This window comes from Megascapheus bottae, chromosome 3, assembly GCF_031878675.1.
Source record: "Megascapheus bottae isolate mThoBot1 chromosome 3, mThoBot2.hap1, whole genome shotgun sequence".
NCBI lineage: Eukaryota > Metazoa > Chordata > Mammalia > Rodentia > Geomyidae > Megascapheus > Megascapheus bottae.
Window position 1 is genome coordinate 54,015,620 of NC_143511.1, and position 269,238 is coordinate 54,284,857.

At 38.1% G+C, this 269,238-nt stretch overlaps 4 protein-coding genes and 1 long non-coding RNA gene across 8 annotated transcripts; 1 reads left to right on the plus strand and 4 right to left on the minus strand.

The window, feature by feature from the left end:
- Nucleotides 1-34,060: 34,060 nt before the first annotated feature.
- Nucleotides 34,061-36,453, minus strand: LOC150065500 (uncharacterized). The gene is made up of 2 exons (XR_016534961.1): nucleotides 35,463-36,453; nucleotides 34,061-35,095 (listed from the first exon to the last, which is right to left on the minus strand). It is a non-coding gene; the product is annotated as an uncharacterized LOC150065500 (long non-coding RNA).
- Nucleotides 36,454-73,010: 36,557 nt separating this feature from the next.
- Nucleotides 73,011-114,374, minus strand: Caap1 (caspase activity and apoptosis inhibitor 1). The gene is made up of 6 exons (XM_090330070.1): nucleotides 113,944-114,374; nucleotides 108,073-108,273; nucleotides 106,236-106,320; nucleotides 105,156-105,231; nucleotides 87,163-87,236; nucleotides 73,011-74,368 (listed from the first exon to the last, which is right to left on the minus strand). Exons 1-6 carry the CDS (start codon nucleotides 114,271-114,273, stop codon nucleotides 74,022-74,024), a joined length of 1,113 nt encoding a protein of 370 aa, XP_090186196.1. The 5' UTR covers nucleotides 114,274-114,374; the 3' UTR covers nucleotides 73,011-74,021.
- Nucleotides 114,375-123,811: 9,437 nt separating this feature from the next.
- Nucleotides 123,812-174,584, minus strand: Plaa (phospholipase A2 activating protein). 2 transcript variants are annotated; one of them, XM_090330072.1, is made up of 14 exons: nucleotides 174,510-174,584; nucleotides 157,831-158,024; nucleotides 154,734-154,834; nucleotides 154,529-154,649; nucleotides 152,573-152,740; nucleotides 151,634-151,769; nucleotides 148,375-148,544; nucleotides 144,229-144,386; nucleotides 142,740-142,959; nucleotides 140,339-140,407; nucleotides 135,305-135,373; nucleotides 130,168-130,269; nucleotides 126,459-126,623; nucleotides 123,812-124,550 (listed from the first exon to the last, which is right to left on the minus strand). In XM_090330072.1, exons 2-14 carry the CDS (start codon nucleotides 158,000-158,002, stop codon nucleotides 123,985-123,987), a joined length of 2,217 nt encoding a protein of 738 aa, XP_090186198.1. In that variant the 5' UTR covers nucleotides 158,003-158,024; nucleotides 174,510-174,584; the 3' UTR covers nucleotides 123,812-123,984. The 2 variants fall into 2 exon arrangements, with proteins under 2 accessions (XP_090186198.1, XP_090186197.1); XM_090330071.1 differs by lacking the exon at nucleotides 174,510-174,584 and adding an exon at nucleotides 164,994-165,440.
- Nucleotides 174,354-242,329, plus strand: Ift74 (intraflagellar transport 74). Of its 3 annotated transcripts, none has more exons than XM_090330074.1 (20): nucleotides 174,354-174,419; nucleotides 178,295-178,433; nucleotides 179,771-179,906; nucleotides 183,241-183,289; nucleotides 187,014-187,112; nucleotides 187,285-187,345; nucleotides 189,970-190,029; nucleotides 190,720-190,781; nucleotides 214,883-215,021; nucleotides 216,554-216,616; nucleotides 219,255-219,398; nucleotides 221,500-221,540; nucleotides 223,585-223,664; nucleotides 230,438-230,491; nucleotides 232,943-233,040; nucleotides 234,062-234,188; nucleotides 236,504-236,667; nucleotides 237,247-237,372; nucleotides 240,384-240,444; nucleotides 242,021-242,329. In XM_090330074.1, the coding sequence occupies exons 2-20, from the start codon at nucleotides 178,314-178,316 to the stop codon at nucleotides 242,137-242,139; spliced, it is 1,803 nt and encodes a 600-aa protein (XP_090186200.1). In that variant the 5' UTR covers nucleotides 174,354-174,419; nucleotides 178,295-178,313; the 3' UTR covers nucleotides 242,140-242,329. The 3 variants fall into 3 exon arrangements, with proteins under 3 accessions (XP_090186200.1, XP_090186199.1, XP_090186201.1); XM_090330073.1 differs by lacking the exon at nucleotides 174,354-174,419 and adding an exon at nucleotides 174,731-174,904; XM_090330075.1 differs by lacking the exon at nucleotides 174,354-174,419 and adding an exon at nucleotides 174,741-174,837.
- On the minus strand, nucleotides 196,591-211,890 carry Lrrc19 (leucine rich repeat containing 19). The gene is made up of 5 exons (XM_090329117.1): nucleotides 211,842-211,890; nucleotides 205,443-205,532; nucleotides 202,008-202,521; nucleotides 198,484-198,672; nucleotides 196,591-197,736 (listed from the first exon to the last, which is right to left on the minus strand). Exons 2-5 carry the CDS (start codon nucleotides 205,521-205,523, stop codon nucleotides 197,408-197,410), a joined length of 1,113 nt encoding a protein of 370 aa, XP_090185243.1. The 5' UTR covers nucleotides 205,524-205,532; nucleotides 211,842-211,890; the 3' UTR covers nucleotides 196,591-197,407.
- Nucleotides 242,330-269,238: the final 26,909 nt, after the last annotated feature.

Here is a 269,238-nt window from a genome sequence, read left to right on the forward strand (position 1 = left end):
GTGCAGTGGAGTAAACCTCCCATATATTGTACAAAACTAATTTGGTTTAAAAAACTTTGGCAAATTATAGTCAATAATCTTCACTGTCACCCTGCTGTTTATAAAACTTTGGAGAGGAAACTTAATGCTGAAATGCAAATATTTAATTAGATTTTAATGGTGAGGTTTATTTTTCCTAAATCTGGTCATCTGTCTCAATTACATTCCCCATTTTTTACAGTTAACCAGGGATTCTCATTCCCATGGGTTTGGGGGATGTTTTCTCTTTCCTAATTTCTATTGAGCATTTACACCGTGTTGTTCTTACAAAAAAAGGGGGAAGTGGCAAGGGGATTAGTTTGTTCTCTTTTGGAAAAGAGAGACATTTGGCCAAGAGAAGGAAAAGTAGATATTCTGAGTTTTAAATGCTTTTAAAACTAATTGTCCTTATGTTCTAATAAAAGAGCATCTTCAGCAGCTAAACAATTCTTTTTCTACTTCATGGCATAGGGCAAAAAATATGTTTTTATTCAATGCCCAACTAAAGCTGTTCTGTATATACTTGAAAATTCCATATGTCCTTCAAATGTAGTGTGCAGTTTCCAGTTTCCATTAGTGCATCTTGGCCACTCCTGTCCCATTCTTCACAACCATTATTAAAAGCTGCTGTGCCTTCTGTTAAACATAAACCCTTCAAAACTGTTGGGGGTGGGGAATAATGAACTTGTGTATCTCAACTTCTTTTCTTCATTGCATTCATCAGACTTCATCTGAGGGTTGAATTGCTTTTGCTCATTTGCTAGTAGCTTTCTGCTAGATCTGGCAACAGGGGGTCACTAAAAGAATGGAAGCCAGAAGGAGAAAAGGATAGGCTAGTCCTTTTGGCTTTGTGTCCTTTTGAACATCACCACTACAAGGATTGTTCTAGTGTCCGCACTGACTCCCGTTTGTAGTTTCCCAACACGACTGGAAGCAGTCTCAATGCACATTCTCTTAGATATATATTACAGAGCCAGTAGTGGGCACCTTCTGCAGAGGGCCACTTTCCAACCCCAGTAACTCTTCCTCCAGGCTTCTAGGCTTAATAATTACAACCTCTTCCTTTTGATCTCCTAATGTGATGACTAGTCATCACTTGCTGCAGTTTTTATCTCTATGGATCCCACAAAGTTCATTTTTTGAAATATACTTCTAATTCTTTAACATTTTCTGGAGAGAGAGACTACTCCCTGCTGTCAAACCCAGGGTCTCACAAGTACTAGTCACAAACTCTACCATTACGGTATACCTCATCCCTTTAATATATTTAATATAGCTTTTACCATTCAATCCTGTTAGGCTAATTAGTATTGGTTTCACTCTTCTTGGTGACTGATAACACACAGACTGGGGCTACAATCTCCTTACCACCACTTACCATTTGTGTAACCTCAACCCATTAGTACTTAAAAATTCCTTGACCTATCATTTCTCTTCTTGTAAAACACTCTTAGTGTGATAGGATTCATACAGTCATCTATGTCAAAATCAATCGAATCTCATCAAAACCCAATAAGAGCTTCCCCTCCCCCCAAAAAATTTGGTTCCTTTTTCCCTTTTTACCTTCTGTAAGTTCAATTTCTCTCATTTATACCACATAAGAGTTATATTCTCTTCTTACTGAGAATAAATGCATTCCTTCTTCTTGACAACTTACATTGTACCATTGTAGCTCTAAATCATTTATGTTAACTCTTCCATGATGCCTTAATTCCAGGAGCAATCACCACAATAATGCCTTCAACCCTGTCAGTCAGTTCCATGTTAACCATATTCATTCCCCTTGCTTTCAGACAGCCTCTTTTCACTGCTAGTTATTTTCCCACATGACATTTTTCTTTAAAACATTCCTGTATCTCTTATTCTTCTTCTCTGTAGCATCTGAAGCTGTCATCCTCCCTACATACCCTGATCCTGACACCTACATAGCTTCACCTGCATCCCCATTTTCTTGCTTCCTGAAAATCTACATATTGCTAAAATAATTCTACATGAAGTCACACCTGTCTCTGATAGACACATAGTCCCTCTTTACCCATTGCTTTCCCTTTGTGAAGTTTTTAGGGCTTGGTTCATAGTAGGACCTTGATAAATATTCACTGGGTGAGGGGAAAAAAAGTAAATGAATAAGACCTACATTTATCCAAACTGTCAATCTTTTTTGTTCTACACATTCCAAATTCCTCTTTTCTTAACCTTTCAAATCTGCTATTGTCTCATTCTGAACATGAAAGTGAACTCTTCCCTCTCCATTCATATTAGAAGAGAAAAACAAAACTTCAAAGACAAAGAAATATACAGCATCCGAAAGTATCAGGCAGTGCACTCTTACCAAAGATACTTCTGAGTTAAATGACACCATAGTCCAACTGGGCTTAACAGACATTCACAGAGTCTTCCACCCAATGGCAAAACACTATACATTATTCTCAGCAGCACATGGAACATACTCCAAAATAGGACATATAATAGTTCACACAGAAAACATAAGCAGATGCAAGAGGACTGGTATAATCCCCTGCATTCTATCTGATCACAGTGGAATCAGACTAGTTCTAAACAACATAGTAAAAGGTAAAAAATATTCAAACACTTGGAAGCTGAACAACACACTTCTGAATAACTCCTAGGTTATAGAACAAATCAAAGAGGAAATTCAAAACTTTCTTGATTGTAATGACAATCAAGATGTATCACAAAGGAACTTATGGGACACAGCAAAAGCAGTTTTAAGGGGCAAATTTATCACACTAAGAGCCCATATTAAAAAGACAGAAGAAGCTTATGTAAACATCCTAGAAGAAATTGAAGCACCTAGAGGAGCAAGAAAAAGTTAACTCTAAGACAAGTAGAAGGACAGAAATAACAAAAATAAAATTGGAAATACCAGAGATTGAAATAAGATTTACTATACATAAAATTAATAAATCAAAAAGTTGATTTTTTAAAAGAGTCAACAAAATTGACAGACCTCTGGCAAGGTTAAGAAAAAAGGAGAGGGGAGACTCAAATAAACAAGATTAGAGATCCTACCAGAACAATCACACAGACATTCAAGAAATTCAGTCCATTATGAATAAGTACTTCCAGGGCCTATATTCAAAGAAACAGGAAAATTTAGTAGAAATAGATTTCTTAAATAAATATAGGCTACCCACACTGAACCAAGAAAAGATGAGCCAACTGCACAAATCAATTTCATACAATGAGATAGTGGAAGCAATCAAAAGACATGCCAACCAAAAAGAGCCCAGGTCCAGATGGTTTCACTGCGGAATTCTACAAGACTTTTAAAGATGAATTAATACCTATACTCTTGAAACTCTTCCGAGAAATAGAAGCAGAAAGAGCCATTCCAAACTCATTTTATGAAGCTAATATCACACTCATCTCCAAACCAGGAAAAGACCTAACAAAAAAAGAGAACTACAGACGTATCTCTTTAATGAACACAGATGAAAAGCTCCTCAATAAAATATTAGCCAACAGAATCCAAAAGCAAATGTAAAAAACTATACACTATAATCAAGTAGGCTTAATCCCACAGATGCAAAGCTGGTTTAAAATTTGCAAATCAATTAATGTAATACATCATATCAATAAAGCTAAGGTTAAGTATCATATGATAATTTCTCTGGATCCTAATAATGTATTTGACAAAATACAACATCCATTCACATTGAAAGCACTAGGAAAAAATAGGACTACAGGGTACATTCCTTAAAATAATTAAAGCCATATATGACAAACCTACAGCCAATATCATACTAAATGGAGAAAGACTAGAACCATTTACCTTAAAATCAGGAACTAGACAGGGATGCCCACTCTCTCCACTTCTCTTCAATATAGTTCTGGTACCTTCAGCCAGAGCAATAAGGCAAGAGAAGGACATCAAAGGAATCTACATAGAGAAAGAAGAAATCAAACTACCCTATTCGCAGATGACACGATCCTGTACTCGAACCACCCAATAAACTCCACTCCCAAACTCCTAGAACTAATAAACCACTTTAGCAAAGTAGCAGGATACAAAATCAACCTGCAAAAGTCAGTAGCCTTTCTGTATCCCAACAATACAGAAACAGGAGAAATCAAGAAAATGATACCATTTGCAATAGCCCTCCAAAGAATAAAATATTTAGAAATTAACTTAGCCAAAGATGTAAAGGAATTATTTTATGAAAACTATAAAAGCCTAATGAAAGAAATTAAAGAGGATACCAGGAAATGGAAAAACATCCCATGCTCTTGGGTAGGAAGAACCAATATATTGAAAAATGGCCATACTGCTAAAATTGATATACAAATTCAATGAAAGTCCCAAAGATATTCTTTACTGAAATAGAAGATATAATCCAAAGGTTCATATGGAACAAGAAAAGACCTAGAATAGTCAAAACAATTCTAGGCAAAAAGAGCAATGCAGGTGGCATTATAATACCAGACTTCAAACTCTATCATAGAGCCATAATAACAAAAACATCATGGGATTGGCACAAAAATAGACCAGAAGATCAATGGAACAGAATAGAAGATTCAGAATTAAAACCACATACCTATAGTCAACTTGTATTGGACAAAGGAGCTAAAGATACACAGTGGAACAAACACAGCCTATTCAATTATTAGTGCTGGCAAAACTAGGCAGCCTCATGCCAAAAACTAAAAATTGACCCTAGCCTTTTTCCATGCACAAGCATTAACTCAAAATGGATCAAAGACCTCAATATCAGACCTGAAACCTTGAAACTGTTACAGGACAGAGTAGGAGAGACACTGAAACTCATAGATACAGGCAAAAACTTCCTGAATAGAGTCTAAGGGTCACAACAGATTGGAGAGAGACTCAACAAATGAGACTACCTAAAAATAAAAAGTTTCTGCACAGATAAAAGCATAACTATTAAAGTAGAGAGGCAGCCAACCAACTGGGAAAAGATATTTACCAATAATAGATCAGACAAATGCTTAATATCCAGTATCTACAGGGAACTCAAGAAACTAACCCCCCCCCAAACCCAACAAACCAATCACTAAATGGGCAAGGGAATTAAAGAGAGATTTACCCAAAGAAGAGGCTAAAATGGCAAAAAAAATATGAGAAAATGCTCATCATCCATGGTCATAAAGGAAATGCAAATAAAAACAACCCTAAGATACCACCTTACCCCAATTAGAATGGCAAATATTCTGAACTCAGACAATGACAGATGCTGGTGGGGCTGTGGAGAAAGAAGAACCCTACTACACTGCTGGTGGGATTGTAAGCAAGTTCAGCCACTCTGGAAAGCACTTTGGAGGTTTCTTAAAAAACTGAAAATAGACCTTCTCTACGATCCCACCATACCACACTTAGGCATCTGTCCTGAATATCATAACCCAGGATATGATAAGGACACCTGCTCAGCCATGCTCATCTCTGAACTATTCACAATAGCCAAGCAAGGAAGCAACCCAGAGGCTCCACTGCAGATGAATGGATACAAAAAATGTGATACACACACACACACACTGGAATTCTATATAGCCAACAGACAAGATAAGGTGTGGCATTCACTGGGAAGTGGATGAAACTAGAAAGAATCATGTTGAGTGAGATAAGTCAAGACCAAAGGAACAAAAGAGCATGGTCTCCTTGATATGTGGATATTAGATCCAAACAGTACAAGAGTGATGACTCAATATTTGGGTACCCAAGGTTATGGACATGGTCTTGGAGATATAAACATAACTATGTAGACATAAAAATGTATGATGGGCTATATACTCTATAGACATAATGTTTTATTACATAGATTAATATGTATCTATGACATACAAACCCTCAGCTTAATTTTAATTATGTTCTAAAGTCTATTTGCCAGTGATTGTATATAGAGATTCCCTTCTTGAATACTTGTTTGTTAAACATGACATTTGAAATATGATGTAAAAATCAATGCAAATAAAATCTAAATAAAAAAATAAATAATCTGGCTGGGAGTTTGGCCTAGTGGTTAAAGTGCTTGCCTAGCATGCACGAAGACCCAGGTTCGATTCCTTGGTACCACATATATAGAGAAAAGCTGGAAGTGGTGCTGAGGCTCAAGTGGTAGAGCTCTAGCCTTGAGAAAACCCAAGGACAGTGCTCAGGCCCTGAGCTCAAGCCCAGGACTGGCAAAAAAATAAATAAATAAATAAATAAATAAATAATCTGTAAAAAAAAAATGTATCCGATGCGGGGAGAAATCCCCTGTCTTTCACATATGACAGTTTGAAATATGTTGCCCTACTTGCACATGAAGTCTGTTTAAAAAGCTATAAAGGAAACCGGGCCCAGTGGCTCATGCCCATAATCCTAGCTACTCAGGAGCCTGAGATCTGAGGATCCTGATTCAAAGCCAGCTTGGGCACTAAAAGCCATGAGACTCTTACCTCCAATTAATCACTAGAAAACTGGAAGTGGCACTGTTGCTCAAGGTGTAGGGTGGTAGCCTTGAGCTGGAGAGCTCAGGGACAATGTCCAGGCCCACAGCCCAAGACCCACGACCGACCCCGCCCCCCCAAAAAAAGGTATAAAGGAGAGATGGACCCAAAACCAGCTTTTGTTAACCCTCTCTTGCTCTTTCCTTGTGGTGAGACTACACAGGCTGGGATGGAGTTCCCCAGTATTCTAGTTACAGCAATGATTAGATGCACACAAGCAAAATCCCCATTGCTTGGATAGTTATTTCAAATGCAAACTGCTGTTTTCAAATATTTATTTCTACCTCTTTTGTTTTCAAGGGCTTGTGTAATTGATCTTACTCTTGAATGTGATAGCTTTCAAATATCTTACAACAAAAATTAAGTTTTTACTATGTTCTAATGCTAATAATTGTACTTAAATTGTTGTTATAGTATGTATCTGCACTATCCTGAGATAGAAACTAATTCTTTTGTATCAGATTCCTAGCTCTTATCACAAGACCTAACTCACAGCATGTACTCAATAAATACTTGTTGAATGAAAAAAAAATGTATCAGGTAATGTCCTCGTGTCTAACCTTTCATTCAAAAAGCACTCTCCTCCAATTATTCCTGTGATCTCCTGCTTCATAAAGCACTTAGGCTCATCTTTACATAGACGAGTCATATGTGTTTATGGGTATCAAATTCTCGCTTTTGTAGTTATCTCTATGGGTATACATGTATAATATTTGGTGAGTTAGTCTTATTTTTTAATCTACTTTTTATTTGTGTTTACTATATTCTACAGGGATTGTGAGGAAGACAAATACTCTTACAAATGGAAGGATAGTCTTTCCACCTGATTCTTTGGGTGACTTTGTATGGTTTTATCTGGTTTCTTTTAGGTACATCATAGCAAACTTCAAGTTCACTATATGAATATTCAACATCAACACTCCTAATAGAACATTATGGTTATCTATGTTTCCTAGCATCTCACCCTGAGTACCTCACCAACAAATCCATGTCTTATAACATGAATGAATCTCCGCCCACCCCAACTTTATTGTTAAACCCCTAGTAGTGAATTTCCCAAACATTTGGTGAGTTCGGTATGGAATGTAATCTGTTCAAGGTATTAACCAAATAAAAAAATCTGGGTAACATCTTTCCTTCATTCATATTTTCTAAAATGTAAAACCCAAACCCAGATGCAAGTGGATGATTTTTTTTGCCAGTCCTAGGTCTTGAACACAGGGCCTGAGCACTGTCCTTGGGCTTTCTCAAGGCTAGAGCTCTACCACTTGAGCCACAGCACTACTTTCAGCTTTTTCTATGTATGTGGTACCAAGGAATGGAACGCAGGCCTTTGTGCATGCTAGGCAAGCACTCTACTACTAGGCCAAACCCTCAGCCCCATATTTTTTTTTTTATGTGAAGAGGACAGAATCCAGAAGACATTTCCATCCCCTCCATCTCAAGCCAATCTTCTTTCTTTTGGTTTTTATCTCACTATGTCTTTGGAAACCACTAAGGCATCTTCAAGTCTTGAATGCCTAGAGGAAACTATTTCATTCTGCCTAATCTCACTTGAATAATTGATTTTTTTTTTTTTTGGTGGTGGTCAAGGGTGAGAATTGCTGTGGTGGAGCTGCATAGAAACCAATGGATTTCTTCTCATTAGTACATTATTTATCTGCTGAGTGGTTTCAGACATACACTCCATTTTATTTTGCCACGAGGGAATTACAAGAAATCCTAGAGGAAAAGCAGACTGACAAGCATCAACAGCAGTGATCCTTCTCACCCATGGAAGTCTCAGCACCCTGCACAGAGGCTGTCCACACTAGTATCACAAGCTGGCTTAGCACTCAGGGGTCTCACAAGAGGGTCTTTGAGATCTCCTGGAAGACTTCCTGCTGAAAACATGACTTTGTACTGCTGCAGGATGATAAATAGCTCACTCACCAGGGAGAGAGCTGGCCATCACCACACAGAAAAGAAGGCAGGAAAGACTCGGCATTCACTAAGCTTCGCTAAGCTTCTGCTGCTGGATCCAGGGCTAATGATCTTTAACTATGTTCTCATTGAACAGCACTAAAAAACAGTGAGACAATTTGTGTTCCATTTTGACATATTATTGGAAATGTGTGAGACTAAGAAAATCACTCAGATTTACAGTTAGTAAGGTTATGCACCTAAGATGCAAACATAGGTCTCCCGGGGTGTGGTGGCTCACGACTATAATCCTAGCTACTCAGGAGGCTAAGATCTGTGGATCAAGGTTCAAAGCCAGGCTGGGCACAAAAGGACCTGAGACTCTTATCTCCAATTAACCTCTAGAAAAATGGGAAGTGTGGCTTGGCTCAAGGGTAGGGCGGTAACCTTGAGCTGAAGAGGTCAGGGACAGGGCCCAGGCCTAGTTCAAGCCCTATGACCCACCAAAAAATAAAAAATAAAAAAATAGGTCTATCTGAGAATGAAATCAGTGATCTTCTCACTAAGTTACTTTCTATAAGACAAATTAGGGAAGTTTTCCATACAGTAAATTTTCTGTACAACTCCTTGCCTCTGTGTACTTGATTATAGAATAAAATGCGATTAGATCATTAGATCATTTGTTCATCTGCTGCTTCCAACTAAAAATAACTTGATATGAAATAATTTTTGCCTATTTGGGGGACAAGCTCTAAATTCAGAATATACCAAATTATTATTTAGTATATTGTATTCATCCACACCATAGTTTATCATCAGCAGATACCGTCAGTAAGGGGTGTTTGAGTCATTATGCTTACAGGATTTAATTTTTAATGATATAAAAATTATGCACACTACCCTACCATTTCTCTCCTAAACCCAGAATCTGATAGCTAATAATTGCTCCCTCCTTAGTTTGCTAACATTCCATGTTATTAATTAGAATGCAACTAGCAAAAAAGTGACTCTCTGAAATAGCCTTTATGCATTGATGCTCATGTTTTTTTTTCCCCAGTAAGTTCAAGATTAAAATTTTCCAACCATATGCATCAACAACTTTTTCCCTGCCAGACTCTCCTACAAACAAGATACAGATCTAGAAAAAAGAAAAAGAGTTGGTGCTCTTTACATTTTCTGCAAGTGTGAAGAATTCTTAGGATATATTAGTTAGTGTAATGTTTGTTAATGTAAAAAACAACCCACTAAATTTGTGATTTACCACAATAGACAGAAATAAATATCTATTTACATATCACACTGGTGCTTCCAGTTAGAGAATAGCTTTCATGCACGTGATGAATGAGAGACCCAGCTAGGTTTCTTCTAATTTATGATGCTACTCTTCCCTAGGGCCTGAGAATTTTCTATAATCCCAGAGTATAGGTAACATGTTCAAGAGAAATATGCATATGTAATTAGTGTATTATAGAGAGAGATGAATAAGAATAATATCCACCATATAGGGATCTTGTGAAGATTAAATTCACACACATATGTAGGATAGATACATAAATGTAATTTTGCTTAATGCCACAAGCAATAATTTAAAATAGCACTACTAGCTGGAGACTAAACTCCAACACATTATTAGCCTTTGGGGGCACTGCCTATTGAAGCAATAGAGTCATTTTTAGACAACAGAAATGTATACTCCTACAGTTGTAGAGGCAGAAAGTTCAGAATTAGCACCACGGAGCATATTCATGTCAGCGGGACCACACTCTTTCCAAAGCTCTCAGAGAGAATCCATCCTCCCACAGAATCTGCTGGCAGCTGACATTCTATGACCCGATAACTCTAAACTTGCCCTGTCTTCACATTGCTTCCTCCTCTGCATTAACCAAATTTCCTTTAGCTCCTATTAATAAAAGAATATATGTGATTACCATAAGGAGCCACTTTGAAAACTTTAGGGTGATGGCATCTCAGAATCATAACCTAAATCTTTTTGCAAAGACGCTTTTCCTACTGAAGGTAGCATGTATATGTTGCAAGGTAAGGGCCCAGATATTCTTTGGAAATCCAATTTCCTACTTACTACAGTCATATAATGGCCAGGTAAAAGATGTAGGAATTAAGGCCACGAAGGCTAGATCCATCGTTTGGACTCTGACCTAAACTTCCTTTAGCTCCCAGAGAGCAGTCATAGGACTAAGAATGTAGCTTAGTGGAAGAATACACTCGGGCAAGGTACTAAGTTCTATCTCCAGATCTGACAGATAAAGATTGGGTATAAATATAGTTAATACATAGATGCAAACAAATGGACACCCTGTGATTTATTTACACAAAAATAAGTTAAAAATAAATGCTGGCCTCTTTACTCCATGTACCCTGTCATCCCTCTACCTGTTTGGATCATATGACTTAACCTATAACATTAGAGTGTTATTTGATCAATGATAAGAGTATCAGTATTGTAGTGTTGGGCTCCATAACACAAGCCTTCATGGTACAAGTGAAAAGTTTAAAAAAAAAAATCAAACCTTTTCTTTCGCATTTGTTCCTAAATAGACTAATGTATTAAATAATGGATGAGTAAAAAGAATATGTTGAAAAGACAAACATGAACAAATCAGAAACTATGTAATCTCTACTTGATAATACTATTTTATGTAAATTATGCCATCCACAAATGAAATCAGAACTCTAGGAAATAAAGTTTCCCCCTAAGAGAAGCTACCGGTGTGTTATGGCATGGACATAGACATGTATGTGGAGGTGTGTCTGCCAAGGTCTCTGGTAGAGTAGACATTGCATTTGTACTAAGATAACATGGTTTGGCACTGGTATCTCCTGACTATAATCCTAGCTTCTCAGGAGGCTGAGATCTGAGGATCCCAGTTCAAAGCCAGACTAGGCAGCAAAGTCCTTGAGACTCTCCAATAAGCCATCAGTAAACCAGAAGTGGAGCTGTGGCTCACAGTGGTAGAGTGCTAGGCTTGAGCAAAAGAGCTCAGGGACAGTGCTCAGGCCCTGAGTTAAAGCCTCATGACTGACAAAAAAAAAAAAAAAAAGGAGTGGGGAAGGCGGCATGGCCTGTTTTAATTAGGAAACACGGCCAGTAGCTCATTCAGTATGAACGATGACATCACCAATGAGTTAACCCATGGCTTTAATGCCCCTTATCGAAGGTGGTCCAACACCTTCGATAATGCCACCAACATATGAACTTTTGGGAGATTTCATATTTACATCATAACACAAGGTGAATAATAAAAGGAAACGAAAATGTCTCTCAAATTTATCTTTTTTTCCAAAATCACTATATACTATTTACCTTGGAAATAAAAGCATTCTATAAAACCCTAGTAGTAAAAAAAAAGATTAACAATTAATAAATGAATTTTGATGGACATAGATAAACTGTGATAGCTATGCAATGGAATATTATTTAGTAATAAAGAGTTATAAACTATGGATGAACTTGACAACTTAGCTGACTCTCAAAGGCCTTACCCTGAGTAAAAGAAGCCAGTCACAAGCCTACAGAGAGTATGCATGTAACATATGCATGTTTATATGATCTGGAAAAGTCAAAACTTCAGCAAGAGAACAGATAGTGGCTGTCTGCATTTAGATGTTAAAGAACGAGATTAACAGAACAATAGGAGTTTTCAGGGTCATGAAAATACTCTAGATCTTGTGGTGATGGTTTACAGTGTACCACATATAAAGAAGACTCAAAGTTAAATAGTTATAACTACTATACACTGTGGCCCCTTAGAGATCATTTCTCTTAACACAAACATTGAATGAATATGGGACTCATTTTGTTTTTCATATTACAAGAGAAAAAAGACAGTGTCTATCTCGGAATAAATTGAAAACAGAAAGCTCTTTCATACTGACATACACTTAGCAAAAGCTCTTCTACAGACTCATCACCATAGCTTTAGTCATATTTACATAAGACTTCCTTTTTTCTTCCAAACACCCAAGTAAAACACAGATATTTTAAGACCATACTCCACTAGTAAATTCACAGGAAGGTAAGCACATTAACACGGTAAAAGGGAAATACTTATTAACTGATAAGTTTGTCAGATGTTTAAGTGCCTGCCAATCAACCTATGACCATATAACTGATTCTCAAGACAAGTATGCAAAGTAGGTATTATTATTCCTATAAAGAGAAGAAGAAAACCTGAGATTGATAGCATTAGCTTGCCAAAGTCAAGCTAAATAGCCAGAAAAGCATAATGAATTACACAGTTATTAAGTTATAGTAGCAGAACTTGATCAGGGTTGGCTGACTCTAAAAATGCTTGCTCTTTCCACTACTGTATAGTATACTCTAAAAAATTTTAGATAAGAAACAGTATAAGGGAAAACTTATGTATGACTCTCCACCTGCTTAATACAGATAAAGATGTGAATTCTTGAAATATTTGTACCATAACACATTTTAATTTTCAAAAGTCTGCATATAAGAATTCTACTTAAGCAACTGAAATACATTGATTTTTAAAAGCTGGACAGGCATTTACCCAATCGTCCAGAAACAAGGACATACCAAATCCACTAGCACAACAATGTTCATTGCAGCACTATTTACCATAGCAAAGATATGGAACCAACCCAGATGCCCCTCAGTTGATGAGTGGATCAACAAGATGTGGTATTTATTCACAATGGAATTCTATGCTGCTGTCAGAAAGAATGACATTGCTCCATTTGTTAGGAAATGGAAGGACCTAGAAAAAATCATATTAAGTGAAGTAAGCCAAAGGAACATAGGCTCGATGGTTTCCCTCATTTGTCATAATCAATAGAAACCTTGGGCTCTCCTAGCAGAGATTTACAACAGAACAAAACCTATATACATAAGACCATATAGTATGATGCTAAATGAAAGGACCTCCAGAATATAAAAACAAAAGCCATAGAATGAGTGATTGTTGTCCTTCATGTACTATGTTATCTCTCATCTCTTTTGCTGTCCCTGGGCTATCTCATATTGTTACAGTATTTCACCTTGTTATCTGATATATTGTATATATGCATATTTGGTTATTTGAAATAGGATAGGGAAGGGGGAAAACAAGATGAGGGGTGGGGGTGGGGGGAGAGAAATGGGGACCAAGACATGAGAAAGGGTATTAATGTTTGTAAAGTAATGCACCTTCTATGTGATGAATATAATGTAACCCTTCTATTAATTACAATAAAAAATAAATGGAAAAAAAAAGGAGTGGGGAAGGCGGCATGGCCTGTTTTAATTAGGAAACCCGGCCAGTAGCTCATTCAGTATGAACTATGACGTCACCAATGAGTTAACCCATGGCTTTAATGCCCCTTATCGAAGGTGGTCCAACCACCTTCGATAATGCCACCAGCTAGAATCAAGCCTTCAACATATGAACTTTTGGGAGATTTCATATTTACATCATAACACAAGGTGAATAATAAAAGGAAACCAAACTCCGAAGTTTTCTTTCCTGTAAGCTCACTTCCAAGGGTGCATTTTTTAGCTTTTTTTTGGCTTCAACTTAGTCCTGGGCTCTGTCCCTGAGACTCTTTGTACTCAAAGCTAGCACTCTACAATGTGAGTCACAGTGCCACTTCCTGCTTTTTCTGAGTAGTTTATTGGAGGTAGTCTCATGGATTTTTCTGTCTGCGCTCACTTTGAACTGTGATCCTCAGATGTCAGTCTTCTGAGTAGACAGGATTACAGGTGTGTACCACCACAGCCCCATCTTTTTTTTTTTTTTGCCAGTCCTGGGCTTGAGCTTAGGGCCTGAGCACTTCCTTGGGTTTTCCTCAAGGAATCGAACCCTGGTCTTCATGCATGCTAGGCAAGCACTCTACCACTAGGCCAAACTCCCAGCCCCACTTTTTTTTAAAACAATTTTAAGAAGAAACCTAGAGGTAGTTAACATCACAAATGTTCAACTCATACAGATTTAGAGTTGAAACTTAGCCCAGAGACATTAAAACCTGGCTTATGTACAACCAATCTTCACCTCATATTACCTCAAACTACTGCAACCCACTTCATTTTGTGTGTGTGTGTGTGTGTGTGTGTGTGTGTGTGAATAAAGACAATTTTTCATTTGTCTAGTACACAATATATGTTTGTTTGTTTTTTCTACTGAGTCTCTGTGACCTGCATTCTTATCTCTTCTTCAGCAAACAAATTTACAAAATTTTCAATCCTACTATCTAGCTCCCGACTGTTTCTATCCTCTGACCTCTTTTAAGTTTGGTTTTTTGGGTTTGTTTTTTTTTTTGGGGGGGGGGTTGCCAGTCCTGCGTCTGAGCACTGTTCTTGGACTTTCTCAAGGTTAGAGCTCTACCACTTGAGCCTCAGCCCCACTTCTGGCTTTTTTTTCTATATATATGGTACCTAGGAATCAAACCCGAGTCTTCATGCATGCTAGGCAAGCACTCTACCACTAGGCCAAACTCCCGGCCCCTCTTTTGAGTTTTTGTTGAGATGGGCTGCCCTGTACCATCTACACTTTATCTCAAACTCCTGGACTCCAGCAGACAGTCCTCCTCCCCCAGCCTCCACACTAGAACTATAGCCCTGCAGTACCACTCCCTCAGTTTTACTGCCTCCCTTTCCATGTGTTTTGTACCCCACTCTGCCACAGTCAGCAAAGTTCAGGGAACAGAGTGTCCCTGCTTCTTTATCACTGCCAATGACCAAATTGCCAGGATGAGTTCAGGATGACCTGACGGCTTAGGTCAAAGCCTATGCTCACTTCCCCTAATTTGGTTCACACTTGCAAATTCACCTGTGCTGGGAGTTCTGTAATTGTATTCTCATAGTAACCAGGGCAATTTGCATAACAATTACAGCTAGCAAGGGACATTTGACTCTGCTGCATGCACCATTTGCAAATTCTTTGCAATGGAGAATCACTTTTGCAGTTGGTGGAAAGGAGAAGGTGGGGGAGTTGGTCATTTGCCATAATGACTTTTTCATGATAAGCAGCGGGCATCTATGATTATTTCCAAAGGCAGTGAATGGGTTCAAAGTCTTACATTATTGGACTGTAATTAGAAGTCTAGTTTGCATACATTTTAAATGTTAATCACTGTTCAGTGAGCCAGTGAATTCAAGATAGGTCACCCCCAACGTACTCCCTCTAGAAAGGAGTATCCTTTCCTTTCATGAGCTGTAACATGCCATGAAGCCCAGGCAGAAGATCCCACTTCTCTAAAGAAAATGGCAAAGAGCAGCAGAGTTCTGGATGACAATTTAGCCCCTTCAGAAGAGCAAGCCTCACAACCTGTATTCTTTATTATTATTATTATTATTATTATTGTAATTAATAAAAGGGTTACATGATATTTGCCATATAGAAGGTGCATTAATTCACATACATTGATACCCTTTCACATGTCTTGGTACCCTTTACCCTCCCCCTCACCCCCCCCAACCTGTATTCTTATATCACTCCTCTCTAAAATGTATTGCCTAAAGTGCTACAATTTACATTACTTATAGATTTCATTTACTTTGAAGACTAGTTTGGATTTTCAGTACATCATTTCAGGTTCAATGGAAAATACAGAAGAATGGAACTGAGGGGCCTCAAATTAGTTCCAGATGGATTTGAGCAGGTCAGGAAACTCTCAACCTGGCCCATGGTTCAATGTTACAACCAGAGTAAATTATTAGAACAAAGGCTAACAGTGTGGTTTAGCGGCAGACTATCTGCCCTGATTGCAAGAATTTGAGTTTAAATCTCATTGCTGCCCAAAGGAAATAAGTTCTTGCATGGCAAAATTTAACTTTTTTTCCCAACTTTAAGGAGGAAGACAAATCTTGGTAAACAAAATTCTCACTGGTGTCCCAGTCCTGGGTGTTTGTTGAGGAAGAAACTTCTACCTAAGCCTGCTAAAGACCAGTGCCCCAACTCTGACCTTGCTGTCTATGATCTTTCATTTCTGCCAAGATAATGTTTAAAAGTCAAGGCTGCTCTGTTTCCTGGCTCTTCTTTTGATGACAAAGGACAAACACTTGGCAGAAAATTTTAATAGTGCACACAAGGTGCTTGAAGACAGAAATGATTTCCTTAAAGTGTTTTAATCATGCTGTTGAAAAACCACTTCCTCCAGTGGCCTAATCACATAAATCACAGTAAAAGGTTAAAGATGAAGTTCAATTGTACCAAATGCCAGCAATGGGTTCTTAGAAATAGATGCCTTGTATTAAAAGGTGAAGTCATTCTGCCACCCATTGGTATGCCTAAATGGTCTCTAGATTTCACCTTTACATCCTCTGCCAGGTAATGTTCAACAGTGTTTGATTTGGAGAGGTGCACTTTTAATTTCAACCAACATTTGACTCAACTCTAGATACAGGACAGAATTTCTATGAAATATATACCTTGATACCATCAGCACTAAAGGGCAGCAGCCAGATTATGTAAGTGGAAAATAATAATGTTAGTGGGTTTCCATGACATCCTTTTGGTTAAACTATTAAATACCATCAAAATGAGTATAACTAAGCTTGGTGCCAGTGGCTCATACATGTAATCTTAGCTACTCAGGAGACTGAGGTAGGAGGATCATTATTGGAAGCTATCCCAAGCAGACAAATTCAAGAGACTTATCTGAAGTGGTAGAGTATCAGTCATGAAGGAAAAGGCTAGTAAGCAGAGTGTGAGGCCCTGAGTTCAAGTCCAATATTGGCATCAAAATTGGTAGATTCATACCCTGATAATTTTATTACCACCCACCAACTTTACTGTGTGTTGTGGTAAAGGTAGCTTTGTTGTGAAAGAGGTGAGGCCCAATTTAGAAGCAGCCTCTGTTCATGAGCAGGATGGCCGGAAAATTTTGCCTTTATTTCTTTTTTAAAATTTTTGTTGTAGGTCTGAAAGTTTGGCCTAATGGTAGAGTGCTTGCCTAGCATGCACGAAGACCCAGGTTCGATTCCTCGGTACCACATACATAGAAAAAGCCAGAAATGGTGTTGTAGAGCTATCCTTGACAAAACCCAAGGACAAGGCTTAAGCCCCAGAACTGGACCAAAAAAAATGTAAAGGTGATATACAAAGGGATTGCAATTACATAAGTTAGATAATGAATGAGTACATTTCCTTTTGAACAGTATCACCCCTTTACCTCATTCTCTCCCAGTTTTTTCCCTTCCAAATTCCTTCCCCTAAATTCCTTATCACAATTTGAGTTCATGATTATTTCTTACATCCTGAAAGTAAATATTGAAGTACACAAAATATACATGAAAAAAGAATCGGAGGAAGAATAGTAAGTATTATGTCAATAAAAGCTGATGCTCTTTTTCCCATACCTTCCAACCCTAGTGTAAGTAAATTTTATCTTCCCTTGGAAAATGATGTTCCCCATTATTTCCATGGTTTCTTTGCTCAAGCTCACATTGATTTAAAATATATATATATATATATATAGATATAGATATATATATATTTTGCCAGTCCTGGGCTTGAGCTCAGGACCTGAGCACTGTCCTTGGGCTTTCCTCAAGATAAGTGTTCTACCCTGAGCCACTACACCACTTCTGGCTTTTTCTATGTATGTGGTACCAAGGACTTAAACCCAGGTCTTCATGCATGCTAGACAGGCACTCTACCACTAGGCCAAACTCTCAGCCCTGATTAAAATTTTATTGATTTTTACCTCTCTCTCTCTCTCTCTCTCTCTCTCTCTCTCTCTCTCTTCTCTCTCTCTCTCTCTCTCTCTCTCTCTCTCTCTCCCTTCCCTCCTCTCCCTCCCTCTCCCTCTCTCTCTCTCTCTCTCTCTCTCTCTCTCTCTCTCTCTCTCTCTCTCTCTCTCTCTCTCTCTCTTTCTGTGTGTGTGTGTGTGTGTGTGTGTGTGTGTGTGTGTGTGTGTGTGTGTGTAAACATTCTGAGATTTGAACTCAGGGCCTGGATGCTGTTCCTGGGCTTTTGGTCCAATGTTAGTGCTCTAACACTTGAGACACAGCTCCACTTCTGGCTTTTGGGGGGTTACTTGGAAATAAACTGTCTCAGAAACTATTCTGCCTAGGCTGGCTTAAACCATGATCCTCAGATCTCAATTTCCTGAGATTTACAGGTGTGAGCTAGCTTGAAAGTTTTTTTTCCTTTTTCTGTCCTATAAAAATTTTCAATTTAGTACTAAAGTAATAAATAATATTGAAAACAGCAAATTCCAAGAGCACAGGTAAAGGGAATACAAATACTTGGGTATAGGGAATAGAAGAAAATAAACTTTTGTTTGTAAAAAAACATTTCAATTTAGGAAGAAAGGAGTAGTAGCTACCTTTGAGAGGAAGCAAGATGTAAAGTACAGTAGTTTCTTATTGATGCTATAAGGAATCAGCACAAATAGCTCACTGGCTTAAAATAGGACAGATTTATTAGATATTTCAAATAAAGCTTATGGTGCTGAAGGGGGTGGGGAGAGGGAAATGGGGACAAAAACATGAGAAGGGGTATCAATGTGTGTGAAGTAATGCACCTTCTATCTGGCAAATATAACTGTAATCCTTCTCTTAATTACAATAAAAAGGTAAGTTAAAAATTTAAAAAGCTTATAGTGCTAAAATCAAAGTTTGAGTATGTCTGATTATTTGTAGAGGCTTTGAAGGAAGAATCTTTTCTGCCATTTTTTGGCTTTTTCCTCCATCTTTGAGGTACACCACTCCTGTCACTCTTTTGTTCTCATATCATTGTTTCTCCCATAAGGTCCCTTGTGGTTATAACAGACACTCCCAGTTATCCATCATACACTCCCTATCTCAGGATCCTTAAGGACATCTGAGCTAGAACTGGGTTTCTGGAGTCCAGTACTTGGTCTCAGAGACTGAAGGACCACAGGGGCAAAACAGAGAGACTGTGCCAATAAATCTCACCAAGTCCATTTACTGCAGTAAGGCAATTCATAGAGGAGGGGTAGCATTCATCTTTCAGCACTGCACTTAAAGGAGAAATGATGGAAGAAATAAGAACTATGTGAGGGAAATCCACAACAGAGTTCCGAAGCTACCTGTTGCTGTTCCTACAGATTGAAACTGTACTCCACAAATGACGCTATCAGGAGATACAAAGCATTTGGGTCTGGTATAAACTCAGAATTTGACATGTCCTACCAAAAAAAAAAAAAAGCCAAAATGACTATAGCAATGCAAAAATCATCCAGTCCCCTTCTCTCGAAATCTCTAAAAAGCCAGAGATCTAGTCTAAAATTATTCTGATTTCTTTGAAATGTCAGTTGTTACTGTTTAAAGGCATCAGAAAGAACTCCAGTTAGGAACTGCTCCTTTATACATAAAGAAGACACTCCCCACTTTTTTTTCAGCTTGCTACTAAGATGTGCCAAGAAGGTATTTTTTAAGCAAAAGGGTTTAGATTATTTTTGTTGCAAAAATGCCACAGGTTATTGAAATAAGAACAGGAATGGCTACAATCAGATCTCATCTATTATTAATGAAGTTCTGCCTTAATGTGATTATTATAGGTATATGCCATATACCTAGAAGCTATCAGCTAACATAAGATCAACCCAGAATAATGAGTTGCTGGTATGATATTTTTCTTTTATGAAAGGTTTTACCTACAGGGTTCCTTTCTTACTATTCTTATAACAACAACAATAATAAACTGTAGCACTTCAGACAGTGGCAAGTTTTATTTGTAATGGTTACTGCTTAACAGCTTAGCAGTTACAATTTGCTACAGAGTCAATGCAGAAATATATTAAAAACTGTTATTACTACTCAGTGATCCCAGAGGTAGAAAAACTCATGACTTTCTATAATATCTGTAGGTGGGTACATGTGTACATGCATGTGTATGTGAGTGAGACAGAGAAGGGAAAGCAAGGGAAGAGGAAAGACAGGCAAGCAGAATCAAAACATGATTATGCTTGTAGGATGATGTATAAAGACTCAGGGCCTGGGCACTGTCCTTGGCCTTTCTCAAGGCTAGTGCTCTACCACTTGAGCCACAGCACCACTTCCAGCTTTTTCTGTGTCTGTGGCACTGAGGAATGCAACCCAGTGCTGTGTGCATGCCCGGCAAGCACTTTACCACTAGGCCCCAGACATTTTAGAATATTATTGTAATACAGATTTTTTTTCTGGTCCCGGGACTTGAACTCAGGGCCTGAGAGATGTCTCTGAGCTTTCTTTTTGTTCAAGGCTAGGATTCTACCACGCAGGCTTTTTGGTAATTTATAGGAAATGAAGAGTCTCATGCCCAGGCTGGATTTGAATTGCAGTCTTCAGATCTTAGCCTCCTGAATATCTAGGATTACAGACATGAGCCACCGGCGCCTAGCTTACAACCCCTATAACTTTAGTCCTTTTTCTTCTCTAAGGCATTAGTTCAATAAATGAAGTCAGAAAAAAAATTCTGCCTTTGTAAATAGAAGCAGTGAAAGAGAGGGATAGAAGGAGGGAGGGAGAGAGGGAAAGAGAGAGAGAGGGGGGGGAGGGAAGGAGGGGAAGAGAGAGAGAGAGAGAGAGAGAGAGAGAGAGAGAGAGAGAGAGAGAGAGAGAGAGAGAGAGAGAAAAGAAGGGAGAGGGGAGTACATTCTGCATAGTGCGGCTTCCAGTACCATCCTTCATAGCAAGTTCCTACAAATAATTGTGCTGAGGCTTGCTCACATAGTCTATTTAATCCTTAATGCAGTTGAATTCTACAGGATGCAGTAATCTGGGGACCAGATTAGGCTAACCCCAGTGTCAGGAATGAGAATGACTATAGAAATATGGGAATACCTGGGATATCCAAGTGCCTAGCCTTAGCAAGAATTCATCCAGAAAGGATCACTGTTGGACAGTTACATTCTTCACCCCTCAGGTGGCTAGTCCACAGTTTCACGGTCCTCTCATTTCACTGTGGGACTCCAATGCTCATAATCTGCTCACTTCCAACTCTGCAGTATGGCTTTTGCTGTGTCGGCTTGCTTTTAGGGCAGTCCTCAGTGATCTCTCTAAATTATTCATCACACTCAGTCTCCTGGTGGCACTTAGTGATGTTGGCGGATGATTGTCTCCAAAATGTTCCTCTCCTTTGCCTTCCTCAGTGCAAGGCTTTTCTGGTCCTTTTTCTGCCTTTCCTTCTTGACTCTAATCACTCTGGTTCTGTCTGAAGCTAGTAATAGGTACAGACTTGAGTTACACTCCACTTTCTGGATACGCCACTTAAACAGAGTACAACAGCATGTCAGCCCGTGCTACAGTTTTATACAATGAGTTTTCTAGTCTTTCTGTTTTCCCCTCTCCTCCCCCCACCCCTGTGGTACTGAGGTTTGAACTCAGAGCCTCACACTGGCTAGATAGACATTCTACCACTTGAGTCACATCCCCACATCCCCAGCCCTTTTATTTCGGGGGGTGGTAGGGTTATGGGGTTTGAACTCTGGGCCTGGGCACTGTCCCTGAGCTCTTCAGCTCGAGGCTACAGCCCTACCCCTGGAGCCACAGAACCACTTCTGGTTTTCTAGTGGTTAATTAGAGATAAGAGTTTCACAGATATAACTGTAACCCCTCTATTAATTATAATTTTTAAAAAAAAGAGTCACATGATTTGGCTGGCTTTGAACCAAGATCCTCAGATCTCAGCCTCCTGAGTAGTTAGGATTACAGGTGTGAGTCACCACACTTGTTTTTGCTTCTGCCAACCCTTGATTTTGCTTCATTTTTTTTTAAAGTTAGAGTTTCTTGTTTTTACCCCATTTCAACCTCTGATTGTGATCCCTGAATCTATAACCACATGTGTAGCTGCAATCAGAGGCATATGTCACTGTGCTCATTCATTTAAGTGGAACCACACTAGGTTTCTGCTGTCTTGTCCTCAAACCCCAGTCCTTTAGAGCTCTGCATGGGCTACTGGTATTCTCTTAGTTTCTATCCTGACCTTCCTTTGATTTAAGTCCTCCTCTTCCTCTGATTTCTTCAGAATGGAAATACCTTTGTCTTCCCTTGCACCTGGTAGCTTCTGTTAATTCTTGTTTGATCAGCTGTTGTGTCTTTAGATCTCTCCCCTCATTTCTGTCCTCTCATTGTGCAGGTAAGACAACTCCTTCACTGGTCTCTCTGCTTCTAATCCAGCTGTGGCTTCTGCAAGAACTAAACTTCTCACAACACTCCTGGAATCATCACCCTGCTTCACAATGCTTCCTTGTAAATGTTACTCAATTATTTCCTTAGCTTCAGTAACTTTATCCGGTAAATTGCAAGATTTAGAATGGATAGCTCTGACATCCAGATTTGATCAGGTATTTTATATGTAACTAAGGTATAAAGGATGGAGTTTTCATTTGATTTCTTAAATTTTATCAATGATCATTTGGGCTCAGGTCTAAAGAGCAATTTTACTGTTTGGGGCTCTGTACCTGGGGACTTTGCCATTTTCAGTTTCATTTCAAGTTCTAAAATCAATGACATTTGGAAGATAAAATTTATTAAGAAATAGGACTTTGGGCCATTTTCTGTGGGGTAGCCATCTCCTTATCTGTGAAATAATGAAAGTCTTCAATAGTGAGCTCTAGGGTACATTTTGCTGTGAAAAAGCTAGTATATCCTCAGATATTTATATGCTAAGTTGGTTTAAATTGATTTATCATATGTGTGTTCCTTATAATTATAGTTTTTCTTTGAAGTGGCCATGAATATGTATCTCTCAGATCTCTGAGTGCTGTTAACAGAACTACTAAAGGTCCAGCAACTGGCTTTGGAAACCACCCCTGCTCTCTCCTGGCCAGCCACCCCAAAGCTGCTGCTCCTTAGTGAGTGTAGTAAAGAAATAAAGCAGATTTTTTCCTGGGAGACACAGGACTTCTCTGATTGGTGACTGAGGCTCCAGTCTTCCCCATCCACCCTGCCCTAAGTTCCCTCAGAACCAAGTTACATGCTGAAAAAAACTTTCAATTTCTCCTTCTTTACATCTGACTCTTATCAGCCTTCTCTGGCTCTGTCTTCATTTTCTTGCACACTCTTTCCTATTAATAAAGTTTTCTTATGATTTCAGGTGACCCGGGCTAATACATAACCTGTAAGAACTTTACCTTTAGCCAGGAAAGGAAGGGGAAATGAGGCCTGGTTTTAGCCTTGATATGGTCTGAATGTGTTCTTGATAAAACCCAGATCCTGAAAGAAACTTACTGGGTAATGGGGATATGAAGAGGTGAGATTTCTTGGAAAACAAGAGCTCCTCCTTTAAGAAGGGGTTGGAGCCCTTGTTAAAGAGGCTTGGAGGAGCATTTGATGCCCTTGCCTTCCACTCTCTGCTTTATTAGGACACAGAGTTCCTTCCCTGCAGAGGACATAGCAACAAGGCGTCATTTTGAAAACAGATCAGACCCTTACCAGACCACAAGGACTCCAGCCTCTAACTCTTGGACCTTAAAGCCTCCAGAACAGTGAGAAACACATTTTTGTTCCTTATTCCTTGCTTAATTTCAGGTGCATTGTTACAGCAGTACTTACAGACTTACCCAAGCATAATTTGTACATGTGCTGTCAGTTCTACCAACTCTTCTTTTCTGTAACAAAGGCATTAATCCATTAACTTTTTCTTTTTTCTTTTCTTTTTCTTTATTGTATTTTATTGTCGGTCATGGGGCTTGAACTTGGCCTGAGCACTGTCCCTGAGTTCTTCAGCTCAAGACTTACCCCTTGAGCCACAGCCCCACTTCCCTTTTTCTAGTGATTAATTGGAGATAAGAGTCTCAAGGTCTTTAGTGCCTGGGCTAGCTTTGAACCTTGATACTCAGATTTCAGCCTCCTGAGTAGTTAAGATTTTAAGCATGAGCCATTGCGCCCATCCCACTTTTTCTTTAAAGAAAAGTTCCCCTTACATTATAAACAAATGCTTCATGTATGTAGAAAAATATATATATATATGTAAAGAGATGAGAATTACCTTAATGTCTCACTTCCTATATGAACTTACTTTGGGGTCTTTTCTACAAGAAGCAATTCTTTTCAACACGAAAAAGTTAGGCATGAGACAGTAGAGTTGACCAGCATTTGCAAAGGACCAGGTTTGTAAATATTTTAGCTTGGCCATGCAGACTGTATTATAGGCTTTCCAGTCAATTAGGGGAGAATAAAAGCAGACTTGGCAAACACAAAAAGGTGAGGCTGTGTTCCAACTGGAAAATTAGGTGTTTGCTAAATTTGTCCTTGGTGACATAACTAACTGACCCATCACTGATAAAAAGATCTTCTTAGAAAGCTGTCAGGGACATAAGGCCATTTAGAATGATGCTAAATGAAAGGACCTCCAGGATATGGAAACAAAAGCCATATAACGAGTGATTGTTGTCCTTAATGTACTGTGTTATCTCTCATCTCTTTTGCTGTCCCTTGGTTATCTCGTATTATTACAGTATTTCACTTGGTTATCTGATCTATTGTATATATGCATATTTGGTTATTTGAAGTAGGATAGAGAAGGGAGGAAAACAAGATGAGAGGCTGGGGTGGGGAGGGGGAAATGGGGACCAAGACATGAGAAAGTGTATCAATGTATGTGAAGTAATGCACCTTCTATCTGGTGAATATAATGTAACCCTTCTATTTATTACAATTAAAAAAGGAAAGCTGTCAGGGAAATGTATTTTGAAAATGTTAGTATATTATACACTAAGCATTTCTGTGGTATGGATAATGTGAATTTACTTATATGTTGGTTACATAATTTCATGATAAATGATTCATTTCTAGAGAGGAAAAATAAAATCTGAAAAGACCTAATCTGTGGCCAAAGGAGAATTTTTTAAAGAGTTTATTTAAAAATGACCCAGTGTGATCTGTAGCAGAGGGACTTTTACAAAGTAGTGGCCAATTCAGAGGCTTCTACCAGTGTCCATGCAACAATGCCTTGCTTACCTCATGGGCTGGGCTATGTAATAACCTGGTGGGCTTAGCTGCCAAATTGTTTTTGTAAAAATACTTAACCTGCTTGACCACCTGTGAGTGGTTACAACCACCTGCATGAGGGTTCATCCTCGTGGTTGACTGTGATCATCATAAGATCACTGCCACCTGCATGTGGTGTTTACCTTTAAAAGCTCAGCCCCAGCCCCACTGAAGGTCAGGGCTGTTCTCTCTCAGCCTGAAGGTGGAGAGTAGCTGCTGTGCTGCTATTAAACTGACTCCTAGCTCAGTTCATTGAGTGCTGGGGGAGTCTGGGGTATTACAGGCTAGCGGGACAAACTATTGAACGTGTAAGAAGCTCATGTTTGGAACTTTCAGACGAAGAGTTACCTATGGCTTAGAGCTGAGAAGTTGAGATAACAAAGCTGACAACTCCATTCTGGTCCTGGGTTATTGTCAGGCATGAGCTGAGTAGGTTACAAACCCTTCCTAATGTGCATTTTCCATTTTTTAAATTTGTGGCTGTATAAACTTTCATAACAAATAATGAGTTGGGACTGTCACCCAAATGTTATGGACTTTGTATCTAGAGGGGCTACATAGTGAGCCTTTGCATTCTAACGGCCTGCTTAATCAGGCACTGGCTGGCACTGCCAGCAAGCTTGTTTTAGCTCCAGGAGGGATTCTGCAGAAATCTGAGGGAAACCCACCTGAGAGCTCCTTGGCCTCACCACCACCCATCCTGCTCCAGAGAAGTGATTTTTCTTCAAGATTTGACAGCTCCTCCTGGGTCAGAGTGAATTTGTCCCTCAGCTAGAATTCCGACAGTGTCTGTCTTAATTTGAGTGTTGAAGGGTAAATTCTTCCCTCGGAGTCCTATTGTCAACACCCATGCTCACATTCCTGTTTGTCCACAGAAATGAACATTGACTGCCTCTTCTCTTGCCCATCTGTGGCCATGGCATTGTGCCCAACTCCTGGCAAGGCACTCATACAATTTCTGTGTGCCCTGTTTGAAGGGGTAGCTGCTGTCCATTGTGGGGCTTGGATTCTGGACCTAGGTGCTGTCCCTGAGCTCTTCAAGTCAAGGCTACCGCCCTACTCCTTTGAGCCTCAGCTCCTCTTCCCATTTTCTAGTAGTTAGTTGGAGTCTCACGGTCTTAAGAGGCCAAGGTGGCTTTGAACCTCAGTCCTCAGATCTCAGCCTCCTGAGCAGCTAGGATTACAGACACCCAGCTTTATCATTTTTTTGTGTGTGTGCCAATTCTAGGGCTTGAACTCAGGGCCTTGGCAATGTCCCTGAGCTTCTGTGCTCAAGGCTAGTGCTCTACCACTTGAGCAAAAACTTCATTTATGGCTTTTTGGTGGCTAAGAGTCTCATAGATTTTCCTGCCCATGCTAGCCTCCTGAGTAGCTAGGATTACAGGCATGAGCTACCAGAACCCAGGTGGACAGAAAGTTTCTAGGCTCTCAGTTATGTCAGTCAATTGGTGCTGCTAAATTCAGGCTAAGACTTCAGGACACCAAAGACCAAAGGAAGGATCAGGGCAGTGAGGGTGGGGAAGTGGCAGTCTTGAAAGAAATGAGAACTTTTAGGGGAGACATAGCAGAGTCTAAGCAGCCTTTAGCCTCCCATTCTCCCCTCCTTCTAGACTGAATTCACTGCTCTCATTTTGATTTCCACGGAAGTCTTCTGTGGGCAGTGAGCAGTTATTTTCCCCAGTAGAAAGTTTGCATGAAGCCCCCTCTTTGCAAAAGGGGGGCTGAAGAATTTTCTCAGCACTTAGAAGAGAACCAGGTTGAGCGGGAGGTTTAAAAGATTTTCTCCATCCCTCCTTGCTTTTTTTTTCTTTGTCTTAATTTATTATTTTTATTCATTTGTACTAAAAGATAGATAACCTAAAGATGGTCATTTTACCCATTTTAACTGAACTAGTATTAAGCCCTTTCTCATTGTTGTAAACATCTCCACCCAGCCAAGTACCATCTTCTAATAGTGATGTTAAGTGCCCACTGACAAGCATTGCCCATTCCCCCCTCTCCCCCTCATTCTATGTTGCTTGTCAGTATGCTTATCCTATGTACCTCAAGTAAGTGGGATAATTGCCTTTGGTTCTTTGTGTCTAGAGTTTTGTAGTTAGAAGTTCATCTATTTTGCAAATGTTTCTTCTTTTCATCCTTTCCATCCATTCCCATCATCTTCTTGTCTTCTAATCTTGTCCCTTAAGACATGTGTCAGAAGTCCTTTGTAGAATTAGGTTAAGTTTCCCTGTCTATCTAATCCCCTGGTGTTCTTCCATTCATCTGTTGAAGGACACTTGGTTGCTTCCATTCTTTTGGCTAGTGTGAATCATGCTGTGATGCCCATGGGTGTGCTAACATTTGTTCCATTCCTGCTTTCAGTTCTTTTGGGTAGATACTGACAAGTGCAGTTGGTCAGAAAATGACTTTTTGCCTTGTGGATGTAGTCTTCAGTGAGGAGGAAACAACAGGCAAAGGGAGTCATAACTGGAGTTACAAGTCTAAGTGTAGTTAAAGAACTATGCACTTCTGGTTTACTGAATTGGGATCTTTTGGGAGGCTATGTGAGAATCTGTACTCATAATTCCTCTCAGGTGATTCTGATGACCAGCTAGGCTGGGGTACCACAAAGCTGCATTATCAAGGTCTCACTCTATGTTAAGACAAAACTCTGGTATTCCCTCCTACCTGTAGAAGGGAATCCAACAGGTAGGAGGGAATCCTTGGTTGTGTTATAGTCAGATAGGAAATAATCTCAGTAGCTTGGTGTCTAATTCTTCAGAAGTCAAAGTGCTAAACTAAATTATACCCATTTGCCAGGTGCCAGTGGCTCACACATACCTATGATCAGAGTTACTAAGAGGGCTGAGAGCTGAGGATTTCATTTCAAACCCAGCACAGGCAAAAAAGTCTCTGAGATTCTTTCTTATCTCTGATTAATCACCAAAAAGCCAAAGTGGAGCTCTGGCTCAAATAACAGAGTACTAGGCTTGATATAGAAAGGCTAAGAGACAGCACCTAGGCCTTGAATTAAAGCCTCACTACTGGAACAATCACCACCACAACAAAACCAAAAAGGAACAAACAGTTATGTAGATTGATTGCATATGAATGTGAATGTACTTTCATCTATAAAGTCGTATTCTTCAAAATGCACAGATGTTGATTTTTACATGCTATGTATATGATATATACATTTTACCATACTTAAAAAATAAGAGTCTAGGATTAAGGAGTTTGATTTTATTCATGCTGCATATCTAGCCACATTTATTTATGAGTCAACCTGAGAACCTGAGGCAGTTTCTTTGGAGGTAGAACGTCATCTACATTGCAACAGGTGGGAAATAGCTTCATAATTTTTAGATTAGCAGACTTTCTGCTAATGTCTTCCTAATTATCATCTAGACTTATCATTGAACCATAATTATTATCAGTTAATTAGACCTTAAAATGTATCTTGGATAACACCTCTGGCATTTAATTATGTACTGGTAACTTATGATGTTATTAAGGAGATATATGGCTAGAGTAAAGTGTAATTAGATCTCATTTTTGTTTCTTGATATCATTGATTAGGGTAATAGTTTTGGAATTTTTATAGCTGATTTGAAAATGGTCACATTAAATTGATAGTCTATAAAACAAGCATACATTTTAACAAACACTTTTTAAAGCCTGTTAAAAAGAGAGGCTATGAGAAGAGAAAAAAATGGATAATCATTTTTATGCCATTTAACAAGAATTCACAATAGATAGTCTGTTCTCAAAACCGGTTTTTGAAATCTGTGGCTTAGTAGTAGAGTTCTTGCCTGGCATGCATGAAGCCCTGGGTTTGTTTCCGCATAAATAGAAAAATCCAGAAGCAGCAACGTGGCCCAAGTGATAGAGTGCTAGCCTTGAGCAAAAGACGCTTATGGACAGTGCCCAGGCTCTGAGTTCAAGCCCCATGACTGATAAAAAAATAAATAAATAAAATCTAAAAACAACTTAAAAATGTGTCATAAAAATTAATTCCTATTGTTGGAAAGTAGACAAAAGGAGCTAGAAACCTATTTTGATTACAAATATATTTTCCTAAAAGTTGTATACATTATGGGCCAGGAGCATAGCCTAGTGGCAGAGTGCTCACCTAGCATGCATGAAGCCTTGGGTTCAATTCCTTGGTATCACATACACAGAAAAATCCAGCAGTGGTGCTGTGGCTCAGCTGGAAGTGTGTTAACCTTGAGCAAAAAAGTGTCCAAAGTCAGTGCTCAGGCCCCGAGTTCAAACCCCCAGGACTGGCAAAATAAAATAAAATTAATAAAAATAGTTGTATACATTAGCCAAGTGACAGTGGCTCATACCTGTAATCCTAACTACTCTCGGGGCTGAGATCTGTGCATCACAATTCAAAGCCAGCCCAGACAGCGACATCTGTGAGAATCTTATCTCCAGGTAATCACCAAAAAAGCTAGAAGTGGAGCTGTGGCTCTGGTGGTAGAGTGCCAGCTCTTAGCCACAAGGCTCAGAGACAGCACTCGAGTCATAAGTTCAAGCCTTAGGACTGGCACTAAAATAACAACAATAGCAAAAACAAATCCAAGAGATAGGCAGCCAGTCTTTTTGTTAAATAAAGAATCCCTTTTAGAGCAATGTGGTTAATTTCATACAGGTTAGCTAGAAATCACTTCCTTCTAGTAGGACTGGCTGGTCGATTCTAAGTCCCTTAAGGGTCAAGTCCTGTCCCTGTTGCATCTTAATATCATTTACAATTCCTAATGATGTGGTCCTCACAAACTGAGTGTTTTGTAATATTGTCTGTTAAGTAGAGAGCTTCGGGAAATGAAGGAGACTGTTTTTTGAATTTGCCTTCTGAAATTGGGACAGTGAAATTCTGATGTGGGAATCTGGGGATTCCAAAGGAGACTAAATGAGTAGGCATAGCAATACACAATGGTTACTGGAACAGACAGGAGGGTTAGGTATACAAAAAAGCTATAGGAAATGTAATTCAGTGTGTGTATATGTGTGTGTATATGTATGTGTATATGTAATGGGACTTGAGCTCTCATTTGTTTTTTTTTTCAACTAAGGCAAATACTCTACCATTTGAATCACATCTCTATTTCCATATTTTGGATGGTTAATTGACATAAGAGTCTCTTAGGGGGCTGAGAGTTTGGCCTAGTGGTAGAGTGCTTGCCTGGCATTGAGGAAGACCCATTTGATAGTCTACAGATAACACAAGGAAATAGTTGCACTGGAGAAGAGTGCTAATGAAAAGAAGCCACCTTTGTTTCCTGAATTGACTAAAGTACTAGCAGGCCAAGAAACAGGATACTAGATCAATGTAGTTGAAATGCATAAATTAAAATCCTTTTTTCATATCTACAACCAATTATTTCAACACTAGAACCAAAAGGAGTTGGATTGGTTGTTGTCATTACTATTTTGGTTACTTGCATGGAATGCTCCATAAAGATTTTTCACAACCATGCTTTTTACTATTTGGGTTAACAATACTGAACTATTCTATTTTGTACCACTTAAATCTAGCTGTTCTGTCTTTTCAAAGAAAATTTAGAAGGAAGAAATAAAGAAGGGAAGGAGGGAGGGAAGGAGAGAGGATGTTTGCTACATCTATGCAATGGGAAATTGCATTTTCACAATTTTGCATATTGGTTTCATCCATAGGCTTCCTTTTATTATTATTCATTAAACACTTCTATTTGTGTCAAGCAATGGGGAATTGCTTGCATTTAACAGTTTAATGTCTGTGCAGCCCAGTGATGTAGAGAAATTAATGTAAATGAAAATAAATTGAGTATTATACCCAGTAGGAAGCACCCAGCCTGAATCCCTCATCTCATTCACTGCTTAAGCCAGACTGCAGAACTTCTAATGCAGTGTAATTTTCTCTTTGTAAGGTGCAAAATACAGCCTCCATTAATGGTCAATGTGAGGGATGTTCCATAAAAAGAGCATCTGCATCTTGTGAGGTGCTTGGGAAGCTGGTGTCTTCTCTATGGTTTCTGGCTGGAACATTCATCCTGAAGGCAATTTGGGGAGAGAGCAATAGCAATAAAGCTAAATCATTCAGGAGACATCAGAGGGCTCTCTCTCTCTGTGCTCCTGTTGTGGACCTGGGCTGTCGCCAAGGCTGTTCTGTCTGCTCAGAGTACAGTTCTCTCTCTTCCAAGGTCACTCTTCTCAGTAAAGCAAGAAAGGGAAATGAGGCTGAAATTGAGATGATTTCTCTGCACAAAAACAGAAAATCTGTGTTTCTCACATGTCTCGTTATCCACATACCCAGGACCAGGACTGTTCCAGGATAACCTGATTGCATGATCACATGAGAGGAGTTGCTCATGCTTGTGTTAGAAGAAACATACAGTCAGATTACAGGCTCATGCCTGTAATCCTAGCTACTCAAGCTGAGATCTGAGGGTTATAGTTCAAGGTCTGCCAGGGCATGGAAGTCTGCGAATCTCCAATTGATCAGACCAGCAAAATGTTGTACTAGAGGTATAGGTCAAGCAGTAAAGCATTAACCATAAGCAAAACAGCTGAGTAGGATGCCTCAGGACCAGGACACACACACACACACACACACACACACACACACACTTTAATGAAATTCTTAAGGAGATTCAGACCAACTGGCCAATCACTCACACATTTTACCAAGATTTATCAAGCACTAATTAAGCTCACAAATCTCTATTCATGCTAAGACTTAAAGAGAAACAGGACTCTTCCCCTAAAAGAACAAAGGGCTAAAACATAAACACATAATGCTAATTTATTCTATTAAGTTATTTTGTATTTTATTCTCTCCTAGACAATAGCCATTTTCACACTTTATCATTTTCTCTCATCTCTAAATTGGCAATGAGATTGAGATGGTTTGGGAGATTCACCCTTGAATCATTTAGCACAGTTTCTAACCTAGAATCAGTCAATAGACTAACAAAGGCAAGACCTAAAGTGAGTAAGAACTAACCACTAATGACACAAAAGAACACTCTACATTACAAAGAGATGCCAGGGTCACTTGAGCTTTGCTTGAAAGTGTTATACCCTTACTGTGAGGTTGAATTATGACAGGGCAAAAATTATTTCTGTGCTGCAAAAGTGATAGGGTCAAACAACAATGACATCCAAAGAAGACATGTTTCAACACTTGGACACAAGAAATTAGACATAGACAGTCCTTTGATTGCTCTACCACATCCTCTGGTTCCAGCAGGGGTGGACTGGGGTTGGGGGCTGACAGATTAAGCCAGCAAAACTGGAAGCCATGTAAATTGTGCTGCAGGAGATAGGTCTTCCACTGAGCTAACACTCAAATAGTCATATCTAGAATGAAAGCTTGTCTGATTCTGTTGCTCTGAAAATCACTATAAAAGAACTTCTGTGCTCAGTGCCAATCTCTTAGAATTTTGTGCAGTGGCATCTGTGTCAACCAGTAGAACTTTAGGATTCCTCTGCAGAGAAAGCTCATTACTGAGCAAAGTTGCTGGAGGCATCCGTAGAGCTGTTGCCGTGTCTCTCCTACAGCCAAGTGCTTCAACAGAGTCTCTTAGTACTGACTGGTAACACTGACCATATTTCCAAAACATCCAATAGAATGAAGGAAATGAGGGGCAAGGGGTGTGTAGTAGAGTGCTTGCCTAGCATGCGCGAAGACCGGGGTTCGATTCCTTGGTACCAAATACATAGAAATGCTGGAAGTAGTGCTATGGCTCAAGTTGTAGAGCTCTAGCTTTGAGAAAGCCCAAGGACAGTGCTCAGGCTCTGAGTTCAGACCCTAGGACTGGCAAAAAAAGAAAAATGACATCACTGGTGACAAAAAATAGCACTTCCAGAGGCTTGGAGAAAGCTAGTGTCCTAGCAGGAAGTAGAGGATGGCAGTAAGCATGCCAAGTGTGAGTGCCTGATAAGCTTTGTGAGGCCTGCAAACACACAGCTGGCTTTGCCATCTTAGCATGAGGAACAGCGCTCCATGGAGCTCTTTATTCCATTTATTTTGATTCTTTTACACTCCATGATCCCTGCAAATCTCATCATTGAACTCTAAAACTCCATATGGATACTCGCTGATGGGGCTCAACCATAGCCCTACATCTTCGCTCCACAGAATGTTTCTAATATTTATAAGGACAAATATTTCATTTACTTCATTATAATTCTTACAGAATTAAATGCCATCATTTGCCTTTGGATTCCTATTTCTTAATGGAGGGAATAAAGTCCCCCAGAAGGATAAAAGATATCAACAGGTGACAAATTAGTATTTCAAGCTTTGTAGTAAGCACAAAGCTTTATAACACACCTGTTCTTACTTGGTTACGTTTCATTGTTGGTGGTTTATGGATTATTATATGGCAACCTCAGTGGTATGAGACTTTAGCAAGTAAAGACATGGTGGGAATACACACGCACACATACACACCTCTAACCCTTAAGACAGTGAACCAGTTTGTAAACTGGAAAGAGCTGAAAGCATTTAAGAAACCAAGCCTCAGACCAGGAGCATGGCCTAGTGGTAGAGTGCTTGGCGAGCATGCATAAAGCCCTGGATTCGATTCCTTGGTACCACATACCCAGAAAAAGCCAGAGGTGTGCTGTGGCTCAAGTGGTAGAGTGCTAGCCTTGAGCACAGTGCCCAGACCCTGAGTTCAAGCCCCAGGACTAACCAAAAAAAAGAAAAGAAACCAAATCTCAGAGCATTTAAAAACTAGCATAAGATCATATAGTTACACATAGTTAAGAAACAGGAGAGAGTGATTCAAACGGAGATCTGTCAAGTTAAGAAAATAATTATTCTTATTTATCATGGGGAAACAGAATTATATATTTCTTGAATACTCCCGTCAAGAGGCATCCAGACAAAGCTGGATGTTACAAAAGTTTCTAACTTAGGGCAAAACAGATGTCAAATGTGTATCAAACTTCCACAGTAGCCATCATGCCTCAAAGAAACCTACCACAGTGGGAACTTTATCAAAAACTGGGAATTATAATAAGGAATTTCTGTTTGTCCCACCTGAGCTTTTATAGATATCTTCAAATGACTATACTTATACATAATACAACATGTACTTATATCTCAAATAATTATGCTGGGTAGAAAAAATCATACTAAAGAGTATATATTATACATCCCATTTACATATACTTTCCCAATCTTCAGTGACATAAACAGTTCAGTTGATACACAGAAAGGCATAAGAAAATAAAAGGCATGAGGAAATATCTGAGAGTAATAACTTAATTGGCTTCACCATAGTTAGCATCACAGGTGTGTATAGACACATATGATAAATTTACTAAACCCTTCAAAAATAGTAGTTTATTTTGCCAATTATTCCTCAATAAAACTTTAAACATTTCTGCTAAAGTTCTAAAGCTTTCATCATGTCATTATTTTCCATGTCTCTCCTTTATTTAACCTGGGGATATCTGGACTAATGTTTGTTAGCCATTGTTTCTTAAAATTTATCTTCATTGTCCTGGGATAAACATTTCCAAAGAAAATACATACATATACACAAAAACTTATAAAACTTTCTAACTCCCAGCATTCCCTTGCTTTGCCTTTTGAAGTGTCCAATCAATACAAATAAGGGTTTCCCAGCAGCCATGCTTCGCCACGTGACCCTTCCTTCTTCTGCAAAGCGGATGCATCTGACTGCAAGTCCAGAGAAAGGGTCCGTAACACTCCTTCCATGCTCCCTGCAGCTCCATTCCTCCTTGGCCCATCAAACAACTGGCTGTTTTGACTTTCTGGTTTCAAGATATGTGTTTGACCAAGAAATTTTATCCAGAGCTGGTTTCTGCTGTCTGCAACGTTGGGGGAGAAAAAAATTGAGTAGATAGCTAATTCTTTCTATTGATATTTATTATGCTTTTACTAGCACAAGCGACCACATTTAAAACAAAAGATGTTCAACCAGCAAGGAGGATCACTGAAGACATTTCCCTAATGGTGCTTTATGTGCAGGTACTGTATTAGACATGTTCACATGTCATCCAAATACTACAAAAGCCTGTACAAAACTCTCATGTTTACAGTTGGGAAGGACAGCTCAGCTTCAGAACTCAATTACTGGTGTAATGTCAGGTCCTGGATCCAGAATTCGAGCCTAGGTGTACCTCCAGAGGCCATGATTTTTCCACTGTTGACTCTTGTTTACTCGTAGGTTCTTACCTCAATAGAGAACTCACAATGTCCAGCCACAATGGCATGTAGCTTGGGAGCCAAGGAATTGAGGAAATTCTGATTCTGCTTCCTGGCTGATGAGTGTTTGCTGGCTGCAGCTTGAGAGGCGTTTGGCCCTTGAGGACTCACGTCTCAGGACAGATGAATGATCTGTTCTGGAGGACAGGAGACAATTGGGAATCATTTTTCCCTACCATTGATGTTTGTTACTCAGTAATAAAACTTACTCTTCAGTGACAAAGGAGTAGTAAATAAAATCCCGAAAATAAAAACGGTCCATCACAACTACAGAAAATGTTCTAGTCATGCCACCTTGGTAACAAATCAAAAGCTAATGGGGCTGTAATATTCTGCCTGAGAACTGAGTGGAACTTGGAACACCTGTGAAAGGCTGAGGTTTAAAGCTACATTTTTACATGAGCTAATTGTTTCTGCTACATGAGCTTAGTGCCAGCAACTGATCACACTGTATTTTCTTTCCCTCAAGGCAGTCAGTCTACCAGAGCAAGAGAAGATTTTCATTTTCAGTTTTAGAGATTGCAGTATCATCTAAATGTGTTCCTCTTGAATTAAAAGTAAAACAAAATGGAAATTGTTAGATCTCCGCATTGTGCCTTCTTCCTATGATCTACGTGCCTTCTTCCCTATGATTTACCTGAAAAATATAAAAATTGCATAAAATTCATATGCAGAGTATCATTTGTAAGAGGAAAACATGAAACAATAATCTGTTAATGTTAACTAGAATTACACTCACATGATTAAAAAATATACACGTTAAACACCAAAAAAAACATAGGGCAATACTTGATATGTGTGAAACAAAGAAAGAATGGGTTCAAAACTAAGCATGTACTCTCATCCTAAAATGTATGTGATATATGTTAATGTTTGTGGGCTAAAAAGTTTATTCTTTAAAGAAATAGAAGAGGCAATCCAAAATTTCATATGGAATAATAAAAGACCCCGTATAGCAAAAACACTTCTTAGCAGAAAGAACAGCACAGGAGGAATTTCAATACCAAACTTTAGACTCTATTACAGAGCTATAATAATCAAAACAGCCTGGTACTGGCACAAGAACAGGCCTGAAGACCAATGGAATAGAACTGAGGACCCAGATATTAAACCACAGACCTATTGCCACCTAATCTTTGATAAGGGAACAAAAAAAAAAAATAGAATGGAAGAGACAGCCTCTTCAACAGGTGCTGGCAGAACTGGTTAAGCACCTGCAGAAAACTAAAGTTGGATCCTTCTTTGTCACCCTGCACTAGGATTAACTCCAAATGGATCAAAGACCTCGAGGTAAAAGCTGACACACTGAAAACTTTACAACAGGAATAGGAGATACACTAGGTCTCTTTGGCACAGGTCAAAACTTTCTTAATAAGGACCAAGAAACACAACAAATCAGAGAAAGGCTGGAAAAGTAAGACTGCATTAAACTGCAGAGCTTCTGTATGGCAAAGGACATAGCTAGCAAATTAACTAGATCCCACTAGAGTGGGAGAAGATTTCACTAACCATACAACAGACAAAGGCCTCATATCTAAAATATATCAACAGCTCCAAAACTTGAATCACTCCAAAACTAATCTTCAAAGAAACAACCATCCCATTAAAAGATGGGCCAAAGACTTAAAGAGAGTCTTCTCTAAAGAAGAAATAAGAATGGCCAATAGACACATGAAGAAATGCTCGACATCTCTGGCCATAAAAGAAATGCAAATCAAAACAACTCTAAGATTCCACTTCACTCCAGTTAGAATGGCCAGAATCAAGAAAACTAACAACAACAGATGCTGGAGGGGATGTGGCCAGGAACGATCACTCCTACTGTTGGTTAGACTGCAAACTCGTCCAACCACTATGGAAAGCAGTATGGCAGTTCATCAAAAGACTAAACAGAGTTCCCCTATGACCCAGCAATTCCACTACTTGGCACTGTCCAGGAACAAGGTCAGACTAAATCCACTAGCACAACGATGTTCATTGCAGCACTATTTACCATAGCAAAGATATGGAAGCAACCCAGATGTCCCTCAGTTGATGAGTGGATCAGCAAGATGTGGTATTTATTCATAATAGAATTCTATGCTGCTATCAGAAAGAAAGACATCACCCCATTTGTAAGGAAATGAAAAGACTTAGAAAAAATCATATTATGTGAAGTAAGCCAGACTCAAAGGAACATAGGCTCAATGGTTTCCCTCATTTGTCATAATCAATAGAAACCTTGGGCTCTCCTAGCAGAGATTTACAACAGAGCAAAACCTAGATACATAAGGCCATATAGTATGACGCTAAATGTAAGGACCTCCAGGATATAGAAACAAAAGCCATATAATGAGTGACTTGTCCTTAATATACTATGTTATCTCTCATCTCTTTTGCTGTCCCTTGGTTATCTCATATTGTTACAATATTTCACCTTGTTATCTGATATATTTTATATATGCTTAATTGGGTATTTGAAATTGGATAGGGAAGGGGGAAAATCAAGATGAGCAGGGGGAAGTGGGGAGGGAAATGGGGACCATGACATGAGAAAGGGTATCAATGTTTGTGAAGTAATGCACCTTCTTTCTGGTGAATCTAATGTAACCCTTCTATTAATTACAATAAAAAATATATGGTAAAAAAGACAGTAGTCACTTCTGAGTTTGCATAAAGTACTTGTTACTGACTTCACTGCTTAGTAAATACTAATGTACCAATGCTAATAGCCTAGTTTTAGTAAATATCTTATAGTTATATAAACTGGTAACATTAGTAGAAGCTGAGAGAGATACACAGTAAGTCTCTATACCATCCTTGTAACTGTGGGTATATTATTTATATATTTGTTTGTTTGTTTGGGGGGGGGGGTCATGGGACTTCAACTCTAGGCCTGGGTGCTGTCCCTGACCTCTTCAGCTCAAGGCTACCACCTTACCCCTTGACCCACAGTCCCACTTTTCGATTTTCAGTGATTAATTGGAAATAAGATCTCACGTTCTTCAGTGCCCGAGCTAGCTTTGAAACTCAATCCTTAGATCTCAGCCTCCTGAGTAGCTAGGATTACAGGCGTGAGCTACTGTGCCAAGCTTCAAATGAATTTCTTATGGGTGGTTAGATAAACAGATTCTTGTTCTGTGCATATGGAAGTCACAGCAATGAAGTCTCCTTCTTCTGGTGAAACAGGGCCAGGGTCTGCTGCAGCATCCCGCTCAAACACAGCCAGGGTAGAGGCCTTGGAGCCCCCACTGTGCCTGAACTTTTCCCCTCTGGAGGAGTCCTATTGGGATGAAGTGAGCAAGAGTGAGTGTAAAGCCTTACAGCATCTACCTTTAATCTATGCTATATCATATGAAAAAGCAAAAAAGTAGACCAATTATAAATTTTGAGTTAAAAAAATAGCAGTGAATTACATGCTATACATTTCACAGTTGACTACTATCAGTATGCCATGACTCTGTGTGTGTGTGTGTGTGTGTGTGTGTGTGTGTGTGTGTGTGTGTGTGTGTGTGTGTGTGTGTGCGTGTCTGTACTTGGCCTTGGGTGCTTGCTTGTTCTTTTGTGCCCAAGACCCCAAGACTAGTGTTGTAGTACTTGAGTCACACTTCCCATTTCTGGCTTTTTAACATTTTAACTGAAGATGAGGTTTCTGCTCTGTCTGGATTTGAACCATAATCCTGAGCTCTCAGCTTCCTCAGTAGGTGTAAGCCCCCAGTGCCTGGCATGATATGGTTTTTGATTGTGTGTTTTAGCAATTAGTTTCAAATCTCTGGGGAGTATTTTATTATTTATATAGCTCTTAGGGGAGAAGAAAATGCATGTCGTTGAGGGAGTGAAAAGGCCCTCCTGGAAATAATAATGCAATAAAGCCTATATTGCTACTTGCTCGGTACTGCCTCAATAGCCTTGTCTTTCAAATTAACATAAAATGTATTATTTACAGTAGCCCTGTCTTTCAAATTAACATAAATGTATTATTTAAGCAGAGCTATATAAATGCAGATATCAGATAGCTTTGGCTATTTTACATGTTTCAAATAAATTAATCTTTACAATATTTTCTATTGTTCATCTAAAATGCAGTTTGGAAATGATTTATAAGCTTTTGCAAAAAGGAGAAAAGAAATAGCAGTTCATCTTTTAGTGTCTCTTGTGTCTTCTTTTGTAAGACAAATCAACCAGCCTTAGTCAAGTGTTGGTCTATGTGCCATCTGGGCAGTAGCCTTGAGCCAAAGAGCCCAGGGACAGTGCCCAGGCCCACAGTTCAAGCCTCATGACCCACAAAAAAAAAAGAAAAAAGAAATTCATTTGAAAGGGAAGGCAACCTAACTTCTGAAAGAACAGCTCTTGGACATATGGCCATGTGTGTTTAAAACAATGCTGCTTACACTTTTTGAAATTAAGCAATGCTTTTTTTTGCCACTCCTGGGGCTTGAACTCAGGGCCTGAGCTCTGTCCTTGGGCTTTCTCAAGGCTAGAGCTCTACCACTTGAGCCACAGCATCACTTCCATCTTTTTCTATGAATGCGGTACTAAGGAATTGAACTTGTTCTTCATGCATGCTAGGCAAGCATTCTACTACTAGGCCAAACTCCCAGCCTAATGCTTTTCTTTTCTAATGAAATCTTACAATTTATTCAATTACCTAACAATTTTTCCTGAGTGCTTACCGTATGCCAGACAGTGTACTGCTATTGCAATTAACAAAATAGATTCTGTCTGTATGCATAGTAAGTTAGCTGTAATGACAAATATAAGTCAAGCCAGTACTATGAAAGAATTATAGCCAGGCACTGGTGGCTTGCACTTGTAATACTGGCTACATATTACGCTGAGATCTGAGGTGTGGTTTGAAACGCACCAGAGCAGGAAAGTCCATGGTACTTGCATCTCCAAATAGCCATTTAAAAGTCAGATGTGGAACTGAGGCTCAAGTGGTAGAGTGATAGATTTGAGGAAAAAATTATAGGGACAGTGAGTGGTGTCTAAACCCTGAGTTCCAGCCCCCAAACCAGCACAGACATAAACACACACACACACACAGGCACACGCACACACATACACAATTATAAAGATCAGAAAGTATCTGAAATGAACAGCGTGCTGAATAAAGGAGAGAACCTACTGAGATAAGGAGATTGGGAAAAGTCCTGTGAGGCAGTTGTATTCACCTGTAGGTAAGATCTATAGGATCAGAAAGGAGAACCAGGAGAAACAGCAGGATGGCCACTTCATACAAGCCAACAAAATTTGGTAAAACAAACACAGAATTCCAATTTGCATAACCATGTGATTTCTCTCTTGTACTTCTCAGCAGCCCAGGTAAAGAGCACTGAAAGCTTAGTTGAGATAGAACAGAACTGGGAACTGGCAGTTCTGCAGACATTGTACAGGGTCTGGAAAGTGGAGAAGCTGAAGGTATTTTGAGAAATAAAGAAGTGTAAATATTACAGTAAAAGATCAGAGATTTACCTGAACAGATTTTTTTAAACAAAAAACCTCTTATGTTATCCGTGCAGAAATCCATTTAGAACTGCCCAGCATATTCCACTAAGATCTAGAGATGTCTGAAAGAGAAGTGAAAGTTCACATCATCACAATTTTATCATTTTTTAGAAGATGCCTCTATATATAGCAAATGGAGCTGCAGGCAGTACTTCCTGCTTCAAGGAACACTGTAAAACTCTGTGATCATTCACCATGCCCTACACGTTATCCACCATTAACATAAATCAAGGGTTTGCGTTTGTAATTTATGTTTTAGCACTTAGAGAATACCTTGCTAGTTATTTTAAATAGATAAATCAAATCAAAATTTTGTTAATAAAATATCAGAGATGTCATAAGACCTCTGATTTATTTAACAATGTCTAACATTTCTTGGTCTCCATTTATTTCAAGTTTTTAGGAAGAAAAATGGTTAGCTGGCTCATCTTACTCTTATTTTTATTCCTTCATTTAGGAGATTACATCTCTGCTCTCAAACCATTTCTAATAATAAGATATGCAATTTAAAAGAATAGACATTATTAAGAGTAATTCATATAGTTTCAGTTATGTCTGAATAATAGATTAGTCTGCATAGCACATCTGATTCATGTCTTATAGTTAAGCTTTCATATTTCAACTGCATCCAAATATAAAGAAACTTACTCCCTTATTGTCTTAAAAACCAGAACAGCCTATGAAGTAGAAAGAAGTAAATATAGACTAAACATTGGGCATACCAATCACCCAGCTTACAAATTATATGCATTCACAAAAAAGGATGCGGCAATTCAATGTAAGACAAAGGAAATTTTCCCCAAGGACACTTTAAGGGTCTTTCTAAAGGTACTGGTTAAGGAGAGGATAACAATTGAACACAAGGAAGACACTGAAAATGAGACAGTAACTCTGGTTATGCACACAGTGTGAAAAGATACTTGCCTCTTCTAGCAAAGACATATAAACATACAAATCAGACAGATTCTTAATTTTAGGAGCCAGTTACTCATATTTCCTATATAGAGAGTCTGAGAGGCAAGGGACTCATGACTGATGTTCAATATAATCAACAAAGTTGTGTGTATGAATATTTTTGTTCCATTTGTATATATCTGTATTAGATGCTTATAAAAACAACATAATGAATCTACTTGCTTTCTGCCATGTATTTTAGAATAGCCAAAGGAGTCATAGTCCAACATATTTTAACATCTAAATATATCAAATTTTCTCCATATTTACTCAATAATAGTATATGGACAACAATGAAGACAAAACCAAGATTATAAGATTACAGTATGAGAAATAATCCATGTAAAAAAGGTTATGATGAAAACTGATTTAATATTTCTGAATATCGATGTATGTCATTTCTGGTCAAAACAAAGTAAATTTAATAAAACACAGAGATTAGGGAAATTTTTGCCTAGGTTTAGCAACTAGTATCCATCCAAGTTTCTTCATGTGGAAGGCCAAAGTATTCAAGAGTCTGACCAGTTTTGACACCCCTACAAATTATAGCCTTAGTTCCTCTACACATAAGGAATCCTGAACAAGAACATTAAGCGCATCCTTAAAACCACTGTCATTCTTTGTAGAAACTCAAGCCTAAAACAACATCCTCCTTTTAATTTCACTTCTTTTCCTTATTGTTCAACACTCCCACTGAGAGGATAGCTCACCAGTTCTCCACTGCATACTCATTACTTGTATCCACACTACTCCTCACTCACACCATCTACACTCACCATGTGCACATTAAGAACCTTATGACCCAAAGAAGAGATGGAGGACAGTTTATAGAACTGGAGAACCAATTCTAACACTTACAAATATTTTAAAGGATAAAGAGTTGTTTAAGTCCTTAAAGTTGTCCAAAGAGATCTACCTGAGACAGGAACACAAGCAAAAAAGTAACAGGATTCCTAGTAAGAGCTAATATATAACAGAGCAATTTCTTAAGAGAGATAAAGAAAAATGATTAGCAGAGAAATAGCAGTCAAAAAATTTTAACCATGGGCCAGGAGTTTGGCCTAGTGGAAGAGTGCTTGCCTAGCATGCACGAAGACCCGGGTTCAATTCCTTGGTACCACAATACTTAGAAAAAGCCAGAAGTAGTGCTGAGACTCAAGTGGTAGAGCTCTAGCCTTGAGAAAAAGCCAAGGACAGTGCTCAGGCCCTGAGCTTAAGCCCAGGACTGGCAAAGAAAAAGAAAAAAAAATTTTTTTAACCAAGGAACTATGTTGACACAACCTTACATGGTCTATTTTTAGATTCTGTTTCTGTGAAGCATCCCATGATACTGTCCATACTATACAATGGTAATGCAAAACTAAATGAGAAAGAATGAGAAAAATCTCTGTATTGTCATTGCTCAAAGTCAAAATTCAAAGTTTCCACTACATAGCCTGTTCACAAAGATAAGTGGAAAATATTCAGGTACCTGAACTTAGTCCCCAAAGTAAAGGCATCCTGTCACAGTGCCTCACAGCTCATCCCTTCCGGAACCTCTTGTCATGAACCACATCACTCATGTTCCCGATAAGCCAATCTTAGCCCCTTCCAAGTTAAAGCCCGTTGGCAGTCTTCCTTTTCAGAAGACTATAATCTGAGTAAAATGTTCTAAGAACACTGAAGTTGACCCCAGAGTGAAAAATAGTCGCCAAATGTTCCTTAATAATTGAGCTGCAATCTCATCTAATTACCAACCAAACAAGCAGAGTAAATAAAGATGCTAAAGGATACTTTGAAAACTTAGGGTAGTCTCAGAATCAACCTCCAAATGCTGGAGTACTTGCACAGAACATTTTTTTCCTCCAACAATTTCTAAGACTTAAGTATGCTACACTGTAAACTGCATTCACTTTGGAGTAGACATTCTGGTCAAGCTACCTAAACATTCTGAGAATACTTCTTCCTTTTTTAAATGACTGCAACTACAGGTTAGGAGCAGTGCAAATGATGAGAGATGTGATTAGAGACATAAGTGAATGCTTATCATAATAATGGCCCATAATAAGAAACATTCAGTAAATAGTACAATTACCGTAATAAAAGTGAGAGAATTCTAAGTAAATATTGAGAAAAAAGGAAGATGAGTTGATGGTACAGTGGCCTTCTATAGCTTTCACACCAAAAAATGAAGATGAGGCAAAAACCCTTAAAGACAGTGTGAACCAGTTGGTGATGCAGGTTGGCTAGAGACGGGAGGTTGAATGAGCAAAGGGAAGCAAAGTCACATTGTAAGAAGAGCCAGAAAGCCATGGAACACCACACTGTGTTCAAAATATACTGAAGCTTCAAGACAAACCCCACAGGACAGGACTAGAGGGAAGTGGGGATGATTATGAAAGGGAGAAACAAGGAAAAGTTCTAGAGAATCCCAAATCTGATGGATGCAATAACTGTATGAGTATCTTTATCTGTGCTATAGAGACTAGGGCTTTGGCCGTGGTAAATCATCTCATACCAGTACATTTCAGAGCTTGAATATCCTGGAATTCATTTATGATTACTTCAACTTATCTATTTAATAAAATGAAAATGATTAAGACCAGAAAGGGCAAATTTCCTAGGTACTATAGCAAGGTTCTCTGCAGAGCTCTGCCTGGAATTCCAGCTTGTGAACCTTGAGACCAGTTCCTCACCACCGTGCCACTGCCAAGTCGTCCCATTATCAACACCAAGTCAATTACTTTACACACATTTACTAAAGCATACTTAAACTGCAAACATTTGTGTGTGTGTGTGTGTGTGTGTGTGTGTGTGTGTGTGTGTGTGTGCATGCCAGTTTGGGGGCTTGAATTCAGGGTCTGAGCACTGTCCCTGAGTTTTTGTGCTCAAGGTTAGCACTATACCATTTGAGCCCCAGCTCCACCTCCAGCTTTTTGGTAGTTAAGGAGAGATAAGAGTTTCACAGACTTTCTGTCAACACTGGCTTTGAGCCATGATCCTTGGATCTCAGCTCCTTGAGTAGCTAGAATTATAGGCATGAACCACCAGCAGCACCCAGCACAACTATTTATTTTTTTAACATAAATATCTTTCATATCAGAAGCTCCTACTGACTTTGAGGTACTTCTTTGCTGAAAGAACGTATTGACATCAGCACATATTATTTGTGAGGCATAGAAAAACAAAGGCCCAGACCCTGTCATCAGTGCAGAACACTATAGTGTATCCTGAAAAATACAAATCAGTATAATCCTATAAATACACTTTGTTCAGTGTGTCATGGAATTAAAGAGAATAGAACTGAATGGATGTGTGAAAGAAGAAAAAGCTCCACTGGAGCTTAATGGAGTTTAATACTGGAGGAGAACCTGAGGAAAAGTTGGAGCAACAGCGAGGGGCAAGAAGGTGACCAATTCCAATCATATGTGCTTGGTACAATGGTTTCATGAGAGTCGGTGAGGCCTGAAATGCTCAGAATGACCAGGAATTATTAAGAATTTTAATATGGGAGCTGGACAGGACCTGAGAAAAGAAGGATCCTAATCCTAGTCAGTGAAACTAAGTAGCAGAGGATTTTGTGTGTGTGTGTGTTCTGCCAGTCCTGAACTTGAGCTCGGGGCCTGAGTACTGTCCTTGGACTTTCTCAAGGCTAGAACTCTACCACTTGAGCCACAGCACCATTTCCGTCTTTTTTCTATGTATGTGATGCCGAAGAATCGAACCTGGGTCTTTGTGCATGCTAGGCAAGCACTCTACCACTAGGCCAAACTCCCAGCCCCGTATGTGTGTTTTTTAAAACCTCTTAAGTTTAATCAAATGATTAATATAAGTCATCATTGGAAAAAAAAAAAGAATGCTCTATGAACAAAACAAAGTCTGATCTTATACTGATTCCATGAGTCATTGCCAAACCTACATTGGGGAATATTAGTCTTGGGTGAGCATAATGATTCTTGCTTCTTGGTAAACAAAAATCCATTTCTTCTTTTGTTCTGGAATCATGTCTCTTTTGCTATTGGCTTCTCCTTCCACCTCCACCATCTGCAACCTTACTTAGTTGTGACACTTAGATTTGGAATTTCAACTAAGGAATACTTCATATTGGTTCCATTATCTCTCTCCATCCCATGTGGTCTCTGACAAATGATTCTACAAAAATATCTAATAATAGCTTTCAGGAGCCACCCTGCATCTCTCAAGAACAATCTCTACTGGTATTAAATTATATGGGAAAATTCTTATAGGCAAGAACTATTAATCATCCTCAACTTCAAACTCTACCTGAGACAAGTCATATGCAAGCTGCAAAATATTTATTATGACACACTCAGGAAGGCCAAGCAAGTGTCCTGTGGAAATAGACCTCTCAGAATCAAAACACAAGAAAAGAAAAACAAAAGAAACAAAAAAGCCTCATAAAATAGGACCTAGTTTGGGCTGGACACCACTCTAAGTACTTTACATGTAGTAATTATGATTTTCCTATCATTCAAGCTTTTTCAAATTTTATTCTTTATTGAAGAATAAAAGGTGACGTACAGAGGGATTACAGCTATATTAATGTACTCTCAGGTAATAAGTATATTTCTTTTTGGACAATGTCACCCTTTCTTCTCATTCAGTTTTAGTGTTTCCTGTAAGCAAGAAGTCCAGTAATCTAAACACATTACATCATTTCTATGAGAAACAAATGGAAATGATACTAGAGCAAGGACAGAGCCCAGACTAGAATAAAAACAAACCTGTTTTCTTCAAACTCCTAGCTACAGTCTTTGTAAAAGTTCCATGGATAGATAGATGGACACATGGACACACACACACACACACACACACACACACACACACACACACACACACACTTTTTTTTTTTCCTTTCCTATTCCCGGGCTGGAACTCAGGGCCTAGATGCTGTCCCTGTATTTTTTGTTCAAGTTCAGCATTCGACCATGTAAGCCACAATTCCATTTGTGGCCTTTTGGAGGTTATTTGGAAATAAGAGTCTCACAGACTTTCCTGTCCTGGTTGGCTTTGAATTGTGATCCTTAGATCTCAGCCTCCTGAGTAGTTAGGATTACAAGCATGAGCCACCCAGCTATAAAAGTTCTTAATATTTTTCAGATAACAAAGCATTGGAGGATTCATAATAAGATGAACATAAGTATTTCTTCAAATACATAGTGAGCCTAACATGTCCTAAATACTCTATGAGCTTTACTTTGTATAGCCACATCCTTCTGCTTCAAAAGTAGGCCTGCTGCTGGAATTGGGTGGTGGGATGAGACAAAACAGAGGCTGAGGTTAAGAAAGCAAAGCTCTTCCGTATGCAAACTGTTCTGAGATGGCCAGACATCCCTCACAACTGATTTACATTCTTCCCCACTGCATGCTTGTCAGTGCCTATTAGACTATTAAAATATTAATAGGGTCTTGGTATCTGTCATTATTAATTTCAGAGGAGAACAAGGAAATGCTAAGCCACAGTATTGATAGATTTGTAGAATATGTTAATTGGAATACTCATTATTCAGCTAAGTTACTATTTTTTTTCAGATGGGTTTTCTCCACTAATCTTTTAACAATTTCTTATCTCCAATGAAATATGGTTCCTTAGACATCTATTTAGATTTATTTACTTATAGTTTATAACAATAATTTATTGGGTGATATTCATACCCATCATATCACAAAATTTTCTAATAGCTAAAATATTTCTTTATGTACTGTTTATTATTTATATATTTTATTATTAAATCTGGTACAAAATAGTATTTCTTTGCTTTCGTCTGCTTGTTATTTACTTAGTTTTAGTTATCCTATGGTAAGGCCAGTAGGTCCAGGGCCAATTTCTCTGGGCCAGTGTCCCAGGGTGGAGACACTTCTGCCAAGTATTAAGACCCCTCTCACCTTTGGAGGTCATAGGATTTTCCATAACCTTTTAACACCAGCATTGTCACTCCACGGCTTGGAAATTTAAACTTTGTAGTATTAATGTCTACTATACATTATGATATGGGATTAGATACTATTGGAGAGACCATAGAGAACTAAACTATCTTTCAAAGTAAAAATTAAGACTAGTCTGCCAGGGGATATAGCATGCTTTTAAAAGAAGTCTGAAGCAGAAAATTAAATAGCTTCCCGTGAACAGGCAGCCCAAATTTAAAGATCTGAGGATCTAATCATTTCTAATTTCAGAAACTTGCAATGTATCAAGTTTAGATTTGCAGTATGCACTAACAAAGGAAAGCTCAAAATATTTCCCTTGGTCTCAAATCTAACTGATAGAGCACTGGCCTTAAGTACAAAAGCTCAAGGACAGCACATAGGCTCAAAGTTTAAGTCCCAGGCCCAACCACAACACACACACACACACACACACACACACACACACATTTCAATGCAAATTATACATAGAGGAAAAACCTATATATTCAGTCCTTAAGAAGTAATCACAAATTTGGGCTGGTAATATTTACCTTCTTTAAGAAGGAATGTCTTGCTGGGTACAGTGGCTCACGCCTGTAATTCTAGCTACTCAGGAGGCTGAGATCTGAGGATCAAGGTTCAAAGCCAGCCCAGGCACAAAAGGACCTGAAACTCTTACCTCCAATTAACTTCTAGAAAACGGGCAGTGGTGCTTGGCTCAAGGGTAGGGTGGTAGCCTTCAGCTGAAGAACTCAGGGACAAGGCAAAGGCCCAGGGGTAGGGGAGTAGCCTTGAGCTGAAGAGCTCAAGAACAGTACTCAGGCCAAGTAAGTTCCATGACTCACCAAAAAAAAAAAAAAAAAGAATGTCTTTAAAGCCATACATCTCCCAGTCTTTACTTCAGTCTATTTCCCACTATCATTTCACAAACTCAAAATGAGATGATGGAGTCTTAAAGTAGAAAGGCCTATGCTTCACATTCAACTACAGCATAATTGTGCTATATTTTAATACAAAATATATCTTAGTACTCAGACCATATGTTAAACTGCTCTGTTACTACTTCCTGTATCAGCATCCCTTCTAAGAAGAGAACGCTGAAGACTGAGGAATGGAGGTGGAAACAACAAGCAACTGAGCTGGTGGCATTGTCTCCATTGCTATTTATGAGATGCTTTTTCATGTGGGTTCATGCAAAAGCAGAAATGTTTTTAATTCAAAAGGTGAAAGAATGTTAATCATGCTTTATCTAAACTGCACGCTGCAAATCCACACAAATCAGATAGAAATACTTTTCTTTTTTTAGTGTGGGTGGCTAGCATTGCTCTTTATGGCCTAGATTCATATAATGACAACTTAAAAATAATAACAATAGGCCTCTTTAATTGTTCATTTCAGGCTATGTATTTTTCTTAAGCTATTGGGGATGGCATATTCAACTTTCAGTATTGTACAATTCATGCTTAAATTGATAATCTAGATCTCATCTCATGACCTTGAAGAAGCTCACTGTTTCAATTGTAAAATGTAAATCTCAATCCATCTCCCCAAAGCATTCAATGATGGATTATGTGAAAGAAAAAAAAAAAGAATATACTAAATGTAATGCTTGGAATACAGGGTGTTGCAATTAACCCATGATTTTCCACAAGCTCTTTCATGCATTCTAATCTTGTTATAACAAATCTTCTGAAAATCAGTTGCCTTGGCAACCATGGCATTCAAAACACGACTGAAAAGTTCCTGTGCGTATGAATTTGCCCTTATGAGTTAATTTATCATTTTTAAAGAAGTGACCAATCCAGGTGGTTCTAAGAGTAGAAAGTGTAATAGAAAGTACGAGGAGGCAGGCACTGGAGCCTCAAATCTATAATCCTAGATACTCAAGAAGCTGAGATCTGGGGAACTGGGTGGTTAAGAGGCCAGTCCAGGAAGAAATGCTGGCTAGATTCCATCTCCAAAAATAATCAGTACAGAATGATGCTGGAGGTGTGGCTAGAGTGCTAGAGTGCCACCCTAGCAAGTACTGGGCCCTGAGTTCAAACCCTGATACCACCACCAAAGGAAAGAATGTAAAAGAGACTGTTCTTGGTGGCTCACACCTATAATCCTAGCTACTCAGGAGGCTGAGATCTGAGGATCAAGGTTCAAAGCCAGCTCAGGTACTAAAGTCTGTGAAACTCTTATCTCTAATTAACTACCAGAAAACAGAAGTGGTACTGTGGTTCAAGTGGTAGGGTGGCAGTCTTGAGCTGAAGAGCTTAGGGACAGAGTCCAGATGCAGAGTCAAGTCCCATGACTGACAAAAATAGAGAGAAAGATTGACACCATAAGCATCTGGAAAGTTGCAGGGTTTTTTTTTTCTCCTTTATTCCTGATACAAATGCTTTTCCCCCTGATTAACTTCTATAAGCCCAATATGAAGAGATGACAAACAAGACTCCAAGACCTAGGGTCAACTGACATTTGCTCCATGTTGACCTTTCTGAAGATAGTACTCTGCCTCATCCTTACTAACTTTGCCACAAAAATACAATAATATGATCTATGGACTGAATGGTGTCTCCTCCAAAATTCACTTATAGAATGTACATACCCCTACTTATGATTGAAGGCATTTGGAGATGGGGTCTTTGGCAAGGAATCATTTAGATGAGGTTATGGTGGTCAGGCCTGGATATGAGATTAGAATAATTATAAGAAAAGACACTATGGGGTGGCTTGCTCTTTTCATTTCTGCACTTGGGAGACAAAAGAAAAAAGAACATACAGAAGCACACAAGATGACCTCTGCCTCTACTTGCAGTCCAGGAGGAGAAGTCTCACCAAAACCCAAACATACTGTCATCCTGATCTCACCTTCAGCTTCCAGAACTGGGAGAGAATAAATTGCTACTGTGTGCATCACAGTCTTTGGTACTTTGTCATGAGAGTCCAACCAAGACAGGTGGAAAAGGAGAGATGTTTGAAGAACAATTATTTCCACAGAGACACAAAGACAAAGACACACACACACACGCGCGTGCGCATGATCTAAAAGCAAACAGTTATTTTGTCACCTTCATCCTCATATTTATGAGGGCTGCCACCCTCAGAACAGCAAACAGCAGCACACATTTAAGTAACAGGAACGAGAACAGAGCCCTTCTTGGAGGATACCATTGCCAATTCCATTTTTTTGATGTCCTAACTCGCCTGCAGCAGATAAAGGCAAATCCCAATCTCTCCGGAAGGTGTGTGGGCCTGCTGCCATCTTCACTGCATCAAATCGGGTCACAGGGTTGATTGGACATAGGTCTACCCAGTCCTTCTGTACCAGAGTCCTCACTCTCATGTGACTTCAGACACTTTTTCTGTCTCCGGTGCACCTGGGAAGCTGAAATAAGTTCAATGAAGAGATCACTGGCCTCCAATAAAGAGTAACTTAAATGAAAAAGAAAACTGCAAAGTTCCACTCTACAAACCAGATTTGTTTCATTCTGACTTGGGCCAATTTGAAGGCTTTTGCCAACCTATGTGGTTCTGATACTTTAGGGATCCAGCAAGGCTGAGATGCACAGCTAAGTTTACCAACTTCCAAGGCCTGGGACATTCTCAGAGAAAAATCTTTTGTCAATGGCATAGTTTTCTTCTGCTGTTCAAGAAAATAAGAACAAAATGTCAACACTATGCAGACAAAAATAGAGATGGAAATGAAAGCTCTGCCTAATACTGCAAAACGTATTTATTTATTCCGATCCTGGGACTTGAACTCAGGGCCTGGCTGCTCTCCCTTACCTTTTTTGCTCAAGGCCAGCTCTCTACCACTTGAACCATAGCTCCACTTCCAGTTTTTGGGTGGTAAACTGGAGATGAGTCTCATGGGCCTTTCTGCTTAGCAATGGCTTCAAACCACGATGCTCAGATCTCAGCTTCTTCAGTAGCTAGGATTACAGGCATGCGCTACCCAGCTTTGTTTCTTTAGTAAAAATTGATTTGGATCAATTTGTGATAACTGCAGGGATATAAGGTTTGAGATACATCATTTGCTTTTCTTTCCAATCTGGGCTTAAAAGGAATATTGCTAGTGTTTTTCCAATGACACAGTGTAGTTTTAGAAGAGTTAAAGTAAAAAACTCTACCTACTTAATGTGCCAGAAGGCACATGAGAGGGGCAATCAGCTCTGGGAAGAGTTGCTCTGAATGAGGTGCCTGGTTGCTTTAGGCTATGCTGTTTGTCAGTCTTTCAAAATTCAAGTCATTACCAGATGCTGATCTACTATAATATTGTGATATTTTATCTGATTACACTTACCTGATTGTGCCTTATCTGCTATTTGCTTCCCCATTCTTCCTTGTATATTAAATGCAGGTGCTTTTATTATTCTGAGAGCTAGAAAGTGTTGACTGCTCTGAATATAAATGGGGATATTATATCATTAACTTGCTCTGAAAGCAGGGCCATTCACTGTGTAAATCACATGCAAGGTACCTCATGGAGACACAATAAACCATAATGTCTTGAGAAAGCAAGCAAGGAGGAATGGATATGAAGATAAAAATTTAAGGCATTGTTAAAGAAGGGTAATCTCCAAAATCCTATTTGGTTCTTTCAAACTACTATTTGTTGATAATATAGCCTTTATATTAAAAAACTTTTTAAGTTCATAAAAAAAAAACTTTGGCAGGAGTAATCACAACATAGAATGCCAACACACACACACACACACACACACACACATATATATACAAAGATCTAGCATTCTACGGTTTATGTAAGTTGGGAGCACATTTTGAACATGCCAGTCTGGCCTTTTACAGCAGTACTCTTCACTTTGGTAAAAAATATTCCTATCCTGCCTAGGGATATGACTTAAATGCTCTCAGTATTGGGACATTCAATAGTGAATACTTTACTACAATCTGGTTGCAAATTTCAAAATAAGCACTCAGCTGTGTATTAAGGCTGAACTGTAGCAATGCGTGATTGCCCAACAACCACACATTGAGGTTGAATGCTCTCACACATTGAGATTGTGCTGGCCATACTAAAAGTTAATCCACAGTTATTTAAGTGGAAACTTTGCAGAAATCCATTTTCAGAGCAAATGTTATGTGAGAGTTTAAATGGACCACATCTCTCACTTGGATAGACTATCAGATGGCCCGCTCAATCATCAGTGTGTTCCACTCTATTGATGTGGCAGCTGGGAACCAGCCTCCTACAGGAATACAAGTTACAATCTGTGCTGGAAGGAGTGGGGACAGAGTTGTCTTCTGTCTGCTCTGAAGGTGACTGAAGGAAAAGGTGTGAGGACAGGTGGGACCGACCATGAGGAGGATATGCAGGAGGATGTGGTTTCTTCTCTAATTTTCCTCCCAACTTCCCTGAGCAAGACAGAGCATGGGTATAACTGCATTCTCAACATTCTCTGTTGTAACATATAACAGTCTATTTTCTTCCCTGGCCTTCTAAAGTCACAGTTGAGCTTTAATCAGAAGAGACTTTAGGATTCTTAAAGTACATGCTTGAAAACCAACCTACAACTATGGATGATAGTCTGATTTCTCCAATGATTTCCTATTTCCTCAGGAATGATACTTTAATAGGATTCTTATAACCCGATTAGGTTTCATTTAGTTGCTCAGATATATAAGTAATTTAAACTGTTTAGTTAAACTGTCTAGAAGATTTAGTCTCAGAAAATTCTGGGAAATAGTGAAAATGGAAATAAAACAGGAACTAAATATTCCTAAACATAAACACTAAAACAATAAATACTTTTAGTAAAGGAGGAATAGGTTCCTAGGTCACAGAAAGCAATAATCATAGAGGGGAAACAGAAATATCAATTAGATTCCATTAAAACTAAAAACCTTTGCTCACTGAAGATATCATAATGAAAAGGCAACCACAGCTTTAAACGAAACACTGGCAAAACATGTATCTGACAAAGGACTAGAATCCCAGAAAGAGCTATGACACTACAATGGGAAAACAAACAACCCAATTAAAAGAAGCCATGTATTTCAAACTATCATAAAACTGCAATAAGCTGGGCGTGGTAGCTCATGCCTGTAATCCTACCTACTCAGGAGACTGAGATCTGAAGATTGCAGTTCAAAGTCAGTCCAGGCACGAAAGTCAGGGAGACTCTAATCTTCAATTAACCACCAGAAAACCAGGACTAGAACGATGGCTCAAAGTGGTAGAGTGCTAGCGTAGAGCTAAAGAGCTCAGGCCCAGAGTTCAAGCCCCATAACCAACAAAAAATAAAACAAAAAAGTAATGCTAGAAGAGCTGGGTTAGAGGGATGGGAAAGAATGATGAAAATGGTAATGTCAATCAATATGCATCATTAACAAAATAAAACAAACCTTAAAAATTGTCATGAGCTTATTACTGTAATAAAGAATTCTTGGTCAATGGACCAGGAGTTTGGCCTAGCAGTAGAGTACTTGCCTAGCATACACAAAGACTGGAAGTCAAGCTGTGGCTCAAGTGATAGAGTTCTAGCCTTAAGAAAGCCCAAGCGACCTCCAGGATATTGAAACAAAAGCCATATAATGAATGATTGTTGTCCTTAATGTACTATGTTGTCTTTCATCTCCTTTGCTGTCCCTTGGTTATCTCATATTGGTATAGTATCTCACTTTGTTATCTGATATACTGAATTTATTTGTATTTGGATATTTGAAATTTGATAGGGAAGGGGGGAAAACCAAGACGGGTGGGGGGTGTGGGGGGGAGGGAAATGGGTACCAAGACATGTGAAAGGGTATCAATGTATGTGAATTAATGCACCTTCTATCTGGCAAATATCATGTAACCCTTTTACTAATTACAATAAAAAAAAAAAAAGGAAGCCCAAGTGCTTAGGCCCTGAGTTCAAGCCCCAGGACTGGGGGAAAAAAAATAGATCAATAGAAAATTGCTACTTCCTTCTAGACTGCTAACGGGACTGAGTTTTAGAGCTTTCCTATTGTTTTTAGGTATAGATGTTATATTCATTACACACAAACTTTTATTAAGATTTGTTTCACATATGTGATACGCATGAATCATACTCACACCCTCCCATATACGCACAACTCCTAGACTGCTCTTCTTCCCAGACAGTCCTCACTCTTTCATGTCTTTTTCTTAGGTTCTGCATGTAGGAGAGAAAACAAGCAGTTTGTATGAGTTTGGTTTTCTTTTATCATGAAGCCTGAAACATTTTGTATTCATATGCTCTGGCTTCCATAACAAAATACTACAGACTGGGCAACCTGAGTCACAGAAGCTTATTTTCTCCAAGATGAAGGCTGAAGTCCAATATGAGGCAATCTGAAGTGTCCAGGCTCTTCCCGTGGCTTGAGGATGCCATCTTCTGTGTTTACATGGTCTGTTCTCCATACTAATTTGTTCATCTCATGTCTCTTATGCTTACAAAGACACTGAATAAAAGATCTACAATTATGGCCTCATTTTGTATGAAATACCCACTTAAAGGCCTTATCTGAAAATAGTGTGTTGGAGGATTAAGACTTTAGCATATAAATTTTGGAGTGCCGCAACTCATTCCACAACATCAATGAACACAGTCCTGTTTGTGAACCATCATTCTGCCTTCTGGCTCTTTGAGTTTGACTACCGTAGGTGGCTCATAAAAATGGAATTATATGAATGAGTTAGTCTATGAATAAATAGCCATTCAACATCTTTTGACTTTTAAGAATGCTCCATATTTCTCCTAAACAAGACTCTTGACTTTTCACATGTCAAGAGACATAATTTGTTTTATTTTGTTGTTTGCCAGTCCAGGGCCTGGGAACTGCCCTTGAGCCTCTCTATGCTCAAGGCTAACACTCTCCCACTTGAGCCACCGTGTCACTTCTGGATTTTTCTGTGTATGTGGTACTGAAGTATTGAACCCAGGGCTTCATGCATGCTAGGCAAGCACCCAACCACTAAGCCGCATTCCCAGCCCAAGACATAAAATTTTTAGACTAACGAAGGCCAGTCTCCTGACATTGGTGTTCAAACACATTATGTCTTAAGTGGGAAACAGGGAGATATATTTGCTATTTGTAACTGGCTTAATATACTTGGCACAATCCTCCAAGTATTTTCCTCCTGTGATCTATGACAACTCCCTTTCTTAAAATCTAAATAATATTCTATTTATGTTCATAACCTCATTTTCTTTACTCTTTGTTCATCAATGGACAATTAGATGGCTTCTACTTCTTGGCTACTGTAAATAATGCTACAGTAAAAATACTCACCATCATGAGCTTTTTCTATGCTGTTTTCTTTACATTTTGTCCAAATGTAAAAGGGCTATAAAAGGCTTTATAATCAGTGTACAAAGATGAAGGGTACTAAAAATATGAGTTTCTTAATTTTAATTTTCCTGTCTACACCTGCCAAGAAGTTGATGGCACCTCACAGCCCAGGGCAGGAAACCCTGCCCTGCACAGGCCAGGGAGTATGCACCTCTGAATCTCATCATCTTGTCTGCAAAGATAGAAAAGGGATTGTTTGAACTTATACTCACTTGAAAGTTCAAAACACATTCACAAGATTTACTTAGAGCTGGGAATACTGGCACGGAAAGTATTAGGCAACACATCTATTGAACAGCTGTGAGTTTTCGGTCCCTGAGACACATTAGAAAAATGTGGCGAAGACTGAGAACGTGTTTAGCCCGCAATGTTATAGTTTTATGCAAATTATCTATGATAAAGGCTATATAAACTACCAAAAAGCTGGAGGTGGGGCTGGGAGTTTGGCCTACTGGTAGAGTGCTTGCCTCCCATGCATGAAGACGCAGGTTCGATTCCTCAGTGCCACATACATAGAAAAAGCCAGAAATAATGCTGTGGCTCAAGTGGCAGAGCTCTAGCCTTGAGAAAGCCCAAGAAGAGTACTCAGGCCCTGAGTTCAAGCTCCGGGACTGTCAAACAAAACAAAACAAAAAGCTAGAGGTGGAGTTGCCGCCCAATTGATAGAACAATTCTGAGCACAAATGCTCAAGGACAGTACCCAGTCCCTGAGATTGCGACCTAGGATGGGAATAAACAGACACACACACACACACACACACACACACACACACACACACACACACACACACACACAAACACACAGCCACATATTTTACTGGCAAGTTTTCTCCAATCTACGTTCCTTTCTCATTCCTCTCTGACATCAAGGTAAAATGCAACTCCCTAAACAGTTCCAGTAAATTTCCATGACAGTGAGTTAAGGGGATTTGCTAGAAATAGTGTAGGGATGACTTCCCCTGTTTCCAACTAAAACACAATGTACTGTATACACCAGTGTTCAGTGGCTGTTCTGTTAGTCTTTCTTAGTCTGTAAAAATTTTATGATCTCTAGGGATTCACTAAAAGTCAAGAGTCTTGGCTAGAAAACATACGGAACATTCTTAAAAGTCAAAAGAAGTTGAGGAGCTATTTGCTTACAGACTCACTCATCCATCTAGAGATTGATCTCTGCCAAATTCTCTGTGATTCTGTTACTCAGTTATTTATGAGGAGCAGTGGCATCATGTTTCAGAAATTACAAGCCAGTCAGCACTGAGGGGTATGTATTTTTCTTGTTCACTCAGTGGCAAGAAACATATATTATACATTCTTAGGAACTTTATCTCTTTCAGTTGGAGTCAAAATAAATGCTGACGCAGTGAAGGACCACAGAATCTCTTTCTGGTTTAAAGGGAGGACCACCCACTACAGAAAAGGAGGATTCTAATACTTCAGCATTTCCAGGAAGAACCAACAAGTAATGCCAATAAGAACTTTGTTCCATCACCAAGAATTCATTTCTAAATATTTTCATATTATTCTAAATCTGTTTCCCAAAGATGGCAATAGAATCATTGCCCACCTGTTCACTTGATTTAAAAAAGAAAGAAAACACCTTTTATATTTATTACTTTTATGGTTGCAGATGGGTTATTAGCCATCTGCCTTTGTATTAAACAATACACAAATAAACATTATTCTATAACCAAAACCAGTCACAAAATTATATATACATTCCCCAATAACTTTTCTTTGATGATTAATACACACCAAAAGCTCTCATCATTTCAAGTCTTTTTAAATTCATTACCTAGAACACTAAGCAAAACAGACAATAATACAGAATTTTATTGCAAATGAGGACCTTCAGGAGATTCTTAAAAATTTACTAGAAGTATCAATTATCTGCTTCTGAGAAAGTAAGAGGAAAATGTTCTAAATCCAAACTCAGTTAAAAGCAATGAGAGCAGCAGAAACACTACCAGCTAACAGCTCTGAAACTATTTTGCTCCTGCACAAGCAAAGGTCTCCTTGCATAAGAACAGAACATAGAGAATGCATCTACATTTTACGTTTCTACTTCTTTGAAAACTGTATTCACTGATTCCTTGAGGATGTTACAGGGTAATCAAAAAGTATATATAGTTGGTGCAAACACAATCCTTATTTGTGTGGAAGGTGGTGCTATGATTGGTGTAAAAACCCTATTAAGACATGCACTTTTGGCTACACTAAGCAGGCTATCCTGCTTAGTTTGAGTTGACTGGAAGACAGCCCTCCAGGGATGTGCCCTGTGTTGCAATGTTAGGGCCATTAAAACGATTTTTCTCAAGTGATCTTTTCTTGCCTACTTTTGAACTTTATCATTAGCAGAGTGGGTTGAACTAGTAACAGGAAGAGATGATAGGAGGAAGAGCAAACCAAAAGCATTGGCAAGGGGGCAGCAGCAGCAGCAGCAGGAATAGCCGAAGAGAAGATGCAGAGTTCTGAGAGAACAACTAGAGACAGAAATGATAGAAAGTAGAATAGCTGGGCACAGATAAGAGACGGTGAGCCCATTAGTTGAGGCAAGAGTTTCAATGTAATCTGCCAAGTCTTAAAGGCCAAGTTTCTGGACATCCTAGAAATGAGAGTATTATCACTAACATCTGTTGGAGCTGAGGGTTTCAACATCCAAGGCTACCCAGGAGCTATAACATCAGAAATTCAGTCTCTTGCTGCTGCTCACTGATGCTGGAACCAAGGATTAAGCATAACTGCTGAATGCTAGTGCCAGTGGTGGTTAAAGCCAGAACAGTAAGCCTCTACCCTGAGAACCTAGTACTTAAAGCTTCCAGCTTCTAAAGCCTAGAGAAATAGGCTTTCAGCTCTCAAGGCCGTATGGAGTTGTAAGTTGCTGTCTGCCAGTCCAATTACTCAAATGAAATTCTTAACACTAAACAGTACCTCCTTGTCTACTCATGATTTTCTATCTGGGTAGAACTAAGGGCCCCCACAAGCTGATTATTAACTCCATCCCCCTATTATTGTCCATAGGCTCCTCCTTTGAAAATGGGCTGGACCTAATCGACCCATTTTTTGTTGTTGTTTTTGTTGTTGTATTGTTTTTGTTATGGCCAAGGTGCTATCTGGAGCTTCTTTTGCTCAAGGCTACATTCTACCATTTGAGCTTTTGGCTTTTTTCCTGTGTGTATGGTGCTGAGGAATCAAACCCAGGACTTCATGCATGCTAGGCAAGCATTCGCCCACTCAGCCACCTTCCCAACTCTGGATCATTTTTAATATATAGACTACAACAGAAATGGTAGACATGACAAAACCACTTCTTTAACCTTTCTCATCTTTAACCTGTCTGCTTTCTAGATTGCTAACTAATGGAAGGCAGAAGCCATGATCCCATATGGCAAGGTACTGAGGAAAAGGCCTTTACCTAAAGGCCAGTGAAAGACTAAGGCTGTAAATCACAACCACCAGGAACTAAAACCTGCCCAAATCACCTGGGCTTGGAAGTGGATCCTCCCTCAAGTGTAGCCACCACAAAGGATAACACTATACAGAAACTTAACTGAGGGTCAGTAAAAGGGCTCAAGCCTATGTATAATAAATAAAAATATCCAGCACCCAATGAAGTAAAATCCAATATATGTGGCATTCAACCAAATGTTTCCAGACCTGTGAAAAATAGAAAATCACGAGGAAACACTGGTTGTCATAAGAAAAACCAGTCAAGGGCCAGGAGTTTGGCCTTATGGTAAGAGTGCTTGCTTAGCATGCAAGAAGACCCAGCAGTGGTACTGTGACTCAAGTGGTAGAGCTTTAACCTTGAGAAAGCCCAAGGACAGTGCTCAAGCCTTGAGTTCAAGCCCTGGGACGGGCAAAGAAAAAAAAAATCGACCTGGAACTGACACAGCTGCTTGGATAAAGACTTTTAAAACACAGTCATTAAAAATACTTTCTATATCTCAAAAAGACAGAGAAGGTATAAACAATACATACTCAACTTCTTAAAATGATACTATAATGTGTGACATGAGAAATACATTGGATGAAATGAATGGTAGGTTCAATGATACAGAATAATAGGCAATTCTTTAAATACAGTGTCAGTGACATATGGTTATATTTTGTTATTGTTTAATTGGAGTTGATAAAGAAGAGTAAAAAATATTTGAAGAAAATGCGGTCAAAAGTTTTTCAACTTTTATAAAAATGATCAACTCAGGACTCCAAGGATCTCAGTGGCCCCAAATGAAAGCACAAGGAAAACAATGAAAATAAGCCACATTTACTAAAATTGCGCAAAACTTGTAGTCAAGTGGAATATTATTCAGCAATAAAAAGGCACGAAGAACAGACATATGTGACAAGATACATGGACCTTGAAAATAAAGAATCTAAACACAAAAGACTGCCTAGTGTATGATCCATTTACATAAAATGTCCAGAGTGGGCAAATTCATACATACAAAAAGTGTATTGCTGGCCAGAGGGTAAGGGAAAAGCAAGCATGGGAAGTGACTGCCCTGAGTAGAAAGTATCATTTTAGAATGATGAAAATGTTCTGGATTTAAGTCAATGTTGACAGATACATAAAATGTAAAAAGCCACTTGAACAGCACACTTTTACGGGGTGGACTTTATGGGATATGAATGATGTATCGACAAAGCTTTAAACACAAATGAATAGGTATATAGTAAAGGGCACTGCCATCATAACATACTCAGTATGTTATGATAACTCATAAACAAAGAAAAGAGTTGAAAAACCATTCTACCAGAATACTCCAAATGCCTAGGTTAAGCAATTACAAAATACACAATGTTTTACATAAATGAAAATGATTAAATTATTCCACTAAAACATTAATAGAAGTTAATAGTGCTATGAAGGAATAGAAAGGAATGCTATACCATCAAATAGTTTTCCTATAAGCTGACAAAAAAAAAAAAAAACTGTCTCTTAGTTTGATGGCCATGAAAGACAGAAGATGAATCATTGCTTGTGGAAACCAATTTATTTAGTGGCTGTGAATCACTGTTATTTATTACTTGTCAGCACATGCTGTTAGTTCAATTAAATATAAAAATCTTCAGGTTTCTGTTCTCCCCAGCCCACACTTTAAAAAAGCATGACACCAAATTTAGAAAGGACATTTTAAGTTTATCGTTTTTGTTTTTCTGAGGTGTTGTTTTTATACATTTGCAACAAGAGATTCATTGCTTTGACTAGTTAGATTTAAATGTTTATAGGGACCATTATGAAAATATAATTTGAGACCTTTCCTTTGGGGAGAATAATACAAATGCAATTATTTTTTAAAGGCACATTGACAACGCGTTCACTGTAGTACTACACTGACTTGTGAGGAAGTCTGAGACTGTGGATCCAGGGAACTTCTTAACTATGGAATGAAGGAACTTTTAGATAAGTTACCTATACTTGGTACATGCTAGGTACCAAGCTAGGTATGATATTTTATTTCAACCACAGCTACAAGGTTTTCATCATTTTACCACAGAGAGAAAAAAATATCCTGTTAATATTAGACACCTGAATCATAATGGCAGTTACTTCTACTGAAAAAAAGTTTCAGAATCTGTAAAGAGAATATTTAAGCAATATAGGTTAACTAAATGTGCTACCTACCCCTACCAAGCATAAAAATCTGTCAGCCCTTACTACATTCCCCACTAAGTTTCTACCTTTAAAGTATTGAACACAGCATACTAGGTCCAAGACTGATTTCAGCATTCAGTGATAAACATATCTTATGCATTAAGGAGCCATGTATCACAGAGTACAAGTCTTACCCTACTGTTTCAGTGAACAAAACACATAATTTCTACCAAGTTTAAAGAATGTGACTGGAACCAGGAGTCAAAGCAAATGTAAGTGGATATAAAAGTGTGTCTCCAAAAGTTGTATGAATATAGTACCTCATTTTTCAAATAATCAAAAGCAAAAACAAACCAAAGACATTGTAAATTTAAATGGATATAACAGTATGTCTCCAAAAATTGCATGAAGATAGTGCTTCACTTTTCAAATAATGCAAAAAACAAAACAAACAACAGCTCCCCATGGTTATCTCATACCAAACAGTATCTTTTTCACACTTTTATAACAAAACTTATATGCATACAATTGTGCATTAACCCCATTTCTTACAGATATGTCATTAGAAACATCAGTTATCACAGGGTGTGTGAATACACACCTGCAATCTTGGAGGCCAGCCTAGGATACATAATGAGTTCAAGGCCCCCTTAATTAACCTAGTGAGATCCTGACTCAAAAACAAGGGATAGAAAGAACATTCTTAGGAGAGTGCCACAAAGGCTCAACAGCTATTTGTATATGGTCATATAAAATTATGCTTATTAAAATGAATTCCAGGAAATGGAAACAAGAGTTCTTTTTCTTTTTAAATTCTTTTTGTTTGGGTTTCTTGGCTCCTTTGTCACTGTTTCTGTTTTCTGTACCTCTCTGTTGTATCTGTTTTGGAAGCATAATGAGGATCACAGAAATAGCAGGACAGAGTAAACAAATGAAGCAGTCATAGTCACTAAACAGTACATTGAAAATGAAATATACCACTTGTGGGGGGTGGTCACGAGGGAAAAACTGGGAGACAAGGGAAGAAGTGACACTGTTCAAAAGAAATGTATTCATTACCTGACTTGTGTAACTGTAACCCCTTTGTATATCATCACCCTTTCCAACAACAATAAAAGAAAAAAAATAAGACTGTAGCTCAGGGGCAGAGCATTGCCTGGCATGAAGCAAGAACTTTTTTTTTTAAGTCTTTGAATTCAAAAGACCCTGAGTTTGATCCTCAACACCGCTAAGAAAAAGAAGTATCAATTATAACGTAGTGTGATACTTACACAAAACTACCAAGTGCAATGTACGTCTCCAGAGCCTCATAACTATTGTTGTCACTTTCCCATTCTCAGTAGTCATTTCTTGGCTGTTTCATTCTGAGCAGTTGGCTTATAATTGTAGAAGTTAAGACTTTAGTTTCTTCACCATCTATAGGAGGTCTTGAAATCTTAAGATTTAATGGCTTTCCTATTTGTAAAATGTTCTCTCTGGACTATAGTTTGCCTTTTATTTCTTATACTCTTTCCAACACTGAGCACCATAAATAGGCATGTACATATACACATATATGTAATCATATAATTTTATTAGCAAAAATGTCTGCATTGCAGCAATGTTTAGCAGATGATTTTAAATATTGGAGAAGACATCAACACAGAAGGATTTATCTCTATAGTTTTCTTTTTTGTCCAAGTTATTTGTAATAAACTACAAGAACAGTGAAATAAATTAGGAATTAAACAATAGCTTTCAAATCAAACTGTTGAGTTATTTTGATGATCTCTCTCAGATTGATGGAGGATAAGAGGAAAATAATCCATTATTTCAGTGAACACATACTGAAATGATTGTGGGGGATGAGGAGAATGGTATGAGTTTTTAAAAAACTATAACTTTTCTAAAAAAGAAAATACTAATTCAAAAGCAGTATTTTTGAAAACTAAACACAATAATCATTAAATCTGTGGACTTTTTTGTTGTTGTTGCCAGTCCTGGGGCTTGAACTCAGAGCCTGGGCACTGTTCTTGGGCCTTCTCAAGGCTAGCGCTCTACCACTTGAGCCACAGCGGCACTTCTGTTTTTTTCTGTGTATGTGGTACCAAAGAATCGAACCCAGGGCTTCATGCATGCTAGGCAAGCACTCTACCACTAGGCGACACTCTCAGCCCCAAATTTGAGGATACTGAAGCTAAACTTGATAGAAAAAAAAAAATCTATTTCTCAGTTCTACTATTGTGAAATACTCAGGTATCTACTTAGGATCCAAAAATAAGTAAACTTTAAGACATGTATTTCATTTTTCTTCAATTTCTGTTATGAGTAAAAGAATTTTTAAAAATGCCTTTTATATCAATGATCAGTTAAAGAAGAAACTAAAGGGTCAGAAAATGGGACAGGGAAGGAATTAGGAATGAGACTGGGTGAATGCTGGTGGCTCACACCTGCAATCTGAGTTACTCAGGAAGCTGAGATCTGAAGATAGAAGTTTAACACCAGCTAAGGGCAGAAAGTCCATGAAACTCCATTTCAAAACAATCAGGAGAATGCTAAACAGGAAGTATGGCTCAAGTAGTAGACAACAGTGAACTTAAAAAAAAAAAAGTCAAATGAGAACATAAGATACTCAGTTCAATTCGGAGGAGGAGGAGGAGGAAGAGGAGGAGGAGGAGGAGGAGGAGGCCACAGCAAAGTAAGAGAAAAGGTAAACATGGCTCACGTTCATCCCTCACTTTCCATTCACCTGAGGATCCGTAAGCTTAAATAATGCACACCAACCAGACAAATTTTAATTTCATGTTATTGCACAAGTAATTCAGGCAAATCATTGCAAACAAACTCCAAAAATGTGTTTAACACTGATGACTCAAACTCAATCTGAGTTTGAGATGCAAAAAATAACTGTTTAGTAAATGCCAGCAAACTTTAACAATATCAATTAGCATTCAGAGTGAAGCTGTGAAAACTTCATTCTCAGAGTTGTCATAGGTTCATGTAAACATACTCTGTATGTTCAACATGGAAAGCAGTAAGTGACAGATAGATTAAAATTCATATCCTGATAACAGTGATCTTCACTGTTTTTTTTTTTTTTTTTTTGTGCCAGTCCTGGGGCTTGAATACAGGGCCTGAGCAGTCCTTTGGCTTTCTCAAGGCTAGTATTCTACCATTTGAGCCACAGCACCACTTCCATCTTTTCTATGTTTGTGGTACCAAGGAATCAAACCCAGGTCTTTGTGCATACTAGGCAAGCACTCTACCACTAGGTCAAACTCCAGGCCCCTTCTTTTTCTTGTTGTCAGTTGTGGGGCTTGAACTCAAGAGCCTGGGCACTGTACCTGAAACCTTTTGTGCTCAGGGCTAGCTAGCACTCCACCATTTGAACCATCATACCATTTCCAGTCTTTGGTTTGTTAAGTGGAGATATGAGTCTCACAGGGACTTTTCTGCCTGGGCTGGTTTCGAACCATGACTCTCAGATCTCAGCCTCCTAAGTAGCTAGGATTACAGGCGTGAAACATCAGCAGCTGACTAGTGATCTTCAGTTCTGACAAGGGCAATTTTGCACCTACAGAGTAAGTGGGAAAAGATGACATCATAAATATATTGAAAGAACAGTTGACTATATGAACATGTGTTTAAAAGACAAAGCCTTATTAGGGATCCCCCACATTTTTATAACCATTCAGTCTTTGGTTCTTCCAGTGGTGGCAGTAGTATGATTAATGACCAAAAGAAACCTTCCCACAGGCTTCAGAATACACAAGGTTCTGTTTACATAATGTTAATAGCAAGAAAGAACTATAAAACACAAAACTCAGTAAGAAAATGCAGTAATTTAACATTTAAATTTTGCTATAAATTAGGGAACATTAATGTTTTTCCTCTTTCTACTTATTGCAGATTTGTTGTAGTAGAAAATAAACACGAAAGTTTATATAATACTAAGTCAAAAGACTTTACTATCAAATTGGAATCTGATATCTTAGTGCTGTTGATATTATATTTTCTTCCATATTTTCGAACAACAAAAATCCTACAAAAAACTATTATATAGGTGCTTAAAAATAAAAGGATTGAGTTACAGGTATCTATTACACCAAGTTGTTGGTTTTCACTAAGACAAAAACATTTACTGAAGCTTCCAGAATTTCTTTTCAGGCAAGAGGCTTTTTTGAGTTGGCTAGGTTTTAGTTTTTCAAACCATACTACTGGAGACTGATCAAGCCAAATTTCCAATACTACTGATGATCACTACACTAGAAACAGAACCTCACTTGATAATTCCAGGTTGAATATATATGGGAATAAGTTGGAAAGACTGCTCATTCTTTTTAGAACTTTATAAAAATATATAGAAGAGATGCCAAAATGGAAAAGCAATTAACAAATACAATTTGTCAAAGGAAAAATTTTCTTTTGTTAAGAAATACACCTTCTATCTGGCAAATACAATGTAGCCCTTCTATTAATTACAATAAAATTTTTTTAAGTGACATAGTAAATTCTATTAAAGCGAGGAGGAGGAGAAGGAAGAGAAGGAGAAGGAAGAAGAAGAAAAGGAGAAGGAGCAGGAACAGGAGCAGCAGGAGCAGCAGCAGTTGAGAGCCAGTGGCAAATGCCTATAATCCTAGCTACTCAGAAGACAGAGCTCTGAGAATCACTATTAGAAGCCAGGAAGGACAGAAAAGTCCATAAAACTTTTATTTCCAATGAGCTAGCAAAAAACCAAGAAGTAGCACTGTGGTTTAAGTGGTAGAGTGCTAGCCTGGTGCAAAAAGAAAAAAAAAATCTTAGGGACAACACCCACATCCTGAGTTCAAGTCTCAGGACTGGCAAAAATAAATACATAAGTAAAAATAAAATTCTGGTCCTTCTGAATTTATAAAATGGTTGTTTTACTATAATAACCTACTTTGTAATAAAAATGTTCCAACTGACAACAAAATTATAATATGCCTATAAAAATGGATTATTTTGCTACTAAATTATTTTGCTTTTACCTAGAGAATAACAGCTCCACGAGGAATGACTTAAAAGAAAAATATGACAGATTAGACAATGTGTCTGAACCCACTAAAAAGAGACTTACACTTTCAGAGGTCAGCCTTGGTATAAATTAATTTGGGCTACACAGAACACTGGCAATAAAGCCAACGCTAATTCCAAATATTTTTTTTTCTTTGACAGTACTAAGAATTGAACTCAGGGCATTGTACTCACTAAGATGGCTCTCTACCACTTGTATCCACATGAGTCATGCCTTCAACATTTTTGACTTGGCTTATTTATTTATTTTGGGCCAGGCATTTATTTAAGGACTGGGCATTCTGTCTCTGAGATTCTTTTGCTCAAGATGAGAACCTGCTACAGCTCCACTTCCAGCTTTTCCTGTGTAGTTTTGCTGGAGATAAGTCTCATGGGCTTCACTGCCCAGGCTGGCTTTCAACTGCAATTCTCAGATCTGAGCCTCCTGAGTAGCCAGGATTACAGAAGGGTGTCACCAGCACCCAGCTTGTCTTGGTTATTTTTTAAGTAAGATCTCACTTTATGTCCAGCGACCCTAGCTACAAGTCCTCCTACTTGTGTCTCCCTGCATTGACAGCCATAAGCCACCCCACCAACCACTGATTGAGATGTATCTGAAAAACACTTATCCCCAGGCTGTCCTTGAACCAAGATTCCCCCAATCTATGCTTCTCAGTAGCTAGGATGACAAGCTTGAGCCAATGCACCAGGTCCCAAGAATCTTAGAACAAAAATTGGACCAAAGAACAAAATACAAAGATACTGTAAGCCAGGAGTGGATGGCTCACACCTGTAATCCTACCATCTCAGGAGCCTGAAATCTGAGGATTGCAGTACAAGGCCAGCCTAGGCACTAAAGTCTGTGAGACTCTTATCTCCAAATAATTACCAGAAAACTGGAAGTGGTGTTGTAGCTCCCCATGGTGGAACATTATCCTTGAGCTGAAGAGCTTAGGGACAGCACTTAGGCCCAGAGTTCAAGCCCCACGACTCACCTCCCCCCCCCAAAAAAGAGAGATTGTATACCACAGGTGTGAATAATTATACAATCAGTATATTGGTTGTAGACAAGGCTCAAATGCTGCAGCATCTGCCTAGCAAGCATGAGACCTAAATTCAAGACACTATTGGAAATAACTTTATGATATGAGGAGAATGAATAAAGAAGTAGACAAACTAGAGGTCAGCCTTCATATTTCAAAATAGAACAATGAATAAAACCTACAGCTCAAATATCATCAAACAGTATAATAAAGATTTGAAAATGGTAATCTAAAAAGACAGAAAAGAAAAGTGCTATTTTTCACAATAAACTTTGTGTATGGGATGGAAGGGGGAGGGGAAATTTGTTTAACTTAAAATTATTTACATAACATTGTGAAATAGATAGAACAGTAAACTAACAATGACCTAAGTTTATGGTTCAAAAATGAGTAATTCTATTATACTTACCAAAGGATAACTGGCAACGAAGACTATATCAGGTAGGGGAAAAAACAAAAAATTTGATCACTGCTCTAATGAAGCAATATCAAGGGACAAAGAGAGACTGAACAGATTGCTTCATTTTGAATTTCAAGAGTGAGAAGAATGGACTGAACATAATATAGCTCAACAAATATCTATTCCGGAGGCTGATTCAAAGCTACAATCTTTTGTGGGCAGACAAATTTGAACAGACTCTTATCTCTTCAAGCAAAAAGCTTGAAGTGCAAGTATGCTCAAGTGATAGAGTGCTAGTTGTTAGCAAAAAATGTTCCATAAATCTCATAGTGCTCTACAGTGGAACTGTAGATTTTACCTAAAAGGTATTATATATTTAACTAACAATTTTATTTCTCTTATTTTTACCTAGATCAGATTACAGCTGGTTTGGGCAGCATCAGAACCCTATGCTCTTAACTGCCACATTCTCTTTTTATGATAAAATTATTAAAGATTAAAAAGAATTCTCCAACAAGAAAAACATTGGTATTTGACTTTTATTGGGACAATTATTAGTAGTTTTTTTTGTTTTAAAAAGGGGGGGTCCTAAGGGGCCAGGTGTGCTTGCCTAATATGCACACCTGGGTTTGATTCCTTGGTACCACACACACACACAAAGCCAGAAGTGGTGCTGTGGCTCATGTGCTAGAGCACTAGCCTTGAGAAAGCTCAAGAACAATGACCAATCCCTGAGTTCAAGCCCAGGACTGGTAAAATTTAAAAGAAAAAAAATGTGTGTGTGTGTGTGTGTACGGGTTTAAAGCTAGGGTTAGTGCTAGTGGCTCATGCCTATAATCCTAGGTACTCAGGAGGTTAAGATCCAAGGATCTGAGATCTGCCAGCTCAGACAAATAAACCCAAAAGACTCTTACTTTCCATTAACCACCAAATGCTGGACATAGAGCTATGGCTCAAATGGAAGAATGTGCCAGCCTTGGGAGAAAAAGCTATGGAACAGTTCCAGACTCTAAATTCAAGCCCACATACTGGCACAAAAAATAAAACAATAAATAAAAGGGGTTATAGCCAAACTTGGTGGTACATGCTTATAATTCAACACTTGAAGGACCAAGCAGGATCACAACTTTAAAGTTTACTGGGATATGCAGAAAAAGCCCTGTCCATAAATCAATCAATCAATCAATCAATCAATCAATCTACTTGAGTGTAAAGAGAAAATGGAAAAATAAGACAAAGTTTGAAGTTAAAACAACAATCTTTGCTAGCTGCCAGTAGTTCACTCCTGCAATCCTAGCACTCACAAGACTGTGATTTGAGGATCACAGTTCAAAGCCAGCCCAGACAGGAAAGTCTGTGAGATTCTTTTTTTTTTTTTTTTTTTGCCAGTCCTGGGCTTGGGCTCAAGGGCTGAGCACTGTCCTTGGACTTTCTCAAGGCTAGAGCTCTACCACTTGAGCCTCAGCACCACTTCCGGCTTTTTTCTAAGTATGTGGTACCAAGGAATCGAACCCAGGTCTTCGTGCATGCTAGGCAAGCACTTTACCACTAGGCCAAACTCCTGGCCCTGTGAGATTCTTATCTCCAATTAACCTCCAGAAAATTGGAAGTGGCGCTGTGGCTTAAAGTAGCAGAATGCTAGCCTTGAGCTGAAGAGCTCAGGGACAGTGCCTAGGCCAAGTTCAAGCCCCACAATTAACAAAAATAAGTAAAATAAAAATGAAATAAATCCATGACCTTTTACTTTTAAAAAATTAAGCAGGCCATGAGATACTGAGTTCAAGTCCTGGTCTCCAATCTAATAAAGCTTTAAAAATTAAAATAAAGGGGACAAGTGGGGTTGGGAGGAATGAAGGAGGATGATGAAAAGGGAGCAACAATGATCAAGATGCATTGTACTCATAAACTGCCAGGGTGAGTGGCAACCCTTTGGTATAATTACTTAGAGGTCATAAAAAATAAAAAGTAATTAAAAAAGGAAAGCTGGAGTCAGCTGCTGGTGGCATCTTACTAGGGAGGCTGAGATCTGATTATTGCAGTTCCGAGCCAGGGTAGGCAGGAAAATCTGGGAGACTCTTATCTCCAATTAACCACCACCTCCACAAAAGGGAAAAAAAAAAAAAAAAAAAAAAAAAGCTGAACCCTGAGCTGTGTCTCAAGAGGTAGAACACTAGCTTTAGAGCTGAAAAAGCTTCATGATGGACATTGCCCAGTACCAACAAAAAAAGAAAAACTGAAAATATGAAATCCAAATATTTAAGACAGTGTAAGATCTGAGGTAGAAAACAAAATTGAAACTCAATTCAAACTATCTGTCTCTGGGTTTTCTCAAACCTTTGTCATCTTTGTTTCTTAATCCCAAGGTAGTGAAATCTCAAGGCACCACCCCGAACTATACATTAGCTACCTTCTTTTCACACCTGTAATTCTAGTTACTCAGGAGGCTGAGATCTGAGGATCCTGATTCAAAGCCAGTCTGGGTACTAAAGAATGTGAGACTCTTATCTACTAGAAAACCAGAAGTGGCACTGTTGGTGCAAGGGGTAGGGTGGTAGCCTTGAGCTGAAGAGCTCAGGGACAGCACCCAAGCCCAGAGTTCAAGCCCCATGACCGATAGAAAAAAAAAATATTTGGCCCACATTGCAAGTTTATCCCTTCTTTATCTACCTTGAAAATGGCACTGAAAAATATCTACTTTATTGCAGTCTGTATTCTTGTTCAAATGATTTGGAAAACCTTAACTCAGTCATCATGCTTTAGGATCTAGAGTTCTGCTGAAAATACGTTTGGGGAAAAAACTTTTAAAAGATGTGCTAACATGAGAAAGGGTATCAATATTCAAGAAGTAATGTACGCACTACCTAACAAATAACTGCATGCCCTCTATACGTTGCCCCAACCATAAAATACAATAATAATGTTTTTTAAAAAGATGCTGACTCATAAATTGGTGATGATCAACAAAGAGATGTAAAGGTTTGGGTCATTCTTACTAGGAATCCAGATTTCAAGATACATCTAAATATGTAGGAACATCAATAAGTAAGCCATGGCCTACTCCTTGGCACTACTGCTCATTCATAAATGCAGAGGGTCCATTACCAGAGGCCACTGAAAAATGTGAGTCAAAGCCAACACACACCAAAATCTTAACACATGACAGTTTGAAAAAGGAAGTAGAGATTGAGACCAGCCCCAGCTAAATGTCAAGTTCAAGGCCAGCCTGGATGACACGGTTGCCAGAACTCATTTCTATATCCTAATTATTCAAAAGGCTGAGATCCAGAAACTCAAGGTTCAAAGCTAGCCAAAGGCAGAGAAGTCCACAAGACTTAATCTCAAAAAATAAGTAAAAAAATAAATAACAGCAAAGATGTGGGAAAAATCACAGAGCACCAGCCAAGCAAGGAAAGCAGCCCTGAGTCCACACCCTGGCAATAGAGGGGAGAAAAAAAAAGAGCATGGCTCAAGTGGTAAAGTACCTGCTAGGAAGCATGAAGCCAAGTAACAAAACAAAAAAGATGATTTGGGTGAAGTTTCTAGTTAGATATTACAACTAAATTGGCGCCACTTTTGTGTTTTCATAATTACTACCCAAACGTTGCCTCAACACTTTCCTTACCTTAAACAACATAAAGGAATGATGCATGAAAAGCAGCAGCAGTCTGTTCCAAAACCAAAATCTATACTACAACATTACTGGGTTTAAGATCTGAATGAGATTAAAGACCTTAGAGACTTTCACTAATACCTGTGAGCTGATTATTTAAAGAGCAGTGTCTAATCAATATTCAATATTTTTCCCATTAGGCATTTCTAAAACAAAATTATTCCTATTCTTGGGCCAAGAGTTTGGCCTAGTGGTAGAGTGCCTGCCTAGAATGCACGAAGACCCAGGTTCGATTCCTCGGTACCACATACATAGAAAAAGCCAGAAGTGGTGTGGTGGTTCAGGGTAGAACACTAGTCTTGAGGAAAGCCCAAGGACAGTGCTCAGGCCCTGAGCTCAAGCCCCAGACTGGCAAAAAAAAAAAAAAAAAAAAAAAAATTATTCCTATTCTTTAAAGCCAGTCATCTTCAGAAAGCTCTTAAGTCTTTCAGTATGAACAATAAATAAGATTTTAAAAAGTTGATTTTTCTTAATTTTCCTATCTCACACATATCCACACCAATCAAGTGTCCTTTAACTCTTTCTGTACACTAAATGGAAAAGATATGCAATACTTTATGAAAATGGTAATTAAACTAACAATACTCATTCTACTCTTGGATATTAAATCATACAAATGCTATCCAGTGTGTTTTATAATTAGGAGACACTACTAATTATTTTACTATAACCACTTTTTCATCTGGAAGCAATAACATTGAGAACTACTGATATTAGACCCATGTTTACCAGTGGAAAAGAAGTGTTTCAAATGACACAAGCTTCTGTGCTTCATTAGAAAGATTCAGAGGAAAGAAGAGACAGGGTTAAAGATATATTCAGAAACAAAAAAATAAATTTTCAGGTATAATACCAATAATTCACTAATGCCCATTAAATATATTTCTATGAATGTCCTTTAAAAATTCTATAAAATTAACATATAATTAAGTCAGCTAATAAAACAAAATCATTGTAAGTTGTGTATAAGGAGAATCCTTTTATAAATAATAGGCATATAATATAGCATGTCTTATAAATAAAATATGTTATCAAATACAAAACAGGTCCAGATTTATATTTTAGAAAAAAAATTAATTTATTTAAGCTAAGAGACCCTACCTACCTAATTCTATTTTGGTATCAAACATTGTAATTGGTAATAGGGGAAAAGTCATCTATCTTTATGGCAAGATGCTGTTTACAGAAACTATACAATTAATTTTAACATCAACTTACGAAAGGTTCCTGGATTAATTTTGCTTTGGGAAAAGTATCAAGTCTTCAGATCCAGAATTATAGTCTTTTATTATTTTAATTCATGGAATTATAGCACATCAGATCTTTAAGCAATATTATCAGATGAAACCCTTTTTAATAAAATATTCAGCATTTCCTGGTAGCTTGTTGGAATGTGAATGAAAATTTGTTCCTTTTTTAATTAAAAATAAATAATACTAACAATGAAACCAAGGGCCCAGTGGGATCAAACACCTGTCAGAATGATTTCTTTGCTGGAATTAAACATGGGCAGATCGGCGTCATTGGAAATTGCCATATATTGAGGTGTTTTTCTTTACCAAAAAAAAAAAAAGGATAAAGCAAAACAACTCATTTCAGAACTCTAAAACTTATAATGCAAACTGGTATTCAATGTGAACCAGGAAGTCTGAATCCATAGAAGGAGTCTTCAAAACTACATGTATTTTAAAAGTACATTTACACAAAACTAAATTTCTTTTATTGTTAGGAAATCTAGAAGCAATAATTTTAACCTTCAGTTGCAAAATATAAGTAAGTAGCCTTAAGATAAACATGCTTGGTCAGTCTTTCTTAAAGCATTTGGGGGTGTTGGCTGAGATAGTTAAAAAAGAAAAGAAAAAAATACTAGGACTCTTTCGTAATGGCTTTTAAGAGATTCATTTACAGACATAGCTAAATAATCATCTAAAAAAGTATCAGGCTATCCAATTATACTTGCCATGAATTTAGACATACACATAAAATATAAAAGATTAAAAAAAAAGGTATTTCAGGCCTAAGATGAATTTATCTAATAAGGGTTACATGAGAAACACCACAAAAGACCTAAAAGAAATTTCAGATACAAAATTATATGACATGGCTTCATTCAAGCACACCTACAATTCCAAGTGAAGTGAAATATCTAGACTGGCTTTTTTACATCACCAGCTTTCATCAAGGCCTTAATTGCTCTTGCCCTCATCTCAAGTTCCAGCAGCTCCAATTGCTGAGCAGAAGGCTGAACATCTTCTGGTGGAGGAACAGTCAGGGTGGCTGCCTTTGGTTCCTTTGTGCTAGACTCTGCCAGTCCCAGAATCTCATTCACACTTTTTTCAATATCTTTCTCCAGGTCATCTATCTGACCTGCTTCACTTTGCACTGTGTTTTCTGAGGCCTCAGGAGCAGCAGTTTCTTCATTGCATGGGCCTTCTATGTCGCTGTCATAAGCATCTGCATTTATACTGAGTACATCACTATCTTCCCCTTTACCTGTAACAAACAAACAAACAAACAAACAAAGGGGGGAGGAAAGAACCATGTAACCTGAAAGCCCTGAGTCAAAATATCCTTGCCATTTGTGGCTTACATGGCTGCTTTGACCCAACTCCTATCATGAAGTCCAGAGTATCCATTTCACCTCCTGCTTCCCCGAAACTCTGATTTCGAGACTGAATTTCATAGAAATCTGAATGTATGTGTCATTCCAATTTATAACACAGAAGCAAAAATTCAGCCCATCATCTTGAGTTCCCATTCTGCTTCCTGATTAAAAATGTTTTTATCACAGTAAGGCTTCTGGTGGTGTCTTTAAAAACCCTTTGGACAGAGTGTTAAGTAAATTTTCTTTCTTTTTTCTATTTTTTGTCAGTTGTAGGGCTTGAACTCAGGGTCTGGGTGCTGCCTGTAAGCTCTACCACTTTGGGCCACAGCACCACTTCCAAGAAGTAAATTTTCTTTCTAGAAAGTATTTAACATAGATAATGAGCTAAACAAAAAGAAAAAATAGCATCAAGCTGAACACTGCACTATAATCCCAATTTTTTCATGTTATTTCAAACACTTGGTTCTGTATCCATGAATTAGAGAATGCCTATGGCCATTTTCAAAAATAAAGTATTAGAAAAGGGATTTTAATTAATACATTTATAATACACCATCGTTAAAATTTTTTTTTTTTTTTACCAGTCTGAACTCAGGGCCTGAGTATTCTCCTTGGGCTTTCCTCAAGGCTAGAGCTCTACCACTTGAGCCACAGCACCATTTCCGGCTTTTCCAGGTAGTTGGTATTGAGGAATCGAGCCCGGGTCTTTGTGCATGCGATGCAAGCATTCTACCACTAGGCCAAACTCCTAGCCCTACACCATCATTTTTAAAAACGCATTTGTAATGAAAGTTCTGTAACTGATGCTAAGAAACTGAACACAAATGCAGATAATGACTTTAAACCACTTTAGCTTTGGCGAGGATACTACCCAACTTTAGACAAAATTTTCAACTTTGAGTATTCATTATTTGCTATTATTTATATTTGCAGTCTCTAATATTTTTTGTTTAAAGAATAATGTGTGTGTGTGTGTGTGTGTGTGTGTGTGTGTGTGTGTGTGTGTGTGTGTGTCTGTGTGTGTGTCTCAGGGACTAGACAAGGTCCTTTAGCTTTTTAATCAAGGCAGGCACTCTACCACTTGAGCCACAGCTCTACTTCTGTGCTCTTTTCTGGTGTGGTTAATTGGAATTAAGAGTTAGCCCAGACTGACTTTGAACCTCGATCCTCAGACATAAGCTTCTTGAGTAGCTGGGATTATAGATGTGAGTTACAGGCACTTGGCTAGGAAGGATTCTTAATGTTGGCTTTACAGCATTATTAAGAATAGAGAAAACCCATTTACAATACAAGATTGGCAGATGGAAAACTGTGATACAGTACGTATTTTTTTTCCCCTGGGTAGGGAAAAGTCAGTTTCAAAAACTATTTTTGGTGCTAAGAAACACCAAGCAGTATACTCTCATTTAATTTGTATCATTTTTTTAAACCTCTTTATATAGTTTGTGATGAGCTATAGCTAAAAAGACTGTCTGCTTCAAGCTTACAAAATATTACTTTATAGAACTATCAGCATGAGAGACAGGATCAAAAGATTTACATACAGTCTCAAAATTTCAAAGAAGAAATACCTGGACAAGACATTTCCATTTGTATTTTATGAATGTTTCAAACTTTTTAGTGGCAAAGTTTAGGTCTTGCTTTATTCATTTTTATATCAAAAATAGCACATCTAAGAGGGAGTGTTGGGAGGGACATGGAGGCAAAAAAACATGAGAAGGGTATCAATGTGTGAGAAGTAATGTACCTACTATCTGGCAAAAGTAACTGTAACCCTTCTATACATTACCCTGGCAATAAAAATAAAATAAAATAAATTTAATTTAAAAAATAGTACATCACTATAGAAACAGTGCTCTGTAAATTTGGTACTGTCGGTTTACATGCAAAATTATCCAAAAATCCAAATGGTCTGAAGTCTCAAGTCTCTGTAACACAATACTGCAGAAAGCCATAGACTACATCTGTCCATTATTACATTATATATGCCAAGACATTGTAAATTGTACACCTGAAATGATTTATTATAATCAATGTATATCATAAGCTTGAGGACAAGAAACTAATACAGGAAGACATAACAAATTATTTGAAAGTCTTATAGGATTATGATTCAGATCTTTTCACAGCTTAATTTTCATTATTTTGACTCACTTCTTAAAGCATCATTTGCAAAACTATGAATGTATTTCTAAAGATAATTACTTTCATCATTAGTAGTAGGGGGTTTAGGGAGTTCCTATCAATTATGACCCTCAAAGTAGAGAAAGTAAAACTTAGAAACATTTTATTAAGTTATTTTACCTCAAATATCGCATCCAAATTCCTTAAACTTTCCGTGTGGTCATGTTCTGTCCTTCTGACCCTATTTTCGGTACATGTATGTATGGCAGATGCTTTTAGAAGGAAATGCTTGACCTTTTAAGTTATATATGAATTCCACAAAAACAAATCTTCAAGCTTCCACTCAGACCTGACTCTGAGTAACAGTAACAATCATCAAAAGGTAAATGATTGCCCGGAGCTGGTAGCTCACACCTGTTATTCTAGCTACTCAGGAGGCTTGTGGTTCAAAGCCAGCTCAAAAAGGAACATCCAAGAGACTCTTATCTCCAATTAACAGCAAAAAGGCACAAATGGAGCTGTGGCTCAAGTCATACAGCACTAGCCTTGATCACAAAAATTCAGGGACAGTTCCTGGGCCCTCAGTTCCAGCCCCAGAAGATGCGCACGCACACACGCACATGCACACGCACACGCACACACACACACACACACACACACACACACACACACAAATTATCCCTATTCCTTTCAATAAAATCTAATCAGTACTAAGAGATAAAATAAGCAATGTGATTATTTTAATAAAGCCTTAGAATTCATTTTTGGAAAGTCTAAAAACTTAATAATTAGAAGGAATCACACAATATAATTTATGTTAAACATCTCAGTTTGTAAACTAAATGTTTTCACTTTACAAAAATATTACTACTGAAGACCACTTTTTTAAAGCACTAAAAGAAAAACAAAAAACTTTAAAAAATCTTGACTGTATACATGACCTCAACTAAGGTTACTGATATCTCACAAGAAAAAATGAAATATAAATATGAGTTAAAATATTTAAAATAAAATTTAAAATAACTTAAAGTTCAAACAATTAAATATAAAAGGCATAATAATAAGCAGTGTAGTAAAAAGCAGCAAAGGGTATTGTCCTTTCTGTATTAAGTTACTTGTATCAAACCACAAAGAAACAAGATTAAGATTCATTCTTTCTATTAATTTTGTTCTTTTATAAGGTAAATGACATCTAAAATACTACATAACATTTACAGCACTTCAGAAAAAAAGCAATACCAATGAAGGAAATGAACTGGATAGCACATGGGGAAAGATTAAAAGGCTTTAAGCTTTAAAGGAAAAGATGGTAAAGAGTGCCAAGTTTTCCTGAGCATTCCCCTCTTCCGGCTGATGTCCTGGCCCAGCTGCTTACCAACACTTGCCAATGCTGGTCACTATGCTCTCACCATTTCTCTTCTATCTGCTGTCCTACCAACTTGTTTCACAGCCAAAAACTCTACAACCAAGAACTAAAGACTTAAAATAATCCATCCAGAATCAGTATTTAGAGAGTGGTATGAATCAATTACCACTCTAATGTACCCCTGACACAGATGAATACATGGAAATCACTGATCTGAGAAGTATTTTTATATTAGTCGATGAGCCATAGTTATGAACATGAGTTAAAATCATGAAGGCAAAAATATTTGGCATCTACACAGAATACTACATTCTTAACATTGAAAGGCAGAAAAACTGTATTAAACCAAATCACTTTAAAAGTAATATACTTTTTGTTGCTGTTGTTATTATCAGTGTTGTTTTTAGGTTTTTTTTGTTTTGTACTGTTTTTGTCTTTTGGGGGAGGCAAAAAGGAAGCACAGGAATGGAGGAAGGGAGGGTAAACAAATGAAATCATGGTATTCATGGTATTCATTATACATTATGCAAAAACTTAACTATGCATTTTATGGGTAGGGATGGAGAGGGAAAGAGGAGAAAGTGAAGGAAGTATACTCATCTGATTGTTGTAACCCTATGTACAACTCCTTAATAACAACAATAAAATTCTATTCTTAAAAGTAATATACTTTCGGTGCAAATAAAAAATATACTATGAAATGGAGTATTTTTTAATGTAATAGCTATATTTTTACTACCATTGATACCAAATCTTAATACTTGAAAGTAGCATGAATGGTCAGTTACATAATGGAAATACGGTAACGCATATATTTGACTTTTGTTAAATGTTTTAAAGAGGATATCCAATGAAAGCAAACACATGAATTATTAACCACATCTCAAATATTTTGAGTTTAAAAAGTTCAAAGCACTTTCAAGTTATACCAGCAATTTAAAGCTTAAAAGTGCATTTGCAAGGCCGGGTGCAGTGGCTCACACCTATAATCCTAGCTACTCAGGAAGCTGTGACAGGATCTCGGCTCAAAGTCAGCCTAAGCACTAAAGTCTATGAGACTCTTATCTCCAATTAACCACTAGAAAACTGAAAGTGGTGTTGTGGCTCAAGGGATAGTGTGGCAGCCTTGAACTGAAGAGTTCAGGGGCAATGCCTAGGCCCAGGGGTAGGGCGATAACCTTGAGCTGAAGAGATCAGGAACAGTACTGAGGCCCAGAGTTCAAGTCCCATGACCAACACACACACACACACACACACGCTTCAGTTGCAGCCTGGTGCCAGTGGCTCATACCTGTAATCCCAGCTACTTAGAAGGCTGAGATCTGAGGATTGTGGTTCAAAGCCAGCCCAGGCACTAATGTCCATGAGACTCTTATTTCCAATTAACCACCAGAAAACCAGAAGTGGTGCTGTGGCTCAAGGAGCAGGGTGGTAGCCTTGAGCTGAAGAGCTCAGGGACAGTGCCCAGGCCCAGAGTTCAGATTCCACAACCTCAAAAAAAAAAAAAAAAAAACCCTCAAGAGATAAACAGCAAAGAAAAGAAGACAGAAGACAGAGAATAATAGGTGGCTTGCTCTTATCCTCAAGAGTTGCATACTACAGGAAGTAGTGCTGTAGCTCAAGTGGTACAGCACTAGCTTTGAGGTTAAGAGCTCAGGGAGAGTGTCCAGACCCAGAGTTCAAGTCTCAGACCAAAAAAAAAAAAAAAAAGTTATACACTACAGATGCTCCTCAACATACAGTGCAGCTATATACAGATAAATGTATTATAAATTGAAAAAGCTTTTAGTACGTCCAACATACGAACCCTAAAAAGCTGAACCTCACCTGATTTAAATGTGCTCAAAATATTTACACTGACTGGGCAGTGCAAAACACCACCATATTGAGCATCACTATATCACTAGCTCTGGAAAAGGCCAAAATTCTAGATTCAAGTATGGTCCCAATCAGGCACCTGTAGTTCACACCTAGAATCCGTAGCTACTCAGGAGGTTGAGATCTGAGGATTGCGTCTGAAAGTCAGACCAAAAGGAAAGTCTGAGAGACTTTCATGTCTAATTCACCACCAAAAAGCCAGAAGTAGAGCTGTGGTTCAAGTGGTGGAGTGCTAGCTAGCCTTGAGCAAAAAAGCTCAAGGACAGTGCCCAGGCCCTAGGTTCAAGCCCTAGGACAAACGTGTGTGTGCTTGGACCATACCCAGGATGGCCTTATATCCTACATATTGCTTTTAACACTATCACAGAGTCAAACCACTGCAATTCGGGGAACATCTGTACTGAAATAATTATCAATGAACTGAGTATGTTTGGCATTTACTTTAAAGTAATACAGGAGTACCTGATGGCTCATATCTATAAGCCCAGCTACTCAGAGGCAGAGGCAGGAAGATCTAAGTTAACTTCAGCCCTGGGAAAGGAAACAAGATCTTATCTCAGAAACAAAATGGCTAGGGCATAGTTCAAATGGTAAAATAACTGCCTCGCTAGCACAAGGCCCTAGTTTTAACCCATTCTAGGATTGCATGCAGAGGAATTTTTACTTCAAAGGCAGACTGGACTACACAATGAGTTTTAGTCTAATCTAGAACATGGTTAAGAAACTGTCTTAAAAACAAAGGGCGGGCGGGCAACATGTAGCCTAAGTTTGCTACTGATAAAAACGAATTGATATCTCAGATGTGGCTATATTGGATTGTGATATTCAAACTTGAAGTCACAGTTGACCAGATTCCTATTTCTATTCTGAGATACACTTAAACTAAATGTGACAGGACAACGCAGCTCTGGTTGTGAAACAAAGGTGACTTCCACAAGACAACAGTACAGGAAATTTGACCTCAATTCCCAATAAAACTCTAGGCTTATTAATTTTCTAAGACCTGAATAGAAAAAAAAAAGAAAGGAAGAAAGATAGAAAGAAACTAATGCTAACTAGTTGAGACACTGCAGGTGCCATTTAATCTAGGGTATAAGTGACATGTGGAAGACCCATATGGTGATCTGGGCAGGAATAAGCAGGCAAAGGGAGCAGCAGAAACAAAGCCTCTGACACAGGAGGGAGCCTGGAGTGCTAGAAGAAAGTTAAGGAGGCAGGAGACAGCAAGCACATCATGATAACATTTCTTAGCCCAGGGAAGGAGAAGGACATCAGATTTTGAGATGAGATGCTATTAGAAGGCTGCGATCAGAACACGGACGTGGTCATTCTTACATTTTAAAATAACCATTCACACTGTTGTATGGAAACATAAGACTTCAAGAGAGCTAGGACAGAAATGGGGGCATCACATTTTTTTTTCGTCAGTTGTAGGACTTGAACTCTGGGCCTGGGTACTGCCCCTGAGCTCTTCAGCTCAAGGCTCCCACTCTACTACTTGAGCCACAGAGACACTTACAGTTTCTGGTAGTTAACTAGAGATAAGAGTCACATGGACTTTTATGCCTAGGCTGGCTTTGAACTGCGATCCTCAGATCTTAGCCTCCTGAGTAGCTAGGATTGCAGGCATGAGACACCAGCACGCCCAGCTGCACCAGATTTTTTTAGGAAAAGAAAGAAATCAAAAGTGATTCCAAGGTTATTGGCCTGAATATTCAGTAGACTGTAACAGCTGTTTCTTGAGATAGAGAAGATTGTTGAAGAAGCAAAGGTGTGTTTTCTGTTTGTGACCTTGGGGTAGGGGTGACAGAGAAGGAGAATTTAGTCTAGCACATGTTAATTTTAAGAAGCTTTCTGAATATATATTAGGTAAATTGGATGCATACGCAGTGGTACAAAAAAATCTAAACTGCAGACATTAATTCACAGCTGCTAGTCTTGGGACTATGAAAGATAACGTAATGGGGAATGGGGAAAAAAAAGAATACCAAGAAAACATGGAGCATTAACCCTTTAGAAGTCAGGAAAAAAAAATGGGAGTATGATACTAAGAAGAACAAGAAAGCCAAGGAAGACAGGAGCGACAAAGGAGAAATAATACCCCAAAGAGATCCAAATACTGACTAAAGATTTGAACTGTACAACCACTGAAGTGCCCTATGACTATATCACAGGAGAGAATGGATACATTGGGTACAAAAGAATGAACCATGGAATTATAGATGTGTGCCATCAAACTGGCTTTTCAACTTCTTTTCAATTGCTAATTACTTGTTTATATTTTAGTCTCGATCCTACCTACTTTAGCTTTTCCCACTGCAGTATTATTATAATAAGAACAAGAAAAATGAGTTGGATTTTTTTCACCTATTTCTCATCCTAAAGACTCAAGAAGCAAGTGTATGCATCACTAACATGTTGAACTGAAACCCCTTGTGCACTCACATGTTGTAGTGAAACCCCTTGTGCAACTAAAGGTAATAAAATTTGGGGCTAGAGGTGTGGCTCAATTGGCAGAGTACTAGCCAATGAGCAAAAAAAATCACATACTGAGTTTAACTCTCCTAAGATCAAAAGGAAAATAATAAAAATTTTGTTAATTCCAGTGGTCTCTTATAGTTCAATTTAATACCTTTGCTAAATGATAGAAAAACCTATGTAATTTTAAATTATTTTAGAAAAAATTAATGAGTCTTTTTTCTAGATGTATAACTGAAGTGAAAACTGTATTCATTATATACAATGAGGTATTTTAATTATTTATATACTTTCTAAAATGAATAACTTAAGCTAATTAACATACTGTCTTAATTATTTCTTGTGGAAAGAACATATACTCTCTCTGCAATTTCAATTATAATTGTTACATCACTCTCATAAAATCATGATACTATATAACTGATCCCCAGAACTTACTTTCTCCCTGCACTCCTAAGAATGTGATAATCATACTCTGATCTGAATGGCTGAAAAGAAAAAAATTTTTTTTCAGTTCTGGAAGTAACATAGGCCAGGGTCATGTACATGTAAGCTTGAATGGTACTCTATCACCAAACCAAAGCTACCTAGCAACAAACCAATTAATAAACCCAAAACCCAAAGTAAAAATACAGAAAACAATTAGATCCCTTTATTTATGTACTACTGAGCCTTGAACTCAGAGCCTGGGTGCTATCCCTGAGCCTCGCTGCTTAACACTAGCACTCTTATCAGTTGAGCCACAGTAACACTCCTGCCATTTTTTTTTTTAAGTAGTTTATTGGAGATAACAGTCTCACAGTTTCCTGCCTGGACTGGCTTTGAACCTGATGTTCAGATCTCAGCCTTCTGAGTAGATATGATTACAGGTGTGAGCCACCAGCACCCAGCTAACTAGATAATTTTCAATGGAGAAACGTATGCCTAACCAAAACTAAACTTTATGTGCATATTTTATGCTTTGTATACCTCTAATAAGGTAAAATAACTTTCAAATGAAAAACTAATATACAAGATTCACAGTAAAATGTAGTAAATGTCTTGATAACTTTGATCATTTTATATACCAAATGGTTACGTTATAACTGGTGATATATAATGACTATATTCAAATGAAAATGTTTCAAAGAACCATCAAGCAGCCTATAAATTAAATCAAGTATCCTTTCTTTTCTCTAAGAGAATTTTAAAGTGCAGAAGTAACAGAAAAAAGTTTGAATATTTCACAATTTAAGAAAGTATCTATTAGCCAAATGCTGGTACATGCTATAATCTTAGCTATTCAGGAGGCTGAAATCTGAGTATCAAGGTTCCAAGAAAGATTGGACAGAAGAGTCTTTTAGAGTCTTTATGTCCAATTAATTACCAACAGGCCAGAAGTGGAGCTGTGGCTCAAGTGGTAGTGTGCTAGCCTTGAGCACAAAAGCTCGGGGACAGTACCCAGACCACTTCAAGCCTCAGGACCAACACAAAATAAATAAATATATATGTATATACATATATATATATGTGTATGTGTATGTGTGTGTGTGTGTGTGCGCGCACTCTTCCAAGTTCAAATAATGTCTTTACAAAACCTCCCAGTTTGAAAGCACCTTCATGATTAACCTTCGCGTACTGTTTAAATTTGCTATACAAGAGCGCCACCAGGTGATAGTATATGCAACCTTTGCTGAACACCATCACCAATAGGAATTTCACTTCTAAGTGATAGCTCTGATAATATGACGTAAATGGAACCAAAATTTTTGGTTCAATAATATTTTTATCTTATGATTCCATTTTTATTCTTGGGGACCATGCAGAACAAATCATTCTTGTATTTGGCAACTCTTCAAATATGGTATAATAATGACTAGAAACCTTAATTCAATTTCTGTCTCCAATCTAACTATCTAAACTTAGCCATTTCTTACAGTCTTAAGGGTTTTTCTTTTTCATGACAACTTCCAAGAAGGAATATGAAAGAGTACATCATAAATATTATAAATATTGGTAATTCTCACTTGTCAGTCACACCATCATGAGAGAGAAAGGCACTGATGCCTTACTAATTTCTGAAATGTTTTAATTACATATAAAGTATTTAGCAAATATATTAAATATAAAACTGTATATATTAAATATAAAACCACCAGCTGGGTGCTTGTGGTTCATGCTTATAATACTAGCTATTCAGGAAGCTAAGATCTGAAGATCACACTTCAAAGCCAGCCCAGCAGAAAAGTCAGTAGGACTCTTATCTCCAATTCACTCACAAAAGGCCAGATATAGCACCATGGTTCAAGCAATAGAGCACTAGCCTTGGGCAAAAGAAGCTCAAGGACAGTGACCAGGTCCCAAGTTTGAGCCCAGTAACCAGCACAAAATAAAAAAAAAAAATAAAATTATGGCTACTTATATTCCGGTCTACATAGCACTAAATAAGCTTCAATCAATTGTCTTAACTGTTCAAGCTATTTGAATGACAGACAATGCATTTACAGGACTATTTTACTCTGTTTTTATGAAGCGTACTATGAGCAGAATAGCAAATTATTCAAGAAAAGTTAGAGATATAGCATTACATTTTGAGAGTTCTAAATGTTACAATTAGACAATGATTTGTTCATTTAGTAAAAAGGGATCACACCTATAATCCTAGCTACTCGGGAAGCTGAGATCTGAGGATCACGGTTGAAAGCCACCCCAGGCAGGAAAGTCAATGAGAATGAACTTAACCACCAGAAAATCAGAAGTGACATTGTGGTTCTAAGTGGTGAAACACTGAGCAGAAGAGCTCAGGGATAGAGCTCAGGCTCTGAGTTTACAACTGGCTCCAGGAACGACAAGAAAAGAAAAAAAGGAATGAGCTTTATTTAACTTGCTAAGATTTGTATTTCCTGACAATTCAGCATCTTGGTAACTCCATGCAATTTAGTTACTATCTGGTACGCTAGTATCAGAACGTCTGAAAGATATTCTGCATAAATAAACCTTCTAGACGAATCATGTTTACCCATTGTGCAAATTTTATATTAGTCATTTTATTACTGACTTACTTCCTTGATTTAAAAAAAAATTTACCCCTTTAATACAGGCTAAGCATAAATGAGCATAAACTGCCATCAACAGTGGTAGTGAAGCTTTGATCTCAGTTGACCCTCTCTGCTTGATGCCATAGGTGTTCCTGAGGCTTGAAACATTTGGTGTGAGATCCTCAGTAGAGTTTACAGGCTTGAAAGCATAAAGACCTGGACTTGTGGCACTGGGCTACTATGAAGTCTTTTTCTTTGTACCTCCATGACTGGTTTCCAAATTAATTAAAGGTACCACGAGAAAATCGCAACAACTAAGTTGTATATAAAACTCTTGAGTTCCTTAACTCAAGAAAAATATCTTGCCTCAGAAGGCAGGTTTAGCTAGCTAACTTGTGTAATGCAGTTTCTATTCCTTTTTCCACTGGAATGGGAACAAATGTCTAGACTCATTCTAGTCTTTTATATCCTTATATGACTTAGCTTCTCCACAGATGAACTAACAGCACACTATCCATACTGTTTGATACAAAGACTGTAAGAAAAGTGTTAGTATTTAACATGTATTTGAATATGATAAAGACCAACTCTGAGTTGTAAAGTTGCTCAGAAGTAATCATAGTACAAAGATAATTTTGTCTAGCTATTTATAAGTCTAACACAAAAGAACTTCTGGAAAGCATAAAGAATTCCCAAAGCCATCAGAAATATTAATCTAGGGTTTTCCCTTGAATAAATTATAGTTTTTTTCACATTAAGCATTAGTAACAGACTACATTTTAGAAAGTTTTTGGATCTGTTTTTCTTTACCAAAGAAGTGACTATGGTTAGTTTTATAAAAACTATCCTAAGACATCAAAGATTAGATGTGTGGCATAGCAGAAAACTCAATCCTCTTATTTGTAACAGATACTTGATGCTTCAAATTAATTTTACAGAAGATGAGGAAAATGTGAAGTGATATTTGAGCAGCTGTAAAAAAAAAAAACTTATTTTACTCTGAGCTTTTCCTAGTAGAGAACCAAAAGGCATGTAAAGGATTATTCCTATTAATCTAGAAGGCTAAGACAACTTTAAGCTTACTATTTTACTTCTTCAAAAAAGAAATTAAGGCCAGGCGCTGGTGGATCACACCTGGACTCCTAGCTACTCGGGAGGCTGAGATCTGAGGATAGCGATTCAAAGCCAACCTGGGCACTAAAGTCTGTGAGACTCTGATTTCCAATTAACCACCAGAAAACCAGAAGTGGCACTGTAGCTCAACATGGTAGAGTGGTACCCTTGAGCTAAAGAACTCAGGACAGCACCCAGGCCCAGAGTTCAAATCCCATGGACCAACAAAAAAGAAAAAGAAATTGAGAACAAAATAAATATCCTGGGGAAAAAGGTTATCCTGTAAAAGTTATGAGCCTGTAATCCCTGGACTTTGAAAGAATATGTAACAGAACTGAAGCTTCAAGACCAACCTGAGCTACATAAGACCCTGTCTCAAAAAGCAAACAACAACAACAACAAGAGTTACTGGGACTTTTCCATATACAACTCCAAGCTATCCAGTTCACATATCTTCAGTGCCTTATAGGTGAGACTATAAAACAGAAATTACTCTATTAAAACTATTCAAGATTATAAAAACTTTCTGGTGATATCTACAGTCAACTACACATTAATAAGGTTATTCCAATGGCTAAGAGTATCATAAAAATAGAAGCTAGAGTTTTTTTCCCTCTTGTCTTTTATCTGTAACATAGAGTGATGAGGGACAGTGGAAACTTACCATTGGCAAATGTTAAAATTAAACTATGTATGTGAGCCATACCTTGTTTTAACTCTAAACATTCCAGTTGTTTGTTTTCTCTCAGGGATGAAGTAGAATCTATACAGGTGTCTTGTCTAAAGAATGAAAAAAAATTAAAAAAATTTTAATCAAATACTTATTACCTAAGTTTCTACAATTAAGGGATATATTTGGGAAGATACAATTGATTCTTGTAAGCCCCAGGGAACAAGTTAGTACATTCGAGGACTCAAAACATGTACATAAGTATCAGCAGCCACAAACTACCACCAATTTAAGGAATATATTTTTTTGTAAAATCAAGTAGTAAACCCATAAGGAAAGGGAGGCAATTTTTTTCTCCCTTCCAATACTCTGCAGGGTAGCTAATGGGAGAAATCACCACTCACAGCAGTATGCAATAATCTTTCAAGTTCCACTGTTAAAATTTAATGGGAACTGTGGAATTCAAATTACATTATATTCATCTAATTTCATACTTCAAATGCTTTGATGTCTACAGTATATGAAAATACATATTTTATATGTAATATACTATGTAATCAAAATAAATGTGATAAATGAATAATCACAAAAAAAGTTTCAATTCATCAAGTTCATAAAAGTAAACTGATTTCTTACACAAGATAGCATCATGGGGCCAGCAGTTTGGTCTAGTGCTACAGTGCTTGCCTAGCATGCACAAAGACCGGGACAGTGCTCAGGCCCTGAGGTCAAAACAGTACTGTTCACTTAAGACAGCACTGGACCACTTTAATATTGATTCTACAAATAGCTTCTCAGCAAAAGAAAAAAAAAAGAAGTCAATAAACAAAGTGCAAATATTCAGGTGAAACAAGTGAGTACTTTTAAGTTTAATACGTTAAAAATATGTAGGAGACAAGATGAGGGGTGGGGGAGGGGGGAAGGGAAATGGGGACCATGACATGTATCAATGTGTGGGAATTAAGGCACCATTTATCTGGCAAATATCATGTAACCCTTCTATTAATTACAATAAAAAATATATTAAAAAAATATGTAGGAGGGAAAGACTTAGAAAAAATCATAGTAAATGAAGTAAGCCAGACTCAAAGGAACATAGGCTCAATGGTTTCCCTCATTTGTCATAATCAATAGAAACCTTGGGCTCTTCTAGCAGAGGTTTACAATAGAACAAAATCTAGATACATAAGGCCATACAGTATGATGCTAAATGAAAGGACCTCCAGGATATAGAAACAAAAGCCATATAATGAGTGATTGTTGTCCTTAATGTACTATGTTATCTCTCATCTCTTTTGCTGTCCCTTGGTTATCTCACATTGTTAGAGTATTTCACCTTGTTATCTGATATATTGTATATATGCTTGATTGGTTATTTGAAATTGGATAGGAAAGGGGGGAAAACAACATGAGCTGTGGGGGGGGAAGGGGACCATGACATGAGAAAATGTATCAATGTATGTTAAGTAATGCACCTTCTATCTGGTGAATATAATATAACCCTTCTATTAATTACAATAAAATATATGAAAAATAAATAAAAATATGTAGGAAGTTTTTCTGCTCAGTAAATGATTTCTATCTAATTAACAGTAACAAATCCTTCAAATAGACTAAGGGGGGGGTGACTGTGATTGTGTTTCAAAAGCTTGTAATATTCTTTCCAGTCAATATATTGTGTTAATTTTGTATTTTTAAAAAGCTTGTATGGATACCTCACAAGCTCAGGGACTAAAAGCCAATTCACCTTGGAGCCAGGTGATGTATGTCTGCAATCCCAGCACTTTGGTGGCTAAGGCAGAAGAACCTAAAGTTCCAGTTCAACCTGGATTATGCAGTAAAATCCTTCCCAAAAAAGAATTACACAGCTTTGATACTAATTATTAACACCAGAGAGATTTATAATTGCCCTGTTTCTATTTTTCACACTTCTTCATTGTTTAAGTCACCTACTTCAGATTTTATTCTTTCACCCAAACAACTGGCCGATCACAAGAGTATATCGACAACCATTTTCCTAGGCAACCCAAGAGCAGAATGATGAGCAATGCAAGGAATCATATTAAAATGTCACTTCTAGCTGGGCACAGTGGCTCACACCTATAATCCTAGCTACTCAGGAGGCTGAGGTTCAAAGTCAGCCTGGGCACAAAAGGACCTGAGACTCCTATCTCTATTTAACCTCTAGAAAACAGGAAGTGAGGCTTGGCTCAAGGGTAGGGCAGTGGCCTTTAGCTAAAGAGTTCAGATAGGGCCCAGGCCCAGGGGTAGGGTAGTAGCCTTGAGCTGTAGAGCTCAGGGACAGTGCCCAGGACGAGTTCAAGCCCCATGACACCACCACCACCCCCATTTCTAGGGCGGGGAGTTTGGCCTAGTGGTAAAGTGCTTGCTTAGCATGCAAGAAGACCCAGGTTCGATTCCTCAGTACCACATACATAGAAAAAGCTGGAAATGGGGCTGTGCCTCAAGTGGTAGAGCTCTAGAACTGAGAAAGCCCTGAGTTCACACCCCAGGACTGGCCAAAAAAAAAAGCAAAAGAAGAAAAGAAAATATGTCACTTCTAACATTACACAGAAGTGAGATTTTTACCTATTTAGAGCATTCATCTAAACATCAACCTGTACAGGAAATGGTTTTTTATACCTCCCTAAATGGCAATTCATCCTTCACCTACATACATTCAGCTACATTTACAAAAAGTCTAAACATACACCAATATATGGTATGGCACCCCCCAAAAACCCTTCATTTTTATTAAGTAGTTTAATGCAAATTTAATTGAAACAAATTTATAAAACAAAAATTTCAACAAGTGCTACATCGTGAGTTCAAACTCCACCATAAATAGGGGAAATAAATAAATAAGTTGGTGAACATACATAATACTGTAATGAAAATGAAATATCATCCATATACTGTGGCTCAGAAGGTATAGTATGTATTATGAAGAATCAAAACACAAACCCTAATAGAAATGAATAATATACTAGTAAGAGGAATTCAATTTCAATGTTATACAATAAAACAGTCAATGGAAATATGTCCACATAACAATGACATTATACTGACCTAACACTGTTGAACATGAGGGGGAATAAAAGACATACTAAGCTGAACAAGCTGAAATAATTAATATTGAATTTCCTGAAGTTGATACCTATGGTGATATAACAGAGTATCACTGTCCTTTGGATAAACATTTAGGCGCCAATTGTCATGATGTATGTAACATACATTTCAAATGTTTCACAAAAAATTTTAGGCATATATAAAGACAAAAGGTACAATGTAATATGATGTTAATAGATAAATCTATATAAGAGCTATATGAATTTCTCATGAAAATATATTCTTGCAACATCTCATTGTCTGAAATTATTTCCAAATAAAAATCTAAGTAATCAGGGGCGGGAGTTTAGCCTAGTGGTAGAGTGATTGCCTAGCATACATGAAGACCCGGGTTCGATTCCTCAGTACCACATACATAGAAAAGGCCAGCAGTGGTGCTGAGGCTCAAGTGGTAGAGTTCTAGCCTTGAGAAAAATCCAAGGACAGTCCTCAGGCCCTGAGCTTAAGCCCAGGACTGGCAAAAAAAAAAAACCAACTAAGTAATCAAATATAATTAAAAACTAATCAATTCTCATTACACATCCTTTAAATTACTCTTCTATAAAGATTATATGCTATCATAAACAATTTTTGTTTTTACTCAATGTAAACATCTATAAAATTCTATTTTATGTTAAATTAGGTTTGATCTAACTGTTGAAGTCAGCAAGCACAATTTCAGACAGTAGGTACAGTGTACCACCCTGTGGCAGAAGAGCAAAACAATGGATGCTTTTTACATCCTATATCCCCTAAAAGGCAAAACAAAGCAAAGCAAAATCCAGATATAGTTTCCAACACTTTAAAATTTTAAAATCCATGCTAGCTATTTTTTCTAAGATGTAGACATTACAACTCAAATTACTTTTCAGGTTCAGGGTTATCTCTCCATCTTAAAGCCATTAAATAGCATGAAACAGTGACACAAAAAAAGGACATACCTTAATGTATAATAAATCTTTTGTCTTTTTGTTTCTAGTTATGAAAATTAAAATTTACTCTCATATAAGACAGATCAGGAAAGAACTAGGAAAATAGGTTTAACTTATACTTAAATACTTCTATTAAACACTTTGAAACTAAGTGAAAATGTTATAACAAAGAGCTAGAGAGAAAAGAGAGGACAAAGGAAAGAACTCACTGCCGAAGGCAGTTTGGCTTGAGAGTTCCATCATGATCTCTGTACTTCCTCCCATTTAAAACCAAAGAAAAAGCCTGGCTGATTTTTTCCAACTCCTTTTCCCACCTGCAATTCTTTATTTCTAAGAAACTTAATTTAAAAGCAGTTTTAACTTATAGTATGCTAAATTTATCAAACTCACACCAGTTAAATTCATTTTCTTTTACCCAAATACAGTTATCTATTCAATACATTTTCACATCCCCAAGATTTATTTTTATCAGAGTAATATACTGGGGAGATCTGGGGAACTTAATTAAGAACAGCCACACATGTAAATTAATAAGGGTTAAAATGTACTTCTAAAAGATCAGTGGACCCGTTTCTTGTCTAAATGAGAAGTATTAGGAAATCTTAATATAAAAATTTGATTCTCTATGGGCTCTGAACTGAGGATCATTCCCAGCTTCAAGTCATCCTTCTCACTTGCCTTCAAAATCTAAGAAAAAAAAGGCAAATTATTATATGGAAAAAATTAAATAGGAAAAGATTAAGGAATAGTATTCAGTGGGCTACCAATTGTGTCTGCAATGTGTATATATGTGTGTATATTAATGCATGTATAGGTATATAATATATGCATTTATATGTAACATATAATGTATATGAATTTCTCTTTGTATTACATGTAGGTATATGTACACATACATACATATTATACACATATACCTACATATACATATATACAATAATCTGTAAGTGTATGAAATACCTCCAGGTAGATATTCTGTTCTATAGAAAGACAAAATGGGAAAATGACAAAAAGAAAAAAATTTTACAGCATCTTGCTGTGTATGTATATATAATTCAAATAAGTAAGATAGCAAACAGTACACTAGATACATGAAGACCAACAGTCACTATAGGACAGCATAACATTTCCCATCAAAAGAACACAAGAAAACTGTTATTAATGGTTTACCTTTGAAGCAGGGAATCTTTTAACTTGAGTCCATAAACAATCTCTCCCCCTGTTCCCCAGCCACACACCAGATTTGTGGATTGAATTCACATGGCCTGTGATATACCTGCTTCCTATGGCTGCTTCCAATTTTAGAGGGAAGAAGTCCAAAATATTAATCACTGAGCCAAAGTCAATGTCTTATCAGGGCCCCATTTTCTCCCAACACTCTAAAGAAAACTATCTTTTTGATTTTTCCAGCATTTGTAGCTTCATTATTCTTATTCCCATACTTATGACCCTTTCATCCAAAGCTAAATGCTTCCCTCAGCTTTTAACATATATTTTTTCTGTGTCAAATGTCCTTCACTCTTCACATATGACTGCATTTAGGGCTCAACCTGATAATCCTGGAAAAATCTCATCTTAATATAACATTTAAATCACATTTGCAAAGTCCCTTTTTAATAGATATATTAACATTTAATGACTGAGCAAACAGAATTTGAATATATTTGAGGGACTTTTGCAAACCTTAGAAAATTACATCTATATTTTCATTCTGTTCTTTTGTTCTATCTTCTCTCAAATACCTACTTTTACTATAAACAGTATATAGAAAAACATCCTTATTTTGAAAGATGTAGTAATTTATACTGTTTAAGAAACATGAACATTACATTAAACTAACTCAGTTTAATGAATAAAGTAGTAAGTAGATGGAACCCACTTGCTTTTTTTTAATCATGCCAACATTTTCGTACCCATATTTTCTATTTTAAACAAAGCATTCTCATTTTAGATTTACAAAACACTAACTTAAATGGACATTTTATGCAGTTCTTGCAATTCTCTATAAATTTTAAGAGACATTTAAATCATATGGTAAAAATAAAGTGGTCTAATTTGCACAATATTTCCTAAATTTAGGCCTATTTAGAAAAGACTTTTTGTTTGTTTGTGCTAGAATTGGGTCTCAAACTCCAGGCCTGAGCGCTCTCCTTTAGCCTTTACACTCATAGCTAGTGCTCCCTTGAGCCAAACTTTCACTTCTGGCTCCCCCCGCCTTTCGGGGGGGGGGGTGTACAGCAGAGTTAATAGTCTCACAAACTTTCCTGCTCTGACTAGCTTCGGACCGAAATCCTCACATCTCAGCCTCCTGAGAAGCTATGATTGCAGGCATGAGCTACTGGAGTCCAAGAAGTTAATTTATTTCTCAAAAAATGAATTCAAGGGCCAGGAGTTTGGCCTAGTGATAGAGTGCTTGCCTAGCATGCATGAAGACCCAGGTTCGATTCCTCAGTACCACATACGTAGAAAAAAAGCCGGAAATGGTGCTGAGGCTCAAGTGGTAGAGCTCTAGCCTTGAGAAAGTCCAAGGACAGTGCTCGGGCTCTGAGCTTAAGCCCAGGACTGGCAAAAAAAAAAAAAAAAAAGAATTCAAAACTACAATTAGATAGAACATTCCTATACTCTGCTAAGAAAGTAGAAGTAGCTAGGAAAACATTCATAAATAACCTACTTAGAATTGCAAATCTGTCCTCTCAAACTAGGAAATTCTCTTAACACTACTTACTATCTAAAGGGAAATACAGCTTCATTTCTACTGATATCTCCCTCAATATCACTCAATAAAAGCATATTCATTTAAAGATATTTAGCAAAAGCAATTCTCAAACATTGCTAACATTTCCCAAAAGTGTGCTTTTTATTCTTTCAGTCTTCATTATCTCACTGCACTATATTCAAGACTTAGATTTCATTACAAACACATTGCTTAGTGCTTAATCATCCAACATTATAGGCCAAATACCTGTTCTTGTTGTTAGTGCTAATTAACTATTATATAGTTTTTGCCAGGCTGTCTCCAGATGAAGACAGCCCTCTTAATGCCAAGTCTGAATATTATCTTATTTATTAACTTACTAACTTATTATTTATTAACTGGTCAGGTAGTCTATCCGAAGTCTTAACTTTCACAAGTACTGCAACATTCCTAATAGTTTTTCAACAATATGAAATGCTAAAGCTTTTCAACTGTTTTCAATATATTTTCTTTGTTTCTCTAGGGTGATAATACCATCCCTTATCTTTTGCTAAATATGTATATTTAAAAACTATGTATATGCAACAGTTCTTAAATTTGATTCCTACTCAATTGTTAGGGAGTGATACCTCATTTTGAATTCAGGGTCATACACTTGTTGGCAGGTGTTATACCATTGAGCATATCTCCAGTCCATTCTGAAGGTTTTTTGTGCCTGTCCTGGGGCTTGAACTCACCTGGGTGTTATCTCTGATTTTTTTTTTTTTTTTTTTGCTCAAGGCTGGCATTCTACCACCTGAGTTACAGCTCCACTTTCAGCTTCTGTGGTGATCAATTAGAGTCTCATAGACTTTCCTGCCCAGGCTTATATCACAAACCTCCTGAGCAGCTAGAACTATAAGAATGAATCACTGGTGCCAGCAAACTGCTGGAATTTTGTTTTGCTTTGTTTTTTAACATTGGAAACCATTTCAAAAAAAATTTAAAGTAGAGGAAATATGGCGCCGAGACAATAGGGACTAACCTAGCTCTCTCCCACAAAAAGAGAGAACCAGGGAATCCCACGAGCCAACTACCTTAAGAAATCCACAACAACAACTCAAGAAGCAACGGAGAAGGACTCAAACTGGAAAAGAAATCCAGATAAAGCTCACATCCAACTTTCTCAAAGAATTCCAAACGCGAGGACCCCTCCCCCACCCCTTGCCGCCAGCTCCAAGCCAGGAAAAGCAGCGGCGGAGGGCACCGGGCCAGGCAGCCCCAACCGCCGCAGAAACCAGCATAGACCAGGCCAGCAAGCGGCAGAAGCAGACACAGGAACAAGCACAGACCAGAACAGCAAGCAGCGGAACCCAGACTTGGAGCACAGGCGGAGGCTGAGATGCGAGGGGAGTGATTGATTCTCCAACACCTTGGAGCAGCCCACAGCCAAAGGCAGAGGAGTGAGTAGCCCAGTGGGTATCCCAGTGGGTAGCCCAGTGGGTCCCCAAACCCATCGGGAAAGCAGAGCTGGTGGCGAGCTATAGAACTTAACTCAGACCCCTCCACCCTGCCCGAGAAAGACTGGCAAATGCAGGGGGGACAGGAATTTAGAATCCTGTCCCTTCCCTCAACAGCCCCCTCCCCCAGGCCATTGACTGGAGACTGACAGGCAGGCGGGCGCTAAAACCCAGCACCCCACCAAAGGGGGCGGAGGTATCCCTGCTACCACCTGCCCAATAGGTTCCTCTCCCAGGCCACTGGATCTGGAGAGTGGGGATGGCTGAGACCCTGCCTTCCAAAAGCGGGTGGGGTGTGCGGGAGTTGAAAAGCCAGCATCTGTCCCACTCAAATTTTGAGCCAGGCACCCTCTAGCTGGGAATCCCCAGCAAGACAGCATCAAGGGGCCCCCCACAGTCACAGACTCTGGCCAAAGCGGCGGAAACAAAGCAGGGAACTGAAGGGCAGACCAGTAGCCAAGCTCACCTTCTGAGAATCAGAAAGGCGCGGCTCCGCCCTTGGAGCCCATATCCTTGGCTGGGAACTGCCCCTGGGAACAGAGCAGAAACCAGCTGGTCCAGTTGAGAGCTCCTGGAAACCCCCAAACTTCAGACCCTTGGCCGGGGACCTGGAAACAGCGCAGGAAAACCAACCATCCACCCATCCCGCTGAAACTGAAGTGAGCAGACCTATCCCACAGCCCACTGTGAGGCCACTAGTTGGGCTGAGAGCTAGTTATGCAGCAGCACACAGCCTCTGGGAACAGGCCGAACACCTGCAAAAGCTGCAAACTCTGACCTAGTCAGCAGCGGAATCAATTTGGCTGAGAACCACAGGTATACACAGATTCTCAGAACCACCGGTCCCAATCCAAGTAAAGACCTCCACCTACCGACCACAGAGTGAACTACAACAACAGTTCTCATGCCTAGAAGAGTGCAAAGACGAATTACGACATACATAAATAATCAAAGTCCCACACAAAGCCCAAAAGGAAACAAGAGCGAAGGGCCGAGAGAGATGTCACCATCCCAAGAAATGACACCTGAAGAGACACGAAATATGACTCAAATCAAGGAAATGATGTTGGAAATGAAGGCTGAATTCCAAAAACAAAAGCAAGAAATTTCCAAGGAACTTTTCCAATTCAAAAGAGAAGTGGAAGAAAAGTTCAATACCCTCTCAGCAGACTTGATCAGCTCAGTGTCCACACTTCAAGCAAAAATAGAGGCATTAAGCAGTAGATTGACTGAGATGAAGAATAGAACATCAGGAACAGAAGATAAAACACAAGAGCTGGAACAGAGAATCACCACCTTGGAAAAATCAGTCAGAATCCAACAGAGAGAACTCCAGGACCTGGCAGATGCAGCAAAGAAGTCTAATTTTCGTATAATAGGGATTGATGAGGGCGCCGAATTTCAGGACAAAGGAATGCAACCCTTATTCACCAAAATCATAGCAGAGAACTTCCCCAACCTCAAAAGGGAAAATACTCACATTATTGAAGGTTTTAGGGCTCCAAACAGGCAAGATCCTAGAAGGAACTCATCTAGACATATCATAGTAAAGACACTAGACCTGAATACCAAGGAATTGATCTTAAATGCTGCAAAAACAAAGAAAGAGCTATACTACAATGGGAAAAAAATTCGAATTACAGCAGATCTCCCCATGAAACCCTAAATGCAAGAAAAGCTTGGAAAAATAGCATTGATGTCCTGAAGACCAACAACTGCCAACCCAGACTGATATATCCAGCAAAACTAGCATTTACATTTGAGGGAGAAACAAGAATATTTCACTCCAAAGAGAAGCTTTATGAATACATGCACACTAAACCAGCGTTATCAAAATATTAATTAATCGAGAACAAATTGTAGAACATCAAGAACCCCCATCAAGAAACAAATATCTATAATTCACTAAACATAAAAGGGGGGAAAAAGAGAGAGAAAGAAAGTTAGAAGTAAAAATAAATAATGACAATGGACACTGACCACTTCTCCATAATTTCACTAAATGTGAACGGGCTGAACAATCCAATCAAAAGACACAGAGCAGCAGACTGGATTAAGAAACACCACCCATCCATATATGTTGCCTCCAAGAGACTCACCTCACTGCCAAAGACAGAAACAAACTCTAAGTGAAAGGATGGAAACGAATTTTCCACTCCAATGCACCATGCAAAAAGCAGGAGTAGCAATCTTAATCTCCGACAAAATTAACTTCTCAGTAAAATCAGTACATAAAGATAGCGATGGCCATTACATATTAGTAAAGGGTACAATCCATGCCCAGAATGTTACAGTTACTCCCCCAACACGGGAGCACCCAAATTCATCAAACAAACTCTCTTAGAATTGCAGAACAAGATAGACTCAAACACAATCACAGTGGGAGACCTCAATACACCACTCTCAACAAATGACAGGTCAACTCAACAAAAGTTAAGCAAAGACATCATCGACTTAAAGGACACCATAGCCCAGCTGGGCTTAACAGATATACAGACACCATAGCCCAGCTGGGCTTAACAGATATACACAGAGTCTTCCACCCAACAGCGAAACTTTTTACATTTTTCTCAACAGCACATGGAACACACTCCAAAATTGATTATATAATAGTTCATACAGAAAACTTAAGCAGATACAAGAGGACTGATATAATCCTATGCATTCTATCAGACCACAGTGGAGTCAGACTAATTCTGAACAATGCAGTCAAAGTCAAAAACATTCAATCACTTGGAAACTGAACAACACATTTCTGAATAACTCAGAAAAATCAGAAAAGATTTAAAAACTTCCTTGAATGTAATGACAATCAAGAAACATCACAAAGGTCAGCCAGGGTAGTTCTAAAAGGCAAATTTATCGCACTAGGAGCACATGTTAAAAAGACAGAAGAAGAGCATGTAAATAACCTACAAAAAAAAAAAACTGAAACACCTAGAGGAGTAAGAAAAAGTTAATTCTAAAACAACCAGAAGGACAGAAATAACAAAAATAAAATCAGAAATATCAGAGATTGAAATAAGATCTACTATACACAAAATTTTAAATCAAAAAGTTGGTTCTTTGAAAGAGTCAACAAAATAGCCAGACCCCTGGCAAGATTAATCAAAAAAAAAGAGAGGGGAGACTCTAAACAAGATTAGAGACCCCAAGGGAACAATCACAACTGATCTGCAAGAAATTCAGTCCATAATGAATAAGTACTACCAGGGCCTATATTTAAAGAAACAAGAAAATCTAGTAGAAATGGATGATTTCTTAAATAAATATAGGCTACTCACACTGAACAACGATGAGGTAAACAAACTGAACGAACCAATATCTTACAATGAAAATGTGGAAGCAATCAGGGAAATGCCAACCAAAAGAGCCCAGGTCCAGATGGTTTCACTGCGGAATTCTACAAGATGTTTAAAGATGAAATAAAACCTATACTCTTGAAACTATTCTAAGAAATAGAAACAAAAGGAGCAATAACAAACTCATTTTATGAAGCTAATATTACTCTCATCCCCAAACCAGGGAAAGACCCAACAAAAAAAGAAAACTACAGACCTATCTCTCTAATGAACACAGACTAAATAAAATATTAGCCAACAGGGGCCGGGAGTTTGGCCTAGTGGTAGAGTGCTTGCCTAGCATGCACAAAGACCCAGTTTCGATTCCTCGGTACCACATACATAGAAAAAAGCCAGAAGTGGTGCTGAGGCTCAAGTGGTAGAGGGCTAGCCTTGAGAAACTCCAAGGACAGTGCTCGGGCCCTGAGCCCAAGCCCAGGAATGGCAAAAAAAAAAAAAAAAAAAATATATATATATATATATATATATATATACATATATATATATTAGCCAACAGAATCCAGAAACAAATTAAAAAAATCATACACTATGATCAAGTAGGCTTCATCCCACAGATGCAAGGTGGTTTAACATTTGCAAATCAATCAATGTAATTAACAGAGCTAAGGATAAGAATCATATGATAATTTCTCTGGATGCGGAGAAGGCATTTGACAAAATACAACATCCATTCATGTTGAAAGCACTAGAAAAAACAGGAATCAGAGGTACATTCCTCAAAATAATTAAAGCCATATATGACAAACCTACAACCACTATTATACTAAATGGTGAAAGACTGGAATCATTCACCTTAAAATCAAGAACTAGGCAGGGATGCCCACTCTCTCCACTTCTCTTCAGTATAGTGCTGGAACCCTTAGCCAGAGCAATAAGGCAAGAAAAGGACATCAAAGGGATCCACATAAGAAAAGAAGAAATTAAACTAGCCCTATTCGCAAATGACATGATCCTCTACTTGAGTGACCCAACAAACTCCACTCCCAAACTTCTAGAATTAATAAACTACTTTAGCAAAGTGGCAGGATACAAAATTAATCTTCAGAAGTCAGTAGCCTTCTTGTACACCAACAATACACAAACAGAAGGCCAAATCAAGAAAATGATCCTATTCGCAATAGCCCCCAAGAGAATAAAATACTTAGGAATATACTTAACCAAAGATGCAAAGGAATTATTCAATGAAAACTACAAAAGCCTAACAAAAGAAATTAAAGAGGACACTAGGAAATGGAAAGACATCCCATGCTCATGGCTAGGGAGAACCAACGTAGTGAAAATGGCTATACTGCCAAAATTGATATACAAATTCAATGCAATCCCCATCAAAATCCCAAAGACATTCTTTATAGAAATAGAAGATATAATTCAAAGATTCACATGGAACAAGAAAAGACCTAGAATAGCCAAAACAATTCTAGGCAAAAAGAGCAATGCTGGAGGTATTACAATACTAGACTTCAAACTCTAGTATAGAGCCATAATAACAAAAACCGCTTGGTATTGGCACAAAAACAGACCAGAAGATCAATGGAATAGAAGACCCAGAAATAGAACCACATACCTATAGGCAACTTGTATTTGACAAAGGAGCCAAAGATATACAGTGGAACAAACACAGTCTATTCAATTATTGGTGCTGGCAAAACTGGGCAGCCACATGCAGAAAACTAAGAGTTGACCCTAGTCTTTCACCATGCAGAAGCATTAACTCAAAGTGGATCAAAGACCTCAACGTCAGACCGGAAACCGTGAAACTGCTACATGATAAAGTAGGAGAGACACTGGAACTGATAGGCACAGGCAAAAGATTCCTGATCAGAATCCCAGGGTCACAACAGATTGGAGAGAGACTCAATAAATGGGACTACCTAAAAATAAAAAGTTTCTGTATAGATAAAAACATAGTTGCAAAAGTAGAGAGACAGCCAACCAACTGGGAAAAGATAGTTACCAATAATATATCTGACAAATGCTTAATATCCAGTATCTACAGGGAACTCAAGAAATTAATCCCCCCCCAAACCCAGTAAACCATTCACTAAATGGGCAAGGGAACTAAAGAGAGACTTATCAGAAGAAGAGATTAAAATGGCAGAAAAGCATATGAGAAAATGTTCATCATCTATGATCATAAAGGAAATGCAAATAAAAATAACCCTAAGATACCACCTTACCCCAATAAGAATGGCCAAGATTTTGAACTCAGACAATGACAGTTGCTGGCAGGGTTGTGGAGAAAAAGGAACCCTATTACACTGCTGGTGGGAATGCAGACTAGTTCAGCCACTCTGGAAAGCAGTGTGGAGGTTTCTTAACTGAAAATAGACCTTCCCTATGATCCCGCCATACCACTTCTGGGCACCTACCCTGAACATCATAACCCAAGATATGATAAGGACACCTGCTCAGCTATGTTCATCTCTGCACTATTCACAATAGCCAGGTGATGGAAACAATCCAGATGCCCTACTGCAGATGAATGGATACAGAAAATGTGGTATATATACACAATGGAATTCTACATAGCCAACAGACAAGATAAAATAATGGCATTTGTAGGGAAGTGGGTGAGTCTAGAGCGAATCATGTTGAGTGAGACAAGTCAAGACCTAAGGAACAAAAGGAGCATTGGAATCCTTAATATGTGGCTATTAAATCCAAAGAGTACAAGAGCGAGGACTCAATATCTGCATACCCAATGCTATAGACATGGTAATGGAAATATAAACATAACTATATAGATATAAAAACCTATGACTCTATAGATATGTTTTATTTTCAAAAATTAATGTTTCTATGACATACAAACCCTTAGCCTAATTTTGATTAAGTTCTAAATACTAAGTCCCAGTGATTGTAAATAGAGATTCCCCTCTTGAACACTTGTTTGTTAAACCTGTCATTTAAAATGATGTAAAAATCAACGTTAATAAAGAAAAAAAAAGGAAAAAACAAAAAAATTTAAATATTTAATAATGCAAAAAAAATTAAAAAGACAAAGAAAATAAAGCACAAAGGTTCTAACCTTCACTAAAGGTAATTAATGAAGGGAAAGTGAGATCTGAGGTATACCTGCTCTAGTCAGTCCATTAAACATTGTACCACCTTCTTTTTTTTTTTTTTTTTTTTTTTGTGGGTCATGGGGCTTGAATTCTGCCTGGACACTGTCCCTCAGTTCTTCCGGCTCAAGGCTATCACACTACCCTTGAGCCAAGCCCAACTTCCCGTTTTCTAGAGGTTAATTAGAGATAAAGTCTCAGGTCCTTTTGTGCCCATGCTGGTTTTGAACCTTGATCCTCAGATCTCAGCCTCCTGAGTAGATAGCTAGAATTGCAGGCATGAGCCACTGCACCCAGCTTTGTATCACCTTCTTAAATCAAAACTAGGAGATTTTGTACTCCTCCCCATCACAGTTGAATAATGGGGACTTTGGATAATACCTGATTACTTAAAACTGGAGTATAAGTAATTCAATAATGCATCTCAAAAGAAGAAATGTATGGGCCAGGAGTTTGGCCTAATGGTAGAGTGCTTGCCTAGCATGCACAAAGACCCGGGTTCAATTCCTTAGTACCACATACATAGAAAAAAAGCCAGAAGTGGTGCTGAGGCTCAAATGGTAGAGCTCTAGCCTTGAGAAAGTCCAAGAACAGTGCTCAGGCCCTGAGCTCAAGTCCAGGACTGGCAAAAAAAAAAAAAAAAGAAGGAGAAGGAGGAGGAAGAAAAAGGGGAGGAATGTTAGAATCAAAAGACATGAAATACACCTATCAAGCAAGTTCTTCTAAATCTTACTATGAGGAGAGTCAAAGTCAGTGATGCTTAATTTTCACCAACATATCAATAATAACTGCCAGACTAAATGTTAAGGTAAGTTTCTCAGTCTCTTCCCTTGGCTATTCCCTGGCCATTCTTTCCCCTTAACCACTTTCCTTCTTCTCATTTCTTTTTCCTTTCACTCTTTCCTGTTTTCCTTTTATTTCACTTTTTTCCCTATGAGAGGGATTAAGAAGTTGTTTTATATCATACTGCATCTAAAGTACATTAAACAGCATGAGAAAAAAAAATCTTTACAGTTAAATCAAACAAAACCCCTTTATAGTTTTAGACAACTGATCTGTAACTTTGGCTAACTGACTAGGTTATAAACCAAGCAGGTAGTCCAAGTAGTCAGATGCTAGTGGCTCATATCTGTCATCCTAGCTAATACTGAGGTGGCGATCTGAGGATCTCAGTTCAAAGCCAGCTCAGGTAGTCCACAACATTCATCTCTAACTACCAAAAAGCTGGAAGTAAAGCTGTGGCTCAAGTGGTCAAGTACTAACCTTGAATAAAAAGGCTCAGGCACAGCACCCAACCCTGAGTTCAAGCCCTAAGACCAGCATACACACATACACAAAGATAAACCAAGACCTTATACTTTCCTGTTGTCCCTACAAATGAGTGATGAGATTACAGGTGAGGATACAGCACACGAGGTATGTACCACTACAACAGTTGTTGTGTACAACAACGCATACAAATTATATAGTAACTAAAATAAAAGAAATTTATTCTTGAATAGTTCTGAGGTTATAAACTTAAAGTGAATTTTAGAGAACTAGAATCAACATAGAATATTGTATTTCTTTTAGTAGCTCCCTGGAAAATTCATTTATTTTCCAGTTCCCAAAAGGACATCTACACTCCTTAGCTTGTAGCATCTTCCTCTATCTCCAAAGCATATCTAGCATTGTTAGGCCCTACTTGCCAAGTACAGGCGTTCCTTCAACCTAGATGGAGTTAGTTCCAAATCAAACACACTCTTATGCTGAAAATATTAAGTAAAAAAGGAAACTAATACACTTAACCAACATGATAATTGAGCCTACCATAAACATTGTCAGATCACATACAATAAGTAAAGGTGAGGAAAATACAATGTTTATTTTTCCAGTTATTTCACATTTATATTTATCCCTATTTATAATTCCTTTTCATTTATTTCTTTACTGGGTTTCTTTTTTCCCCTTTTAGTATTGGGATTTGAACTCAGGGCTTTGTGTTTGCTAAGGAAGACACTCCACCTACCACTTTACTCTCTAGCATTTTTTGCTGCCTTGCTTGCTTGCTTTTTCTCTCTTTTTCTTCCTTTTGTTCTTTTTCTTTCTTATTTTTTATGTCAGTCCTGGGGTTTGATCTCTTCACCTGAATACTGTCCCTAGTCTTTTTCACTCAAGGCTAGAACTCTACCACTTGAGCTACAACTCTACTTCTGACCTTTTTCGGGAGGTTAATTGAAGATACAATTCTCATCGACTTTCCTGCCCCAGCTGGCTTCGAACTATGGTACTTAGATCCCAACTATTATAGGTATTATATCTTAACTACTGTTATAGGTATGAGTTACCAGCACCTGGCTTGCTACAGATATTTTTAAGATGAGGTCTTGTTTTTTGCCTGGAGCCAGCCCAGACCATAACCTTCCTATTTTTGCTACACCATTGCTCAGATAACAGGCACATATAACCATGTCTAACTTTTTCTGTTGGACTAGGGTTTTGTGAACATTTCTGTCTGGGTTAATCTGGAACCTCTATCTTCCTCATTTCAGCACCCAATGTAACTGGAATGACAGTTTTATACCACAGCATTCAGCTATTGGTTGAGATAGTCAACTTTATGCTTAAGCTAAATAGCCTCAAATCTCCATCCTCCTAAACTCTTGTCTCCTGAGTAGCGAGCTAGTATTATACTGCGAACTACTGGCACCTGGCCTCATTTATCAGTTTTTTTTTTTATAGTAAAACCATTCAGCAAACTTAAGATTCTTGAAATATATAATATATACCTGTTATCTATTATTCTACTGTGCCACAGCATATCAGAACTTATTTTAGATAATTAAAACACTGAAATCTTTGACATAAAGAAAACTTCCAGGGGCTGGGAGTTTGGCCTAGTGGTAGAGTGCTTGCCTAGCATGCACGAAGACCTGGATTTGATTCCTCAGTATCATATATACAGAAAAGGCTGGAAGTGGTGTTGTGGTTCAAGTGGTAGAGCTCTAGTCTTGAGAAAGCCCAAGGACAGTGCTCAGGCTCTGAGTTCAAGCCCCAGGACTGGCAAAAAAAGTATAAAAGAAAGAAAACTTCCAGGACAGGGAATGTGGCTTAGTGCTTGCCTTGAATACATGAAGCCCTGGGTTCATTCCTCAGTACCACATAAACAGAAAAGGCCAGAGTGGTAATGTGGCTTAAGTAGTAGAGTACTAGCCTTAAGTGAAAGTCGCTCAGGGACAGTACCCAAACCCTGAGTTTAAGCCCCAGAACTGCACCCCCATCCCACATCGAAAAAAGAGAAAAAAAGAAAAGAAAAAAACAGAAGAAGAAAAAGAAAACCTCCATGGGAATAACAAAGAAACTGAAGTGACAATGAAAGTGTTTGTACTTACTGATTGACTAACTCAGATCCCATCCTGGAGCCATCATCTGCCTCCTCCTCCATTTCAGAGTCCATACCATTGTCACCTTATAGATGAAACAAACCATTGAAAACGTGCTTGCAAAAAGCAGAAATTAGTCAAGAGCAGAGCTCCACTTTTAAAAGCAAAACACATCTGAACACTTCATAATTATACTTTCAACTGCTTATATTTAAAACAATGAGCTTTTCCATTTTTTTCCTCATTGTCTTATCTTGCCATATACAAGAGTATGTGCATATACTGAAACCACGTTCCTACAAATCTATTTCCAGAGTTATAAAATTCATTTAATTAATTTATATTTTTAAGAATTATTTTTATCTGGAAACTGCAAGTCTCTGTTGTTTTATTATGTAAATACTAATATCCTTGCAAAGTTTCAAAAAAAGAAAAGAAAGGGAGAGGGGAGGGAAGGAAGAGAGAAAATGAAGGAAAGGAAAAGGCTGAAAATCAAACATTCTAGAAGATATAAGAACTGAAGTTATTTCAGATGGACATTTGTAAAATTTCAAGGGATTGTTCCAGTTACAAATAAGCCATAGCTGAGCTAAAATAATATGCAATAGTTAACTGAGCTATTAAAATTATAAAGCAGAGAAATGCTATTTTCAAAAGAATCTTTACCTTCCCTGTAGTTTTCACAGTATTTTTCATATACTTTCCTTAACTTTATAACAAGATAAAAGCTTACATTGCCATATATTAAATATTCATTTTCTATATATCATACTATAACTATACATGAAATCTATTCAGGAGGGGCTAGGAGTTTGGCCTAGTGGTAGAGCTCAGTACCATGTACATAGAAAAAAGCTGGAAGTGGTGCTGAGGCTCAAGTGGTAGAGCTCTAGTCTTGAGAAAGTCCAAGAACAGGGCTTAGGTCCTGAGCTCAAGCCCATGAGATTCTATTCTAATATGTAAATTATATTTCTCAGCACCCAAAAAAAAAAATGTTCAATGATTACCCAATAATGAAATCAAGGTAACATTCAAGAAAGAGAAAAAAGTACACAGTTTTATGTTAGCAGCATGCAGAAATATTCTTACCCTCAAGAATCTTCAGGATTTTTTTTTCAGACAGTAGCTCTAATTGTTCTTGGCATAGTTTTTTAATTTCCTCTACTGAACAGTTCTAAAGGAAATGATATTTTTAATTGGATTTATGTACTATAGTTTCAACAGAAACTGGAAAAATAGTTCTTAAGCTAAAACAAAAGATCACCTGTTCTCATCCCTCTTACCTTGGACTTCCCACCCCTCTCACCCCAAATAAAAATTTTAATTAAAAAAAATATATAAAGGAATAAAAAAAAAGGGTGCAGGGCGTTTAGCCTAGTGGTAGAGTGCTTGCCTATCATGCACAAAGACCCTGGTTCATTTCATCCGTACCACATACATAGGCAAAAGCCAGAAATGGTACTGTGGCTCAAGTGGTAGAGTTCTAGCCCTTGAGAATGCCCAAGGACAGTGCTCAGCCCCTGAGTTCAAGGCCCAGGTCTGGCAAAAAAAAAAAAAAAGAATAAAAAAAAAGAAAAGAAACTGTAAAACTACAACTGTAAAACAAAATTCCAAGCTGGACATTGGTGGATCACACCTATAATCCTAGTTACTCAGGAGGCTGAGATCTGGATTAAAAGTTCAGGCACAGCCCTCAGAACCTTAGTTCAAACCCCAGAACCAGCACCAAATAAGTAAGTAAATAACTAATAAAAAAATAATAATGTGAAATTATCCAGTTAGAAAAGTTTTATGATAAAACAAATATATGAGGCCAAGAGTTTGGCCTAGTTAGTGGTAGAGTGCTTGCCTAGCATGCACAAAGACCAGGTTCCATTCCTCGGTACCACATGCACAGAAAGTGTATGCTGAAAGTGGTGCTGTGGCTCCAGTGGTAGAGCTCTAGACTTGAGAAAGCCCAAGGACAGTGGTCAGGCCCAGAGTTCAGGCCGGGACTCACAAAAAAAAAAAAAAAAAAAAAAAAAAAAAATTAATAATAAAACAAGTATATGGCCAGGTGTCATGGCTCACACGACACCTAGTTATTTAGTAATCCTAGTTATTCAGGAGACTGGAGACTGAGATCTGAAGATCACAGTTCAAAACCAACCCAGGCACTCAAGTCCACGAGAACTCTTATTTCTAATTAACCACTAGAAAACTGGAAGTGGCACTGCGGCTCAAGGGGTAAGGTGGTAGTCTTGAGCTCAAGAGCTCAGCAACCCAGGGTTGCCCAGACCCAGGGTTGAAGCCCCACGACGAACCAAAAAAAAGGAACAAACACATGTCTCAAATAGATTTACATCTATCTGTTCCTAGGATGAAAACTAAAAAAATGATAGCATAAATATTTTGGAAATTTGATGGGAATACATAAAGTTATATTTTTAATATGGAAGAACAAATAAAAGTAGTTCAATAAGTTAACAGTAGCCAATCTGTTAAGTAATTCTTACAAAGGCTTAACTAGTCAGGACCTTCTCCCATATGTCTTAAGTATTTGATCTTGGGCTTAACTTGTCCCAGAGCTATTTCTACAACCGTAAAATTAAATAATTTCATAAATAACCACATAAAAACACCTTTAAATGTGATAAAACATGTGCTAGTATAAACTGTCACTGGTATACATCAGATTTTATTTATACTTTAAAGCACCAAGGGAGACTGAAGATATTCCAATTTAAATACTACCACTGGCTGAATTTAACAGTATTCCCATATTTCCACATTTTTTTCCAACATATTTCCACATTTTTTAATATACAAGGCTATTTATATATCTCAAAATTCTCTTATTTCACATCCAATTACAAACTATACTCAGTAAAATGATTGCTTCAAAAAAGGTTTGATTTCTATGTATGTATACTAAGTAATGCAGTACCTTTAACACATCAGGAAGCATCTTCTGTAACTTCTTCTCTCCTATAATACAGAAGCACTGCTGAAGCATTTCTTTTTTATCTGATATATAGAAACTAACTGGTTTTAATGACACAGTCAAATCCAGTCCACCTTCTTCAAGGTCACTGTGCTCTGCCAAAAATAATTCTTTTTCTGAAGTTGGAAAAAGAGTTTTGGTTTCCTAAAATTAAAAGAATAAAGAACTATTAATACTCTGATATATAAAACTATACTAGATACAGTATGCAAATATTGTATGTATATGACATTATACATTTTCATTTGATTAACTATCCTTCCTTATTTCCCAAGTTCTTGTTTGCACAATTACTTACCTAAAATTACTATAAAGAATGTTTCATGGGGCCAGGAACATAGCTTAGTGGTTGAGTGCTTGCCTAACATGCACAAAGCCCTAAATTCGATTCCTTGGTATTACATACACAGAAAAAGCCTGAAGTGGCACTGTAGCTCAAGTAGCAGAGTGCTAGACTTTAGCAAAAAGTGTCTAAGGATAGTGCCCAGTCCGGAATTTGAGCCACAGGACTGGCAAAAAAAAAAAAAAAAAGAATGTTTCATGTTTACCATTCTTTGATTTTACTCCTAGCACTACAATTAACTTAAGGATAGCTTAAAAAAAAAAAGGAGGCAATATCATAAAACACACCAATGAAAATACTCTCGACATTGAAAATTTTCCTACAATTTTAGACTTTTGAAGGGCTAGAATATTTCTTCAGAGGCCATTTCTTATATGTATGCATTGCCATTCAGTTAAATAGAGAAATGAAATACTTCTAAAAAGTTACAAATGCCAAATATTACAAAGTGATACTGTGAGCTATGTCTATTTTAGACCAATATATAAATGAATACACAAAAAGAAGCAAATAATTTCAGTAATTAAACATCTATGACAATCTTATTTCCCAACTGTATCCAGTCTCTCCAAATCTACTACCATAATACTGGTCCAAACTACCATGATCTTTCCTAGACTACAGAGCTGTTTGACTGGACACCCCACATCTGGCATCAAGTATTATTTTGTATGTTGCTAGCAGAATGGATTTTTGTAGAAGGCATGGGTAATGATTTTTGTCTAAAATGCTTCAGTGATTTCATATGGCTCTTGGAGTATGGTCCAGCTGGCCCTTCATCTTCATTTTTTTGGTTCTGGACACAATGACCTTCTTGGAATTACTCAAACGGAATGCACTTGTACATGCTCAGCCTCTACCTTCCCTTTCTTTCTCCTACCCATTATACTCATAAAATTAACATGGTCTGATGTTTATCAGCTACAAATTCAAAAGTTATTTCCTTGGGAGCATAACCTAGTGGTAGAGTGCTTGCCTAGCATGCACAAAGCCCTAGGTTCAATTCTTCAGGACCACATACACAGAAAAAGCCCCAAGTGGCACAAGTGGCAAAACGCTAGCCTTGAGCAAAAAGTGTCCAAGGACAGTGACCAGGTTCTGAGTTCAAGGCCCAAGACTGACAAAAATAATTTTTTTAATCTTCCTGGATTTATTCTATTTAAGTCAGGTAGTTTTCTTTGCTATATGTTCCAAAACAGGGAAGTGTTAAAAAAATACTATGATAATTAGAATGGGAAAATAATCAGATCAGCTCTTATTCTAATGGTTCAGAATATAATGATATAGAAAAACTGGAACAAAGCAGAAATATAAAATGGTACTGCAGCTCTAGAAGGAAAACAACTCACATTTCCCCAAAATGTCACCATAAGCCAGGCACTGGTGGCTCATGCCTGTAATCCCAGCTATTCAGAAGGATAAAATCTGAGGATCATGGTTCAAAGCTATGATGAAATCCAGTCCAAGCAGGAAAGTTCATTAGACTCCATCTCCAAAATAACCAACAAAAAGCCAAGCTGGAGGTGTGGCTCAAACAGTACAGGACTAATACAGGGTCAAGCAAGCATGAGGTCCCAATCTCAAAATTGAGCTAAAAAAAAAAAACTTCACGCTCTGAAAGTTCTGACAAATATTTGAGAGACCAGTACGAAGTATTTTTTAACATACCAACCAACAATAAAAAGTACAGGCTGATCTAACTCAAGAACATTTACATAAAAGCAAGCATAATAAATTCCAACTTTGTGCAAGAAACAAAACCAGCAAATCAAGTGTAACTTATTCCAAGATTGCAAGGACAGTTAACAATTTTTAGAAAAATCACATAATCTGATTAAAGGAGAAAAATTATGATCACAATAGAGCATCAGGAAGCCATCTGATAAAACTATAACCCTTAGTACTGTAGGAAGAAAACTGACAAGTTTCTAATCTAGCCAAAACCTGACCACTCCCTAATTTTTCAAATCAATGACAAGAGCTGGGTTGCTGGTAGCTTATGCCTAGGTAATCCTAAGTACTGAGGACGCTGAGGTAGAGAAACTTGAGATTCAAAGTCACCCAAGGCAGAAAAGTCCACAAGACTCCATCTCCAACTAAACAGAATAAAGTGCTGGAGGCATAATTCATGTGGTAGTGTACAGGAGAGCAAGGAAGTCAAGAAGGCAAAGCCTGAATTAAAATGTTTGCATCTATAAAACAGTAAGTAATTAAGTTGTAAAAAACATACATGAGAAATGTACTGATAGGGGTTGGTGTAGCTCAATGCTACAGCACTTGCTTAGTATATATAAGACCCTGGGAGGGGGGAGAACTCAAAAAAGGAGAGGGAAGGAGGGGAAAGGAGAAGAGGGAGACCGAGGGGAAAGGAGAAGAGGGAGATGGAGAAACAGGGGCAGGGGAAGGGGGGAGGGGCAAAAACAGTACCACTTGAAGTAAAAATGTGAAAAGAATGCCTATTATCACTGTTAATATACCATACCATATTAGAAGCCCTCAATAATACAAAAGACACACAATAAAAACAAGTGATAGAAAGGACAAAAATCACAGAAAACGTTTTGATGAGAGAAGTCAGTTTTAAAATGAATATCAAAGTATGCTAGGTAAAAGAAAAACTGTCCTTTTATGCTTCCACAGCCATAAAAGCAATTAAAGTTGTAATTTTCAAAAGTACTAAAAGAAAATACAGACTAGTTTAAAAATTCTGGAAAAAAGGCCCTTCTAAACAATATACAAAACCTAGAAGTATTATCTTTGACTTCAAAAAATTGAATACAATGGACATTCCATCAACATCTGCAGTATATTCTACAATACCAAAAAGCTTAAAATCAAAACTTTACCTAAATATGAATGATTTCTCAGAGAAAGACTGAAAATAGTTATTTAAAAAATAGACATGTGTGTGTGTGTGTTATACAATTACACAAGAATCAAATAACAACTAAAAATATGGACATATTTTAGGCTGGTAGAGAGCTTGCCTAGCATGCATGAAGCCCTGGGTTCAATTCCTTGGTACCACATACACATAAAAAGCCAGAAGTGGTGCTACGGTTCAAATGGTAGAGTGTTAGCCTTGAAAAAGCCTAATGACAGTACCCAGGTCTTGAGTTCAAGTCCCAGGACTGGAAAAAAAATTGAAGTACGCAATCTTACTATTTATACATCAAGAAAATAGAAATTAAAATAAGTGCAATGTTAATTCAATCCTTTAGTTTAAAAGATAATTTAAAAATGGATATCCCAGGGCCGGGAGTTTGGCTTAGTGGTAGAGTGCCTGCCTAGCATGGACGAAGACCTCGGTTTGATTCCTTGGTACCACATACATAGAAAAAAATCCAGAAGTGGTGTTGAGGACCAAGTGGCAGAGCTCTAGCCTTGAGAAAAAAACTCCAAGGACAGTGCTCAGACCCTAAGTTCAAGCCTCGGGACTGGCAAAAAAAAAAGGGGGGGCGGGAGTTTGGCCTAGTGGTAGAGTGCTTGCCCAGCATGCACAAAGACCCGGGTTCGATTCCTCGGTACCACATGCATAGAAAAAACCTGGAAGTGGTGCTGAGGCTCAAGTGGTAGCACTCCAGCCTTGAGAAAGCCCAAGGACAGTGCTCAGGCCCTGAGCTCAAGCCCAGCAGTGGCAAAAAAAAAAAAAAAAAAAAAAAAAAAAGGATATCCATCTATTAGCGAAGATATGCTGAAACTGATATTGAAATGCAATGTTTGGACAATCAGTTGCTTTATTTGAAAGCATTTGATGCTATTTCAAGGCTGTTTTGTTTTGTGGTTGGTAGTGGGACTTGAATTCAAGGCCTTAGGCTCTTGTTTGACTTGCTCTATCTACCACTGAACCACACCTCCACTTTTTGCTTTTTTTCCTAGTTAATTGGAAATAAAAATCTCTTAGAATCCTGGGCCTGTGTGATGTGACTGCAGTTGGAAGCCAGCCTGGACAGGAAACGCTGTGAGACTTTTATCTCCAGTTAATCGCAGGAAAAGCCATACATGGTGCTGTGGTTCAAGTGTTAGAAAACTAGCTGTGGACAAAAAACAGGAGCTCAGAGTTTAAGCCTTCCCAAAATAATCTCTTAGATCTTGTCTACCCGAGTTGGCACTGAACTGGAATCCGCAGATCTCAGCCTCCTGAGCAGCCAGTATTAAGGTGGGAACCACCAATGCCCAATTTTTTATTTTTGTTTTAAATGCGTATCTTTTGACCTTGCAATTTCATGCCTGAGAGTATATAAAGTAACTCTTGCACAAGACATACATACGGGGGCATTCGATTTGGTATGGTCTGAGGTGAAAAGAAGAAAAAAACGCAACACCTAAAGATATAATGGAACACTGGTCAGCTGCTACAATGTTACATACCACAGAGAGAAATCATCCTGACCAAGTGGTATTACCCAACTTGGGAGAGTTTATGTGCAGAAACTTAAATACATAGATCTAACTAAGGATAACCTAAATAGGCTACATATCTGCTCTTTTTTCCTTTTGGTGCCTCTTAGGGAGTGCTATAACACAGAGCCTGGCCATGTCCTTTAACTTCCAGAGGGGACTTCTACAACTTGAGCCACAACACTACTTCTGGCATTTTGGTGGTTATTTGGAAACAAAGAGTCTGACTTTTCTGCTTGGACTGGGTTATAATCCCTCCATCCTCAATTCTCAACCTCCTGAATAATTACAATTACAGACTTAAGCCACTGGTGCCTGGATGCATACCATCTATTAACATGAAAGAATGAAAAAGGACTTTCAGACTTTTGCCTTTATCTCTGCGATGTATGAGTTTCAAGAAAATCCTAAGTACTATTAGTATCTTTGCCGATTGATGACTTTTGTGGTCATATCAAAGAGAGATAAAGAAACCCTTGACACCAGAGATTTAAAAAAAGAAAAGAAAAAAGAAAAGTTTAGGGGCCGGGAGTTTGGCCTAGTGGTAGAGTGCTTGCCTAGCATGCATGAAGACCCGGGTTCAATTCCTCGGTCCCACATACGTAGAAAAAAGCCAAAAGTAGTGCTGAGGCTCAAGTGGTAGAGTTCTAGCCTTGAGAAAGTCTAAGGGCAGTGATCAGGCCATGAGCTCAAGCCCAGGACTGGCAAAAAAAAAAAAAAAAGAAAAGAAAAAAGAAAAGTTCCTTCATCTCTGGACCTCATTTCCCCCCATCTGTAATAACAACGTAGCTAATCAGAATCTACTTTAAAAAAAAAAAAAACTCTGAAAGGAAAAAGCGTCAGGTTCATCAGGACAGTAATCCGACGACTCAAGAGGCTCTTCAGGGAAACTGAGGAAGACCCCACTGAAAGAAGAGCTTATTAGTAAACCCACACACAGGGAAGTTGAGGAGGCGAGCACGGGCGTCCCCGGGGCTCGGGAGGTGGAACCCCGAGAACGAGCGGTCCCTGGGGGCCGGGGGCCCTCAGGCGCGGCAGCTGCGGAGGCCCCGGTGGCGGCGCGCACGCACCTGCGGCAGGGAGCCCGACACGCTGGAGGACGAGTCCGTGCTCCTCCGCTTCCGGCTCTCGCCGCGCTCCGCGCCGCTCCCGGCGCCGGCGCCGCCGCCTGCGCCGCCACCACCACCGCCGCCGCCGCCTCCGGAGCCCACGTTCCCGCAGCAACTCCCGCTCCCGCAACCGCTGGCGCTACCGCAGCCGCTGGCGCTGCCGCAGCCACTGGTGCTCCCACTACCGCTGCTGGCGAGGGCTGGAGCTAGGTCGGGGGTCGTGAGCGGAGCTGCCACTTCCTGGCTGCTCCGTTTACGCCGCTTCTCCCGGGAAGACTTCTTCCCCGTCATGATCCCTCGATCCCAGGCATCCGTGGGAAACCTCGGCGTCCCAGCGGCAAAAGAACCAGGTCTCCCGGCCGGCAGCAGCAGGAGCTGGGCTCTGTCCCGTCGCCGGAGTTACGTCACTTCCGGATGCGGCGCAGAACGTCTGAGTCATTTCCGGAGGCGGTGCAGGGCTCTGAGGTGTTGCCTAGAGGAGCCTGGAGGCTTGGGTGTAGTGTCACGTGCACGTTATTTTGGTTTTGATTTTTTTTTTTTCCTTCCTCTGGTAAAGACAGAAGGTTGAACTTTGTAACAATTCTATGCCTTTTTTTTTTCTTTTGCCAGTCTCGGGGCTTGAGCTTCGGGCCTGAGTACTGTCCTTGTGCTTCCCTCAAGGCTAGCACTCTGTCACTTGAGCCTCAGCACCACTTCTGGCTTTTTTCTACATATGTGGGACCGAGGAATTGAACCCGGGTCTTCATGCATGCTAGGCAAGTACTCCACCTCTAGGCCAAACTCCCAGGCCCCTGTGCCTCCTTAATATTTCTTTTTAGTGTTTATCAGGGTACAATTTATCGAAAGTCAAAGGATCCTTAATGATTAAAAGTGTACTTTACGACCTCTGTATGTATCTCCGAAGTTCATTTGTGATACTGAAAACCATGTCACAATAGAGAATTAAGAAAAGGTGTTTCTATTTGGAAATCTGAACCAAAAACGCAGCTTTACCTAGATTAGGAACTTTGTGGAGATGTTTAGAAATATTTAGAGACCACTAAAGACGGGGGGTGGGGGGGTAGGTGGGGGGAAGGGTAATGGATACCAAGACATGTGAAAGGGTATCAATGTATGTGAATTAATGCACCTTCTATCTGGCAAATATCATGTAACTCTTTTATTAATTACAATAAAAATATTTTTAAAATGTCACTATAAAAGGTATTGCATAGGCATGTATTTTTAGTACTTCTCAGAAATGACCTGCTAGATTCTTAACTGCAAATTAATTTCAAGGCTACTGAGTAGCAATACAGCATATACTGTATTTGCTCCTTTTCAAAGAGTTCACACAATGAGTTTTAAATGAGCTCGGTACTATTTTTCCATGTTTTCAGACACAAAAATGAATATGGAGAGGTCAAGTGTCATGTTCTACAAAGAGATGAAGACTCAGGTGGCATGCTTTATATTGCTTCCTTTAAATCTTATAATCACATGAGAAATATATTGACGTGTGTGTGTCTGTGTGTATGTGTGTGTGTGTGTAAAAGTGACTAAAAGTGATCTGTGTTCAAGATCATACAGAATGAGTAAAGTTAAAGCTGACTTTTTTTTTTTTTTTGTCAGTCCTGGGGCTTGAACTCTGGGCCTGGGCACTGTCCTTGGATTTTCTCAAAGCTAGCGCTCTACCACTTAAGCCTCAGCACCACTTCTGCCTTTTTCTGTGTATGTGTTACCAAGGAATCAAACTCAGGCTTCATCCATGCTAGGCAAGCCCTCTACTACTAGTTCATACTACTGGCCCAAAGCTGACTGACTTTATATCCATTATATTCTATTGTTTTTGGCCTATCTATAAACCTATCAAAGGTGGATCTCCTCCACAATTACCTCGTTAAAAAAATGCTTTTTAATTATGGGAGAAAGAGGGTTTCTTATGTAACTCTACTACTTTGACTTTATAACAACAATAAAAACTAAATGAGAAAAAGATTCCACTCATCATCATTCATCATAAGGAGAATTTTGTTCCATTTTTGAAAGTGTATTTCAGACTCCATGTGTGGTATGGCTTATGCCTGTAATTCTTGCTACTCAGGAGGCTAGATCTGAGGATAGCGGTTCAAAGCCAGCCCGGGCACTAAAGTCCATGAAACTCTTATCTCCAGTTAACCACCAGAAAGCCAGAAGTGGTGCTGTGGCTCAAGGGGTAAAGTAGCCTTGAGCTGAAGAGCTCAGGGATAACGTCTGGGCACAGAGTTCAAGTCCCATGACTGGCAAAAAAAAAAAAAAAACCCAAAAAACAACAAAAAAATGTGTATTTCAGGGAGTTGTTGAAGAGTGGAGTTCGTATTTGTTTTTCCTCACTAATACTCATTTGAAGACTATTCAGTGTCGTGTCTGTTGTCTGTTCTGAGGCTTGAATTCAGAGCTTGGGTTTCAACCCTGAGCTCTTGGTCAAAGCTAGTGCTCTACCATTTGAGCCACACACAATTCGGCTTCCAGCATTTTGGGATTAATTGGAGAGAAGAGTTTCATAGACATGACTGCCCATCCCTCCTTTGGAGCTAGGATTACAGGTTTGAGGCACCAGTGTCCAGCTCCATGTTACTTATAAAGGCACCAAAGAAAAAGAAATTCTTTTTAAATTTACTGTTACTAAGGTAATGTACAGGGGGATCATTGTTTATAAATCAGGTAATGAGTACATTTCTTTTTAATCAATGTTGCCCCTTCCTTCACTCTTTCCCAGTTTCCTCCTCCTGCAAGCTGTATGGTTCATTTTCAGCATAGTATTTACATATTACCAATGCTGCATTTGTTCACCTTTTCTGCCTCTGTGCAAACAGTGGGGGCAAACAAAAGGGTGAATTTGACCAAGATGCATTATACTCATAACCTGACTTACAAAACTGTAATCCCTTTATAGAATGACTTAATGACAAAAAAATTTTTTTAAATAAATTTCTGGGGCCAGGAGTTTGGCTTAGTGGTAGAGTGCTTGCCTAGCATGCACGGAGACCCGGGTTCAATTCCTTGGTACCACATACATAGAAAAAAAGCCAGAAGTGGTGCTGAGGCTCAAGTGGTAGAGCTCTGCCTTGAAAAAGTCCAAGGACAGTGCTCAGCCTGAGCTCAAGCCCAGGAGTGGCAAAAAAAAAAAAAAAAAAAGTACATTTCAGCTGAGCACTTGTGTCTCATACCTATAATGCTAGCTACCCAGAAAGTTGTTATCTGAAGGCAGAAAAGTCCAAAAGACTTAAATTCAGTTAGCCAGCAAAGAACAGGAAATAGAGCTTTCTCAAGTGGTAAAGCACTAGCCTTGAGCAAAGAAATCTTAGGGACAATGCGTAGGCCCTGAGTTCAAGCCCCAGGACTGGCATATTAGATAGGTAAATAGATAATTTTCTTGAAACTGTGATATTGAGAACTTTGGGCAATAAATTTGTAGCTGTAACTTTTTAAAAAACAATGAATCCAGGCTTTTTGTACCTACAAACAATAAAGTGCCCAGAAAGGGCATTCACTAGTTGGTAATACCTTGAAACCAAGTATCAGTGTTTGTGAGGAAAAGTGAATCAAGCATGCTGCCTTTGACCTTAATTCCTCAAAGTGACCTCAACTTGTCAAGGGTGTCATCCTTGCATCAATTTTGCTTTTACAAATCTCAGAAACCCAGTTACCATGTGATGATGTGCTGGAGGTGCCAGGTAGCCAGCCTTTAAGTGTATCTTCCAGCTAAGCACAAATTCCTAAAATACTTTATGAGAGTTGCTGTGAGACTAAAGTGTTTCACAGGCAAGTGTAACCCCTCAGTACCTCATTTTAGTCCTATGTCAGGCTATCTCTTGTACACATAGACCTAGGCATTCTTCACAGCTTGCATTATCTATCGTATCCTAAATAGTATTTTACTCCCCTTTTTGGCCTTTGCTGAATTGAGAGCAGCCAAAATGAAGTTCAATCCGTTCAATCACTTCAGGACTAAGCAAGAACCAGAAAAGGCATTTCAATGCACCTTCCCATATTTGCAGGAAGATTGTGTCTTCTTTCCAAAGAGCTGAGACAGAAGCACAATATGGGATCTGTGAGGTACAGATTGTACGAGTACACTATAAAGACCAGCAGATTGGCAGATTTACAGGAAAAAGTATGTCTCATCTGCATTGAACAAGGACAGCAGGAAAGGGCCAGTGGTACTACTGTCCGGGCGGGCAATCACCCCTGCAAGGTGGTTACCACCAGGCTAAAACTGGGAAAAGACCACAAAAAGATCCTGGAACAGAAAGCCAAATCCCACCAAGTAGGAAAAGAAAAGGGCAAATATAAGAAGGAAACAATTGGCCGGGAATTTGGCCTAGTGGTTAAAGTGCTTGCCTAGCATGCACGAAGACCTGGGTTCGATTCCTTGGTACCACATATATAGAAAAAGCCTGAAGTGGTGCCGAGGCTCAAGTGGTAGAGTTCTAGCCTTGAGAAAGTCCAAGGACAGTGCTCAGGCCCTGAGCTCAAGCCCAGAAAAGAAGGAAACAATTGAGAAAATGCAGGAATGAAGGGATCTTATCTACAACTTTCATTAAATAAAACTTTTAAATAAAAAAATACTATTTTGCTACTTAAGTTCAGATATGATGCAATCAAGTCAAAATAGCAAATATACAATCTAGTCTGACAAAGTGGTTGAACCTCAACATAATCAAGCCTGTAGACTTAGTTGTTATTGGTAGTAAATAGAAGTTACCATATGCAGACTCTTAAAATACCTCCCAGTGATCCCTGGTATTCATTTACAGCCTTGAATAACTCACTCCTCTTGAGCCATTAGAAGACCTTGAGTTGTTATTTTTGTTAGTTCACTTTAGGATGGACTAGTCCATTGATGGACTAGTTAGTCCACCCTTGGTTTTGAAGAAGCAAATTGTGACACTGAGAACAAAACAAGGATAGCCTCTTGCCAACAGCTTGCTAGGAACTGAGGTTCACAGTCTAACAACTCCCTCAAAAACTGAGCACCAACCTTGGGTCCTTTCCCAGTTTGTCATCTAGATAAAACCCTGTCCTCGGAATCTACTGATTACAGCTGCAAATGAGACAAAGGATTCCAAGATTCCAGAACTACAGGAGATAAAAAAATGCAGGCGATGAGAGGGTTGCTTTGTTTTGTGGAACTGGGAGTTGAACCTATGGCCTTGCACACACTTAGCTCTAGTACCAGTCTGTATGTATTGTTTTGAGGTAACTTAATAAACAATAGCACATAGTAATAAAGGATAACAAGAATGTTTTACCACTTAAAATTGTGGAATATTTTATATTGTATGGTAGAGTGTACTACTATACAATTAAACATGGACTGTTCTCGAGTAACAGATCAAAGACTAGTAACTAATTTAAAACCTAAAACCCTGATTTACACTATACGTTTAAAGCCAAGGTTGTAAAAGATACTAATAGGGCAAACAAGGAAATTTCTGAAATTCTGCTCATCTAGGGACATGCATAAGATTCTTCTCACGATGACAGGCAGTGTCAGCATGCCACAGCTCCAAAGTAGCCATGTGATAACAGCAGCAAAAAAAACAAAACAAAATACAGTATTGTATAGCACACTAGGTAAGCTAGGGCACTATCTCTGAGCAATTTGGCTCAGAAAGAACTATCATTTTGACCCACAGCTCCACTTCTGGTTTTTGAGTAATTGGAGATGAGACTATCACTGGGACTTGTATCCTAGCTGGCTTTGAATCTGTAATTATGAGATCCTAGCCTCCTAAGAAGCTAGGATTACAGGTGTGAGCCACCATGCTTAGCAGCCTCTGGCTCTGTTTTGCTTTGTATTATTTTTTAAGACAGATTTTTTACCTACTACATCTGGATTGAGATCCACCTACCTAGGGCCTCTAGAGTAACTTAAAAAGAGGAGAATAAACCACAACACTCACCTGATTGTTAAAGATGGGCCCTGAAATCTTTTTTTTTTTTTTCTAAATTAGCCTCAAATGGATATTCTAGGGACTGGGAATGTAGCTTAGTGGTAGAGTGCTTGCCTAGCATGTCTGAAGCCCTGGGTTAAATTCCTTAGTACCACATAAACATAAAAGGCCAGAAGTCGCACTTTGGCTCAAGTAATAGAGTACTAGCCTTGAGCAAAACAGCCCAGGAACAGCAACCAGGCCCTGAGTTCAAGCCCCAGAGTTGGCAAAAAAAAAAAAAATCCTGCCAAGCTGAGATTATAAGCATGAGCCACTATGCCTAGTTTTCACACGTGTTTTTGACTAGAGTACTTTCCATCTCTGATAGGTTTATCAGAGCATAATCCCATCATAAACTGAATACCCGTACTTGGATAATCTTTGGATATTCATTGTACTTTCAATTTTTCTGTATGAACATCCAACAAAATCATGAGAAAATATTTAATGGAAAAAATCTTCATAATTGTATTTACAGCCTCAGCTATACTGCATGTTTCTACAGAAAAATGAATTCAAAATTTATTTTAAACAAATGAAGCATTTTTTTTTCTAATCTCAAGTGGGAAATAACTTATAGGAAGGAAACTAATGGCCTTCCATCTCACTTCCATTCCAGAAAACTTGACTGAAAATTCAAGGCCAGAACACTGTCCCTTAGCTTTTTCACTTAAGGTTAGCACTATACCACTTGAGCTACAGCTCCAGTTCCAACTTTTTTGGTAGTTAACTGGAGATTAAGTCTTTCTCAGGCTGGATTCAAACCTTGATTCTCAGATTTCAGCCTTCTGAAAAACTACACTTATAGCTGTGAGCTAATGCCTAGTTTACAGGTAGTTTTTATTTGGGGATTATATGTGTTGCACTCAATAGATGTCTTTCATATACGGGGAAAAAACAATCACAGAAAGCTCAGAAAGAAAACCTAGCACTAAGGATATGGCTCAAGTGCATAGTACCTACATAATAGGTACAAGACTGAGATTCAAATCTGCCCACATAATCACAAAACAAACAAAACTTTCAACTGGAAGGGAGGGAAGAAAGAAGAAAGAAAAGGAAGGAGGGAGGGAGGAGGAGAAAGAGAGGAGAAAGGGAAATTTAAGAGAAGGGCACTGGTGGCTCATGTCTGTAATCCTAGCTATTTAGGAGGCTGGGATCTGAGGATTAGTTTGAACCTAGCCTGGACAAAAATGCCCGAGACTCTTATCTCCTATAAACTACTGGGGGGGGTGGGGAGGGAAGACCAGGAGATGGCACTGTGGTTTAAGTTGTACAGCATTAGCCTTGAGCAAAAGCTTTAGAACAGCACCCAGGCTCTTAAGTTTAAGCCCCAGGACTGGTAAAAATAAAAAACAAAAAAATCAAATATGACTAAACCAATATTTACCATTCTTCATATGAAATTATCTTTCCTTTTGCTAAGATGTACAAAGAGAATGAAATAAAGTTATAATAAAGATATGCAGTGATGGGGAGCAAACACTTTACAATTTGCCACCTATTATATTACAAACACTTAGAATAAGACCAAAGGCAATAATTATTCAAAGGCTGTTCAAAACATTGCATAGTTTATACTTATAATTACACATGAGACTGGACATATTAGCAGGAAAGCAGTGTATGTAAGGAATCATGCTGATCTGGATTAAACTATTCTGTCATTTTACTTTCAAGTACCACTCTAAATCCTAGTTCAACCAGAAAGTAAAAGCACAAATAACTGAGCCAGCAAACAATATTTAAAGCTAAGTACACTATAGTAAATTGCCATGTATAATTTTCAGGGTACAAAAATAACTTTATTTTTACTCATCTCCTTCTGATACTTCTCAAGTTCTTTTTAGCAATTAATCTAAATGATCAAATCTTTTCTCACCCTACAAGAAGGAACGCAATTTAGTACTAACCCAGGAAACCTGTAGTTCTTTTGGACATGGGGCCTAAACTCAGGACCTGGGCATAATCCCCAAGCTCTTGCTCAAAGCTAGCCCAGGGTTCTACCACTCTACACAGCTCAGAGTGGTTAATTGGAGAAAAGAGTCTCTGGTTGGGCTGGTTTCGAACTCTGATCCTCAGATCTCTGCCTCCGGCATACCTAGGGTTGAACCATCAGCACTCATCACAATCTGTAGGTTTTACAGCATAAATGCTGAGAATGCTGCTTATTAGTTAAGGCAAAGTCTTAGCAAAAACAGAAATTCCAAGCCTGAGGATGTAACTCAGTTGGCAGAGCAAGTGGCTGTCTGCAGGCCCTAAGTTTGATTCTAGCACTGAAAATAAATGACTTAACAAATTGTGCTGTATACCATGTGCAGTGGCTTATGACTATAATCCCAGCTACTTGGGAGGCAGACATCAAGATTTCAAATCAAGGCTAACCTAGGAAGAGTTAAAACAAAACAACCTCATCCAATAAGCTGGTTATAGAAGCATGCCCTGTCATTTCAGCTACTCAGGAAGCATAAATAAGAGAATCAAAATGTAAGGCCAGACCTAGGCAAAAGCTCAAGACCCTACCAGAAAACAAACCAACAAAAATAGGTGGGGCATGAAACCCTACCAGTAAACAAACTAATGAAAATGAGCAGGGATTGCTCAAGTGGTAGACTAGCTAGCAAGAAAACACAAGGCACTGAGTTCAAACCTTAGTACCAACTCCCCCAAAAGATAAAATTAATTACTTCAAACAAAATAAACTGTGCAATTAATGGATGGTTCCCACTTTGCCTCTTTGTGTTCATTGCTAGGGTTTCAGAATCATGTGTGCCCTCTTCTCCAGGGAGCTACTTTGACAGTCAAGTAATCTTGATTTCATCTTTATCAGAATTCTAGTATGTCTACTTTTGAAATCAAAGCTAAAAAGTCCTCATTTAAAGCTGGCTGGAAGATTAAATGTCAAGATGTATAGTACATTGCCTAGACCATACTGGTAACTCAAAACTACTAATTGCATATGCTGACAGTTGGATATATGTTTCCTTGCACAACAGCCTAACAAAATTCAACACATTCCAAAATTCTTTTTGAGATAATAAAAATGACCAAAAGTTCACAATCAAATATTAAAACTAAAATTAACAATGAAGTTACCCTCAAATAGTAAAAAGCAAAGAAACTACATATAACTTGTAGTGAAAATGTGCATAAATAATCCAATGCCAAAACTGGAATGATAAATGAACCTCATATGAGAAACAAAAACTATAAGCCATAATCAAAGAGGCCACATTTGTTTGAATTGATCTAACATAATTCACCAATTTGCTTTTCATCTAAAAATGAATCATCAAACAAATATACTTTCTGTTTGTTTACAAATGACTTAAAATCAGGAAATTATTTTACATCTTTTCAATATATAAATTTTTAAGAAACATAATTTTTCAAAGCTTTAAATTAAATCCTTACAAGACCCTGAAATGTGTCAAGTCTGCTGACAGCATCCAACAATGAAAATAAGCATACAAGTTAAACAGAAGATAACTGTCAACAATTAACAGTTTGTCATATTGGAACAGTAAAATCAAGTTATATAAGTTAAAGCCCTTACATTCTCCTGAATGGCTAAGGTAATGGAGAAAAAAATGACATTGTAGTTGAATTGTTGTTGATATAGTTCATTGTTTTTCTCTCTTCTGCTTGAAAGTCTTTATTTTATAAACAATTGTGCTTAATATAGACAAACCCTGGTCATAGTTCATAAAATGGACCTGAGACACAGTACAAAAATATGGAGTGCTTCATTCACGAAAAACTCTTGCACATAGCCATGTTGACCTTTTCAGTATATACGCTGTTGAACTGTGCACTCATTATAGTTCCTTAATTTGGAAACTTACCCACATTACACAGGAAAAATCTCACAGTTCCATCAGTGCAAAAACTTTATTTGTTTCCCCTCCCCACTACTTTACAAGATCTGAAATTTTACTTTAATCCACAGTATTTTTCTTTTTAAAGTCATCTATAGTCAGTCATGTAAAATGTGAGAGAAAAAAAAACACTAATCAATTTACAACTTTGGCTAGCATTACCATTGCTACAGCAAATTTAAGATTAGTCTACAGCATTCACTTACTTTAGCTGGTTCTGATACTGAGGCATACTTTTTTATTTGAGAATCAACACCTAAAGACTTGGCTAATTGAACAGCATTGGAATCGTCACTAATAAGTGTCCCAAGAGCCACAAGAAGTCTAAAAGTGGCTTCTAGGTCTTGTACAACTTCGAAGATTGTGCTAATTACCGACAAGCATTGAGCTTTCCCTTCAATGTTATGGTCTTTATGGAAACAAACAGAATAGTTCAATGTCAATGTAGCCAGAGCAATGTGAATGTTCTTATTGCTCCCTGATTTCAGTTCTACTGCATGGGACATCAGTGATTCCCTCTGGGACATCATGAGTTTTTGTCCTGCCTGGCCAACAAAGCAATTGCAAAAAGTCCTGAGAGCAAGCAGCTGGTTTGCTGGCTTTCCTTTGGGGTTCAAAAGACTGATAAGGTGACTGCTGAACTGAGCCCCTTCCTTTTCACTGCAGAAGTTCTCATTCACGATGGGATGTTTAATTGACAATCGGAGAATGTCAAGGGCAGGAAAGACAATATCTATTAAAAAGAAAAACACATTAACAATTCATTGATTGCTACTTTTTCTTGTCCTAGTGAATGACATTTACAAAATGCTTTGTTTCTGGGCTGGGAATATGACTTAGTGGTGGAGTGTTTGCCCAGCATGAATGAAGCCTTCAGTTCAATTCCCCATTTCACATAAACACTAAAAGCTGGCAGTGGTGTTGTGGCTCAAATGGCAGAGCGCTAGCCTTAAGCAGAAGCTCAGGGACAGTGCCCAAGCCTTGAATTCAAGCCCCAGGATTGGAACAAAAAAATCATATATGTTTTTTGAATTTATATAGTCTACTTATTACAACAAGATTACATGTTTTAAAAATAAGGTAACTGGGCCGGAAGGTTGGCCTAGTAATAAGAGTGCTTGCCAGAATGCATGAAGACCCGGGTTCAATTCCTTGGTACCACATACATAGAAAAAAGCCAGAAGTGGTGCTGAGGCTCTAGAGCTCTAGCATTGAGAAAGTCCAAGCACAGTGCTCCCTGAGCTCAAGCCTGGGACTGGCAAAAAAAAAAAAAAAAGGGTAACTTTGTCAGGTTATCCAACAGTCTGACCCACAGTAAGTATTCAAAATTAATGCAGTGGAAACAGAACCTTGTTGAAAACATTTACAGCAAAACCCAAAAGTTGTACAAGGACAATTCTTTAAAGAATTGTAGTTAATATTTATTAACTGGTAGAGTGAATATTTACTGCTGGTAAAATATGCATAGGGAGTGTGGGAATTTTATGATCCAGGGTCTGAGTACATGCCTTTGAAATAATGCATTGAACATTAACATCAGTACAGTAAGGAAATCTGTTGGACATCTTCCATAATTTGAAAATAGTATATGTAAAGGGCACATGCGCACGTGCACACACACACACACACACACACACACACACATCTAATTACTGACAATGGAAAGAAATATACAATACAGAAATAGGGGAACACATTAAATAATCAGCCAAATTTATCATATGATACATTTTTGAGAAAAATAAGAAACAGCAAAACCTTTTCTTCAAATAAATCAATGTCACAGAAAAATATGTGGGAGAGGGTACTTTCGTTATAAAGATATAACCGACAATACTAGGGAGAAAAGATTATATAACTAGTATTCATAGCCCAGTGTTAACCAGTCAGTCTCATATAGTTTACATGAGACAAAAATGATTTGAAAGAGTTCACACACCGGTGCATGTACACATATCACTTAGGATAAGAATTCAGAGTCTGAGAACCTGAAATCTGGGCAGAGGTAGGCTAAGAGGTATTGTACTGGATTATCATGTACAAGGCCTAGGGTTCAATGCCTAGTACAACAGTGACTAGGGGGAGGATGGGATTATCTTTTTTTGGGGGGGGGGGGGGCATGGGGCTTGAACTCTGGGCTTGGTCACTGTCCCTGATCTCTTCAGCTCAAGGCTACCTCCCTTGAGCCACAGCCCCACTTCCGGTTTTCTAGTGATTCATTGGAGATTTGAGTCTCTAAGCTTTGTAGTACCCTGGTTGGCTTTGAACTGAGATTCTCAGAGCTCAGCCTCCTAAATACATAGGATTAGAGGTGTGCGCCATTGAGCCTGGCTCGTAAATATTAATTTTTAAGCACAAGTACTAAAAAGCATTTCTGGTTTTGGATTTTTAGGTTATGGAGGTTTAAATAGAAAATTAATTCAACTATTCAAAATCCTAAGCAATTCAGATAAGGAATTCTCCAGAAACATAGGATCAAACAAGATTATGAGTTTTAGTGATGTAACAAATCATTTTTGTGTGAAGTTTTCCTCAATTTGGATTAGAACTACCCAGGTTAACTTTTGTATAATTCAGAAACATCAGGAAAATGGATAGAAATAAAAACCTTTGAGTTCCATTTTAATGAGTAATGACTTACCTTCAGGCCAGTTGATAGCTTTCCACAAAATCTGAATTTGCTGGGCCGTAGGTTTCTCTGAAGAGCTATTGAATATTAGAGACAATATCTTTTCAAGAAGTATCAAGTCATCTTCTGTTAATTTTTTCTCTTCAGGTGCAGTTCCATTCAGTTCTTTTAACTTTCCTAGAATGCAAAGCCAAACTTTCAAATTTCTCTAAATATAGCCAGATAACACAGAAAGACAAAAAAAACTTTAGTTAAGAACATTCTACTGTACAATACTAAAACTTTTCTTGGCGATTATCAAAGATGGCTCACGGATCTGGAAATTTGGCTTAGTAGTAGAGTGCTGGTCTAATATGCATGAAACCCTGGGTCCAATCCCTCAGTACCACATAAACAGAAAAAGCAGAAAGTGGCACTGTGGCATGCTAGCCTTGAGAAAGCTCAAGGACAGGCCCAGGCCCCGAGTTCAAGCTGTAGGATGGGCAAGAACACACACATATACACACATACACAGACACATACACAGACACACACACAGACACAGAGTGTCTCTCTCTCTCTCTCCACCTCTCTCCCTCTCTCTCTCCCTCTCTCTCTCTCTCTCCCCCCCTCTCCCCCCCTCTCTCTCCCCCTTTCTCTCTCCCCCTCCCCCTCCCCCTCTCCCTCTCCCTCTCCCTCTCCCTCCCTCTCTCTCTCTCTCTCTGTTCCTGTTGTTGCCTTTCTTTCTGGACTTATTAATTCCATACCATACCACCTTCATTACCAATACTAAACGGATTCATTTAACACTTTACTCCAATAATCATTTCCACAAGATTAAAGATAAAACATACAGTGGGGGCGTGGTGGCTCACATATGTAATCCTAGCTACTTAGGAGGCTGAGATCTGATGATCAAAGTTCAAAGCCAGCCCGGGCACAAAAGGACCTGAAACTCTTACCTCCAATTAACTTCTAGAAAACAGGAATTGGAGCTTGGCTCAAGGGTAGGGTGGTAGCCTTGAGCTAAAGAGCTCAGGGACAGCGCCCAGGCCAAGTTCAAGCTCCAAGGCCCACAAAAAAAAAAAAAAAAAAAAAAAGAAAAAAAAGATAAAACATCCAATTGTAGTGTTTTAACAATTATAAATGAAAAGCAGAATTTTAGCTTTAATACTATTTGGTATTCAAAAATTTATTGAAAACAAATTTAAAGAATGTTAAAAGAATCTCTTGGATTTGTACTCCACCACTGAAGCCACACATTAAGCCCTAATTTTAGCTTTATTTTTGAGATATGGTCTCCATGTTTGCATAGACTAGCCTCAAACTACAAACTTTCTACCTATGCCTCCCACACAGATGGGATTACAGACACACCAAACACCAATTTACTCTTTCAGACTGGGATTAAATAACATTTTGCTTGGGCTATCCTGAACCTGTAACCTTCCTATCTCTTTCCTTTAGATAATTAGGGCTTACAGGCATATGCTGCCACACCCAGCTACATGAATTACTTTATAATAATATGAAGGAAAATAATGATCAAAAAGAAATTAAATGCAAGGGCCGCAAGTTTGACCTAGTGGTAGAGTGCTTGCCTAGCATACACGAAGACCCAGGTTTGATTCCTCAGTACCATATACATAGAAAAAAGCCCAAAAGTAGTGCTGAGGATCAAGTGTTATATTATAAGTCCAAGGACAGTGCTCAGGCCCTGAGCTCAAGCCCAGGACTGGCAAAAAAAAAAAACAAAAAAAAACAAAAAACAAAAATTGAATACAAATAAAACTTCACTATATATATATGTTGTGATGTGTATGTGTATGTGTGTGTACATATCACCCCGTCCTAGTGCTTGCACTGAGGGACTGGACACTGTCCTTGGACACGGACACTTTTTGCTCAATACTAGTGCTCTGTCACTTGAGCCACAGCACCACTTCTGGCTTTTTCTGTGTATGTGGTACTGGCAATCGAACCCAAGTTTTTGTGCATGGTAGGCAAGCACGCTACCACTCGGCCACACTCCCAGCCCCATTTCCATTTACCTTATATTTTAAGTGTAATATGTCATATCAGTTAATCTTTGTGGCAAACAGAAATAATAGTTTTTTTATTTCCTGATGAACCAATGTTATAGGGAAAGTAATCTTTCTTCCCCTTTTTTCTACCTCATACCTAGAAAATTATTCTTTAAATTATCTTTACTTTTGGTAATACGGGGATTTCAAACTCAGGGCTTACCACTTGCTAGACTAGCATAACAGTCAATCTTCCAGCCCAGTTTTTCACTCACTCACTCACTCACTCACTCATTCATTCATTTATTTATTTATTTTGCCAGTACTGGGCTTGAGCTCAGGGCCTGAGCACTGTCCTTGGACTTTTTCAAGGCTACAGCTCTACCACTTGAGCCTCAGCACCACTTGCGGCTTTTTCCTATGTGGTACCGAGGAATCTAACCCAGGTCTTCCTGCATGCTTAGGCAAGCACTCTACCACTAGGCTAACCTCCCCGCCCCTGTTTGTTTATTTTAATGCTGGTACAGGGACTTGAACATCATGGGCACTACCAATTGAGAGACAGCTCCATTTCCAGTTTTCTAGAGTTAATAAAAGGTCACGGGCTAGTCTGCCTAGGCTGGCTTTGAATGTCAATCCTCAAATTGCAGCATGCCAAGTAGCTAGGAATACAGGCATGAATCACAGGACCATGGCTTTCCTCCTTATTGTTAGGATAGTCTTGCTTCTTGTTCGGTCCAGGTAAACACCTAAGCCATGGTGATGCACTTACTTTTAGGCTATAATCCCATCCTGTTGGAGATTACAACTTAGTGCCATGCCTTTTATCATCTATGGGTTGAGGAGCTATGGGTTAAGGAGAAATCCTATAATCTTTTCTGCCCAGATTGTCCAAACTATGATCCTCCTATTCTGAGCCTCCCAAATAGCATTACAGGCATGAGCCACCAACTCTCAGTTCTCTTATTATTTTTTAACAGGATCTCCAATATGTAAACAGGCTACCCTGAAACTACTATCTCAGCCTCCAGAAAGATGAGATTATGCGGTTCCATGCCTGACTTACTTAACAAAAATTAATTAATTTTATTTTGCTGACACCAAGGTTTTGAACTCAGAGCTTTATACTTACTAGGTTTTCTACCACTGAGCCACACCTCTAGTTATGGCTTAATCATTTAAAACAAAACAAGCCACAGATACCAAGCACTGACTTTGTGAGGAATAAGCAATAATGTTCAGAATTCTGCTCCTAGGGAAAAAAGTTCCCCTCTATTACAGAGCATTCCTAGATCAGGGGATGAACAATGGCAGCTGATGGCATTTTCACTTTTAATTAATAGTTCAAAATGACTTTTATAAATTCCATGGGCTACTAAGTTTTCTGAGTTAAGATCTTCACTTTTCAAATTCTTTATTCATTCAATTTTATTAATTTTATTGAAAGTATCAAAGCCTTGGTGGTAGGATTTGTACTTGTTCCCTACAATTTTTTGTCTCATTAAAGACATCATAAGAGTATTTGTTCTACAACTATATAATGTTCTTACAAAATATTTCATAACTATTACCAGATAGAGAATATTTATTTGTAGTTGACACAGCTATACAGACTCACCATAGGAGGGTTGCTATGTCAGCACCCAATTCCTAGCGTGCAAAGTGGAGAAAAACCCTTGATGGGTCTGCAGTATTTCAGAAAATTAAAATTGACTTACCTAATATTTGTGTAGGATTCGCTTGGTCAAAAGTAAGAGCTTCCTTTTTAGGGAAATAAATGTTCACTGTTTTAGACGCAGCTGATCTGTAGGCACTATTTCCTATTTTCAGAATAGAAAATTATTTTTAAAAACTCAAAGTATAATCAAGAGTGAGATTTATTTAACTTTAGGGACTATTTGTGGTACGTGTCATAAACCAACAAGCCAACTAAACTCAAAAGAAAGAAAAATAATTCATCCACAACATTTTGTAAACAAATTGTATTTATCTGTATAATAATTTTGTTCTTAGAAACAAATGTAGCAAAGGGCCTTTAACATCTTATATTTTGTACATTTTTTTTTAATTTTTTTTTTTTTTTTTTTGCCAGTCCTGGGCTTGAGCTCAGGGCCTGAGCACTGTCCTTGGCCTTTCTCAAGGCTAGAGCTCTACCACTTGAGCCTCAGCACCATTTCTGACTTTTTTCTACATATGTGGTACCGAGGAATCGAACCCGGTTCTTCATGCATGCTAGGCAAGCACTTTAACCACTAGGCCAAACTCCCAGCCCTATTTTGTACATTTTATATTTCTAGTTTTAAGATTCAAACTGGGGGCCAGGAATTTGGCCTACTGGTAGAGTGCTTCCCTAACATGCATGAAGACTCAGGTTCGATTCCTCACTACCACATACAGAGAAAAGGCCAGAAGTCATACTGTAGCTCAAGTGGTAGAGCCCTAGCCTTGCAAAAGCCCAAGGACAGTGTTCAGTTCCAGAGTTCAGGCCCTGGGACTGGCAAAAAGCAAAGATTCAAACTAAATTACATTTCAAAAAGGGTCAAAGAAGGGCCAGGAGAGTGGCTTAGTGGTAGAGTGCTTGCTTCACATGCACGATGCCCTGCATTCAATTCCTCAGTACCATATAAACAGAAAAGGCTCCAAGTGGTGCTGTGGCTCAAGTGGTAGAGCACTGGCCTTGAGAAAGATCAAGGACAATGCCCAGGCCTTGAGTTCAAACACCAAGACTGGCAAAAAAAAAAAAAAAAGTCAAAGAACACGAAAACAATGATAAAACTTGGACCTCTTCTCAAACATATTGATCTCACCATTCTAAGTTGGTCATTAATCCTTTCCCTATACCATCTTTGTAACTGCTCCACTGCCAACTTAAGCAAATCATCAGAATTGAGTAATGGAAAAAAAAAAATTAAACAAAATGAAAATTTGGTAGTATTTAGTGAAATGAATTACCTGAAATATAAACTAAACCTAATTTGTCTGGAATTTTAACTTGCACTTCATTTTTGTTCTAACAGAAAGATGAAGCAAGAAAAAAGTGTATGACATTACTAATAACTTCATAAAGCATATAATTTATTCATACGATCAGATCAAGATGAATTATGTAGACACTGACTGTATCCTTGACATTAAAATCTATAGTCTAAGGCAAGGAGAATGAAAATGTTAATCAAGTATCCAATTAAAGACAACAAAAAGTTCTCTGAAAACAAGACATAGGATACAGTATGATCTCAGAGTAGTATGAGTCAGGCACCAAGTAACCATATCAACTCATGAAGTGGAGATCTGAGGATCACGAATATATGTACATATCATGGGCATAAAAGTCCATGATACTCTCATCTCCAATTAACTAAGAAGTAGAGAAACAGAGGTGTGACACTGCTCAGGCCCAAAAAAATGGGTGCTATGCAAAAAGGACATATGTGGGTGTGCTCAGGACATTTCACTATTCAAGAATGTTTCAATAGAGCTGGCAATGTGGCTTAGTGGTAGCACCAAGCATGTCTAACCTGAATTCAATTCTTCAGTACCACATAAACATAAAAATCAAGAAACAGCACTGTGGCTCAATTGGTAGACTGTTAGCCTCGAGTCAAAGAAGCTTAGGGACAGTGCCCAGGTCCTGAATTCAAGCCCCAGGACTGGCATACACACAAAAAAGTTTCAATAAATATTTTATTAAAAAAGAAAATAAAGGAAGATGAACAATTAATAACCATGATCTGAATAACAAAGCAGAATTTAAGTATCCTAAAACAGAACAATGTGTTGAAAATGTCATGATATGCTTGAAAGAGTTGGATAGAAGAAAGACAATATTCAATTGGAGGCTATCTAAAGGCTTAAAAAAAAAAAAAGCATACAGCTACATGACAGAGTAGGAGAGACACTGGAACTCATAGGCACAGACAAAAGATTCCTGAACAGAATCCCAGGGTCATAACAGATTGGAGAGAGACTCGATAAATGGAACTACCTAAAAATAAATATTTGCTGTACAAATAAAAGCATAGCCACAAAAAGTAGAGAGACAGCCAACCAACTACCAACTGGGAAAAGATATTCACCAACAATACCTCTGACAAATGTTAATATCCAGTATCTACAGGGAACTCAAGAAACTAATCCCCCCCAAACCCAACAAACCATTCACTAAATGGGCAAGGGAACTAAAGAGAGACTTATCAGAAGAAGAGATTAAAATGGCAGCAAAGCATGAGAAAATGTTCATCATCCATGGTCATAAAGGAAATGCAAGTAAAAATAACCCTAAGATACCACCTTACCCCAATAAGAATGGCCAAGATTTTGAACTCAGACAATGACAGTTGCTGGCAGGGTTGTGGACAAAAAGGAACCCTACTACACTGCTGGTGGGATTGTAAGCAAGTTTAGCCACTCTGGAAAGCAGTGTGGAGGTTTCTTAAAGAACTGAAAATAGACCTTCCCTACGATCCCACCATACCACTTCTGGGCACCTACCCTGAACATCATAACTCAAGATATGATAAGGACACCTGCTCAGCTATGTTCATCTCTGCACTATTCACAATAGCCAAGCGATGGAAACAATCCAGATGCCCTACTACAGATGAATGGATACAAAAAATGTGGTATATAGACACAATGGAATTCTACATAGCCAAGATAAAATAATGGCATTTGCAGGGAAGTGGATGAATCTAGAGTGCATCATGTTGAGTGAGACAAGTCAAGACCTAAGGAACAAAAGGCACATGGTATCTTTAATATGTGGCTATTAGATTCAAACAGTACAAGAGTGAGAACTCAATATTTGCATATCCAATGCTATAGACAAAGTACTGGAAATATGAACACAACTACGTGGACATAAAAACCTATGACTCAATAGACATAATGTTTTAATACACAGATTAATATATATCTATGATATACAAATCCTTAGCCTAATTTTGATTATGTTCTAAAAACTAAGTGCCAGTGATTGTATATAGAGATTCCCTTCTTGAATACTTGTTAAACATGTCATTTGAAATATGATGTAAAAATCAATGTTAATAAATTCTTAAAAAAAAAAAAAAAAGCATACAACAACCCTCTAGACACATGGGAAGAATACTGTTAACCTCAATCTCTTGTTCCAAGTAAACAATTAGTCAACATTTATTCTATTTGTTAAGTTTGGATAAAAAGGGAGAGGGCAGAAGACATAGATCAAATGTGGAACACATGCCAAGCAAGCAGAGGGCCCTGAGTTCAAACTTCAGTACCACCAAAAACAAACAAAAATATACATCTTTCGTGGCTCATTAATAAAATACATCATTTGAAATATAATGTAAAGATCAATGTTGATAAATTCTTTAATAAAATAAAGAAAATATATAGATATTTGAATATTGGGCATTTGGCTGTTAAGAATATTTAAATCATTGTTGATGATACAGGTTTATTATTAAGTAATAAAAAAATTCTTTGCTTAGAAAAAGCCCAAATATTACACATGTAAAACGTAACAGGGAATTTTTTAGTCCTGCTATTCAGAAGGCTAAGATCTGAGGATTGTGGTTCACAGTCAGCCTGAGCAGAGAAAATCTCCATAAAACTCTTTTCTCTGATGTAGTGTTGTGGCTTAAAGCAGTAAAACACCAGCCTTGAGTAAAAGAGCTCTAGGACACACCCAGACCCTGAGCTCAAGCCCCACCACCAAACAAAAAAAAAAAAAGAAAAGAAAGATAAGAATAGAGGGGCCAGGAATGTAGCCTAGTGGTAGAGTGCTCACCTAACATGCATGAAGCACTGGGTTCGATTCCTTAGTACCACATACAAAGAGAAGGCCAGAAGTGGTACTGAAATTCAAGTGGCAAAGCACTAGCCCTGAGCAAAAAGTGTCCAAGGAAAGTGCCCAGGCCCTGAGTTCAAGCCTCAGGGCTGGCAAAAAAAAAAAAAAAAAAAACTGGGCCTACCCCTGGAGCCACCATACTACTTCTGGTTTTCTAGTAGTTTACTGGAGGTAAAGGGTAAACACAGATTTTCCAAGGGTAGTATGGACTCAGATCTAAAAAATAGTTAACAATCCTTGGTATATATTAGAAGTGCTCTGTAAAATTATAAATTTACTATTGCCAAGAACAATCTAGAGCAGTATCAGAGCAGTTAGTATCTCTGGGGATGAAGCTGAGCTTACATTTTTGAAGTTCCTCAGATGATTATAAAGTATAAGTCAATTTTGAGATGATTCTAAAAGCTATGCCAAGAAAGTAATTAATAAAATAGTTATCAGGCACTTGGGAGAAAGAGAAGGAAAGGGTGACACCATCCAAAAACAAATGTACTCTGATTTATATAACTATCCCTTTGTTTATCACCTTTATATAATAAAATTTAAAAAGTTATCAGGCAAGAAGCCGGGCACCAAGTGGCTCACACCTGTAATCCCAGCTACTCAGGAAGCTGAGATCTGAGGATCTCGGTTCAAAGCCACCTCTAGCACTATAGTCCATGAGACTCATCTCCAATTAACCACCAGAAAACTGGAAGCAGCGCTGTGGCTCAAGTGGTAGAGTGCTAGCCATGAGCTGAAGAGCTCAAGGACAGCATCAAGGCCCAAAGTACAAGTCCAAAGACCAAAAAAGATTAAAAAAAAAAAAAAAAAAGTTATCCGGCAAGAAAATATCGTAATATTTTACTCTTCATTTAATGAAAAATAACTTTCTCCCTTATTTTTCTTTTTTTGCAGTGCTGGGGATTGAACTCAAAGCCTAACATATATATGCTTAGGCAAGTAGTGTACTCTTCAGCTACATCTCAAGTAGTTTCAATGTATTTTAATGCTTTGAAAGAAAAGGAATTAGAAGTATATACCTGTAAACGGATCTACTCCAGTCATAGAAGTGCCCATACTTGCCGAACCAGGAACATAACGGCCAGCACCTATAATATAATATGCAAAGGAAATCACATATTTGAAAGTTCAAAGTACCCCTTCTTTATGTAATTTATTTACAGTGTTATCACACTTCAAAATTGTATCTTTATATATATAATATGTCATGAGTTAGAAGAGTACATTTTATTTATGTGCTCAATGTTAGGTACAAAAGGAATTCTCAAATGATTGAAATATGAGCCTATTTCATTACATAGAACAGTTCTATCTGTTGGTTCACAGACAATTGCAGGAAACTTAGAAAAGAGTCAGGGAGTTATACTTGTGACTGTACTTTAGACAGACAAAAATTGTGATTGAATAATATATAGAAAGAAACATGAATATAAAATAAACGTAAGAGCCAACAGGATCTGGAGATGTTCAAAACCCTAGATCAAATGCTGAGAAAGTAAGGAAGATAGTTTATTCTAAGGGCATACCCAGAGCAAGGTACACTGAAACAGTGAATGAACTAAAAAACTAAAGAGGCCTTCATTAAAGTACTGAAGAACACAGGATAGTATTTGAACTTAGAGTTCAGTTTCAGCTATTTGCCAGACAGTATTTTAGTAAGTCATATATACATATACATATGCTTATTAAAGTGTTAAGTATTATTATGAATTCAGTTATTTAAGAATAAGTATCCAAGGCTTTGAGGCAGAATACAATACTACACTGTTCTAAATGATTTTATGACCATCTGAATAAGAGTTGTCTATTTAATACTTTAAATTAGCACTTTAGAAGCAAATAGAAAATGTTAAACAAAATAACTCGAAGCAAATCATTTATTTATCTATTTATTTATTTATTTATGCCGATCCTAGGGCTGGAACTCAAAGCCTGGACACTGTCCTTGGACACCTTTGCTCAAGGCTAGTGCTCTGCCATTTGAGCCACAGCACCACTTCTGGCATTTTCTGTGTATGTGGTACTGAGGAATCAAACCCAGGGCTCTGTGCAAGCTAAGCGAGCACTCTACCAGTAGGCTACGTGCCCAGTCCCAGAGCAAATCATTCTTAAAACCATTTAATCAGAGTCCTTGAGCACATGGTAAGAATCTAAGTATTGCTACGTGCAGTGGCTCACACCTGTAATCCTAGCTACTCAGGAGGCTGAGATTTGAGAATTGAGGCTCAAAGACTGCCTGAGACTCTTATCTCCAATTAACCACCAGAAAACTGAAGTGGCACTTTGGCTCAAGGGGTGGGGCAGTAGCCTTGAGCTGAAGAGCTCAGGGACAACAGCCAAGACCAGAGTTCAAGACTCACAACTGGAAAAAAAAAAAAAAAAGAGTATAAATGGGGTTTTTTTGTTTATTTTTTAACAGAATTTCTGGGTACAGAACATTGGGATAATTTAAACAAACTTCCCAGATCATTTTAATGGACATTAGAGGTTTGAGGACTGTATGAATAATGAGGAGGAAAAACAAGATTGACCTTAAGTTGTAAGCCAGACAGAGAAATATTTTGGGTCGAATGCTTAGTCCACTTTGGAGAACTATGACAATATATATTGATGGCTTAAATTGATTCCCAATTTTGAAAAGCACTTTAAAAGTATTGTGCTAAGCTGGGTGCCAGTGACTCATGCCTGTAAGTTTAAGCTATTCAGGAAGCTAAATTCTAAGGACTGAGGTTCAAAATCGGCCTGGGCAAGAAAGTCAGTGAGATCTAGTCTTAATAAAGTATTCAAAAAAGCTGGAAGTAGAGCTGTGATTCAGTATTAGAGTGTTGTCCTTAAGCAAAAGAAGCTGAGGAACAGCAACCAGATCCTGAGTTCCAGCCTACACAAAGAACATACACACACATACACACACACAAAGTATTGTGCTATTTAATGTCTTATCTCAATATGGTAGATTGTTATGATCTAAGTTTGCTCTAGGTTTTTGTTTGGGGGTTTGAGTTGTTTTTGGTATTTTTGAGATAGGTGCTCACTATAAAGCCAAGCTGGCTTCAAATGCTTCATTCTCCTGTCTGTCTCCTTAGTGCTTCAGTATCAAGTGAGTACCACCACAACTGGATTATATTTTATATAAAAGTATAGTTCAGGCTCATGTGGTGGCTCATGCCTGAAAATCTTAACTACCCAGGGGGCTGAGATCTGAGGATTGTGGTTTAAAGCCAGCCCAGGTAGGAAAGTACTTGAGACCTTTATCTCATAAACTACTCAAAGAAGCTCAAGTGGCACCTGGCTCAAATATTCAAGCACTAGCATTGAGCACAAAGAGACTCAGGGAAAGTGCCTAGGCCCTAAACTCAAGCCCCAAGACAAGGTGGGGAGGGGGGAGAGAGAAGTATAGTTCAGCTGAGTGCCAGTGGCTCACATCTGTAATCCTAGCTACTGAGGAGGCTGAGATCTGTGGATCATGGTTCAAAGTCAACCTAGGTTTTGAAAATCCATTACTCTTATGTAATAAAAATTGTATCCATCCCAGAGAATGTAATCAGAGATTCCCTCCTTGAACAATTGTTTGTTAAACTTGTCATTTAAAATATGATGTAAACATAAGCCATAAAAAAAAAATTGTATCCAATAAAAACTACCAAAAAGCTGGAAGTGAATCTGTGGCTCAAATGGTAGATTGCTAGTCTTGAGCAAAAAAGCTCAGGGACAGTACACAGGCCCCTCTGTTCATGCCCCACTACCAGCACACAGAAAAAAGAACAATTCAATGGTCCTAATTATAAGATGACACTCTCTACCATGCTTCTTGCGTATCTACGTATCAATGCATCTTCTGAGTTGTCGACCTGAACTGCTAAAGAAAGGCTTCATTTTACCCTCTTTCCAGATCCTTAGTAGCATCTGAAATGACATTGTGTCGCACCAATTTCCCCCCTATACTGTCACAACATTTAGCTTGATAGTGGTTATACTAGTATACTGAATCAATGTACATGGCGAAACCACTTCCATCTGGGTCACCAAGTTATTGACAGAATGGAAACTGACTGAGAGCAAGGATTGTGTGTTGGCTCATTCTATAACTGAGGATCACAGGTCGGCATTTTTATAGCTCACAGAACTAAGTCTACAATGCCAACAAAGATTATATATCTTTTTTTTTTTTTCTTTTTTGCCAGTCCTGGGCCTTGACCTCAAGTCCTGAGCACTGTCCTTGGACTTTCTCAAGGCTAGAGCTCTACCACTTGAGCCTCAGCACCACTTCTGGCTTTTTTCTATGTATGTGGTACTGAGGAATTGAACCCAGGTCTTCGTGCATGCTAGGCAAGCACTCTACCACTAGGCCAAACTCCCAGCCCCTATATACCTTTTTCTAAACAAAATAAATTGTCCAAAAGCATGAGCCAACATCACTGGCCATTGTGAAAAAAACAGAACCTTCTTCAATTGCATTAAGGCCCAACTCAGGCAATTCTTTTTGTCAATGCTGCAACTAACGCCTGTATGCCTCAGGAAGTAAACACACTCTGCAGAGATAAAAGAACACTTCAAGGACTCCAAGAAGGCCATTAATAACTTAAGATTATGAAGACAAATCTTTAGTAGCTGAGTAATAGAATGTTCCTTTCCATACTAAATCAAAATATGCCTGGAAAGACTCCTTGACTGCATGGTCCCATCCAGTATCAGGGACTCTCATGGCTCTTTTTCTGCTTGGTAGCAACTTATCAATGATGGCATTTATGTATTAGCTGGTGGAGTCCCCTACTATCTAATATCACAGATTAAAAAAAAATAGGCTGTTGGACACAGTGGCTCATGCCTGTAATCCTAGCTATTCAGGAGGCTGAGAGCTGAGGACTGCAGTTCAAAACCAGCCCAGTCACTAAAGAACAAGAGACCTTTATCTCCAATTAATCACTAGAAAAGGGAAAGTGGGGCTATAGCTCAAGGGGTAGGGTGGTAGCCTTGAGCTGAAGGGGTCAGGGACAGCACTCAGGTTCAGAGTTCAAGCCCCATGACCCACCAAAAAAAAGAAAAGAAAAGAAAAGAAAAAAATATATATAGGCTAACCCAGGTGCTAGTGGCTCAATGCCTATAATCTTAGTTACTCAGGAAGCTGAGATCTGAGGATCATGGTTACAAAACCAGCCTGGGCACAAAAAGACCATGAAACTCTTCTAATTAACCTCCAGAAAGCCAGAAGTGGCGCTGTAGCTCAAGGGGTAGAGTGTCAACCTTGAGCTTAAGAGCTCAGGGACAACGCCCAGGGCCAGAGTTCAAGCCACACAATTGACAAAAAAAAAAAAAAAAAAGGCTAAGACCATAATAGTATGCAATGCCAAGCGCCAGTGTCTCATGCTTGCAATCTTAACTGCTTGGGAGGTTGAGATCTGAAGATCGAGATTTCAAACCACAGACCATATAACAAAGTAAGACTCTTATCTCCAATTAACCATCAAAAATCTGGAAGTAGCACAGTGGTTCCAAGTGGCAGAGTTCTACTCAAGCAAAAAAACAGTCCAGGGACAGTGCCTAGACCCTGAGTTCAAGTCCCATGACCAACAAAAAAAAAAAAAAAAAAAAAAGAAAAAAAATATAAAAAGCAGGAAGAAATCATCACAATCAATACAAGGAAAACAAAAACCCTTCAGGAAAAAATTCAAAAATTAGAAGTCAAAGGAATCTATTAAAATTGAAAATACAGAATAAAGGATTTATTTGTGAGTTAAAAATTTTGCTGGGTGCCAGGGGCTCATGCCTGTAATTGTAGCTATTCAGGAGGATGAGATCTGAGGATCACAATTTGAAGCAAGCCCGGGCAGAAGTCTGTGAGACTTCTATCCCCTAAAAACTACTCAAAAAAGAGCACAAGTGGAGGTAGGGCTCAAGTTGTAGAGTACTGGCCCTGAGCACAAAGAGGCTCAGATTCAGACCACGCGTTCCCAGGACTGGCAGGAAAAAGAAAAAAAAAAATCTCCCAAACTGCAAAGCCAAATAATGCAAACTGCTATCTTGTGAAGGATATAGTAATAAAATCTGTATCCTACCTGTGAAAGGATCTGCTGTTGGCAGAGTATTGGAAGAGCCTGAAGAGCCTGGAACGTACCGACCTCCACCTGTGCATGCAAAATAAAGGAAATTCTGAGTACAGTAAAATCCTGAATTTCATGAATACCACAATGTTTATATGAAATGAACTAAGCCAGGGGGGGAAAATGCAAAGCAGAACAGTCAGAGGGTAGAATGACAAATTATAGTCAGAAGCCTTACAACTGGGAACAAACTAAAATTACAGTATCCAAAGCTTATTATTCCTAACGTTAATGATTTTTATCTAGTCAAACACATAAACATTAAAATAAGTGAATTCAAATATAGCAAAGAGAATACAGGCGAACTCTGACCTTAACAATATACACATACAAATTCACTAGATGCTGCAGCTGCTATCCAAACCAAAGGCATTATGTGTTTCAGAAAAAAACTCTAGGCTTATTAATTCATCAAATTGTGTATCTGGCGCTTAAGAACAAGAAGGAACAAAGTGGCTACACCCATTGTAGCTTGTAATTATTAAAAGAATTATAAAATGAATGAAAGTTACAAACATTCCCATTTACACATTTAAAAGTATGTGAGAATTTGTGAGCCTCTAAGGAAATAATCAGATCACCTACAAAAAGATACAAAATCATGCTTATGAGCTTAGTTTTAAAGAATGAAACAAGCCAAGCAGTTGAGAGATTTCCAGTCAACTGCTTAAGTACTTGTGTCTTTCATGCTGAAATGTGTTCACTGTTTTGTCCTGTAGCCTGAAATTCCAACAATAGAAAGATCCAGGTAGAATGAGGTTCTTTTTTTGTTTTTGTGCTAAGTACAAGGATTTGGAGGTTAAATCATGTATAATTTGGTAATAACTAAATCAGCATGCAAGCAATAGAATGGATAACAGAATTTTGCACTACTAAGATACCAAATATCTCCTCTCCTTATAACACTAAACTAAAGATATTTGAGACAGGAAGAAGATGTAGGGTTCTTATGGAACAAATGAAAATACTAGCACATGAAACAGTAAGAAATGACAATAGGGAACCTAGGTGTAGCTCAGTGCATATTGCCTGCCAAGCAAGGAGGACTGAGAGTTTGAGGCCAGCTTGAGTTATATAGTGGCCAAAAAAAAAAAAAAAAAAACCCAAATCATATTGTACACATGTGGAAATACACAGATAAAATATTAATCTGTATAAAAATATAGGCTAGTTAAAAGCAAAACAAAAAAATCTAGTCAGCTGCTAGCAGGCTAAACAAACTAAACAGAACACTCTCCTAGAGTGGGCAATGTCCTGAGTTTCGATCCCCAACAATACCCACCCACACACCCCCACACACAGAAAAATTCTAGTTAGAATTGGCCTTATATAGAAAGGAGATATTCTACTTCTTTCTATTCTGCAGTTCTCTAGAGTCAAAAGTCAGGATATTTCTTTTATCATAAGTATTTTGTGGGAGTCAGTATTACTACTTACATTATAATTTACAGGCTGGCATGAATCCTTAAATCTATTAATAATATTAGATAACACATTTACTATACTACAAACAACTTTTTGTGGGGGGGGGGGTTACAGTGCTTGAACCCAATCAGCTTGGGCTCTGTCCCTGAGCTCCTCAACCCTACCCTTGAACCAAGTCCCACTTCCCATTTTCTAGGGGTTAATTGGAGATAAAAGTCTCAGGTCCTTTTGTGCCTGGGCTGGCTTTGAACGTTGATTTTCAGATCTCAGCCTCCTGAGTAGTCAGGATTACAGTCGTAAGCACCCACCTGGCCAAACAACTAACTTATAATGAGCATGTGAACTATATATTACATGCCCATAGTTCAGTCCTAGTTAATTCACAACTGACCAATAGGACCTCATGTGAAAACTGAGTTCCTTTCTAGTAAATTTCACCATAACATACTTTGTAAAATGAAAAAGTAAGTAGAGCCTCGAGGGTATAGCTTTGGTAGTAAACAACAGCAGTGTGGGAGGACTATATACAGAAGCTTATATGTATTTCAAATTACTAAACAAGAATATCTTAATAGCCACAAAAAGTATTTAAACATCAGAAAAATGGGAATAGAGTTCAGTCTAAAGAATGCATTTAAGCATGCTCAAGACTTTGGGTTCAATCCACAAAAACAAAAAACAGAAACAAAATAAAGGGGCCAGGAGTTTGGCCTAGTGGTAGAGTGCTTGCCTAACATGCACAAAGATCCAGACTCGATTCCTCAGTATCATCCACAGAAAAAACTGAAAATGGTGCTGCAGCTCAAGTGGTAGATCTCTAGTCTTGACAAACCCCAGGGTTCAAACCCCAGGACTAGCAAAAAAATAAAAATAAAACATAAAACCCAACAGTAATGCATCAATATAGGACTTAATACAAACCCCAACTCACCTGTAAATGGATCTGAAAAGCTAGTGTTTCCAGGTCCCAATGTTTGACCTTTTGTGTTATCAATAATAAATTTAGCCACTTGATCCAGAAACATGGGATTCAAATCATTCTTCTGTAAGAAATTGTATGCAGCTAGCCAGGGATCATCACCATTATTATATGGCAATTTGTAGGATGGACCTCCTTCATTAACATCAATTGAGAAAACGTAATCAAATTCCTATAAGAATAAGAAACAGAAAGATAAATGAATACTAATTTCCTTATTTGCATGTTAATCTCATACAACAAAATATAGATTATATATGTGTGTATGTAGAGAAGAGATACACAAATTAAATAGAAGATACATAATGGTATACATATGTGCTATATTTTAATTATAATAACAAGTTTTTCTCTCAAGTGTACTGTCTGGCAATGAATTTCACTGTCCGCATGTGCTTTAAGATTACTTTTTCATGGGGTAAAGACAGAAGACAGATTATAACTGACTGATATTTTTTAGAACCTAAGGAGGGTTTCTTGGTTGTTCTCAAAACCAAAAGCATCAGCTGTTACAGTGCCCATTTACCAAAATCTACTGGCATTTTAAGTTAAGGCTCTGCCAAGATAGAGAGAGTCAGGCATTAAACATTAGGCACAGAAACTCCTACTCCTAAATGACTGGGAACAGTTATATAGGGGCACTAAAAGATAAATTAACCATAATCTATCCACCACATGCAGTTTTCTCGACATGTAAAGTTTTTTGGGTTTTTTTGTTTTGTTTTGTTTTTCCCCAATCCTGGACTTAAGCTCAGGGCCTGAGCACTGTCCTTGGACTTTCTCAAGGCTAGAGCTCTACCACTTGAGCCTCAGCACCATTTTTGGCTGTTTTCTATGTATGTGGTACTGAGGAATCAAACCTGGGTCTTCGTGCATGCTAGGCAAGCACTCTACCACTAGGCCAAACTCCTGGCCTCGACATGTAAAGTTTTTTGTTTTTATTGGTTTAATCTACTTCATGACAGGAGATGAAGAAACTTTCCCCACAGTATTATATATATATATGTTTTTTTCTTTTTTGGGTGGGGAGGGTCTGTAATGAGGCTTCAACTCTGGGCCTGGGCATTACCCCTGAACTCCTCAGCTCAAGGCTACTGCCCTACCTCTGGGCCTGGTGTTGTCCTTGAGCTCTTGAGCTCAAGGCTACCGCTCTACCCTCTACCTTCTACCGCTGGAGTCACAGCACCATTTCATGTTTAGTGGTTAATTGGAGAGAAGAGTTCCATAGGCTTAGGTGCCTAGGCTGGCTTTGAACTTTGATCCTCAAGATCTCAGCCTCCTGAGTAGCTAGGATTTTACAGGTGTGAGCCACCTCACCCACTAATATATTCTTAAATGTCAGAATACCCAAGAAAAATTTTATCAGCACATGAAAAAAGAAAAACTTCAGTTTGCTTAACAGCTCAAGAAAATAATAATTAGGAAACAGAAGTTGACATACTTTCCCTTCATATAAAACTTTTCCAGATGTTTGTTGAGTAGCACCAGAAGAACCAACAACATCACCAATTTTCATCCACCTCCCTTCACTAAAACTCCACTGATAAGCTTCGACTCTCTCCCCATCTCTGATTAGACGAGTCTGTCCTTCTCTGGTACCTTAAAATAAAAGAATTTTGAGACTCAAAAGTGGAATGGCAAAGTACAATTGCAAAACATTTAAAGAAAAAAAGTACTTTTTTTTCTTTTGGTCAGTTATGGGGCTTGGACAGAGCCTAGTCACTGTCTCTGAGCTAATTTTGCTCAAGGCTGGTGCTCTGCCATTTGAGCCAAAGTTCTACTTCCGGTTTTCTGCTCATTAATTAAGAGATAAAAAGTCACATGGGGATGGGAGTTTGGCCTAGTGGTAGAGTGCTTGCCTAGCATGTACAAAGACCCAGGTTTGATTCCTCCGTACCACATACATAGAAAAAAGCCGGAAGTGGTGCTGAAGCTCAAGTGGCAGAGCCATAGCCTTGAGAAAGTCCAAGGACAGTGCTCAGGCCCTGAGCTCAAGGCCCAGGACTGGCAAAAAAAAAAAAAAAAGTCACACGGACTTTCCAGTCCATGCTAGCTTTAATCCATGATCCTTAAATGTCAAACTCCTAAGTAGCTAGGATTTTAGGTATGAGGCATCAGCACTCAGCTTAAATAACATAAATTCTTTTTTTTTTTTTTTTGCCAGTCCTGGGGGTGGGCTCAGGGCCTGAGCACTGTCCTTGGACTTTCTCAAGGCTAGCACTCTACCACTTGAGCCTCAGCACCACTTCCGGCTTTTTGCTATGTATGTCATACCGAGGAATTGAACCCAGGTCTTCGTGCATGCTAGGCAAGCACTCTACCACTAGGCCAAACTCCCGGCCCCATAAAACATAAATTCTTAACAATAAAAATTACCCATAAAAGGCCATCTGTATTTTGGTTAAAATGAACCTTTATATAATGAAAGATACATGCATTTTTTCTAGTCATGTTAGTAGAAAATGACAGTTAAAAAGTAAATTTCATTAAATAAGAGCTTAAAAATATGATTCCAACTCTATGATTATTTGAAATAGGGAAGGGCATAGGGTAAAACAAGATGATTGGGAGGGGGTAAGGAGAGGGAAACGGGGACAAAAACATGAGAGTGTGTGAGAAGTAATGCACCTACTTCCTGGTGAATGTTAAGTAACCCCTCTGTACATTATCCAGAGAGTAAAATTAAAATAAAATAAAATGTGATTCCAGTGGGACATGGTGTTCAAGTGTCAGAGCACCTGCCAAGCAAGTGTAATGCCCTAAGTCCAATCCCCAATACTGCAAAAAAAAAAAAAAAAAAGGAAGGAAGGAAGGCAGGCCTTCGTTCCTCATTAAAAACTATAAAAATGGGGCCAGGAGTTTGGCCTAGTGGTAGAGTGCTTGCCTAGCATGCACAAAGACCCGGGTTCAATTCCTCAGCACCATGTCCATAGAAAAAAGCCAGAAATGGTGCTGAGGCTCAAGTGGTAGAGCTCTAACCTTGAGAAAAAGACCAAGGACAGTGCTCAGGCCCTGAGTCCAAGCCCAGGACTGGCAAAAAAAAAAAAAAAAAAAAACTATAAAAATGAAAATAGGCTGACTACTAAATCACACACTTCATGGGCTGGAAATGTGGCTTAGTAGTAGAGGGCCTACCTACCATGCATAAAGCCCTGGGTTAGATTCCTTAATATCACATAAACAGTAAAGCTAGAAGTGACACTGTGGCTAAAGTAGTAGAGTGCCAGTCTGAAGGAAAAGAAGCTCAAGGACCAAGGACAGTGCCCAGACACCGAGTACAAGCCATAGGACTGGTAAAATCAAGCAATCATACATGTCATTGGAGTAATAATTTTCTGTATTTCCAATGGCTCAGTTCAAAACTGTTAGAAGTCTGATATTTCTCAAACCCACAGCCAATGCTTTGCAGTTTCTTTAAAATAAAAACATATCTAGAAAGCTGTTTTTATAGCACCACTATCCAGATCCCATGCTACAAGACACTAATTGTTTCCTAGCTGGACTGATTGAATGATCTCTAATTCCTGCTTTTGGCCTTCTACACAGGGTAATCAAACCAGCAACTACAGGAATCAAAAGGTTAAGTCCTAAAACTCTTCTGCATAAAACCCTCCAAAGGCTTATCATCTAACTCTCTATAAAAGGCTGAATTCTGGGGCTAGGAGTTTGGCTAGTGGTAAAGTGCTAGCCTTGCATGCACGAAGACCGGGTTCAATTCCTCGGTACCACATACATAGAAAAAAGCCGGAAGTGGCTCTGAGGCTCAAGTGGTAGAGCTCTAGCCTTGAGAAAATCCACGGGCAGAGCTCAGACTCTGAGCTCAAGCTCAGGACTGGCAAAAAAGAAAAAAAGGCTGAATGCCTAGACTGGTGGATAAAGGCCAAACAAAAATGGCCTCACCGTCCTCTGTGACCTCCCTTTAATACTCCAAATCCCTCATCACTCCACGAGATCCACTTTCTCCAAAATGCAATGCTAAAAGCCTTTAAAGTAGCTATTTATTTTACTTATGACCCTCATACAGATTTTGGCTCTTTTGCCTACCTTTTAAAACTTTTGGGGTTTTTTTTTTTGCTTGTTTGTTTTGGGTTTTTTGGAGAGTATTTCTGTCATGCAAGCTAGCTTGTGACTACTAGTCTCAGGCAACACTCTTGCCCTAGCCTCCCAACTAGCTGGCACCGCAAAAGGATGTTGATTCATTCAGCTATTTCTTTGCTTCCCCAAGAACTTTACTTGAATGTCCTCTTCTCAACAAAGCACTCAGTGGCAGCTATCTTTGTAATATTCCTGCTGCTTTTCCTAAAAATGCTTTTCCATTATTGAGGTCTAGCTAAATCTTATTACCTAGTTCCTTGTCTCTTGCAGTTCCTTGACATCAGATAACTGAGTAAACTCAGAATTTGAGTGGACAAGATACATGCCAGTTCTGTCCTAATTCATCATCTCCCTCCTACTAATCTGCTGCTTTGACTACAATAAAGTTTAGCCTTACTCAGATAATGTAGCGCAGCAACAGAGGATATATTAGTCTTTTCAGATGTTCATACGTAGTCTACAAGTGGCAGTTGCTTAAAGGTTACAAGGGAAGCCAAGCTAGCACTAGTGGCTCACCCCTCTAATCCTAGCTACTCAGGAGGATTGTGGTCTGAAATCAGACCCAGCAGGAAAGCCATAAGACTCCATCTTTAATTAACTACCCAAAAAGGTATAAGTGATGCTATTGCTCAAGTGGTAGAGCACTAGCCTTGAGCAAAACAAACAACAAAAAACACACAGGGACAACATTTAGGCCCTGAGTTTTTATTACTGTCTTCTCTTGTTTTGAAATTAAACCTGTAACTGTGTGTGCTAGGCATCTTTCACTAAACTACATCCCACAGTCCTTTTTTAGAGTCAAGACTTTGCTAACTTGTCCAGGCTAGCCTCAACTTGTGATTCTACCTAAGCCACCCAGGTAGCTAGAATACAAGTGTGAGCCTCCTGGCATATATAATCACTTTAAATTCATTTTCATGTCTAGTCTGCACACCTCTTTCATGAAATCCAATTGACCAAAATGTGTTAGTGACTTTTCAATGCCTATCACTTCTGAACTGGGAGTGCTGGGAGATTAAAAAGAAAAATTTCTGCCAGGCACCGGCACCTCAGGCTTGTAGGCTTATACTCCTAGCTACTTAGAAGGCTAAGATCTGAGAATTGCAGTTCAAAGCCAACCTGGGCAGTAAATTCCATGAAACTTTTATCCCCAATTAAACACCAAAAAGACTTAAGTAAAGCTGTGGCTCAAGAGACAGAGCCCTTAACCTTACTCAAAAAAGGCCAGGGATAGCACCTAATCCCTGAATGCAAGCCCAAGGACCAGCCAAGAAAAAAATGCCTGTTATGAGAAGCTTCACTTGAAGTTTAAATTGTTAGACAGAAATAAGAAGAGGAGCATGGTTTCTCATAGCAGTTGTGTCATAGTAAAAACCCCTCCAAACTAAGTCTCTAGCAATGAGAATACCATTTGTTTTTCCTTATCACTCTTAGTGTTCCAAAAGGCAAACATGGTAGCATTTTTAAACTACCAGATACACTGAATAGTTACCAGGTTCATTCAAATGCTCTCTCCCAGGAAGCTGCTCAGCATTAATGTCCCCTAGATCACCAGTTTTAGAATCAATGGTTGCCTGAGAGAGTTCTTTTTCAAAAGCCTTGATTTCTTCAGCACTTGCTGTCCGATCCTCTGATTCTGTAAACACTCGAATAATACCATCACTAGGAGGAAAAAAACTAATTTTAAAAGCCATTGCCACAGTACGATAATCCATATTTGTGAATATGAAAAATGCTACTATGTATTTATTGCTGAGTACAGCACTATAATACTGATTATTATATTACTGATTATCATTTCAGGTATTTTTAAAAGTTACTGACTGGCAGAGAAGAGAGGATATATTTGATACAATTTTCAAAATGCTTACTGTTTAGAAAAATAGAGCTTACTGTTAAAGTCACTTTTACATAGATATTACATTACAGGACAAGGGTTGACTAAGTGTGGAATGTAGCCTGGCATCTCTAAATGTAGCTTGGGCTGTATAGTGAGTTCAAGGCTAGCCTGGATTACCTAGACAGATGGTCTCAAAAATTATAACAACCAGGTGCTGGTGGCTCATACCTGTAATTCTAGCTACTTGAGAGGCTGAGATCTGAGGATTGCAAAGCTAGCTCAGACAGCAAAGTCCATGAGACTCTTAACTTCAATTAACCACCTTAAAGCCAAAAGTGGAACCATGGCTCAATTGAGAACACTAGTCTTGAGCAGAAAAACAACACACATGTATATACTAAGAAGATGTAGAAGAGCACATGTAATGAAAAGTGGTTAAACTGACTGGAATAAAGTACCAAGGTATGTGGTGATCAAATATGGTATTTTCCTCTCACTGGGTAACTAGTCTAAGCCAATAAAAACAAAAACAAAACAGGAAACACAAACTAAGCATTTATTTTACAAAAGGATTATAAAATACCAAATGTACAAATGAAAGAGCATGGTATTCTTTACTGTGCCAGGAACTAGTAATTTAATCCAACCAAAGAAAAATATGGTCTCTACGTAGACCATATGGAAGCCCTCAACATTTATTCTCAGAAAACTATTTTCATGACTTCTCAATCCTAAATGTGAAACTAGTTCCCTAAAAGGGAACTAGGTTAATTATTTTGAACTCTATTAATTCTACTCAATCCTAGAGAATATAGAATATTTTGTGATAGCCTTCTAACATATTTTTATATTTTTTTGATTTTTTTTTTCCCCAGCTGGTCCTGGGGCTTTAACTTGGGGCTTGGGCACTGTCTTTGAGCTCTTGTGCTCAAAGATATCACTTTACATCATTTTAAGCCAAAGCTCTACTTCTGGTTTTCAGGTGGCTAATTGCAGATAAGAGTCTCAGACTTTTCCTGCCTGGGCAGGCTTTGAACTGTAATCCTCAGACCTCTTGAATTGCTAGAATTACAGTCTTAAACCATCAGCTCTTGGCTGTTTTCTTCATCTATTTTTCTTTGACTTCTAAGATGCTTGGGAGAAAAAAAAACACCTAGAACAGTAAATCAATACCTTGCACCAGTAAAAAATAAAGCTCTTCTACTTTATTAAGGTTTTTATTCCTTATAGTTGTTCCTCCTCCATCACCCTATTGTTTTCTTCTTGCCTTCAGTGGCAGAATAAACTTTATTCCTTTCCTAGATATATTTGCTTGAACACTTCATTATCTCTACTTTTCTCTACCAGTTTCAAAATACGAGTCACTAAGAAATAGAACTAATAGTCAGGCGCTGGTGGCTCATACCTGGAATCATGGCTACTCAGGAGGCTGAGATCTGAGGCTCGTGGTTCAAAGCCAGCCCAGGCACTAAAGTCTGTGAGACATTTACCTCCAGTTAACCACCAGAAAACCAGAGGTAGCACTGTGGCTCCAGGGGTAGAGTGCCAGCCTTGAAGTGAAGAGTTCAAGGACAGCACCCAGGCCCAGAGTTCAAGCCCCACAACTAACCACCCCCAATTTAAAAAAAAAAAAAAAAAGAAAGAAAGAAAGAAAGAAAAAAGAAATAGACTAGCAAAGCCTGGTGCCAGTGGCTCATGCCTGTAATCCTAACTACTCAGGAGGCTGAGATCTGAGGATCGAGGTTCAAAGCCAGCCCAGGCTCAAAAGGACCTAAGATTCTTGTTTCCAATTAAGTGGGGCTTGGCTCAAGGGTAGGTCAGTAGCCTTGAGCTGAAGAGTTTAGGGACAGTGCCCGGGCTGAGTTAAAGGCCCATGACCCACAAAAGAAAAAAGAAAAGAAAAGAAATAGAATAGTAATAAATGTCAAGATTGTGTCGGAAAAGAAAGTGGAAGAGAATGTAATTAAGGATGTGAAGTTGATTTAACTATATTATAAACTGGAAAAATCACAATATAATACCCCTCATAATTTTTTTTTCTTTTTATCAGTCATGAGACTGGAACTCAGGAATTCAGTGTTGTTTTTTTTTTTTTTTTTTTTGGGCCAGTCCTGGGCTTGAGCTCAGGGCCTGAGCACTGTCTTTGGACTTTCTCAAGGCTAGAGCTCTACCACTTGAGCCTCAGCACCACTTCCGGCTTTTTTCTATATGTGGTACCCAGGATTCGAACCTGGGTCTTCATGCATGCTAGGCAAGCACTTTAACCACTAGGCCAAACTCCCGGCCCCTCAGTGTTGTTATTTGATCAAGGCCAGCACTCTACCTCTTTAAGCCACGGCACCACTTCTGGTTTTCTCATGGTTAATTGGAGGGAAGGGTCAAACACAGACTTGTGGCTTAAACCACAATTTTTTATTTTTTTTAGGTCATGGGACTTGAACTCTGGGCCTGAACACTGTCCCTAAACTTTTCAGTTCAAGGCTACCACCCTACCCCTTGAGCCACAATGCTACCCACATCTAGTTTTCTAGTGGTTATTAGAAATGAGAGTCTCACAGACTTTTTAAGTGTCTGGACTGGTTTTGAACTGAGATCCTCAGACCTCAGCCTCCTGAGCAGCTAGGATTACAGGAATGAGCCTGTATGCCCGCTCATAATTAATTTTTTAAAATTACTATTCATCATCTTCCAAAATCCAACTTAGACTCCGGAAAGTTCTGTCACAATGATCTCTACCTTGTCTAATTTCTTCTACATTGAATATTCCAGCTATGTAAGTTACACTTTAAAATGTCCTGTAATAAAGCCTGTATCACCAGTGGAAAAACTGTTATCCCTAGTACACTTTGCTTGGTAACAGCAATGTGCATATAGTCCTCCTCTTAATTTGCCTCAAATTTCAATGGCTTACCTTGCACCAACCACAATGTCACCATTATCCAACACACAGCAGCACCATATGGACTGAGCTGGAAGTCGGATAGTCTGAGCACATTCCCCATGTTTCCAGATTCTCAGAGATCTATCTTCTGCTGTTGTCACAAAATCTAATAAAAACAGAAAAAAAATGTTTGAAAAAAATAAGTATTTCTTGCCTAGCATGCACAAAGACCCAGGTTCAATTCCTTTGCAGCACATATATAGAAGAAGCCACAAATGGTGCTGTGGTAGAGCACTAGACCTTGAAGAATGCCCAAGGACAGTGCTGAGGTCCTGAGTTCAAGCCCCAGGACTGGCTTTTTTTTTTTTTTCAAATACTTCTACAAACACCATCTTTCTAGCTAGATATACCAGCATTCCTAAACTCAATAGGGCCAGGAGTTTGGCCTAGTGGTTGAGTGCTTGCCTAGTACGCACAAAGACCTGGGTTCGATTCCTTAGTACCACATACATTGAAAAAGCCAGAAGTGATGCTGAGGCTCAAGCGGTAGAGCTCTAGCCTTGAGCAAAGTCCAAGGACAGAACTCAGGCCCTGAGCTAAAGCCCAGAGCTGGCAAAAAAAAAAAATAGTTTTAAATTTGATTTGTCATCTATATACAACTTTTGAAAATCGACATTTTCATTCATTTCATATCTTATACCTTATACCAATAAATGATATAGTTTTCCTCATATGCTCAAGAACTTTTAGAACACAACCAATGAATCAAAATTAATACAAAGATAGTTACACAATTTTTCCACTAAGAAATAAACATATAAAAAATAGTTGACTTAAATGTTTTTTTCATTTTTAAAAAAAGAAATAATAGTTGACTTAAGTAATGAGGTTTTTTTTTCCCAATGTCAAGAATGGAATGAAATATTGTGTAATACAAAATTTTAAATGCATGGCAGGAGATAATCTTACCTCTACAATTTGGGAAGACAGAAATGCTATAAATGTAATTTGTATGTCCATAGTAGACTTCAAGACACTCGCCAGTGATCTGCCACCTTCTAATACTTGCATCATTTGCACAAGAAAGAAATTCTGTTTCACTTAAAATTGCCAACCCTCTGACACAATCTTCATGCCCTACATTAAAAAAAAAGTATTCGGTTGATAGCACTATATATTTTTTTACCAACATAATTTTAAAAACTGACTTTTCAAGTTAGAGAAATTTTGCTGTCCCAAGGAGGTACACTCTAGTCAGGAAGCCGTTTTACATTTATCACACCTCTTCTACATTATTTTCTAAAATGCCAGAAACAGTACTTCGATCTCAATAATTCTTCATTTTTGTTTCACAATTCAGTTTTTCCCAAAAACAAGAATAATTAACTGAAGTCACAATATTCAACTACAATAGGGAAATATAAAAGATAAAGTTGATAAAACATTCTCTGAAACTTGAAACCTAATAAAGGAAATGAGATTAAAGTTAAAATATTTCCTTATTTATTCTGTATTCTTTCTGTAAAATTGGTTATCACAAATAAATGACATACACTTTATAAAGTCAGAAATACAGAAATGCTTAATTATATAACTCATCTGTTTTTCATCTATACACTATATCTGTATAAAGGAGCCTAGGCCTCTTGGAGGGGGTGATAGTGTCCAAAAGGTAATGTACACTTTACCTGACTTGTGTAACTGTAACAATCTCTCTGTACATCACCTTTACAATTGCAATAAAAATAAACAAAATACATCCAAAATTTAATAGAAAAATCAAGATACAAAGGGACTTCTTGGTATATTATTCAGTGTAGTGATTGACTTTTAAGGAAAAAACGAGGAAGAACAGCTCATAGCAAACCAAGAATGATGACACACACCAATAATCCTAGGACCTTGGAGACTAAGGTTATGACAAGGTATTGGGTCGAATTCTCAGCACATGCGTGCACACACGTGTGTGCGTGCACACACAGACACACAGACACACACAAACTAAACAACAGATACTTTAGCATAAAAGTTAACCACTGGAGCTGAAAAAACTAACTACCTAAAACTAAACCATTAACCAAATCTATGATTTGTTATCATTAAACAAGATACTTCAATAGTACATATTAATAATGCCCTTTTCCATGATATGAAAATAATACTTTTACAACCATCCATGAGTCAGGTGCTTAAATTTTCACCCCATGTTAAAATGGCAACCAATAATATAACTGCATATCCAAAGGTACATACACCACACAGAACACACCTATGTATATATTCTAGATCAGACTATATTAGTCTATACTTGGTTGTTTTAAAAACTGTAACTTAAAAAAAATTGAAAATCAACTTTCAGAAAAGAATTACAATTGTTGTTGTGTTGAGGGAGAGTTCTGGGGTTTGAACTCAGGGCCATGCCCTCAGTCCTTCTTTTGTTTTGGTTTACTGTAGTTCTTTTATGGATAAGGTTTTATATCATTGTCCAGGGCCAACTTAAAATCATTGTCCTACTATCTATTCCTTCTGCATAGCTAGGATTACAGGTACATACGCTATCACAACCAAATTATTGACTGAGATAGGGTTTTACTAATTTTTTGCCTGCACTAGTCTCATACTGCAATACCCAACTTACTGACTGAGATGAGATCTTACTAAATTTTTTGCATACAATGGCCTCATACTACAATACTCTATGTATCTTTCCCCTGAGAAGCTGGGATTATAGACATGAATCAATTGTACCTAGCCCTAGAACTGCTCATATAAAATCACTGAAATACACTGAGGTTTTTCCAAATATAATTTTTTCTTGTTTCTAAACTTTTCAAACACCATTTTTAAGCTTATAAACTTTTGAGGGAAAAAAAATAGTCATCAATCAACTAAGAATATCATGTAAGTTGTCTATTCTGATTTTACCTGAAAAAGTCCTCTCACATCTTCCAGCCTTCCACAGCTTAATAGTCTTGTCTGCAGACCCAGTTAACATTAAGCCCTGCTCAGGTAAAATCTTTACTGCCCACACTGCTGCTGAATGACCCTGTGAGTAGAATGGGTAACAAGTTAAACTGCCCAAGAATCTCCAGTTCCTTATTATCTAGAATATTCACAAAAAAACAAATACCTGTAAAGTCATCATGCATTTGTCATTCAGCCAGACTTTGGCAGTAGTGTCCCAAGAGCCACTAAGTAATGTTCCAAATTTTCCAGATGAAAGACTGCAAACTAGAGGGGAAATGTAAGCAATTTAACAAATTTTTGTCATAACATGCTTAATATTGTAAATTCTTAAAGCATTACAATGTTAAAAACACTTATAAAATGAAAAAGTACCTTAACTAATTACAGTTCTATTCTCGGAGACAGTATTCTGTCTGAATGCAATATCTAGCTGAACTACTTACAAACCATGTGACCAAAGGGATAATAAATACTTAACCACAGATTTCTAGTTTACAAAACAAAGAAGCCAGACTAAATGGGCTGCATGATCCTTTCTAGATCTAAGAAAATATAGAGGATACTGCAACCAGATGTGGTAGCACTTACTTATAATCAGAGCACTGGAAAGTCTGATGCAGAAGAGTGACAAGTTTGAGGTTAGGACTACATAACATGACTCTGTCTAAACAAGCAAACAAACAAAAGCAAATAATTTTTAAATGCTGTTTGGATATTTATTTAGGGTCACTTTTATTTATATAACCAAAATCTCAGAACCAAATCTCAGAACTATGACAACTAATGAAACAAATTAAATGTCCTATTACCATGAAATAAAATTATAAAGGCTGAAAATTATAAATATGAAAAATTATCTTATGAAAGGAAGAATACAGTTAAATAAGACACAAAGAGTCAAAGTGGAACTGCAAAGAACAACAGATTAGGAATCTCTTTTCCTGAGAAAGAAAATTCATTACATCTCTTTAAATTCAGAGTCGGGAATTTTGAAGCAGCCATTTATCTGGATTTCAGAAGGTATAAAGAAGAAACTGCTATTTTGCACTATACACTTCTCTGAGTGGTAGTTTTCTTCTGGTCATCCTATTCCTATCCCACAATTATATACTAGAAATGGAAATCATGCAAGCTTTAGGACTCACAGATATCTGAATTAAAGAGGAATTTCATGAACCTGATGTAAAACCACCAGAGCAATATTTCCCCAATATGTAGAATACTATACATCCCTCAGACACGCTAAACTTTGGCTTGGTGCTGGATGGCAGTTTTGGACTGTATGCAATGCTTGCAGGAGAGGAAGCAATCTGAGTAACAATAATGTTGCCCAAAGGTACATGATGGTAGCTGGGCATTTCCAGGAACAGTTACTCCTCCAGGTGCAGCCAGACATAGCTAGGACACTAACACTTGTGAGCAGATGGAATGGTAGGTAGTTCATATTTTAAAGGCATATGCTTTTATGAGCCAGTGTGCTGTTAACCATATTGTCCTCTCAGCAGTCTAAGTTCCTGAGACAATCTGTTTCCTTACTGACTCATGTTAAACGTGAAGAGTGAATGAAAATTATTCTTACATTATGCCATGGAGATCTGGGACCTGCTTTACTATATCATAACTTAAATGAGAAGGAAAGCATGGGGAGTTTGGCCTAGTGGTAGAGTGCTTGCCTAGCATGTAAGAAGGCCCAGGTTCCATTCCTCAGTACCACATACATAGAAAATAAAAAAGCTGGCAATGGTGCTGTGGCTCAAGCAGTAGAGCTCTAGCCTTGAGAAAGTCCAAGAATAGTGCTCAGGCTCTGAGTTCAAGCCCCACAACTGGCAAAAATAAATAAATAAAAAATAAATTAGATGAGAAGGAACTGCCTCTTATACTAAAACATCATTTTTCACTTATCATTTAGGCAATAAACTAAAAACCTGACAATATATTTTGTTCTTAGGGAAATGAGGACTCCCATATGCTGCTACTACAATTGAGTAACATATAACCCTTAATAAGATAAAGCAATTTCTAACAAAACTAATTTATGTGTTTATCTATGGATATATAAATGATTAGATCTGATACTAAAAGAAAAGACATCACAAAAGAACATGACATCTACACACAGCTATTGTAATGATACTACAGGTACTAACAAAAGAAAAAACCCAAACGTCTACCATTCATGGTATATGTCTATACCATAAAGGACTAGCTGACTAAACCGATGTAGTTATACAGCTACACAATAATGTATTATGCAGCTATAAAATCAACAAAAAGACTGGGAATGTGGCTTAGTGGTAGTGTGCTCGCCTAGCATGCATAAAGCCCAACATTCGATTCCTCAGTGCCACACAAACAGAAAAAGCAGGAAGTGGCACTGTGGTTCAAGTAGTAGAGCGTTAGACTTCAGCACAGAGAGGTTCAGGCCTAGACCCTGAGTTCAAGCCCTAAGACTAGCAAAATTAAAATAAAATATAATAAAATAAAAAGATTATTATATAATGTAAAACAGTAATTTCCAAGATATTGTCAAGCAAAACTAAGGACAAAATATCATGTATAGTTTCTCTTTTAGATAGGAAGAGATGTATATAATTTACTAGCTTTGTTAAAAACAAAGTTCATGAAAAGTAGTTATCTGGAAGGAAAGAAAAAGCACAAAAAGAGAATACAGAATCTAGACTTGAGTGTAGTTTTCCTTTTAAACCTGTACACGTCTTTCATAATGAAATAATAAAATTTAGGTCTAAGAAATAACCCCTTCAGATCCCTGCTGCATTCCTTCTAGGTCTTAATTCGGGGCATAAACGAAAAGAAATAGTTTCAGCACGTGACTTTTATACATAATATAATGGAAAACAAAATCATAAAGCATATTAAAACTATACAGCTTTTTCTTGACATAATTGGACAAGTTTTTTTATACATATCATCTAGAGACGCAGCTCAGAAGTGGAGCATTTGAAGCATTTCTCTATCATACATGAAGCCCTGGGTTCACCCCCAGTACAGTAACAACAAATATGTTACTTTTTACATTAATGTGCATATTAATGTTTCTATTTACAACTATATTTGTAATGGAAATTACATAACTTAAGATGATCCAAAAGGTCCCCTTATGGGTAAAATAAGCATAGTCTTAGGTAGAATACATTGACAATTTGAGGTAAAAGAAAATTACACATAATTTTTTTTATATACACACAATTTAAAAAGTGATAAAACTTCCAAATATAAAAACACCAGAGTGTTATACTCACCAGTATTTTTGTGACCTTTTAAAATATAAAGTGGCATAGTACTATCCAGTGAGAAAATGCAAATATTGTGGTCATTTCCTCCAGTGGCAATAAGTCCATGAGGGTACATGTCACTTGAGGGTATGATGCATACACAAGACACAAAATTAGAGTGGCCACTCATACAGTGCATTTCTGTAAAGCCCCTGTTAGGACTGGAAAGACAAAGTAATTAGTAGCTATAAATTTGTTCCCTGATTTTCCCCACTACATAAGCTATCAATGTCCTCATTCTCATTTAGCATCCATGGTGACCTTTGGAATATACACTACTTTAAAAATTGAGCTAGGTACTGGTGGCTCATGCCTGTAATCCTAGTTAGTCAGAAGGGTGAGATCGGAGGATAGAAGTTCAAAACCAGCCCAAGCAAAATAATCCAAGAGACTCTTATCTCTAATGAATCAGTTAAAAGCTACACATAGAGTTGTAGCTCAACTGTCAGACTCTAGACCTGAGCAAAAAAGCTAATAAGCAAGAGCTCAGGGTCCAGAGCTCAAGTCCTACTACATGCTAGTAGCTCATGCCTACAACAATTCTAGCCACTGAGTGAAGGACTGACTCTCACCTTATTCCCAAGTCAGCAAAACACCAGGTGTGGACTCAAGGCTCATAATGCTTATCCACAGGCAGGTCATTCTGACCCTGGCTGAGCTGAAAGTCCCCTCATACCAGATGGAGCATTACATTCTGGGCCTGGTCCAAGGACACCACCTTCGGTCCCCAAGAGACCATAGCCTGTTTTTCATTTTCCACTTGTTAAGACTTGTATAAGCCTGACCCCAAATCTAGCTCCTCTCACAACCTTCCTATCCACAAGAAGGTCTGTGTCCCTCACTGACAATAAACAATGCTAGCCTGTTGAAGACTGAGTCCATCCTCTTCCTTACTGTCTCTTCCTTTTTCCTAACACTCAGGAGGCTGAGATCTGAGAATTGTGGCTGGAAGCCCCAGACCAGTCAAAGATGGACCTGAGACTGTTTCTCCAATTAACCACCTAAAAACCCAAAATGGAGCTGTGACTCAAAGTGGCAGAGCTCTAGTCTTGACCACAAAAGCTCAGGGACAGCACCCAGGCCCTGAGTTAAAACCCTACTACCCACCCTACCCCCCAAAAGTAATAATAATCAAGACTTCTCAAGGATTTTGTTGGCTCCTGCCTATAATCCTAGCTGTGATCTGAAGATCAGTTCAGACAGAAAAGTTCTTGACACTCCTATCGCTAATTAATCATCAAAGCTGGAAATGAAACTGTGAGTCAAGTGATAGAGGTGTGCCATGACTTGATAAAAGCTCAGGGACAGAATCTAGGCTCTGAGTTCATGCCCCAGACAAAAAAGAAGAAAAAAGTCTCAACTGTAATACCACAGAGTACAGGATGGAGCCAAGACTCCAAAGTTCTGAAGGAAAACAACTCCTGAATGAGAATGCTACAACCATTCAAATTGCCACTCCAGAAAATAGGAACTGGGTAAAAAGAGAGGTGGAAGAGAAAGAAAAACGGATGAAAGGAATGGCACTGATCAAGATACATTGTACTACAAGCAGTGCACTCACAAGGATTACAAATAAATAAATATGCCATTTTAGCAGTGAGCAGAATTAAGTCATTTTCAACCTTTGAATGTCTATTCTGTTATTCATATACATTTCTGGAAGTTCCTGGAGGATAAGTTCCAATAAGGGATCAGAAAGATAAAGTGAAAAGGTAATAATAATAGAAACTCAACTGCAGAGCTCTACAAAGGGAATTTCAGGACAACAATAAAGGGAAATCGCAGGATTGGTTGTGCACCCAGGACAGATAAACCAGGTCAGAAAGTTTTCACTGTCAGAAGAGGAAATTATAAAAATATCCAATGTGTTTAAAGTGTCCTAAGAATCAAATTCCTCAAAGAATTTGATTAAACATATTTTAAAGTGAAAACATGAAAAAATTCTTAGCTACAGCTAGTTATTTTTATGGAACTGAGGAAGAATAACCATAATTCACTCCACAGTTCATCAGTAAGCAGATTTTACAGTCACATAAAATACTTATTTAGGAGCCAGGGGCTAGTGGCTGACACTCAGCTACTTGGGAGGTTGAGATCTGAGGATGACTGTTTGAAGTCAAAATGGGCAGGAAGAGATTGTCCTCCAGTAGTTAGTTTCCAATCAACTACCCAAAATGCCAGAAGTCGAGCTTTGTTTCAAGTGGTAGTGTTAGCCTTCAGCAAAAAAGCTCTGGAGATGGCACAATATAGATAGATAGATAGACAGATAGAGAGACAGACAGACAGACAGACAGATATTGATAAAGTCTACAGGTAAATAATGGATCAAGGATGCCGTGCGTGCGTGCACGCAAACGCGCGCGCGCGCGCGCACACACACACACACACACACACATACATACACAGGATGGGGACTAGAAGGCAGATAAAACTTAATTCTCATATAACTTAGTAGAAACAGATTATGCCTGAATTTTTTTAATGAAACATTTGTATTTAGACTAACAGGTATAAAAATGAGCAGTCAGATGAAAAATCTTGCCTCTCAGATGGCAGGTAAGAAATGGGGTTTCAGTGGGAAGAGCTTTAATTTACTAACCAATGCACTTTTGTCTCAGCATAGGGAATCTTGAACATAATCTTAAATATGAAGTTGAGACTTCAAAAAGGCGTTTTCAAAAGCCAAAGCAAATATTAAGGCCATCAGTTTATAAACTCTAAAAATTCCATTTAATTTGAAGCCAACCTGTAGTGCAAAACAATGGCATATTTGCTGCCTTGGTCACAAGTATAACCCCCAAATATTATCTCTATACTAACTGGCCTTCAGAAGTCAAAGACTTTCTGGGTTTCAGTGGGTCCTGGCTCAAGGCATCTATCTGATTTAAAGTCAAGTGCTAGTGGCTCATGCCAATAATCCTAACCTGAATCCCAGTTACTCAGGATGCTGACAGCTGAGGATAATGACTTTATGTCAACCAGAACAGAAAAATCCAGGAGACCTCTTAACTCCATTTAACCACCAGAAAACTAGAAATGGTTCAAAATGCTAGATCACTAGCCTTGAACAAAAAAGCTGAGAGACAGTGCCCAAGCCCTGAGTTCAAGCCCCATGACCAACCAAAAACAAAAAGATCTGAGGATCATGGTTCAAAGTTTACCCAGATAGGAAAGTCTGTGGAACTCTTATCTCCAACTAATCAGCAAAAAAAAAAAAAAGAGAAGCAGAGTTGTTAACTTAAGGACAGAGTGCCAGCCTTGAGTGAAAAAGCGTGAGAAACAATCAGGTCCTGAGTTCAAGCCTCATTACCAGCACAAAACAAAACACATCTGATTTAATTCCCTTTAAAATGGAGTTATCCTGTTTCTTTAGAATTAATTCCCCCATCATTTATAGTGTATCCCTATTCTTACTATCTGGACGCACAACCAAATCAAGAATTTATATACCATTTCATTAACCTTATTTACATATCATTAAAAAAAAAAAACATGTCAGAGCCAGTCCTGGTGGCTCATGTCTGTAATCCTATTTAGGAGGCTGATATTAGAACTGAGTCTGAGCCGAGTCAGAATTATCATCTGCAATTAACTACCCAAAAGCCAGAAAACCCAAAAATGGCACTGTAGCTCTAGTGGAAAAAGACTAGCCTTGAGCACAAAAGCTCAGGCAGTGTCCTCTGGGCCCGAGTTCAAACCTTGGGACCAACACACACACACACACACACACACACACACACACACACACACACACACCCCTCGGGACCACCACATACACGCGCACACACACACACACACACCTGTAGTATATCAGCCTGTGGACACTAAACATATTGATGAGACACTCCAGTAAGGATGCTTCATCAAGTAAACTGAAGAGTTTCTAACTTGAACTGCTGGAAATTGCTCAGGTTAATAATCACATCTCACTCATTTTCCATTAATCCTAAGCCTGGCAAAATATCTCCTGATCAGTATTCATATATAGATACATCAAGGAATTCTAAAAGACGGACAGACAGATGGGCAGACACAACCCCCCCCCCCGAGATACACACACAGTTTACAAACAGAAGGTTCAGCGCAAGGTTAACATAAGTTGCAGTTTAATGCAACTTTTTCCACGATTTAAAGTTTGTCGACCTAGCAGTCTTACAAAACATGCATTGTGGTTCAAGTAGTAGCTTGCTAACTTTGAGAAAAGAAGTTCAGAGACAGTGCCCAGTCCCTGAGTTCAAGCCCCAGGACTTAACCAAAATGAAAAACAAAAAGAATCCATTTACAATGTTTTTATCTTTCTGTAACTGATTTTACTTTTTACTCTCCTCCCCACTACTTCATGCTAAACATGCATATCACATTCCTTAGACACATATACTCTCACCTTTAAAATTTTTAGTTTGAGAGGGATCCATTTTAAAGGTACAAACTTTTGTGTTCTCAAATACACAGAATGTTATCTCTTGGTGTTACTAAGTTGTTTGGGATACCATAGACTCTCAAGAGTTGGAAGCAACCTATGGAGGTTATCTCATTAAATTCAACAGAGGAATTTGCTCTATAATATTTCTAGTCTATGTTTCCATTATACATTGGCAGCACTACTACAAAGCTTCCAAATAGATCTACCCTTTCCTAATCCATTTTCCACCAATGACTAGCAGAAACTTCTTAACAAGTAAATCAGATCCTGCTGCCCACTCTGAGATCTTCCTTTCTTAATCCAATGCCTCAGAGTGTGCTCCTCTGGCTGCTGGAAAATGGGTCAAATTTAACTTTCTCCAACTCCTCTCTCCCCAAGAGCACCAATAAGCTTCAGATGTCGACTTTAAATATTAAAATAAACTGGGTACTGATGGCTCGTGCCTGTAGTCCTAGCTACTCAGAAGGCCAAGATCTGATTATCACCGTTTCAAACTGAGCTGCAACAGACAATATAATTAACTAGCAAAAAGTTGCAAGTGAAGGTATAGATCAAGTGGTAGAATACTAGCCTTGAGCAAATAAAGCCAAATAAAAGCTCCTGACTCTGAGTTCAAGCCCCAGCACAAAAATAAACTTATTTTTAATCATTTTTATAAGTGATGTACAGTCGGGCCAGTGGCTCACGCCTGTAATCTTAGCTACTCCGGAGGCTGAGATCTGAGGATCAAGGTTCAAAGCCAGGCCCGGCATAAAAGGACCTGAGACTTTTATCTCCAACTATCCTCTGGAAAACAGGAAGTGGGGCTTGGCTCAAGGGTAGGGCAGTAGTCTTGAGCTGAAGAGCTCAGAGACAGAGCCCAGGCAGAGTTCAAGTCCCATGACCCACCAAAAAAAAAAAAAAAGTGATGTACAGAGGGGCTACAGTTACATAGGTCAGGATAGGAGTACATTTCATTTTGGACAATGTCACCTCACTCCTTCCCAGTTTTTCCCTCCTGTCCCACCCACAAGAGACAGAGGTCATTTTTTTTTTGTCGGTTGTGGGGCTTGAACTCTTGGGCCTGGCCACTGTCCCTGAGCACTTCAGCTCAAGGCTAAAGCCCTACCCCTTGAGCCACAGTGCCACTTCCAGTTTTCTAATGGTTAACCGGAGATTGGAGTCTCACAGACTTTAGTGCCCCGACTGGCTTTGAGCCTTGATCCTCAGATCTCAGCTTTATGAGTAGAATTACAGGTGCGAGCCACTGAGCCAGCTGCATTTTCAGCAGTGTCTACTAAAGATCACTGCTGCATTTGTTCACTTTTTCCCTCCCTTTCTGGGCCTTCCTTTACCCTCCCAAAGACAGATAACTAAACCAATGGGAGACAAAAAGAAAGCAAGCAAATAAACTTCCTGCTTGCATTTCCTGCAGTTAAAAATAAATTTAAACACACACACCCCTTCTCATTCTCCCCTTAAACATCTCTCTTCAACTAATTCTTCCACCCATGTATTTTTCGTAGTATGAATACCGAGTTTTCATTATTTATTTTGTTTGATACTAGATTCACTTTTCCTAGCAACTTTTAAGAAATTTACAAAGACAGGGCAACTTGCCTATCATTTTATTCTCCCCAATACCAAAGTTGGATACATTCATTGGTTATAAAGGGAAGTTAAGGATGGCCATGCAAATGTCTGAAACATCCAATAAAAATAGGAAACTTAATAACAAAGTTAACTGGATATTTTTTTCTTTTCGTGAACTGAAATGTGTTTTCTAGTTCCTCCCATAATATGCCGAATCAGTTCTGGATTCTTGAACTTGATCTTGACTGGATGTTAAATCTTTCTGTTCTTACTCTTTTTTGGGGGGCGGGGGAGGGTGTTTAAGAGCCAGCCTCCCTGATAAAAACTTTTTAAGGCACTGATAAATCTTTTCCCCCCAAGAAAACAATACATAGCCACATAACGAACATTTAATGGTTTCACCCTTGCCTCCCAACACCATCACGGATCTCAAACCCAAACAGTCTGGGTGATGTGGAAAAGGATTCACACAAGCTGTGTTTAAATGCAATTTTTTTTGCTTTTTTTTTTTTTTGCCAGTCCTGGGGCTTGAACTCAGGGCCTGAGCAATTCCCTTGGGTTTTTTTTCAAGGCCAGAGCTCTACCACTTGAGCCACAGCACCACTTCCAGCTTTTTCTATATATGGGGGTACCGAGGAACCGAACCCGGGTCTTCGTGCAGCTTGGGCAAGCACTCTATCACTAGGCCACACTGCCGGCCCTAAATGCAATCTTTTGATAACTACAAAAATCAAATCTGAAGGAAGACTAAAACATGGATGGAGGGGGAAGGGATCCTCCGGATGCTTGGCACGAACCTAACTTTTGCAAGAGTTACACGTGCTCTAATAAATCCCCTACTCTTAAAAGATCTAAGATCCTCAACCGAAAGCGAGACACCCCGTCCCCCCAAAAGGTTGTCTTTACTCAATGTCACCCAGAGGCAGGACTCTCTGGTCCCCGCCTCGCCAACCCGACCACCCATTCCACTTAAACCTCGCGGCTTCCTGCACGACGAGCTGCGCCAGGAAACGGGGAGGGAGGGAGGGAGAGGAGAGGAGGGAGGGGGAAGAGGTGCGGCGGCGAGGGGCGCTCTTCCCACGCGTGGGCTTCCCGACCCACTCAGCCCGGACAGCCCGGTGTGCCCGGCGCTCACCTGTCAGGGGCCCAGAGGCGGGTGGTGCGGTCCCGGGACACCGACACAAAGGCTCCGGGCGGATACAGGCAGCGCACCAGGCCCCGGACGTCCAGCTCGTGACCCGAGAGCGAGCAGCTCAGCCGGTACCTGGCCGTGCCGCTCGCCATGGCCTGCGTGGGTCGGACGCACGCGCGCCCGCACCCTCCGGACCCCGCAGGAGATCACAGCCCGGGTCCGGCCCGGCGGGCTCCAGGCTGAGGCAGTGGGGGCGGCGGCGGGGTGGGGGGGACACCGGCCTGCGGCGGCAACGGGGCGACGGCAGACCGGAAGCCTCCGAGAGCCGGTGCGGAAGGACGGCGAGGAAGGGGCGCGCCGCGCTCGCTGAGTGACACAGCAACCCTGCCCGGCTCGCCGGAATTCATCATCGGCCGCAGCCCGCCATGACGCACAAGGGTGTGCGTCCCGAGACGGACGCGGCGGACGACGTGGGGGGCGGGGCTCGCTCTGCACCTGCGCTCGAGGTCGCTGGCTGAAGGAGCGGACGACGCCCAGGGTACTCGGCCTCGAACGCCCAAGGCCACGCCCACCCCCGCTCTCGAGTCCCGGTGGACTGCCGCGGTTCAGGCCGCGAGGAACTACAAGTCCCACAATGCCGTGCGCTCGGGCGCTCACGCCAGCGCGCTGAAACCGGATATTTTAAATATGAGAGCTGGAGACTTGCCCCTGGAAGACTCGGGGAGGGCTGCGGACTCCTGCTTTCTCTTAGGGCTTGCCTACCCGGTTCTCTCCACGTTCGCCTGTTAATTTTTTTACATTTATTGCTGGGAACTGGTGGCTGTCGCCTGTAATGCCCTACGACCGACAAAAAAAATTGTAAAAAAAAAGATTTATTCATACGAAGTCTGAGGGTCTGGAGCCCTATTAATCATTCGTTTACCTGCCTTCCAGATTACCAAATTATCTTTGCCTAAGGGATAGGAAGCAATTCCTGCCCATCCATGTCCATATGTTCAACACCTTCTTTGGTTCCCCTGTTGGCTTATTGCTTCAGTGGTACTCTACCTACAGGTCTCTTCCTTAAATTAGTTCATTCTTGATTATTTCTGCCTCTGATGTCCAGCCAAATCCTCTACACGTTAAGTGATTATCCAGCCGGACACTGGTGGCTCATGCCTGTGCTTAGGAGGATGAGATCTGAGGATCATGGTTCAAGGTCAGGGAGGGCAGAAAAGTCCCTGTGAGACTTCTCTTCAGTTAACTACCAGCAAACCAGAAATGGTGCTATAGCTTGAAGTAGAGGGGCAGCCTTAAGCAGAAGAGATCAGAGACAGCACCCAAGCCCTGAGTTCAAACTCTACATCCAAATAAATAGAAATAGGATTTTTCTAGAGAGGAGATCTAAGTAGTATTCCTTTATTCATCAACGTCTTGACATTTTCATTCTTAGGGTACATTGTGAAGGTCTTTCACTTCTTTTACTAAATTCATCTTCCTGTCATATCTCACTGCTTCAGCATGTTGAGTTCTGGCCATTCCTAGATTTATCGTGCTATTTAGGTCTCCTCCTCCTTCCCCCACTCTCCAAACCCTCTCTCCCTCCTTCGCCCTCCTCCCCTAATACAGTTTTTCGGGAGGCTGAAATAGGAAGAAGGTGAAATCAAGGCTAGCCTGAGCTACATCATGCTTAAAGAACAAAGAGCTGGGTGCAGTGGTTCACACCTGTAATCCTAGCAACTCAAGAGGCTAAGATCTGAGGATCACAATTCAAAACCAGCCCAGGCACTGAATTCCGTGAGACTCTTATCTCCTATTAACCACTAGAAAACCTGAAATTATGTGTGGCTCCACGGGTAGGGAAGTAGCTTTGAGCTGAAGTGCTCAGGGACAGCTCCCAAGCCCAGAGATCAAGCCCCATGACCCCTCCCCCCCAAAAAAGACAATTACATTCTTTGTTCTGTCATATTTCACTACCCGTGTGTCATCTTGATCCTTCAAGTTCCTCTGCCAAACCAACAGAATTTTATCTCCTATATATTGTTTATTGAATTTAAAAAGTTTCACATATCCATCTCTTCTGCAAGACAATTTCCTCGGGACCTTTCTATCTTTACCATCTAGTTACTGATTTTTTTTTTGCCAGTCATGGGCCTTGAACTCAGGGCCTGAGCGCTGTCCTTGGGCTTTCCTCAAGGCTAGTGCTCTACCACTTGTGCCACAGCACCACTTCTGGCCTTTTTCTATGTACATGGTACCAAGGAATCGAACCTGGGTCTTAGTGCATGCTAAGCAAGCACTCTACCACTAGGCCAAACTCCTGGCCCTATTGCTTTCTTTATAACTGGCCCTCCATGAATGTTTTCCCATTTTATATATATATTTTTTTTATTTCAATGTATAGAGAGGTTACAGTTACATTTGCCAGAGAGAGGGTGCATTACTTCTCACATTGATATCCCTTCTTATGTTTTTGTCCCCATTTCCCTCCCCCTACTCCCTACCCTCATCTTACCCTCCTATTATTTCATATTTTCACTTACAGGGCAATTTCACATAGTTGCTCAATTGTTCGGTTGTTAATAACCTTCGAAGGTAAATTGTATTCCCAATTTACAAATAATTTGCCTTGTTATATTTTTAATTTGAAATTCAGGCTAAAATTACTCTTACCTCTGATGTCCAATTCATCAATAAATGGAAACAAGTTTAACCAGAGTCCTCTGTACTTTCTACTTAACCAATAAAATATATTCTATCAAACTTTTCCCCTTTATTCCCTAGATATGGAGCCTAAGCCAGCCCAGGAACAAAACTGAGACTATTGCTCCATTTAACCAGGAAAAAGCCAGAATGTAGCTGTAACTCAGTGGTAGAACATTACTCGAGGAAAAGTGCTTCAGGGACAGCACCCAAGCCCTATGTTCAACTCCCAGCCCCTACTTTTTTGCGGGGGTGGGGGTGGAGGGACATGCCAGGACTTGACTGGTGTTCAAAGAGAGTTGAAGAGTTTTGGTTTTTTTTGGCAGTCCTGGGCTTGGGCTCAGGGCTTGAGCACTGTCCTTGGACTTTCTCAAGGCTAGCACTCTACCACTTGAGCCTCAGCACCAATTCGGGCTTTTTTTTTTGCTATGTATGTGGGGTACTAAGGAATTGAACCTGGGTCTTCTTGCATGCTAGGCAAGCACTCTACCACTAGGCCAAACACCCGGCCCCAAAAGTTGTAGAGTTCTTAAAACTTTGCAGAAGCCTTGCCCAGGTTAGCTGGCTGGAGAATACCTGGGTTTCTCCATTCGAAGGTAAAAATGAGCTGACTGGCTTTAACCAAGGGCAGACTTCACACTGGTTTCAGTTTCCTGGAAGATAACTGTGGCTCATAGCTTTGAAGCCACCTGACAGCTCCTATCCCACTCCTTGGGGGCAAAGAGGATTTGTAGAAGCTGCTGACAATCATTCCAAGGGGGTTAATGAGTAAAGAAAATAGATTCAAAGAGCTAAAGCCTGAGATTTTTTTTTTCAGAAAAAGGAATATGTCATCCCTGAGGTTCCTTGTTTCCGAAGAACTTGGGGATCTAGTTTGAGTGACCAGGTTCCCCAACTCCTGCTGCCAGGAGTTGGCCTAGTGATAGAGTGCTTGCTTAGCATGCATGAAGACCCAGTTCAATTCCTCAGTAACACATACATAAAAAAGCCAGAAGTGGTGCTGTGCTCAAGTGGTAGAGCTCTAGCCTTGAGAAAGCCCGATGACAGTGCTCAGGCCCTGAGTTTCAAGCCCAGGACTGGTAAGAAAAAAGAGTCTCATGGACTTTAAATGAAGATATAATATAGGGGAAATTTTTCATATGATATATCTGTATCTCTGTATAAAATTTTTCCTTGAAGCAGTTAATATATAACAAGATACAATGAAGGTACTTAATTCAAAATTATTGAATATTTCTCTCAGTGAATCATGTCTTTAATTTCTGAAGTTTCTCAAATTTTGTGAATCACATATATGAAATATTTTCATGTTTATCAAATAGCATAAAAGGTTTTTGTCAACAGCCTTATGCAAATTTGTCACTATATTTGAATTTAACAAAGCTATTTTCAGTTAGAGATACAGTCCAAATGATTTTATAAACTTATTTACAGTGTGAAAAGATAAAAAAATTTTTTTTGCCAGCCCTGGGCTTGGGCTCAAGGCTTGAGCACTGTCCTTGGACTTTCTCAAGGCTAGCACTCTACCACTTGAGCCTCAGCACCACTTCCAGCTTTTTGCTATGTATGTAGTACCGAGGAGTTGAACCCGGGTCCTCGTGCATGCTAGGCAAGCACTCTACCACTAGGCCAAACTCCCGGCCCCAGATAAAAATATTTTTAAAGTTGGTTTTATTTTATTTTATTGGGATAATGTATAGAGGGGTTACAGTTACAGTTACATTCATCAGACAGTGGGTACATTACTTTTTGAACATTGATACCCCTTCCCATGTTTCAAAACCAGCATTTGCTTCCAGTCTGCACTCCTACTTCCAAGGTACCTGATGCTTTCAGGGGCTAAGACACCAAAGCACACTTTTCCAATAAATCATTTGACTATTAAAAAAAGATTATCCTATGAACTGCATAGAGGGGCAGATTCAAGCAAACCTCAGCCAATTTACATTGAACTCCTGCCATTCAAACTCCCAGAGAGCCCAGAGATAGCCCATGAGCAGTGGCTATTACTGAATTCAGAAAAATATTCAAGCATTACTGTGTGTAGAGACTGACGTCAATTAGCCCATGTTGTCCCGTTGGTAAATAGAAACAGCTGTGCTCAGAGACAAGGAATAAACAAGTAACCACATAGACAAGCCTCAAGTGGGACTCAAACTCACCCAAAGTCAGCACTTACCTGGCCTGGTCCAGTTCTGGTTCAGTTCAGGTTCAATTTAGGTTGGTAAACAGAACATAACACACTCACCAGTCTATTTCAACTGGTGCCAACCTGTTTCAGTTGGTCCATACCAGATAGGGCAACGTCTCATTACCACCTAAGGTTGGGGTGTACAGATGCATCCAGCTCATCTATGAACCCATCCAAGGCTGTCAGTACACACCAGCCTGTTTTAGCTAGTACATAGAACACAAGACACTTACCAGTCAGTCAGTACACAAAATGCTTACCTCTAGAGGATTTAGACAGACGGGAAGTATCCAGTCTGAAAAAGCTACCCCCTTCTATGGAGCTGAGAGGAATTTCTCTCAATGGCCACCCCCTTTGAATGGTTGGGGCTCATCAGTCTTGAGCTTCCCAAAGTCAAGGCCTGAGGCTGGGATCTCACTAGGGCCTCCATATGTAATATCCTAGCCATTTTGGGGAGGCCCTGAATCCCCCGGAAATAGTCACCAGTCCCCAGTTAACTGAGCTAGGAGTTATTTTAATAGCACTGCAGTGGCTATCCCGACCTTCAGTGGGACTGAGCTTTTAAAGGTAAACATCACATGCAGGTGGTAATCACCTTATAGTGTCCAGAGTCATTAATCACAAGGATGAAACTTCACACCAGTGGTCGTAACCACTTGCTGATGGTCGAGCAGGTTAAGCATTTTTACAAAAACAAAAACAACTTGGCAGCCAAGCCTGTCAGATTAGTACAGCACAAGAAACAAAATCAAAATGATTTCAAGCTCAGTAGTGGTACACAGGTGCACACACACACACACACACACACACACTAACATACACAAATATTGGATACTAAAATGGAAGTCAACATGGTCCAAAACTGTTAATTTCAGATAGTTAGGCAAGCTAAAACAAGGAATCTGTAGGAAAACTGACAGAATCCTGAAGTCGGTCTGAACAGACTGATTCAGCCTGTACTAGTAAACAGCGACCCCCTTTCCTAGTCCTTGTATAGCAGTTAGCAAACTTCTCATGGACCAATACAATGTTAAAGGAAAAGGTATTCATTGCCCTTAAAGATGTTAAGTTTTAAATTGCCTTTAATTAGTTACATAATGGGGTTTCTGATCAACATGCATCTTAATCAGTGTCATCCCTTTTATCATTTTCTCCCATTTCCCCACCAATCCCCTACTTGTCCTCTCCAGTTTTCTACTTTTCTGGTTGGTACTTTGGGGTTGTAATAACAAAATACCTTAACCTGAGTAATTTATAAAGAGCAGAAAATTGAGCCAGACATGGCCGTATAGGCTTTAATCTCCACACTGAGGACGCTGCAAGTTTGCAAGTTCCAGATAAGCTTGGACTACATAGTGAGTTCAAGGTCAGCCTGGAGACCCTAACTTTATTGAGCACCTGCTTGCCTTTATTCCCATGTTTCTTTAAAAAAGACCCTCACATGCATATTTTTTAAATTTTTTTTGGTGTCTCTGTTCAGGTCAATATAGATTTCATTTCCTACTTCTGGAGAGAAGGAACTTCCCTCTGCAACATATTGAAATCTTATCAAACTCCAGCTTTGTCTTTGATAACATGATACCTGAAGTTTGGTCCCCTGAACTCAGGTAGTTCACAAGTAATGAGAGCAGGGTACTGGACAAAAGAAAATAAAGGCTTATTAATTTGGAGCAAAATAACCATACAATGTTATACAATGTTGTGGGGGGGTTACAGTCCTCCCTGGGGAGGCAGAGGGGCTTTTTGATGGAAGCTTTGCAGAGTGTGCTTCTGGCTAGACATACTGAGACATGACTTCCCATTGTTTGGGCCAGGGTCCTATGTATTGCCTCTAGAGTTGTATTTCTTGCTGTGCAGGATGTTCTTCACTCCTGCACAGCAAGATAAAGAGAGGACTATGGTGACCCTTCCCAGAGCTATAAAGACATTTTTGAATTCTCAAACATTGGGAAGTAGAGATGGGGAGAAAGAGAGTAAGAAAGGAAAAACTGTCTTTTAAAAATATTTAACTGAGGGGCTGGGAGTTTGGCCTAGTGGTAGAGTGCTTGCCTAGCATGCACCTGGGTTTAATTCATCGGTACTCCACATACATAGAAAAAAGCCGGAAGTGGTGCTGAGGCTCAAGTAGTAGAGTGCTAGCCTTGAGAAAGTCCAAGGACAGTGCTCAAGCCCTGAGCCGAAGCCCAGGACTGGCAAAAAAAAATAATACACACACATATATATATATATATATATGTATATTTAACTGAGGGCCGGGGGTATGACCTAGGCCGGGAGTTTGGCCTAGTGGTACAGTGCTTGTCTAGCGTGCACAAAGACCTGGGCTCAATTCCTCGGTACAACATACATATTAAAAAGCCAGAACTGGTGCTGAGGCTCAAGTGGTAGAGCTCTAACCTTGAGAAAAGGACAGTGCTCAGGCCCCGAGTCCAAGCCCAGGACTGGCAAGCAAAAAACAAACAACAAAAAAATATGTAACTGAAAGCATCCTGGTTAGTTTTTGAGCTAAAACTACAGTTCTGATCATATTTAAATGTCTCTTTTATAAGCACGAGTAAATATATATATATATATGTCAATATATTACATCTATTCCTAGAAGTTACAGTGGGAATGATATGTGTATTACAATAAAGAAATGGGAGGTCATTAGACTGAGTCAGCTTTAATGACCTGGGTCATTTCCTTATATAAGGAAAATATAACATAAATGCAATCAGTTACAAGTAGCCAACTAGCCAGCCACTGGTTTTATTGTCTTAACTTTCCCTCTAGAATAGTCCAAGTAAGGTAACTGCTTAACTTCTTGCCAAATAATTTTTTTATATGCTTCTCCTGGGAGTTGAAGTTGGCCTAGCCTTGTTACTGAGCTTTTTTGTTCAAGGCTAATGCTCTACCTCTTGAGCCAGAGCCTCACTTCTGGCTTTTTTGGTGATTAACTGGAGATAAGAGACTCATGGACTGAGACTTTTTCCTTCCTGAATTACCTTTGAGCCATGATACTCAGATCTCTGTCTCCTGAGTAGCTAAGATTACAGTCATGAACCATTAGCACCAGCTCCAAATAAGTATTTTTTTTTAACTTTGTTTCCCTTGAGATGAGGTTTTGCTATTGTTTAGGCTGACTTCAAACTCCTGACCCAATCAATCCTTCTGCCTTAGCTTCCTGAGCATCTTAGACAGTGGGAATTTGCTACATGCTAAATAAGTTCTTTGTTTTGCTCTTGCATTCATTTCAACAACCTTCAGTACTTTGGATTTGGAACTGACATCGGCTTGAGGTTTAATGTGGCAAAGTTTATCATTCAAAGTGTGTGTATGACTAGTCCTTCAACTCCTGAGTTCAAGTTTTATGCTCTCACTGGGTGTTTTTTTTCCTCTCTCAATCTTTGTAGTTTTATATCTCTGTGTCTGTGGACTCATTTTTCCAAACTATAGAGGTAAAGGGCCTGGTCCAGGCACTACAGTTATTTCAAATCACTCCTGTTAGACCACCATACTCTGCTTCTGTCTGTTCTTTATTGAAAGCTACTGAAGCCATCGACAGATAATTTGAAATCAGAAAGGGGATTTATTTAATGATCATCAAGTGGCTCACAGGATGCCAAAGAAAGAGGCTAGAAGTTCTCCTCTAAAGGCTCTAGGCATAGACAACGTCCTTGCACCAACACACTGAGGCTGGACATGGCTATTGGGGAAAGACCTCAGAAATCTTAGAAACTGGCTATCAGCCTCACTTACCTAGACAACTGAAGTCCTGCCTTTGTTTTCCCTTTGTGGCTGGGGAGTGTGTTACAGAATTAGAGCAGCTGTCTAGTAAGCACTATATAAGGAAGTCTAGAAAAGCTAGTAAGCAGTCATTTGGATTTCCTACAAAGAGGCTAGAAAAATAAAGGAGGAACTCTGTCGGATCATAAGCATTGTAAAAGATTGTAAATCTTCAATGTAGATAATTACATGAAAGATTCTTTACAAACTTCAAAGGAGAATCAAGCCACATGCCATTTCAGGAGTGCTTTTCTTGGTTCTTTTTTTTTTTTTTTTTTCCTGACAAGACTTTTGGTGTGCAGCTCAGGCTGGCCTCCAAGCCTCCAATTGTGAATCCTCAGCCTCTTCAGTGCCTATGTCCCCAGGTCTGGTATGGTTTGAGTTATTTTAAACTCCTCTAAAGCAACCATATGCAGGAGAAAGCTGGATGTGAATGATGTACAAAATAATGGTTAAAAATCTCAATTCTTTTACAAACACATTTAAGCTCCCTTATGTACTGGCGGGAGCAAGGAGGTGGGGAATAAAAAGTAAAGGTTATTTTATCAGAGAAATGTGTTTTGAGGCGAAGTGACTCCATGAAGACAACAACCCATTCATTCTTTTTGAGTTCTTGGTATGGAATCTGGCTGTAATCCCAGCATTTAAAGAGACCAAGGCCAAAGAAGGATCACAATTCCCAGGGCTGCGTAATAATCTGGTCGCCTGGGCTACATACTAACTCCAAATGATCACTCTTTAAAGGGCACCTTCCACTTAGGACACATTCTTCTTCACACACTTAGATGGTAGGTCAACTACCAGGTTACAATGGAGGCATAGGAACTGCCTAGAACGAATAGCTTCCAACCATCCCTATGAAAGCACACGCAGCTCACCGCAGCGGCCGTGAGGTGACCAGGAGATGTAACAAAACCCGCAAGCAGGTTCCTCTCAAATGCTTGGCTGTTTGCTAGCCATAGCCAGCATCTAGGAGCGTCCTCGAATCTTCAACTATCGCGATAGCATTTCCGAGAGCAGAGACGGAGGCTGGGCCAATCGGGAGAAGGAACCCGCTAGCCCCGCCCCCGTTGCCAGGATACGCGGCGTTGCACCAGTGGTGGGCGGTGGGTGGCGAGGCCTGGGCGCCCCGGAAGACTCCGTGTCCGGAGCTGGGGCAGAAGGGTCACTAAGCGGCTTCCTCGAAGCCTGGGAAGCTTCAGAGAGGTTCGAGCGCCCAGGGAGGGAGTGGGGGTACCAAGCGACCACCCGCCCTCCTTCCGCGCCCGCGGAGGTGAGAAACATACCCAGGGGTGCGCTCGCTCTCTTTCTCTGTCCCTCCCTCTCTCCTTTCCCCCTCCCTTTCCCTCTCTCCCTCTTCCCTCTCTCCTTTCTCCTTCCTGGGCCCGACTGACGGGGAATTGTTGGCTCTTGGGTGTTTACCCGGCCCCTCCTGGGGGTCGGTTGGCCACCTCAGCCTCCCAGGGCGCTGAGGGGAGCCACCGGGCAGAGGGTTCCCGGATGTATTACATTACTAGTGGTCCCAGAGTTCATGTCGAATTATCTATCTTCTTGACAGCTACTCTGCGAGGTAGGGCTCTTGGCCACATGCATGCATGCATGCATGTATGTATGTATGTATGTATGTATGCATGCATGCATGCATATGTTTGAGTGTATGCATGTTTGTATGTTTGCATGTGTGTATGCATGTATATATGTATGTTTGTGGCTTGAAACTGAGGGCCTGGGTGCCGCCCCTTAGTTGCTTCGCTCAAGGCTGGTGCTCTACCTCTTGAACCACAGCTCCACTCCTGGCTGGCTTGCGCGCGCTCTCTCTCTCTCTCTCTCTCTCTCTCTCTCTCTCTCTCTCTCTCTCTCTCTCTCTCTCTCTCTCTCTCTCTCTCTCTCTTCTTTCTTTCTTTTTTCCTTTTTTCCTTCCTTCCTTCCTTCTTTCCTTTCTTTTTCTTTTCTTTTCCTTTCTTTTCTTTCTTCCAGTTAATGGCAAGAGAAGTCCCCGGGATTCTGTCCTCAGATCCCAGCTTCTTGAGTAGCTAGGATTACGTGGCATGAAACGCCATCACCCTGCTCCACACTTCTGTTTGGGAGATCAGAGAACACATCCACTGGGGTTCAGTGATGTGCCAGGATGTCCAGATTAGACTGCTGGTAGCTGTAATTGTTTTGTTGTTGTTTAAGGGACCAAGAGTCTTCTTTGCTTCCCCTGCAGACATTCTACCACTAGAGTCATGCCTTCACCCCTGTTTGGCCTTGGTTATTTTCAGGGTTGGGTTTCCCTTTATGCTCACTCAGTGTAGGCTCCTGTTTCCTTACTGCTGCTTTTCCTTGTAGCTGGTTGACAGGCCCACCATCATGCTCAGCCATTGGTTGAACTTGACTGTGAACTTTTATGCCAGGCAAATATCAACCTGTCTTCTGCGCATCTCTGCCTCCCAAGTAGCTAGGATTAAAGGCATGAGACACCGTGCAGAAGTAGAATGTTTAATCCTTAATCATTATGGAACCGAAGGATTGTTTAAAGAACCCCTCACCCGTGTCTATTTGGTTGAATAACCATAGAGTTCAAGGTATATGTTTTACTGGTTCTCCTCCTCCCCGGTTTTCTTTCTTTCTTTTTTTTTTTTTTTGCCAGTCCTGGGCCTTGAGCTCAGGGTCTGAGCACAATCCTTGTGCTTTCCTCAAGGCTAGAGCTCTACCACTTGAGCCACAACACCACTTCTGGCTTTTTTCTATGTTTGTGGTTTTGAGGAATTGAACCCTGGTCTTCGTGAGTGCTAGGCAAGTACTCAACCACTAGGCCAAACTCCTGGCCCTTTTTAATTTTTTATTTTAGTGTATAGAGGAGTTACAGTTATATTTGCCAGATAGAAGGTATATTCCTACTCACACATTGATATCCCTTCTCATGTTTTTGTCCCCATTTCCCTCCCCCTAGCTCTCCCCTCATTTTCCCCTTCCTATTTCAAATAAACATATATATATATATGTATATATATAACATACTAGGTAACAAAGTCAGATACTATAACAATATGAAATTAACCAAAGAGCAACACAAGAGAATAAAAAAAAAACAGTACTTTAAGAACAACAGTCACTCATAATTAAGCTCTTGTTTCCATGTCTTGGAGATCCATTAATTTGGCCTCATCCTATATGGCCTTATGTATCTGGGGTTTGAGCTATTGTAATCCTCTGTTAGGAGAGTCCTAGGTTTTTACTAACTATTACAAATGAGGTAAACCATTGAGCCTATGTTCCTTTGGGTCTGGCTTACTTCACTTAATATGTTTTTTTTCCAAGTCTTTCCATTTCTTTACAAATGGGTCGATGTTGTTCTTTCTTGATGGCAGCATAGAATTCCATTGTGTATAAATACCACATCTTGTTGATCCAATCATCTACTGAGGGACCTCCCGGTTGGTTCCATATTTTTCTATGATAAATAGTGCTGCAGTGAACATTGTTGTGCTAGTGGCTTTAGTATGCCCTTGTTTCTGGACCATTTCCTCCCCGATTTTCTTAATCCCACTGGGACTGCCAGAGTGCTAATCTTTTTTTCTACCACTCTAAAGCTGTGTCAAAGAAAATCTCTGTATATTCTACGTTTTCTCAAACTATGTTAGAGTAACAGTAACTAACAGTGTTAGTTAAAAGTACCTAGGATGAAAAAAAAAGTACCTAGGATGAGTTGAACTGGGAACAGATGCTGATTGCACTAGATTTTAGAGAAAGACAGAAATAGAGTCAGGGAGCTACTTGGATGAGTTCAGTGTGAATTTATTCAGTATGAAGTGATGATGCTATTTGAATGGAAGTGTCTAGAAAATGATTAAATAATTAGTTTTGGTGCCTAGTTTAAGGGACAGAATCATAGATATTGATGGAAAGACTGTAGTATCCAAAAGTGACAGAATCCAAAAGGGAAATTAGAAATTGATCTTGAATGAGAGGGATGGGTGTTGAGACTAGAGAGCAGGTGAATGTCGGTATGTTTGTATTCTTCAAAGATGGGAGAATTTAGGTCCTTTTTTTTCCCTTTGTGCCAGACCTGTTTTTGTTTTCTCAAGGCTAGTGCTCCACTATTTGAACCCACACCTCTACTTTTTGCTTTTTTTTTTTGGTAGCTAGTTGGAGATAAGAGTCTCATGGACTTCCTCACTCAGGCTATCTTCAAACAGCAATCCTCAGATCTCAGCCTCCTGAAGAGCTAGGATTATATGTGTGAGCAACCAGTGGCCAGCTGTTCTTGCTTTTAAAAAATAGTATGAAATCAAATTATTTGCTGATTGTTTAGGGACTAGAAACACACAAGGAGAGAATGTTAAATGGGCTTGTATTTTGGTAGGATAATTATGAATTAGTGTCAGATTTAAACAGATTAATTCCTGTAATGGTACCTAGAACGGCAATGGTACCTGGAACGGATGATTTTTACAAGAAAAATCATCATGAATTCAGTTTTAAATATCATTTAAATTTATTTATTGATTTTACTGGAGTTTCAACTGAGGGTTTGGTCTTTGCTAGGCAGATGCTATACCATTTGATTCATGCCACCAGTCCTAAATTAAATGTATGAGAGAAAAGGTATGATGGGCTAGTAGTATCTTGATATACAAGATGCTAAAGGAGAATTAAACTTTTTATTCTTTCCAAACAGTGGTTTAAGTGAACAAACCATGGCCAGTAACCACAAATCGGCAATAGTTCGCCCTATTTCACGAAGTGGAATTGGATTAGCTGGAAGGCCTCCTTCTGGAATTCGACCCTCATCAGGAAATGTTCGAGTTGGAACTGGGGTAAGTTTAAAACAAATCTGTAGAATTAGTGGGAATGAGTAGATGAATGAAGAGAAGAGGTGAAGAATGTAGTAAAAAACCCAACATGTATCCTATGAAATTAAGAATAGTTAGGAAAAGGGCAGGTAGGGGAGGGGTGGGTGAGAATGTTGAAAGAGGTGACATTGTTCAAGACATATCATATTTATAAACTGCTTTGTTAAATGTAAACTAGTTTGTGCAACTACTTAAACATAATAATGAAGAGAAAACATATATTGAAAAAAGAAAATTTAACCCCTCTATACATTATCTCAACAATAAAAAAAGAAAATCCAGTATTATCCAACAAAACAAAACAAAACAAAAAAAGGGTAATCTTGTCCAAAAGAAATGTACTCTTGACCTTACTTAAGCAGTTGTAACCCTCTGTACATCATTTATACAATAACAAAACATTTAAACAAAACAAAAGTGAGCTAGGTACTGCTGGCTCCTGCCTGTAACCCTAGCTAATCAAGAGGCTGAGATCTGAGGATCATAGTTCAAAGACAGCCCAGGCGGGAAAGTCTATGAGACTCTTATCTCCAATTAGTTACAAAAACAAAACAAACAAAAAGCACTTGGAAATGTATATGATATCTATCAAAATGAATTTCAGGAAATGGAAATAAGGTTTTTTCAAGGTTGTTGTCTTTTTGTCTTGTTGGTTCATTTATCTGTTTTGGGGAGGTAAGGAGGGCACAGAAATAGTGGACAAAGGATGAACAAATGCAGCAGTGTCTCTCATCAGACACTGTGTTGAAAATGAACTTCATAGCTTGTGTACGGGATGGGGGACGGGATCTGGAAGAGTGAGGGAAGAGTTGGTGACATTGTCTGAAAAGAAATGTAATCTTTACCTCTCTTATGTAATTGTAACTCCTTTGTACATTGCCTTCATAACAACAACAAAACAAAAACAAAAGCACTGGAAATATAGCTGTGGCTCAAGTGGTAGAGCGCTAACCTTGAGCAAAAATGCTCATAGACAGTGCTGAAGATACTGAGTTCAAGCCCGAAGACTTGCATAAAAAAACAAGAATGCACTTATAGATGCTGTTGTTTCAACACACTATAACTGTTTAACTAGTTTCTGTGATGGACTTACAATTTGAAGATAATATATAACTACGGAGTTAAATGTTAAAATTTGTTATTTAATGTTATAAAATAATAATATTAAATATTTCTGCTATTTTACAAATGGTGTAGAATTTTAATTTTTAAAGAAGGCTTCTTTCCAGTCTTATAGAAGAAGTATAGTATTGGTTTATTTTTCAGCTTAATGAAAGTCTAATCTTGCTTATATCATTTAGTTGCCACCTGGAACAGCAAGACCTTGTTCTCGTGGTGGTGCTTTAGGGACCAGTGGAGTTTTGTCATCTCAAATCAAAGTTGCTGATCGACCTGTAACTCAACAAGGTTTGAGTGGAATGAAAACTGGGATGAAAGGTATCTATTTTATGAAAAGGAATACATATTTGTACAAAATTACTAGAGTATGAGAATACTAAATGAGAAATACAGCATGTTGTTCTTATTCTTTGTTAAAGTTGTGACAGAATGAATGTGAAAATACACTGTAACTAGAAAGTTATATCCACATACAAGCTATTTTGTTATTCGTTTTCTGAACATCTGGAGCTTTGCTATCTTATGAAGAAATCTGAAAAAAATTTGAAGAAAAACCCAGGATTGGGTTTTCAGACATATTCTGAATTTTTAAATTTCCTTTTTTTTTTTTTAAATTTTTGCCAGTCCTGGGGCTAGAACTCAGGGCCCAGGCTCTGTCTTTAGGCTTTCTCAAAGCTACCACTCTACCACTTGAGCCACAGCACCACTTTTGGCTTTTTCTGTATATGTAGTACTGAGGAGTTAAATCCAGGGCTTCGTGCATGCTAGGCAAGTACTCTACCACTAAGGCCATGCTCCCAGCTCCCATGCTCCTTAATTTCCATTTTAAAATGACAATGTTAAAGTATCTGTATTTATGAGAAGTGAGTCAAAATGTTATTTTTCTGGTAATTAGTATTCCCTTATAATGTAAATAAGGAAATGAGGTAATACATCCATCTGTACTGAATTTTTATGTCTGTTTTCTTAGTAAGGCATAATGATGCACTATATGTTATGATTCAGTAATTTGATTTATAGCCAAAAATATTATGTACTTTAGCTTATAGCCAAAATTTAACTTTTTTTTTAATAAAGAGGGTATTTTGTTTGTTTTATTTGTGAGAAGAAATGTATCAAGACAGAAGATAATCTCCTGGTACAAAATTAATTTGAAGATAGCAGTATTACAACTAGTCCTTCATATCCAGAGTCTATGTACATGTTCAACCAAATGCAAATCAAAAATTGGAAAAAAGGGGGTGTGTGGGGGGGAGGGAAATGGGTACCAAGACATGTGAAAGGGTATCAATGTATGTGAATTAATGCACCTTCTATCTGGCAAATATCATGTAACCCCTTTACTAATTACAATAAAAAAATAGGAAAAAAATTCATCTGTACTGAACATGAGTTCAGTACATGAATTTCTTGTCATTATTCTCTAAACAATAAAGCCTATCCACTATTTACATAGAATTTACATTGTATATCATATTGTAAATAACAGAGATAATTACAAATATATGGGATAGCTGGGCGAGGTGGCTCACGCCTAAATCCTGGCTACTCTGCAGGCTGAGATCTGAGGATCAAGGTTCAAAGCCAGCCCTGGCACAAAAGGACCTGAGACTCTTATCTCCAATTAACCTACCCTCTAGGGTAGGATGGTATCCTTGAGCTGAAGAGCTAAGGGACCTCTCCCAGGCTGAATTCAAGTCCCATACCCACAAAAGAATAAAAACATGTGGGATGATATCCTTATAACACCATGAGGGACTTGAACATCTCTGAGACTTGATATCTATACTGAAGTCTAGAACCAACACCCTGCAGATAACCAGGGAGTGACTATATTATTAATATGGCATGGTGTACATTTCAGGAGACTTAAATTTTCTGACACCATTAATTTGCTAAATATGAAAATCAAATAATTCTCAATCTGTAGAAAAGGAGTTAAAATTACATGATGGTGCATGCGCGTGCATGTGTGTGTACGTGTGTGCCTGTCCTGGGGTTTGAACTGAACTTAGAGTCTGGGCACTGTGCCCGAGATTTTGTGCTCAAGACTAGCATTCTGCCACTTGAGCTACAACTTTTTTGTAGTTAATTGGTGTCTAATGGGCTGTCTGCCCAGGCTGGCTTCAAATTGCTATCTTCAGATCTCATCCTCCTGGGTAGCTAGGATTATAGGTGTGAGCTACCAGTGCCAGGCATAATCATTCTATAAAATCTACACAGAAATATCTATATGCTTTATCTTACTTCTTGAAAATTTTCTACAAGTAGAAGCATCGAAATTCTGTAGAAGACTCTTCTATTTATTAGCATATCAATTTCTCCTTCAAATAGAACCAGCCCAGTGTCATTCAGTTTCTACCATTGTGCTTCAAAGCCTTGAGGGAGCGTTCTGATTGTGTTGCCACAATCAGAATCTGCACCACTATTTGCTGGGACTTTTGTTCTCCTGCCCTTGTGTCCCATTTCCTATGGTCAGATATTATCTGACTATTTCCTCTCAAATAGACAGTACTCACTAGCCTCACATCTCATACTTTGCTGGGGCACTTCATCTCGAACAAGATTAGCAGCATTTAACTCGAGATTACTTAGTTTTTCTGATAGTAATATTTTGTTCAAGTCTCTTGAGATTTAAATGTCAGAGTCTTTGGCTCACATTGACAGATATCTACTCTTTGATAATATAGCCAATACTTGCATGTCACTTCCCTAAAATATATGAGATGATATGCATATATTTTGTACAAAAAAACCCTATACCACTTTTTATGAGTGACTTGAGTACCAGTAGAGTTTGATATATATACTGGAATCTGGAACTTTAAAATAAAAATAAAATGCGCCGGGCGCCGGTGGCTCACGTCTGTAATCCTAGCTACTCAGGAGGCTGAGATCTGAGGATCGCAGTTCAAAGCTAAACCTGGGCATGAAAGTCCATGAGGCTTTTGTCTCCAATTAACCACCAGAAAATTGGAAGTGGCACTCAAATGTAGAGCACTAGCCTTTAGCTGAAGAGCTCGGGGACAGCTCGTAGGCCCAGAGTTCAAGCCCTATGACAAAAAAATAGAATAAAAAATTATTTTTTTAATACTTGTCAATTGTCAAGTACTAAAGAAGCCTACATGACTATTAGACAGTAATAATACATTTTATTGCTCTGTTTAGGCATACCTAAAGCCAGTGTCCATTTAGTTAACCTGTCCTGTAGTGACTACTATCTTAATAGCATCAACTCTAGTTCCGTTTGTGTTAATTCAGATTTTTTTTTTTGCTAGTTCTGGGACTTGAATTCAGATGTTGGGATTATTTTGTTCAAATCTATCATTATTCTACATTGAACCACAGTGCTCTACTTCAGTTTTCTGGTGGTTAATTGAAGATAAGGGTGTCATGAACTTTCCTGCCCAGGCTGGCTTTGAACCTTGATCCTCAGATCTCAGCCTCCTGAGTAGCTAGAGTGACAGGCATGAGCCATCAAATACATTATTTATGTAATGATCCTAAGATACTAGATTTCCATTTCAAAATGGACTGTTCTCCGTGTATAGGAATCTTCATGTGAATTGTGAGAATTTATGGCTGTGCCTTAGAGTTGCTACTTTAGTCACATTTTGAAATCAAATTCTAACATTCACAAATTTTCTTTTAGGTCCCCAGAGGCAGATTTTAGACAAATCTTATTATCTTGGACTTCTTAGGTATGTTAAGTAAACATTGCTCTATGTAGACTCATGACTGTGGTACATACTACAGTAGTTAGGTATTTTAAGAATTCATTTGTAGCCTTATGATTTCTGTTTAATTTGGTAGTAATATGATATAGATGTAATAATACAATTAAACTGAACCTTTTTTTGTGCCAGTACCAGGACTTGGACACTGGGCCCAGTCTCATTCTTTCTTTTTTTTTTTTTTTTTTTTTTTTGCCAGTCCTGGGCTTGAGCTCAGGGCCTTAGCATTTGTCCTTGGACTTTATCAAGGCTAGAGCTCTACCACTTGAGCCTCAGAACCACTTCCGGCTTTTTTCTATGTATCATGTGGTACACTATGCCAAACTCCCGGCCCCCAGTCTCTTTCATGGTTGGCACTTTCCCAATTGAGCAACACCTCAAGCCCAGCATTTTGCAGAATAGAGACAAAGTTTTGTAGACTTTTTTTCTGCCTCATTTGGTTTAGAACTGAGATCATCCAGGTACTGCTTCCTGAATAGTTAGGATATTTGCATGTACGTGAACTATATTTTGTTTCCCTCTGTGCTCTAACAAAATACTGAAGAGATGATATTGGAGGTTGAGAAGTCCTCTATTGAGGTACTAGAAGGGGAGGACTTGTTCCTTCTGGATGGTTCCATCTTGGTGTCCTCACAGGACAGAAGAGGCCTACCACACTTCCTCTAGCACTAATTGCATCTATGAGGGCAGAACTATCATGGCCACATTACCTCTTAAAGGTTCCACCTATGAGCACTCTTGAATTGGGGAGTTCAGTTTCAAAATAAATTTTGAGGATGATAAACATTCAGACCATAATGCATTAAAGGTTTATTTATTTATTTAGCCAGTCCTGAGACTTGAACTCAAGGCGTGACCACTGTCCCTGAGCTCCTTTTTTGGGGGGGTGGGCCTGGGCACTGTCCTTGGAAGCTTTTTACTCAAAGCTAGTACTCTGTGCTGGTAGTCTTGCCTAGTGGTAGTGTGTTTGCCTAGCAGGAACAAAGACCTGGGTTCAATTCCTTAGTACCACATACATAGAAAAAGCTTGAAGTAGTGCTGTGGCTCAAGTGGTAGAACTCTAGCCTTGAAAAAGCCCAAGGACAGTGCTCAGGCCCTTAGTTCAAGCCCCAGGACTTGGAAAAAGCAAAGAAAAAAAGCTAGCACACTGCCACCTGAGCCACAGCTCCATTACTGGCTTTTTCTGTATATATGGTACCAAGGAATCAAACCCAGGGCTTTGTGCATGCTAGGCAAGCACTTTACTACTAGGCTGTGCTTCCATCCCAGTTTACTTTTTTTTAATCTAATGATAAAAATAATCTTTTATGCATTTTGTCAGTATTATTTTTTATCATTGAAATATCTAATATTCCTAGTAAGAAAAGGAAGATGTATGTATATTTATTTGTGATGCCTTATCAGTACAGAGTTTTGTGTAAAATATATATTTTGTCATTTGCTGTAAATGGTCCAGTTTTAACTAATTCATAAGCTTTGTTGTATTTCTCTAAGTATGTAGCTATACATTAAGAAGCTTTTGTTGCTGGGTACTGGTGGCTCACATCTGTAATTCTAACTACTCAGGTGTTTGAGATCTCAGGATTGTGGTTCAAAGCTTCCCAGGCAGGAAAACCCATGAAACTCATCTTCAGTTAACCACCAAAAAGCCAGAAGTGGAGTTGTGGATAAAATAGTAGAGTGCTGTCCTTGAGAAGAAAAGCTCAGGTTCAGGGCTCAAGCATTGAGTTCATGCTCCGTGACTGGCACCAAAAAAAAAAAAAAAAGCAGATTTTGTTATTTGTCTCTCTTCTTCCATGCTCAGATGTCTTCCTTGCCTCACATTCCCTGCTTTCTTTTTGGCTAATTATCTGTATTGTCTTTCTCTCTTATTTCCATTACATTTTGTCTTTTGCTGTTGTTATTTCTTAGTCCTTTTTCTTTTGTTTTTGGTGGTACTAGAATTTGAGCTTAGTTCTTTAGGAAAGCACTTTGCCACTTTGAACTATGTCCCTGTCCCCAGACCTCTTCATCGTTTTTTTTTTCTCTTCCAGATAGGGTTTTGTGCTTCTGCCTGAGACTGACCTCAGACTGTGATCCTCCTTTTTCTGCCTCCCTAGAAACTGGAATTATTATTGTGTAGCACCATACCTAGATTCTGAGATATCTGAGATAGAATCTCATTGCTTGCTTATTTGTCCAGGCTGGCCTCAAACCACTTCTTTCTTAATTGCTCTTTATCCTTGAATCTTCAAGACTTGTACCTCCATATCAAATAATAATGTTAACAGTGTGTATAATTGTTTAGCTGCAGAGCAGAGTTTTTCACTGGTACTGATTTTATTCCCCAAGGATAATGTTTACATGTTTTTCTGGCTGTCATAAATGGAATTAGGAGAAAGTGTGACTGGTCTGCAAACCAAGGATGCTACTAAACATCCTGTATCTAAGACAGTACTTTCCACAAAGTACCAATCACTGACTTAAAATGGCAGTAAGGTTACTAAAAAAAATGGTAGCAGGAATTGTGAGGAGGACAGCTAGGTACCTACATCTGTCTATAGACTGGACTGGCTTGACCAGGCTTCCATTCTGGTGCAACTTCACATTAGTGATTAGAGAAACTCTGTCACTTTCTCATCAGTTGAATAGAATAGGATGGGGTATTTCTCATCCTTAGTCAAATGAACCATTGAAACTTTTCTCTTTTAAAAATGAATTCCTGGGGCTGGGAGTCTGGCCTAGTGGTTAAAGTGCTTGCCTAGCATGCATGAAGACCCGGGTTTGATTCCCCAGTACCACATACATAGAAAAAAGCCAGAAGTGGTGCTGAGGCTCAAGTGGTAGAGCTCTAGCCTTGAGAAAGTCCAAGGACAGTGTTCAGGCCCTGAGCTCAAGCCCAGGACTGGCAAAAAAAAAAAAAAATGAATTCCTAGCTACTCAGGAGGCTGAGATCTGAGGGTCGTGGTTCAAAACCAGCCTGGGCACTAAAGTCTGTGAGACTTTTTTTTTTTTTTGCCAGTCTTGGGCTTGGGCTTAGAGCCTGAGCACTGTCCTTGGACTTTCTCAAGGCTAGAGCTCTACCACTTGATCCTCAGCACCACTTCTAGCTTTTTTCTATGTATGTGGTACTGAGGAATCGAACCCGGGTATTCATGCATGCTAGGCAAGCACTCTACCACTAGGCCAAACTCCCAGCCCCTCTTTTTTTTGGGGTGGGTCATGGGGCTTGAACTTGGCCTGAGTGCTGTCCCTGAGCTCTTCAGCTGTAGGCTACTGCCCTCCCCTTGAGCCAAGCCACTTCCTGTTTTCTAGAAGTGAATTGGAGATAAGAATTTCAGGTCCTTTTGTGCCTGAGCTAGCTTTGAACCTTGATCCTCAGATCTCAGCCTTCTGAGTAGGTAGGATTGCAGGCCTAAGCAACCAAGCCTGGCTTCCTTCAGAGAGACTCTTATCTCCAGTTAACCACTAGAAAACCAGAAGTGGCACGTTGCTCCAGGGGTAGGGCAGTAGACTTGAGCTGAAAGAGCTCAGGGACAGCGCGTAGGCCCAGAGTTCAAGGCACACAGCCGATGAAAGAAAAAAAAGAAAAATGAATTCCACAAATCCATTTATATCATAGTTAACATTTACGAAATTATATTATGCTTAGCTACAAAAGAAGTCTTCTGCCTTGGAAGTTTTACTGACATTCTTCCTTTCCTTCAATTAGGAGTAAAATAAGTGAACTTACAACTGAAATTAATAAACTTCAGAAAGAAATAGAAATGTACAATCAAGAAAATTCAGTATATTTGTCATATGAAAAGAGGTAAGTAATTTTAGAGTTAAAATGTATATAATCTTTTTTGTAATTTATCCATATTATTGGATACTTACTAACTCAGTACTCACTATTCTGTATACATAATACTGAATTTATAGTTATTCATAATATCCATAATATTTAGCTCTTCATTTCTAAGTGTATTCCATGCTTTCAGGGCAGAGACGTTAGCAGTTGAAATCAAAGAGTTTCAAGGACAACTAGCAGACTACAACATGGTATTTGCTTTTTTTAATAATTTTTAAATTTTTATTGTTATTGTAAAAGTGATATACAGAGTGGTTATAGTTAACATAAGTTAGGTAACATTTCTTTTTGAACAGTGTTACCTCTTCCCTTGTGTTCTACCAGTCTGTTCTTTTCTTAGAGAATTTCCTTTGAATATTTGTATTTTTTGCCACTTAAAATACATAATCTAAATACCAAACAATTCATGAATATATGTGAAAGATTGACACTAAAAAGTATAAAGAGTAAGATATCCCTATTCTTTTTCTTTCTGGTCCTGGAGCTTGAGTTCCAGACCTGAACACTGTCCCTGAGATTCTTTTCTTTGTTCAGTTGACTCCTACTCTCATTTCCAGTTTTCTGGTTAATTGGACATAGACTTTCCTGCTCAGGCTGGCTTTAAACCACGACCCTCAAATCTCAGCCTCCTGAGTAGCTAGGATTGTGGGCATGAGCCATTGATACCTGGCCCATTTTTTAAAAAAAGATATGGGCCCCACCTGCCTTTTGTCCCAGCAATATTAAGATATTAATATTAATATTAACAGTTAGCAAAACTGTATTGAGTACCAACAACTTTATTGCTTTAGAAATATAGTTTACTTTTCTATGGAATGTTGCTATCATGACATTTAAAAATTTATATAGCAAAGATTACTTCCATCATTTGTATGTTTTATTCGTTGTATATTCAAAATGGGGAATATAATACATTGTTCCACAAAGCATGCTTCCCATTATAGACTTTAAAAAGAAATAGTTCAGGTGTCGGGGTGCACACTTATTTTCACACATCTTAGAGTTTAGTAAGCCCAGAGGATCATGAGTTAGAGGACAGTACAGGTGAATGAGTGAGCCTTGTCTCAAAAAACAAAGAAAGAAAGAAAAAGAATGAATATTTTGGTACTCCTGACAATTGCTTGTCTGCTGTGGTTAGGTTGCTTTCATAAAAATAGTTAGAGGCGGGTGCCAGTGACTCACACTTATAATCCTAGATACTCAGGAGACTGAGAACTGAGATCATGATTCAAATTCAGCTCAGGCAGGAAAGTCTGTGAGACACTTAATCTCCAATTAATCACAGAAAAAGCCATAAGTGGTGCTATGGTTCAAGGGGTAGAGTGCTAGCCTTGAGCAAAAAAGGAACTCAGGACAGCCCAGGTCCAGAGTTCAAGCCCCTAGACTGTCAGTAAAAAAGAAAAAAAATAGACTTAGAATAGTGTCAGAATTTTCTTCCTTCCATTAAATACATTAGGCAACGGTGGTCTCCAATTGTAATGAAAAGTGACCAACTATTTACGATTATGGTTAATTATGTTATAGCTACTTTCTGATTTTTTATTATACTTGTAAATAACATTTTGCTGATAATATATTATTCTTAAATGGGCCGAACAACACACAAAATCTTTATTATAAACACTTTGTGGAGCCAGGCATAGTTACTCATGCCTGAAATCCTAGCAACTCAGGAGGCTGAGATCTGAGGATAGTGGTTCAAAGCCAGCCCGGCACTAAAGACCATGAGACTCTTATCTCCAATTAACCACTCGAAAACCGGAAGTGGCTTCAGGCTCCAGGGGGTAGGGTAGTAGCTTTGAGCTGAAGAGCTCAGGGGCAGTGCCCAGGCCCAGAGTTCAAGCCCCACAAATACTACTACCACCAACAAAAAACACTTTGTGGTATCTACTATTTAGTAAGATTTTCTAAGGAAATTATGTTCCCTTCTAAATATAACAAGTGTGTCATGGACTTTCTTGTCAGGAATGGCTTCAAACCATAATCCTCAAACTCAGCCTTCTGAGTAGCTAGGATTACAGACATGAGCCAGGCACTTGCTTAACTTTTTGAAGTGTGGTTGCCACTATGTTCTTTGTGTCTTACCTTACTGATTTTCTTTTTAATTTTAATTTTTTTTTTCTTTTGTGGGGCCTGGGGCTTGAAATCTGGGCCTGGATGCTGTTCTCTGAGCTCTTCAGCTCAAGGCTACCACCCTACCCCAGGAGCCACAGTGCTGTTTCCTCTTTTTTAGTGATTAACTGGAGATAAGAGTCTCACATTCTTTAGTTCTTTATTGCCAGGGCTGGCTTTGAATGGTGATCCTCAGATCTCAGGCTCCTGAGAAGCTAGGATTACAGGTGTGAGTCACCCTGCTTGGCTATTTTCTTTTTAATTTTTAGGAAAAGAAAGTTGTTTCATACCTTTGTATAAATGTGTAAATTTAACATTTCTCTGAGAAAAAATACTCTGGTAGATCTTTCTAAAACATTTCTGCTTTATATCCTTGCGTATACACTTAGCCATCTTTTCCAAAGTATATGCTTAGCCATCTTTTCTAAAGCAGGCAAAGCTCTTTAAGGTATAATCAACAAAATCAGCATTTCACATCTTATCACTTTTCCAAAGTAAAAATGTAGTGTTATTGGCCAAATGCATAGATACTTTTATTTTCTCATATTGTATTTATCTTACTTTGATATTTTTTCATAGAAAATAAAAGACTTGGAAGTATTAATATAAATTACTACTCATCATTTGGGAGTATGAATACCTATATTGTAATTTTAGCAGTCCATTAAGATTAATAAAATTTGTTTTCTATTTTTCTTTTTAGTTGGTAGATAAACTTAATACCAATACGGAAATGGAAGAAGTAATGAATGATTACAATATGGTAAGAAAATATCATTGTAAACAATAGATATATATATGAATCATTCTCCAAAACAAAGCATTTATAGTTAGAAAGAGGTGGGATTTTGGTGCTTTAGTAACAGTATTGGGGCTTGAACTCAGAGCACCATGCCTTAAGCTGTTTTGCTTAAAGTGTGTTCTACTATGAGAGCTATTTTTTTTAGTCTATTTTTTTTTCCCTTTGGTCTAGGGTTTGAACTCAGAGGCCTGGGTATTTTCTATAAGTTTTTTTTTTTTTTTTTTTATTATTCTCAAGTCTAATGCTCTACCACTTGATCCACAGCTCCACACTGACTTTTTGGTGGTTAATTTGGTGGTTAAGTAAGTCTGGCTTCCAACTGTGATTCTCAGAGCTCATCTTCCTGAGAAACTAAGATTATGGAAGTGAGCCACTGGCACCCTGCTCAGATTTTTTTGAGCACTTGCATTCTTTAAATGCCACTTAAATATACTTAGTTTACATTGGATCATTAGGAAAAATACCAAAGAACAATATTTTTGGTTTGTGCTTGGAAAACATCGTTATTGGATGATATTCTTTGTTAATTAAACAATTACTGTATTTTTTCTTATTCAGATTAAGTTCTTATCCAGGATAAGTGCTACAGAAAAAGTTTGATTTTATAACTACTTTTTAAACCGCTAATTTTTTTGTTAACTGTTTATTTAGCTTAAAGCTCAAAATGATCGAGAAACGCAAAGTATGGATATCATCTTTACTGAAAGACAAGCGTAAGTTCAACTTATTTAAGTCAGATTCATAAACGTTAGTAGGTAAACACAAGTAGTCTATTTTATTTTTAAAATAATTTTTTTTCATATATTTTTATTGTAATTAATAGAAGGGTTACATTATATTCACCAGATAGAAGGTGCATTACTTCACATACATTGATAGCCTTTCTCTTGTCTTGGTCCCCATTTCCCTCCCCCAACCCCCACCCCTCATCTTGTTTTCCCCCCTTCCCCATCCTATTTCAAATAAGTATATATACAGTATATCAGATAACTAGGTGTGAAATACTGTAACAATATAAGATAGCCAAGGGACAGCAAAAGAGATGAGAGATAACATAGTACATTAAGGACAACAATCACTCATTCTATGGCTTTGGTTTCTATATCCTGGAGGTCCTTTCATTTAGCAGAGACACTCCTTTTTTAAATATATTTTTTATTGTAATTAATAAAAGGGTTACATGATATTTGCCAGATAGATGGTGCATTAATTCCCATACATTGATACCCTTTCACATGTCTTGGTCCCCATTTCCCTCCCCCCCACCCCACCCCTCATCTTGTTTTCCCCCTTCCCTATCCAATTTCAAATAACCAAATACAAATATATCTGATATATCAGGTAACAAAGTGAGATACTGTAATAATACGAGATAACCAAGGGACAGCAAAAGAGATGAGAGATAACATAGTACCTTAAGAACAACAATCATTCATTATATGGCTTATGTTTCTATATCCTAGAGATCCTTTCATTTAGCGTCCTACTATATGGTCTTTTGTATCAAGGTTTTGCTCTATTGCAAATCTTTGCTAGGATAGCCCAAGGTTTCTACTGATTATGACAAATGAGGGAAACCATTGAGCCTAAGTTCCTTTGAGTCTGGCTTACTTCACTTAATATGATTTTTTCTAAGTCTTTCCATTTCCTAACAAATGAGGCAATGTCATTCTTTCTGACAGCAGCATAGAATTCCATTGTGTACAAATACCACATCTTGTTGATCCACTCATCAACTGAGGGACATCTAGATTGGTTCCATATCTTTGCTATGGTCAATAGTGCTGCAATGAACATTATTGTGCTGGTGGATTTAGTATGTCTTTGTTTCTGGATGATTGGGTAAATGCCAAGAAGTGGAATTGCTGGGTCATAGGGGAGCTCTCTGTTTAGTCTTTTGAGGAACTGCCATACTGCTTTCCATAGTGGTTGAACTCCCACCAACAGTGTAGTAGTGATCCCTCCTGGCCACATCCCCTCCAGCATAGAAAATGAGTCAATTCAAATCTAGGAAATATGAGAAAACGCTACAGGAGGTTCAAGATACAATTAGGAAGCCTAATTTAAGGCTAATTGGTATTGAGGAGGGTCTAGAGAAAAGAGGTCAATGGTATTGGAAATATACTTCAGGGAATCATCTCAGGGAACTTCCCAAATATCCAGAAGGGCAGGCCCATCCAGATACAAGAAGCTTTTAGAACCCCAAACAGACCTGACCAGAAAAGGACATCCCATTGCCACATTATAATCCGAATTGGATCAATAGAGGCCAAAGATAGGATCCTAAAAGCAGTCAGGGAGAAGAGAACAATGAAGGCAAGCCAATCAGAATAACCCCAGATTTCTCAGCAGAGACCATGCAAGCAAGAAGAGATTGGAACGATATATACCATGCCCTGAAGTCAAATAACTACCAGCCAAGAATACTGTACCCAGCTAAGCTCTCATTCATAACTGAGGGAACAATAAAAACATTCCATTCCAAGGAAAAGCTTCAACATTATGTAGCAACAAAACCAACACTACAGGAAATTCTCAAAGATGTTCTACACATGGAAAACCAACACAAACGTAATACAGAGAAAGACATGGCACCTAAAACTCATAACATCTAAGTACCACAAAAACTATCAAGACACAGGCTCTAATGAAAGCTTGTAAAAATGGCAGGAACTAATAAATATTTCTCAATCCTGACTCTCAATATCAATGGACTTAACTCTCCAATTAAACGGCATAGATTATCTAGTTGGATCAAAAAACAGGATCCATCCTTCTGCTGTCTTCAAGAACTGGTTAAGCAGAGAGATTCCTTTTTAAGTGGACTTTAGCCCTTATAAATAAAAGCCTGTCAAGCATGTGACCCATTTCAGTTGTGGAAGGTAAGAATGAACGTAACATGATGGAGGATGGAGTAGAGAGGGAGAGAAGAAAAGACTGCTTCCGAATGATATCTTTCAGTTCCTTCACCTAGCTATGCCTGAAACCAAATTATAGCTAGACTTTTTTCAGTCTCTCTCTTTTTTTCTGTCAATTTGGTTATTTAATTCTTTTGCTTTGCTGTGGGCAAGTAAAAGATGTTTTGCAACAAGGTATCCAAGAATATGGATTAGGAAAAGTAGAAGGGAGAAAATTTAAAAGAAGACTACATGTAAATGAATAGAGAAAAAAGTTTCTAATGGTAAATATTACTGCTTTTTAAAATCAATTTTAAAATGATCTTTAAGTACTTGTACAGAGGAGGTACCATATAACAAAGCAGTTTATGGACACAATATATTTTGATCAGTACCATCCCCTTCAAAATTCTCTCCCTCCTTCCACCCACACCTTCTATTAATTTTCTGAGTTTGTGGTATATACAGTGAATTCTTGACTGCATTCTCCCCTATTTTCCCCCTTGATTTCTCTTTCACTCTGAACCATTTATTTCTTTGTAAAAAATTTCAACTTTTTCTCCTGTTGCTTTTTAAAATTTAAAATAGATACATGCAATGGAAATTTTATTGTTAACATGTTTTCTTAATTTATCTATGGAGAAAATAACCAAATTCTATAAATACATTGTTTCAGGAACTTAATAACCTAAGAGAGAGATGTCTTCAGATATACTGTTTATGATTTTTACCTTAAACTAATTTGAATTTCATTATTTTATCTCCATTTAGTTCATGAATGACACATTATTAGGAAGATATTTACATTACATGTACATTACCTTTTTTGCATTAATAAGGTATCTTAGTAATCTATTTCATATCTGTAAATAATGTGTTTGTATATAACCTGGCTATAAATAGTAAATACCAACTAGTTTTGACTGTGTTCATAAATGAATTATGATAGTGGCAGTAATGCATACAGAGAGGTTGAATAGATGCAATATAGTGAAAATAATTATTTTCATCAATATTTTATCTTAATTAAATATTGCATGTGGCAATGCAAACATAAATGCTTACCTATATTTTATTTATTTTGTAGGTCCTGGGGCTTGAACTCAGGACCTGGGTGCTGTCCCTGAGCTTATATTGCTCATAACTGGCACTCTACCTGAGCATCAGCTCCACTAATGACTTTTTTTGGTAGTTTATTGGAGATGAATCTCACAGACTTTCTTGCCTGGGCTGACTTCAACCATGATCCCCAGGTGTCAGCCTCCTGAATTGCTAGGATAACAGGTATCAGCCACTGGCTTCCTATTATGCATGTATTTTATATACACATGCATAAACAGATTCTGTTCCACAAACATTAGCATTAATCTTTCTGATAGTAAAGATAATTTTAACGTAAAATTTTGGAAATTCAGTAATACCAGACTTGTTATAGTACTTCTGTATAAGCAAATATTCGATACTTCTACAAAGTGTGTGTGTGTGTGTGTGTGTGTGTGTGTGCACATCTTCACACACACACACACACACACACACACACACACACACACACACACTGGACTTAGGCTTGAAATTAGGGTGTGGGTAATGTCCCTGCTCTTTTTTTTTGCTCAATGGTATTGCTCTGCCACTTGAGCCACAGCTCCACTTCAGGCTTTTTGCTGGTTGTTGGATATAAGAGTTTTATAGACTTTCTTGTCCTGGCTGGCATAGAACTATGATTTTTAAGGTCTCAGTCTCCTAAGTACCTAAGATTATAGGCATGAGCCACTAGTGCTTTTTTTTTTTTTTTTTGCCAGTCCTGGGCTTGAGCTCAGGGCCTGAGCACTGTCCTTGGGCTTTCTCAAGGCTAGAGCTCTACCACTTGAGCCTCAGCACCACTTCCGGCTTTTTTTCTATATGTGGTACCGAGAAATCGAATCCGGGTCTTCATGCATGCTAGGCAAGCACTTTAACCACTAGGCCAAACTCCCGGCCTCCGTGTGCTTTATTTTCCCCAATCACAAAATATTAGTTTCTTTGATACATAAAAAAGAGATCTGGGACCAGGAGTTTGGCCTAGCGGTAGAGTGCTTGCCTAGCACACACAAAGACCTGGACTTGATTCCTGGGTACCACATACATAGAAAAAGCTGTGGCTCAAGTGGTAGAGTTCTATCCTTGAGAAAGCCCAAGGACAGTGCTTAGGTCCTGAGTTCAAGCCCAGGACTGGCAGGGGCAAAAAAAAAAAAGAAGAAGAAGAAAAAGAAGATGTCATTCAGCCGGGCACGGTGGCTCATGCATGTAATTCTAGCTACTAAGGAGGCTGAGATCTGAGGATCCGTAATTCAAAGCCATCCCGGGCACTAAAGACAGTGAGACTCCAATTAACCACTAGAAAACCGGAAGTGGCACTGTGGCCCGGAGGGGTAGGGCAGTAACCTTGAATTGACTCTTGAATTGACTCAGGGACAGCACCCAGGCTCAGAGTTCAAGCCCCATGATTGGCCAAAAAAAAAAAAAAAAAAAAAAAAAGATGCCATTCTTGGGAGACCAGTTTTTTTTGAAAGTTCCCTTCCTTTCTCTTTCTCAGGGTTCCTTCCTCTTCTCTTTCTCTGTTTTCTTTTGTTCTCTTTCCCCCTTTCTTCCTGGGTTGAATGTATTTAGCAAATATTTGTCATTTTTTATAAGATATTTCCTAGCTGCTTTCTTTAGTTACAACGCACTCAAAACTAGAGAATTTAGAACATTTGGCTTCTCTTTTTTTACCTCAAAAGTTATGTAACATACAAGTAGATTATATACATATTACAACTACATGTTTCACAAATAATTTCATTCACAAATGTATTCTCAAACTATAGATTTAATAATACTATGTTTTTATATGTTTTGTTCATTTGACTAAAAAATAAATTTTAAAAATATAAGCCTAGTGCCCACAGCTCATGCTTACAGTCCTAGCTACTCAGGAGTCAGTGGTTTAAAGCTAGCCAGATCAAGAAGTCCAGAAGACTCTTAACATATTTGTAGTTTGTAATTAAGACTGAGTAAAAGATTTTCTTTTTCAAATAGAAATTTATATTAATAACAAAATTTATTGTCTGAGGTGTACTTAATTTTTTTTTCTTCTGCTGGGATTAGAACCCAGGACTTGGCCTTTTGGGTTTTTCTGCTCCAGGTTGATGCTCTGCAATATGAGCCCCACCTCTTCTGTTTTTTTCTTGTTGGTTAATTGGAGATAAGAGTCTCATGGAGGGCTTGGGGCATAGACTACTGGTAGAGTGCTCATCCAGCATTCATGAAGCCATGGGTTTGATCCTCAGTACCACACATACAGAAAAAGCCAAAAAATGGTGCTGGGGCTCAAGTGGCAGAGCACTAGCCTTGAGGAAAATGTGTTCAAGGACGGTACCCAGGCCCTGAGTTCAAGCTCCAAGACTGGCCAAAAAAAAAAAAAGAGTCTCATGAACTTTCCTGGCAGGACTTGGTTTGAACTAAGATCTCAGTTTTTTGAATACGTAGGATTACGGGAATGAGTCACAAATTTTATACCCAATTCTGTTTTTATTTAGATAGATATTTATTACTGTCATTGTACAATGACAACAGGCTATTGAATATAATAAATTACATATATGCTCATTCATAATTATATTTTGTTTTATTTCTGTTTATAATTTGGAAATCAATTTTCAAAATTGAAACGGGATTTGGTAATCTATGCCTATAATCCCAGCATGCTAGAGGAAGAGGCTGAAAGATCTGGAGTTCAAGGCCATTGTGAACTATACCAGGAATTTGATGCCAGCCAGAGCTACACAAAGAAATTGTAGCCAAGGAAAGCGAAATGCCTCCGACTTCCAAATATAATTCTAAAACCCCAGTGGTTCCTGCCATTAAGATATAATCCTCATATCCTGGTAGAACTCACCCCATATCCAGGTTTAACCTGGAAGATCAAATGAGAAGAGCAAAGATCACCAAATATGCTTCTGTACACACCCAGGCAACCTCTGTGCAGTGACCTAACTGAAGAGGGCTACCTAGTAACCACACCCTATGGGATAAATCCCCAAGCTCCAGCATCTTCCAGGCAATCACAGTAGTCTTAAGAGATCTTTCCACCTCACCCCTTGAGGGGTGATTCTGCCTTGCTAACAAGTCATTCTTTCCTCAAAAATAAATTAACAATAAAAAATAGAGACAAAGTGTATAATTGATGCTATTAGATACAAAATACTTACTTTTCATGGTTTTAGAAACATACACAAGTATGCATTATAAACATGAGCCAGTTAGGTTTCACAGAGTATATCAATCATCTGAAACATAATTTTAAGATAATTATAATACTAATTAAGGTGAAGGGTCTACTAGCTATCGTTTGATAACATTAAAAATCTCTATGTCTAAACTATCAGCAGACTGATAGTACTTTCCAAATTTCCAACATTGAAACATTATTTTTCTTCACATAGTTCATGTGTATCTATGTATTTGTCTTCAATAAACCCATCATCGTCTGGTGCAAATGAGTGCAACTGTTCAAATATTACTATGGTGTCCTTAGAGTTTATATGTTGTATCTGTGAAGGAGAATTTGTATTTGCAGTAAAGCCATCTTCATAGGTTTCCACTTCACACTCTTTGAGGCGATGATGATTGTAACTCAACAGAAACTTGTACCATACTGGGCATTTGATAGCAAATAAGATGAGGAGGGAAGTCACCAGGACAGTGATAACGACACCAGCCAGGAAAGCCCAGCTTTTCCCAAGAGGTTCATGTTCTTAAATGGTAGAGAGAGGAGGCGGGAGTGGGGGGGAGGAAAAGGAAGAGAGATTCTGTTAAATTCACAGAAGTGGAACAATCACTATCCCCAATCCAGTGCTGATATTAGAACATACACTATAGTTTCTTCAGATAGACATCATTAAGACACTATATAAAAAGTATTTGATAGTATGGTGAAAGAACATCTTCCATTCATGTGGTAGAGTGCCAGACTTGAGCATTAAAAAAGCCTTGAGTTCAAGCCCCAGTACTGGCACATACACACACAAAAGAATTATGTCTTGTTCAGGTGTGGTGGTACATGCCTTTGATCTCAGGTACATGGAAGGAAATAGTCAGAGAATTGTAAATCGAGACCAGCCCTGCACACAGTTAGCAAGACCCATCCTTTTCTTTTCTTTTTTTTTTTTTTTGGTGTGGGACGTTGGGCTTGAACTCAGGGCTTGGGCACTCTCCATGCACTCTTTTATTCAAGGTTAGTGCTCTACCACTTGAGCCACAGCCTTACTTCTGCCTTTTTGGTGACTAATTGGAGGTTAGAGTTTCATGCACCTTCCTGTCCAGGCTGGCTTCATATTGAGCCTCAGATCTGTTTAGGATTCTAGGCATGAGATGCTGGCACATGGCTAGGAATTGTTCTTACTTGTTTATAGATTTTCACAATAGAGAAAGGGAGACAGTTTTTCAGGTTTATGCATTATAATACCTATATTAATATTAACATTCAAAGGCAATACATTACCTGTATTTCTTGTTGCATTGTTTAAAGAACTATTAACAGTGGACTTGCTAATGGACTGGGAATAGGTATAAAGATCTTCACTTGTAGCTGAAATCAGTTTTGAATGGCATTCAGGTGTAAAGGGCACCGTTTTGATGTTGTAGTGCTTCAGGTTGTCTGGGTAGATACACATAGTGAGGTCCTCATATGCTAGTAAATAAGAGGAATAAATTAACATTTACAGAGAATGGTTACCAACACCTTTATTTACAAGGTTTGTTCTGTCTGAGGATATTAACAAGGAGGAAGTCTTGATGTATTTGCATGGCAACAGAATCAGGAAAGATGCACATTCTTTTTTTCCCCTTTTTTTGTATTTTTATTGTAATTAATAGAACAGTTACATTATATTCACCAGATAGAAGGTGCATTACTTCACAAACATTGATACACTTTCTCATGTCTTGGCCCCCATTTCCCTCCCCCACCCCCTCATCTTATCTTTTTTCCCCCTTTCCTTATCCTATTTCAAATAACCAAATAAGCATATATACAATATACCAGAAAACAAGGTAAGATGCTGTAACAATATGAGATAACCAAGGGGCAACACAAGAGATGAGAAATAACTTAGTACATTAAGAACAACAATCACACATTATATAGCTCTTGTTTCCATATCCTGGAGGTCCTTTCATTTAGCATCATCCTATATGGCCTTATGTATCTGAGTTTTGCCGTACTGTGGACCTCTGCTAGGAGAGCCCAAGGTTCATACTAATATGACAAATGAGGGAAACCATTGAGCCTATGTTCCTTTCAGTCTTACTATGATTTTTTTCAAGTCTTTCCATTTCCTTACAAATGAGGTGATGTCATTCTCTGTGATGGCAGCATAGCATCTTGTTGATCCACTCATCAACTGAGGGGCATCTGAGTTAGTTCCATATCTTTGCTATGGTAAATAGCACTACAGTGAACATTGTTGTGCTAGTGGCTTTAGTATTTCCTTGTTTTTGGACCATTGGGTAATTGCCAAATAGTGGAATTGCTGGGTCATAGGGGAGCTCTTGTTTACTCTTTTGAGGAAACACTATTCTGCTTTCCATAGTGGTTGAACGAGTTTGCACTCCCACCAACAGTAGTGATCCCCCCCCACCCCCGGCCACAATGTGCCCCGCCAGCATCTGTTGTTATTGGATTTCTTGATAATGGCCATTCTAACTGGAGTGATGTGGAATCTCATAGTTGTTTTGATTTGCATTTTTTCATAATTCTAAAATATAAAATCTATGATACTGTTTTTTGCTTGATGCATAAGTGGATCTGCATATTATGCCCCTTTAGGGTCTTTTGTTTTCCTACCATTTTCAGTTACTACTGTAGTCAGGTTCAGCATATTTTATAGGTTAATACACAGCAGTTATTCAGAACAGCATTTCTGCTATGCTAATATCAGTTTTATCAATATCATAAAGATTTCTTGGCTATACTCTATTCCCAATTTGTGATGTCAAAGAAGAGTTCAATATTCATTTCCTCTGCTTCTCAGATTCCTTCCACTGAGGTGAATGGGTGGATGGGTGCTTACTAGTAGTAGTTTTATGCATTTTCAATGTGATCTTTTGAGTTTAAATAGGGATCCAGTATGCAGAGATATAATTCATAAGAGCTTTCTCATTTAGATCACTAAAAAAATCATTATCCTTTATTAGTTCATACTTATAAGTGCAGAATAGATGTAGGAGTTTTATCATACCCATGTTTATGAAAGAGTTAGCTGCATGTTGTCATCTAGATGACATTGCTTGTGTCATTGCTTTTTTTTCTTTTTTTTCATGTATTTTTATTGTAATTAATAGAAGGGTTACATGATATTTGCCAGATAGATGGTGCATTAATTCCCATACATTGATACCCTTTCACATCTCATCTCTTTTGCTGTCCCTTGGTTATCTCATATTGTTACAGTATCTCACTTTGTTACCTGATATATCAGATATATTTGTATTTGGTTATTTGAAATTGGATAGGGGAGGGGGGGAAATGGGGACCAAGACGTGTCATAGCTTTTTAAGTCAAGTTTGTTCTGGAACTAGCTAGATAGACTTGGACACTTTGTCTATTTTTTTTTTTTTTTTGGTCCTGGGGCTTGAACTCTGGGCCTGGGTGCTATCCCTGAGCTCTCCAGCTTAAGGCTACTACTGCCCTACCTCTTGAGCCACAGCCCACTTCCAAGATACACATTCTTGGTAGATTATTTTATAAACACAGCTGAAATCAGTATCTATTACTGTTTATGTGAATAAAGATTTTATTACTAAGACTTCAGTTAAGTGAATCTGAAGCAGAATATAATCTGTTGTTAACAAAACAAAGCAAGATATCCTGAGATCATATAGGAAGTAGTTATAAGAAAAGAAGTTGGTCTTCATTGACTACAGGGTCCTCTAATGTGTATAATACATTTAAATTTATTCTAGGATGGAGGAAGGAGAACATCTGTTCAGACTTATTTTTTAATGTGTTTTTTTTCTTTTTTTCCCATGTTTCTATTTAACTGAAATAGTTTCCTATTGGTTATGAGGGGTTTTGTTTTGTTAGTATTAATATTAGGCCCTGAACTCAAGGCCTATAGCATTGTCCCTTGCTTTTTGTGTTCAAGGCTGGTGCGCTACCACTTGAGCTACAGTTCCAGCTGTTCTTCCAGCTTTTTAACTAGCTAATGGGAAATAATCTCATGGGCTTTCTTGCCTGGGCTGGCTTTAAACTGAGTTCCTCAGAATTCAATTTCCTCAGTAGCTAGAATTACAGCCATGAGCAACTAGCACCTGACAGTTTCCTATTGTTAATATTATTATTACTATTGTTTTTGTTATTACTAATTTGCTGAGCTGGAGACCAAGCCCAGGGCCCTGTGACAGTTACATAAGTATTGATTACTGAGTTATACCTGTAATCCTCAGGTGGCTGAGATCTGAGGATGACAGTTCCAAGCCAGCCACCACAGGACATCTGTGAGACTTTGTTTTTGTGTGTGTGTTTGTGTGGGTCATGGGGCTTGAACTTTGGGCTTCGTCCCTGTCTCTGAGCTCTTCAGCTCAAGGCTACTGCCCTACCCTTTCAGCCACAGCCCCACTTACCTTTTTCTAGTGATAACTGGAGATAAGAGTCTCACATTTTTATTTATTTAGCCAGTCCTGGGGCATAAACTCCCGCTTTCTCAAGGCTAGGCTTTACCACTTGAGCCACAGCACCACTTCTGGCTTTTTCTATGTATGTGATTCCAAGGAATCAAACATGGTAGGTCTTTGTGCATGCTAGGCCAAATTCCCTGCCCCAAGTCTCACATTGTTTAGTGCCTGGGCTGGCTTTGAACCACAGCCCTCAGATCTCAATCTCCTGAGTAGTTAGGATTACAGGTAAGAGCCACCTCATTCGGCATCTGTGAGACACTTATCTCCGGTTAGTCATAGAAAAAACCAGATGAAAAATCATGAGAGATGTTCATGAGTTAACACATCAAAAATGAATCACATGCTTACCTAACATCACATTTGATGTGTTCAACCAGTTCTGTAAATTGAATAGTCTACATGTGCAGTTCCACGGATTTCCATACAGAATTATTAATTCCAGATGAAGCAGTTGTGGTCTGTTAGAGTAGTTCGTCACATTGCCTTGCAGATTGGGAACTTTCGGATTGCTTAAAGGTGCAAACACTTCTGGGTTGAGTTGTGATATTTTGTTTTGACACAGATGTATCTCTTTTAGTTTAGTTAAGCCTATAAATGCATCCTGTTGAATTACATTGATGGAATTTCTACAGATATCTAGTATTTCTAGGCTGGAAAGATTGCTAAAACTATTATTATGTAAGATACTGATACTGTTCTGACTCAAATTGAGCTTAGTGAGTAAAAAGTACTTCTGTAGCACTTGGATATCTGTAATGTTCAGAGTAATTTGATTATAACTGAGGTCAAGTATACTAACATCATTATTAATATCTGCTGGAATCAATGTGTAATTCTTTTCAGTGAATTTGCACTTGATTTCCTAAAAAAGAAAAAAAAATAGAAATGCAGTGATCAGGAGAAATGTTAACAGAATTTCTCAAATTTTGTCTAAACACATAGATATTCATAATCATTGGGGAAAAATGATCTCTTTTGGTATTAGAGTATGAAAAGGGTACAAAACAGATTTTCTTTCTATAGGGGTGAAATACTAAAGACTAAGGAAATTCTGATATCATTAGGTATAGGAACTTAACTGTGTTATGTACATGTCCTCCAATAGCTGTTACATAATAAAGAATATTAATTGATGTTTCTTATGTATATGCTATGAGATAAATAATAATTTTATTAATATAGTAGTCTTCAATAGTCAGGAGGCAGTGACAGAAGCTTCCAAGTTCAAGATCAGGTTAGCCTTCAGAATTGAGACCCTAACTCAAAAAAATAAGAAATGTAAAATTCCAACATTTATGTAAAAACTTTTTTATTAAACGAATATAGGTTGTTGAGGAACTAACATAATACCTATGCTTATTAAACAATTAAAAATAATACCTTATAAGCTCTGTTGTGTTAATATAGTAGCCTGGAAATTTGATGGATTTTTTTCCTTTTCTTTTGTGTCGTTCCTGAGCTTTTTTGCTCAAGGCTAGAGTTCTATCATTTGAGCCACAATTCTACTTTCAGCTTTTTTTGGCACTTAATTTGAGATTAAAGTCTCACAGTCTGAGCTGGCTTCAACCACGTATCCTAAGATCTCAGCCTCCTAAGCAGCTAGGATTATAGGCTTTTTTCTTTTTTAATTTAAATAATTGTACAAAGGAGTTGCCATTCAACAAAGCAGTTTATGAATATGATGCAACATGACCAGTGTCACCCCCCCCTTTCAGTATTCTCACCCATCTTCCCCGACCCACCTCTTCCCTCATTTTTCTTAATCTTGTAGGATGTACTTTGAATTCTTCAAATAATTTGAAATGTTTGGTATTTTTGAAAGGAAATATTGATTTGATGTCAGAAATCAAGCCATGATTCAACCATACAAAGTGAAGTGCTTTGCTGTGATGTAGCATGAATTCAAGGGAATCGTTATTGTCATGGCTGTCTCTGCAGTTGAAATAATAAAAAAAAATAGTTGTACAACCTGATAATTTATCTCCTAAATAAATGAAGTTCTCAAAAAGTTTCAATCCTAACAGCAACTATTATTGATGTTTTATTTTGAAACAGGGTTGGTTTTTCTGTGTCCTCCAGGCTGATCTAAAAATGGTGTTTTTCTGCCTCAGTCTTAAGAGTTCTGTATTACAGAAGTGCATTTAACTGTTGTTCTTATGCTTTGTTCTTTAAATGTTGCTTTTTTGTCTTGGAACTAATCTCTAAATTTCTACTGAAAACTTATGCATTTTTTTATTTATCAAAGTTGGTTTTATTTATTTTTTATTAAAAATTTTATTAACACTGATTTTTTACATCATATTTTAAATGTCAAGTTTAACAAACTAGTATTCAAGAATGGAATCTCAATATGTGATCACTGACACATAAATATAAGAATAAAATTAAAATTAAGCTGAGAGGTTTATATGCCATAGATATATATTGATCTGTAGATCAATATGTCTATAGAGTATATATCCCATCATAGATTTATATGTCTATATAGGTATATTTACATCTCTAAGTTCATGTCAGTCATTGCTCTTGTACTGTTTGGATCTAATATCGACACATCAAGGAGATCATGGGGCTTTTGTTAAAATCTTTGATCTTGGCTTATCTCACTCAACATTATTTGCTCTAATTTCAACTACTTCTCAGCAAATGCCATCATTGTAGAATTTCATTGTATATATGTACCACCTTTTTTTGTATCCATTCATCTGTAGTGGCGCATCAGAGTTGGAAAACTTAAACATTTCTTGAGTCAGGTCTTTTTTTTTTCTTTTCTTTTCTTCTTTTTTTTTTTTTTTTTTTTTTTTTTTTAAGAACTACTGGTTCTTAGACTTGCTAGGCCAGCACTCTATCATTTGTGCCTCATCTTTAGCATTTAAAAAAAAAATGAGACAAGTTTGACTTTGTCACATAAAATATTTGTTTCTTTGCTTATATATTTATTTATTTGCCAATCCTGGGCTTGAACTCAGGGCCTGAACACTGTTCTTGGGCTTTTCAAGGCTAACACTCTACTACTTGAGCCACAGCACTACTTCCAGCTTTTCTGTGTATGTAGTACTGATGAATTGAACCCCGGTCTTTGTGCATGTTAGGCAGATACTCTACCACTAGGCCAAACTCCCAGCCCAACATTTCTGTTTTTGTTTTGTTTTTAATTGTTCAGATGTATTTCACATGGACCTCTAGACCAAAATTATCTTACCTAGATCTCCCCAGTAGGATCACAGATTTAAAGAACTCAGTTAAATTTGCATTTGGCTACAAGAGTGCAAATTTGAGTATACTCACATAAGTAAAGACTTAAGTTTTACATGGCTGGGCTTTATGACTCACTGGAACTACCTGCTACTCTAGAGGAAGAAACCAGAAAATTGGTTCCAGGCCAGCGGATGCAAAAGTTAACTAGACCCTATTGCAGAAAATAAGCCAAGAAGGGTTAACAGACCAGTGGTCCCAGTTACTGAGCATATGAAGTAGTCAGATGATTTTGAGCTGGACTGGAGTTAGTGAAAAGCGCTATTTGAAATATGGAAAGTCAAAAAGATAGGAATGTATGGCTTAAGTGATAGATCCTTGTGAGGCCACAGGTTCAATCTCCACTATGGAGGGAGGGATAATATATATATATAAAATGTAAATATGTATTATATATATTACATAGCTCAGATTCTTGGGGTTTGTGGCTTTTGCTTTTAGTCCTTTACCTTTAGATATTATGCTAGATTTGCTTTTGAAAATGTCTTTACTAAATATGAAAACTTTTTACTAATTATAAAAACTTACTATTTTAGAAGTCTGGCTTCTGTCAGGTAATGACAGCACAGAGAAGGGCCAAAACAAGATCATCATGTATCTGACTTTCATATCGCAGGCCTGAGGAAGAAGAGAATGTTTTCACCTGAATAGGCAGCTTGAACCTTAAAGGCTACTGAAGACATTATAATTTACTTTCAAATCTATTCTAAGAATACATAAAATATGAAATAAGCATGTTGCCTTTTCACCATCTGCAATCTGATCTTAAAGTAGAAAGCCCAGGGGAAAAATGAAACATGCAACTGTGGAGACCCATATTAATCATCCAACTGGCACATGGTCCTGTGCAATCAATGAGAAGCATACATGACTGTTCTATCACAGACCAAATGATGAGACAGGAGGTTCTCAACTCCTGTTAGGGAATTTCATGAACTCTAGGTCAATTGACCTAGAGCACACACCAATTGAAGTGGATGTATCTTTTTTTTTTTTTTGCCAGTTGTGGAGCTTTAACTCAGGGCCTGAGCACTGTCCTTGGATTTTCTCAAGACTAGAGCTCTACGACTTGAGCCACAACACCACTTCCAGCTTTTTTCTATGTTATGTGGTACCAAGGAATCGAACCTGGGTCTTTGTGCATGCTAGGCAAGCACTCTACCACCAGGCCAAACTCCCGGCCCCTGGATGTGCTCTTTAAATAAACACCCACACAAACATCCATGGAAACCTTAAGGAATATGTATGCTTTTATGGTTAAGTATATGCTTTTGTCTCTTGACATTCATTGGTATATACCTGTGGAAGATAAAGATCTTCAAATCTTCAGTTGTCTTTCAAATACTTTCTACCTTAATTTTTTTCCATATATTTTTTATTGTGATTAATAGAAGGGTTACATTATATTTACCAGATAGAAGGTGCATTACTTCACATACATTGATACCCTTTCTCATGTCTTGGTCCCCATTTCCTCCCCCCCCCACCCTTCATCTTGTTTTCCCCCCTTCCCTATCCAATTTCAAATAACCAAATACGCATATATACAATATAGCAGATAACAAGGTGAAATGCTGTAACAATATGAGATAATCAAGGGTCAGCAAAAGAGATGAGAGATAACATAGTACATTAAGGACAACAATCACTCATTATATGGCTTTTGTTTCTATATTCTGGAGGTCCTTTCATTTTAGTGTCATACTATATGGCCGTATGTATCTAGGTTTTGTTCTATTGTAAATCTCTGCTTGGATTGTCCAAGGTTTCTGATTATGACAAATGAGGGAAGCCATTGTGCCTATGCTCCTTTGAGTCTGGCTTACTTCACTTAATGTGATTTTTTTCTAAGTTTCTGTTTCCCTACAAATGTCATTCTTTCTGACAGCAGCATAGAATTCCATTGTGTATAAATACCACATCTTGTTGATCCACTCATCAACTGAGGGACATCTGGGTTGGTTCCATATCTTTGCTATGGTAAATAGTGCTGCAATGAACATTGTTGTGCTAGTGGCTTTAGTATGTCCTTGTTTCTGGATGATTGGGTAAATGCCAAGTAGTGGAATTGCTGGGTCATAGGGGAGCTCTCTGTTTAGTCTTTTGGGGAACTGCCATACTGCTTTCCATAGTGGTTGAACAAGTTTGCACTCCCACCAACAGTGTAGTAGTGATCCCCCCTGGCCGCATCCCCTCCAGCGTGTGTTGTTACTAGATTTCTTGATCCTGGCCATTCCAACTGGAGTGAGGTGGAATCTTAAGAGTTTCTCTAACTTAATTTCTAATAACATCAGGTGTTCACTTCCTAACAGCTTACAGTTTGGTTATCTGAATATACAATATTCAGATAATCTGTGATATTCAGGTAACCAAAGCTATCAGTTATTAAGCCACGTAACAGTATACTTTTCCATTATTGCTCACTATTGTTTCTCTAAATTAATTGGCCTTTTTGTGTGTGCTGGTCTTGATCAAGACTTGATCTCAGGGCCTGGACTTGAGATAGTGTGCTAATGCTTTACCTCTTGGGGCACAGCTCCACTTCTGTCTGGGCTGGTTTTGAACTACAATCCTTAGATATTAGCCTCCTGAGCCACTAGCACCCAACTGTAGTTTTTTATGTGCTTAGTTTTCGGGTCTTTGTATGTGTGTGTGTTTCTCTGTTTTTTGGACATATTCTCATATTTATCTTCAAACTCTTCTATTCAGGTTTTCTATTTCTTGCAATTTTAAATTCTAACATCTTTTTTGGCTCAGTATTTTCTTCTCTAGTATATGATTGCATGAGTTTTCTTTTATCTATTACACCATCTACTATAATAACTATTGCATTATATATATGTATGTATATATATTATATATATATATATTTTTTTTTTTTTGCCAGTCCTGGGCCTTGAACTCAGGGCCTGAGCACTGTCCTTGGGCTTTCTCAGGGCTAGAGCTCTACCACTTGAGCCACAGTACCACTTCTGGCTTTTTTTTCAATGTATATGGTAATAAGTAATCGAACCCAGGTCTTCGTGCATGCTAGGCAAGTACTCTACCACTAGGCCAAACTCCCAGCCCCACATGATATTTATTTTTATGTTTAATTTTGTTGTCAGGGTGATGTACAAAGGGGTTACATTTACAAAAGTAAGGTAGTGAGTACATTTCTTGTTGAATATCGTTACCTTCTCCCAAGTTTTCCTCCCATTTTCCCTTTCCCCCCAAGAACCTCACCCCCTCAGATCTTAATTTCATTTCTGTCATACTGTCTTGTGGTATTGGTGTTCATCCTTTGGTATTGGGTCATCCTTTGTCCTTTATCTAACAATTTTGTTGTTTCCCTTCCCTTCCCTAATTCAGATAAAAATGTATACAATATACCAAGAGAAAACAAGGGGATACAGAGAAAACAAGGGGATAAACCACAAGGGGAAAAATGAAAGAAAAAAAGAATAATTTCACATAGTACAGTAAAAACAACAAACACAAAAATAACCTTCAAGACTTCTATTGTACAGCATGTTGACTGTAAGTTACTAATGATGTAGCATATTCTTTTTTGTGTGTGGGTCATGGAGCTTGAACTCTGTGCTTGGGCACTGTCCCTGAGCTCTTCAGTTCAAGGCTTCCACCCTACCCCTTTAGCTATACCCCCACTTCCCATTTTCTAGTGATTAATTGGAGATAAGAATCTCAGTTCTTTAGTGCTTGGGCTGGCTTTGAACTTCAATCCTCAGATGTCAGTCTCCTGAGTAGCTAGGATTACAGATGAGAGCCAACGAGCCTGGCTTGGATATATATATATATATACATATATATGTACATATATATTTAATTTTAAATATTACTGGTGTTTGAACTCAGGACTTTGAGCTTGCTAGACAGGTGGTCTATAATTGAACCCCTTTCCTCCCCTCTATCTTCTGATGTCTTTTTCCTGCCTTTGACTAGCCTCTGTGTTCTCAGGTTTATTGGAAGCTTACTTTATGAATTAATATTTTGTTTTGGGCCTTACATAGAAGAGTGGAGAACTAAAAATTTCTTTAGAAACTTTATGCAGTTTCTTCACTTGACCTTACTGTAGAATGAATTTGATTGATTATTTTGGGGGTTTATATCTGAAAGTCATTACTTTTCTCTTGTGTTAGTTAGATTACATAAAATGGCATTTCTGCTACCTGGTCATACAAGGTCCAGTAGTCCTCATTATGAGCACTGAGTGGTGAAAAAAATGTGTTTATATTTAATATTTAATACAGAAAAATTTCACCATCTTACATAGGGGCAGAACATAATCTAATTAGTCAGAGCCAGGGAAGAATTAGCTCTTCCTCTTCTCCCTTTATTTCCAGAATAACTGGTAAGAGCATTTTGGGGGTACCATTCAAGAGTCCCTGAAGTGTAAATCAATTGGCTCTTCACGTTTTTCAACAACCAACTTTGAAAAATGTTTTTCTTGTCAGTTCCCATTCATATATCAACTTTATAGTTTGTAAATTTCATTGCTGTTAACTCCTTTTACGATCTAAGAGCCCTTGTGAGTTTATACTCCTTTTTATCTTTTTTTCTCATTTGAATCAGGTTTTGAGCTAACATCTAAGTTAATAGGTACATTAAATATGCCTTTTTAAATAGATATTGTCATTTATTGGAGCCCACTCTTCTTTGTGATAGTTAGATTTGATTTAGTGTCTTTTTCATGGCTTTGATGTTTTATCATTCTCTTTCTACCTCTTTTTCCTCAGTGTCGACATCAGAGAATATTGGTAACCAAGCTTGTTTTTTGAAAGGAATAAAAATAGCCTGTCAGCTTTAGAGCCTTCTAGCATTTATTTTTAAATTTTATTATTATTATTATTATTTTGCTAGATCTGGAGCTTGAACTAAGGGCCTGTACACTGTTCTTGAGCTTTCTCAAGTCTAGTGCTCTACCACTTGAGCCACAGCACCACTTCCAGCTTTTTCTGCGTATGTGGTACTGTGGAATAGAACCCAGGGCATCACATATGTCAGGCAAGCCCTCTACTGCTCGGCTAAACTCTTGGCCCTCTTATAGTATTTATTATAATTAATAAATATTTTATAAGAAAAGTTTATTCCAACTGTTGAGAAACCGGAAAAATTAATCTGTGAAGCTTATTTTCAAGCCTATTTTCAGGAGTCTGTTGCCTCCTTAGTAACAGGATTTATTTCAGTGATTATTCTACTACACTTCCTCATTGTATTCATTATGTTGATCTGTTTAGCCTTATTACACTTCTACTTTCTCTTTCCATAAGTTAAATCAGATTTGTTTGAGAAAACTGCTCTGCTTCCTAGATTTTGTGCAGCTTGAATATAGATCATTTGAAATCTGTTATAGAGCCAGATATGAAGTCAAACTGTCATTTATTCATGACCATTGTCCAGAAAAGGGAGTGCTTAAGCTCTTTACAACCGTCTAAGTATTTTACAACACAAGTTGTTTACTTGTGTTTAATGACCACGGGGAATGGTTGAACAACTTGTTCGGTGGCTTATTTTAATGTTTCTCAGCATGTGATGATGTTCTTACTCGTCTCTTATGGGATGCACAAATGAATGAAGATTGATAAATGGGGAATACTTTTTCAGATGTATATAGAATAGGAGGACTAAAGGAAATATGAAAAATAACTGTAAGTGAAGAGTTGATGTTACTAGAAGTAGGACTGGAAAAAAAAAGAATTAGAGAATTTTTTTTTTTTTGCTTTCTATTTGGTAAATTGTAGAGCTAAAAGGAGCACCTACGAACTCCAGGGTCAGTACAAGAAATCATTGAATAAATATAAAGCATTACTATCTCCAGGCCTCTGAAATGAACTGTTTGGTCCATACTGTTTGTATTTTTCACATATTTGTGTGTCTCTTAATAGAAAAATGATTGAGAGAAGGAATGAGTATTGGCCATCACAGCACTGATCCGATCTCTAGACAAAGGCACCTGCTAGAATTATTGACTATCTTATAAAAATCATATTGACAAGAGTAGCAAGTAGGTAAATGATTAAGAAATCAGCATTTCTTTCAGTTGGAGAAAGTTGATTTTAAAAGAAAATCAGTTTTTTTTTTAACAATGTGAAGTTTTATTTGTTTGCCATTCCTAGGGCGTGAGCTCAGAGCCTGAGCACTGTCCTTGGGCTTTTTCAAGGCTTGAGCTCTACCACTTGAGCCACAGCACCACTTCTGGCTTTTTCTGTGTATGTGGTACCAAGGAATCAAACTTGAGTATTTATGCATGCTAGGCAAGCACTCTACCACTAGGCCAAACTCCCAACCCCAATTTTGTTTTTTTTTTTCTATTTTCTTTTTCACACACTTTGAAATTCATATTGAAATGATAGTTGATTTTTAATTTGTGGTTATTTAGAAATGAATAACAGTAGAAAAAAATTGCTTATCAGTTTCTTTGTAATAATTTTATAAGATTAAGAATTCTTTTTACATATTCTACAATGTATATTACAGTACAGAAACAAAAGAGAGTGTTAAATACTTGAAACAAAAGTTATTGTCTTTGTAAGTTCAAGTTTAGGAATTTTGGTATTTATAATTTTGTTAAGTACCTTCTATATATAGTTTTCCCCCTTAAGCATTTTGATATTTATGCCAGAATTCAGTAAATTTGGTGCATTTGTGTATTTCCGAATAAAAAATTCTTAAAATTTGATGGGCTGGGTGAAACGCTTTGTTCCAAAGAAAAGCAAGTACTTGGTGTTGCATTTATTTTAACTCCATGTGGGAAAGATCCTTTGTCCATTTCCCATGTATTTATTATTTCTGAGATCATCATAAAAATACAGTCATTTTCTCATTTTTATCACTTTTAAAGACAAATATTTTTGTACACCCTTAATTAACAAATATCTTTTTAAATTTGGCAACAACAAGATGATCTGTAAATATATTAGCTCTTACCTTTATGTTTCTTTTTGTAAGACAGGTGTTCTGAAGAGATTTATTTTGTTCCTTCTGCGCCATTCGAAAAAAGTGTGTCATATGATTGCATTTCACTTTGTTCTAACCTTTGTACCAGTGACCAAATGAATAAAAAAAGGCTGAGCTTCCTTAGCAAAAGATTGACTAGAATAATTTCTTAAAGTCATCTCTGACTTTTGTAGTATAATAAAATGGTATGTTTATTTATGTTACTTAAGTACTATTCAGAAAATTACTAAAATGTGAAGAATTTTACTTTGTGACTTAAGTTGTATAATATTAATGTATACTTTCCTTTTTAGTAATATGTTTTGGCAGTGACCTGCATGCTTTAGTAATATTTGTAGTCAAAAAGCTATTTGTGTTTAGAAAAATTCAAATTGAAAAGGTACCATTAAGTTTTGTGTTCAGTTTCCTTTCAACTTCGTTGTTTGCTTGTTTTATGATATCTTCCTTGCTTGTTTTACTGCCACGTTATGATAGGAGCAGAGTGTTCTAAGTATTAAAAGACTTGGCAGTTGGGCCAGGAGGTTGGCCTAGTGGCAGAGTGCTTGCCTAGCATGCATGAAAACCGGGGTTCGATTCCTCAGTACCACATACATCGAAAAGCTGGAAGTGGTACTGTGGCTCAAGTGGCAGAGTGCTAGTCTTGAGGAAAAAGCCTAAGAACAGTGCTCAGGCCCTGAGTTCAAGCCGCAGGACCTGCAAATAAATTTAAAAAAAAAATAGAAAAAGAAAAAGACTTAATAGCTGCTCATTAAATGGCCTTCAGAAAATCAGTTACCTTCCTGTACTGTAATTTCCTCTATAAAATGTAATACTGTGCATTACTTAACATCCAGCTATACTCAACAGTAGTATGTGGAAAAAGTGTTGGTAGTGCATAGCCATAAGACTGAGAATCAGTTAGTTCAAAAAGATTAACTCCTCTAGGCATGCTCTACTGTCCCTAATCTTTGAAACAGATTGGAATTAATAGTTTCTGATTAAAAGTTCTGTGATGGCCAACTCTGGTGATGCATGGGTGTCATCTCAGCTACTTAGAGAAGGCATAGATGGGGGTGAATCATGATTTGAGATGAAGAAATCATTACCTACCAGGAACCCATGTTAACAAACAAGCTGAGAATAGTGATTTTTTTTTTCTCCCACTGTTGGAAGTCATAAATAGGAAGATCACAGTCTGGTCCAGCCTGGGCAAAAGCCTGAAACTTTATTGGAGAAACAAAGCAGGCTTAGGGGTATGGCTCAAATGATGGACTGCTACTTAGCAGACATAGCAAATGAAGGCCCCTAGTTCCATCTATATTGCCAAACAACAAATAAAAGTTCTGTGAGCTCAAATACTCATGTAAGTTGTCATAGAGCAAACATGTTTGTTATACTGTACTGATTAAAGCACAAAGAAAGATATCACTGTCTGTACCTACAGTGAGGAAAAAGTAAATGGAAATTCTGGTTGTCTGTTTTATCAGGTGCATCTTTTTTTTTTTTTTTTTGCCAGTCCTGGGCTTGAGCTCAGGGCCTGAGCACTGTCCTTGGACTTTCTCAAGGCTAGAGCTCTTCCACTTGAGCCTCAGACCACTTCTGGCTTTTTTCTATGTATGTGGTACCGTTTTTCTATGTATGTGGTACCGAGGAATCGAACCCGGGTCTTCATGCATGCTAGGCAAGCACTTTAACCACTAGGCCAAACTCCCGGCCCTCAGGTGCATCTTTTACTTGGCTATTATGAGATAAAGTTGGTAGGAGGGTTTCTGAATCTAGACTATGCTAGTTTGGGGGTGTAAGTATGCAGAAAGTGTGAGAACATGTGGATGTAAAAGTTAACATCTGTGAGTGAGAGATAGGAAGTTGTGTTGTTACTCAGATTTTTAAACCTGACCCGAAATTTGTGATCTTGAAATTGAAAATGTATGTTAAATAAAACTTTCTATAGGTAAAACTGAATTATTTACATGAAGAAGTGGCAACTTATCTCGTTTTTAAAAAGAAATTCCCTAATCTATTGTTGGCTTTGCATAGGAAATAGAGATACATCACTAGTATTTCTTTTTTTTTTTCCTGTGGTTCATGGAGCTTGAATTCTGGGCCTGGGCCCTGTCCCTGAGCTCTTCAGCTCAAGGCTACCTCCCTACCCCTTTGGCCACAACCCCACTTTCAGTTTTCTAGTGATTAATTGGAGATAAGAGTCTCACGGACTTTAGTGTACCAGCCTGGTTTTGAACCTCCATCCTCAGATCTCAGCCTCCTGAGTAGCTAGGATTATAGGCGTGAGGCCTGCACTCTCTTTATGTAGGCTTTTATACTAGGTTCAAATTCATTTGGGGTTGTGACCTCCTGCAGACGAGCTTTCTGTGGCCTGGCATGTCTACTTAGACAAAGAATTCTGTGGTTAAAAAGGACTTGAAAACCACTATTCTGCAGCTTATCTATATTACCATTTATGTTTCAGGTATTGTAATAAAAATGTATCCCTATATGTACAAGGCCTTAATATTTTTCTATGATGATTTGTGATTTCTTAGTAAAGTAAAATACAGAGTAAAGAGATAGGATTTGGGTGACAGAACAAGTGTGAACCAATTCAGCAGTAGAAACCACTGGACACTATGTTGGGAATAAACTGTACAACTTGGGGGGAGGAGGAGAGTCAAGAGGGGAAAAACTGGGAGAGAATGAGGGTGGAGGTACACTGTTCAAAAAGCAAATGCACTCATTACCTGACATGTAAATAGAACTCCTCTGTACATCTCCTTTACAGTAAAGTTTATAAAAAAAATAAGATTTGGGAATGGAAAAAGAGAAAAACATCAAATAAGTTTATGCTGATGGGGACAGATTTTGATAGTGTAAGTAGATGTGTTTGTTTTCTTTGAATTGAACTAGAAGGACTTTTCATTCATACACTATAGTTAAATGTCTTTTAAGTATTCTATAAATGAAGATTGTGACCTAATGGAAATGACTTGCTTTTTCTTCAATATAGTAACATGAAACTTTCATGTTTTTGATTTCAGGAAAGAAAAACAAATTAGAAGTGTAGAGGAAGAAATTGAGCAAGAAAAACAGGCAGCAGATGGCATTATCAAAAATATGTCCTCTGAAAAACAAGTGAAGTACATAGAAATGAAAACAGCAAATGAGAAATTGTTGCAGGTAATACTATAGGTTACTACTATGTATTAGTCATGTAGGCATATCACTGAGATTTCTTCAGCATCAGCATCTCCTGACATCTTCACTAGACCTACTGACCAGGGTCATTATTGTAACCAGATCTTCAACTAATTCAAGAATATTTAAATTAGAGAAAACCACCTATCTAACAAACTTTTTCTTTGCAATACTGTAGTCTGAACTTAGGGCATTGTACTTGTTCACAGGTGCTTTACCACTTGAGCCACACCTCTAAGCTATAGCTTTGGTATTTATGTGCGTATTTCATTTTTGGGTGTCACAGGGATAGATGAAATCACTCGAAATTTTATGGGCTTTTAATGGAATCATTAAAAAATGTCAGGAATCAGCATCATATGGATTTTAACTTGTTTTCATTTGTGTTGCTGCTTCACTGGCAGCAGTTCTGTGATTTGCCATATCCCTATTTTGAATTATTGTGCCCTAAGCATGTTGCCTAAATAAGCAATTTAAGTGCCTGATGAGAGTAAATGATAATCCTTCTCCTTGTTCAGCCATAATGGTTCCTTTTTTGCCTGATTACCTTTAACTAGAAGGCTGACAAAAGAATTAGGCTTGATAAGAATATTGCTTTAGTTCCTCTTTATTTTACTGACATTTTTATATCACTTGTTATTTTGGAAAAAGCTTATAACACAATGAAGTATGAAACACAGTTATTGCAAAAATACCCCCAGATTATTTTTAATTTTGACTGGAGTTTGTAAGTAAGTTCAGAGATCTTAGTCAGTTGGTGAATGTGTGAATGTGTGTGGGTGAGGGGCGGGGGAGTGGGGGATGGAATAAAGGTAGAGGAGTGAAGAGATAGAGATAGAGGGGTCTGTGTGTATAGTATATATAGATATTTGCCCTAATATAAATTATACAAAAGATATGAACATTTTGTGAAGGATCAGATTTAAAATCATGATTTTAAATAGTGACACCCAATTTGGAAAGTTTTTTTTTTTTGACCAGTTCTGGACCTTGAACTCAGGGCCTAGGCACTGTCCTTGGGATTTCTCAAGGCTAGAGCTCTATCACTTGAGCCAGAGCACCATTTCTGGCTTTTTTTATTATGTATGTGGTACCAAGTACATGATAGGCAAGCACTCTACCACTAGGCTAATCTCCCAGCCCTTGGAAGGTTTTTTTTTTTGCCATTTTTTTATTAAAGAATTTATTAACATTGATTTTTATATCATATTTCAAATGACAAGTTTAACAAGTGTTCAAGAAGAGCCTTGGAAGTTTTTGATGTATAATATTCTCAAAACTCTAATGCTCTATTTTGAAAAATTCTAGTTATCTTTAACATGCTTATGAAATGTTTTCTGAAGGTAGATGACAAAGATTTTAGGAATAATGAAACAATGAAATCTTAATAAATTCTAGTTATATATAAGATAACTGAAAAAACTTGTAAAATTTACTTGGTAATGTCTGCCAAATCCATATTTGAAATGTTCAAAATTCTTAACATAATGTATATTTATATATTTTTTTCTTAGGAATTAGATATACTTCAGCAACAACTAGATTCACTGAGCATGAAAAAAGAAAGCCTGGAAACTGTAAGTATAAATCAAATAGGGCTTTGCGTAGCACTCAACTATGAAAGCTAATTCAGCTATTACTGGAAATTCATCCAAGCATATCTGCACATATTAGCAGTTTACTAACAGGAGGCTCATCCTGGGGCTTGAACTTAGTACTTAAGTGCTGTCTGTGAGCTTTTTTGCTCAATGTTAGCACTCTGCCACTTGAATTATAGCTTTACTTCCCTCTTTTTTGATGGTTAATTAGAAATGAGTCTCAGACTGGCTTTAAGCCTTGATCCTCAGAACTCAGCCTCCTGTAGCTGGGATTACAGGTGTGAGCCACCTGTGCTACATTATTAACTCTTCTATTTTGATTAATTTGAAAAATTCTTTAGTGCTCATATCCCCAGTCCTTTTGTAAAATGGAGATGATATTCTCTCTTGTAGGCTTTGAGTGGATAAGATAGCATATAAAAAATAGGGTTGCTTAGTTTGTGGAGCACATCTCTAATCCTAGTATTTTGCAGATTGATGCAGGAAGTTCATGAGTTTGAGGCTAGAATGTCTTAAAAATCCAAACCAAAATAATGGTAACAAAAGAGTATAGTGGGGCCGGGAGTTTGGCCTAGTGGTTAAAGTGCTTACCTAGCATGCATGAAGACCCGGGTTCAAATCCTCGGTACCACATATAGAAAAAAGCCAGAAGTGGTGCTGAGGCTCAAGTGGTAGAGCTCTAGCCTTGAGAAAGTCCAAGGACAGTGCTCAGGCCCTGAGCTCAAGCCCAGGACTGGCAAAAAAAAAAAAAAAAAAAAAGAGTATACTGCCTGGCATAATAGAACAATTGCTCACTGAATACTAGGTTTAAATGTCAAATTATCACCATTATTCTGTTTGTTATCCAATAAAAAATTTTACACAATGTCTATTTGCATCATCTTAGATATTTTTTTTATGAACTAGAGAGTAGTGGTAAATTCAGAAATGTTCCACTTAATGATGGCTTCCTAATGAGGCCATAACAGAGTGTCACAAACTGGGTAGCTTAAAGCAACAAAACTTCTTGGGTATCGTTCTAGGAGCTAGAAGTATAATTAAGGTGTCCGCAGAACTTTGTTCTCCTGGACATCAAGACTTCTTCCTTGTGTTTGATGGTGACCATCAGTCTTGGTCTTGCTTGACCTGAGTTACCTTGGCTTGTCTTTGTGTTATCATTCAAGGCCCCTTGCTCTACCCAATTAATCCTTTTTTTTCTTTCTAAAATTGTAAATCACTTTATCGATAGGAATTAAAATTAGAAAAGATTTTACAATATATAAAATATATTCAACACAGTATCACTGTTTTGGTGGCATATGTCCATGTAAACATGTAAAGGATTGTTAACATCTAGTAAAGTATTCCTGAACATTAATTTGATAAAATAGTATTATTGTGGCTATTTTTAAATATATTTTATTGCTATCATAGAGGTGATGTACAGAGGAGTTAAAAGTGAGATAATGATTACATTAAAAAATTATTAAAGAATTTATTAACATTGATTTTTACATAATATTAACAAGTATTCAAGAAGGGAATCTATATATAATCACTGGCACTTAGATTTTAGGACATAATTGAAATTAGGCTGAGGGTTTATATGTCATAGATACATATTAATCTATGTATTAAAACATGTCTATAGAGTCACAAATTTTTATGTCTATGTAGTTGTGTTTACATTTCCAATACCATGTCCATAGCATTGGGTATGCAAATATTGAGTCATTGCTCTTGCACTATATGGATCTAATAGCCACATATTAAGAATACCATGTGTCTTTTGTTCCTTTGGTCTTCACTTGTCTCACTCAACATGATTTGCTCTAGATTCATCCACTTCCCTGCGAATGCCATTATTTTATCTTGTCTGTTGGCTATGTAAAATTCCATTGTGTCTATATACATATATATATATATACCACATTTTTTGTATCCATTCATCTGCAGTAGGGCATCTGGATTGTTTCCATCACCTGGCTATTGTGAATAGTGCAGAGATGAACATAGCTGAGCAGGTGTCCTTATCATATCCTCATATCCTGGGTTATGATGTTCAGGATAGATGCCCAGGAGTGGTATGGCAGGATCATAGGGAAGGGCTATTTTCAGTTCTTTAAGAAACCTCCACACTGCTTTCCAGAGTAGCTGAACTAGCGTACAATCCCACCAGCAGTGCAGCAGGGTTCCTTTTTCTCCACAACCCCGCCAGCATCTGTCATTGAGTTCAAAATCTTGGCCATTCTTATTGGGGTAAGGTGGTATCTTCGGCCCCTTGCTCTAACAATTAATCCTTTTTTAAAAAACAAAAACAAAACAAAAAACCTGTGCTGGGGCTTGAACTCAGGGCCTGGGCACTGTCCTTGAGCTTTCTCAAGGCTAGAGCTCTACCACTTGAGCCATAGCACCACTTTTTCCAAGGGAAAAACACTTCTGGCTTTTTTCTTTTAACCAAGGAATTGAACCAAGAGCTTTGTGCATGCCAGACAAGCACTCTACCACTAGGTCATTCTCCTGGCCCACCCCACCCTTTTCTTCTTATAATACTCGTCATATTGGATTAGGGCCTAATGACCTCACCTTACCTTTCTAGCTAAAATAGCACTAACATTTCTTCCTTTTTTAATCTCAGGAAATAGCACACTCCCAAGTAAAACAAGAGGCTGTACTGATGCATGAGAAGCTTTATGAGTTAGAATCTCATCGAGATCAAATGATTGCAGAAGACAAAAGCATGGGATCACCAATGGAAGAGAGGGAAAGATTACTTAAACAGGTAGAAGGAAAAGGCTTTGTTGAGCGTGTTGATTTTTTTTTTAATTGAAGAGGTATGAAGAGAAAGCCAGTAAGTTGATTAAAAAGTAGCAAATAATTAGCAACATCTAAATATGACATACAGAAGTCATTTTTCCATATAAAGTGTTCTTTACTCTAAATATGAAGTACTTAACCAAAAACTTATAGAAAAGTCATTTTCGCATATAAAGTGTTCATTACTCTAACTATAAAATACTTAACCAAAAACCTACAGAAATGTCATTTTCCTATATAAAATGTGTTTTACATTAATCCTACCTACTAGACTACCAGGGAATCCATGTGTTCTTTACATTAAATTCTCATTTTATATTATGCTTTTTAGGCATTTTTGGTCCATTATTTCATATTTTGGATCTTTACTAAAAATTTGAAATTCATTTGTATTAGTCATTAAAAAATAATCTTATTGAAAATAGATTCTGTTACTTGTTTGGGGACAAATTACTTTTTGTGCTTATTACTTTTAGTATCTTCATGAAGGGAATGAATTACAATGTACTATAAAAACATGTGTCACAAAATCATGTTATGTATATTCAGTAGCTTTTTTTACTACCTAAAGGTTAACTTATAATTAATATGTTCTGTCTGGAGACCCCTAGGAGAATTGAATATATATTTGAATATAGATGTAATCAGGAACTCTTTTGTCATCTTAGGTTGAAACCATGAACTGCTCCCACGTGTTTTCTAGAACCACAGGCTTTCTTAGACCCTTATGTATCAATTTAGGAACTAGTGAGGTGTTAGAATCATTCTAGAGTGATGTTAAAATTTAGGTCTTCTAATATTGCCTGAAGAGAAATCATAGAGCAGGACAAGAGAAAGTAACCTTGTCGAGTAAGACAGTTAGTAGCTATTATTAGATTTAAATTTCACATAAGTAGTCTAAAGTATATATGTGTACATATATACACATACACATCTATATAGCTTCTATAGATTGAGATACAGGCATTTAAAATGTTATATGGTACCCTAAAAGTTAATCATAGTTTATCTAAAATTGTTTTTTTGTTTTTGCCAGTCCTGGGGCTTGAACTCAGGGCCTGAGCACTGTTCTTGGACTTTTTCAATGCTAGAGCTCTATGATTTGAGCCACAGCACACTTCCAGCCTTTTCTATGTATGTGGTACTGAGGAACTGAACCCAGGTCTTCATGCATGCTAGGCAAGTACTCTACCACTAGGCCAAACTTCTGGCCCCTGAAATTCAGTTTTAACCAGGCTTACTAAATCTGGTAGCATTACAATGGGTGGACCTTACATGTTAATCTAATACCTCAGATCTGAATGTTAATCTGATGACAGCTGCTTGAGGATAAATGTGGGTATATCTATGATCCTTCCTTTGAGAAAGAAGAAAGGAGTTTGGATAATTTCTTAATAATTTTTCCTTTAACTTCAAAGGTTGAATTTTAAGAAATATATTTGACTAAATTTAATAGTAGATAGAAGTTTTTGTGGGTTTTTTTTGTGGGTCATGGGGCTTGAACTTAGGCTGGGCACTGTCCCTGAGCTCTTTCACTTTAAAGCTACCACCCTGCCCTTGAGCCAAGCCCCACTTCCTGTTTTCTAGAGGTTAACTGGAAGATAAAAGTCTCAGGTCCTTTTGTGTCCAGGCTGGCTTTGAACCTTGATCCTCAGATCTCAGCCTCTTGAGTAGATAGCTAGGATAATAGGCGTGAGCTACCACTACCGGCTAGATAGTTAATTCTTAAAATAGATTCAAGACTAGACTTGATATTTTAATATAACTCTAGAAGGAAATTCTCCTTTAGATAAATGAATTATCTTTTTTTGGGGGGGGGGGGGAGCGGTGCCTGTATGGTACTTGAACTCCAGGCTTCACACAGTTGTTCGCAACTGGTGCTCTACTACTTGAGCCACACCTCACGTTCAGATTTTTTGTTAATGAATTAGAGATAAGAGTCCCTAGGATTGTTTGTCTTGGATCTTTAGATCTCAACCTCCTGAATAGTTCAGAAATACCGCTCTGAGCCAACTGTGCCCAGCATGAGTTACTCTTTAAATATTTTTCTTTTTATGTTTTTATAGGTTAAAGAAGATAACCAGGAAATAGCCAGCATGGAGAGACAGTAAGTAACATTATCTTTGAAAATTTTCTGTTTATTTGTCCTCATCTGACATTTAATGAAGTAAAAGAGTTCATCTTTTATAGGTATCTTTTCTGTAGTTCACATTGATAATAATTATGCAGCTTCCCAATTTATTGGGCATGTAAGAGCCATTGGGTAATATAATTACTTTTTCTTGGTGGTAGTGGAGATTGAATTTAGGGCCTCCTGCTTGCAAGACAGGTGTACTACCACTTGAGCTATACCTCCAGCATCTCTTTTTGTGTATTATTATCATTATTACTATTATTTTTGCCAGTCCTAGGGCTTGAACTCAGGGTCTGGGTGCTGTCCTTGAGCTTTCTCAAAGCCAGTCCTGAGCCACAGGACCACTGTGGCCTTTTCAGTGTATGTGGTACTGAAGAATCAAGCCCAGGGCTTTGTGCATGCTAGGTAAGCACTCTACAACTAGGCTACACACCTAGCCCCTGTGTTGATTGTTTTTAAAATAGGATCTTGCCCCAGTGCTGCAGCCTTCCTTCTTGTGCTTCCCTGTGATGCTCAGGATGACAGCTGCATGCCTTTTACTTTGCCTGTATGTGGGATAACAAGCATACATCAGTGCATATCACCACGCCTAGCCATTGAGTGAGATGGAGTCTTTCAAACTTTTTTGACCAATCTACCTTTGAACTGTAATCCCATGATCTTACCATCCAAGAAGAATAACCTTTATTCTTCAGCATTACCCTTTATTAGTATATTATTAGTAGTATATTATTGCTTTGTTAGTATATAAGTTGCATATTTAAAGTATACAATTCACAGCTTGTTATTTAGAGTTGTACAAGCAGTGCTCCATTCTTAGTGGAATCATACAATGTACAGTGTATAGTTCTTTATGGCTGGATGGTTTCATTTAGGATAATGTCATCAAGGTTCATCTGTGTTGTAACATTATATCAGTATTTAATTTAAGTAGTATCCATTGTACACATATGCCTTATTTTATCCATTCTTCAGTTGATGGACATTTGGCTTCTATTTTCTTGAGTATTATGAGTCATGTTGATGTGAATTTCCTTGTACTCTGTGTGTGTGTGTGTGTGTATGTGTGTGTGTCTGTGTGTGTGTGTCTGTGTGTGTGTCTGTGTACCAGTTCTGGGTTTGAACTCCAGGCCAAGGCCCTGTTTCTGAGGTTTTGTGTGCAAGGCTAACACTCTACAACTTGAGCCACAGCTCTACTTCTGGCTTTTAGTAGATAATTGGAGATGAGTTCACAGACTTTCCTACCAAGGCTGGCTTTGAATCGTAACCCTTAGATCTCAGCCTCCTGAGTAACAAGAATTAGATGTGAGCCACCAGTGCCCAGACCTATGCAGGTTATTATATGGATGTACAGTTTCACTTCTTTTTTTATTATTAAATAATTTTTTATTTTGATTAATAGAAGGGTTACATTATATTCACCAGATAGAAGGTGCATAACTTCACAAACATTGATACCCTTTCTCATGACATGGTCCCCATTTCCCTTCCTCAGTTTCACTTCTTTTGTGTATGTATCTAGGGATGGATTGCTAGCTTCTGTGGTAACTTTATGTTTTTTTTCCTAAGTTGAATTTCCATCTAGATCAAATGACTGCAGAAGACAAAAGCAGGGGAATATTTTAACTTGTATAATATTCTTCTAATGATAGATTTTTCTTCATTTTCTACCTTTTTACAATATGTTTCAAAGTTAATTTTGTGCAGACTTACAAAAAGAAAGCAGCTGTACTCTATCTATCTATCATCTATTTTAAAAAATTTCCTTAGTATACAAGTTAAGCTTGAAAGGTTGAAGAGAAGAGTCTGCCTGACTAGGCAACAAAATGTTCTCTGACTATACTTGCTCCAAAAAAGAGTAATCAAAAGAGATCTAGGAACTCTTTTGTGTTTTGGTTTTCAAAAGAGGGCATCTTACTTTTAGATAAAATTTTTGAAACTTAAGAAAGATTTTGCATCCTAATTGAGTGTTCTTGCAGAATGTCTTCATAAATTCATTCTATAACATTTTTAACAGGTTAACAGATATAAAAGAGAAAATAAATCATCTTAATGAAGAAATTAGGCAACTCGATCTGGATTTAGAGGAGCACCAAGGTAACATTTTTGTTTTATTTCTATACTTTCATAATGGATATTAACAGATATATAGCAATTTTGATATTAAGTAGAATCTCAATATCCATTTAAACTCTGGTGATTTATTATTTACTTATTTATGCTATTACTAACTTTAGCAACTGAAAATGCTAATTATTATAATGAAGGGAGAGAATGAGATGAGAATATAGTGTAAATATGTCTGCTGATGCAACAACGAAATCCTCTCCTATCTAACTAATATGGAGTAATTAAAAGAACAGGTGCCAGTGGCTCTCATCTGTTAATACTAAGGAGACCGAGAATTGAGGATCGAAGTTCAAAGCCAGCTCAGGCAGGAAAGTTCCTAAGACTCTTACTTCTAATTAACCATCAAAAGTCCAGGAGAAGTGGTGTGGCTCAAGTAGTAGAACACTAACCTTGAACAAAAATACTCAGGGACAGGGGCTGGGAGTTTGGCCTAATGGTAGAGTGCTCGCCTAGCATGCATGAGACTCAGGTTTGAGTCCTGGGTACTACATACATAGAAAAAGCCAGAAATGGTGCTGTGGCTCAAGTAGAATTCTAGCCTTGAGAAAGCCCAAGGACAGCGCTCAGGTCTTGAGTTCAAGCCCCGGGACTGGCAAAACAACAACCATAACAACAACAGCAGCAGCAGAACCCTCAGAAACAGTGCCAAGACCCCGCATTCAAGCCCCAGGACTAACACCGAAAAATAAACCAAAACTAAAACAGGCTATTTCTCATTTTTCATTATCAAAAATAAAGCTGCAGCCGGGTGTGGTGGCTCACACCTGTAATCCTTAGCTACTCAGGAGGCTGAGATCTGAGGATAAAGGTTCAAAGCCAGCCAGGACACAAAAGTACCTGAGGCTCTTATCTCCAGTTAACCTCTAGAAAATGGGAAGAGGGGCTGTGGCTCCAGGGTAGGTTGGTAGCCTTGAGCTGAGGAGCTCAGAGACAACACCCAGGCCCAGAAGCAGGGTGATAGCCTTGAGCTGAGGAGCTAAGGGACAGCGCCCAGGCCCAGAGTTCAAGTCCCATGACCTCCCCACACATAAAAAATAAAACTGCAGTAAATACCCTTGTATGTTTTTTTGTTTTTTGTTTTTTTCCCAGTCCTGGGCTTGAACTCAGGGCCTGAACACTATCCCTGGACTTTCTCAAGGGGAGAGCTCTACCACTGGAGCCTTAGCACCACTTCCAGCTTTTTTTCTATGTGTGTGGTACTGAGGAGTTGAACCCTGGTCTTTGTGCATGCTAGTCACATGCCATTAGGCCAAACTCCTGGCCCTTGTATGTTTATGTTTATTAACTTGTATACTACTACTGCAAAACAAATTTCAGCAAAGAAAATTCTGCATAGAGTAGTAGCATTTGAATTTATAACTTTTATTGATTTTGTAAATTTCTTCTCCACAAAGGTTGAACTATTTTATAGAATCAGCAGCATTGTGTGGAGGTGTTACTTCATCAGTGCAGGGAATATAAATGTCTTAGTTTGACCTCTCTTAGTTGAAATCTCTTGACTGTTCCAAAGTTTGAATGTGCAGTTTTCCAGTGATCCACATGGTGGGGCTAATCTTCTGAGAATCTGTATAGGGCCGACAAGTACAGTTAGTAAAATACACTCACAGTCACTTCTCTAAGAAGATTTGTGGGCCTAATTACTTGCTCAAAGTCAAATCTTCACTTGTAGAGTCTATTACTTCTCTAAATATGGATTAGACAGTGCAAGTAAATATCATCTGACTATGAATGTATGAGGCATATTACAGTAATAAATATATACCATAATAGACATATATTGGAAGTGTTATAGGAACATTGAATTACTATCCTAAGTTCTGAGAGAATTCATTAGAATTTACCCTAGACATACTTTTCAAGAGTAAAAATATAGAAAATCCTTCTCTTTAGTCTGCCTAAAAAGGGATATTTCTTCAAGGCCTGTGTTGGGAAGCTTTTTTTGTTGTTGTTAAATTTTATTGTGGGGATAATGTACAGAGGGGTTACAGTTACATTCATCAGGTAGCTGCAGCATTACTTCTTGCACATTGATACCCCTTCTCATGTTTTCCCTCCCTCCACCCCCTCCCAATCATCTTGTTTTCTTCCCTTCCATTCCCTATTTAAGCTTTTTGTTTTTATGTCAGGTAAAAATTTAGGCAGAATAGTTGGTTTAAGAGCATAATATTGTTCTGTATCCAGAATTCATAGACTCAGATCTAGGCTTTACTACTTTACTCTTTGATTTTAGATGTTTATTTAGCTTATATTTATTCTCTCATCTTCTAAAGGAACAAATAATAGTGTGTGTGTTTTTTAGGATTATTCTGAGGCTTAGATGATGGATTAGGTTGGTGTAGGAAGAGAGAAGGAGAAACAGTATCAGTTTTAAAAGTTATAATCAATGCTATCTGTAAACTGAAACTTGCATAGTTTTTCTGGGTATTTTCCCAAGCCTATGTTGAACAGTATTTCCTCCAGGACATATACAAAATAATGTATGTACTTTCAAGGTTTTATGTTGTGTTTCTGTGATTCCAATGGCATCTCTCCATTGCTATTCTGTGGATTCTCCATATATATGTGATGCAGAAGAAAAGCCCACAAATTTCTACTTGAAAAATTGTTTAGTGGGATATTATCTAATCTTGTCTACATAGCTGTAAACAAGCATTTTTGGACAAAAAATGATGTAAAAGTTAGGTGGAAAGGAGAAACTAAATAAGAGAGGAATTTCATAAGTTTCTGCACTAAAATTGAATTAGGAGTTAGGAACAACTATATCTTGGTTCACTATGAAGATGCTAAAGAGGCTTAATAGCTCTGTACAAGTTGATATGAAGTCACTCTTGAAACAGCTGAAATCCTAGATTACTCTAATAAAAATGGTTATATATACTACAGAATTTATATTCTTCTTAGAATCCTATTTCTTGGCATAGTTCTTTAAAAAGGATAAAGACGCAATAAAGTTTACTCTATATAGAATGATAAGAATGTACTAGGACAGTGAATTCCTACCACATAGGAACAGTAGAAGGAAGACTGCTGGGAGACTCAGCTTGCTTCAGAAGGATAATTTGTGGGAACGAATCCAAGTGTGCAGAACTCCTAAACTCCTCTTTTTTTTTTTTTCCTCTTCCACCTCCTTGTTTTTGTTTTCTCTTGCCTTTTTCAACTCCAGAATTGGTAATAGATTTTTTCTGAGCTAGGGACTTTGAGCCACGGAAGTCACCAGTACATGCTTAATATGTTTGAATCAGTAAGAAGTTGAGGTAAACACCTATTGTAAAAAATGGCATTCTCTAGAGTCAGAACTACTTTGTAGAGTCTGAAATTTTAGATATATCTAGACTATAAACACTGAGTAAAGACAATTGCATTAGACAGCAAATGTTCAAATGATGATCAATCCCTTGGGAAGGCAAAAAAGATCTTATCTACCTTCTCCATGGCCCTGGCTAAGGCATAGAGAATAACACAGGCTGGGAATGTGGCTTAGTGGTAGAGTGTTTACCTAGCATGCATGAAGTCCTGGGTTCCATTCCTCAGTACCACATAAACAGAAAAAGCTGGAAATGGCAGTGGCTTCACTAGAGTAGCGTGCCAGCCTTGAGCAAAAGCAGCTAGTGAACAGTGCCCAGGCCCTGTGATCAAGCCCCAGGACAGATAGAGAGAGAGAGAGAGAGACAGAGAGAGAGACAGAGATAGAGACAGAGACACAGAGAGAGAGAGAGAGAGAGAGAGAGAGAGAGAGAGAGAGAGAGAGAGAGAGAGAGAGAGAGAGAGAGAGAGACAGAGAGAAAAGCCAAGTGCCAGTGGCTCAGGCCTGAAATTCTACCTACTCAGGAGGCTGAGATCTGAGGATTGCAGTACAAAGCCATCCCAGGCACAAAAGTCCATGAACTCTTATCTCCAGTGAACCATCAGAAAACCAGAAGTAGGGCTGTTGCTCAAGGGGTAGGGAGGTAGCCTTGAGCTGAAGAGCTCAGGGACAGTACACAGGACCAGAGTTTAACTCCCATGACTGACTCCCCCCCCCCCCCAAAAAAAAAGAAGAATTCAAAACACACGGTGTCTTTTCTGTAATCACCTAAGCTCCTTCTGCCTTTTTTTTCTTTTTTTTCTTTTTTTCTCTCATAGGGCTTGAAATCAAGGCCTGGTCATGTCGCTAAGCTTTTTCTGCTGTAGGCTAGCAGTAGTCTACCACTTTGAGCCACAGCTGGTCTAGAGCTTGAAATCAGGATTCCAGTATGTTTTTCACTGCTAGCCCTCTACCACTTATAATTCTACTTCCATGTTTTTGTTCGTGTGTGTGTGTGTGTGTGTGTGTGTGTGTGTGTGTGTGTGTGTGTGTGTGTGTGTCTAGGCACTAAGGCCTGCAGCTTGAACTCAGGACCTGCCTCCTGAGTAGCTAGGATTATAGGCATGAGCCATTGGTGCCCAGGCTACTTTTTCATTTGTTTTGGTTCCTGTCAGAGTTTGAACTTGGAGCTGTTCCAACCACTTCAGTCTCTGTGTTATCACTTAGGGGTTCATGCTTGTTAGGCTTAGGTGTTCACTATTTGGCCACATCTCCTGACTACTTTTCTGCTGTTTTTTTTAGAGATGGAGTTTAGCACACTGTTCTACTTTGGCTGACTTTGAATTATTGGTGTTGTGTATTTAGCCTCTTGAGCTAAGATTAAAGGAATGAGACTGTTACAAGTTTTATTCTACTTTTCAGACCTCCCACATCTGTATATTGCTTTTGATGGATAGCTAAGATACAGATCTTGTACTGAGAAATCACAAAGTAGAGAGTTCACAGATAGTCTAGTCAGTCACCTTAACAACAGGGGTGCCAGGGAAATTTGTTTTAAAGCTTAGTAATCTGTAGAGATATGTGGAGATCTGGCTCTCAGATTCAACACTGACTGGATAAACAGTTCCACCCTTTATGTTGGCATCTAAAAAGGTGGGTTTGAGGACAAAAGGAGGGAGGATCACCAGGCTTTACTTAGATAAGCAGTTAGTAAAGACATTGAAACATATAGGGAATAAAGAGGGGTAGGATCTTTGAAGGGGAACACCGCTGATCTAAAATTATGGATACATCAAATTTGAGGATGTCCCAAGACCATCTAAATGAAGGCATATAATAACTAATTAGATAAAAAAAAAGTTTGCAAATCAAGAATTGTTCTTTGGATTTGCTGGTTAAGGATTGGTTACGGAATACTAGGGGAAAACCTCATTGCATTGTTTTGAAAAATACATGCATAAGGAATGCATAAGGAATTCTCATAGGCTAAGAAGAGGAAAAACAAAGTGGTAGTTTAATTCTTCTGAAGCCTCCCCGAATGTAGACTTTCCTCATAAGCCTTCATTCCTTGACCACTGGGAAATGGAGTTTCTCAGCCCCAATGAACAATCTGCTGCTTTTTAGGCATCTAGGCCATGAGATGTTCAGAGGTTACCAACTATTCTGTTGCTTCAATTCTGCTATATGATATTGATCAGCCTACTCACTGAAATATTTTAAAAAATATACATTGATCACTTTGTTCTCTTGGTTAAAATCTTTCAGTAATTGTTCAAATGTAAGTTCAGTATATTTATGGATTTACAGTGTTTTGTCTTTGTGTCACACATCCATTGTACATTTTCCATCTTAGTCTTACCATTCTTTTTTGTGTATGCCTGTATTAGGGTTTGAACTCAGGTCCCAGACATGGTCCCTTGGCACTTTTGCTCAAAGGTAGCACTCTTATCACTTAACCCACAGCTCCACTTCCAGCTTTGAGGTTGTTAATTGGAGATAAGAATCTCACTGACTTAGCCGGGAGCTGGCGATCACACCTGTGATCCTAACTACTCAGGAGACTGAGATCTGAGGATTGTAGTTCAGAGCCAGTACAGGCATGAAAGTCCTTGATACTATTATCTCCAATTAACCACCAGAAAACCAGAAGTGGTGCTGTGGCTCAAGTGGTAGGGGGCTATCCTTGAGTTCAGGGACAGAACCCAGGCCCAGAGTTCAAGTCCCGTGACCAACAAAGAAGAAGAAGAAAAAAAGAATCTCACAGACTTTCCTGCCCAAGCTGGAAAATTAGATCTTTAGATCTCAGCTCAGCCTTCTGAGTAGCTAGGATTACAAGTATGAGCCACTGGTACCTGGATCTAATAGCCATACTACTTTTTTTGGTTACTTCTGCTACCTCATTCATTGTACTTCCACAGCAGTGCTCTGGTGATTCTTTCACATTTGCCTTTTCTTTTCTGTATTTTTATCAGGTGACTCCAGTTTATTCTTTATAATGTAGAGTAAGCATTTCTTTCATAAGGAGAATTTTCCAGTCCCTGAACTACACCATAGTAGGCTGAACTTTTCCATAGTAGGCTTTAGTTTTCATGTGCTTTATTTCAATAATTTGTCAAATCTCTAGACCATAAGCTCAGTGGGATCTAACCCCACTGGTTTGCTTCTTGTACAATTCAGAATTGGAATGAACTTACTTTCTTGGAAACTTAGGTTTCCTGTCACTGGTAGGGTTCATATGTAGCTTGAATGGTGCGAGGTTAGAAATGGGAAACCTCTGAGCTTTGCAGTGAGATGACTTTTCCAAGTAATAAAGTACATTGCTCCTCTACAGGACTCTGTAAGGTAATGTTAAAGAATCTCACCTACTTGAAAACAAACTATTCAGCTGAAGAGATGTTACTAACTTAGAATATTATAATTGGAATTTAAAAGTTGTTATGTTTTGTATTTATTGCAGGTGAAATGAATCAGAAATACAAGGAACTTAAAAAAAGAGAGGAAAATATGGACAGTAAGTGATAATAATCTTATAAAAATAAATTTTCACATTGCTTTTCATTTATACCAAATCAAAGATTTTATTTTGTGATGATATAATGGCTTAAACACAAAAGTATAGACTATCAAAATGTTTTGAAGAGTAATTAAATGTCATATTTATGGCCACTTAGAGACTGTTAAAGAGGTCTGTATACTTTTGTTTATTTATTGTAGATAGATTTAAAACTTGTGCTTATATTTATTGAATCTTTTTGTTTGTTTTAAACACTTCCTATATGCAGCTTCAGTTAGTGGTCTGGCAGTCTTCAACTTAGGATCCTCCAACCTCTGCCTCTCAAATACTGGGATTATAGGCATGTACAATCATACCTTGCCTAGTCTACTTATTGATTAAATATTGATTTTTTTAAACCAGTCCTAGGGCTTGAACTTAGAGCCTGAGCACTGTCCTTGGGCTCTCTCAAGGCCTGGTGCTCTACCACTTGAGCCACAGCACTACTTCCGACTTTTTCTCTGTATGTACTGTCAAGGAATCGAACCTGGGTCTTTGTGCACTCTTACCACTGGGCCAAACTCTGGCTCCCTAAATATTGATTTTTTTTTCAATTTTATTTTATTGTTGAGGAGTGTAAAAAGGTGTTACAGTGACCTTTGTCAGGTAGTGGGTACATTACTTCTTGTACATTGATACCCCTTCTGATGTTTTTCTCCTAGTTTCCCTTCTCTCTACTCCCAATCATCTTGTTTTCCTCTTCCATTTCCTATTTCAAATAAACAAATAAGAGTATATGCAATATACCAGGTACCAAAAGCAGATACAGTGACGAGATAAACCATAAGGAGAGAAACCAAAACCCAAACTAAGAACAACTGGAAAGAGGGGGGGGGGAGAGAGAGAGAGAGAGAGAGAGAGAGAGAGAGAGAGAGAGAGAGAGAGAGAGAGAGAGAGAGAGAGAGAGAGAGAGGAGAGAGAGAAACTAACCTCACACAGTAGATTGAGAGCAACAAACACAAAGATCAAGCTATTGTTTCCATATCCTGGAGTTCATTTCACTTATCCTCATCCTATATGGCCATATCACACAGCTATTGATCTATTGTGGTCCTCTGCCAGGAGAATCCTGGATGTGTACTACTTATTGCAAATGAGAGAAACCATGGAGCCTATGTTTCTTTGAGTCTGGCTTACTTCACTTAATATGATTTTTTACAAGTCTTTCCATTTCCTTACAAATGGGGTGATGTCATTCTTTCTGATGGCAGCACAGAATTCCATTTGTGTATAAGTACCACATCATCTTGATCCAATCATCTACTGAGGGGCATCTGGGTTGGTTCCATATCTTAGCTATGGTAAATAATGCTGCAGTGAACATTGTTGTGCTGGTAGCTTTAGAATGTTCTTGTTTATGAACATTCTAGTAAATGCCCAGGAGTGGGATTGCTGGGTCATAAGGGAGCTCTGTGTTAATTTAGCCTTTTGAGGAATTGCCATACTGCTTTCCAGAGTGGCTGAACTAGTTTACACTCCCACTAAATATTGAATTTTTATTAATTACATCAACTATATTCACCTTTAGTGTCTTAAAAATATTTCTTTAGCTTTTGATAGTACTTACCTTTTTGTTTATTAGCCTTCACCTCCTATTCTTTCTACTAGATTCCATCATCATATATACCTTCAGTGGCCTTTATTAGATTTTTTCTCAATATTATAAATAAATCTTTACCTAAACACATTGTTCATGTATACTTTTAAAAATTAGCATGTGTTGGGTTGGGAGTTTGACTGAGTGGTAGAGTGCTTGCCTAGCATGCACAAAGACCCAGGTTTGATTCCTCAGTACCACATACATAGAAAAAATCTGGAAGTGGTTCTGTGGCTTAAATGGTAGAGCTCTAGCCTTGAGAAAAGTCCAAGGACAGTACTTAGGACCTGAATTCAAGTCCCACAACTGGCAAAAAAAAAATCACAAAAAAAAGAATGAATTTTTTATTAGCGTTTTGGGGGGGCAGATAGAATAACTCCAGTTTACTTATGTCATGGTCCTGAAAGTATATTGTTACTGAGTAAGTTTGTATTTGCTTTCAATTGTGTGTGTGTGTGTGTGTGTGTGTGTGTGTGTGTGTGTGTACGTGTGTGTATGTGTGTGTACCAGTCCTGGAGCTGAAACTTTGGGCCTGGACATTGTCACTGAGTTTCTTTTGCTCCTGGTGAGCACTCTAGCCACAGCACCATTTCCAGTTTTTTTGAGTAGTTTATTTGAGGTAAGAGCCTCATAGACTTTTCCTTCAAACCATGACCCTCAGATCTCAGCCTCCTGAGTAGCTAGGATTATAGGCGTGAGCCACCAGTACCTATTTCTCTTGCTTTCAAAATTTTAAAGTATTCCCTAGACCTGAAAGTCAGAGTTGAGATAGTGTTAGCTCTGTCAACAGTGGACTGTTTTTCAATTGACAGCTTTTATAGAGACTTTTGAGGAAACGAAGAATCAGGAAATGGAGAGGAAGGCTCAGATAGAAGCCCACATTGTTGCACTTTTGGAGCACTGCAGCAGGGTGAGTACCTGGCGGCGACTTGCTGCTTCACAGGTAAGTATGGGGCACCAGTCCTGCTGACCTCACCGGTTTTTCCTCATAGACACACTTCAACTCTTTTCTCTAAATTACCTTACTTGCCATGTTATGGCTTCAAGTTCTTGATAGTGGCTATTTAGGACACAGGGAGGATGATAGGTATAATGTGAACTTGCAGCCGTGAGGATCTTATTGGAATAATTAAGATTTTTCTCCCATTGCTAATGTATCTAAGTTGTAGTACATTTACTCAGGAAATTGCACAACCTAGACATTCTGTTGAAAAACATTAATATACTTATACACTGTAATTTCTATCTTAAAAGGATTCTTTTTTTTTTTTTTTTTTTTCTTGTTGTTGTGGATCATGGGGCTTGAACTCAGCCTGGGCGCCATCCCTGAGCTCTTCAGCTCAAGGCTCCTACCCTACCTTTGAGCCAAGCCCCACGTCCTGTTTTCAAGAGGTTAATCGGAAATAAGAGTCTCAGAACCTTTTGTGCCTGGAATGGCTTTGAACCTTGATCCTTAGATCTCAGCCTCCTGAGCAGCTAGGATTACAGTCATGAGCCACCGTGCCTGGCTCTTTTTTTTTTTTTTTCTTAAATGTGCCTAATGGTTATCTTCAACTATCTACCACAAAATATTTCTGACAATCTACTGTGTCTGGCACTAATTAATGGAGAAAAATATATGATCTTTTTTTTTTTACATGGATAACGTAAGAATTTACATAATCTTTTTATGTGTGTATGTATGTAAGCACTGAGCCTGGGTACTCTCCTTAAGCTTTTTGCCGTAGGCTGGTGTTCTACCACTTGATTCACATCTCTACTTCTGGGAATTTTGGTGGTTAGTTACTGATAAAGAATTTATAGATTTCCCTTCCTTAGATCTAAGATCTCAGCCTCTTGAGTAGCTAAGATTATAGGTATGAGCCTCCAATACTTGCCTCATAAATCAGTGTATTTTTTTCTATTCTATTTTAATGTATCTACAAATACAGAATATCAACCGTATGAAACAGATATCTTCGATTACCAACCAGGAGCTAAAAATGATGCAGGAAGATCTCAATTTTAAATCTACTGAAATGCAGAAATCACAAAATACAGCCAGGAGTCTGACCTCAGGTGAGAAAAATGGTACAGAATTTCACATTCTTTCACTTTAAAAACTTGGATCCTCAAACTTACTGTTCCTTCTTTTTTTTTTTTTTTTTTTTTTTTGGCCAGTCCTGGGCTTGAGCTCAGGGCCTGAGTACTGTCCTTGGACTTTCTCAAGGCTAGAGCTCTACCACTTGAGCCTTTGATAACCAGAGTTCAACCTGATATATATATCTTTTGTATATAAACATTATGGTGATATAAAATATTATCTAATATTTGTGCTAAATAAGTGAGAATAAAAACAGATTTTTTTAAAGTTTATTATTTAACTAAATATTTTCTTTTTCTGTTTTTGTGCTGATTTGTTTTTTGCTGGTACTAGGGTTTGAATTCAAGGCCTGGGCATTGTCTATGATCTTTGCTCAAGGCTAGTATTCTACCACTTGAGTCACAGTTCCACTTCTGGCTTTTTGTTAACTGGCAATAGGGTTCTCATGGACCCTCAGATATCAGTCTTTTGGGAAGCTAGGATTATAGGCTTGAGCCACTGGCATCCAGCTCAAGTAAATCTATTCAAGTTAGTCTAATTAAATTAGTATTCCTTGAATGTTTCCTTTATCCCCCGGAAAAGTTTTAAAGCTGAATCACATTGACATATATCATATTCAACATGCATGTACACATGTATGTAACAGCACTGAAATGCTGTTGCAAAGAATTTTAATCAGGATTTATGTCTCTGCTTGGGTTGGAATCAGTTGCTCAATACAAATCAAAGCATTGAACAAGTCACTAAGGCAGTGCTTTGATGTTCAAAAAAGGAAATGTGCTTAGTTTATAGGTATTTTGCCTGAAATAAACATTTATATAAATTTAAGGGCAAGTTCCATTTTCATATGTGCTAAAATACATTCAAGAACTAGACAGACTAATTTTTCTAGAGAAAAGGATAAAAGGTTTGGTTGGTATAGGGTAAAGTTTATCTTCCTTTAGCAACAGGTCCCTATGAAAAGCTAAAAGCTTCTCGGAGGGCAAAGACAGGAAGAGGATACAGTCTAGTTCCTCTTGATATGCTATGAAGTTCCAAAGTTTACCAAGCTATGTGGACAGAGCAGCAAAATCTCAGAAGGAGCCACTTTGGCCTGGAGGAATGTTTCTGAAATATGCTGCCATCGGCATATTTGTATACTCCCTGGAGTTTTCTTTCCAAACATACAAATAAAAGCTGCTCCTGACAGATTCCTTACCAGGGCTTTTTTCTTTTATTCCTTTGTAGACATTTTTAACCCACTTGCCTCCCTCTCATTAAAAAAAAAAAAGCCAACTATCATATCTTAAAAAGTTGGGTGCGTTATTAGAATCCCAAAGTAAAAGAGAATGCTATCACAAGGAAAAATCAAAATTGCATTATCTCCAAAGGTACACAGGCACATTTATGAACCTCCCATGGTGAGTCACATAGTACACATCTCTTGGAGTGAAGAATGATAAAAGGGAAAAAAAGAAGGAGTCTAGGCTTGGTTTAAATGAGCAAAAAAAAAAAGATAAAATTAACTGTAGGTCAAAGAATACAACACAATAAGGAAAATTCTTGGCAAATCTTGAGTATAGTAATAACTATTTTATCTCCATTGAAGCAACTTGTCATTCTCTTTCAATTCTATCTCTGGAGAACACATAAAGTGTCATTTTTTTTAAAACACACAGCATAAAAGCAGGGAAGGAATACTAAGTTCTAATCAGTGAATTTGTTTCCTGGAATTGATACTTGCCTGTAAGAAATGAGAGTTTCTCAGTAGCTGTTACATAAAGATAGCTTATAGGAGGGAAAGGACTGTTGAATATCAACCTTAGCTAAATAAAAAGCATAAGCACTATGGTCAAAACACAAAATAGAGGTTTATGCTATGGAATAATAAAACTCAAAATTCTTTATAGAGAAAAATGAAGCTGGGCACCAATGGCTTATGCCTGTAATCCTAGTTACTCAGGAGATTAATATCTGCCAACCCAGGCAGGAAAATCTGTAACTCTTATCTCCAATAAACTACTCAGAAAAAGCATTTGAGAAAAATGGAAGTATGCTAGCCTTGTGCAAAAGAAGGTCAGATACAGCGCCCCTCTCCCCTCCCCTTCCTGGTACCAGCAAAAAACAAATCAGCACAAAACAGAAAAAGAAAATATTTAAATAATAAACTTTAAAAAATCTGTTTTTATTCTCACTTATTTAGCGCAAATATTAGATAATATTTTATATCACCATAATGTTTATATACAAAAGATATATATCAGGTTGAACTCTGGTTACCAGGAGGACAAACTTTTAATTTTCTTTTCAGACAGTCAACGTCTACAGTTGGATCTACAGAAAATGGAGCTCCTGGAAAGTAAGATGACTGAGGAACAACAGTCTCTGAAAGGCAAAATTAAGCAAATGGAAGCTGATCTGCAGACTTATAATGATTTGCCAGCATTAAAATCATCAGGTGAAGAAAAGAAAAAGGTAATGTTGTCTTATAAAATTATAATAAAGTTGGGGGGGGCTTTGGATTTTAATTTATATTTAGCTTGTAGAACTCATTTTCAGTTGACTAATGTTTTCTGTTTATTTTATGGGGAACTGGGATTTGAACTCAGGGACTCTTTGCTAGCTAGGCAACTATTTTTATCACTTGAGTCATGCTTGCAGTCCTTATGTGACGTTTAAGCTAAGACAAAGTGATAAAAATTTTACGTGTATGGTTAGAATTTTAAATGAATTGAAGTTTTAAATTAAAGCAAAACCAGAAACACAAGATTTAAGTTTATTTAAGACCAAGCATTTCAAGAGATGTGAACAGGTAGCTTGCTGTGGTGATTTTCATTAGCTTAAAATAGAATTTGTAAGGCAGTAAGAGATACAGTAACAGCCATAGAGTTAACTCTACTATAACATAGAAGGATAATTTTACTAGTAGGTCTTAAGTCTTGGTAGAATTTTATCAGAATATAACCATTAAAATTATTTGAGCCAAATATGACTTAAATTGACTTACTAGAATTTGTGATAGCCTGTTAATTACTTCTCTCTGGGTCTATCTAGAAATTACATCAGGAAAGAACCATATTGTCAACCCGTAGACATGCTTTTAAAAAAATAATGGAGAAGCTAAATGAAGAATACGAGGCACTAAAAACCCAGCTGCAGGAAAATGAGACACATTCTCAGGTAAAAACTCTTTAAAATTCATTTAAAATTCACTTTAAAATTCATTTCTCTTTGTAGGCCACTTTTCCTATTTTCTTTTTTTTAATAATTTTTTTATTGTGATTAACAGAAGGGTTACATTATATTCACCAGATAGAAGGTGCATAACTTCACAAACATTGATTCCCTTTCTCATGACATGGTCCCCATTTCCCTCCCACCTTCCTCCCCACCCCTGCTTATCTTGATTTCCCCCTTTCCTTATCCTATTTCAAATAACCAATTAAGCACATATAAAATATATCAGAAAACAAAGTGAAATATTGTAACAATATGAGATACCCAAGGGATGGCAGAAGAGATGAGCGATAACATAGTACATTATGGACATCAGTCACTCATTATATGGCTTTTGTTTCTATATCCTGGAGGTCCTTACATTTAATATCGTACTATTTGGCCTAATGTCTCTAGATTTTGTTCTATTGTAAATCTCTGCTAGGAGAGCCCAAGGTTTCTACTGATTATGACAAATGAGGGAGACTATTGGGCCTAAGTTCCTTTGAGTCTGGCTTACTTCACTTAATATGATTTCTTCTAAGTCTTTCCATTTCCTTACAAATGGGGTGATGTCGTTCTTTCTGACAGCAGCATAGAATTCCATTGTATATAAATACCACATCTTGTTGATCCACTCATCATTTTCATCTGTGGTTTTACCCCCCAAATGATTTTTTTCTTTGCCTATTTTATGTGTGTTTCAGATAGCCGGGTTCTGTATCACCTCTTGTGAGTACATGAACCACTTTCTTGCCTCTGTTAGGCCAGTTCTGTAATAAGCTCTGTTCCTAGCACAACCATAATGATATACTAAGTAGAAGCTTAAAAAAATCCAGAAGTTAGAGATGGGAAGGATAGCCTAGTGGTAGAGTGCTTGCCTAGCATTCACGAAGCCCTGGGTTTGATTCCGTGGTACCACATACACAGAAAAAAACAGAAGTGGTGCTGTGACTCAAGTGGCACAGTGCTAGCCTTGAGCAAAGTGTCCAAGGACAGTGCCTAGGCCCTGAGTTCAAGCCTCAGAACTGGCAAAAAAAAAAAAGTTTCAAAAGTTATACAGAGGGGGAGGGAAATGGGGACCAAGACATGTGAAAGGGTATCAATGTATGGGAATTAATGCACCATCTATCTGACAAATATCAGGTAACCCTTCTATTAATTACAATAAAAAATATATGAAAAAAAAGTTATACAGAAATTTTTATGATGCAGAAACTTTGAAAACCTATAAAAGAAAAACTCCAAATAACTGATGATTACTACTTCATCAGATACCAGAGAGAATTCTTGTTGTCATTTGGTCCTTTTACATATACATATGATATGCATACACACATTTATACTATTTGTATACACGATGCGCATAATTGTATATCTGTGTATAATTATATGTACACATACATGTACATGTGCTCAATTATATATGTACATTATTACATATGTACCTAATAACATTTATCTTTATGGAAGTGGTATCATAGTGGACATATTTGAGATCTTATTTTTAACTGAATCATAAGTATTATATATATACATAACTATCATAAGTACTATGTACATATATATGTAAGTGTATATATATATGTATATTTTAAAAATTATTCTTTTGGTGAAGTGTCCTGAGGTTTGAACTTAAGGGCACTATCCCTTAGCTTTTTTTTTTTATACCAGTAAAGAATTTAATAAGTACATAATATAAGGAAGTTTTAGTGAAAGAATAACCCCAGATTTTCCAAAATGGGCTGTGTATCATTGTTTCTTTCAAGACAAGTCAGTAACATAGATGTATAATATAAAAGGAATGTGCTCTGGTGACATCGTGTGAGTTTTATATTATTATTGTGTAGCACTTAAAGTAGTTCTCTTGCATTATAAGAAGGCCACCTCTTTGGGTAAAACAGAGAAAAATATCTGGTACTTTGACCCTGTGAAACATTATTGGAGATTATTACCTAAGTATGCTGACTGCTTAGGACCATCTTAACTTTAAGCTTCTATTTGCTAGAGATGGATCTGATCTAATAGTATTAACTAACAGCACATGTATTCACATCACCAATTATGAGTCATGTTTATATCAGATTTCTCTCTCTAGAGGGAAAAATGGGATGGATGCTACATCCAGACTGAACTTATGCCCTCAAAATAATTATAACACTGAAGTAGTAAGAAACATTTTTAATGTTGATTCAATATCATAATTTTTAAATGGTCATATTTTTTAGTGTACAAGCAGAACATTGTTGTTCATTTTTTAAGGACAATCCCTTGTTAAAGGAAAAACTATGTGCATCTTAAAAAAGAAAGACTGTAACCCAGAGTTACAAGGTTAATTAAATCAGAAAAACAATTTAATACTATAACAGTAAAATTGTCTTCTGAGGAAGCAACCATCAATATAATATCCACATTAGCTTCCTGTTGATGTAGAAATTATTGTAACAGTGCCAGCTTTTTACAAACTCACAATCTTCACAGTGCAGCTCTGTTCTTATCACAGTTGTGAAGTTAGACAGGAAATTTAGCCCTGGAAATAAGGAAGTTTTTCCTATGTGGCTGAACCTTTGACAGTGTTAGAATATATATTACTTTTGTGGCATTAGACTTCCAGACTTCAAGGAGAGATTCCCATCATGTCCCATTTTTCTTCGTTGAATTCTTTTAGGAAAAGGAAAATCATAAATTGTCTTTTGGCTGGCATTTCCATTGGTACAGTAAACACTTTAAATATTTTCTAATTAAAATAAAGATATAGGATAAAATCTGTTCTAGAATTCTAGATTGTTTGAATGTATTTACTATTATTTAATCTTTCCTCTGTTTTGTTTTTATCTACCTTAGCTCTATCTCAACAGAATGCAAGGACTTAATAAGATTTTAAATTGAGTATTTTTGTTTCTTATCCTCTGAAAAGAGTATGTAATGTATTTAGAACGTAACCATTCGTTAACATTTTTCCTTTGTGTTTTTAGCTTACAAATCTGGAGAGAAAATGGCAACACCATGAGCAAAATAATTTTGTGATGAAAGAATGTATCCTTTAAAATGGTGCAAATGAATAATTTTTCTAGGAATTTAGCGATTCCAATAGGATTCAGTTCAACACACTTATAGAATATATTCAAAACATTGAGTAATATGTGAGAACATAATAAAACATATTTATTTTCCACTCTACAAGAGTTGTGTGTATGCGTGTGCATAAATGTGTATGAATGAGAATGCGTAAATACATGTAAATATGTGGTCGCATATGCTTGTGTGTGTATATGTATGCATGTGTATTTGTGTGTGTGTGTGTGTGTATACCAGAGTAATCGCCAATCTAGAAACTTGCTACAAAAATAGTACATATATACATAGGAGTCATAATACAGCCTAGTGACTAAGTATAAAAGTGAGTTAAGTATTAAAGTCAGGAGATTTAATTTTATGTATTAATTTTATTCTTTTTTTCATATATTTTTTATTGTAATTAATAGAAGGGTTACATGATATTTGCCAGATAGAAGGTGCATTAATTCACATACATTGATACCCTTTCACATGTCTTGGTCCCCATTTCCTCCCCTCCCCACCCCCAAATTTTATTCTCTTTAATAGCCATATTTATGGGTATAATGCATCTTGACCAACGTAATCCCTATTAATGGTATTTCATTTTAAATACTGACTCTTAGGAGTTGTAGAGTTTGCATAGTTTACATCAACTCTTTAAGCTTCAATTTTATCACTTCTGAAAGCTGTGATTATTTCCTTCTCATGGAGTTACTGGGAGATTCTGAATATAGTAATACATAGTAGTGGGTGGTTGTTGTGCTGCTCCACCTTGGCTATATAGGCAGCAAGGGGAGATAACCAAGTAGGGCCATGAGAAGTTTGACCTTCAAGCTCTTCATCCATGTTTCACCCAGCTCAACTTCACCTTGTTTCTACAAGGTGGTGCTTAAGTCTCATCTTCTTCTGTACCATTCTATGTGACTTTAGAAGGTACCAACTCTTAAGGACATGAATTTATAACAAGCATCTTTCTAGAATTTGTACCCCTTTGATTCCTTTAGTGCATTGCTCTTTGGAGAACAGATATGACTTAGTAGTAGCACGCGTCTTCTTTAGGGTGCTGGTGAACTTCTGCTCTGGGACAACACAAATCCAGCTTGCCTCCAGAGAGGATATGCTAGCGACTGTATTCCAGTAGTAGGATAACTTAGTTTCAAGTGGAACACCTGGTACTAACAGATGGGGTAATGTTCAGCACGCTAGTAGTTTTAGGCAAGATAAAAGTAGGCAGTTTTGAAATAGGGTAGGCTCTAGAATGCTGCCAGGAATTTTTTGTGGTATTCTAGAGAACATGCTTCTTTCTGAGTATTTGATTGTGCTAAGACCAGAATTAGATTGACATGTCTAACATTAAACAGTAAACTATTCACGGGTAAACTTTTGACCTTTTAGATTTCAATTAATGCTTAATCTTTTGAGACAGTGTGCTAACACTAAGTTTTTTTGTACTATTTAAAAGAAAGAATAACACTAATATGATTTACCTCTTGTCTGGTCCACAGGTTATTTATATTGTCAGTGTTCCACCTTAACTTGTGTAATTAATTAGTCATAGCAACCAAGAGTCAAGAAAGTGATTACCAGCCAATTATTAAAAATGTGACCAAGCAGATCGCAGAGTACAATAAAACCATCATGGAAGCTCTACATACTGCTAGCAGAAACTGAGTCTGAAGCAACCAGTAGTCTACAGAGATATTGTGCTGCTAAACTTGGTACAAGCTGACAAAAAAGGAATCAGCTTACTCTTGAAGAGTTATACCGAAAATTTCTAAAATGCCGTAATTTTTGTGTCCTCTTTGAAGAGAGAGCTATATTTTAAATAACAATAGTTCAATAAAATGTTTGCATATAAAAAGTGTCATCTTTTCTGTGATGTTTGTTCAGTGGGGATGATTAAAGAACTAAGGGGGAAAGAAATGGAAAGTGACCATGATGATTCACAAAGGTTGTATGGCTATCTGTGGCTAGCTTTGACAAGAGGAACATGATTCTAGTTAGTACTCCAATCAACCTTGCCCATTTTTGCTTCTGAAAAGAGTAAGATAGGTAGAAGATTTTTAGTGTTGAGTTGTACTTGAGAAGCGTGGGTGTTCAAGCATATAAAGGTCATAAGTAAACATATAACATTTATGTATTATTCTACAGGTTTAATCTTAAAAAAAGCCTTTTAATCTTTACATCCCCAAAATACTTTATTCTTTTTTTATGTGTCAGGAAAACTGTGAGGTTTGAAAGCAGTACTGCATGCATTTCCCTCCCCCCCCACACCCCCCACCCGTCTTGGTTTTCCCCCCTTCCCTATCAAATTTCAAATATCCAAATACAAATAAATTCAATATATCAGATAACAAAGTGAGATACTATACCAATATGAGATAACCAAGGGACAGCAAAGGAGATGAGAGACAACATAGTACATTAAGGACAACAATCATTCATTATATGGCTTTTGTTTCAATATCCTGGAGATCCTTTCAATTAGCTTCACATTATATGGCCTTATGTATCAAGATTTTGCTCTATTGCAGATCTCTGCTAGTAGAGCCCAAGGTTTCTACTGATTATGATGAATGAGGGAAACCATTGAGCCTAAGTTCCTTTGAGTCTGTCTTACTTCACTTAATATGATTTTTTCTAAGTCTTTCCATTTCCTAACAAATGGGGCGATGTCATTCTTTCTGACAGCAGCATAGAATTCCATTGTGTACAAATACCACAATTTGTTGATCCACTCATCAACTGAGGGACATCTAGGTTGGTTCCATATCTTTGCTATGGTGAATAGTGCTGCAATGAACATTGTTGTGCTAGAAGTTGGATCCTTCTTTGTCACCCTGAACTAGAATTAACTACAAATGGATCAAAGACCTGGAGGTAAAAGCTGACACACTGAAAACTTTACAGGAAGGAATAGGAGATACAGTAGGCCTCCTTGGCACAGGTCGAAACTTTCTTAATAAGGACCAAGAATCACAACAAATCAGAGAAAGACTGGATAAGTGGGACTGCATTAAACTGCAGAGCTTTTGTAAGGCAAAGGACATAGCTAGTAAACTAATCAGGAAGCCTACAGAGTGGGAGAAGATCTTCACCAACCAAACAACGGACAAAGGCCTCATATCTAAAATATATCAACAACTCAAAAAATTGAATCACTCCAAAACTAACCTCCAAAGTAACAACCATCCCATTAAAAAATGGGCCAAAGACTTAAAGAGAGTCTTCTCTGAAGAAGAAACAAAAATGGCCTATAGACACATGAAGAAATGCTCCACATTTCTGGTCATAAAAGAAATGCAAATCAAAACAACTCTAAGATTCCACCTCACTCCAGTTAGAATGGCCAGGATCAGGAAAACGAATAACAACAGATGCTGGAGGGGATGTGGCCAGGAGGGATCACTACTACACTGTTGGTGGGAGTGCAAACTTGTTCAACCACTATGGAAAGCAGTGTGGCAGTGCCTCAAAAGGCTAAACATAGAACTCCCCTATGACCCAGCAATTCCACTACTTGGCATTTACCCAACCATCCAGAAACAAGGACATACTAAATCCACTAGCACAACAATGTTCATTGCAGCACTATTCTCCATTTCTCATTTTCTAGAGGTTAATTAGAGATAAGAGTCTCAGGTCCTTTTGTGCCCAGGCTGGCTTTGAACTTTGATCCTTAGATTTCAGCCTCCTGTGTAGTTTGGGTTACAGGCATAAGCCACTACACCTGGCTGATAAATACTACTTTTTATTAAAGAATCTATTAACATTGATTTTTACATCATCTTTGAAATGTCATGTTTAACAAGTGTTCAAGTAGGGAATCTCTATATACAATCACTGGCACATAGATTTTAGAACATAAAATTAAGCCGAGGGTTTGTATGTCATAGATACAATATATGTAACAAAGCATTGTGTCCATAGAGTATAAAGCCCATCATGGATTTTTATGTCTATGTAGTTACGTTTATGTCTCCAAGACCATGTCCATAACCTGCGTAATCAATATTATATGATCAGAGACACATGGGCATTGTACCTTTGTGTCTCTCCCCTAAAATCATTCTACTTTGGTCTCACTATATGTGAATGCCTATAGTCCTATATAATTTATCATGCCCCAGCTTTCATATATGAGAGAAAAAATGGCACCATTTGTCTCTCTAAGCCTGCTGTAACTCACTTAAATGATTTGTTCTAGGTCCATCCATATCCCTGCAAATGACATCCTTTCTAATGGCTCTACAAAATTCCATTGTGTATAGGTACCACATTTTTTTGGATCCACTCATCTACTGTAGGACATTTGGACTGTTTCCATAATGTGTCTACTGTGAATAGTACAATAATGAACATGGATGTGCAAGTGTCTTTACAGTATCCTGGCTTGTGATGTTCTGCGTAGATGTCCAGAAGTGGTATGTCTGGGTGATAGGGAAGATCTATGTTTAATTTGTTGAGGAACTTCCAGACTGCTATCCAGAGTGGTTATACTAGATTACATTCCCACCAGCAAGCGCTATAGCATTCCTTTCTCCTCTCCCACATCCTCTAATTCACAATGTTGGCCAATTTAACTAGGGTAAGATGGAATCTCAGAGCGAGCTTCTTTAAAAAAAGAAAAGAAAAAAGGAACAAAAAAGAAAAGATACCAAGAAAACAAGCTTTTTCTTGAGATACTATCTACATGCCATAAAATTTATGTATGTTGGCTTTTTGTTTACTTTTGTTTTTGTTATTTGTGCCAGTCCTGTGTCTTGAACTCAGGGTCTGGGGGCTGTTTTTCTGCTCAAGGCTAGTGTTCTACCATTTGAAGCACAATTCCACTTCTGGCTTTTTAGTGGTTAGCTGAAGAAAAGAGTACCACGAACTTTCTAGCCTGAATTGGCTTTGAATCATGATCCTCAGATCTCAGCCTCCCAAATATCTATGATTCCAGATATGGTCTACCAGCACTCAGGTAGTTTGTTCTATTTCTGAAGTGTTCTTGACCTTGTTTCTTCTGTATCTTTTTAAAATTAATTACCAACTATATATATTTGCTATATATATTTACTATATATTACATATTTACTCTATATACACACATGTATATATATATGTACATGTATATTGTTAATAAGGACTTTCTTTTTCCCCAGTGGTAGAATTCTGGGTGATTTAATCCTCCTTTGGCTTTTTTATATTTTCAAAAATATTTGTGATATACATATAATTAGAATTGCAATGAAAAGTTGAAGTTTACATGTCTAATATTTATGAAAAAAGGCTAGATGGTAGTGCTGTAACTTGGATATATTTTGATTGCCTTTGGGGCTTTATGTATTAAAACTTAGTCCCCATTATGAAGTATTAGTAGAATGGAAACCTAATATGACTGGTATGTAGATGGGGGTGTTAAGAAATAATGAGAGGGGCCGGGAGTTTGGCCTAGTGGTTAAAGTGCTTGCCTAGCATGCACGAAGACCCGGTTCGATTCCTCGGTACCACATACATAGAAAAAAGCCGGAAGTGGTGCTGAGGCTCAAGTGGTAGAGCTCTAGCCTTGAGAAAGTCCAAGGACAGTGCTCAGGCCCTGAGCTCAAGCCCAGGACTGGCAAAAAAAAAAAAAAAGAAATAATGAGAGATTAAATTAAGATCATTAGGGAGGAGCTGCTATTATTGAATCGTGCTAGATTTGCCTATTCCTTGGGTGGAGGGGGGAGGTTCTGTGTGTGTGTGTGTGTGTGTTTCTGTTTTCTTGTGTCATAACAATAGGAAATTTGGCAGGAAAAATATTTCTTGGGGAAAAAAAGCAAGGTTTCCAACTTCCGCCCTAACTTACTCATCTTACATATGATATTTGGGGAACATAACTGAGCAGGATTTCTTTAAACTAGAACTGTTTTATCTGAGGGAAGTTCTCACTAATGTCTCTTCCTTCCTTTTAGAGCCTTTCAACAAATCCAGCAAGAATATTCTTTGCTGGTGTAGGCCTAGAGATGACTATCTCCACGAGCCAGCTTTCCTCTGTCCGTCCGTCCGTCACATCACTCAGTGAACTCCATTCGTGTTGACATAATACCTTGAAAGTCATATAGGAAGAAGATACAGACTGAACAAACATATTGAGTGGTGTTACTAATGAAAACCAACATGCAAAACCTAGCAAGTCTTTTCCACATCTTTATGTCAATAAATGAGATCTTTTAAATTAATTTTTGTGTATTTTTTTAGACAGGGTCTTATTATATAGTCTTAAGTAGGATTAGATTCATGATCTTCTTACCTCTGCCTACTGAGTGCTGGGCTTACATGTGTGTACTTTCTTTTTAATTTCTTATTAACCAAACTGATTCAAATTAGAAATTTTATTGTGTTTTAATGAAGAGTATCCTGGATGTGTTTTTATCCCTCCCCCAGCTTTTTAAAGTCTTAACTCAAAAACAATTCTATTTTAAAATATGCATAAGTTTTGATATGCATATAGAAATCTTGTATTCTTATTTTTGAAGATCGTATACTTTGCTGCATAACTTTTTCTCTCATAATGCATAAGCATGGACAACTGTTCTGAAAACTTTATTGTGTAAGGATCCAAGAGAATTTATGTAGCAAGGGCAAAGTTCTGAGTTCAAATCCCAGCCTGAGAGTGGATAACCACAGTTCTTCTGTGTGATTGTTTTATCTGTCTTCTTGCAAGTGGTTACACATGAAGGAGACTTTGCCACAAGAGGGAATAATGCCCATTGGAGAGTCTGATATAAAGCATGTTTCAAGAAAGTATGAGTCAGTAGTTTTGCTGTCATCTGAAAGAGATTCAGACACACTAAACAAGGTTGTCATAACAGAAAAAAACCTAGAGTGAGGTTAGCAATATTAATTCAGATTATTTTTTACTTTAAAGTTGGGTGGCTCACGCCTGTAATCCTAGCTACTCAGGAGGCTGAGATCTGAGGATCACAGTTTGCCTTGGCAGGAAAATTTGAGACACATTTTGGATTTTCCACCAGGGAAAAAAAAGAAAGTAGAGTATGGCTTAAATGGGAGAGTGCTAGTCTTAAGCACAAAAGCTCAATCAAATACACTGCCCAAGCCTTGAGTTCAACTCCCCCCATCTGTGTGAATCAGACAAATACATATAAACTACTTTTGTGAAGCATGATTCTTACCATGAAAATACCAAGGAAGAAAGACAGACTTCATCAGCTAAGATTATACTTGGCAGAAAGTGAACCAGGAACTATTACTAAGCCATTTAAGATTAGAAGACAATAGTTGAGCTAACTACCCAAGTTGAAATATATCTCATTTTCTATGTTATCGTTTTCAACATTAACTCACTATGGCAGGAAGCCAAGGCTGACATGTAGGTGAAAATATCTGATACCATCAGAATTTTTTAAAATGAAATAAATAGTTGATGTTAGAAAGCCTTTGTCTTTAGCCTCGTATTAAAATGACCTTTTCCTAAACATCTGTAGTTGAGCAGGCTGTCTTAGTGATCCCCTAGCCCAAGCCCTACTCACAGCTTCCTACTCCCACCAAGGACAAAGCAGAGACCTTGTGTCTCAGGATTAGGGGAAATGGTTAAGAAGGAGAGGAAAAGAAAACTGCTTTTCCAGCTTCTCCAGCTTCCCATGTAGTCTGCAGAAAAAGGCAGGCATCCCTTGGGAGGAAATAACAAAAGTGCCACAGTAGATGGATGGATTTCGGCTTCATCCTGGAGTATGCTGGAGTTACTACCTTTGTAATGCAGAAGGCGAGATGATCTACTCGAGGCTTCTTCTCTCACATTTAGTTTTTTAACTCTATAATCTCCACTTAAAAAAGAAATTATCACCATGCAATAGGTATATTAGAGGTAATTTCACTGTGATGTGTTCTACACCTGTTTACAGTATATTCAAACCACCCTCATTGCCCCTTTTTGCCGGTCCAGAAAAAAAATGAATGTGATCCTATCCTAACAGTAAAAGCTGGGGGTATATTCCTGTCATCCACGAATAGGAGGATCATGGTTCAGGTCAGTCTTGGAAAAAAGGATCCAAGAGAATTTATGTAGCAAGGGCAAAGTTCTGAGTTCAAATTCCAGTATCTCTGTGTTTCCATCCCACTTACTTCTCCCCCTACCCAAAGTTAAATATTACCACATGGTGTCATGTGTTTATAATCCTGGAGAGAAGGAGGATCATGAGTTCAAAGCCAGTTTGGGCCGCACAGTGAGTTTCTGTCTCAAAAACTCCGAAGGCTGGGCTGGGATGTGATTCTGTGGTGGAGCGCTTGTGTCACGTGCATGAGGTGCTAAGTTTAAGCCTTAGCACTACAAACACACCACATACACAAACACAGTTAAACATCAAGTTACTCAATGATAGCGATTACCTAAATACATTCCCAAAAGAGTTGAAAGCAAATATTTAGAGCACTTATTTAGAGCATTATTTGGAGCAATAGAAAAGTAGAAATAGCCCAATTGTTCAACTTATGAATGGATAAATAAAATATGGTATATACATATAATGGAATGAAATATTCAGTCTAAACAGGAGTAGAGTATTCATATTACATCATGGTAAACCATGCAAATATGCTAAGTAGGAAACCAAAAGGTGTCCTATTATGTATTGTCTAAAATATTCATAATATTTATTTATTTTATTTAATTTGCCAGTCCTGGGGCTTGAACTTAGGGCCTGAGCACTGTCCTTGGACTTTCTCAAGGCTAGAGCTCTACCACACCACTTCTGGCTTTTTCTATGTATGTGGTACCGAGGAATCAAACTCTGGTCTTCATGCATGCTAGGCAAGTACTCTACCACTAAGCCAAATTCTCAGCACCTATTCACAATATTTAAACTAGAGTGGTTGCCTATAGGGATGGGAAATGAGAAAGTTGAAGTGGTACTACTCAAAGGAACAAAATTCATTTTTATTTTAATTTACATTTTTTTTTTTGCCAGTCCTTGCTTGAACTCAGGCCCTGAGCACTGTCCTTGGGCTTTCTCAAGGCTAGAGCTCTACCACTTGAGCCACCGAACCACTTCCAGTTTTTTCTATGTATCTGGTACCAAGGAATCAAATCTGGGTCTTAGTGCATGCTAGGCAAGCACTCTACCACTATGCCAAACACCCGGCCCCCAAATTCATTTTTAGATGTTGAAAATGTTCATTGCACAAGTGTGAATTTTATGATATGATTCACATTTCAATTTAAAAAACACTAAACAAACATAACTCTATACTGAGAGGTTTTAGTTAATACAGAAGATACTTCTAGGGCCTGTCAGTTGCACTAGACATCGATGAAGATGAATGAAACAACTCTAGGACAATGAGGGGAGGGAGGAAATGGGGAAGAAAGAGGGAATAGCTGAAACTAAGTAACAGGGGAGAAGTGCACATATCACCTGATCAGGAAAATATAATGTTATCATTAATGTTCAAAGAGTTAAATATTTTTCCTATGTACAACTTGAGGTCTTTGTATTTCTTGTTAATTATAAGCTTTGTAATGAGTATGATGATCCTTACAGTGTGAATGTAAAAATGATTATGAATGTAATTACTCAATCTCAATAAAGAAGAACAAGAAGATGCTTTGAATAAGGTAACTCATTACCATCTTTTTTTTTTTTTCACGAGGTAGAGTCAAGAACATTGTGAGATGTAATCACTGAAGAGGGTTTCTATGTCTTTTTGGGGGGTCTGTATTGTCCCCATCCCCACTACAAATTCTTGATGTCTTATCAGCGCTATAAAGATTTGAACAAGAAAACATCTTAGCCCCCACGGTGCTTCATTCCTCCAAGTCCTCCATTTCACCTTAAAAAAAAAAATCTTTGGTGCTATTGAATAGAATGGTGATGGTTGAGAAATTTGGGGCTTTGGAGGGGAAGTGAAATGTTTGATTCTCGCTGTCATGTTACTTTATTATATATTTATTATAAAGTGAAGTTTTCCCAACCTTATGTATTTATATCAGGTTAGTTGGTTTTCCTCTTATGTTCACTTTATGTTTGTTTCCAAAGACAAATAATAAACTTCCTTGCCCTAAAATGTTAAAAAATTTGGCTGGGAGCTGGTGGCTCACATCTGTAATTCTAGCTACCAGGAGGCTGAGATCTGAGAATCATAGAATTTGCTAGACATTTCTCCCATTAAGCACCAAAAAACTGGAAGTGGAGCTGTGGCTCAAGTAGTAGTCTACTGGCCTTGAGCAAAACAGCTCAGGGACAGCACCCAAACCCTGACTTAAAGCCTCAGGAAACCCGCTCCCTCAAATATGTGCATGTGTGTGTGTGTGTGTGTGTGTGTGTGTGTGTGTGTGTGTGTGTGTGTGTTTGTAGAGAGAAAGAGAGAGAGAGACAGAGAGAGAGAGAGAGAGAGAGAGAGAGAGAGAGAGAGAGAGAGAGAGAGAGAGAGATCATGACTCCTCGATGAGGTATACAAAGGAGCATAAAAATGACAGGGCTGAAACAGTATAAATTGGAATGTGTGTACAATGTTCAAAATTGTCAGTCATTTAGACCTTTGTAGTGCTGCGTGTGGAAGGAAGGAGGCACCGCTACTCTCTTGGAGAGTTGGTGACTAAATAGATATGGCTTTGAAACATTTTGAACTAAGTACATTTTAATGCATGCATATGCTACTTCTCAAATGTGTATTCGGAAATAAAACTCTCTAATCCTACGGGAAGAAATGCTACACTGATGATTTACCACATCTCTGGCTCATAGGAAGAACATGAGTGACAGATCTGAGAAAATATGGGAAAAAAAAAAGGAAAAGTGAAAAGGCAAAGCAGACAAATTAGTTTTAATTCATCCAAGGCAATAAAGCAAAAATATGTCCATTTCAACAAGTAATAAACAGAAACTTATTCATATATATTTTATGTTCTTTCATCCTATATCTTTGATGTACCTTCTATACATACAGGAAATTTCAGTCTAGATTAGGAGCACTTCAAATATTCAAATGGCCCCATGTGGCTGGTGGCTGCACATTGGACAGCCTGGGTCTAGAAGTGAGTTTTACATTCTAGTAGCAAGGGTATGTCCTTGGAGGAAGCTGAATGGCAGTTGAATTAAATAGAGGAAATCTGTTTTGTAAGGGAAAAAAAACCCTCTAATTTTCCTCTTTTTGTATTTCCTTTGATTTTTCTTCATGTATAACCATATTTTATTGAGGAATACTCTTAACTGACTCAAGAAGATATATAAATATATATAAATATACATATGTAGATAATAGTAATATCTTCGATTTTTTTCTGAATAGGGCCTCTGAAAGAATCTAACACATGCTATTTAAATTCTGTAATTAAAATATCAAATATTTTATGAATTACGTTTGCATTTAATAACTCCTGTAGTCAAAACTACTTTCAGTATATGTTCATAAGTAGTTCCTATGATGCCATTATTGATATTTTCCTGTTATCCATGTACGCAACTAGAAAATTTTTATTAGTCAAGTTGGAAAGCTTTGAATTTTAAAGCTGTTCTTAGAAAGCTCTCCAAGGTCCAAAGCACTATGACTTTTTCTCACTCCTGCTTTAATGACCACCCTGAAGTAATATCATCAGTAATACTTATATATTACGGTCACAAAATAATGCAGCAAAAGTTGATTTGAACATACTGCTTTATTTAAAGTAATATTTACTTTGGAAACAAATGGGGGGATTAGATTAGGTTTCATATCATTCTCAGCATCCATTTATTTCAATGGCATGGCTTCTCAGCAAATTATACTTAGTGAAAAGTGCTGGATTGACCACACAAAAAATTTCTATGAGTGTCTGTTGCCTTGTGAGCAGTGACAGTGTCCCCCCACCCCTTTCCAGAAGCATTCTGACTCCCTGAGCCTTCCTCTCTGCCTCAGAGATCCCTGGCGCTAATATCAGCAGAGGAAGCAGTGGGGATGAAACTAAGTGGGTTAGAACAATGGGGAAGGGAAGAAGTCAGAGTAAGGCAAGGTACCGTGTGACCTTAAAATAACAAGCTGTGTTTTCCGTTGTGTCTGGTGAACTGTCTTTAAAGACAATTCTAAAAAGAAGTTATAAAAACTTGGAGAATAAAAAAACACATCCTTGACTAAGAGCCTGTCCTGCCAAATTGGCTATTTTAAAGTACATCACACACAAAATTGAATAGAATTGTAAAGCAGATTTCATTATGTTTGGAAAGTGAAAATGGGGCAGATTATTAAAATTTGAAAATTGTAATTTATAGCTCACAGTGCAATCATGCTAAATATTTGATAGAATTCAAAATATCCTTGACCTACCACCTACCATCAAAAGACTTGGCGAGAACAGAAATAAATTTCTAAATTTGTTTGGTTTATGGTAAAACTCTCCTATCTGCCTCTAAATTTTAAAAAGATTCCAGATTTTTACACTGTAGAAATACCAGTGAATCACTGAGAATTAAAAGTTCAATGCAAATAGAATTTCAAAGTAGTGGTGGACAGAAAATAAAACTCCCAGAGGTATCCACATTCCGCTAATTTTAGAGCCTGCAAATAAGTTACCTTCCAAAGAGAAATTTTGCAAATGTGATTAAGTTATGGATCTTGAGATGGCTAGATCATCTTGCATTTGCCAGATAGATTGAATGTAACCACAAATAAGAGAAAAGGCAATCAAAATCAGAGAGGAGATGTGACAAGGCAGAGGTTGGGGTGATGTATTTTGAAATTCAAGAAGGGGCCCTGAGCCAAGAAATGCAGGCAGTCTTTGCAACCTGGGAAAGTCAAGGAATGGAGTCTTCCTTCACATTCCTTTCAGACTTTCTGATTTCAAAAACTGTAAGATGATGTTTATACTGCTTTAAGCAAGGGTATTTGTGATATTTTCTTACAACACTGTTAAAAATATGGCGGATATCAACCAAACATTATTTGGTATTGGAATACATCCCAGCAAGATACATGAGTATGTAATTTTCTTACCTTGATGATTGAACGATTAACAAGCAGTTCCACATAGCAACTTATTTTTTTGGCCTATTGTGGGACTTGAACTCAGGGCCTGAGCACTGTCCTTGGGCTTTCTACCACTTGAGTCACACCACCACTTCCAGCTTTTTTTCTATGTATGTGGTACCAAGGAATCAAACCCAGGTCTTCATGCATGCTAGGCAAGCACTCTTACCACTAGGCCCAACTCCCAGTGCCCCCACATAGCAACTTTTAAATGGTACTACTTTGAACTTTGAGTGAAACTACACAGGTAGTTTCATACTAGCTATAGTTTTACCCAACAGAGGCACATTATTTTCAGATAATCTCTAAGCAAAGAGTAAGTCTACATGCAAAACTGAATTCAAAATTCAGAGAGATCATTCATATCTTTCTGTGCCTTACTCTTCAGTAACTTGTAAAAACTCTAACTCCAAACCATTGCCTGATGGATCCATTCATTTCCATTTCCATGATTATAATTTTAGGTCACGACACCGTTGTGTTTTGTTCAATGTCTTAAGTGATAATTTGTCTCTTTAAAAGCAGTCATGGTAATTAATACTTATAATCTTGTTGAGAAAAATATTAAAAGTTCAGTCAATAGAAAAAACTTACAAAATAACAAAAAGGCTCTACAAACGCCATTATCCCGACTTGGCGAATTGTTAATCTTATCCTTGCAGATATGTATTGTAACAAATATGACAACAGAAATAGACATCCCATGTGGCCAGGAGGGATCACTACTACACTGTTGGTGGAAGTGCAAACTCGTTCAACCACTATGGAAAGCAGTATGGCATTTCCTCAAAAGACTAAACAGAGAGCTCCCCTATGACCCAGCAATTCCACTACTTGGCATTTACCCAATCATCCAGAAACAAGGACATACTAAATCCACCAGCACAACAATGTTCATTGCAGCACTATTTACCATAGCAAAGATATGGAACCAACCTAGATATCCCTCAGTTGATGAATGGATCAACAAGATGTGGTATTTGTACACAATGGAATTCTATGCTGCTGTCAGAAAGAACGACATCGCCCCATTTGTTAGGAAATGGAAAGACTTAGAAAAAATCATATTAAGTGAAGTAAGCCAGACTCAAAGGAACTAGGCTCAATGGTTTCCCTCATTTGTCATAATCAGTAGAAACCTTGGGCTCTCCTAGCAGAGATTTGCAATAGAGCAAAACCTTGATACATAAGGCCATATAGTAGGACGCTAAATGAAAGGACCTCCGGGATATTGAAACAAAAGCCATATAACGAATGATTGTTGTTAAGGTACTATGTTATCTCTCATCTCTTTTGCTGTCCCTTGGTTAGCTCATATTGTTACAGTCTCTCACTTTGTTACCTGATATATCGGATATATTTGTATTTGGTTATTTGAAATTGGATAGGGAAGGGGGGAAAACAAGATGAGGGGTGCGGGTGGGGGGGAGGGAAATGGGGACCAAGACATGTGAAAGGGTATCAATGTATGTGAATTAATGCACCATCTATCTGGCAAATATCATGTAACCCTTCTATTAATTACAATAAAAATATATGAAAAAAAAAAGAAATAGACATCCCAGTGACAATGTTTTGTCTGTTTCCCTCCCCAAACTCAAAGCCTAGAATCAATTACCATCTTAAATTTGGTGTTTATTATTGCAAGTTATTTCTTATGCTTTCCCTCCATTTATGTTTGCATACAAAATATAGAATTATCTGTGTGCTTTAAAATTTTAAATATATAGTGTCATTCAGTACCTTGATTTTTTCCTTTGCATATTATTGTTGATTTCTGGTTTTGACAGGGTCTTTTTGTGGAACCCAGACTGACCTTAAACTCAAAAAATTCTCTTGCTTTCAGCTTCCTAAATGCGAAGAGTATAGGCATGTATCACCATGGAGGTTCCCTTGTTGACTTTTATAGAGTCTGTGTATTTTTAAAATTACTGTGTATTATATGCCTCTGCATAAATGAACCACATTTGATTTTCCTCAGTTGTCATAATGGTTTATATTTTTCCTCATTGTCGTGTCCCAGTGAGTATTTCAGTACAAGCCTTCCATACACATGCATGCAAGTCTTTCTATTTACAACCGAAGCTGTGAGGTCATAGGAAAACATTTTCAAACCATTGTGTCTAAAAAGGTTGTTCTCATTTATACTCCCTTCAGTCAATTCTTGAACTTGGTATTTTCAAACTTTAAACGGTTTTGTTTGTTGTTGTGGCTTTAATAGGATTTCTGTAATGATTAGTGCAGTCAAGTGTCTTTTCATATGATTATTGTTTTCTTCTATGACTTATCTGGTTCATATTTGCTGCCCATGTTTTACTACGTCATTTGTCTTCTGTTTTGGAAGTTTGTTATTAGTGTTTTGGATCCTAATTATTTATATTATTTATGTTGCAATTATCCTCTCTTGGTCTTTTAAATCTTTGTTGTAAGTTGCTATATGCCTACTAGAATTGTAATCAAAAACAATATTCACCAATTTGTGTGCTAAGTACTAAACTATAAACCTTGTCCTCGTTATTACAGGTTGTAGTATATGTTAGTGTGAAATCCTTTGTTTTGAATACTTTTTTTTTTTTTTGCCTGTCTTGGGGCTTGAACTTAGCCTGAGAGCTGTCCTTGAGCCTCTTGTGTTCAAGACTAACAATCGACTACTTGAGCCACTTCTGGCTTTTTTAAATAGCTTATTGGAGAGGAGAGTCTTAAGGACTTTCCTGCCTGAGCTGGCTTTGAACTATGATGTCCAGATCTCAGTCTCTTGAAAAGAAGTTAGGATTACAGGCATGAGTCACTTGCACTGGGCTGGTCATTTATTTTTCAGAGGGCTGTGAACTAACTCTCTCTCCCCCCTCCCTTCCTCTCTCTCTTTGTCTCTCACTCTCTGTCTTTTTCTGTCTCCCTGTCTCTGTCTGTCTGTCTCTGTTTCTCTCTCTCTGTCTCTCTGCCTGTCTTTTGGTAGTTCGAGAGTTTGAACTCAGGGAAGATTCATTCTGTTTCCATTTTTTTTAACACTACTGATAGTACCCCAATAATCATCCTGTATGTCTTTATGCATGGGATTATTTCTTTGTGATTTCCAGGAATAATATGGCTAGGAGGATATTTGGATTTTTAATTTTGCTATTGATAGATCTAGTGGTAATCAAAGAAATCCCTTGTAGCAAGACTTGAGAAGATTTTAATGTCTTTTTTAAATAGGAAACATCACTTGTACACAAACCCATATAGATACAAATGTTATCTTTCTTTCACAAAAGAGAGAGGACAATAAACCTCTGGTAAGGAAGTCCCAAACAAAGAAGCATTCCACTGGGATGTGTTCTTTCTTTTAATTACCGCAAGTGGGAAGCTGAGTTGGGCAGGGGACTGGGGGCAGGGCCAGAAGACTTGAAGAAAAGAGAATACAGAAATAGAAAATGTCCCCTACGTTCCCTTTCATCAATAGGTGACTTTCCCCTCTGGAGCAATACTGTTTGTTCTACAACAGGATGTCTGAGTGTCTTGGTAATGTCCAATCAAGCAGATCTTGAGCACTTTTCCTTTCTAGCTCCATGGCTTCTCATTTTATTTACTACTTTTGGCTACATATCTTGTAGTGTGCAGCATGTAGTTGCATACCACTTTTCTCACTACTCTGTGAACAAGAGAGGGAGGAAAGGGAAAGAATCAGGGACGAAAACTGTCCGTAAAGATACAAGAGATGCTTCCAAGTCCTTAGACAAATGTGCAAAGAGACATGCTAGAGCTAACTGCTCAGTTCACCAAGCTTGCTGGGCATCTTTTGGGGAAGGGAATAAAATACCATGGTTTATGAGTTAGAAAGAAAACACTTCTCCTTTCTAAATATATTTATCAGCTTATTCTTTCTTTTTTTTTTTGCCAGTCCTGAGCTTGAGCTCAGGGCCTGAGCACTGTCCTTGGACTTTCTCAAGGTTAGAGCTCTGCCACTTGAGCCTCAGCACCACTTCCAGCTTTTTTTTTTCTATATATGTGGTACCGAGGAATCAAACCCGGGTCTTCGTGCATGCTAGGCAAGCACTTTAACCACTAGGCCAAACTCCCAGCCCCCATCAGATTATTCTTGATAATAGGACTAACACTGGCAGAGGCAAGTTAGTACTTTCTTTTTTGTCATTAGTAGGACTTAAACTCAAGACCTTATGCTTGTTAGGCAGGCAGTCTACCCCTAAGCCATCCCTTTAGCCCCATTTTTGCACTGGATGTTTTGAGATAGTATCCCACAAAATGCCTGGACTCATGTTTGGACTATGATCCACCTATTTTAGGCTTCCCCTCATAGCTAGGATGATGATAGGAGCCACTCTGCCTAACTTCTTCCATTGAGATGGAATCTCAGTGACTTTTTTTTTTTAATTTAATTGTATTGCCAAGGTGATGTACAGAGGAGTGACAGTTACATACGTAATGTAGTGAGTACATTTCTTGTCAAACATTGTTACCCCCACTCATTTTTCTCCCACTTACCCCCTGAATTTGTAAAGTTTATTTCCAAGATATTTTCTTGAGAGTATCGCTGTTACATTGGTTCTCCCTTTCTTCTTCGTCTCACCATTTTGTTGATCCCCTTCCCTTCGCTAATTCAGATAAAGGTATATACAATACCCAGGTCCCAAAATCAAGTACAATCTCATGGACTTTTTTTGACTGGGCTAGCCTGGGAGTGCAACTCTTCCTCTTCTCTGGCCCCCTACTTTCAGCCTCCCACTTGCCTGGGAAGACAGGCATATGCCCAGTTATTTAAAAAGGGTCTCTTGTTATGCCTGGGCTGGCCTTGAACTAGGATTCTTCTGATCTCAACCTCCCAAATAGCTAGAATAGCCCGATAGAAGTGGGCTAATTAGTTATTGTTATTTTGTTTGTTTGTTTTGTTAGTCATGGGGCTTGAAATCTGGGCCTGGGTATTGTCCTTGAGCTCTTCAGCTCAAGGCTAGTGCTCTACCACTTGAGCCATAGCACTACTTCCAGCTTTCTGGTGTTTAATTGGAGATAAGAGTCTCACTTACTTCATGCCTGGGGCTGGCTTTGAACCCATGACCCTCAGATCTCAGCCTTCTGAGTTGCTAGGATTACAGGTGTAAGCCACTGGAGCCAGAATTTAGTTAATGTTTAAAAATGTCACCATTAGAGCTGGCATGGTGCCTCACGCCTATAATCCTAGCTGCTCAGAAGGCAGAGATACGAAGATCAGGGTTCAAAGCCAGCCTGAGCACTAAAGAATGTGAGGCTCTTATCTCCAATTAATTGCTAGAAAATGGAAAATGTGGCTGTAACTCGAGGAGTAGGGTGGTAGACCTGAGCTGAAGAGCTCAGGGACAACGCTCAGGCCCAGAGTTCAAGCCCCATTACCCCCCCCCACACCCACACACACACAAAATCACAATTAATAGTTTTCAGTAGGAATTACAAGTTCTGTAAGATCAGGTATAGAATATGTAAAAAAGAGAGCCAATACAACTATTTTAAAATGATTTAAAGCTCTGCGCAGTTGTGCATATCTGTAATGCCAGCTACCAGTGAGGTTGAGCCAAGAGGATCAAGAGTATGAGATTAGCTTGGGCCACAGAAAAGATGGTAGACATTATCTTGTCTCAAAGCAAAAGTAGCCAAAAGATGAAAACTGGCGAAAAGGAAACTGTTCAAAATAAAAACTGAAAACTGGACTGGGATATAGCTCAGTGGCCAAGTGCTTGCCTAGGTTTGATTCCCAGTATCAAACAAGAGAAAAACAAAAACAAACAAATAAAAAACAACAATAAACCACTGAAAACCATTAGATCTCTTTCCTGAACTCAATAGGAAAAGAACCTTATTAATCTATGGCAAGTGAACCAATATGCATGAAAAGATTTCTCACATAAATTGATCTGCATTCTTACTAGGTTGCTTTGTGCACACTTTGAGAGATGTATTCACTGAGAATATTTTTCTTTTCAGTTTTGTTCTTATTTTTACACTTAGAATTATTGACCTAAGATAAGAACAATCTAGAATATGAACATATATATGATTTGAAATGTGCCAGCTTTTAAAAGAACTTTTCAGATTTATATTTTAAATAATACTAACTCAAATGGGTGACATACTCATCAGAAGACAGAGAAATTCTTCAATTCTTGGGACAAGAAAGGATCAGGATTTAAGCCTTGTTTTGCAGTAACACTGGGGTGTGCCTTTTCATCAGCTCTTGGATTAGTCCTGGGCCTGGTCTTCATCAGGTTTCCATTGAACTGCAGAGGAGTGGGTGAAAGTGGAGACCAGGCATATCTTTCGGTGTGGGCCTGGCCAAGAAGTGCGTCTTTCTTCTTTTAAGTCTAAATCTTCAAAGCCGGGAATGATTAGTGGATGATTTAGACTATGAAGCCAAGGAAATGCATGCACCTAATTACCTGTGTTAGAGGGCCAACTCACAACATGAGGGAGAAAAGGAATCTTTGGAAATTAGAATAAAGAAACATCTATGCAAATAATGTACAAGATCTGCCCAGGATACTAGTGGTTTCTCCATTATTTGCAGATTTCTCTGAGATGGAAGCCCTGGAAACCCACAATATACTTAATAGATACTGAAATTAAGTATCATGTTTCTCCCCAGTCTACTCTTCTGGTTTGATTTTTGTTTCTGTAAGACAGACCCTGGTAGCTGTTAGTGTTGGTATTGCTATTCTGATTGTATTTTAAGAGAAATTGGAATGGAAAAACTTGACAAAACAACTTTTTCTTTCTTTCCTTTTTAGACCTGAGACCAGGACTTGAACTTGGTACCTGGCATATTTGGTTAGTGCTCTACTCACTGAGCCATGCCTTCAACCTATACAATTAACTCTTTAATGATAATTATGCAGACTTCAGTTACCCATTTGTGAATGAGGAATCAAACTATATAGATAGAAAGAATATGAAACTAAGAACTAATGTAGAATGTCTGCTCATATTCCAACTCAGGTACTTACCAAGTGTTTTTGTTCTGGGGAATTTAAGTTTTCTAGTTCTTATATGTGTGTGTGTGTGTGTGTGTGTGTGTGTGTGTGTGTGTGTGTGTGTGTGTGCCAGTCCTGGGGCTTGACCTCAAAGGCATGGGTTTTTGTGCCCAAAGCCAATACTACCACTTGAACTACAGCTTTACTTCTGCCTTTGAGGTAGTTAATTGTTGGTAGGAGGCTCACAGACTTTTCTGTTTGGTCTGGCTTCTATTAGGATCCTCAGCTTTCAGCCTCCTGAGTAGGTAGGATTACATGTGTAAGCCACTGGTACCAAATTCTTCCAAGGTTTCTCAGAGATTTATCTGGTGCTATTTCCAGACTTATTTCTTTATTAAAGAAAACTAATATTAACATTAAGACAGCCACAAAATGAACAGATATAAATTGCAGAACGTGTATATATGACAGGTTTTAAAATAAAGCTGTCTTCTTATAAGTGCTTCAATCCAATTTTCCCTCTGCACACCATGTTCTCACTTGAGTTGCTTTGCCTCTATAGCTGCCTCTACTTGAAATCTTCTCCTTCTTCCCATCCATTTATTTATCTATTTGTATTTCAACCTCCCTCCCCAAACTCTCATACTCTCTGACGACTTCTGAAATTTTCATGAGCATTGAAAAATAACTTCATTCTCTAAATAAATAATGCTTAAATTCATATGTATTTCAGTCCATAGCAATTTATTTTCCTTTCTTTCTTTCTTTCTTTCTTTCTTTCTTTCTTTCTTTCTTCCCTTCTTTCATGGGTCATGAGGCTTGAACTCTGGACCTGGGAGCTCTTTAGCTCAAGGGTAGTGCCCTGCCCCTTAGCCACAGCACCATTTCCAGTTTTCTAGTGACTAATTGGAGATAAGAGTCTCATCTTCTTTCATGCCCAGGCTGGCTTTGAACCGTGATCCTCAGATCTCAGCCTCCTGAGTAGCTAGGATTACAGGTGTGAGCCATGGTGCCTGGCCCCATAGCATTTTCTATAAACTATTAATTATACTATTAATTGAGCTTTAACTCACTCAGGGCCTTGCACTTGAAGTTGGCTTCTTTTGCTCAAGGCTGGTGCTCTACACCTGAGCCACACCTTCACTTTTTACTGATTAATTGGAGAGAAGGGTTTCACAGACTTGTCTGTCCAGGTTGGCTCTGAATGATGAGTCTCAGATTTCAGCCTCTTGAGTAGCTAGGGTTTATATGCATGAGCTACTGATACCCAGCCAATTAACTGTTCAATGTGCATAACTTGCTGTTTATTTATTCTTATTTTTATTTCTAATAAATACTAGAAATATAGCACATATTCTTTAATCTTGGGCATTATTTAGATACCATTTCTTTGCTAAAAAGGAAACATGACATTTGAAATATGTTGTAAAACTCAATGTTAATAAAAAGGGAATGGAACTTACCTTTTTTTTTCTTTTTTTTGATCAGTGGTGGGGCTTAAATTCTGGGCTTGGGTGTTGTCCTAGAGTTCTTCAGCTCAAGGCTTGTGCTCTACCACTTGAGCCATAGCACCACTTCCAGTTTTCTGTCAGTTAATTGGAGATAAGAATCTCATGGACTTTCATGCCCAGGCTAGCTTTGAACCAATATCCTCAAATCTCAGCCTCCTGAGTAGCTAGGATTACAGGCATGAGCCAGCACTCAGTTGACCTTACCGAGTGAAACCACAATACATTAGTGCCTGACCTGGGTTATGGCATAAATGTTTGTTTTACTTTCTCTTTTAAAAATATATTCTCTGTAAGTGAGTGGAAATAGAGAATATTTAAGTTCTCAAAACTTAGGGATATGCTTATCCAGATTGTTTTGTAACACTGTTAGCTTTGAATCATATGTCTTATGGTGTTTACAAAATGTTCCTAATTTTACCAACTCTAAGAGAATCCCAAAGTCAAATATTTGAAATACGGCAGTTAAAAAAAGTAAAGTTCTTCATTTATGAACTTTCATTCCCTTAAATAAATTTTTTTTCAGATAGTTGTGATACATTCATTTTCTCATGTCATATTCTGTGTTTCATCCTGAGATTCCCATGGTCTTAATTTGTTTTTAAATTTGCATATTGTAAGGATTATTGCTTTGCAAAGTTCTCTGGCTTGACAATGTGTAATGCCATGTTGTCTAGGACAGCATTGTACAGAATAGTATTATTGTCCTAAAAATCTACTGTGGTTACCCATTTAACACTAAAAAAAACTGGTCAACTGTTGATTTGTCTATTCTCCCCATAGCTTTTGCGCTTACATGTAATTCAAATATACAATGTGGCTGCCTTTTCCCCTATAGCAACATGCATGTAATATTCATCCATATTCTCATATGTATGGCTTGATAGCTCATCCTTTGGAACACTGAATAGTTTTTTGTTGTGCGAATATATTTTAATATTTAAAATATACCATCTTTTTGTTTCAATGTTGTCTCATATATTTCTGCTATGACTCGCAGTCCGTTGTGAATGCTGACATTTCTTCTTCCTTAGTAATCTGTTTCCTCCAGGCTTCTTTCCTTCTGGCTGCTTCCATAGAGCTCTGTTTTTACATGAGCTCTCTCTGCCTCTTCTATCTGCTTCACAATGACTGGGGCACCCAAAGAAACCCTGGAGGTTCTGAGTATAAATTCCCTTTCTGGTCAGGAGTCCCCTTGGCTTGCTCTAATTCCCCAGAGGAGATTTTTTAGCTGGGGATAAACTGTTTCCAGCTTTCTTGGAGGCCAAAGGGGAAAGATGTCCCCAAATTTACATTTAGTTCAGAACATCAGCCTAATTCTGCCCATTAGTCTGTGGAATATCCACAGGGTTATGCAATTGCCATCATTTGTAGAATATTTCAGTTGCCCAGCAATGCCCATATGCCCTGTAACAATCAGCCACTTTCTTCTCATCCCCCCAATTCCTTTTCAACCAGATGTTGAGTTGTCTTTGTTACATGCCTCATTAAAATTGTTTCATTGTTTCCGCATCTGTCAAGAAGGGCTAATCATTGCCACATCTGGTAAGGGCAGTAGAGGAGATGGTACACAGTCTCACATTCTTCCCACATTCATTTTGCTCTCTATCTCTCAAGACAAAGTGAGAACTGCCTACCACAGACATAAGAGAAGATTGGCTTGTGGGCTCTGAACTTGGAAAGTAACAGAAACAGCGAGAAGGCCATCATGCCTAGAGTGAAATGGGCAAAGCTTGATGGGCTGGTTTTCCTAGAGCATAGCAGGCTCTGCTAGCAGTTTACAGTACAGAGCTTCCGGGTAGGCCTGGAATCATAAAGGACTGGGGGCTTCCAGATGGCCTGGAATTAGGCACTCCTAATCTTCCCCAGGGAATGAAAGGCAGAGATTTCTAGTATAGGAGTGACTATCAACACCATTTCACAGGGGCAGTCTGGGCTTGTCACTGTGAAAGAAGCCCATATTTTGAAGTGACCAGCTCCCGTTGCTGACTAGGTTTGTGGGACTATCTTCAATATCATTCACAGACATATAAATGCAGATAGTGCAAATCTTATGTGCAAAAATAGCCTCTTTCAGGCATCTTTTCTTGGACACTGAGGCCATTAGTATTAACAGAACTGAGTAAATCCAAAAGCCGTTTATATAGGAGTAATTCCTTTCATTTGGGTTTCTGAGATATCAAAATACACACTCAACCAGAACATCTTCTAAATAGCTCTCTATTTCATGTCCCAACTTGATTCGCATTTACAGAGATAATGGCTAGGGATACAGAAATAAGCTCCTATTTACAGCATGTGAGAAACATGAAGTAGTTCACGGGAAAAGGCCAGGTGCTACAATTGATGCCTGATTCAGCTTTTGCTGTAGGGACTATAGGAAAGTATATGAGTTATATTTGGTGGTAATAATCACTATTATTTTTAGGTATAATGTTATACATAACAGCAATCTTGGATTATCCTTCTTTTTTCCCTCTGTAGCAGCTCCCTTTACCATTCTCTCTACCTTTGGTGCTGCTGTAGACATTTAAAAATATTTTTTATAAATATTGTTTATTTTAATAAGGCTGATGTACTGTTTCAAACCCATGTCATAAGTCAAAAACTATAAATAAAATCAAAAGAAGCAATGTTCTGCTGTGTTCACTTCCGCATGAACAACATATTAACTTGTAATGAAAATTAGAGCCTTTCTGGGTTCTTTTAACAAGATTATTTTTTAATATTAACATGCTTCAGTGAAGTCATCATTGAGTAGTTATTATACTCATGTCTGCCAGCTTGCCTCTAAACCTTCCTCTTCTTTTGATACAAACCCCGAGACTTTAAATATAACTTCAAGTTAAGAAAAGATCATTTTCCCACAGTTTGGTTCTATGAAAGACTTCCATCTACCACTGAAACACATAGCCAGGAGTAAAGCAATCATGTGCTACAACTTTAGGAATGTCATCGTGAGTACTTGCATCAGTTGATTTTACTTAAAATACAAAGACCTGAAAAAAAGGTGGCCTCCCTACACACAAACACAATTTCTAGGGATTGAACTTTCTCTCTTTCTTTCTTTCTTTTTTTCTTTCTTTTTTTCTTTCTTTCTTTCTTTCTTTCTTTCTTTCTTTCTTTCTTTCTTTCTTTTTTTCTCTCTTTTTCATTTTGCTCAAGGCTGGTGCTCTACCACTTGAGTCATAGCTGTACTTCTAATATTTTTCTGGTTAATTAGAGGTCAGAGTCTCATGGACTTTTCTGACCACACTGACTTCAAACTGTTATTCTTAGAGGTGGGACTTCTGAATAGCTAGGATTATAGGCATGAAACACCAGTGCCAAGTTTGCACATGGAATTCTTTAAAGGGGAGGTCAAAGGGAGGTGATTGAGGCCACCAAAAATCAACTCAGTGAAAACAAATGATAGTGCATAAGGAGCACTAGAATTCAAATTTCCAGACACTTTAAAGAGAAGGAGTGCCTGTGTACATCCTTGGCAAGCACAGGAAGATACATTCCATGCATCACCACATCTATCTGAACCCTTGTGTTTAAGAGTTAGGAAGTTGTAGGGCCAGGAACATGGCCCAGTGGTAGAGTGCTTGCCTAGCAAACATGAAGCCCTGGGTTTCATTCCTCAGTACCACATACACAGAAAAAGCTAGAAATGGTTCTGTGGCTCAAGTGGTAGAGTGGTAGCCTTGAGAAAGCCCAACTATAGTGCCAATGCCCTGAGTTCATGCCTCAGGACTAGAAAAAAAAGTTAGGAAGTTGTTAGCTTTGCATTGATGGCTCATTCCTGCAATTCTACTACTATAACGCAGCTACTCAGGAGACTGAGATCTGAGGATCATGGTTCAAGCTAGCGTGGGTAGAAAAGTCTATGAAACTCTTCATTAAACTACCAAAAGAGCCAAGAGTAGAGCTGGGGCTCAAGTGGTAGAGTGCTAGCTTTGAGCAAAAAGAAGTTCAGGGATGGAGCCTATAGGCCCCGAGTTCAAGCCCTAGGATTGGCACACTATATATATTATATATATTATATCATATATTACACAAACATATATGTGTTACTAATATTTAGGGTGTGTCAATTTACTAAGATAACAAATGTGAATTCTTAAATTATGAATAAACCTAGGAAGTTGTTTCCATTTTTAAAGTGCATTGTTATTGTAGAGTTACTATACAGAAGGGTTATAGTTACATAAATCAACTAATAAATAGTGAGTACAATTCTTTTTGAACCATGCCTCTCCTCTTTTATCCCTTTTTCCTGGTTTTCCCTCCCATCCCCACCCAGTTCACTTTCCAGATAGTTTCTCATGAGTATCACTGTTGTATTTGTTCATCCTTGATCCACCTTTTATGTCCCCTTCCTAGCCCTCCCAAAAGCAAACAAACTAACAAGACAAAAGGAAAAGAAAACAGAAATAGTAACAATGGCAACTTTAAAAAGTCTGTTTCCTTTTGGCTCTGGCTTACTTTGCTCAATAGACACATGAAAAAGTATTCAATATTCTTATAATAAAAATGCAAATTAAAACAACAATGAGATTCCACCACACTAGTTAGAATGGCCATTATCAGAAAAGCTAATAATAACAAATGTTGGCAGAGATATGGCCAATGAGAAACTTATTACAGTCATGGTGGGAATGTAAACTTAATAGAAACCACTCTGGAAAGCAGTATGGAGGTTTCCTTAAAAGACTAACCATAGAGCTTTCCTATAACTGACTTAGCAATCCCACCCCTGGGCGAATTACCATAAACCAGGTCACACTAAAGCCACCAGCACAACCATGTTCATTGCAGCATTGTTTGCCACAGCAGAGATATGGAATCAATCTAGATGTCCCTCAGTGGATGAAAATGTGGTATATATACACAGTGGAATTCTACTTATTCATAAGAAAGAATGATATTATACCATTTGTAAAGAAATGGAAAGACTTGTAAAAATTATATTAAATTGTTTTCAAAATGGATTGTTACAGGTTGAATATATAGTATTTGCTCTCAGGTTCTGATATAAAAATGCAGATGAAGTCAGTAAGCATGTAGAAGACAACACTATGAATTGAACATAATTGAACCTATATTACATATCACCAACAATAGCAGAGTTCACAAAGTTAAAAAGAACATTTACCAAGCTTGGTCACACTTTGTGACATAAAGGAACTTCAATAAATTTAAAATAACTAAAATTACCCAAAACATGTTCTCTGATCTCAACAGTATTAAACTAGAGATCATTTACAGAAAGAGACCTGGAAAATCCCCTAAATTTTTGGAGACTAAGTAACACAACACAAGTGACTCATGGGATAAAGGGAAATTACATGAAATTTTGAACTGAAAGAAAATAAAATCACACACTAAAACTTATAGGTTGAAATGAACGCAATTCATACAGGAAAAGTTACAGCATTACATGATTATACTAAAAAATTCAAGTTAATGGTAGTACTTCTATGAAAACTAGGAAACAGAAAAAATTCCAAGAAAGCCAAAAAGACTCAAGGAAACTAGAAAAAAAGAAATTCTGAAAAAGTAACAAATGTTGTGAGGCTATAGTGAAAAGGGGAACCCTTTCAGGCAGGAACTCACTGTTGGTGGAAATGTAAATACATTCAGCCACTATAGGAATCAGAAAGACAGTTTCTCAGGAACCTGAAAGCAGGGCCTCAGTATGATGCCACTGGAAATGAAGCCAGCATCTCTGTGATTGTTGTAGCACTATTCACTATAGTGAAGTTAATGTAAGTGCCCATCAACAGATGAATAAATAAAAGTGGCATAAACTGGGCATGTTGCCTCATGTCTATAATCCTATCTGCTTTAGGAGGTGGAGAATCATAGTTTAAAGCCACCTGGGATATAGAATCCGTGAGACTCTTTTCTCAATCAGCCAGGAAAACTTCGAAAGTAGAGGTAGTGGTAGAGGGCTAGCCTCAAGGTAAAAAGCTAATGTACAGCTTTTAGCTTTAAATGTAGCTTTAAGTTCCAATACTAGTATAAAAAAAGAAAGAAGGAAGGAAGAAAGAAGAGACAGATTTTTTAAAGATTTTTATTAACATTGATTTTTTTTGCATCATACTTCAAATGTCAAGTTTAACAAATAAGTATTCAAGAATGGGATCTCTATATGCAATCACTAGCACATATATTTAAAAACAAAATTAAAATTAAGCTGAAAATTTATATGTCATGATACATATCTATCTATATAACATTATGTCTATAGAGTATATATCCCATTATAGATTTTTATGTCTACGTGGTTATATTTATATCTCCAAGATCATGTCAATGATATTGAGTACCTGAGTATTATGTCAAAGAAACAGTTTTTGACAGTCCTGGGGTTTGAACTCAGAGTCTCACATTTGCTAGGCTGGCACTCCGCTATTTGAGCCCTGTTGACAGCCCTTTATGCTTTAGTTATTTTTCAGATAAGTCTACTGTGGTTTTGCCTGGGGCCAGCTTTGAACTGGACTAGATCCTCCTACCTTCTCCTCTCAGTAACTGGAATTACAGGCATATGCCAGCAAGTCTTGCTTGTTTGTTGAAATGGAGTGTCACTAAAAATTTACCTGGGCTGTGACTGGATTACAAAATGCCTTACCACATCTAGTTCTAGAGTTTGTTTTGCAAGATGAACAAAGTTTTAATGATCTATTGCACAACATAAATATGTAAGTACTGCCATCTTGTACATATGTACATATATATTAAATGAAGAAATTTCACTCTACAAAATGATCAACACTCTTTTTTAGTTTTTGCTGGTCCTGGGGCTTGAGCTCAGACCTGGGCACTGGCTAGGAGCCTTTTTGTGCTCAAGGCTAGTGTTCTACCACTTAAGCCACAAGCACCACTTGTAGTTTTTGAGTGGTGACAATTGGAGATAAGAGTCTCGTGGGGACTTTTCTGTATGGGCTGGCACAGAACCATAATCCTCAGATCTCAGCCTTCTTAGTAGCTAGGATTACAAGTGTGAGCCACTGGCACCCAACAGCATTTGTAATGTTTATTCTTGTTCTTTGCATTATGCTTTTATAACCTATACATACCAAAATGTTGAGGTAAGGAAAAGGATAGGGATGTAGCTCAGTTGCCTATCAAGTGAAAGGCCTGCGTTTGATCTCCAGTACTCACAAGGAGAGGAGAAAAAATGACTAAGTTGATTTTCCCATTCTGGATCTAGACTCAAATGACTTCATTAATAGAAGATATCTGAAGTAATGGTCAATTTTGTGTCCGGGCTTTGAAAGAATTTGCCTATTTCAACTTCCTTCACTGGATTTCTGAGCCTACACACTAAAGAATTAGAAGAACTTGCTGTGGAGATTCAC

Excerpts from the sequence above, each read along its gene's own strand:
- Caap1 (XM_090330070.1), bottom strand. The coding sequence starts at position 114,273 with ATGACGGGGAAGAAGTCTTCCCGGGAGAAGCGGCGTAAACGGAGCAGC. Across the intron at positions 106,321-108,072 it reads TGCTTCCTGATGTGTTAAAG|AACTGTTCAGTAGAGGAAAT; the intron begins GTACTGCATTAC and ends CATTTCCTTTAG. Across the intron at positions 74,369-87,162 it reads ATGTTTAGAGTTAAAACAAG|GTAAAGGGGAAGATAGTGAT; the intron begins GTATGGCTCACA and ends TGTTTGTTACAG.
- Plaa (XM_090330071.1), bottom strand. The coding sequence starts at position 165,142 with ATGGCGAGCGGCACGGCCAGGTACCGGCTGAGCTGCTCGCTCTCGGGT. Across the intron at positions 144,387-148,374 it reads AGAGCATTTGAATGAACCTG|GTACCAGAGAAGGACAGACT; the intron begins GTAACTATTCAG and ends TTTTATTTTAAG. Across the intron at positions 130,270-135,304 it reads TGGAGTAGATCCGTTTACAG|GAAATAGTGCCTACAGATCA; the intron begins GTATATACTTCT and ends TTCTGAAAATAG.
- Ift74 (XM_090330074.1), top strand. The coding sequence starts at position 178,314 with ATGGCCAGTAACCACAAATCGGCAATAGTTCGCCCTATTTCACGAAGT. Across the intron at positions 216,617-219,254 it reads AAAAAGAAAGCCTGGAAACT|GAAATAGCACACTCCCAAGT; the intron begins GTAAGTATAAAT and ends TTTTAATCTCAG. Across the intron at positions 230,492-232,942 it reads AAGAGAGGAAAATATGGACA|CTTTTATAGAGACTTTTGAG; the intron begins GTAAGTGATAAT and ends TTCAATTGACAG.
- Lrrc19 (XM_090329117.1), bottom strand. The coding sequence starts at position 205,523 with ATGAAAGTCAGATACATGATGATCTTGTTTTGGCCCTTCTCTGTGCTG. Across the intron at positions 202,522-205,442 it reads GAAGCCAGACTTCTAAAATA|GAAATCAAGTGCAAATTCAC; the intron begins GTAAGTTTTTAT and ends TTTCTTTTTTAG. Across the intron at positions 197,737-198,483 it reads CAATGCAACAAGAAATACAG|AACATGAACCTCTTGGGAAA; the intron begins GTAATGTATTGC and ends CTACCATTTAAG.